We start from the raw sequence: 282,642 nt of genomic DNA, 5'->3' as shown, positions 1-282,642 counted from the left end.
TCAACCGCCCCCAGGGGCTTCCCTGTCTGCCATTCTCCCGAGGTCCCTTGGCACATGCAAGTAGCCCACCGTCCTTGCTTCCTCCCTCTTCCCTCCCTCACAGGCACACTCCGGCAGAGGGACGCACACGTACACCCACACCTGCGCCTCCCTCGCCTTTCTGCCCTGCCGAGGAGGCTGGAAATGCCTGGACGTCTGCCACGCTCACACCCTGTCTCTCCTCGCGTGCCTGTGGTTTTGCACGGACAGCCTAGCTTAGCACATCTTGCGTTGTGTTTCGCATCATGCCAGTGTGTGCCACCCTCGTGGAGACAGCGTGCGGGCCGATGGGCTGATCCTGGGCAGCACTGGCCCAGGGCCCTCCCGGGTCTCCTTCTTCCGTGTGTGGAACAAGTCCCCAGTGCAGCAGGCAATCTGTGCCTCTTTCTCCTTCGGGTCTCTGCTCTTCTCTACAGGAACTTGGCCTCCTCTCCACCCCGGGTCCAGCCATACCCTCGCCCACCATTTCCAGAGGCCGGCCCACGTCCCCATGGACTGAGGGCTCCTCAGGCAGCGGTTTCAAAGCCCCGCCCCACCTGATTTGCCCTCGCGGAATCCTCAGACCATGCACTTCCCTCTCCCTGGTCCAAGCACACACAACCACAAGTTAGAAGTGGCGAGCGTGTTTTGGATTTGGTCTAATTGCGGATTTCTCGAGCCACGGTCCGCAGGTATCACTGGCCATCTTTTCCTCATTCCCATCCCGGATACGGTCATGCGGAGAGTCGGTGACCAGCCTCCGTCAGCCTGGGGACGCCTCGTGCCTCCTCTTCTGGTCGCTCGTCACCTCCTCTCCCGTCGCCTTCATCTCTGCGTCCGCCCTGGGCCGGACACACACACACACCCCCGCATAAAGACAGGTGACACAAGCACACGCGTGTACACACACACATGCTTGGCACGTGGACACGGACGCAAACAGGGAACACAGGGGTTTCAGGAGCCGAAGACCCGTGTCCAGCAATGACGGAGATGGTGTCACTAGGCACCATGTCCTGCCCTTGGGGCTCCCTGTCCACCTCCTCCCAGAGACGTCCGGATTTTCCCTGAAGCAACTTCAAGCTCAGCAGGTGTGGTGCTGGTGAGATCAGAGTATTGGATGTGGAAATTCACACAAGATCCCAAAGTCAGCGCACAGGTGCACTGGGGCCCTGGACAGGACGCCCTTTCAATGACAGGCCATCCTAGGTTAAGGGGCGGAAGTGAAGGGCCCAGGCATTCTCAAACTCAGTGAGAGGAAGGACGTCGGGGGAATGGCAGGACCCAAGGACAGATGATTCTGACACAGGCACTTAATTCACCCTGCCTCTAGTCATATCACCTAGGACTCTCGCGCTGCCACCACAGCTGACTGGAGGGGGACTTACTGCGCTCTCGGACACACCGAGTCCCCCCCAGCCCCCAGTCTCAGCAAGTCACCTGCTACATGCTTGACTCAGGCTCTGGCTCTGCAGCCAGTTTGCATGAGCCTGAGCATCCCCACTTGCGAAAGAAAGTACTGTGTCCCAGCTACTATTCAGCTGTCCCTACGGGGCCTACCTCCAGACCCCATCACCACATGTGTTTCTGTCAGTTGTCTCTCATGGACGAACCTTCCTCCCTGAGGTAGTACTTCAGGGGATCGTCCCACACGTCTTCGCTGATGATCTGCAGGCAACACGAGCAAGGTCAGCCAGGGGCTGACCAGGCTCCCAACCCTCCCATGAGCAGCCAAGAACTCCAACATCAACCACCAACTGTGTGCAAGCCCAAAGCAACCCCACCTCAGCAATCCTGTTCGATTCTGGGCCGTTGTGGCCTGACAGCCAGTTGAGAAAGTTAAGGCTCCTGGTGTCCAGCCTGCGGCTGGGGGCTCCCCGTTCAAAGTCCCAGAACCAGTGGACTGGAGTGGATCGACGTGCCCTGTACCCTGCAGACAGACAGGGGAGACTGGGGTGGACACCGCAGGTGCATCATCCACACGCTTGCACACCCACACTCATCACCCCGGGAGCCACCTTTTACCAGTGATGTCAAGGTAATACTCCTTAATGATCACCGAGTTCAAGAAGTAGGGGTTGTCCCGAAAGGAAAAGATCAGCTTGCAGCGGGACGGTGGATGGCTCCGCACCTGCACCTGCCAAGATAGCGAGGAGGGAAAAGGTGCAAGCTTCTAGGGGCCTCAGCTTGCCTCCAAGGCAGGCATGATCAGCTTCCCCGATGCCTCTCCAAAGTCTCACAGCACAGGAACATGGCTAACACGTTCCTCCCACTCCCCGCCAGGTCCCATACCCACCCTTCCTCAGTCTCCCTCACTGACCTTCAAGTCCATCATGTAGCCGAGAAAGTCTTGATCTTGGTCGCTGATCAGGACGGAGACTTGAGGGTGGCTCATAATCTGCTTTAGGTCAAGGAGCCATTCAGGCCACATGCCGGCCAAGAAGAGCCAGGAGCATCAGCCCTAGTCTGGGGTGGAACAAGGATACTGGAACACGCATCTGCAAGGAGCTTGGCAGGCACTGCCTCTTGCCCGGCCACTGCTGATATCCTCAGGACCTGCCATACCATCAGACACGCTCATGGCTCTGGGCCCCTTGGGATGGTGTGCATCTGCATTCCCCAAGCAGGGGCTGTTTCTGACCGCTACTCTGCTCCTCCAGACCTGTGTATGCTGGGTAGCGGCATGTCACTGCTTATACGGTCAGACTTGCAGTCCTTGTGACAAACCGTGTCTGAAAGTAAAGGGCTTCTTGGGTATGTGTGTGTGTGTTTATGTGTACGTGTGTGTGTGTGTGCGTGTGCGTGTGCGTGTGCGTGTGTGCGTGTGTGTGTGAATGACTCACATGCCCCAGCAATGTGCCGGGATCACCCACATTTACACCAATAACTGTCTGCGAACGCTGCTCTTGTGTACCGTCTCTGGTCAATGTTGACTTAGAGGCCTCGGGGGCTGCGCCTCCTCAGATGCAGGCCTGAAGGAGACACTCAAAGGCATGGCTGCGACACGTCCACCTGTGGCCCTGCCCAGGCCCTACTCGGCTGTGCCTTTGGAGCCTGCCAATTGCCCAGGACCACATTTCCTTCAGTGGCCTCCGGCGCCCTTCCTGTGCCCTCGCCTCCACCCCCTCCGCCTGCTCCTGCCCCTTCTCCCCTTCCTCGTCCTCCTGAGCAGCGGACCCCAAGGAGCAGCGCAAAGGATACAGCTTTGGCCCAGAAGCCAGGGATGCCCTGGATGATGGCGCTCCTCCGAGCCAAGTGACGCTTCCTCCTCTGATGGTTCTTGCGCATGAACTGAACGTAAGCCCTGCGGTTTTGCTCACGCTCAGAGCTCAGTTCTACCTGCAGGGCGGCCAGTGCCTGCAGGGCATCCAGCTCCTGGCGCTCACAAGGGCCTCCGGGCCTTTCCTGGCCCTGCTCCTCCACCGTCTTCTCCTCTAGCTCCTGGGAGGGCCGCTGTTCCTGCTCCTCATCCGCCACAACCTCCACCTCCTCCACGATGTCTTCCGCAAGCAGCTGGAACTCCCGCCCGATCCCCGCCACGTCTCCGTCCACCAGGGCCTCGCCCTCCTCCACCGCCTCCACCCTGAAGAGGGTGGCCTCTTGGCCTGGCGTGACAACTGCTGGTGACAAGGTCCCAGCTGCGCACTGCATCACGACGGCAGGCTGCGGGGTGGGGGAGGGGGGGTGGGGGCGGGGCCCTGCCCCCTGAGTACCTGGGCTCACAGCTTGGAAGGTGCGGGGTCCCGGGACGCTCCCGCCTTCCTCTGACCGCCTCTCACGTTCCTCTTGGCCTTGGCGGTGACCCCGAGCTGGGGCAGAGGCGAAGGGACGCGACATAAGAGCACAACAAGTGGGGCGTAATGGCGGCCCAGGCTGCAGTAAACCTGTGGGACCGACTAGCTCTTTTGGGGGCAGGGAGTGAGGGGGATTGTCAGAAGGCGGGGGCTGGTGTGTGGGGGTGTTGGCGTGAGGCCGAAGAAAGGGGTGCCAGAAACGCAGGACGGGGTGAACGGGCCCTAGGAGATCCGGCGAACAGGCGGGGGCCTAGGCTGTGAGCCATGCACAGACTGCTGGCCCAAATCTAGACCAATGGCCGACAGGGTAGTGGGCGGCACTCTTATGGACACGCCCCCAGACCGGAGGGCATCTTCCGGGGTTCCTGTGCTGCTCCAGCGCCCCCACGTGGCCAGATTCTGCTCCAGGGAGGGACAGGGTTTTGCATGTGGCCGGGCTAGCCCCAGGCGCTGTCATTGACCTGGCTCTGGAAATTCCAAGCACGGGTTCCTGCTCCGCCATCCGAACCGCACACTCCTGTGTCCCCTGGGACTGGCAATAACTGAGAGCTCTCCCTGAGTATCCAAGGGATACGCAGGGGTGCCAAGGGGCTGGATACTTTTCTTCAAGGGACAGAGAGCCTGCTGCTGTCCGGATGCTAGGGGAGTAGGGAAGAACCCCACCTACAGTGCTACAGTGGATCTCCACTGTTCGGGAACACCAGCGCCTTAGTGTACAGCGCTCGCTCTGTGTCTCTGTATCTTTGCTTCTGGCATAGCACTGTGTTGGGCAATCCTTCCGCGTGTGTAGCAGGCGCTGGTGTCTGTGTGTCTCCGTCTCTCTAAGTAGTGCTGTTGCCGTCTGCAACTCTGTGGACACCAGCGCTCAGAAGAGACGCTTATCCTTGGCGTGAAGGCAAGCCCTTCTCGTCCTGAGTGAGTTTCACCGGTGGGAGTTCAGAGGGTTTTAGTCCACACGTTCGGAGAGTGCTTTCTCGACCTTGAAAGCCAACAGTGGGCGGTCACTGCTGAAGCGCAGAAGGGGACGGGCGACCCTCCCTCCCTCGCTGGGCCGACGTGAAAGCTGCACAAGCCTGAGGTGCCGTGGCCACACTGTGCGCAGAGGGAGAAACGAGGCCCGCTCTGCTGGCATGAGGGACCCCCCCTGAACCTTGTGCGAATGCCGGCCAGGGAGACGCTAAGGACAGCTCCCCGTTAAGTCCCACGACTCACCGGTGTCGGAGACATGCACGGCTGCCATCGACCCTATGGAGGCCCTTTCAAAGTGGTTCTGTTCTCCATGTGAGAACACATCCTAGCCTGCCCTGTGGCCCAAGCCTGTGGGGCCTGGAGCAGCAAGAGGATCAAGCTAAACCAGCCATCCTATAGTCCTGACACACGATATATGCGTTCTACAAAGAGCTTGGGCATGGGCAGGGCCGACCCGATTCAGTTGCATGGACCGAGATGTGGGCTCAAGAGTGTTTGTCGGGGGCTTGAACAAAGGCAGGACCCAGCCTGGGTCATGGCAGGGACTGTGCTGTGGCCTCGGGAGTGTCTGTCGGGATGAACAAGGGCAGGATCCAGCCTGGATCAGTGCAGGGACCGAGATGTGCTCCAAGGAGTGTTTATCGGCTGCTTGATCATGGGCAGGACCCAGCCTGGCTCGATGACGGGACCGAGAGGTGGTGTCAGGTGTGTTTGTCAGGGGCTTGAACAAAGGGAGGATCCAGCCTGGTTCAGTGCAGGGACCGAGGGGTGGGCTCAGGAGGATTTGTCGGGGGTTTGAACAAGCGCAGGACCCAGCCTGGTTCAATGCAGCGAGTGAGATGCGGGCACAGTGGTGTTTCCTGGGGGGTGGGGGGGGGAGGGTGGTTGAACAAGGGGAGGTCACACCTTAGTTGAGTTCAGGAGCAGGGAGCCAGCTGTGGCCTCAATACTGTTTGCTGGGGGCTTACCTCAGGCCAGGAACCAGCCTGAGAATCAGATGCAGGCCCAGAAGTGTTGGTCAGTGGCTTCAACACGTGCAGCTCCTGGCCTGGTTCACGGCAGGGACAGAGAAGCCGGCTCAGGGGTATTTGTTCAGCGGCTTGAACAAGGGCAGGACCCAGACTGGGTCGGTGCAGGGCCCGAGATGTGGGCTCAGGAGTGCTTGTCGGGGCTTGAACATGGGAAGCACCCAGCCTGCTTCAGTGCAGGGACCGGGATGTGGGCTCAGGAGAGTTTGTCGGGGCTGGAAGATGGGCAGGGCCCACCCGATTCAGTGCAGGGCCCGAGATGTGGGCTCAGGAGTATTTGTCGGGGTCGGGAACAAGGGCAGCACCCAGCCGGGATCAGTGCAGGGACCGAGATGTGGGTTCCGGAGTATCTGTCGGGGGCTTGAACAAGACAAGGAGCCAGCCAGGTTCAATGCAGCGAGTGAGATGCGGGCTCAGTAGTGTTTCCTGGGGGCTTGAACAAGGGGAGGACACACCGTAGTTCAGGGGTACAGAACAGCGTTGTGGGCTCAGGAATGTGTTCCGGGGGCTTGACTAAGGCCAGGAACAAGCCTGAGAGTCCGATGCTGGCCCAGGAGTGTCGGTCGGGGGCTTGAAGAAGTGCAGGACCTGGCCTGGTTCGGTGCAGGAACCGAGATGTGCGCTCAGGAGTATTTGTCGGGGGTTTGGGCAAGGGCAGGACCCAGGATTTGCTCGCTGTGGCCAGCTGAGTGACAGGCGCCTGTGTTCTGCCTTCTCCCATCACCTTGGACAGCTTCACAGTACCAGTCACGTTGGCCGGATCCATTGTCTGTGCCTTCCCTCAGGGAACCAGAAAACAAGGAGCGCTGGCCTCCGCTGACTTGGAGAACCGCTTTCTCCGTGTGCATCTATCTAGGTCGTTCCTTGTCAATGGCGTGGCCCTGTTGCTAGCCCACCAGCCGTCAGGGCCCACAACACTCCGAGTGAGGCCCCTGTGCTTCCCACCTGTGTAGCTTGCTGAGTGCACCTGTCTCCCTGTCTCCCTGTAGCAGGAAAAGGCCAAAGAGACGCCCGGGCCTGCAAGGGCCCCAAGAGACTGTGACAGGCCTGGGTCTGATCCAATCTTGTGAAGAAGGAGCACGTGGATACAGGCACTCTTCCGATACAAGGCACGGAACCTGAGGCCGTAAAGGTAAGGCGGCAACCCTACACGCCGTCCCTTCTCTTTAACACTACCCAGACGCACTCAGTCCCTGAACCGATGCTGCCCTGGGCACCCGGCCCTGTCTGGGCACACAGCTCATGCCTCCCTGGGCAGAAAGCAGCTTTGCTACCTCAAAGGCACCAAGAGGCCTTGTACCACCCGGGCCTCACTGCTTTGCTAAATGCCAAGACTCTCTTTCAGTTGCTCTCATTAGGCCCAGCTAGAATTCCCGACAGTCAGGCATCCCTGCTTGCCTACACAGCCCACATGCCAAGGAAGCCAGTCCCCGCTTGGGCCCGGGGACATCCAAGACGGTCACCTGGAAGGCAGGGTGCCTCTGAGTGTCATCTGGTGCAGATGCCCTACGACAGAATCAGAGATTCTGCTCCAGCGACACTGCCAGAAACCTCCGTCTGGGGCAGACGCGCCCCTTAGCACCTCTGGCACCCCCCCCACAGCCGGGGGCAAGACCCCAGAGGAAGGAAGGAATTCACGTCAGGACTTGGAGCACGACCCATGGGGTGTCTTTGGCAGGGCCGCTAATGCCTAGCCCCTGGGCCCTGAAATCCACCAGCAGGCTCTCAACCGCCCCCAGGGGCTTCCCTGTCTGCCATTCTCCCGAGGTCCCTTGGCACATGCAAGTAGCCCACCGTCCTTGCTTCCTCCCTCTTCCCTCCCTCACAGGCACACTCCGGCAGAGGGACGCACACGTACACCCACACCTGCGCCTCCCTCGCCTTTCTGCCCTGCCGAGGAGGCTGGAAATGCCTGGACGTCTGCCACGCTCACACCCTGTCTCTCCTCGCGTGCCTGTGGTTTTGCATGGACAGCCTAGCTTAGCACATCTTGCGTTGTGTTTCGCATCATGCCAGTGTGTGCCACCCTCGTGGAGACAGCGTGCGGGCCGATGGGCTGATCCTGGGCAGCACTGGCCCAGGGCCCTCCCGGGTCTCCTTCTTCCGTGTGTGGAACAAGTCCCCAGTGCAGCAGGCAATCTGTGCCTCTTTCTCCTTCGGGTCTCTGCTCTTCTCTACAGGAACTTGGCCTCCTCTCCACCCCGGGTCCAGCCATACCCTCGCCCACCATTTCCAGAGGCCGGCCCACGTCCCCATGGACTGAGGGCTCCTCAGGCAGCGGTTTCAAAGCCCCGCCCCACCTGATTTGCCCTCGCGGAATCCTCAGACCATGCACTTCCCTCTCCCTGGTCCAAGCACACACAACCACAAGTTAGAAGTGGCGAGCGTGTTTTGGATTTGGTCTAATTGCGGATTTCTCGAGCCACGGTCCGCAGGTATCACTGGCCATCTTTTCCTCATTCCCATCCCGGATACGGTCATGCGGAGAGTCGGTGACCAACCTCCGTCAGCCTGGGGACGCCTCGTGCCTCCTCTTCTGGTCGCTCGTCACCTCCTCTCCCGTCGCCTTCATCTCTGCGTCCGCCCTGGGCCGGACACACACACACACCCCCGCATAAAGACAGGTGACACAAGCACACGCGTGTACACACACACATGCTTGGCACGTGGACACGGACGCAAACAGGGAACACAGGGGTTTCAGGAGCCGAAGACCCGTGTCCAGCAATGACGGAGATGGTGTCACTAGGCACCATGTCCTGCCCTTGGGGCTCCCTGTCCACCTCCTCCCAGAGACGTCCGGATTTTCCCTGAAGCAACTTCAAGCTCAGCAGGTGTGGTGCTGGTGAGATCAGAGTATTGGATGTGGAAATTCACACAAGATCCCAAAGTCAGCGCACAGGTGCACTGGGGCCCTGGACAGGACGCCCTTTCAATGACAGGCCATCCTAGGTTAAGGGGCGGAAGTGAAGGGCCCAGGCATTCTCAAACTCAGTGAGAGGAAGGACGCCGGGGGAATGGCAGGACCCAAGGACAGATGATTCTGACACAGGCACTTAATTCACCCTGCCTCTAGTCGTATCACCTAGGACTCTCGCGCTGCCACCACAGCTGACTGGAGGGGGACTTACTGCGCTCTCGGACACACCGAGTCCCCCCCAGCCCCCAGTCTCAGCAAGTCACCTGCTACATGCTTGACTCAGGCTCTGGCTCTGCAGCCAGTTTGCATGAGCCTGAGCATCCCCACTTGCGAAAGAAAGTACTGTGTCCCAGCTACTATTCGGCTGTCCCTACGGGGCCTACCTCCAGACCCCATCACCACATGTGTTTCTGTCAGTTGTCTCTCATGGACGAACCTTCCTCCCTGAGGTAGTACTTCAGGGGATCGTCCCACACGTCTTCGCTGATGATCTGCAGGCAACACGAGCAAGGTCAGCCAGGGGCTGACCAGGCTCCCAACCCTCCCATGAGCAGCCAAGAACTCCAACATCAACCACCAACTGTGTGCAAGCCCAAAGCAACCCCACCTCAGCAATCCTGTTCGATTCTGGGCCGTTGTGGCCTGACAGCCAGTTGAGAAAGTTAAGGCTCCTGGTGTCCAGCCTGCGGCTGGGGGCTCCCCGTTCAAAGTCCCAGAACCAGTGGACTGGAGTGGATCGACGTGCCCTGTACCCTGCAGACAGACAGGGGAGACTGGGGTGGACACCGCAGGTGCATCATCCACACGCTTGCACACCCACACTCATCACCCCGGGAGCCACCTTTTACCAGTGATGTCAAGGTAATACTCCTTAATGATCACCGAGTTCAAGAAGTAGGGGTTGTCCCGAAAGGAAAAGATCAGCTTGCAGCGGGACGGCGGATGGCTCCACACCTGCACCTGCCAGGATAGCGAGGAGGGAAAAGGTGCAAGCTTCTAGGGGCCTCAGCTTGCCTCCAAGGCAGGCATGATCAGCTTCCCCGATGCCTCTCCAAAGTCTCACAGCACAGGAACATGGCTAACACGTTCCTCCCACTCCCCGCCAGGTCCCATACCCACCCTTCCTCAGTCTCCCTCACTGACCTTCAAGTCCATCATGTAGCCGAGAAAGTCTTGATCTTGGTCGCTGATCAGGACGGAGACTTGAGGGTGGCTCATAATCTGCTTTAGGTCAAGGAGCCATTCAGGCCACATGCCGGCCAAGAAGAGCCAGGAGCATCAGCCCTAGTCTGGGGTGGAACAAGGATACTGGAACACGCATCTGCAAGGAGCTTGGCGGGCACTGCCTCTTGCCCGGCCACTGCTGATATCCTCAGGACCTGCCATACCATCAGACACGCTCATGGCTCTGGGCCCCTTGGGATGGTGTGCATCTGCATTCCCCAAGCAGGGGCTGTTTCTGACCGCTACTCTGCTCCTCCAGACCTGTGTATGCTGGGTAGCGGCATGTCACTGCTTATACGGTCAGACTTGCAGTCCTTGTGACAAACCGTGTCTGAAAGTAAAGGGCTTCTTGGGTATGTGTGTGTGTGTTTATGTGTACGTGTGTGTGCGTGTGCGTGTGCGTGTGTGCGTGTGTGTGTGAATGACTCACATGCCCCAGCAATGTGCCGGGATCACCCACATTTACACCAATAACTGTCTGCGAACGCTGCTCTTGTGTACCGTCTCTGGTCAATGTTGACTTAGAGGCCTCGGGGGCTGCGCCTCCTCAGATGCAGGCCTGAAGGAGACACTCAAAGGCATGGCTGCGACACGTCCACCTGTGGCCCTGCCCAGGCCCTACTCGGCTGTGCCTTTGGAGCCTGCCAATTGCCCAGGACCACATTTCCTTCAGTGGCCTCCGGCGCCCTTCCTGTGCCCTCGCCTCCACCCCCTCCGCCTGCTCCTGCCCCTTCTCCCCTTCCTCGTCCTCCTGAGCAGCGGACCCCAAGGAGCAGCGCAAAGGATACAGCTTTGGCCCAGAAGCCAGGGATGCCCTGGATGATGGCGCTCCTCCGAGCCAAGTGACGCTTCCTCCTCTGATGGTTCTTGCGCATGAACTGAACGTAAGCCCTGCGGTTTTGCTCACGCTCAGAGCTCAGTTCTACCTGCAGGGCGGCCAGTGCCTGCAGGGCATCCAGCTCCTGGCGCTCACAAGGGCCTCCGGGCCTTTCCTGGCCCTGCTCCTCCACCGTCTTCTCCTCTAGCTCCTGTGAGGGCCGCTGTTCCTGCTCCTCATCCGCCACAACCTCCACCTCCTCCACGATGTCTTCCGCAAGCAGCTGGAACTCCCGCCCGATCCCCGCCACGTCTCCGTCCACCAGGGCCTCGCCCTCCTCCACCGCCTCCACCCTGAAGAGGGTGGCCTCTTGGCCTGGCGTGACAACTGCTGGTGACAAGGTCCCAGCTGCGCACTGCATCACGACGGCAGGCTGCGGGGTGGGGGAGGGGGGGTGGGGGCGGGGCCCTGCCCCCTGAGTACCTGGGCTCACAGCTTGGAAGGTGCGGGGTCCCGGGACGCTCCCGCCTTCCTCTGACCGCCTCTCACGTTCCTCTTGGCCTTGGCGGTGACCCCGAGCTGGGGCAGAGGCGAAGGGACGCGACATAAGAGCACAGCAAGTGGGGCGTAATGGCGGCCCAGGCTGCAGTAAACCTGTGGGACCGACTAGCTCTTTTGGGGGCGGGGAGTGAGGGGGATTGTCAGAAGGCGGGGGCTGGTGTGTGGGGGTGTTGGCGTGAGGCCGAAGAAAGGGGTGCCAGAAACGCAGGACGGGGTGAACGGGCCCTAGGAGATCCGGCGAACAGGCGGGGGCCTAGGCTGTGAGCCATGCACAGACTGCTGGCCCAAATCTAGACCAATGGCCGACAGGGTAGTGGGCGGCACTCTTATGGACACGCCCCCAGACCGGAGGGCATCTTCCGGGGTTCCTGTGCTGCTCCAGCGCCCCCACGTGGCCAGATTCTGCTCCAGGGAGGGACAGGGTTTTGCATGTGGCCGGGCTAGCCCCAGGCGCTGTCATTGACCTGGCTCTGGAAATTCCAAGCACGGGTTCCTGCTCTGCCGTCCGAACGGCACACTCCTGTGTCCCCTGGGACTGGCAATAACTGAGAGCTCTCCCTGAGTATCCAAGGGATACGCAGGGGTGCCAAGGGGCTGGATACTTTTCTTCAAGGGACAGAGAGCCTGCTGCTGTCCGGATGCTAGGGGAGTAGGGAAGAACCCCACCTACAGTGCTACAGTGGATCTCCACTATTCGGGAACACCAGCGCCTTAGTGTACAGCGCTCGCTCTGTGTCTCTGTATCTTTGCTTCTGGCATAGCACTGTGTTGGGCAGTCCTTCCGCGTGTGTAGCAGGCGCTGGTGTCTGTGTGTCTCCGTCTCTCTAAGTAGTGCTGTTGCCGTCTGCAACTCTGTGGACACCAGCGCTCAGAAGAGACGCTTATCCTTGGCGTGAAGGCAAGCCCTTCTCGTCCTGAGTGAGTTTCACCGGTGGGAGTTCAGAGGGTTTTAGTCCACACGTTCGGAGAGTGCTTTCTCGACCTTGAAAGCCAACAGTGGGCGGTCACTGCTGAAGCGCAGAAGGGGACGGGCGACCCTCCCTCCCTCGCTGGGCCGACGTGAAAGCTGCACAAGCCTGAGGTGCCGTGGCCACACTGTGCGCAGAGGGAGAAACGAGGCCCGCTCTGCTGGCATGAGGGACCCCCCCTGAACCTTGTGCGAATGCCGGCCAGGGAGACACTAAGGACAGCTCCCCGTTAAGTCCCACGACTCACCGGTGTCGGAGACATGCACGGCTGCCATCGACCCTATGGAGGCCCTTTCAAAGTGGTTCTGTTCTCCATGTGAGAACACATCCTAGCCTGCCCTGTGGCCCAAGCCTGTGGGGCCTGGAGCAGCAAGAGGATCAAGCTAAACCAGCCATCCTATAGTCCTGACACACGATATATGCGTTCTACAAAGAGCTTGGGCATGGGCAGGGCCGACCCGATTCAGTTGCATGGACCGAGATGTGGGCTCAAGAGTGTTTGTCGGGGGCTTGAACAAAGGCAGGACCCAGCCTGGGTCATGGCAGGGACTGTGCTGTGGCCTCGGGAGTGTCTGTCGGGATGAACAAGGGCAGGATCCAGCCTGGATCAGTGCAGGGACCGAGATGTGCTCCAAGGAGTGTTTATCGGCTGCTTGATCATGGGCAGGACCCAGCCTGGCTCGATGACGGGACCGAGAGGTGGTGTCAGGTGTGTTTGTCAGGGGCTTGAACAAAGGGAGGATCCAGCCTGGTTCAGTGCAGGGACCGAGGGGTGGGCTCAGGAGGATTTGTCGGGGGTTTGAACAAGCACAGGACCCAGCCTGGTTCAATGCAGCGAGTGAGATGCGGGCACAGTGGTGTTTCCTGGGGGGTGGGGGGGGGGAGGGTGGTTGAACAAGGGGAGGTCACACCTTAGTTGAGTTCAGGAGCAGGGAGCCAGCTGTGGCCTCAATACTGTTTGCTGGGGGCTTACCTCAGGCCAGGAACCAGCCTGAGAATCAGATGCAGGCCCAGAAGTGTTGGTCAGTGGCTTCAACACGTGCAGCTCCTGGCCTGGTTCACGGCAGGGACAGAGAAGCCGGCTCAGGGGTATTTGTTCAGCGGCTTGAACAAGGGCAGGACCCAGACTGGGTTGGTGCAGGGCCCGAGATGTGGGCTCAGGAGTGCTTGTCGGGGCTTGAACATGGGAAGCACCCAGCCTGCTTCAGTGCAGGGACCGGGATGTGGGCTCAGGAGAGTTTGTCGGGGCTGGAAGATGGGCAGGGCCCACCCGATTCAGTGCAGGGCCCGAGATGTGGGCTCAGGAGTATTTGTCGGGGTCGGGAACAAGGGCAGCACCCAGCCGGGATCAGTGCAGGGACCGAGATGTGGGTTCCGGAGTATCTGTCGGGGGCTTGAACAAGACAAGGAGCCAGCCAGGTTCAATGCAGCGAGTGAGATGCGGGCTCAGTAGTGTTTCCTGGGGGCTTGAACAAGGGGAGGACACACCGTGGTTCAGGGGTACAGAACAGCGTTGTGGGCTCAGGAATGTGTTCCGGGGGCTTGACTAAGGCCAGGAACAAGCCTGAGAGTCCGATGCTGGCCCAGGAGTGTCGGTCGGGGGCTTGAAGAAGTGCAGGACCTGGCCTGGTTCGGTGCAGGAACCGAGATGTGCGCTCAGGAGTATTTGTCGGGGGTTTGGGCAAGGGCAGGACCCAGGATTTGCTCGCTGTGGCCAGCTGAGTGACAGGCGCCTGTGTTCTGCCTTCTCCCATCACCTTGGACAGCTTCACAGTACCAGTCACGTTGGCCGGATCCATTGTCTGTGCCTTCCCTCAGGGAACCAGAAAACAAGGAGCGCTGGCCTCCGCTGACGTGGAGAACCGCTTTCTCCGTGTGCATCTATCTAGGTCGTTCCTTGTCAATGGCGTGGCCCTGTTGCTAGCCCACCAGCCGTCAGGGCCCACAACACTCCGAGTGAGGCCCCTGTGCTTCCCACCTGTGTAGCTTGCTGAGTGCACCTGTCTCCCTGTCTCCCTGTAGCAGGAAAAGGCCAAAGAGACGCCCGGGCCTGCAAGGGCCCCAAGAGACTGTGACAGGCCTGGGTCTGATCCAATCTTGTGAAGAAGGAGCACGTGGATACAGGCACTCTTCCGATACAAGGCACGGAACCTGAGGCCGTAAAGGTAAGGCGGCAACCCTACACGCCGTCCCTTCTCTTTAACACTACCCAGACGCACTCAGTCCCTGAACCGATGCTGCCCTGGGCACCCGGCCCTGTCTGGGCACACAGCTCATGCCTCCCTGGGCAGAAAGCAGCTTTGCTACCTCAAAGGCACCAAGAGGCCTTGTACCACCCGGGCCTCACTGCTTTGCTAAATGCCAAGACTCTCTTTCAGTTGCTCTCATTAGGCCCAGCTAGAATTCCCGACAGTCAGGCATCCCTGCTTGCCTACACAGCCCACATGCCAAGGAAGCCAGTCCCCGCTTGGGCCCGGGGACATCCAAGACGGTCACCTGGAAGGCAGGGTGCCTCTGAGTGTCATCTGGTGCAGATGCCCTACGACAGAATCAGAGATTCTGCTCCAGCGACACTGCCAGAAACCTCCGTCTGGGGCAGACGCGCCCCTTAGCACCTCTGGCACCCCCCCCCCACAGCCGGGGGCAAGACCCCAGAGGAAGGAAGGAATTCACGTCAGGACTTGGAGCACGACCCATGGGGTGTCTTTGGCAGGGCCGCTAATGCCTAGCCCCTGGGCCCTGAAATCCACCAGCAGGCTCTCAACCGCCCCCAGGGGCTTCCCTGTCTGCCATTCTCCCGAGGTCCCTTGGCACATGCAAGTAGCCCACCGTCCTTGCTTCCTCCCTCTTCCCTCCCTCACAGGCACACTCCGGCAGAGGGACGCACACGTACACCCACACCTGCGCCTCCCTCGCCTTTCTGCCCTGCCGAGGAGGCTGGAAATGCCTGGACGTCTGCCACGCTCACACCCTGTCTCTCCTCGCGTGCCTGTGGTTTTGCACGGACAGCCTAGCTTAGCACATCTTGCGTTGTGTTTCGCATCATGCCAGTGTGTGCCACCCTCGTGGAGACAGCGTGCGGGCCGATGGGCTGATCCTGGGCAGCACTGGCCCAGGGCCCTCCCGGGTCTCCTTCTTCCGTGTGTGGAACAAGTCCCCAGTGCAGCAGGCAATCTGTGCCTCTTTCTCCTTCGGGTCTCTGCTCTTCTCTACAGGAACTTGGCCTCCTCTCCACCCCGGGTCCAGCCATACCCTCGCCCACCATTTCCAGAGGCCGGCCCACGTCCCCATGGACTGAGGGCTCCTCAGGCAGCGGTTTCAAAGCCCCGCCCCACCTGATTTGCCCTCGCGGAATCCTCAGACCATGCACTTCCCTCTCCCTGGTCCAAGCACACACAACCACAAGTTAGAAGTGGCGAGCGTGTTTTGGATTTGGTCTAATTGCGGATTTCTCGAGCCACGGTCCGCAGGTATCACTGGCCATCTTTTCCTCATTCCCATCCCGGATACGGTCATGCGGAGAGTCGGTGACCAACCTCCGTCAGCCTGGGGACGCCTCGTGCCTCCTCTTCTGGTCGCTCGTCACCTCCTCTCCCGTCGCCTTCATCTCTGCGTCCGCCCTGGGCCGGACACACACACACACCCCCGCATAAAGACAGGTGACACAAGCACACGCGTGTACACACACACATGCTTGGCACGTGGACACGGACGCAAACAGGGAACACAGGGGTTTCAGGAGCCGAAGACCCGTGTCCAGCAATGACGGAGATGGTGTCACTAGGCACCATGTCCTGCCCTTGGGGCTCCCTGTCCACCTCCTCCCAGAGACGTCCGGATTTTCCCTGAAGCAACTTCAAGCTCAGCAGGTGTGGTGCTGGTGAGATCAGAGTATTGGATGTGGAAATTCACACAAGATCCCAAAGTCAGCGCACAGGTGCACTGGGGCCCTGGACAGGACGCCCTTTCAATGACAGGCCATCCTAGGTTAAGGGGCGGAAGTGAAGGGCCCAGGCATTCTCAAACTCAGTGAGAGGAAGGACGCCGGGGGAATGGCAGGACCCAAGGACAGATGATTCTGACACAGGCACTTAATTCACCCTGCCTCTAGTCGTATCACCTAGGACTCTCGCGCTGCCACCACAGCTGACTGGAGGGGGACTTACTGCGCTCTCGGACACACCGAGTCCCCCCCAGCCCCCAGTCTCAGCAAGTCACCTGCTACATGCTTGACTCAGGCTCTGGCTCTGCAGCCAGTTTGCATGAGCCTGAGCATCCCCACTTGCGAAAGAAAGTACTGTGTCCCAGCTACTATTCGGCTGTCCCTACGGGGCCTACCTCCAGACCCCATCACCACATGTGTTTCTGTCAGTTGTCTCTCATGGACGAACCTTCCTCCCTGAGGTAGTACTTCAGGGGATCGTCCCACACGTCTTCGCTGATGATCTGCAGGCAACACGAGCAAGGTCAGCCAGGGGCTGACCAGGCTCCCAACCCTCCCATGAGCAGCCAAGAACTCCAACATCAACCACCAACTGTGTGCAAGCCCAAAGCAACCCCACCTCAGCAATCCTGTTCGATTCTGGGCCGTTGTGGCCTGACAGCCAGTTGAGAAAGTTAAGGCTCCTGGTGTCCAGCCTGCGGCTGGGGGCTCCCCGTTCAAAGTCCCAGAACCAGTGGACTGGAGTGGATCGACGTGCCCTGTACCCTGCAGACAGACAGGGGAGACTGGGGTGGACACCGCAGGTGCATCATCCACACGCTTGCACACCCACACTCATCACCCCGGGAGCCACCTTTTACCAGTGATGTCAAGGTAATACTCCTTAATGATCACCGAGTTCAAGAAGTAGGGGTTGTCCCGAAAGGAAAAGATCAGCTTGCAGCGGGACGGCGGATGGCTCCGCACCTGCACCTGCCAGGATAGCGAGGAGGGAAAAGGTGCAAGCTTCTAGGGGCCTCAGCTTGCCTCCAAGGCAGGCATGATCAGCTTCCCCGATGCCTCTCCAAAGTCTCACAGCACAGGAACATGGCTAACACGTTCCTCCCACTCCCCGCCAGGTCCCATACCCACCCTTCCTCAGTCTCCCTCACTGACCTTCAAGTCCATCATGTAGCCGAGAAAGTCTTGATCTTGGTCGCTGATCAGGACGGAGACTTGAGGGTGGCTCATAATCTGCTTTAGGTCAAGGAGCCATTCAGGCCACATGCCGGCCAAGAAGAGCCAGGAGCATCAGCCCTAGTCTGGGGTGGAACAAGGATACTGGAACACGCATCTGCAAGGAGCTTGGCGGGCACTGCCTCTTGCCCGGCCACTGCTGATATCCTCAGGACCTGCCATACCATCAGACACGCTCATGGCTCTGGGCCCCTTGGGATGGTGTGCATCTGCATTCCCCAAGCAGGGGCTGTTTCTGACCGCTACTCTGCTCCTCCAGACCTGTGTATGCTGGGTAGCGGCATGTCACTGCTTATACGGTCAGACTTGCAGTCCTTGTGACAAACCGTGTCTGAAAGTAAAGGGCTTCTTGGGTATGTGTGTGTGTGTTTATGTGTACGTGTGTGTGCGTGTGCGTGTGCGTGTGTGCGTGTGTGTGTGAATGACTCACATGCCCCAGCAATGTGCCGGGATCACCCACATTTACACCAATAACTGTCTGCGAACGCTGCTCTTGTGTACCGTCTCTGGTCAATGTTGACTTAGAGGCCTCGGGGGCTGCGCCTCCTCAGATGCAGGCCTGAAGGAGACACTCAAAGGCATGGCTGCGACACGTCCACCTGTGGCCCTGCCCAGGCCCTACTCGGCTGTGCCTTTGGAGCCTGCCAATTGCCCAGGACCGCATTTCCTTCAGTGGCCTCCGGCGCCCTTCCTGTGCCCTCGCCTCCACCCCCTCCGCCTGCTCCTGCCCCTTCTCCCCTTCCTCGTCCTCCTGAGCAGCGGACCCCAAGGAGCAGCGCAAAGGATACAGCTTTGGCCCAGAAGCCAGGGATGCCCTGGATGATGGCGCTCCTCCGAGCCAAGTGACGCTTCCTCCTCTGATGGTTCTTGCGCATGAACTGAACGTAAGCCCTGCGGTTTTGCTCACGCTCAGAGCTCAGTTCTACCTGCAGGGCGGCCAGTGCCTGCAGGGCATCCAGCTCCTGGCGCTCACAAGGGCCTCCGGGCCTTTCCTGGCCCTGCTCCTCCACCGTCTTCTCCTCTAGCTCCTGGGAGGGCCGCTGTTCCTGCTCATCCGCCACAACCTCCACCTCCTCCACGATGTCTTCCGCAAGCAGCTGGAACTCCCGCCCGATCCCCGCCACGTCTCCGTCCACCAGGGCCTCGCCCTCCTCCACCGCCTCCACCCTGAAGAGGGTGGCCTCTTGGCCTGGCGTGACAACTGCTGGTGACAAGGTCCCAGCTGCGCACTGCATCACGACGGCAGGCTGCGGGGTGGGGGAGGGGGGGTGGGGGCGGGGCCCTGCCCCCTGAGTACCTGGGCTCACAGCTTGGAAGGTGCGGGGTCCCGGGACGCTCCCGCCTTCCTCTGACCGCCTCTCACGTTCCTCTTGGCCTTGGCGGTGACCCCGAGCTGGGGCAGAGGCGAAGGGACGCGACATAAGAGCACAGCAAGTGGGGCGTAATGGCGGCCCAGGCTGCAGTAAACCTGTGGGACCGACTAGCTCTTTTGGGGGCGGGGAGTGAGGGGGATTGTCAGAAGGCGGGGGCTGGTGTGTGGGGGTGTTGGCGTGAGGCCGAAGAAAGGGGTGCCAGAAACGCAGGACGGGGTGAACGGGCCCTAGGAGATCCGGCGAACAGGCGGGGGCCTAGGCTGTGAGCCATGCACAGACTGCTGGCCCAAATCTAGACCAATGGCCGACAGGGTAGTGGGCGGCACTCTTATGGACACGCCCCCAGACCGGAGGGCATCTTCCGGGGTTCCTGTGCTGCTCCAGCGCCCCCACGTGGCCAGATTCTGCTCCAGGGAGGGACAGGGTTTTGCATGTGGCCGGGCTAGCCCCAGGCGCTGTCATTGACCTGGCTCTGGAAATTCCAAGCACGGGTTCCTGCTCTGCCGTCCGAACGGCACACTCCTGTGTCCCCTGGGACTGGCAATAACTGAGAGCTCTCCCTGAGTATCCAAGGGATACGCAGGGGTGCCAAGGGGCTGGATACTTTTCTTCAAGGGACAGAGAGCCTGCTGCTGTCCGGATGCTAGGGGAGTAGGGAAGAACCCCACCTACAGTGCTACAGTGGATCTCCACTGTTCGGGAACACCAGCGCCTTAGTGTACAGCGCTCGCTCTGTGTCTCTGTATCTTTGCTTCTGGAATAGCACTGTGTTGGGCAGTCCTTCCGCGTGTGTAGCAGGCGCTGGTGTCTGTGTGTCTCCGTCTCTCTAAGTAGTGCTGTTGCCGTCTGCAACTCTGTGGACACCAGCGCTCAGAAGAGACGCTTATCCTTGGCGTGAAGGCAAGCCCTTCTCGTCCTGAGTGAGTTTCACCGGTGGGAGTTCAGAGGGTTTTAGTCCACACGTTCGGAGAGTGCTTTCTCGACCTTGAAAGCCAACAGTGGGCGGTCACTGCTGAAGCGCAGAAGGGGACGGGCGACCCTCCCTCCCTCGCTGGGCCGACGTGAAAGCTGCACAAGCCTGAGGTGCCGTGGCCACACTGTGCGCAGAGGGAGAAACGAGGCCCGCTCTGCTGGCATGAGGGACCCCCCCTGAACCTTGTGCGAATGCCGGCCAGGGAGACGCTAAGGACAGCTCCCCGTTAAGTCCCACGACTCACCGGTGTCGGAGACATGCACGGCTGCCATCGCCCCTATGGAGGCCCTTTCAAAGTGGTTCTGTTCTCCATGTGAGAACACATCCTAGCCTGCCCTGTGGCCCAAGCCTGTGGGGCCTGGAGCAGCAAGAGGATCAAGCTAAACCAGCCATCCTATTGTCCTGACACACGATATATGCGTTCTACAAAGAGCTTGGGCATGGGCAGGGCCGACCCGATTCAGTTGCATGGACCGAGATGTGGGCTCAAGAGTGTTTGTCGGGGGCTTGAACAAAGGCAGGACCCAGCCTGGGTCATGGCAGGGACTGTGCTGTGGCCTCGGGAGTGTCTGTCGGGATGAACAAGGGCAGGATCCAGCCTGGATCAGTGCAGGGACCGAGATGTGCTCCAAGGAGTGTTTATCGGCTGCTTGATCATGGGCAGGACCCAGCCTGGCTCGATGACGGGACCGAGAGGTGGTGTCAGGTGTGTTTGTCAGGGGCTTGAACAAAGGGAGGATCCAGCCTGGTTCAGTGCAGGGACCGAGGGGTGGGCTCAGGAGGATTTGTCGGGGGTTTGAACAAGCGCAGGACCCAGCCTGGTTCAATGCAGCGAGTGAGATGCGGGCACAGTGGTGTTTCCTGGGGGGTGGGGGGGGGGAGGGTGGTTGAACAAGGGGAGGTCACACCTTAGTTGAGTTCAGGAGCAGGGAGCCAGCTGTGGCCTCAATACTGTTTGCTGGGGGCTTACCTCAGGCCAGGAACCAGCCTGAGAATCAGATGCAGGCCCAGAAGTGTTGGTCAGTGGCTTCAACACGTGCAGCTCCTGGCCTGGTTCACGGCAGGGACAGAGAAGCCGGCTCAGGGGTATTTGTTCAGCGGCTTGAACAAGGGCAGGACCCAGACTGGGTCGGTGCAGGGCCCGAGATGTGGGCTCAGGAGTGCTTGTCGGGGCTTGAACATGGGAAGCACCCAGCCTGCTTCAGTGCAGGGACCGGGATGTGGGCTCAGGAGAGTTTGTCGGGGCTGGAAGATGGGCAGGGCCCACCCGATTCAGTGCAGGGCCCGAGATGTGGGCTCAGGAGTATTTGTCGGGGTCGGGAACAAGGGCAGCACCCAGCCGGGATCAGTGCAGGGACCGAGATGTGGGTTCCGGAGTATCTGTCGGGGGCTTGAACAAGACAAGGAGCCAGCCAGGTTCAATGCAGCGAGTGAGATGCGGGCTCAGTAGTGTTTCCTGGGGGCTTGAACAAGGGGAGGACACACCGTAGTTCAGGGGTACAGAACAGCGTTGTGGGCTCAGGAATGTGTTCCGGGGGCTTGACTAAGGCCAGGAACAAGCCTGAGAGTCCGATGCTGGCCCAGGAGTGTCGGTCGGGGGCTTGAAGAAGTGCAGGACCTGGCCTGGTTCGGTGCAGGAACCGAGATGTGCGCTCAGGAGTATTTGTCGGGGGTTTGGGCAAGGGCAGGACCCAGGATTTGCTCGCTGTGGCCAGCTGAGTGACAGGCGCCTGTGTTCTGCCTTCTCCCATCACCTTGGACAGCTTCACAGTACCAGTCACGTTGGCCGGATCCATTGTCTGTGCCTTCCCTCAGGGAACCAGAAAACAAGGAGCGCTGGCCTCCGCTGACTTGGAGAACCGCTTTCTCCGTGTGCATCTATCTAGGTCGTTCCTTGTCAATGGCGTGGCCCTGTTGCTAGCCCACCAGCCGTCAGGGCCCACAACACTCCGAGTGAGGCCCCTGTGCTTCCCACCTGTGTAGCTTGCTGAGTGCACCTGTCTCCCTGTCTCCCTGTAGCAGGAAAAGGCCAAAGAGACGCCCGGGCCTGCAAGGGCCCCAAGAGACTGTGACAGGCCTGGGTCTGATCCAATCTTGTGAAGAAGGAGCACGTGGATACAGGCACTCTTCCGATACAAGGCACGGAACCTGAGGCCGTAAAGGTAAGGCGGCAACCCTACACGCCGTCCCTTCTCTTTAACACTACCCAGACGCACTCAGTCCCTGAACCGATGCTGCCCTGGGCACCCGGCCCTGTCTGGGCCCACAGCTCATGCCTCCCTGGGCAGAAAGCAGCTTTGCTACCTCAAAGGCACCAAGAGGCCTTGTACCACCCGGGCCTCACTGCTTTGCTAAATGCCAAGACTCTCTTTCAGTTGCTCTCATTAGGCCCAGCTAGAATTCCCGACAGTCAGGCATCCCTGCTTGCCTACACAGCCCACATGCCAAGGAAGCCAGTCCCCGCTTGGGCCCGGGGACATCCAAGACGGTCACCTGGAAGGCAGGGTGCCTCTGAGTGTCATCTGGTGCAGATGCCCTACGACAGAATCAGAGATTCTGCTCCAGCGACACTGCCAGAAACCTCCGTCTGGGGCAGACGCGCCCCTTAGCACCTCTGGCACCCCCCCCCCACAGCCGGGGGCAAGACCCCAGAGGAAGGAAGGAATTCACGTCAGGACTTGGAGCACGACCCATGGGGTGTCTTTGGCAGGGCCGCTAATGCCTAGCCCCTGGGCCCTGAAATCCACCAGCAGGCTCTCAACCGCCCCCAGGGGCTTCCCTGTCTGCCATTCTCCCGAGGTCCCTTGGCACATGCAAGTAGCCCACCGTCCTTGCTTCCTCCCTCTTCCCTCCCTCACAGGCACACTCCGGCAGAGGGACGCACACGTACACCCACACCTGCGCCTCCCTCGCCTTTCTGCCCTGCCGAGGAGGCTGGAAATGCCTGGACGTCTGCCACGCTCACACCCTGTCTCTCCTCGCGTGCCTGTGGTTTTGCACGGACAGCCTAGCTTAGCACATCTTGCGTTGTGTTTCGCATCATGCCAGTGTGTGCCACCCTCGTGGAGACAGCGTGCGGGCCGATGGGCTGATCCTGGGCAGCACTGGCCCAGGGCCCTCCCGGGTCTCCTTCTTCCGTGTGTGGAACAAGTCCCCAGTGCAGCAGGCAATCTGTGCCTCTTTCTCCTTCGGGTCTCTGCTCTTCTCTACAGGAACTTGGCCTCCTCTCCACCCCGGGTCCAGCCATACCCTCGCCCACCATTTCCAGAGGCCGGCCCACGTCCCCATGGACTGAGGGCTCCTCAGGCAGCGGTTTCAAAGCCCCGCCCCACCTGATTTGCCCTCGCGGAATCCTCAGACCATGCACTTCCCTCTCCCTGGTCCAAGCACACACAACCACAAGTTAGAAGTGGCGAGCGTGTTTTGGATTTGGTCTAATTGCGGATTTCTCGAGCCACGGTCCGCAGGTATCACTGGCCATCTTTTCCTCATTCCCATCCCGGATACGGTCATGCGGAGAGTCGGTGACCAACCTCCGTCAGCCTGGGGACGCCTCGTGCCTCCTCTTCTGGTCGCTCGTCACCTCCTCTCCCGTCGCCTTCATCTCTGCGTCCGCCCTGGGCCGGACACACACACACACCCCCGCATAAAGACAGGTGACACAAGCACACGCGTGTACACACACACATGCTTGGCACGTGGACACGGACGCAAACAGGGAACACAGGGGTTTCAGGAGCCGAAGACCCGTGTCCAGCAATGACGGAGATGGTGTCACTAGGCACCATGTCCTGCCCTTGGGGCTCCCTGTCCACCTCCTCCCAGAGACGTCCGGATTTTCCCTGAAGCAACTTCAAGCTCAGCAGGTGTGGTGCTGGTGAGATCAGAGTATTGGATGTGGAAATTCACACAAGATCCCAAAGTCAGCGCACAGGTGCACTGGGGCCCTGGACAGGACGCCCTTTCAATGACAGGCCATCCTAGGTTAAGGGGCGGAAGTGAAGGGCCCAGGCATTCTCAAACTCAGTGAGAGGAAGGACGCCGGGGGAATGGCAGGACCCAAGGACAGATGATTCTGACACAGGCACTTAATTCACCCTGCCTCTAGTCGTATCACCTAGGACTCTCGCGCTGCCACCACAGCTGACTGGAGGGGGACTTACTGCGCTCTCGGACACACCGAGTCCCCCCCAGCCCCCAGTCTCAGCAAGTCACCTGCTACATGCTTGACTCAGGCTCTGGCTCTGCAGCCAGTTTGCATGAGCCTGAGCATCCCCACTTGCGAAAGAAAGTACTGTGTCCCAGCTACTATTCGGCTGTCCCTACGGGGCCTACCTCCAGACCCCATCACCACATGTGTTTCTGTCAGTTGTCTCTCATGGACGAACCTTCCTCCCTGAGGTAGTACTTCAGGGGATCGTCCCACACGTCTTCGCTGATGATCTGCAGGCAACACGAGCAAGGTCAGCCAGGGGCTGACCAGGCTCCCAACCCTCCCATGAGCAGCCAAGAACTCCAACATCAACCACCAACTGTGTGCAAGCCCAAAGCAACCCCACCTCAGCAATCCTGTTCAATTCTGGGCCGTTGTGGCCTGACAGCCAGTTGAGAAAGTTAAGGCTCCTGGTGTCCAGCCTGCGGCTGGGGGCTCCCCGTTCAAAGTCCCAGAACCAGTGGACTGGAGTGGATCGACGTGCCCTGTACCCTGCAGACAGACAGGGGAGACTGGGGTGGACACCGCAGGTGCATCATCCACACGCTTGCACACCCACACTCATCACCCCGGGAGCCACCTTTTACCAGTGATGTCAAGGTAATACTCCTTAATGATCACCGAGTTCAAGAAGTAGGGGTTGTCCCGAAAGGAAAAGATCAGCTTGCAGCGGGACGGCGGATGGCTCCGCACCTGCACCTGCCAGGATAGCGAGGAGGGAAAAGGTGCAAGCTTCTAGGGGCCTCAGCTTGCCTCCAAGGCAGGCATGATCAGCTTCCCCGATGCCTCTCCAAAGTCTCACAGCACAGGAACATGGCTAACACGTTCCTCCCACTCCCCGCCAGGTCCCATACCCACCCTTCCTCAGTCTCCCTCACTGACCTTCAAGTCCATCATGTAGCCGAGAAAGTCTTGATCTTGGTCGCTGATCAGGACGGAGACTTGAGGGTGGCTCATAATCTGCTTTAGGTCAAGGAGCCATTCAGGCCACATGCCGGCCAAGAAGAGCCAGGAGCATCAGCCCTAGTCTGGGGTGGAACAAGGATACTGGAACACGCATCTGCAAGGAGCTTGGCGGGCACTGCCTCTTGCCCGGCCACTGCTGATATCCTCAGGACCTGCCATACCATCAGACACGCTCATGGCTCTGGGCCCCTTGGGATGGTGTGCATCTGCATTCCCCAAGCAGGGGCTGTTTCTGACTGCTACTCTGCTCCTCCAGACCTGTGTATGCTGGGTAGCGGCATGTCACTGCTTATACGGTCAGACTTGCAGTCCTTGTGACAAACCGTGTCTGAAAGTAAAGGGCTTCTTGGGTATGTGTGTGTGTGTTTATGTGTACGTGTGTGTGTGTGTGCGTGTGCGTGTGCGTGTGCGTGTGTGCGTGTGTGTGTGAATGACTCACATGCCCCAGCAATGTGCCGGGATCACCCACATTTACACCAATAACTGTCTGCGAACGCTGCTCTTGTGTACCGTCTCTGGTCAATGTTGACTTAGAGGCCTCGGGGGCTGCGCCTCCTCAGATGCAGGCCTGAAGGAGACACTCAAAGGCATGGCTGCGACACGTCCACCTGTGGCCCTGCCCAGGCCCTACTCGGCTGTGCCTTTGGAGCCTGCCAATTGCCCAGGACCACATTTCCTTCAGTGGCCTCCGGCGCCCTTCCTGTGCCCTCGCCTCCACCCCCTCCGCCTGCTCCTGCCCCTTCTCCCCTTCCTCGTCCTCCTGAGCAGCGGACCCCAAGGAGCAGCGCAAAGGATACAGCTTTGGCCCAGAAGCCAGGGATGCCCTGGATGATGGCGCTCCTCCGAGCCAAGTGACGCTTCCTCCTCTGATGGTTCTTGCGCATGAACTGAACGTAAGCCCTGCGGTTTTGCTCACGCTCAGAGCTCAGTTCTACCTGCAGGGCGGCCAGTGCCTGCAGGGCATCCAGCTCCTGGCGCTCACAAGGGCCTCCGGGCCTTTCCTGGCCCTGCTCCTCCACCGTCTTCTCCTCTAGCTCCTGGGAGGGCCGCTGTTCCTGCTCCTCATCCGCCACAACCTCCACCTCCTCCACGATGTCTTCCGCAAGCAGCTGGAACTCCCGCCCGATCCCCGCCACGTCTCCGTCCACCAGGGCCTCGCCCTCCTCCACCGCCTCCACCCTGAAGAGGGTGGCCTCTTGGCCTGGCGTGACAACTGCTGGTGACAAGGTCCCAGCTGCGCACTGCATCACGACGGCAGGCTGCGGGGTGGGGGAGGGGGGGTGGGGGCGGGGCCCTGCCCCCTGAGTACCTGGGCTCACAGCTTGGAAGGTGCGGGGTCCCGGGACGCTCCCGCCTTCCTCTGACCGCCTCTCACGTTCCTCTTGGCCTTGGCGGTGACCCCGAGCTGGGGCAGAGGCGAAGGGACGCGACATAAGAGCACAACAAGTGGGGCGTAATGGCGGCCCAGGCTGCAGTAAACCTGTGGGACCGACTAGCTCTTTTGGGGGCAGGGAGTGAGGGGGATTGTCAGAAGGCGGGGGCTGGTGTGTGGGGGTGTTGGCGTGAGGCCGAAGAAAGGGGTGCCAGAAACGCAGGACGGGGTGAACGGGCCCTAGGAGATCCGGCGAACAGGCGGGGGCCTAGGCTGTGAGCCATGCACAGACTGCTGGCCCAAATCTAGACCAATGGCCGACAGGGTAGTGGGCGGCACTCTTATGGACACGCCCCCAGACCGGAGGGCATCTTCCGGGGTTCCTGTGCTGCTCCAGCGCCCCCACGTGGCCAGATTCTGCTCCAGGGAGGGACAGGGTTTTGCATGTGGCCGGGCTAGCCCCAGGCGCTGTCATTGACCTGGCTCTGGAAATTCCAAGCACGGGTTCCTGCTCCGCCATCCGAACCGCACACTCCTGTGTCCCCTGGGACTGGCAATAACTGAGAGCTCTCCCTGAGTATCCAAGGGATACGCAGGGGTGCCAAGGGGCTGGATACTTTTCTTCAAGGGACAGAGAGCCTGCTGCTGTCCGGATGCTAGGGGAGTAGGGAAGAACCCCACCTACAGTGCTACAGTGGATCTCCACTGTTCGGGAACACCAGCGCCTTAGTGTACAGCGCTCGCTCTGTGTCTCTGTATCTTTGCTTCTGGCATAGCACTGTGTTGGGCAATCCTTCCGCGTGTGTAGCAGGCGCTGGTGTCTGTGTGTCTCCGTCTCTCTAAGTAGTGCTGTTGCCGTCTGCAACTCTGTGGACACCAGCGCTCAGAAGAGACGCTTATCCTTGGCGTGAAGGCAAGCCCTTCTCGTCCTGAGTGAGTTTCACCGGTGGGAGTTCAGAGGGTTTTAGTCCACACGTTCGGAGAGTGCTTTCTCGACCTTGAAAGCCAACAGTGGGCGGTCACTGCTGAAGCGCAGAAGGGGACGGGCGACCCTCCCTCCCTCGCTGGGCCGACGTGAAAGCTGCACAAGCCTGAGGTGCCGTGGCCACACTGTGCGCAGAGGGAGAAACGAGGCCCGCTCTGCTGGCATGAGGGACCCCCCCTGAACCTTGTGCGAATGCCGGCCAGGGAGACGCTAAGGACAGCTCCCCGTTAAGTCCCACGACTCACCGGTGTCGGAGACATGCACGGCTGCCATCGACCCTATGGAGGCCCTTTCAAAGTGGTTCTGTTCTCCATGTGAGAACACATCCTAGCCTGCCCTGTGGCCCAAGCCTGTGGGGCCTGGAGCAGCAAGAGGATCAAGCTAAACCAGCCATCCTATAGTCCTGACACACGATATATGCGTTCTACAAAGAGCTTGGGCATGGGCAGGGCCGACCCGATTCAGTTGCATGGACCGAGATGTGGGCTCAAGAGTGTTTGTCGGGGGCTTGAACAAAGGCAGGACCCAGCCTGGGTCATGGCAGGGACTGTGCTGTGGCCTCGGGAGTGTCTGTCGGGATGAACAAGGGCAGGATCCAGCCTGGATCAGTGCAGGGACCGAGATGTGCTCCAAGGAGTGTTTATCGGCTGCTTGATCATGGGCAGGACCCAGCCTGGCTCGATGACGGGACCGAGAGGTGGTGTCAGGTGTGTTTGTCAGGGGCTTGAACAAAGGGAGGATCCAGCCTGGTTCAGTGCAGGGACCGAGGGGTGGGCTCAGGAGGATTTGTCGGGGGTTTGAACAAGCGCAGGACCCAGCCTGGTTCAATGCAGCGAGTGAGATGCGGGCACAGTGGTGTTTCCTGGGGGGTGGGGGGGGGAGGGTGGTTGAACAAGGGGAGGTCACACCTTAGTTGAGTTCAGGAGCAGGGAGCCAGCTGTGGCCTCAATACTGTTTGCTGGGGGCTTACCTCAGGCCAGGAACCAGCCTGAGAATCAGATGCAGGCCCAGAAGTGTTGGTCAGTGGCTTCAACACGTGCAGCTCCTGGCCTGGTTCACGGCAGGGACAGAGAAGCCGGCTCAGGGGTATTTGTTCAGCGGCTTGAACAAGGGCAGGACCCAGACTGGGTCGGTGCAGGGCCCGAGATGTGGGCTCAGGAGTGCTTGTCGGGGCTTGAACATGGGAAGCACCCAGCCTGCTTCAGTGCAGGGACCGGGATGTGGGCTCAGGAGAGTTTGTCGGGGCTGGAAGATGGGCAGGGCCCACCCGATTCAGTGCAGGGCCCGAGATGTGGGCTCAGGAGTATTTGTCGGGGTCGGGAACAAGGGCAGCACCCAGCCGGGATCAGTGCAGGGACCGAGATGTGGGTTCCGGAGTATCTGTCGGGGGCTTGAACAAGACAAGGAGCCAGCCAGGTTCAATGCAGCGAGTGAGATGCGGGCTCAGTAGTGTTTCCTGGGGGCTTGAACAAGGGGAGGACACACCGTAGTTCAGGGGTACAGAGCGCGTTGTGGGCTCAGGAATGTGTTCCGGGGGCTTGACTAAGGCCAGGAACAAGCCTGAGAGTCCGATGCTGGCCCAGGAGTGTCGGTCGGGGGCTTGAAGAAGTGCAGGACCTGGCCTGGTTCGGTGCAGGAACCGAGATGTGCGCTCAGGAGTATTTGTCGGGGGTTTGGGCAAGGGCAGGACCCAGGATTTGCTCGCTGTGGCCAGCTGAGTGACAGGCGCCTGTGTTCTGCCTTCTCCCATCACCTTGGACAGCTTCACAGTACCAGTCACGTTGGCCGGATCCATTGTCTGTGCCTTCCCTCAGGGAACCAGAAAACAAGGAGCGCTGGCCTCCGCTGACGTGGAGAACCGCTTTCTCCGTGTGCATCTATCTAGGTCGTTCCTTGTCAATGGCGTGGCCCTGTTGCTAGCCCACCAGCCGTCAGGGCCCACAACACTCCGAGTGAGGCCCCTGTGCTTCCCACCTGTGTAGCTTGCTGAGTGCACCTGTCTCCCTGTCTCCCTGTAGCAGGAAAAGGCCAAAGAGACGCCCGGGCCTGCAAGGGCCCCAAGAGACTGTGACAGGCCTGGGTCTGATCCAATCTTGTGAAGAAGGAGCACGTGGATACAGGCACTCTTCCGATACAAGGCACGGAACCTGAGGCCGTAAAGGTAAGGCGGCAACCCTACACGCCGTCCCTTCTCTTTAACACTACCCAGACGCACTCAGTCCCTGAACCGATGCTGCCCTGGGCACCCGGCCCTGTCTGGGCCCACAGCTCATGCCTCCCTGGGCAGAAAGCAGCTTTGCTACCTCAAAGGCACCAAGAGGCCTTGTACCACCCGGGCCTCACTGCTTTGCTAAATGCCAAGACTCTCTTTCAGTTGCTCTCATTAGGCCCAGCTAGAATTCCCGACAGTCAGGCATCCCTGCTTGCCTACACAGCCCACATGCCAAGGAAGCCAGTCCCCGCTTGGGCCCGGGGACATCCAAGACGGTCACCTGGAAGGCAGGGTGCCTCTGAGTGTCATCTGGTGCAGATGCCCTACGACAGAATCAGAGATTCTGCTCCAGCGACACTGCCAGAAACCTCCGTCTGGGGCAGACGCGCCCCTTAGCACCTCTGGCACCCCCCCCCCCACAGCCGGGGGCAAGACCCCAGAGGAAGGAAGGAATTCACGTCAGGACTTGGAGCACGACCCATGGGGTGTCTTTGGCAGGGCCGCTAATGCCTAGCCCCTGGGCCCTGAAATCCACCAGCAGGCTCTCAACCGCCCCCAGGGGCTTCCCTGTCTGCCATTCTCCCGAGGTCCCTTGGCACATGCAAGTAGCCCACCGTCCTTGCTTCCTCCCTCTTCCCTCCCTCACAGGCACACTCCGGCAGAGGGACGCACACGTACACCCACACCTGCGCCTCCCTCGCCTTTCTGCCCTGCCGAGGAGGCTGGAAATGCCTGGACGTCTGCCACGCTCACACCCTGTCTCTCCTCGCGTGCCTGTGGTTTTGCACGGACAGCCTAGCTTAGCACATCTTGCGTTGTGTTTCGCATCATGCCAGTGTGTGCCACCCTCGTGGAGACAGCGTGCGGGCCGATGGGCTGATCCTGGGCAGCACTGGCCCAGGGCCCTCCCGGGTCTCCTTCTTCCGTGTGTGGAACAAGTCCCCAGTGCAGCAGGCAATCTGTGCCTCTTTCTCCTTCGGGTCTCTGCTCTTCTCTACAGGAACTTGGCCTCCTCTCCACCCCGGGTCCAGCCATACCCTCGCCCACCATTTCCAGAGGCCGGCCCACGTCCCCATGGACTGAGGGCTCCTCAGGCAGCGGTTTCAAAGCCCCGCCCCACCTGATTTGCCCTCGCGGAATCCTCAGACCATGCACTTCCCTCTCCCTGGTCCAAGCACACACAACCACAAGTTAGAAGTGGCGAGCGTGTTTTGGATTTGGTCTAATTGCGGATTTCTCGAGCCACGGTCCGCAGGTATCACTGGCCATCTTTTCCTCATTCCCATCCCGGATACGGTCATGCGGAGAGTCGGTGACCAGCCTCCGTCAGCCTGGGGACGCCTCGTGCCTCCTCTTCTGGTCGCTCGTCACCTCCTCTCCCGTCGCCTTCATCTCTGCGTCCGCCCTGGGCCGGACACACACACACACCCCCGCATAAAGACAGGTGACACAAGCACACGCGTGTACACACACACATGCTTGGCACGTGGACACGGACGCAAACAGGGAACACAGGGGTTTCAGGAGCCGAAGACCCGTGTCCAGCAATGACGGAGATGGTGTCACTAGGCACCATGTCCTGCCCTTGGGGCTCCCTGTCCACCTCCTCCCAGAGACGTCCGGATTTTCCCTGAAGCAACTTCAAGCTCAGCAGGTGTGGTGCTGATGAGATCAGAGTATTGGATGTGGAAATTCACACAAGATCCCAAAGTCAGCGCACAGGTGCACTGGGGCCCTGGACAGGACGCCCTTTCAATGACAGGCCATCCTAGGTTAAGGGGCGGAAGTGAAGGGCCCAGGCATTCTCAAACTCAGTGAGAGGAAGGACGCCGGGGGAATGGCAGGACCGAAGGACAGATGATTCTGACACAGGCACTTAATTCACCCTGCCTCTAGTCGTATCACCTAGGACTCTCGCGCTGCCACCACAGCTGACTGGAGGGAGACTTACTGCGCTCTCGGACACACCGAGTCCCCCCCAGCCCCCAGTCTCAGCAAGTCACCTGCTACATGCTTGACTCAGGCTCTGGCTCTGCAGCCAGTTTGCATGAGCCTGAGCATCCCCACTTGCGAAAGAAAGTACTGTGTCCCAGCTACTATTCGGCTGTCCCTACGGGGCCTACCTCCAGACCCCATCACCACATGTGTTTCTGTCAGTTGTCTCTCATGGACGAACCTTCCTCCCTGAGGTAGTACTTCAGGGGATCGTCCCACACGTCTTCGCTGATGATCTGCAGGCAACACGAGCAAGGTCAGCCAGGGGCTGACCAGGCTCCCAACCCTCCCATGAGCAGCCAAGAACTCCAACATCAACCACCAACTGTGTGCAAGCCCAAAGCAACCCCACCTCAGCAATCCTGTTCGATTCTGGGCCGTTGTGGCCTGACAGCCAGTTGAGAAAGTTAAGGCTCCTGGTGTCCAGCCTGCGGCTGGGGGCTCCCCGTTCAAAGTCCCAGAACCAGTGGACTGGAGTGGATCGACGTGCCCTGTACCCTGCAGACAGACAGGGGAGACTGGGGTGGACACCGCAGGTGCATCATCCACACGCTTGCACACCCACACTCATCACCCCGGGAGCCACCTTTTACCAGTGATGTCAAGGTAATACTCCTTAATGATCACCGAGTTCAAGAAGTAGGGGTTGTCCCGAAAGGAAAAGATCAGCTTGCAGCGGGACGGCGGATGGCTCCGCACCTGCACCTGCCAGGATAGCGAGGAGGGAAAAGGTGCAAGCTTCTAGGGGCCTCAGCTTGCCTCCAAGGCAGGCATGATCAGCTTCCCCGATGCCTCTCCAAAGTCTCACAGCACAGGAACATGGCTAACACGTTCCTCCCACTCCCCGCCAGGTCCCATACCCACCCTTCCTCAGTCTCCCTCACTGACCTTCAAGTCCATCATGTAGCCGAGAAAGTCTTGATCTTGGTCGCTGATCAGGACGGAGACTTGAGGGTGGCTCATAATCTGCTTTAGGTCAAGGAGCCATTCAGGCCACATGCCGGCCAAGAAGAGCCAGGAGCATCAGCCCTAGTCTGGGGTGGAACAAGGATACTGGAACACGCATCTGCAAGGAGCTTGGCGGGCACTGCCTCTTGCCCGGCCACTGCTGATATCCTCAGGACCTGCCATACCATCAGACACGCTCATGGCTCTGGGCCCCTTGGGATGGTGTGCATCTGCATTCCCCAAGCAGGGGCTGTTTCTGACCGCTACTCTGCTCCTCCAGACCTGTGTATGCTGGGTAGCGGCATGTCACTGCTTATACGGTCAGACTTGCAGTCCTTGTGACAAACCGTGTCTGAAAGTAAAGGGCTTCTTGGGTATGTGTGTGTGTGTTTATGTGTACGTGTGTGTGTGTGTGCGTGTGCGTGTGCGTGTGCGTGTGTGCGTGTGTGTGTGAATGACTCACATGCCCCAGCAATGTGCCGGGATCACCCACATTTACACCAATAACTGTCTGCGAACGCTGCTCTTGTGTACCGTCTCTGGTCAATGTTGACTTAGAGGCCTCGGGGGCTGCGCCTCCTCAGATGCAGGCCTGAAGGAGACACTCAAAGGCATGGCTGCGACACGTCCACCTGTGGCCCTGCCCAGGCCCTACTCGGCTGTGCCTTTGGAGCCTGCCAATTGCCCAGGACCACATTTCCTTCAGTGGCCTCCGGCGCCCTTCCTGTGCCCTCGCCTCCACCCCCTCCGCCTGCTCCTGCCCCTTCTCCCCTTCCTCGTCCTCCTGAGCAGCGGACCCCAAGGAGCAGCGCAAAGGATACAGCTTTGGCCCAGAAGCCAGGGATGCCCTGGATGATGGCGCTCCTCCGAGCCAAGTGACGCTTCCTCCTCTGATGGTTCTTGCGCATGAACTGAACGTAAGCCCTGCGGTTTTGCTCACGCTCAGAGCTCAGTTCTACCTGCAGGGCGGCCAGTGCCTGCAGGGCATCCAGCTCCTGGCGCTCACAAGGGCCTCCGGGCCTTTCCTGGCCCTGCTCCTCCACCGTCTTCTCCTCTAGCTCCTGGGAGGGCCGCTGTTCCTGCTCCTCATCCGCCACAACCTCCACCTCCTCCACGATGTCTTCCGCAAGCAGCTGGAACTCCCGCCCGATCCCCGCCACGTCTCCGTCCACCAGGGCCTCGCCCTCCTCCACCGCCTCCACCCTGAAGAGGGTGGCCTCTTGGCCTGGCGTGACAACTGCTGGTGACAAGGTCCCAGCTGCGCACTGCATCACGACGGCAGGCTGCGGGGTGGGGGAGGGGGGGTGGGGGCGGGGCCCTGCCCCCTGAGTACCTGGGCTCACAGCTTGGAAGGTGCGGGGTCCCGGGACGCTCCCGCCTTCCTCTGACCGCCTCTCACGTTCCTCTTGGCCTTGGCGGTGACCCCGAGCTGGGGCAGAGGCGAAGGGACGCGACATAAGAGCACAGCAAGTGGGGCGTAATGGCGGCCCAGGCTGCAGTAAACCTGTGGGACCGACTAGCTCTTTTGGGGGCGGGGAGTGAGGGGGATTGTCAGAAGGCGGGGGCTGGTGTGTGGGGGTGTTGGCGTGAGGCCGAAGAAAGGGGTGCCAGAAACGCAGGACGGGGTGAACGGGCCCTAGGAGATCCGGCGAACAGGCGGGGGCCTAGGCTGTGAGCCATGCACAGACTGCTGGCCCAAATCTAGACCAATGGCCGACAGGGTAGTGGGCGGCACTCTTATGGACACGCCCCCAGACCGGAGGGCATCTTCCGGGGTTCCTGTGCTGCTCCAGCGCCCCCACGTGGCCAGATTCTGCTCCAGGGAGGGACAGGGTTTTGCATGTGGCCGGGCTAGCCCCAGGCGCTGTCATTGACCTGGCTCTGGAAATTCCAAGCACGGGTTCCTGCTCCGCCATCCGAACCGCACACTCCTGTGTCCCCTGGGACTGGCAATAACTGAGAGCTCTCCCTGAGTATCCAAGGGATACGCAGGGGTGCCAAGGGGCTGGATACTTTTCTTCAAGGGACAGAGAGCCTGCTGCTGTCCGGATGCTAGGGGAGTAGGGAAGAACCCCACCTACAGTGCTACAGTGGATCTCCACTGTTCGGGAACACCAGCGCCTTAGTGTACAGCGCTCGCTCTGTGTCTCTGTATCTTTGCTTCTGGCATAGCACTGTGTTGGGCAGTCCTTCCGCGTGTGTAGCAGGCGCTGGTGTCTGTGTGTCTCCGTCTCTCTAAGTAGTGCTGTTGCCGTCTGCAACTCTGTGGACACCAGCGCTCAGAAGAGACGCTTATCCTTGGCGTGAAGGCAAGCCCTTCTCGTCCTGAGTGAGTTTCACCGGTGGGAGTTCAGAGGGTTTTAGTCCACACGTTCGGAGAGTGCTTTCTCGACCTTGAAAGCCAACAGTGGGCGGTCACTGCTGAAGCGCAGAAGGGGACGGGCGACCCTCCCTCCCTCGCTGGGCCGACGTGAAAGCTGCACAAGCCTGAGGTGCCGTGGCCACACTGTGCGCAGAGGGAGAAACGAGGCCCGCTCTGCTGGCATGAGGGACCCCCCCTGAACCTTGTGCGAATGCCGGCCAGGGAGACGCTAAGGACAGCTCCCCGTTAAGTCCCACGACTCACCGGTGTCGGAGACATGCACGGCTGCCATCGACCCTATGGAGGCCCTTTCAAAGTGGTTCTGTTCTCCATGTGAGAACACATCCTAGCCTGCCCTGTGGCCCAAGCCTGTGGGGCCTGGAGCAGCAAGAGGATCAAGCTAAACCAGCCATCCTATAGTCCTGACACACGATATATGCGTTCTACAAAGAGCTTGGGCATGGGCAGGGCCGACCCGATTCAGTTGCATGGACCGAGATGTGGGCTCAAGAGTGTTTGTCGGGGGCTTGAACAAAGGCAGGACCCAGCCTGGGTCATGGCAGGGACTGTGCTGTGGCCTCGGGAGTGTCTGTCGGGATGAACAAGGGCAGGATCCAGCCTGGATCAGTGCAGGGACCGAGATGTGCTCCAAGGAGTGTTTATCGGCTGCTTGATCATGGGCAGGACCCAGCCTGGCTCGATGACGGGACCGAGAGGTGGTGTCAGGTGTGTTTGTCAGGGGCTTGAACAAAGGGAGGATCCAGCCTGGTTCAGTGCAGGGACCGAGGGGTGGGCTCAGGAGGATTTGTCGGGGGTTTGAACAAGCGCAGGACCCAGCCTGGTTCAATGCAGCGAGTGAGATGCGGGCACAGTGGTGTTTCCTGGGGGGTGGGGGGGGGGAGGGTGGTTGAACAAGGGGAGGTCACACCTTAGTTGAGTTCAGGAGCAGGGAGCCAGCTGTGGCCTCAATACTGTTTGCTGGGGGCTTACCTCAGGCCAGGAACCAGCCTGAGAATCAGATGCAGGCCCAGAAGTGTTGGTCAGTGGCTTCAACACGTGCAGCTCCTGGCCTGGTTCACGGCAGGGACAGAGAAGCCGGCTCAGGGGTATTTGTTCAGCGGCTTGAACAAGGGCAGGACCCAGACTGGGTCGGTGCAGGGCCCGAGATGTGGGCTCAGGAGTGCTTGTCGGGGCTTGAACATGGGAAGCACCCAGCCTGCTTCAGTGCAGGGACCGGGATGTGGGCTCAGGAGAGTTTGTCGGGGCTGGAAGATGGGCAGGGCCCACCCGATTCAGTGCAGGGCCCGAGATGTGGGCTCAGGAGTATTTGTCGGGGTCGGGAACAAGGGCAGCACCCAGCCGGGATCAGTGCAGGGACCGAGATGTGGGTTCCGGAGTATCTGTCGGGGGCTTGAACAAGACAAGGAGCCAGCCAGGTTCAATGCAGCGAGTGAGATGCGGGCTCAGTAGTGTTTCCTGGGGGCTTGAACAAGGGGAGGACACACCGTAGTTCAGGGGTACAGAGCGCGTTGTGGGCTCAGGAATGTGTTCCGGGGGCTTGACTAAGGCCAGGAACAAGCCTGAGAGTCCGATGCTGGCCCAGGAGTGTCGGTCGGGGGCTTGAAGAAGTGCAGGACCTGGCCTGGTTCGGTGCAGGAACCGAGATGTGCGCTCAGGAGTATTTGTCGGGGGTTTGGGCAAGGGCAGGACCCAGGATTTGCTCGCTGTGGCCAGCTGAGTGACAGGCGCCTGTGTTCTGCCTTCTCCCATCACCTTGGACAGCTTCACAGTACCAGTCACGTTGGCCGGATCCATTGTCTGTGCCTTCCCTCAGGGAACCAGAAAACAAGGAGCGCTGGCCTCCGCTGACGTGGAGAACCGCTTTCTCCGTGTGCATCTATCTAGGTCGTTCCTTGTCAATGGCGTGGCCCTGTTGCTAGCCCACCAGCCGTCAGGGCCCACAACACTCCGAGTGAGGCCCCTGTGCTTCCCACCTGTGTAGCTTGCTGAGTGCACCTGTCTCCCTGTCTCCCTGTAGCAGGAAAAGGCCAAAGAGACGCCCGGGCCTGCAAGGGCCCCAAGAGACTGTGACAGGCCTGGGTCTGATCCAATCTTGTGAAGAAGGAGCACGTGGATACAGGCACTCTTCCGATACAAGGCACGGAACCTGAGGCCGTAAAGGTAAGGCGGCAACCCTACACGCCGTCCCTTCTCTTTAACACTACCCAGACGCACTCAGTCCCTGAACCGATGCTGCCCTGGGCACCCGGCCCTGTCTGGGCCCACAGCTCATGCCTCCCTGGGCAGAAAGCAGCTTTGCTACCTCAAAGGCACCAAGAGGCCTTGTACCACCCGGGCCTCACTGCTTTGCTAAATGCCAAGACTCTCTTTCAGTTGCTCTCATTAGGCCCAGCTAGAATTCCCGACAGTCAGGCATCCCTGCTTGCCTACACAGCCCACATGCCAAGGAAGCCAGTCCCCGCTTGGGCCCGGGGACATCCAAGACGGTCACCTGGAAGGCAGGGTGCCTCTGAGTGTCATCTGGTGCAGATGCCCTACGACAGAATCAGAGATTCTGCTCCAGCGACACTGCCAGAAACCTCCGTCTGGGGCAGACGCGCCCCTTAGCACCTCTGGCACCCCCCCCCCCCCACAGCCGGGGGCAAGACCCCAGAGGAAGGAAGGAATTCACGTCAGGACTTGGAGCACGACCCATGGGGTGTCTTTGGCAGGGCCGCTAATGCCTAGCCCCTGGGCCCTGAAATCCACCAGCAGGCTCTCAACCGCCCCCAGGGGCTTCCCTGTCTGCCATTCTCCCGAGGTCCCTTGGCACATGCAAGTAGCCCACCGTCCTTGCTTCCTCCCTCTTCCCTCCCTCACAGGCACACTCCGGCAGAGGGACGCACACGTACACCCACACCTGCGCCTCCCTCGCCTTTCTGCCCTGCCGAGGAGGCTGGAAATGCCTGGACGTCTGCCACGCTCACACCCTGTCTCTCCTCGCGTGCCTGTGGTTTTGCACGGACAGCCTAGCTTAGCACATCTTGCGTTGTGTTTCGCATCATGCCAGTGTGTGCCACCCTCGTGGAGACAGCGTGCGGGCCGATGGGCTGATCCTGGGCAGCACTGGCCCAGGGCCCTCCCGGGTCTCCTTCTTCCGTGTGTGGAACAAGTCCCCAGTGCAGCAGGCAATCTGTGCCTCTTTCTCCTTCGGGTCTCTGCTCTTCTCTACAGGAACTTGGCCTCCTCTCCACCCCGGGTCCAGCCATACCCTCGCCCACCATTTCCAGAGGCCGGCCCACGTCCCCATGGACTGAGGGCTCCTCAGGCAGCGGTTTCAAAGCCCCGCCCCACCTGATTTGCCCTCGCGGAATCCTCAGACCATGCACTTCCCTCTCCCTGGTCCAAGCACACACAACCACAAGTTAGAAGTGGCGAGCGTGTTTTGGATTTGGTCTAATTGCGGATTTCTCGAGCCACGGTCCGCAGGTATCACTGGCCATCTTTTCCTCATTCCCATCCCGGATACGGTCATGCGGAGAGTCGGTGACCAGCCTCCGTCAGCCTGGGGACGCCTCGTGCCTCCTCTTCTGGTCGCTCGTCACCTCCTCTCCCGTCGCCTTCATCTCTGCGTCCGCCCTGGGCCGGACACACACACACACCCCCGCATAAAGACAGGTGACACAAGCACACGCGTGTACACACACACATGCTTGGCACGTGGACACGGACGCAAACAGGGAACACAGGGGTTTCAGGAGCCGAAGACCCGTGTCCAGCAATGACGGAGATGGTGTCACTAGGCACCATGTCCTGCCCTTGGGGCTCCCTGTCCACCTCCTCCCAGAGACGTCCGGATTTTCCCTGAAGCAACTTCAAGCTCAGCAGGTGTGGTGCTGGTGAGATCAGAGTATTGGATGTGGAAATTCACACAAGATCCCAAAGTCAGCGCACAGGTGCACTGGGGCCCTGGACAGGACGCCCTTTCAATGACAGGCCATCCTAGGTTAAGGGGCGGAAGTGAAGGGCCCAGGCATTCTCAAACTCAGTGAGAGGAAGGACGTCGGGGGAATGGCAGGACCCAAGGACAGATGATTCTGACACAGGCACTTAATTCACCCTGCCTCTAGTCGTATCACCTAGGACTCTCGCGCTGCCACCACAGCTGACTGGAGGGGGACTTACTGCGCTCTCGGACACACCGAGTCCCCCCCAGCCCCCAGTCTCAGCAAGTCACCTGCTACATGCTTGACTCAGGCTCTGGCTCTGCAGCCAGTTTGCATGAGCCTGAGCATCCCCACTTGCGAAAGAAAGTACTGTGTCCCAGCTACTATTCGGCTGTCCCTACGGGGCCTACCTCCAGACCCCATCACCACATGTGTTTCTGTCAGTTGTCTCTCATGGACGAACCTTCCTCCCTGAGGTAGTACTTCAGGGGATCGTCCCACACGTCTTCGCTGATGATCTGCAGGCAACACGAGCAAGGTCAGCCAGGGGCTGACCAGGCTCCCAACCCTCCCATGAGCAGCCAAGAACTCCAACATCAACCACCAACTGTGTGCAAGCCCAAAGCAACCCCACCTCAGCAATCCTGTTCGATTCTGGGCCGTTGTGGCCTGACAGCCAGTTGAGAAAGTTAAGGCTCCTGGTGTCCAGCCTGCGGCTGGGGGCTCCCCGTTCAAAGTCCCAGAACCAGTGGACTGGAGTGGATCGACGTGCCCTGTACCCTGCAGACAGACAGGGGAGACTGGGGTGGACACCGCAGGTGCATCATCCACACGCTTGCACACCCACACTCATCACCCCGGGAGCCACCTTTTACTAGTGATGTCAAGGTAATACTCCTTAATGATCACCGAGTTCAAGAAGTAGGGGTTGTCCCGAAAGGAAAAGATCAGCTTGCAGCGGGACGGCGGATGGCTCCGCACCTGCACCTGCCAAGATAGCGAGGAGGGAAAAGGTGCAAGCTTCTAGGGGCCTCAGCTTGCCTCCAAGGCAGGCATGATCAGCTTCCCCGATGCCTCTCCAAAGTCTCACAGCACAGGAACATGGCTAACACGTTCCTCCCACTCCCCGCCAGGTCCCATACCCACCCTTCCTCAGTCTCCCTCACTGACCTTCAAGTCCATCATGTAGCCGAGAAAGTCTTGATCTTGGTCGCTGATCAGGACGGAGACTTGAGGGTGGCTCATAATCTGCTTTAGGTCAAGGAGCCATTCAGGCCACATGCCGGCCAAGAAGAGCCAGGAGCATCAGCCCTAGTCTGGGGTGGAACAAGGATACTGGAACACGCATCTGCAAGGAGCTTGGCAGGCACTGCCTCTTGCCCGGCCACTGCTGATATCCTCAGGACCTGCCATACCATCAGACACGCTCATGGCTCTGGGCCCCTTGGGATGGTGTGCATCTGCATTCCCCAAGCAGGGGCTGTTTCTGACCGCTACTCTGCTCCTCCAGACCTGTGTATGCTGGGTAGCGGCATGTCACTGCTTATACGGTCAGACTTGCAGTCCTTGTGACAAACCGTGTCTGAAAGTAAAGGGCTTCTTGGGTATGTGTGTGTGTGTTTATGTGTACGTGTGTGTGTGTGTGTGTGTGCGTGTGCGTGTGCGTGTGCGTGTGTGCGTGTGTGTGTGAATGACTCACATGCCCCAGCAATGTGCCGGGATCACCCACATTTACACCAATAACTGTCTGCGAACGCTGCTCTTGTGTACCGTCTCTGGTCAATGTTGACTTAGAGGCCTCGGGGGCTGCGCCTCCTCAGATGCAGGCCTGAAGGAGACACTCAAAGGCATGGCTGCGACACGTCCACCTGTGGCCCTGCCCAGGCCCTACTCGGCTGTGCCTTTGGAGCCTGCCAATTGCCCAGGACCACATTTCCTTCAGTGGCCTCCGGCGCCCTTCCTGTGCCCTCGCCTCCACCCCCTCCGCCTGCTCCTGCCCCTTCTCCCCTTCCTCGTCCTCCTGAGCAGCGGACCCCAAGGAGCAGCGCAAAGGATACAGCTTTGGCCCAGAAGCCAGGGATGCCCTGGATGATGGCGCTCCTCCGAGCCAAGTGACGCTTCCTCCTCTGATGGTTCTTGCGCATGAACTGAACGTAAGCCCTGCGGTTTTGCTCACGCTCAGAGCTCAGTTCTACCTGCAGGGCGGCCAGTGCCTGCAGGGCATCCAGCTCCTGGCGCTCACAAGGGCCTCCGGGCCTTTCCTGGCCCTGCTCCTCCACCGTCTTCTCCTCTAGCTCCTGGGAGGGCCGCTGTTCCTGCTCCTCATCCGCCACAACCTCCACCTCCTCCACGATGTCTTCCGCAAGCAGCTGGAACTCCCGCCCGATCCCCGCCACGTCTCCGTCCACCAGGGCCTCGCCCTCCTCCACCGCCTCCACCCTGAAGAGGGTGGCCTCTTGGCCTGGCGTGACAACTGCTGGTGACAAGGTCCCAGCTGCGCACTGCATCACGACGGCAGGCTGCGGGGTGGGGGAGGGGGGGTGGGGGCGGGGCCCTGCCCCCTGAGTACCTGGGCTCACAGCTTGGAAGGTGCGGGGTCCCGGGACGCTCCCGCCTTCCTCTGACCGCCTCTCACGTTCCTCTTGGCCTTGGCGGTGACCCCGAGCTGGGGCAGAGGCGAAGGGACGCGACATAAGAGCACAACAAGTGGGGCGTAATGGCGGCCCAGGCTGCAGTAAACCTGTGGGACCGACTAGCTCTTTTGGGGGCAGGGAGTGAGGGGGATTGTCAGAAGGCGGGGGCTGGTGTGTGGGGGTGTTGGCGTGAGGCCGAAGAAAGGGGTGCCAGAAACGCAGGACGGGGTGAACGGGCCCTAGGAGATCCGGCGAACAGGCGGGGGCCTAGGCTGTGAGCCATGCACAGACTGCTGGCCCAAATCTAGACCAATGGCCGACAGGGTAGTGGGCGGCACTCTTATGGACACGCCCCCAGACCGGAGGGCATCTTCCGGGGTTCCTGTGCTGCTCCAGCGCCCCCACGTGGCCAGATTCTGCTCCAGGGAGGGACAGGGTTTTGCATGTGGCCGGGCTAGCCCCAGGCGCTGTCATTGACCTGGCTCTGGAAATTCCAAGCACAGGTTCCTGCTCCGCCATCCGAACCGCACACTCCTGTGTCCCCTGGGACTGGCAATAACTGAGAGCTCTCCCTGAGTATCCAAGGGATACGCAGGGGTGCCAAGGGGCTGGATACTTTTCTTCAAGGGACAGAGAGCCTGCTGCTGTCCGGATGCTAGGGGAGTAGGGAAGAACCCCACCTACAGTGCTACAGTGGATCTCCACTGTTCGGGAACACCAGCGCCTTAGTGTACAGCGCTCACTCTGTGTCTCTGTATCTTTGCTTCTGGCATAGCACTGTGTTGGGCAATCCTTCCGCGTGTGTAGCAGGCGCTGGTGTCTGTGTGTCTCCGTCTCTCTAAGTAGTGCTGTTGCCGTCTGCAACTCTGTGGACACCAGCGCTCAGAAGAGACGCTTATCCTTGGCGTGAAGGCAAGCCCTTCTCGTCCTGAGTGAGTTTCACCGGTGGGAGTTCAGAGGGTTTTAGTCCACACGTTCGGAGAGTGCTTTCTCGACCTTGAAAGCCAACAGTGGGCGGTCACTGCTGAAGCGCAGAAGGGGACGGGCGACCCTCCCTCCCTCGCTGGGCCGACGTGAAAGCTGCACAAGCCTGAGGTGCCGTGGCCACACTGTGCGCAGAGGGAGAAACGAGGCCCGCTCTGCTGGCATGAGGGACCCCCCCTGAACCTTGTGCGAATGCCGGCCAGGGAGACGCTAAGGACAGCTCCCCGTTAAGTCCCACGACTCACCGGTGTCGGAGACATGCACGGCTGCCATCGACCCTATGGAGGCCCTTTCAAAGTGGTTCTGTTCTCCATGTGAGAACACATCCTAGCCTGCCCTGTGGCCCAAGCCTGTGGGGCCTGGAGCAGCAAGAGGATCAAGCTAAACCAGCCATCCTATAGTCCTGACACACGATATATGCGTTCTACAAAGAGCTTGGGCATGGGCAGGGCCGACCCGATTCAGTTGCATGGACCGAGATGTGGGCTCAAGAGTGTTTGTCGGGGGCTTGAACAAAGGCAGGACCCAGCCTGGGTCATGGCAGGGACTGTGCTGTGGCCTCGGGAGTGTCTGTCGGGATGAACAAGGGCAGGATCCAGCCTGGATCAGTGCAGGGACCGAGATGTGCTCCAAGGAGTGTTTATCGGCTGCTTGATCATGGGCAGGACCCAGCCTGGCTCGATGACGGGACCGAGAGGTGGTGTCAGGTGTGTTTGTCAGGGGCTTGAACAAAGGGAGGATCCAGCCTGGTTCAGTGCAGGGACCGAGGGGTGGGCTCAGGAGGATTTGTCGGGGGTTTGAACAAGCGCAGGACCCAGCCTGGTTCAATGCAGCGAGTGAGATGCGGGCACAGTGGTGTTTCCTGGGGGGTGGGGGGGGGGAGGGTGGTTGAACAAGGGGAGGTCACACCTTAGTTGAGTTCAGGAGCAGGGAGCCAGCTGTGGCCTCAATACTGTTTGCTGGGGGCTTACCTCAGGCCAGGAACCAGCCTGAGAATCAGATGCAGGCCCAGAAGTGTTGGTCAGTGGCTTCAACACGTGCAGCTCCTGGCCTGGTTCACGGCAGGGACAGAGAAGCCGGCTCAGGGGTATTTGTTCAGCGGCTTGAACAAGGGCAGGACCCAGACTGGGTCGGTGCAGGGCCCGAGATGTGGGCTCAGGAGTGCTTGTCGGGGCTTGAACATGGGAAGCACCCAGCCTGCTTCAGTGCAGGGACCGGGATGTGGGCTCAGGAGAGTTTGTCGGGGCTGGAAGATGGGCAGGGCCCACCCGATTCAGTGCAGGGCCCGAGATGTGGGCTCAGGAGTATTTGTCGGGGTCGGGAACAAGGGCAGCACCCAGCCGGGATCAGTGCAGGGACCGAGATGTGGGTTCCGGAGTATCTGTCGGGGGCTTGAACAAGACAAGGAGCCAGCCAGGTTCAATGCAGCGAGTGAGATGCGGGCTCAGTAGTGTTTCCTGGGGGCTTGAACAAGGGGAGGACACACCGTAGTTCAGGGGTACAGAGCGCGTTGTGGGCTCAGGAATGTGTTCCGGGGGCTTGACTAAGGCCAGGAACAAGCCTGAGAGTCCGATGCTGGCCCAGGAGTGTCGGTCGGGGGCTTGAAGAAGTGCAGGACCTGGCCTGGTTCGGTGCAGGAACCGAGATGTGCGCTCAGGAGTATTTGTCGGGGGTTTGGGCAAGGGCAGGACCCAGGATTTGCTCGCTGTGGCCAGCTGAGTGACAGGCGCCTGTGTTCTGCCTTCTCCCATCACCTTGGACAGCTTCACAGTACCAGTCACGTTGGCCGGATCCATTGTCTGTGCCTTCCCTCAGGGAACCAGAAAACAAGGAGCGCTGGCCTCCGCTGACGTGGAGAACCGCTTTCTCCGTGTGCATCTATCTAGGTCGTTCCTTGTCAATGGCGTGGCCCTGTTGCTAGCCCACCAGCCGTCAGGGCCCACAACACTCCGAGTGAGGCCCCTGTGCTTCCCACCTGTGTAGCTTGCTGAGTGCACCTGTCTCCCTGTCTCCCTGTAGCAGGAAAAGGCCAAAGAGACGCCCGGGCCTGCAAGGGCCCCAAGAGACTGTGACAGGCCTGGGTCTGATCCAATCTTGTGAAGAAGGAGCACGTGGATACAGGCACTCTTCCGATACAAGGCACGGAACCTGAGGCCGTAAAGGTAAGGCGGCAACCCTACACGCCGTCCCTTCTCTTTAACACTACCCAGACGCACTCAGTCCCTGAACCGATGCTGCCCTGGGCACCCGGCCCTGTCTGGGCCCACAGCTCATGCCTCCCTGGGCAGAAAGCAGCTTTGCTACCTCAAAGGCACCAAGAGGCCTTGTACCACCCGGGCCTCACTGCTTTGCTAAATGCCAAGACTCTCTTTCAGTTGCTCTCATTAGGCCCAGCTAGAATTCCCGACAGTCAGGCATCCCTGCTTGCCTACACAGCCCACATGCCAAGGAAGCCAGTCCCCGCTTGGGCCCGGGGACATCCAAGACGGTCACCTGGAAGGCAGGGTGCCTCTGAGTGTCATCTGGTGCAGATGCCCTACGACAGAATCAGAGATTCTGCTCCAGCGACACTGCCAGAAACCTCCGTCTGGGGCAGACGCGCCCCTTAGCACCTCTGGCACCCCCCCCCCCACAGCCGGGGGCAAGACCCCAGAGGAAGGAAGGAATTCACGTCAGGACTTGGAGCACGACCCATGGGGTGTCTTTGGCAGGGCCGCTAATGCCTAGCCCCTGGGCCCTGAAATCCACCAGCAGGCTCTCAACCGCCCCCAGGGGCTTCCCTGTCTGCCATTCTCCCGAGGTCCCTTGGCACATGCAAGTAGCCCACCGTCCTTGCTTCCTCCCTCTTCCCTCCCTCACAGGCACACTCCGGCAGAGGGACGCACACGTACACCCACACCTGCGCCTCCCTCGCCTTTCTGCCCTGCCGAGGAGGCTGGAAATGCCTGGACGTCTGCCACGCTCACACCCTGTCTCTCCTCGCGTGCCTGTGGTTTTGCACGGACAGCCTAGCTTAGCACATCTTGCGTTGTGTTTCGCATCATGCCAGTGTGTGCCACCCTCGTGGAGACAGCGTGCGGGCCGATGGGCTGATCCTGGGCAGCACTGGCCCAGGGCCCTCCCGGGTCTCCTTCTTCCGTGTGTGGAACAAGTCCCCAGTGCAGCAGGCAATCTGTGCCTCTTTCTCCTTCGGGTCTCTGCTCTTCTCTACAGGAACTTGGCCTCCTCTCCACCCCGGGTCCAGCCATACCCTCGCCCACCATTTCCAGAGGCCGGCCCACGTCCCCATGGACTGAGGGCTCCTCAGGCAGCGGTTTCAAAGCCCCGCCCCACCTGATTTGCCCTCGCGGAATCCTCAGACCATGCACTTCCCTCTCCCTGGTCCAAGCACACACAACCACAAGTTAGAAGTGGCGAGCGTGTTTTGGATTTGGTCTAATTGCGGATTTCTCGAGCCACGGTCCGCAGGTATCACTGGCCATCTTTTCCTCATTCCCATCCCGGATACGGTCATGCGGAGAGTCGGTGACCAACCTCCGTCAGCCTGGGGACGCCTCGTGCCTCCTCTTCTGGTCGCTCGTCACCTCCTCTCCCGTCGCCTTCATCTCTGCGTCCGCCCTGGGCCGGACACACACACACACCCCCGCATAAAGACAGGTGACACAAGCACACGCGTGTACACACACACATGCTTGGCACGTGGACACGGACGCAAACAGGGAACACAGGGGTTTCAGGAGCCGAAGACCCGTGTCCAGCAATGACGGAGATGGTGTCACTAGGCACCATGTCCTGCCCTTGGGGCTCCCTGTCCACCTCCTCCCAGAGACGTCCGGATTTTCCCTGAAGCAACTTCAAGCTCAGCAGGTGTGGTGCTGGTGAGATCAGAGTATTGGATGTGGAAATTCACACAAGATCCCAAAGTCAGCGCACAGGTGCACTGGGGCCCTGGACAGGACGCCCTTTCAATGACAGGCCATCCTAGGTTAAGGGGCGGAAGTGAAGGGCCCAGGCATTCTCAAACTCAGTGAGAGGAAGGACGCCGGGGGAATGGCAGGACCCAAGGACAGATGATTCTGACACAGGCACTTAATTCACCCTGCCTCTAGTCGTATCACCTAGGACTCTCGCGCTGCCACCACAGCTGACTGGAGGGGGACTTACTGCGCTCTCGGACACACCGAGTCCCCCCCAGCCCCCAGTCTCAGCAAGTCACCTGCTACATGCTTGACTCAGGCTCTGGCTCTGCAGCCAGTTTGCATGAGCCTGAGCATCCCCACTTGCGAAAGAAAGTACTGTGTCCCAGCTACTATTCGGCTGTCCCTACGGGGCCTACCTCCAGACCCCATCACCACATGTGTTTCTGTCAGTTGTCTCTCATGGACGAACCTTCCTCCCTGAGGTAGTACTTCAGGGGATCGTCCCACACGTCTTCGCTGATGATCTGCAGGCAACACGAGCAAGGTCAGCCAGGGGCTGACCAGGCTCCCAACCCTCCCATGAGCAGCCAAGAACTCCAACATCAACCACCAACTGTGTGCAAGCCCAAAGCAACCCCACCTCAGCAATCCTGTTCGATTCTGGGCCGTTGTGGCCTGACAGCCAGTTGAGAAAGTTAAGGCTCCTGGTGTCCAGCCTGCGGCTGGGGGCTCCCCGTTCAAAGTCCCAGAACCAGTGGACTGGAGTGGATCGACGTGCCCTGTACCCTGCAGACAGACAGGGGAGACTGGGGTGGACACCGCAGGTGCATCATCCACACGCTTGCACACCCACACTCATCACCCCGGGAGCCACCTTTTACCAGTGATGTCAAGGTAATACTCCTTAATGATCACCGAGTTCAAGAAGTAGGGGTTGTCCCGAAAGGAAAAGATCAGCTTGCAGCGGGACGGCGGATGGCTCCGCACCTGCACCTGCCAGGATAGCGAGGAGGGAAAAGGTGCAAGCTTCTAGGGGCCTCAGCTTGCCTCCAAGGCAGGCATGATCAGCTTCCCCGATGCCTCTCCAAAGTCTCACAGCACAGGAACATGGCTAACACGTTCCTCCCACTCCCCGCCAGGTCCCATACCCACCCTTCCTCAGTCTCCCTCACTGACCTTCAAGTCCATCATGTAGCCGAGAAAGTCTTGATCTTGGTCGCTGATCAGGACGGAGACTTGAGGGTGGCTCATAATCTGCTTTAGGTCAAGGAGCCATTCAGGCCACATGCCGGCCAAGAAGAGCCAGGAGCATCAGCCCTAGTCTGGGGTGGAACAAGGATACTGGAACACGCATCTGCAAGGAGCTTGGCGGGCACTGCCTCTTGCCCGGCCACTGCTGATATCCTCAGGACCTGCCATACCATCAGACACGCTCATGGCTCTGGGCCCCTTGGGATGGTGTGCATCTGCATTCCCCAAGCAGGGGCTGTTTCTGACCGCTACTCTGCTCCTCCAGACCTGTGTATGCTGGGTAGCGGCATGTCACTGCTTATACGGTCAGACTTGCAGTCCTTGTGACAAACCGTGTCTGAAAGTAAAGGGCTTCTTGGGTATGTGTGTGTGTGTTTATGTGTACGTGTGTGTGTGTGTGTGTGTGCGTGTGCGTGTGCGTGTGCGTGTGTGCGTGTGTGTGTGAATGACTCACATGCCCCAGCAATGTGCCGGGATCACCCACATTTACACCAATAACTGTCTGCGAACGCTGCTCTTGTGTACCGTCTCTGGTCAATGTTGACTTAGAGGCCTCGGGGGCTGCGCCTCCTCAGATGCAGGCCTGAAGGAGACACTCAAAGGCATGGCTGCGACACGTCCACCTGTGGCCCTGCCCAGGCCCTACTCGGCTGTGCCTTTGGAGCCTGCCAATTGCCCAGGACCACATTTCCTTCAGTGGCCTCCGGCGCCCTTCCTGTGCCCTCGCCTCCACCCCCTCCGCCTGCTCCTGCCCCTTCTCCCCTTCCTCGTCCTCCTGAGCAGCGGACCCCAAGGAGCAGCGCAAAGGATACAGCTTTGGCCCAGAAGCCAGGGATGCCCTGGATGATGGCGCTCCTCCGAGCCAAGTGACGCTTCCTCCTCTGATGGTTCTTGCGCATGAACTGAACGTAAGCCCTGCGGTTTTGCTCACGCTCAGAGCTCAGTTCTACCTGCAGGGCGGCCAGTGCCTGCAGGGCATCCAGCTCCTGGCGCTCACAAGGGCCTCCGGGCCTTTCCTGGCCCTGCTCCTCCACCGTCTTCTCCTCTAGCTCCTGGGAGGGCCGCTGTTCCTGCTCCTCATCCGCCACAACCTCCACCTCCTCCACGATGTCTTCCGCAAGCAGCTGGAACTCCCGCCCGATCCCCGCCACGTCTCCGTCCACCAGGGCCTCGCCCTCCTCCACCGCCTCCACCCTGAAGAGGGTGGCCTCTTGGCCTGGCGTGACAACTGCTGGTGACAAGGTCCCAGCTGCGCACTGCATCACGACGGCAGGCTGCGGGGTGGGGGAGGGGGGGTGGGGGCGGGGCCCTGCCCCCTGAGTACCTGGGCTCACAGCTTGGAAGGTGCGGGGTCCCGGGACGCTCCCGCCTTCCTCTGACCGCCTCTCACGTTCCTCTTGGCCTTGGCGGTGACCCCGAGCTGGGGCAGAGGCGAAGGGACGCGACATAAGAGCACAACAAGTGGGGCGTAATGGCGGCCCAGGCTGCAGTAAACCTGTGGGACCGACTAGCTCTTTTGGGGGCAGGGAGTGAGGGGGATTGTCAGAAGGCGGGGGCTGGTGTGTGGGGGTGTTGGCGTGAGGCCGAAGAAAGGGGTGCCAGAAACGCAGGACGGGGTGAACGGGCCCTAGGAGATCCGGCGAACAGGCGGGGGCCTAGGCTGTGAGCCATGCACAGACTGCTGGCCCAAATCTAGACCAATGGCCGACAGGGTAGTGGGCGGCACTCTTATGGACACGCCCCCAGACCGGAGGGCATCTTCCGGGGTTCCTGTGCTGCTCCAGCGCCCCCACGTGGCCAGATTCTGCTCCAGGGAGGGACAGGGTTTTGCATGTGGCCGGGCTAGCCCCAGGCGCTGTCATTGACCTGGCTCTGGAAATTCCAAGCACGGGTTCCTGCTCCGCCATCCGAACCGCACACTCCTGTGTCCCCTGGGACTGGCAATAACTGAGAGCTCTCCCTGAGTATCCAAGGGATACGCAGGGGTGCCAAGGGGCTGGATACTTTTCTTCAAGGGACAGAGAGCCTGCTGCTGTCCGGATGCTAGGGGAGTAGGGAAGAACCCCACCTACAGTGCTACAGTGGATCTCCACTGTTCGGGAACACCAGCGCCTTAGTGTACAGCGCTCGCTCTGTGTCTCTGTATCTTTGCTTCTGGCATAGCACTGTGTTGGGCAATCCTTCCGCGTGTGTAGCAGGCGCTGGTGTCTGTGTGTCTCCGTCTCTCTAAGTAGTGCTGTTGCCGTCTGCAACTCTGTGGACACCAGCGCTCAGAAGAGACGCTTATCCTTGGCGTGAAGGCAAGCCCTTCTCGTCCTGAGTGAGTTTCACCGGTGGGAGTTCAGAGGGTTTTAGTCCACACGTTCGGAGAGTGCTTTCTCGACCTTGAAAGCCAACAGTGGGCGGTCACTGCTGAAGCGCAGAAGGGGACGGGCGACCCTCCCTCCCTCGCTGGGCCGACGTGAAAGCTGCACAAGCCTGAGGTGCCGTGGCCACACTGTGCGCAGAGGGAGAAACGAGGCCCGCTCTGCTGGCATGAGGGACCCCCCCTGAACCTTGTGCGAATGCCGGCCAGGGAGACGCTAAGGACAGCTCCCCGTTAAGTCCCACGACTCACCGGTGTCGGAGACATGCACGGCTGCCATCGACCCTATGGAGGCCCTTTCAAAGTGGTTCTGTTCTCCATGTGAGAACACATCCTAGCCTGCCCTGTGGCCCAAGCCTGTGGGGCCTGGAGCAGCAAGAGGATCAAGCTAAACCAGCCATCCTATAGTCCTGACACACGATATATGCGTTCTACAAAGAGCTTGGGCATGGGCAGGGCCGACCCGATTCAGTTGCATGGACCGAGATGTGGGCTCAAGAGTGTTTGTCGGGGGCTTGAACAAAGGCAGGACCCAGCCTGGGTCATGGCAGGGACTGTGCTGTGGCCTCGGGAGTGTCTGTCGGGATGAACAAGGGCAGGATCCAGCCTGGATCAGTGCAGGGACCGAGATGTGCTCCAAGGAGTGTTTATCGGCTGCTTGATCATGGACAGGACCCAGCCTGGCTCGATGACGGGACCGAGAGGTGGTGTCAGGTGTGTTTGTCAGGGGCTTGAACAAAGGGAGGATCCAGCCTGGTTCAGTGCAGGGACCGAGGGGTGGGCTCAGGAGGATTTGTCGGGGGTTTGAACAAGCGCAGGACCCAGCCTGGTTCAATGCAGCGAGTGAGATGCGGGCACAGTGGTGTTTCCTGGGGGGTGGGGGGGGGGAGGGTGGTTGAACAAGGGGAGGTCACACCTTAGTTGAGTTCAGGAGCAGGGAGCCAGCTGTGGCCTCAATACTGTTTGCTGGGGGCTTACCTCAGGCCAGGAACCAGCCTGAGAATCAGATGCAGGCCCAGAAGTGTTGGTCAGTGGCTTCAACACGTGCAGCTCCTGGCCTGGTTCACGGCAGGGACAGAGAAGCCGGCTCAGGGGTATTTGTTCAGCGGCTTGAACAAGGGCAGGACCCAGACTGGGTCGGTGCAGGGCCCGAGATGTGGGCTCAGGAGTGCTTGTCGGGGCTTGAACATGGGAAGCACCCAGCCTGCTTCAGTGCAGGGACCGGGATGTGGGCTCAGGAGAGTTTGTCGGGGCTGGAAGATGGGCAGGGCCCACCCGATTCAGTGCAGGGCCCGAGATGTGGGCTCAGGAGTATTTGTCGGGGTCGGGAACAAGGGCAGCACCCAGCCGGGATCAGTGCAGGGACCGAGATGTGGGTTCCGGAGTATCTGTCGGGGGCTTGAACAAGACAAGGAGCCAGCCAGGTTCAATGCAGCGAGTGAGATGCGGGCTCAGTAGTGTTTCCTGGGGGCTTGAACAAGGGGAGGACACACCGTAGTTCAGGGGTACAGAGCGCGTTGTGGGCTCAGGAATGTGTTCCGGGGGCTTGACTAAGGCCAGGAACAAGCCTGAGAGTCCGATGCTGGCCCAGGAGTGTCGGTCGGGGGCTTGAAGAAGTGCAGGACCTGGCCTGGTTCGGTGCAGGAACCGAGATGTGCGCTCAGGAGTATTTGTCGGGGGTTTGGGCAAGGGCAGGACCCAGGATTTGCTCGCTGTGGCCAGCTGAGTGACAGGCGCCTGTGTTCTGCCTTCTCCCATCACCTTGGACAGCTTCACAGTACCAGTCACGTTGGCCGGATCCATTGTCTGTGCCTTCCCTCAGGGAACCAGAAAACAAGGAGCGCTGGCCTCCGCTGACGTGGAGAACCGCTTTCTCCGTGTGCATCTATCTAGGTCGTTCCTTGTCAATGGCGTGGCCCTGTTGCTAGCCCACCAGCCGTCAGGGCCCACAACACTCCGAGTGAGGCCCCTGTGCTTCCCACCTGTGTAGCTTGCTGAGTGCACCTGTCTCCCTGTCTCCCTGTAGCAGGAAAAGGCCAAAGAGACGCCCGGGCCTGCAAGGGCCCCAAGAGACTGTGACAGGCCTGGGTCTGATCCAATCTTGTGAAGAAGGAGCACGTGGATACAGGCACTCTTCCGATACAAGGCACGGAACCTGAGGCCGTAAAGGTAAGGCGGCAACCCTACACGCCGTCCCTTCTCTTTAACACTACCCAGATGCACTCAGTCCCTGAACCGATGCTGCCCTGGGCACCCGGCCCTGTCTGGGCCCACAGCTCATGCCTCCCTGGGCAGAAAGCAGCTTTGCTACCTCAAAGGCACCAAGAGGCCTTGTACCACCCGGGCCTCACTGCTTTGCTAAATGCCAAGACTCTCTTTCAGTTGCTCTCATTAGGCCCAGCTAGAATTCCCGACAGTCAGGCATCCCTGCTTGCCTACACAGCCCACATGCCAAGGAAGCCAGTCCCCGCTTGGGCCCGGGGACATCCAAGACGGTCACCTGGAAGGCAGGGTGCCTCTGAGTGTCATCTGGTGCAGATGCCCTACGACAGAATCAGAGATTCTGCTCCAGCGACACTGCCAGAAACCTCCGTCTGGGGCAGACGCGCCCCTTAGCACCTCTGGCACCCCCCCCCCCCCACAGCCGGGGGCAAGACCCCAGAGGAAGGAAGGAATTCACGTCAGGACTTGGAGCACGACCCATGGGGTGTCTTTGGCAGGGCCGCTAATGCCTAGCCCCTGGGCCCTGAAATCCACCAGCAGGCTCTCAACCGCCCCCAGGGGCTTCCCTGTCTGCCATTCTCCCGAGGTCCCTTGGCACATGCAAGTAGCCCACCGTCCTTGCTTCCTCCCTCTTCCCTCCCTCACAGGCACACTCCGGCAGAGGGACGCACACGTACACCCACACCTGCGCCTCCCTCGCCTTTCTGCCCTGCCGAGGAGGCTGGAAATGCCTGGACGTCTGCCACGCTCACACCCTGTCTCTCCTCGCGTGCCTGTGGTTTTGCACGGACAGCCTAGCTTAGCACATCTTGCGTTGTGTTTCGCATCATGCCAGTGTGTGCCACCCTCGTGGAGACAGCGTGCGGGCCGATGGGCTGATCCTGGGCAGCACTGGCCCAGGGCCCTCCCGGGTCTCCTTCTTCCGTGTGTGGAACAAGTCCCCAGTGCAGCAGGCAATCTGTGCCTCTTTCTCCTTCGGGTCTCTGCTCTTCTCTACAGGAACTTGGCCTCCTCTCCACCCCGGGTCCAGCCATACCCTCGCCCACCATTTCCAGAGGCCGGCCCACGTCCCCATGGACTGAGGGCTCCTCAGGCAGCGGTTTCAAAGCCCCGCCCCACCTGATTTGCCCTCGCGGAATCCTCAGACCATGCACTTCCCTCTCCCTGGTCCAAGCACACACAACCACAAGTTAGAAGTGGCGAGCGTGTTTTGGATTTGGTCTAATTGCGGATTTCTCGAGCCACGGTCCGCAGGTATCACTGGCCATCTTTTCCTCATTCCCATCCCGGATACGGTCATGCGGAGAGTCGGTGACCAACCTCCGTCAGCCTGGGGACGCCTCGTGCCTCCTCTTCTGGTCGCTCGTCACCTCCTCTCCCGTCGCCTTCATCTCTGCGTCCGCCCTGGGCCGGACACACACACACACCCCCGCATAAAGACAGGTGACACAAGCACACGCGTGTACACACACACATGCTTGGCACGTGGACACGGACGCAAACAGGGAACACAGGGGTTTCAGGAGCCGAAGACCCGTGTCCAGCAATGACGGAGATGGTGTCACTAGGCACCATGTCCTGCCCTTGGGGCTCCCTGTCCACCTCCTCCCAGAGACGTCCGGATTTTCCCTGAAGCAACTTCAAGCTCAGCAGGTGTGGTGCTGGTGAGATCAGAGTATTGGATGTGGAAATTCACACAAGATCCCAAAGTCAGCGCACAGGTGCACTGGGGCCCTGGACAGGACGCCCTTTCAATGACAGGCCATCCTAGGTTAAGGGGCGGAAGTGAAGGGCCCAGGCATTCTCAAACTCAGTGAGAGGAAGGACGCCGGGGGAATGGCAGGACCCAAGGACAGATGATTCTGACACAGGCACTTAATTCACCCTGCCTCTAGTCGTATCACCTAGGACTCTCGCGCTGCCACCACAGCTGACTGGAGGGGGACTTACTGCGCTCTCGGACACACCGAGTCCCCCCCAGCCCCCAGTCTCAGCAAGTCACCTGCTACATGCTTGACTCAGGCTCTGGCTCTGCAGCCAGTTTGCATGAGCCTGAGCATCCCCACTTGCGAAAGAAAGTACTGTGTCCCAGCTACTATTCGGCTGTCCCTACGGGGCCTACCTCCAGACCCCATCACCACATGTGTTTCTGTCAGTTGTCTCTCATGGACGAACCTTCCTCCCTGAGGTAGTACTTCAGGGGATCGTCCCACACGTCTTCGCTGATGATCTGCAGGCAACACGAGCAAGGTCAGCCAGGGGCTGACCAGGCTCCCAACCCTCCCATGAGCAGCCAAGAACTCCAACATCAACCACCAACTGTGTGCAAGCCCAAAGCAACCCCACCTCAGCAATCCTGTTCGATTCTGGGCCGTTGTGGCCTGACAGCCAGTTGAGAAAGTTAAGGCTCCTGGTGTCCAGCCTGCGGCTGGGGGCTCCCCGTTCAAAGTCCCAGAACCAGTGGACTGGAGTGGATCGACGTGCCCTGTACCCTGCAGACAGACAGGGGAGACTGGGGTGGACACCGCAGGTGCATCATCCACACGCTTGCACACCCACACTCATCACCCCGGGAGCCACCTTTTACCAGTGATGTCAAGGTAATACTCCTTAATGATCACCGAGTTCAAGAAGTAGGGGTTGTCCCGAAAGGAAAAGATCAGCTTGCAGCGGGACGGCGGATGGCTCCGCACCTGCACCTGCCAGGATAGCGAGGAGGGAAAAGGTGCAAGCTTCTAGGGGCCTCAGCTTGCCTCCAAGGCAGGCATGATCAGCTTCCCCGATGCCTCTCCAAAGTCTCACAGCACAGGAACATGGCTAACACGTTCCTCCCACTCCCCGCCAGGTCCCATACCCACCCTTCCTCAGTCTCCCTCACTGACCTTCAAGTCCATCATGTAGCCGAGAAAGTCTTGATCTTGGTCGCTGATCAGGACGGAGACTTGAGGGTGGCTCATAATCTGCTTTAGGTCAAGGAGCCATTCAGGCCACATGCCGGCCAAGAAGAGCCAGGAGCATCAGCCCTAGTCTGGGGTGGAACAAGGATACTGGAACACGCATCTGCAAGGAGCTTGGCGGGCACTGCCTCTTGCCCGGCCACTGCTGATATCCTCAGGACCTGCCATACCATCAGACACGCTCATGGCTCTGGGCCCCTTGGGATGGTGTGCATCTGCATTCCCCAAGCAGGGGCTGTTTCTGACCGCTACTCTGCTCCTCCAGACCTGTGTATGCTGGGTAGCGGCATGTCACTGCTTATACGGTCAGACTTGCAGTCCTTGTGACAAACCGTGTCTGAAAGTAAAGGGCTTCTTGGGTATGTGTGTGTGTGTTTATGTGTACGTGTGTGTGTGTGTGCGTGTGCGTGTGCGTGTGCGTGTGTGCGTGTGTGTGTGAATGACTCACATGCCCCAGCAATGTGCCGGGATCACCCACATTTACACCAATAACTGTCTGCGAACGCTGCTCTTGTGTACCGTCTCTGGTCAATGTTGACTTAGAGGCCTCGGGGGCTGCGCCTCCTCAGATGCAGGCCTGAAGGAGACACTCAAAGGCATGGCTGCGACACGTCCACCTGTGGCCCTGCCCAGGCCCTACTCGGCTGTGCCTTTGGAGCCTGCCAATTGCCCAGGACCACATTTCCTTCAGTGGCCTCCGGCGCCCTTCCTGTGCCCTCGCCTCCACCCCCTCCGCCTGCTCCTGCCCCTTCTCCCCTTCCTCGTCCTCCTGAGCAGCGGACCCCAAGGAGCAGCGCAAAGGATACAGCTTTGGCCCAGAAGCCAGGGATGCCCTGGATGATGGCGCTCCTCCGAGCCAAGTGACGCTTCCTCCTCTGATGGTTCTTGCGCATGAACTGAACGTAAGCCCTGCGGTTTTGCTCACGCTCAGAGCTCAGTTCTACCTGCAGGGCGGCCAGTGCCTGCAGGGCATCCAGCTCCTGGCGCTCACAAGGGCCTCCGGGCCTTTCCTGGCCCTGCTCCTCCACCGTCTTCTCCTCTAGCTCCTGGGAGGGCCGCTGTTCCTGCTCCTCATCCGCCACAACCTCCACCTCCTCCACGATGTCTTCCGCAAGCAGCTGGAACTCCCGCCCGATCCCCGCCACGTCTCCGTCCACCAGGGCCTCGCCCTCCTCCACCGCCTCCACCCTGAAGAGGGTGGCCTCTTGGCCTGGCGTGACAACTGCTGGTGACAAGGTCCCAGCTGCGCACTGCATCACGACGGCAGGCTGCGGGGTGGGGGAGGGGGGGTGGGGGCGGGGCCCTGCCCCCTGAGTACCTGGGCTCACAGCTTGGAAGGTGCGGGGTCCCGGGACGCTCCCGCCTTCCTCTGACCGCCTCTCACGTTCCTCTTGGCCTTGGCGGTGACCCCGAGCTGGGGCAGAGGCGAAGGGACGCGACATAAGAGCACAACAAGTGGGGCGTAATGGCGGCCCAGGCTGCAGTAAACCTGTGGGACCGACTAGCTCTTTTGGGGGCGGGGAGTGAGGGGGATTGTCAGAAGGCGGGGGCTGGTGTGTGGGGGTGTTGGCGTGAGGCCGAAGAAAGGGGTGCCAGAAACGCAGGACGGGGTGAACGGGCCCTAGGAGATCCGGCGAACAGGCGGGGGCCTAGGCTGTGAGCCATGCACAGACTGCTGGCCCAAATCTAGACCAATGGCCGACAGGGTAGTGGGCGGCACTCTTATGGACACGCCCCCAGACCGGAGGGCATCTTCCGGGGTTCCTGTGCTGCTCCAGCGCCCCCACGTGGCCAGATTCTGCTCCAGGGAGGGACAGGGTTTTGCATGTGGCCGGGCTAGCCCCAGGCGCTGTCATTGACCTGGCTCTGGAAATTCCAAGCACGGGTTCCTGCTCCGCCATCCGAACCGCACACTCCTGTGTCCCCTGGGACTGGCAATAACTGAGAGCTCTCCCTGAGTATCCAAGGGATACGCAGGGGTGCCAAGGGGCTGGATACTTTTCTTCAAGGGACAGAGAGCCTGCTGCTGTCCGGATGCTAGGGGAGTAGGGAAGAACCCCACCTACAGTGCTACAGTGGATCTCCACTGTTCGGGAACACCAGCGCCTTAGTGTACAGCGCTCGCTCTGTGTCTCTGTATCTTTGCTTCTGGCATAGCACTGTGTTGGGCAATCCTTCCGCGTGTGTAGCAGGCGCTGGTGTCTGTGTGTCTCCGTCTCTCTAAGTAGTGCTGTTGCCGTCTGCAACTCTGTGGACACCAGCGCTCAGAAGAGACGCTTATCCTTGGCGTGAAGGCAAGCCCTTCTCGTCCTGAGTGAGTTTCACCGGTGGGAGTTCAGAGGGTTTTAGTCCACACGTTCGGAGAGTGCTTTCTCGACCTTGAAAGCCAACAGTGGGCGGTCACTGCTGAAGCGCAGAAGGGGACGGGCGACCCTCCCTCCCTCGCTGGGCCGACGTGAAAGCTGCACAAGCCTGAGGTGCCGTGGCCACACTGTGCGCAGAGGGAGAAACGAGGCCCGCTCTGCTGGCATGAGGGACCCCCCCTGAACCTTGTGCGAATGCCGGCCAGGGAGACGCTAAGGACAGCTCCCCGTTAAGTCCCACGACTCACCGGTGTCGGAGACATGCACGGCTGCCATCGACCCTATGGAGGCCCTTTCAAAGTGGTTCTGTTCTCCATGTGAGAACACATCCTAGCCTGCCCTGTGGCCCAAGCCTGTGGGGCCTGGAGCAGCAAGAGGATCAAGCTAAACCAGCCATCCTATAGTCCTGACACACGATATATGCGTTCTACAAAGAGCTTGGGCATGGGCAGGGCCGACCCGATTCAGTTGCATGGACCGAGATGTGGGCTCAAGAGTGTTTGTCGGGGGCTTGAACAAAGGCAGGACCCAGCCTGGGTCATGGCAGGGACTGTGCTGTGGCCTCGGGAGTGTCTGTCGGGATGAACAAGGGCAGGATCCAGCCTGGATCAGTGCAGGGACCGAGATGTGCTCCAAGGAGTGTTTATCGGCTGCTTGATCATGGGCAGGACCCAGCCTGGCTCGATGACGGGACCGAGAGGTGGTGTCAGGTGTGTTTGTCAGGGGCTTGAACAAAGGGAGGATCCAGCCTGGTTCAGTGCAGGGACCGAGGGGTGGGCTCAGGAGGATTTGTCGGGGGTTTGAACAAGCGCAGGACCCAGCCTGGTTCAATGCAGCGAGTGAGATGCGGGCACAGTGGTGTTTCCTGGGGGGTGGGGGGGGGGAGGGTGGTTGAACAAGGGGAGGTCACACCTTAGTTGAGTTCAGGAGCAGGGAGCCAGCTGTGGCCTCAATACTGTTTGCTGGGGGCTTACCTCAGGCCAGGAACCAGCCTGAGAATCAGATGCAGGCCCAGAAGTGTTGGTCAGTGGCTTCAACACGTGCAGCTCCTGGCCTGGTTCACGGCAGGGACAGAGAAGCCGGCTCAGGGGTATTTGTTCAGCGGCTTGAACAAGGGCAGGACCCAGACTGGGTCGGTGCAGGGCCCGAGATGTGGGCTCAGGAGTGCTTGTCGGGGCTTGAACATGGGAAGCACCCAGCCTGCTTCAGTGCAGGGACCGGGATGTGGGCTCAGGAGAGTTTGTCGGGGCTGGAAGATGGGCAGGGCCCACCCGATTCAGTGCAGGGCCCGAGATGTGGGCTCAGGAGTATTTGTCGGGGTCGGGAACAAGGGCAGCACCCAGCCGGGATCAGTGCAGGGACCGAGATGTGGGTTCCGGAGTATCTGTCGGGGGCTTGAACAAGACAAGGAGCCAGCCAGGTTCAATACAGCGAGTGAGATGCGGGCTCAGTAGTGTTTCCTGGGGGCTTGAACAAGGGGAGGACACACCGTAGTTCAGGGGTACAGAGCGCGTTGTGGGCTCAGGAATGTGTTCCGGGGGCTTGACTAAGGCCAGGAACAAGCCTGAGAGTCCGATGCTGGCCCAGGAGTGTCGGTCGGGGGCTTGAAGAAGTGCAGGACCTGGCCTGGTTCGGTGCAGGAACCGAGATGTGCGCTCAGGAGTATTTGTCGGGGGTTTGGGCAAGGGCAGGACCCAGGATTTGCTCGCTGTGGCCAGCTGAGTGACAGGCGCCTGTGTTCTGCCTTCTCCCATCACCTTGGACAGCTTCACAGTACCAGTCACGTTGGCCGGATCCATTGTCTGTGCCTTCCCTCAGGGAACCAGAAAACAAGGAGCGCTGGCCTCCGCTGACGTGGAGAACCGCTTTCTCCGTGTGCATCTATCTAGGTCGTTCCTTGTCAATGGCGTGGCCCTGTTGCTAGCCCACCAGCCGTCAGGGCCCACAACACTCCGAGTGAGGCCCCTGTGCTTCCCACCTGTGTAGCTTGCTGAGTGCACCTGTCTCCCTGTCTCCCTGTAGCAGGAAAAGGCCAAAGAGACGCCCGGGCCTGCAAGGGCCCCAAGAGACTGTGACAGGCCTGGGTCTGATCCAATCTTGTGAAGAAGGAGCACGTGGATACAGGCACTCTTCCGATACAAGGCACGGAACCTGAGGCCGTAAAGGTAAGGCGGCAACCCTACACGCCGTCCCTTCTCTTTAACACTACCCAGACGCACTCAGTCCCTGAACCGATGCTGCCCTGGGCACCCGGCCCTGTCTGGGCCCACAGCTCATGCCTCCCTGGGCAGAAAGCAGCTTTGCTACCTCAAAGGCACCAAGAGGCCTTGTACCACCCGGGCCTCACTGCTTTGCTAAATGCCAAGACTCTCTTTCAGTTGCTCTCATTAGGCCCAGCTAGAATTCCCGACAGTCAGGCATCCCTGCTTGCCTACACAGCCCACATGCCAAGGAAGCCAGTCCCCGCTTGGGCCCGGGGACATCCAAGACGGTCACCTGGAAGGCAGGGTGCCTCTGAGTGTCATCTGGTGCAGATGCCCTACGACAGAATCAGAGATTCTGCTCCAGCGACACTGCCAGAAACCTCCGTCTGGGGCAGACGCGCCCCTTAGCACCTCTGGCACCCCCCCCCCCACAGCCGGGGGCAAGACCCCAGAGGAAGGAAGGAATTCACGTCAGGACTTGGAGCACGACCCATGGGGTGTCTTTGGCAGGGCCGCTAATGCCTAGCCCCTGGGCCCTGAAATCCACCAGCAGGCTCTCAACCGCCCCCAGGGGCTTCCCTGTCTGCCATTCTCCCGAGGTCCCTTGGCACATGCAAGTAGCCCACCGTCCTTGCTTCCTCCCTCTTCCCTCCCTCACAGGCACACTCCGGCAGAGGGACGCACACGTACACCCACACCTGCGCCTCCCTCGCCTTTCTGCCCTGCCGAGGAGGCTGGAAATGCCTGGACGTCTGCCACGCTCACACCCTGTCTCTCCTCGCGTGCCTGTGGTTTTGCACGGACAGCCTAGCTTAGCACATCTTGCATTGTGTTTCGCATCATGCCAGTGTGTGCCACCCTCGTGGAGACAGCGTGCGGGCCGATGGGCTGATCCTGGGCAGCACTGGCCCAGGGCCCTCCCGGGTCTCCTTCTTCCGTGTGTGGAACAAGTCCCCAGTGCAGCAGGCAATCTGTGCCTCTTTCTCCTTCGGGTCTCTGCTCTTCTCTACAGGAACTTGGCCTCCTCTCCACCCCGGGTCCAGCCATACCCTCGCCCACCATTTCCAGAGGCCGGCCCACGTCCCCATGGACTGAGGGCTCCTCAGGCAGCGGTTTCAAAGCCCCGCCCCACCTGATTTGCCCTCGCGGAATCCTCAGACCATGCACTTCCCTCTCCCTGGTCCAAGCACACACAACCACAAGTTAGAAGTGGCGAGCGTGTTTTGGATTTGGTCTAATTGCGGATTTCTCGAGCCACGGTCCGCAGGTATCACTGGCCATCTTTTCCTCATTCCCATCCCGGATACGGTCATGCGGAGAGTCGGTGACCAACCTCCGTCAGCCTGGGGACGCCTCGTGCCTCCTCTTCTGGTCGCTCGTCACCTCCTCTCCCGTCGCCTTCATCTCTGCGTCCGCCCTGGGCCGGACACACACACACACCCCCGCATAAAGACAGGTGACACAAGCACACGCGTGTACACACACACATGCTTGGCACGTGGACACGGACGCAAACAGGGAACACAGGGGTTTCAGGAGCCGAAGACCCGTGTCCAGCAATGACGGAGATGGTGTCACTAGGCACCATGTCCTGCCCTTGGGGCTCCCTGTCCACCTCCTCCCAGAGACGTCCGGATTTTCCCTGAAGCAACTTCAAGCTCAGCAGGTGTGGTGCTGGTGAGATCAGAGTATTGGATGTGGAAATTCACACAAGATCCCAAAGTCAGCGCACAGGTGCACTGGGGCCCTGGACAGGACGCCCTTTCAATGACAGGCCATCCTAGGTTAAGGGGCGGAAGTGAAGGGCCCAGGCATTCTCAAACTCAGTGAGAGGAAGGACGCCGGGGGAATGGCAGGACCCAAGGACAGATGATTCTGACACAGGCACTTAATTCACCCTGCCTCTAGTCGTATCACCTAGGACTCTCGCGCTGCCACCACAGCTGACTGGAGGGGGACTTACTGCGCTCTCGGACACACCGAGTCCCCCCCAGCCCCCAGTCTCAGCAAGTCACCTGCTACATGCTTGACTCAGGCTCTGGCTCTGCAGCCAGTTTGCATGAGCCTGAGCATCCCCACTTGCGAAAGAAAGTACTGTGTCCCAGCTACTATTCAGCTGTCCCTACGGGGCCTACCTCCAGACCCCATCACCACATGTGTTTCTGTCAGTTGTCTCTCATGGACGAACCTTCCTCCCTGAGGTAGTACTTCAGGGGATCGTCCCACACGTCTTCGCTGATGATCTGCAGGCAACACGAGCAAGGTCAGCCAGAGGCTGACCAGGCTCCCAACCCTCCCATGAGCAGCCAAGAACTCCAACATCAACCACCAACTGTGTGCAAGCCCAAAGCAACCCCACCTCAGCAATCCTGTTCGATTCTGGGCCGTTGTGGCCTGACAGCCAGTTGAGAAAGTTAAGGCTCCTGGTGTCCAGCCTGCGGCTGGGGGCTCCCCGTTCAAAGTCCCAGAACCAGTGGACTGGAGTGGATCGACGTGCCCTGTACCCTGCAGACAGACAGGGGAGACTGGGGTGGACACCGCAGGTGCATCATCCACACGCTTGCACACCCACACTCATCACCCCGGGAGCCACCTTTTACCAGTGATGTCAAGGTAATACTCCTTAATGATCACCGAGTTCAAGAAGTAGGGGTTGTCCCGAAAGGAAAAGATCAGCTTGCAGCGGGACGGCGGATGGCTCCGCACCTGCACCTGCCAGGATAGCGAGGAGGGAAAAGGTGCAAGCTTCTAGGGGCCTCAGCTTGCCTCCAAGGCAGGCATGATCAGCTTCCCCGATGCCTCTCCAAAGTCTCACAGCACAGGAACATGGCTAACACGTTCCTCCCACTCCCCGCCAGGTCCCATACCCACCCTTCCTCAGTCTCCCTCACTGACCTTCAAGTCCATCATGTAGCCGAGAAAGTCTTGATCTTGGTCGCTGATCAGGACGGAGACTTGAGGGTGGCTCATAATCTGCTTTAGGTCAAGGAGCCATTCAGGCCACATGCCGGCCAAGAAGAGCCAGGAGCATCAGCCCTAGTCTGGGGTGGAACAAGGATACTGGAACACGCATCTGCAAGGAGCTTGGCGGGCACTGCCTCTTGCCCGGCCACTGCTGATATCCTCAGGACCTGCCATACCATCAGACACGCTCATGGCTCTGGGCCCCTTGGGATGGTGTGCATCTGCATTCCCCAAGCAGGGGCTGTTTCTGACCGCTACTCTGCTCCTCCAGACCTGTGTATGCTGGGTAGCGGCATGTCACTGCTTATACGGTCAGACTTGCAGTCCTTGTGACAAACCGTGTCTGAAAGTAAAGGGCTTCTTGGGTATGTGTGTGTGTGTTTATGTGTACGTGTGTGTGTGTGTGCGTGTGCGTGTGCGTGTGCGTGTGCGTGTGTGCGTGTGTGTGTGAATGACTCACATGCCCCAGCAATGTGCCGGGATCACCCACATTTACACCAATAACTGTCTGCGAACGCTGCTCTTGTGTACCGTCTCTGGTCAATGTTGACTTAGAGGCCTCGGGGGCTGCGCCTCCTCAGATGCAGGCCTGAAGGAGACACTCAAAGGCATGGCTGCGACACGTCCACCTGTGGCCCTGCCCAGGCCCTACTCGGCTGTGCCTTTGGAGCCTGCCAATTGCCCAGGACCACATTTCCTTCAGTGGCCTCCGGCGCCCTTCCTGTGCCCTCGCCTCCACCCCCTCCGCCTGCTCCTGCCCCTTCTCCCCTTCCTCGTCCTCCTGAGCAGCGGACCCCAAGGAGCAGCGCAAAGGATACAGCTTTGGCCCAGAAGCCAGGGATGCCCTGGATGATGGCGCTCCTCCGAGCCAAGTGACGCTTCCTCCTCTGATGGTTCTTGCGCATGAACTGAACGTAAGCCCTGCGGTTTTGCTCACGCTCAGAGCTCAGTTCTACCTGCAGGGCGGCCAGTGCCTGCAGGGCATCCAGCTCCTGGCGCTCACAAGGGCCTCCGGGCCTTTCCTGGCCCTGCTCCTCCACCGTCTTCTCCTCTAGCTCCTGGGAGGGCCGCTGTTCCTGCTCCTCATCCGCCACAACCTCCACCTCCTCCACGATGTCTTCCGCAAGCAGCTGGAACTCCCGCCCGATCCCCGCCACGTCTCCGTCCACCAGGGCCTCGCCCTCCTCCACCGCCTCCACCCTGAAGAGGGTGGCCTCTTGGCCTGGCGTGACAACTGCTGGTGACAAGGTCCCAGCTGCGCACTGCATCACGACGGCAGGCTGCGGGGTGGGGGAGGGGGGGTGGGGGCGGGGCCCTGCCCCCTGAGTACCTGGGCTCACAGCTTGGAAGGTGCGGGGTCCCGGGACGCTCCCGCCTTCCTCTGACCGCCTCTCACGTTCCTCTTGGCCTTGGCGGTGACCCCGAGCTGGGGCAGAGGCGAAGGGACGCGACATAAGAGCACAACAAGTGGGGCGTAATGGCGGCCCAGGCTGCAGTAAACCTGTGGGACCGACTAGCTCTTTTGGGGGCAGGGAGTGAGGGGGATTGTCAGAAGGCGGGGGCTGGTGTGTGGGGGTGTTGGCGTGAGGCCGAAGAAAGGGGTGCCAGAAACGCAGGACGGGGTGAACGGGCCCTAGGAGATCCGGCGAACAGGCGGGGGCCTAGGCTGTGAGCCATGCACAGACTGCTGGCCCAAATCTAGACCAATGGCCGACAGGGTAGTGGGCGGCACTCTTATGGACACGCCCCCAGACCGGAGGGCATCTTCCGGGGTTCCTGTGCTGCTCCAGCGCCCCCACGTGGCCAGATTCTGCTCCAGGGAGGGACAGGGTTTTGCATGTGGCCGGGCTAGCCCCAGGCGCTGTCATTGACCTGGCTCTGGAAATTCCAAGCACGGGTTCCTGCTCCGCCATCCGAACCGCACACTCCTGTGTCCCCTGGGACTGGCAATAACTGAGAGCTCTCCCTGAGTATCCAAGGGATACGCAGGGGTGCCAAGGGGCTGGATACTTTTCTTCAAGGGACAGAGAGCCTGCTGCTGTCCGGATGCTAGGGGAGTAGGGAAGAACCCCACCTACAGTGCTACAGTGGATCTCCACTGTTCGGGAACACCAGCGCCTTAGTGTACAGCGCTCGCTCTGTGTCTCTGTATCTTTGCTTCTGGCATAGCACTGTGTTGGGCAATCCTTCCGCGTGTGTAGCAGGCGCTGGTGTCTGTGTGTCTCCGTCTCTCTAAGTAGTGCTGTTGCCGTCTGCAACTCTGTGGACACCAGCGCTCAGAAGAGACGCTTATCCTTGGCGTGAAGGCAAGCCCTTCTCGTCCTGAGTGAGTTTCACCGGTGGGAGTTCAGAGGGTTTTAGTCCACACGTTCGGAGAGTGCTTTCTCGACCTTGAAAGCCAACAGTGGGCGGTCACTGCTGAAGCGCAGAAGGGGACGGGCGACCCTCCCTCCCTCGCTGGGCCGACGTGAAAGCTGCACAAGCCTGAGGTGCCGTGGCCACACTGTGCGCAGAGGGAGAAACGAGGCCCGCTCTGCTGGCATGAGGGACCCCCCCTGAACCTTGTGCGAATGCCGGCCAGGGAGACGCTAAGGACAGCTCCCCGTTAAGTCCCACGACTCACCGGTGTCGGAGACATGCACGGCTGCCATCGACCCTATGGAGGCCCTTTCAAAGTGGTTCTGTTCTCCATGTGAGAACACATCCTAGCCTGCCCTGTGGCCCAAGCCTGTGGGGCCTGGAGCAGCAAGAGGATCAAGCTAAACCAGCCATCCTATAGTCCTGACACACGATATATGCGTTCTACAAAGAGCTTGGGCATGGGCAGGGCCGACCCGATTCAGTTGCATGGACCGAGATGTGGGCTCAAGAGTGTTTGTCGGGGGCTTGAACAAAGGCAGGACCCAGCCTGGGTCATGGCAGGGACTGTGCTGTGGCCTCGGGAGTGTCTGTCGGGATGAACAAGGGCAGGATCCAGCCTGGATCAGTGCAGGGACCGAGATGTGCTCCAAGGAGTGTTTATCGGCTGCTTGATCATGGGCAGGACCCAGCCTGGCTCGATGACGGGACCGAGAGGTGGTGTCAGGTGTGTTTGTCAGGGGCTTGAACAAAGGGAGGATCCAGCCTGGTTCAGTGCAGGGACCGAGGGGTGGGCTCAGGAGGATTTGTCGGGGGTTTGAACAAGCGCAGGACCCAGCCTGGTTCAATGCAGCGAGTGAGATGCGGGCACAGTGGTGTTTCCTGGGGGGTGGGGGGGGGGAGGGTGGTTGAACAAGGGGAGGTCACACCTTAGTTGAGTTCAGGAGCAGGGAGCCAGCTGTGGCCTCAATACTGTTTGCTGGGGGCTTACCTCAGGCCAGGAACCAGCCTGAGAATCAGATGCAGGCCCAGAAGTGTTGGTCAGTGGCTTCAACACGTGCAGCTCCTGGCCTGGTTCACGGCAGGGACAGAGAAGCCGGCTCAGGGGTATTTGTTCAGCGGCTTGAACAAGGGCAGGACCCAGACTGGGTCGGTGCAGGGCCCGAGATGTGGGCTCAGGAGTGCTTGTCGGGGCTTGAACATGGGAAGCACCCAGCCTGCTTCAGTGCAGGGACCGGGATGTGGGCTCAGGAGAGTTTGTCGGGGCTGGAAGATGGGCAGGGCCCACCCGATTCAGTGCAGGGCCCGAGATGTGGGCTCAGGAGTATTTGTCGGGGTCGGGAACAAGGGCAGCACCCAGCCGGGATCAGTGCAGGGACCGAGATGTGGGTTCCGGAGTATCTGTCGGGGGCTTGAACAAGACAAGGAGCCAGCCAGGTTCAATGCAGCGAGTGAGATGCGGGCTCAGTAGTGTTTCCTGGGGGCTTGAACAAGGGGAGGACACACCGTAGTTCAGGGGTACAGAGCGCGTTGTGGGCTCAGGAATGTGTTCCGGGGGCTTGACTAAGGCCAGGAACAAGCCTGAGAGTCCGATGCTGGCCCAGGAGTGTCGGTCGGGGGCTTGAAGAAGTGCAGGACCTGGCCTGGTTCGGTGCAGGAACCGAGATGTGCGCTCAGGAGTATTTGTCGGGGGTTTGGGCAAGGGCAGGACCCAGGATTTGCTCGCTGTGGCCAGCTGAGTGACAGGCGCCTGTGTTCTGCCTTCTCCCATCACCTTGGACAGCTTCACAGTACCAGTCACGTTGGCCGGATCCATTGTCTGTGCCTTCCCTCAGGGAACCAGAAAACAAGGAGCGCTGGCCTCCGCTGACGTGGAGAACCGCTTTCTCCGTGTGCATCTATCTAGGTCGTTCCTTGTCAATGGCGTGGCCCTGTTGCTAGCCCACCAGCCGTCAGGGCCCACAACACTCCGAGTGAGGCCCCTGTGCTTCCCACCTGTGTAGCTTGCTGAGTGCACCTGTCTCCCTGTCTCCCTGTAGCAGGAAAAGGCCAAAGAGACGCCCGGGCCTGCAAGGGCCCCAAGAGACTGTGACAGGCCTGGGTCTGATCCAATCTTGTGAAGAAGGAGCACGTGGATACAGGCACTCTTCCGATACAAGGCACGGAACCTGAGGCCGTAAAGGTAAGGCGGCAACCCTACACGCCGTCCCTTCTCTTTAACACTACCCAGACGCACTCAGTCCCTGAACCGATGCTGCCCTGGGCACCCGGCCCTGTCTGGGCCCACAGCTCATGCCTCCCTGGGCAGAAAGCAGCTTTGCTACCTCAAAGGCACCAAGAGGCCTTGTACCACCCGGGCCTCACTGCTTTGCTAAATGCCAAGACTCTCTTTCAGTTGCTCTCATTAGGCCCAGCTAGAATTCCCGACAGTCAGGCATCCCTGCTTGCCTACACAGCCCACATGCCAAGGAAGCCAGTCCCCGCTTGGGCCCGGGGACATCCAAGACGGTCACCTGGAAGGCAGGGTGCCTCTGAGTGTCATCTGGTGCAGATGCCCTACGACAGAATCAGAGATTCTGCTCCAGCGACACTGCCAGAAACCTCCGTCTGGGGCAGACGCGCCCCTTAGCACCTCTGGCACCCCCCCCCCCACAGCCGGGGGCAAGACCCCAGAGGAAGGAAGGAATTCACGTCAGGACTTGGAGCACGACCCATGGGGTGTCTTTGGCAGGGCCGCTAATGCCTAGCCCCTGGGCCCTGAAATCCACCAGCAGGCTCTCAACCGCCCCCAGGGGCTTCCCTGTCTGCCATTCTCCCGAGGTCCCTTGGCACATGCAAGTAGCCCACCGTCCTTGCTTCCTCCCTCTTCCCTCCCTCACAGGCACACTCCGGCAGAGGGACGCACACGTACACCCACACCTGCGCCTCCCTCGCCTTTCTGCCCTGCCGAGGAGGCTGGAAATGCCTGGACGTCTGCCACGCTCACACCCTGTCTCTCCTCGCGTGCCTGTGGTTTTGCACGGACAGCCTAGCTTAGCACATCTTGCGTTGTGTTTCGCATCATGCCAGTGTGTGCCACCCTCGTGGAGACAGCGTGCGGGCCGATGGGCTGATCCTGGGCAGCACTGGCCCAGGGCCCTCCCGGGTCTCCTTCTTCCGTGTGTGGAACAAGTCCCCAGTGCAGCAGGCAATCTGTGCCTCTTTCTCCTTCGGGTCTCTGCTCTTCTCTACAGGAACTTGGCCTCCTCTCCACCCCGGGTCCAGCCATACCCTCGCCCACCATTTCCAGAGGCCGGCCCACGTCCCCATGGACTGAGGGCTCCTCAGGCAGCGGTTTCAAAGCCCCGCCCCACCTGATTTGCCCTCGCGGAATCCTCAGACCATGCACTTCCCTCTCCCTGGTCCAAGCACACACAACCACAAGTTAGAAGTGGCGAGCGTGTTTTGGATTTGGTCTAATTGCGGATTTCTCGAGCCACGGTCCGCAGGTATCACTGGCCATCTTTTCCTCATTCCCATCCCGGATACGGTCATGCGGAGAGTCGGTGACCAGCCTCCGTCAGCCTGGGGACGCCTCGTGCCTCCTCTTCTGGTCGCTCGTCACCTCCTCTCCCGTCGCCTTCATCTCTGCGTCCGCCCTGGGCCGGACACACACACACACCCCCGCATAAAGACAGGTGACACAAGCACACGCGTGTACACACACACATGCTTGGCACGTGGACACGGACGCAAACAGGGAACACAGGGGTTTCAGGAGCCGAAGACCCGTGTCCAGCAATGACGGAGATGGTGTCACTAGGCACCATGTCCTGCCCTTGGGGCTCCCTGTCCACCTCCTCCCAGAGACGTCCGGATTTTCCCTGAAGCAACTTCAAGCTCAGCAGGTGTGGTGCTGGTGAGATCAGAGTATTGGATGTGGAAATTCACACAAGATCCCAAAGTCAGCGCACAGGTGCACTGGGGCCCTGGACAGGACGCCCTTTCAATGACAGGCCATCCTAGGTTAAGGGGCGGAAGTGAAGGGCCCAGGCATTCTCAAACTCAGTGAGAGGAAGGACGCCGGGGGAATGGCAGGACCCAAGGACAGATGATTCTGACACAGGCACTTAATTCACCCTGCCTCTAGTCGTATCACCTAGGACTCTCGCGCTGCCACCACAGCTGACTGGAGGGGGACTTACTGCGCTCTCGGACACACCGAGTCCCCCCCAGCCCCCAGTCTCAGCAAGTCACCTGCTACATGCTTGACTCAGGCTCTGGCTCTGCAGCCAGTTTGCATGAGCCTGAGCATCCCCACTTGCGAAAGAAAGTACTGTGTCCCAGCTACTATTCGGCTGTCCCTACGGGGCCTACCTCCAGACCCCATCACCACATGTGTTTCTGTCAGTTGTCTCTCATGGACGAACCTTCCTCCCTGAGGTAGTACTTCAGGGGATCGTCCCACACGTCTTCGCTGATGATCTGCAGGCAACACGAGCAAGGTCAGCCAGGGGCTGACCAGGCTCCCAACCCTCCCATGAGCAGCCAAGAACTCCAACATCAACCACCAACTGTGTGCAAGCCCAAAGCAACCCCACCTCAGCAATCCTGTTCGATTCTGGGCCGTTGTGGCCTGACAGCCAGTTGAGAAAGTTAAGGCTCCTGGTGTCCAGCCTGCGGCTGGGGGCTCCCCGTTCAAAGTCCCAGAACCAGTGGACTGGAGTGGATCGACGTGCCCTGTACCCTGCAGACAGACAGGGGAGACTGGGGTGGACACCGCAGGTGCATCATCCACACGCTTGCACACCCACACTCATCACCCCGGGAGCCACCTTTTACCAGTGATGTCAAGGTAATACTCCTTAATGATCACCGAGTTCAAGAAGTAGGGGTTGTCCCGAAAGGAAAAGATCAGCTTGCAGCGGGACGGCGGATGGCTCCGCACCTGCACCTGCCAGGATAGCGAGGAGGGAAAAGGTGCAAGCTTCTAGGGGCCTCAGCTTGCCTCCAAGGCAGGCATGATCAGCTTCCCCGATGCCTCTCCAAAGTCTCACAGCACAGGAACATGGCTAACACGTTCCTCCCACTCCCCGCCAGGTCCCATACCCACCCTTCCTCAGTCTCCCTCACTGACCTTCAAGTCCATCATGTAGCCGAGAAAGTCTTGATCTTGGTCGCTGATCAGGACGGAGACTTGAGGGTGGCTCATAATCTGCTTTAGGTCAAGGAGCCATTCAGGCCACATGCCGGCCAAGAAGAGCCAGGAGCATCAGCCCTAGTCTGGGGTGGAACAAGGATACTGGAACACGCATCTGCAAGGAGCTTGGCGGGCACTGCCTCTTGCCCGGCCACTGCTGATATCCTCAGGACCTGCCATACCATCAGACACGCTCATGGCTCTGGGCCCCTTGGGATGGTGTGCATCTGCATTCCCCAAGCAGGGGCTGTTTCTGACTGCTACTCTGCTCCTCCAGACCTGTGTATGCTGGGTAGCGGCATGTCACTGCTTATACGGTCAGACTTGCAGTCCTTGTGACAAACCGTGTCTGAAAGTAAAGGGCTTCTTGGGTATGTGTGTGTGTGTTTATGTGTACGTGTGTGTGTGTGTGCGTGTGCGTGTGCGTGTGCGTGTGCGTGTGTGCGTGTGTGTGTGAATGACTCACATGCCCCAGCAATGTGCCGGGATCACCCACATTTACACCAATAACTGTCTGCGAACGCTGCTCTTGTGTACCGTCTCTGGTCAATGTTGACTTAGAGGCCTCGGGGGCTGCGCCTCCTCAGATGCAGGCCTGAAGGAGACACTCAAAGGCATGGCTGCGACACGTCCACCTGTGGCCCTGCCCAGGCCCTACTCGGCTGTGCCTTTGGAGCCTGCCAATTGCCCAGGACCACATTTCCTTCAGTGGCCTCTGGCGCCCTTCCTGTGCCCTCGCCTCCACCCCCTCCGCCTGCTCCTGCCCCTTCTCCCCTTCCTCGTCCTCCTGAGCAGCGGACCCCAAGGAGCAGCGCAAAGGATACAGCTTTGGCCCAGAAGCCAGGGATGCCCTGGATGATGGCGCTCCTCCGAGCCAAGTGACGCTTCCTCCTCTGATGGTTCTTGCGCATGAACTGAACGTAAGCCCTGCGGTTTTGCTCACGCTCAGAGCTCAGTTCTACCTGCAGGGCGGCCAGTGCCTGCAGGGCATCCAGCTCCTGGCGCTCACAAGGGCCTCCGGGCCTTTCCTGGCCCTGCTCCTCCACCGTCTTCTCCTCTAGCTCCTGGGAGGGCCGCTGTTCCTGCTCCTCATCCGCCACAACCTCCACCTCCTCCACGATGTCTTCCGCAAGCAGCTGGAACTCCCGCCCGATCCCCGCCACGTCTCCGTCCACCAGGGCCTCGCCCTCCTCCACCGCCTCCACCCTGAAGAGGGTGGCCTCTTGGCCTGGCGTGACAACTGCTGGTGACAAGGTCCCAGCTGCGCACTGCATCACGACGGCAGGCTGCGGGGTGGGGGAGGGGGGGTGGGGGCGGGGCCCTGCCCCCTGAGTACCTGGGCTCACAGCTTGGAAGGTGCGGGGTCCCGGGACGCTCCCGCCTTCCTCTGACCGCCTCTCACGTTCCTCTTGGCCTTGGCGGTGACCCCGAGCTGGGGCAGAGGCGAAGGGACGCGACATAAGAGCACAGCAAGTGGGGCGTAATGGCGGCCCAGGCTGCAGTAAACCTGTGGGACCGACTAGCTCTTTTGGGGGCGGGGAGTGAGGGGGATTGTCAGAAGGCGGGGGCTGGTGTGTGGGGGTGTTGGCGTGAGGCCGAAGAAAGGGGTGCCAGAAACGCAGGACGGGGTGAACGGGCCCTAGGAGATCCGGCGAACAGGCGGGGGCCTAGGCTGTGAGCCATGCACAGACTGCTGGCCCAAATCTAGACCAATGGCCGACAGGGTAGTGGGCGGCACTCTTATGGACACGCCCCCAGACCGGAGGGCATCTTCCGGGGTTCCTGTGCTGCTCCAGCGCCCCCACGTGGCCAGATTCTGCTCCAGGGAGGGACAGGGTTTTGCATGTGGCCGGGCTAGCCCCAGGCGCTGTCATTGACCTGGCTCTGGAAATTCCAAGCACGGGTTCCTGCTCCGCCATCCGAACCGCACACTCCTGTGTCCCCTGGGACTGGCAATAACTGAGAGCTCTCCCTGAGTATCCAAGGGATACGCAGGGGTGCCAAGGGGCTGGATACTTTTCTTCAAGGGACAGAGAGCCTGCTGCTGTCCGGATGCTAGGGGAGTAGGGAAGAACCCCACCTACAGTGCTACAGTGGATCTCCACTGTTCGGGAACACCAGCGCCTTAGTGTACAGCGCTCGCTCTGTGTCTCTGTATCTTTGCTTCTGGCATAGCACTGTGTTGGGCAATCCTTCCGCGTGTGTAGCAGGCGCTGGTGTCTGTGTGTCTCCGTCTCTCTAAGTAGTGCTGTTGCCGTCTGCAACTCTGTGGACACCAGCGCTCAGAAGAGACGCTTATCCTTGGCGTGAAGGCAAGCCCTTCTCGTCCTGAGTGAGTTTCACCGGTGGGAGTTCAGAGGGTTTTAGTCCACACGTTCGGAGAGTGCTTTCTCGACCCTGAAAGCCAACAGTGGGCGGTCACTGCTGAAGCGCAGAAGGGGACGGGCGACCCTCCCTCCCTCGCTGGGCCGACGTGAAAGCTGCACAAGCCTGAGGTGCCGTGGCCACACTGTGCGCAGAGGGAGAAACGAGGCCCGCTCTGCTGGCATGAGGGACCCCCCCTGAACCTTGTGCGAATGCCGGCCAGGGAGACGCTAAGGACAGCTCCCCGTTAAGTCCCACGACTCACCGGTGTCGGAGACATGCACGGCTGCCATCGACCCTATGGAGGCCCTTTCAAAGTGGTTCTGTTCTCCATGTGAGAACACATCCTAGCCTGCCCTGTGGCCCAAGCCTGTGGGGCCTGGAGCAGCAAGAGGATCAAGCTAAACCAGCCATCCTATAGTCCTGACACACGATATATGCGTTCTACAAAGAGCTTGGGCATGGGCAGGGCCGACCCGATTCAGTTGCATGGACCGAGATGTGGGCTCAAGAGTGTTTGTCGGGGGCTTGAACAAAGGCAGGACCCAGCCTGGGTCATGGCAGGGACTGTGCTGTGGCCTCGGGAGTGTCTGTCGGGATGAACAAGGGCAGGATCCAGCCTGGATCAGTGCAGGGACCGAGATGTGCTCCAAGGAGTGTTTATCGGCTGCTTGATCATGGGCAGGACCCAGCCTGGCTCGATGACGGGACCGAGAGGTGGTGTCAGGTGTGTTTGTCAGGGGCTTGAACAAAGGGAGGATCCAGCCTGGTTCAGTGCAGGGACCGAGGGGTGGGCTCAGGAGGATTTGTCGGGGGTTTGAACAAGCGCAGGACCCAGCCTGGTTCAATGCAGCGAGTGAGATGCGGGCACAGTGGTGTTTCCTGGGGGGTGGGGGGGGGGGAGGGTGGTTGAACAAGGGGAGGTCACACCTTAGTTGAGTTCAGGAGCAGGGAGCCAGCTGTGGCCTCAATACTGTTTGCTGGGGGCTTACCTCAGGCCAGGAACCAGCCTGAGAATCAGATGCAGGCCCAGAAGTGTTGGTCAGTGGCTTCAACACGTGCAGCTCCTGGCCTGGTTCACGGCAGGGACAGAGAAGCCGGCTCAGGGGTATTTGTTCAGCGGCTTGAACAAGGGCAGGACCCAGACTGGGTCGGTGCAGGGCCCGAGATGTGGGCTCAGGAGTGCTTGTCGGGGCTTGAACATGGGAAGCACCCAGCCTGCTTCAGTGCAGGGACCGGGATGTGGGCTCAGGAGAGTTTGTCGGGGCTGGAAGATGGGCAGGGCCCACCCGATTCAGTGCAGGGCCCGAGATGTGGGCTCAGGAGTATTTGTCGGGGTCGGGAACAAGGGCAGCACCCAGCCGGGATCAGTGCAGGGACCGAGATGTGGGTTCCGGAGTATCTGTCGGGGGCTTGAACAAGACAAGGAGCCAGCCAGGTTCAATGCAGCGAGTGAGATGCGGGCTCAGTAGTGTTTCCTGGGGGCTTGAACAAGGGGAGGACACACCGTAGTTCAGGGGTACAGAGCGCGTTGTGGGCTCAGGAATGTGTTCCGGGGGCTTGACTAAGGCCAGGAACAAGCCTGAGAGTCCGATGCTGGCCCAGGAGTGTCGGTCGGGGGCTTGAAGAAGTGCAGGACCTGGCCTGGTTCGGTGCAGGAACCGAGATGTGCGCTCAGGAGTATTTGTCGGGGGTTTGGGCAAGGGCAGGACCCAGGATTTGCTCGCTGTGGCCAGCTGAGTGACAGGCGCCTGTGTTCTGCCTTCTCCCATCACCTTGGACAGCTTCACAGTACCAGTCACGTTGGCCGGATCCATTGTCTGTGCCTTCCCTCAGGGAACCAGAAAACAAGGAGCGCTGGCCTCCGCTGACGTGGAGAACCGCTTTCTCCGTGTGCATCTATCTAGGTCGTTCCTTGTCAATGGCGTGGCCCTGTTGCTAGCCCACCAGCCGTCAGGGCCCACAACACTCCGAGTGAGGCCCCTGTGCTTCCCACCTGTGTAGCTTGCTGAGTGCACCTGTCTCCCTGTCTCCCTGTAGCAGGAAAAGGCCAAAGAGACGCCCGGGCCTGCAAGGGCCCCAAGAGACTGTGACAGGCCTGGGTCTGATCCAATCTTGTGAAGAAGGAGCACGTGGATACAGGCACTCTTCCGATACAAGGCACGGAACCTGAGGCCGTAAAGGTAAGGCGGCAACCCTACACGCCGTCCCGTCTCTTTAACACTACCCAGACGCACTCAGTCCCTGAACCGATGCTGCCCTGGGCACCCGGCCCTGTCTGGGCCCACAGCTCATGCCTCCCTGGGCAGAAAGCAGCTTTGCTACCTCAAAGGCACCAAGAGGCCTTGTACCACCCGGGCCTCACTGCTTTGCTAAATGCCAAGACTCTCTTTCAGTTGCTCTCATTAGGCCCAGCTAGAATTCCCGACAGTCAGGCATCCCTGCTTGCCTACACAGCCCACATGCCAAGGAAGCCAGTCCCCGCTTGGGCCCGGGGACATCCAAGACGGTCACCTGGAAGGCAGGGTGCCTCTGAGTGTCATCTGGTGCAGATGCCCTACGACAGAATCAGAGATTCTGCTCCAGCGACACTGCCAGAAACCTCCGTCTGGGGCAGACGCGCCCCTTAGCACCTCTGGCACCCCCCCCCCCACAGCCGGGAGCAAGACCCCAGAGGAAGGAAGGAATTCACGTCAGGACTTGGAGCACGACCCATGGGGTGTCTTTGGCAGGGCCGCTAATGCCTAGCCCCTGGGCCCTGAAATCCACCAGCAGGCTCTCAACCGCCCCCAGGGGCTTCCCTGTCTGCCATTCTCCCGAGGTCCCTTGGCACATGCAAGTAGCCCACCGTCCTTGCTTCCTCCCTCTTCCCTCCCTCACAGGCACACTCCGGCAGAGGGACGCACACGTACACCCACACCTGCGCCTCCCTCGCCTTTCTGCCCTGCCGAGGAGGCTGGAAATGCCTGGACGTCTGCCACGCTCACACCCTGTCTCTCCTCGCGTGCCTGTGGTTTTGCACGGACAGCCTAGCTTAGCACATCTTGCGTTGTGTTTCGCATCATGCCAGTGTGTGCCACCCTCGTGGAGACAGCGTGCGGGCCGATGGGCTGATCCTGGGCAGCACTGGCCCAGGGCCCTCCCGGGTCTCCTTCTTCCGTGTGTGGAACAAGTCCCCAGTGCAGCAGGCAATCTGTGCCTCTTTCTCCTTCGGGTCTCTGCTCTTCTCTACAGGAACTTGGCCTCCTCTCCACCCCGGGTCCAGCCATACCCTCGCCCACCATTTCCAGAGGCCGGCCCACGTCCCCATGGACTGAGGGCTCCTCAGGCAGCGGTTTCAAAGCCCCGCCCCACCTGATTTGCCCTCGCGGAATCCTCAGACCATGCACTTCCCTCTCCCTGGTCCAAGCACACACAACCACAAGTTAGAAGTGGCGAGCGTGTTTTGGATTTGGTCTAATTGCGGATTTCTCGAGCCACGGTCCGCAGGTATCACTGGCCATCTTTTCCTCATTCCCATCCCGGATACGGTCATGCGGAGAGTCGGTGACCAGCCTCCGTCAGCCTGGGGACGCCTCGTGCCTCCTCTTCTGGTCGCTCGTCACCTCCTCTCCCGTCGCCTTCATCTCTGCGTCCGCCCTGGGCCGGACACACACACACACCCCCGCATAAAGACAGGTGACACAAGCACACGCGTGTACACACACACATGCTTGGCACGTGGACACGGACGCAAACAGGGAACACAGGGGTTTCAGGAGCCGAAGACCCGTGTCCAGCAATGACGGAGATGGTGTCACTAGGCACCATGTCCTGCCCTTGGGGCTCCCTGTCCACCTCCTCCCAGAGACGTCCGGATTTTCCCTGAAGCAACTTCAAGCTCAGCAGGTGTGGTGCTGGTGAGATCAGAGTATTGGATGTGGAAATTCACACAAGATCCCAAAGTCAGCGCACAGGTGCACTGGGGCCCTGGACAGGACGCCCTTTCAATGACAGGCCATCCTAGGTTAAGGGGCGGAAGTGAAGGGCCCAGGCATTCTCAAACTCAGTGAGAGGAAGGACGCCGGGGGAATGGCAGGACCCAAGGACAGATGATTCTGACACAGGCACTTAATTCACCCTGCCTCTAGTCGTATCACCTAGGACTCTCGCGCTGCCACCACAGCTGACTGGAGGGGGACTTACTGCGCTCTCGGACACACCGAGTCCCCCCCAGCCCCCAGTCTCAGCAAGTCACCTGCTACATGCTTGACTCAGGCTCTGGCTCTGCAGCCAGTTTGCATGAGCCTGAGCATCCCCACTTGCGAAAGAAAGTACTGTGTCCCAGCTACTATTCGGCTGTCCCTACGGGGCCTACCTCCAGACCCCATCACCACATGTGTTTCTGTCAGTTGTCTCTCATGGACGAACCTTCCTCCCTGAGGTAGTACTTCAGGGGATCGTCCCACACGTCTTCGCTGATGATCTGCAGGCAACACGAGCAAGGTCAGCCAGGGGCTGACCAGGCTCCCAACCCTCCCATGAGCAGCCAAGAACTCCAACATCAACCACCAACTGTGTGCAAGCCCAAAGCAACCCCACCTCAGCAATCCTGTTCGATTCTGGGCCGTTGTGGCCTGACAGCCAGTTGAGAAAGTTAAGGCTCCTGGTGTCCAGCCTGCGGCTGGGGGCTCCCCGTTCAAAGTCCCAGAACCAGTGGACTGGAGTGGATCGACGTGCCCTGTACCCTGCAGACAGACAGGGGAGACTGGGGTGGACACCGCAGGTGCATCATCCACACGCTTGCACACCCACACTCATCACCCCGGGAGCCACCTTTTACCAGTGATGTCAAGGTAATACTCCTTAATGATCACCGAGTTCAAGAAGTAGGGGTTGTCCCGAAAGGAAAAGATCAGCTTGCAGCGGGACGGCGGATGGCTCCGCACCTGCACCTGCCAGGATAGCGAGGAGGGAAAAGGTGCAAGCTTCTAGGGGCCTCAGCTTGCCTCCAAGGCAGGCATGATCAGCTTCCCCGATGCCTCTCCAAAGTCTCACAGCACAGGAACATGGCTAACACGTTCCTCCCACTCCCCGCCAGGTCCCATACCCACCCTTCCTCAGTCTCCCTCACTGACCTTCAAGTCCATCATGTAGCCGAGAAAGTCTTGATCTTGGTCGCTGATCAGGACGGAGACTTGAGGGTGGCTCATAATCTGCTTTAGGTCAAGGAGCCATTCAGGCCACATGCCGGCCAAGAAGAGCCAGGAGCATCAGCCCTAGTCTGGGGTGGAACAAGGATACTGGAACACGCATCTGCAAGGAGCTTGGCGGGCACTGCCTCTTGCCCGGCCACTGCTGATATCCTCAGGACCTGCCATACCATCAGACACGCTCATGGCTCTGGGCCCCTTGGGATGGTGTGCATCTGCATTCCCCAAGCAGGGGCTGTTTCTGACCGCTACTCTGCTCCTCCAGACCTGTGTATGCTGGGTAGCGGCATGTCACTGCTTATACGGTCAGACTTGCAGTCCTTGTGACAAACCGTGTCTGAAAGTAAAGGGCTTCTTGGGTATGTGTGTGTGTGTTTATGTGTACGTGTGTGTGTGTGTGCGTGTGCGTGTGCGTGTGCGTGTGCGTGTGTGCGTGTGTGTGTGAATGACTCACATGCCCCAGCAATGTGCCGGGATCACCCACATTTACACCAATAACTGTCTGCGAACGCTGCTCTTGTGTACCGTCTCTGGTCAATGTTGACTTAGAGGCCTCGGGGGCTGCGCCTCCTCAGATGCAGGCCTGAAGGAGACACTCAAAGGCATGGCTGCGACACGTCCACCTGTGGCCCTGCCCAGGCCCTACTCGGCTGTGCCTTTGGAGCCTGCCAATTGCCCAGGACCACATTTCCTTCAGTGGCCTCCGGCGCCCTTCCTGTGCCCTCGCCTCCACCCCCTCCGCCTGCTCCTGCCCCTTCTCCCCTTCCTCGTCCTCCTGAGCAGCGGACCCCAAGGAGCAGCGCAAAGGATACAGCTTTGGCCCAGAAGCCAGGGATGCCCTGGATGATGGCGCTCCTCCGAGCCAAGTGACGCTTCCTCCTCTGATGGTTCTTGCGCATGAACTGAACGTAAGCCCTGCGGTTTTGCTCACGCTCAGAGCTCAGTTCTACCTGCAGGGCGGCCAGTGCCTGCAGGGCATCCAGCTCCTGGCGCTCACAAGGGCCTCCGGGCCTTTCCTGGCCCTGCTCCTCCACCGTCTTCTCCTCTAGCTCCTGGGAGGGCCGCTGTTCCTGCTCCTCATCCGCCACAACCTCCACCTCCTCCACGATGTCTTCCGCAAGCAGCTGGAACTCCCGCCCGATCCCCGCCACGTCTCCGTCCACCAGGGCCTCGCCCTCCTCCACCGCCTCCACCCTGAAGAGGGTGGCCTCTTGGCCTGGCATGACAACTGCTGGTGACAAGGTCCCAGCTGCGCACTGCATCACGACGGCAGGCTGCGGGGTGGGGGAGGGGGGGTGGGGGCGGGGCCCTGCCCCCTGAGTACCTGGGCTCACAGCTTGGAAGGTGCGGGGTCCCGGGACGCTCCCGCCTTCCTCTGACCGCCTCTCACGTTCCTCTTGGCCTTGGCGGTGACCCCGAGCTGGGGCAGAGGCGAAGGGACGCGACATAAGAGCACAGCAAGTGGGGCGTAATGGCGGCCCAGGCTGCAGTAAACCTGTGGGACCGACTAGCTCTTTTGGGGGCGGGGAGTGAGGGGGATTGTCAGAAGGCGGGGGCTGGTGTGTGGGGGTGTTGGCGTGAGGCCGAAGAAAGGGGTGCCAGAAACGCAGGACGGGGTGAACGGGCCCTAGGAGATCCGGCGAACAGGCGGGGGCCTAGGCTGTGAGCCATGCACAGACTGCTGGCCCAAATCTAGACCAATGGCCGACAGGGTAGTGGGCGGCACTCTTATGGACACGCCCCCAGACCGGAGGGCATCTTCCGGGGTTCCTGTGCTGCTCCAGCGCCCCCACGTGGCCAGATTCTGCTCCAGGGAGGGACAGGGTTTTGCATGTGGCCGGGCTAGCCCCAGGCGCTGTCATTGACCTGGCTCTGGAAATTCCAAGCACGGGTTCCTGCTCCGCCATCCGAACCGCACACTCCTGTGTCCCCTGGGACTGGCAATAACTGAGAGCTCTCCCTGAGTATCCAAGGGATACGCAGGGGTGCCAAGGGGCTGGATACTTTTCTTCAAGGGACAGAGAGCCTGCTGCTGTCCGGATGCTAGGGGAGTAGGGAAGAACCCCACCTACAGTGCTACAGTGGATCTCCACTGTTCGGGAACACCAGCGCCTTAGTGTACAGCGCTCGCTCTGTGTCTCTGTATCTTTGCTTCTGGCATAGCACTGTGTTGGGCAATCCTTCCGCGTGTGTAGCAGGCGCTGGTGTCTGTGTGTCTCCGTCTCTCTAAGTAGTGCTGTTGCCGTCTGCAACTCTGTGGACACCAGCGCTCAGAAGAGACGCTTATCCTTGGCGTGAAGGCAAGCCCTTCTCGTCCTGAGTGAGTTTCACCGGTGGGAGTTCAGAGGGTTTTAGTCCACACGTTCGGAGAGTGCTTTCTCGACCTTGAAAGCCAACAGTGGGCGGTCACTGCTGAAGCGCAGAAGGGGACGGGCGACCCTCCCTCCCTCGCTGGGCCGACGTGAAAGCTGCACAAGCCTGAGGTGCCGTGGCCACACTGTGCGCAGAGGGAGAAACGAGGCCCGCTCTGCTGGCATGAGGGACCCCCCCTGAACCTTGTGCGAATGCCGGCCAGGGAGACGCTAAGGACAGCTCCCCGTTAAGTCCCACGACTCACCGGTGTCGGAGACATGCACGGCTGCCATCGACCCTATGGAGGCCCTTTCAAAGTGGTTCTGTTCTCCATGTGAGAACACATCCTAGCCTGCCCTGTGGCCCAAGCCTGTGGGGCCTGGAGCAGCAAGAGGATCAAGCTAAACCAGCCATCCTATAGTCCTGACACACGATATATGCGTTCTACAAAGAGCTTGGGCATGGGCAGGGCCGACCCGATTCAGTTGCATGGACCGAGATGTGGGCTCAAGAGTGTTTGTCGGGGGCTTGAACAAAGGCAGGACCCAGCCTGGGTCATGGCAGGGACTGTGCTGTGGCCTCGGGAGTGTCTGTCGGGATGAACAAGGGCAGGATCCAGCCTGGATCAGTGCAGGGACCGAGATGTGCTCCAAGGAGTGTTTATCGGCTGCTTGATCATGGGCAGGACCCAGCCTGGCTCGATGACGGGACCGAGAGGTGGTGTCAGGTGTGTTTGTCAGGGGCTTGAACAAAGGGAGGATCCAGCCTGGTTCAGTGCAGGGACCGAGGGGTGGGCTCAGGAGGATTTGTCGGGGGTTTGAACAAGCGCAGGACCCAGCCTGGTTCAATGCAGCGAGTGAGATGCGGGCACAGTGGTGTTTCCTGGGGGGTGGGGGGGGGGAGGGTGGTTGAACAAGGGGAGGTCACACCTTAGTTGAGTTCAGGAGCAGGGAGCCAGCTGTGGCCTCAATACTGTTTGCTGGGGGCTTACCTCAGGCCAGGAACCAGCCTGAGAATCAGATGCAGGCCCAGAAGTGTTGGTCAGTGGCTTCAACACGTGCAGCTCCTGGCCTGGTTCACGGCAGGGACAGAGAAGCCGGCTCAGGGGTATTTGTTCAGCGGCTTGAACAAGGGCAGGACCCAGACTGGGTCGGTGCAGGGCCCGAGATGTGGGCTCAGGAGTGCTTGTCGGGGCTTGAACATGGGAAGCACCCAGCCTGCTTCAGTGCAGGGACCGGGATGTGGGCTCAGGAGAGTTTGTCGGGGCTGGAAGATGGGCAGGGCCCACCCGATTCAGTGCAGGGCCCGAGATGTGGGCTCAGGAGTATTTGTCGGGGTCGGGAACAAGGGCAGCACCCAGCCGGGATCAGTGCAGGGACCGAGATGTGGGTTCCGGAGTATCTGTCGGGGGCTTGAACAAGACAAGGAGCCAGCCAGGTTCAATGCAGCGAGTGAGATGCGGGCTCAGTAGTGTTTCCTGGGGGCTTGAACAAGGGGAGGACACACCGTAGTTCAGGGGTACAGAGCGCGTTGTGGGCTCAGGAATGTGTTCCGGGGGCTTGACTAAGGCCAGGAACAAGCCTGAGAGTCCGATGCTGGCCCAGGAGTGTCGGTCGGGGGCTTGAAGAAGTGCAGGACCTGGCCTGGTTCGGTGCAGGAACCGAGATGTGCGCTCAGGAGTATTTGTCGGGGGTTTGGGCAAGGGCAGGACCCAGGATTTGCTCGCTGTGGCCAGCTGAGTGACAGGCGCCTGTGTTCTGCCTTCTCCCATCACCTTGGACAGCTTCACAGTACCAGTCACGTTGGCCGGATCCATTGTCTGTGCCTTCCCTCAGGGAACCAGAAAACAAGGAGCGCTGGCCTCCGCTGACGTGGAGAACCGCTTTCTCCGTGTGCATCTATCTAGGTCGTTCCTTGTCAATGGCGTGGCCCTGTTGCTAGCCCACCAGCCGTCAGGGCCCACAACACTCCGAGTGAGGCCCCTGTGCTTCCCACCTGTGTAGCTTGCTGAGTGCACCTGTCTCCCTGTCTCCCTGTAGCAGGAAAAGGCCAAAGAGACGCCCGGGCCTGCAAGGGCCCCAAGAGACTGTGACAGGCCTGGGTCTGATCCAATCTTGTGAAGAAGGAGCACGTGGATACAGGCACTCTTCCGATACAAGGCACGGAACCTGAGGCCGTAAAGGTAAGGCGGCAACCCTACACGCCGTCCCTTCTCTTTAACACTACCCAGACGCACTCAGTCCCTGAACCGATGCTGCCCTGGGCACCCGGCCCTGTCTGGGCCCACAGCTCATGCCTCCCTGGGCAGAAAGCAGCTTTGCTACCTCAAAGGCACCAAGAGGCCTTGTACCACCCGGGCCTCACTGCTTTGCTAAATGCCAAGACTCTCTTTCAGTTGCTCTCATTAGGCCCAGCTAGAATTCCCGACAGTCAGGCATCCCTGCTTGCCTACACAGCCCACATGCCAAGGAAGCCAGTCCCCGCTTGGGCCCGGGGACATCCAAGACGGTCACCTGGAAGGCAGGGTGCCTCTGAGTGTCATCTGGTGCAGATGCCCTACGACAGAATCAGAGATTCTGCTCCAGCGACACTGCCAGAAACCTCCGTCTGGGGCAGACGCGCCCCTTAGCACCTCTGGCACCCCCCCCCCCACAGCCGGGGGCAAGACCCCAGAGAAAGGAAGGAATTCACGTCAGGACTTGGAGCACGACCCATGGGGTGTCTTTGGCAGGGCCGCTAATGCCTAGCCCCTGGGCCCTGAAATCCACCAGCAGGCTCTCAACCGCCCCCAGGGGCTTCCCTGTCTGCCATTCTCCCGAGGTCCCTTGGCACATGCAAGTAGCCCACCGTCCTTGCTTCCTCCCTCTTCCCTCCCTCACAGGCACACTCCGGCAGAGGGACGCACACGTACACCCACACCTGCGCCTCCCTCGCCTTTCTGCCCTGCCGAGGAGGCTGGAAATGCCTGGACGTCTGCCACGCTCACACCCTGTCTCTCCTCGCGTGCCTGTGGTTTTGCACGGACAGCCTAGCTTAGCACATCTTGCGTTGTGTTTCGCATCATGCCAGTGTGTGCCACCCTCGTGGAGACAGCGTGCGGGCCGATGGGCTGATCCTGGGCAGCACTGGCCCAGGGCCCTCCCGGGTCTCCTTCTTCCGTGTGTGGAACAAGTCCCCAGTGCAGCAGGCAATCTGTGCCTCTTTCTCCTTCGGGTCTCTGCTCTTCTCTACAGGAACTTGGCCTCCTCTCCACCCCGGGTCCAGCCATACCCTCGCCCACCATTTCCAGAGGCCGGCCCACGTCCCCATGGACTGAGGGCTCCTCAGGCAGCGGTTTCAAAGCCCCGCCCCACCTGATTTGCCCTCGCGGAATCCTCAGACCATGCACTTCCCTCTCCCTGGTCCAAGCACACACAACCACAAGTTAGAAGTGGCGAGCGTGTTTTGGATTTGGTCTAATTGCGGATTTCTCGAGCCACGGTCCGCAGGTATCACTGGCCATCTTTTCCTCATTCCCATCCCGGATACGGTCATGCGGAGAGTCGGTGACCAGCCTCCGTCAGCCTGGGGACGCCTCGTGCCTCCTCTTCTGGTCGCTCGTCACCTCCTCTCCCGTCGCCTTCATCTCTGCGTCCGCCCTGGGCCGGACACACACACACACCCCCGCATAAAGACAGGTGACACAAGCACACGCGTGTACACACACACATGCTTGGCACGTGGACACGGACGCAAACAGGGAACACAGGGGTTTCAGGAGCCGAAGACCCGTGTCCAGCAATGACGGAGATGGTGTCACTAGGCACCATGTCCTGCCCTTGGGGCTCCCTGTCCACCTCCTCCCAGAGACGTCCGGATTTTCCCTGAAGCAACTTCAAGCTCAGCAGGTGTGGTGCTGGTGAGATCAGAGTATTGGATGTGGAAATTCACACAAGATCCCAAAGTCAGCGCACAGGTGCACTGGGGCCCTGGACAGGACGCCCTTTCAATGACAGGCCATCCTAGGTTAAGGGGCGGAAGTGAAGGGCCCAGGCATTCTCAAACTCAGTGAGAGGAAGGACGCCGGGGGAATGGCAGGACCCAAGGACAGATGATTCTGACACAGGCACTTAATTCACCCTGCCTCTAGTCGTATCACCTAGGACTCTCGCGCTGCCACCACAGCTGACTGGAGGGGGACTTACTGCGCTCTCGGACACACCGAGTCCCCCCCAGCCCCCAGTCTCAGCAAGTCACCTGCTACATGCTTGACTCAGGCTCTGGCTCTGCAGCCAGTTTGCATGAGCCTGAGCATCCCCACTTGCGAAAGAAAGTACTGTGTCCCAGCTACTATTCGGCTGTCCCTACGGGGCCTACCTCCAGACCCCATCACCACATGTGTTTCTGTCAGTTGTCTCTCATGGACGAACCTTCCTCCCTGAGGTAGTACTTCAGGGGATCGTCCCACACGTCTTCGCTGATGATCTGCAGGCAACACGAGCAAGGTCAGCCAGGGGCTGACCAGGCTCCCAACCCTCCCATGAGCAGCCAAGAACTCCAACATCAACCACCAACTGTGTGCAAGCCCAAAGCAACCCCACCTCAGCAATCCTGTTCGATTCTGGGCCGTTGTGGCCTGACAGCCAGTTGAGAAAGTTAAGGCTCCTGGTGTCCAGCCTGCGGCTGGGGGCTCCCCGTTCAAAGTCCCAGAACCAGTGGACTGGAGTGGATCGACGTGCCCTGTACCCTGCAGACAGACAGGGGAGACTGGGGTGGACACCGCAGGTGCATCATCCACACGCTTGCACACCCACACTCATCACCCCGGGAGCCACCTTTTACCAGTGATGTCAAGGTAATACTCCTTAATGATCACCGAGTTCAAGAAGTAGGGGTTGTCCCGAAAGGAAAAGATCAGCTTGCAGCGGGACGGCGGATGGCTCCGCACCTGCACCTGCCAGGATAGCGAGGAGGGAAAAGGTGCAAGCTTCTAGGGGCCTCAGCTTGCCTCCAAGGCAGGCATGATCAGCTTCCCCGATGCCTCTCCAAAGTCTCACAGCACAGGAACATGGCTAACACGTTCCTCCCACTCCCCGCCAGGTCCCATACCCACCCTTCCTCAGTCTCCCTCACTGACCTTCAAGTCCATCATGTAGCCGAGAAAGTCTTGATCTTGGTCGCTGATCAGGACGGAGACTTGAGGGTGGCTCATAATCTGCTTTAGGTCAAGGAGCCATTCAGGCCACATGCCGGCCAAGAAGAGCCAGGAGCATCAGCCCTAGTCTGGGGTGGAACAAGGATACTGGAACACGCATCTGCAAGGAGCTTGGCGGGCACTGCCTCTTGCCCGGCCACTGCTGATATCCTCAGGACCTGCCATACCATCAGACACGCTCATGGCTCTGGGCCCCTTGGGATGGTGTGCATCTGCATTCCCCAAGCAGGGGCTGTTTCTGACCGCTACTCTGCTCCTCCAGACCTGTGTATGCTGGGTAGCGGCATGTCACTGCTTATACGGTCAGACTTGCAGTCCTTGTGACAAACCGTGTCTGAAAGTAAAGGGCTTCTTGGGTATGTGTGTGTGTGTTTATGTGTACGTGTGTGTGTGTGTGCGTGTGCGTGTGCGTGTGCGTGTGCGTGTGTGCGTGTGTGTGTGAATGACTCACATGCCCCAGCAATGTGCCGGGATCACCCACATTTACACCAATAACTGTCTGCGAACGCTGCTCTTGTGTACCGTCTCTGGTCAATGTTGACTTAGAGGCCTCGGGGGCTGCGCCTCCTCAGATGCAGGCCTGAAGGAGACACTCAAAGGCATGGCTGCGACACGTCCACCTGTGGCCCTGCCCAGGCCCTACTCGGCTGTGCCTTTGGAGCCTGCCAATTGCCCAGGACCACATTTCCTTCAGTGGCCTCCGGCGCCCTTCCTGTGCCCTCGCCTCCACCCCCTCCGCCTGCTCCTGCCCCTTCTCCCCTTCCTCGTCCTCCTGAGCAGCGGACCCCAAGGAGCAGCGCAAAGGATACAGCTTTGGCCCAGAAGCCAGGGATGCCCTGGATGATGGCGCTCCTCCGAGCCAAGTGACGCTTCCTCCTCTGATGGTTCTTGCGCATGAACTGAACGTAAGCCCTGCGGTTTTGCTCACGCTCAGAGCTCAGTTCTACCTGCAGGGCGGCCAGTGCCTGCAGGGCATCCAGCTCCTGGCGCTCACAAGGGCCTCCGGGCCTTTCCTGGCCCTGCTCCTCCACCGTCTTCTCCTCTAGCTCCTGGGAGGGCCGCTGTTCCTGCTCCTCATCCGCCACAACCTCCACCTCCTCCACGATGTCTTCCGCAAGCAGCTGGAACTCCCGCCCGATCCCCGCCACGTCTCCGTCCACCAGGGCCTCGCCCTCCTCCACCGCCTCCACCCTGAAGAGGGTGGCCTCTTGGCCTGGCGTGACAACTGCTGGTGACAAGGTCCCAGCTGCGCACTGCATCACGACGGCAGGCTGCGGGGTGGGGGAGGGGGGGTGGGGGCGGGGCCCTGCCCCCTGAGTACCTGGGCTCACAGCTTGGAAGGTGCGGGGTCCCGGGACGCTCCCGCCTTCCTCTGACCGCCTCTCACGTTCCTCTTGGCCTTGGCGGTGACCCCGAGCTGGGGCAGAGGCGAAGGGACGCGACATAAGAGCACAGCAAGTGGGGCGTAATGGCGGCCCAGGCTGCAGTAAACCTGTGGGACCGACTAGCTCTTTTGGGGGCAGGGAGTGAGGGGGATTGTCAGAAGGCGGGGGCTGGTGTGTGGGGGTGTTGGCGTGAGGCCGAAGAAAGGGGTGCCAGAAACGCAGGACGGGGTGAACGGGCCCTAGGAGATCCGGCGAACAGGCGGGGGCCTAGGCTGTGAGCCATGCACAGACTGCTGGCCCAAATCTAGACCAATGGCCGACAGGGTAGTGGGCGGCACTCTTATGGACACGCCCCCAGACCGGAGGGCATCTTCCGGGGTTCCTGTGCTGCTCCAGCGCCCCCACGTGGCCAGATTCTGCTCCAGGGAGGGACAGGGTTTTGCATGTGGCCGGGCTAGCCCCAGGCGCTGTCATTGACCTGGCTCTGGAAATTCCAAGCACGGGTTCCTGCTCCGCCATCCGAACCGCACACTCCTGTGTCCCCTGGGACTGGCAATAACTGAGAGCTCTCCCTGAGTATCCAAGGGATACGCAGGGGTGCCAAGGGGCTGGATACTTTTCTTCAAGGGACAGAGAGCCTGCTGCTGTCCGGATGCTAGGGGAGTAGGGAAGAACCCCACCTACAGTGCTACAGTGGATCTCCACTGTTCGGGAACACCAGCGCCTTAGTGTACAGCGCTCACTCTGTGTCTCTGTATCTTTGCTTCTGGCATAGCACTGTGTTGGGCAATCCTTCCGCGTGTGTAGCAGGCGCTGGTGTCTGTGTGTCTCCGTCTCTCTAAGTAGTGCTGTTGCCGTCTGCAACTCTGTGGACACCAGCGCTCAGAAGAGACGCTTATCCTTGGCGTGAAGGCAAGCCCTTCTCGTCCTGAGTGAGTTTCACCGGTGGGAGTTCAGAGGGTTTTAGTCCACACGTTCGGAGAGTGCTTTCTCGACCTTGAAAGCCAACAGTGGGCGGTCACTGCTGAAGCGCAGAAGGGGACGGGCGACCCTCCCTCCCTCGCTGGGCCGACGTGAAAGCTGCACAAGCCTGAGGTGCCGTGGCCACACTGTGCGCAGAGGGAGAAACGAGGCCCGCTCTGCTGGCATGAGGGACCCCCCCTGAACCTTGTGCGAATGCCGGCCAGGGAGACGCTAAGGACAGCTCCCCGTTAAGTCCCACGACTCACCGGTGTCGGAGACATGCACGGCTGCCATCGACCCTATGGAGGCCCTTTCAAAGTGGTTCTGTTCTCCATGTGAGAACACATCCTAGCCTGCCCTGTGGCCCAAGCCTGTGGGGCCTGGAGCAGCAAGAGGATCAAGCTAAACCAGCCATCCTATAGTCCTGACACACGATATATGCGTTCTACAAAGAGCTTGGGCATGGGCAGGGCCGACCCGATTCAGTTGCATGGACCGAGATGTGGGCTCAAGAGTGTTTGTCGGGGGCTTGAACAAAGGCAGGACCCAGCCTGGGTCATGGCAGGGACTGTGCTGTGGCCTCGGGAGTGTCTGTCGGGATGAACAAGGGCAGGATCCAGCCTGGATCAGTGCAGGGACCGAGATGTGCTCCAAGGAGTGTTTATCGGCTGCTTGATCATGGGCAGGACCCAGCCTGGCTCGATGACGGGACCGAGAGGTGGTGTCAGGTGTGTTTGTCAGGGGCTTGAACAAAGGGAGGATCCAGCCTGGTTCAGTGCAGGGACCGAGGGGTGGGCTCAGGAGGATTTGTCGGGGGTTTGAACAAGCGCAGGACCCAGCCTGGTTCAATGCAGCGAGTGAGATGCGGGCACAGTGGTGTTTCCTGGGGGGTGGGGGGGGGGAGGGTGGTTGAACAAGGGGAGGTCACACCTTAGTTGAGTTCAGGAGCAGGGAGCCAGCTGTGGCCTCAATACTGTTTGCTGGGGGCTTACCTCAGGCCAGGAACCAGCCTGAGAATCAGATGCAGGCCCAGAAGTGTTGGTCAGTGGCTTCAACACGTGCAGCTCCTGGCCTGGTTCACAGCAGGGACAGAGAAGCCGGCTCAGGGGTATTTGTTCAGCGGCTTGAACAAGGGCAGGACCCAGACTGGGTCGGTGCAGGGCCCGAGATGTGGGCTCAGGAGTGCTTGTCGGGGCTTGAACATGGGAAGCACCCAGCCTGCTTCAGTGCAGGGACCGGGATGTGGGCTCAGGAGAGTTTGTCGGGGCTGGAAGATGGGCAGGGCCCACCCGATTCAGTGCAGGGCCCGAGATGTGGGCTCAGGAGTATTTGTCGGGGTCGGGAACAAGGGCAGCACCCAGCCGGGATCAGTGCAGGGACCGAGATGTGGGTTCCGGAGTATCTGTCGGGGGCTTGAACAAGACAAGGAGCCAGCCAGGTTCAATGCAGCGAGTGAGATGCGGGCTCAGTAGTGTTTCCTGGGGGCTTGAACAAGGGGAGGACACACCGTAGTTCAGGGGTACAGAGCGCGTTGTGGGCTCAGGAATGTGTTCCGGGGGCTTGACTAAGGCCAGGAACAAGCCTGAGAGTCCGATGCTGGCCCAGGAGTGTCGGTCGGGGGCTTGAAGAAGTGCAGGACCTGGCCTGGTTCGGTGCAGGAACCGAGATGTGCGCTCAGGAGTATTTGTCGGGGGTTTGGGCAAGGGCAGGACCCAGGATTTGCTCGCTGTGGCCAGCTGAGTGACAGGCGCCTGTGTTCTGCCTTCTCCCATCACCTTGGACAGCTTCACAGTACCAGTCACGTTGGCCGGATCCATTGTCTGTGCCTTCCCTCAGGGAACCAGAAAACAAGGAGCGCTGGCCTCCGCTGACGTGGAGAACCGCTTTCTCCGTGTGCATCTATCTAGGTCGTTCCTTGTCAATGGCGTGGCCCTGTTGCTAGCCCACCAGCCGTCAGGGCCCACAACACTCCGAGTGAGGCCCCTGTGCTTCCCACCTGTGTAGCTTGCTGAGTGCACCTGTCTCCCTGTCTCCCTGTAGCAGGAAAAGGCCAAAGAGACGCCCGGGCCTGCAAGGGCCCCAAGAGACTGTGACAGGCCTGGGTCTGATCCAATCTTGTGAAGAAGGAGCACGTGGATACAGGCACTCTTCCGATACAAGGCACGGAACCTGAGGCCGTAAAGGTAAGGCGGCAACCCTACACGCCGTCCCTTCTCTTTAACACTACCCAGACGCACTCAGTCCCTGAACCGATGCTGCCCTGGGCACCCGGCCCTGTCTGGGCCCACAGCTCATGCCTCCCTGGGCAGAAAGCAGCTTTGCTACCTCAAAGGCACCAAGAGGCCTTGTACCACCCGGGCCTCACTGCTTTGCTAAATGCCAAGACTCTCTTTCAGTTGCTCTCATTAGGCCCAGCTAGAATTCCCGACAGTCAGGCATCCCTGCTTGCCTACACAGCCCACATGCCAAGGAAGCCAGTCCCCGCTTGGGCCCGGGGACATCCAAGACGGTCACCTGGAAGGCAGGGTGCCTCTGAGTGTCATCTGGTGCAGATGCCCTACGACAGAATCAGAGATTCTGCTCCAGCGACACTGCCAGAAACCTCCGTCTGGGGCAGACGCGCCCCTTAGCACCTCTGGCACCCCCCCCCCCCCACAGCCGGGGGCAAGACCCCAGAGGAAGGAAGGAATTCACGTCAGGACTTGGAGCACGACCCATGGGGTGTCTTTGGCAGGGCCGCTAATGCCTAGCCCCTGGGCCCTGAAATCCACCAGCAGGCTCTCAACCGCCCCCAGGGGCTTCCCTGTCTGCCATTCTCCCGAGGTCCCTTGGCACATGCAAGTAGCCCACCGTCCTTGCTTCCTCCCTCTTCCCTCCCTCACAGGCACACTCCGGCAGAGGGACGCACACGTACACCCACACCTGCGCCTCCCTCGCCTTTCTGCCCTGCCGAGGAGGCTGGAAATGCCTGGACGTCTGCCACGCTCACACCCTGTCTCTCCTCGCGTGCCTGTGGTTTTGCACGGACAGCCTAGCTTAGCACATCTTGCGTTGTGTTTCGCATCATGCCAGTGTGTGCCACCCTCGTGGAGACAGCGTGCGGGCCGATGGGCTGATCCTGGGCAGCACTGGCCCAGGGCCCTCCCGGGTCTCCTTCTTCCGTGTGTGGAACAAGTCCCCAGTGCAGCAGGCAATCTGTGCCTCTTTCTCCTTCGGGTCTCTGCTCTTCTCTACAGGAACTTGGCCTCCTCTCCACCCCGGGTCCAGCCATACCCTCGCCCACCATTTCCAGAGGCCGGCCCACGTCCCCATGGACTGAGGGCTCCTCAGGCAGCGGTTTCAAAGCCCCGCCCCACCTGATTTGCCCTCGCGGAATCCTCAGACCATGCACTTCCCTCTCCCTGGTCCAAGCACACACAACCACAAGTTAGAAGTGGCGAGCGTGTTTTGGATTTGGTCTAATTGCGGATTTCTCGAGCCACGGTCCGCAGGTATCACTGGCCATCTTTTCCTCATTCCCATCCCGGATACGGTCATGCGGAGAGTCGGTGACCAGCCTCCGTCAGCCTGGGGACGCCTCGTGCCTCCTCTTCTGGTCGCTCGTCACCTCCTCTCCCGTCGCCTTCATCTCTGCGTCCGCCCTGGGCCGGACACACACACACACCCCCGCATAAAGACAGGTGACACAAGCACACGCGTGTACACACACACATGCTTGGCACGTGGACACGGACGCAAACAGGGAACACAGGGGTTTCAGGAGCCGAAGACCCGTGTCCAGCAATGACGGAGATGGTGTCACTAGGCACCATGTCCTGCCCTTGGGGCTCCCTGTCCACCTCCTCCCAGAGACGTCCGGATTTTCCCTGAAGCAACTTCAAGCTCAGCAGGTGTGGTGCTGGTGAGATCAGAGTATTGGATGTGGAAATTCACACAAGATCCCAAAGTCAGCGCACAGGTGCACTGGGGCCCTGGACAGGACGCCCTTTCAATGACAGGCCATCCTAGGTTAAGGGGCGGAAGTGAAGGGCCCAGGCATTCTCAAACTCAGTGAGAGGAAGGACGCCGGGGGAATGGCAGGACCCAAGGACAGATGATTCTGACACAGGCACTTAATTCACCCTGCCTCTAGTCGTATCACCTAGGACTCTCGCGCTGCCACCACAGCTGACTGGAGGGGGACTTACTGCGCTCTCGGACACACCGAGTCCCCCCCAGCCCCCAGTCTCAGCAAGTCACCTGCTACATGCTTGACTCAGGCTCTGGCTCTGCAGCCAGTTTGCATGAGCCTGAGCATCCCCACTTGCGAAAGAAAGTACTGTGTCCCAGCTACTATTCGGCTGTCCCTACGGGGCCTACCTCCAGACCCCATCACCACATGTGTTTCTGTCAGTTGTCTCTCATGGACGAACCTTCCTCCCTGAGGTAGTACTTCAGGGGATCGTCCCACACGTCTTCGCTGATGATCTGCAGGCAACACGAGCAAGGTCAGCCAGGGGCTGACCAGGCTCCCAACCCTCCCATGAGCAGCCAAGAACTCCAACATCAACCACCAACTGTGTGCAAGCCCAAAGCAACCCCACCTCAGCAATCCTGTTCGATTCTGGGCCGTTGTGGCCTGACAGCCAGTTGAGAAAGTTAAGGCTCCTGGTGTCCAGCCTGCGGCTGGGGGCTCCCCGTTCAAAGTCCCAGAACCAGTGGACTGGAGTGGATCGACGTGCCCTGTACCCTGCAGACAGACAGGGGAGACTGGGGTGGACACCGCAGGTGCATCATCCACACGCTTGCACACCCACACTCATCACCCCGGGAGCCACCTTTTACCAGTGATGTCAAGGTAATACTCCTTAATGATCACCGAGTTCAAGAAGTAGGGGTTGTCCCGAAAGGAAAAGATCAGCTTGCAGCGGGACGGCGGATGGCTCCGCACCTGCACCTGCCAGGATAGCGAGGAGGGAAAAGGTGCAAGCTTCTAGGGGCCTCAGCTTGCCTCCAAGGCAGGCATGATCAGCTTCCCCGATGCCTCTCCAAAGTCTCACAGCACAGGAACATGGCTAACACGTTCCTCCCACTCCCCGCCAGGTCCCATACCCACCCTTCCTCAGTCTCCCTCACTGACCTTCAAGTCCATCATGTAGCCGAGAAAGTCTTGATCTTGGTCGCTGATCAGGACGGAGACTTGAGGGTGGCTCATAATCTGCTTTAGGTCAAGGAGCCATTCAGGCCACATGCCGGCCAAGAAGAGCCAGGAGCATCAGCCCTAGTCTGGGGTGGAACAAGGATACTGGAACACGCATCTGCAAGGAGCTTGGCGGGCACTGCCTCTTGCCCGGCCACTGCTGATATCCTCAGGACCTGCCATACCATCAGACACGCTCATGGCTCTGGGCCCCTTGGGATGGTGTGCATCTGCATTCCCCAAGCAGGGGCTGTTTCTGACCGCTACTCTGCTCCTCCAGACCTGTGTATGCTGGGTAGCGGCATGTCACTGCTTATACGGTCAGACTTGCAGTCCTTGTGACAAACCGTGTCTGAAAGTAAAGGGCTTCTTGGGTATGTGTGTGTGTGTTTATGTGTACGTGTGTGTGTGTGTGCGTGTGCGTGTGCGTGTGCGTGTGTGCGTGTGTGTGTGAATGACTCACATGCCCCAGCAATGTGCCGGGATCACCCACATTTACACCAATAACTGTCTGCGAACGCTGCTCTTGTGTACCGTCTCTGGTCAATGTTGACTTAGAGGCCTCGGGGGCTGCGCCTCCTCAGATGCAGGCCTGAAGGAGACACTCAAAGGCATGGCTGCGACACGTCCACCTGTGGCCCTGCCCAGGCCCTACTCGGCTGTGCCTTTGGAGCCTGCCAATTGCCCAGGACCACATTTCCTTCAGTGGCCTCCGGCGCCCTTCCTGTGCCCTCGCCTCCACCCCCTCCGCCTGCTCCTGCCCCTTCTCCCCTTCCTCGTCCTCCTGAGCAGCGGACCCCAAGGAGCAGCGCAAAGGATACAGCTTTGGCCCAGAAGCCAGGGATGCCCTGGATGATGGCGCTCCTCCGAGCCAAGTGACGCTTCCTCCTCTGATGGTTCTTGCGCATGAACTGAACGTAAGCCCTGCGGTTTTGCTCACGCTCAGAGCTCAGTTCTACCTGCAGGGCGGCCAGTGCCTGCAGGGCATCCAGCTCCTGGCGCTCACAAGGGCCTCCGGGCCTTTCCTGGCCCTGCTCCTCCACCGTCTTCTCCTCTAGCTCCTGGGAGGGCCGCTGTTCCTGCTCCTCATCCGCCACAACCTCCACCTCCTCCACGATGTCTTCCGCAAGCAGCTGGAACTCCCGCCCGATCCCCGCCACGTCTCCGTCCACCAGGGCCTCGCCCTCCTCCACCGCCTCCACCCTGAAGAGGGTGGCCTCTTGGCCTGGCGTGACAACTGCTGGTGACAAGGTCCCAGCTGCGCACTGCATCACGACGGCAGGCTGCGGGGTGGGGGAGGGGGGGTGGGGGCGGGGCCCTGCCCCCTGAGTACCTGGGCTCACAGCTTGGAAGGTGCGGGGTCCCGGGACGCTCCCGCCTTCCTCTGACCGCCTCTCACGTTCCTCTTGGCCTTGGCGGTGACCCCGAGCTGGGGCAGAGGCGAAGGGACGCGACATAAGAGCACAGCAAGTGGGGCGTAATGGCGGCCCAGGCTGCAGTAAACCTGTGGGACCGACTAGCTCTTTTGGGGGCAGGGAGTGAGGGGGATTGTCAGAAGGCGGGGGCTGGTGTGTGGGGGTGTTGGCGTGAGGCCGAAGAAAGGGGTGCCAGAAACGCAGGACGGGGTGAACGGGCCCTAGGAGATCCGGCGAACAGGCGGGGGCCTAGGCTGTGAGCCATGCACAGACTGCTGGCCCAAATCTAGACCAATGGCCAACAGGGTAGTGGGCGGCACTCTTATGGACACGCCCCCAGACCGGAGGGCATCTTCCGGGGTTCCTGTGCTGCTCCAGCGCCCCCACGTGGCCAGATTCTGCTCCAGGGAGGGACAGGGTTTTGCATGTGGCCGGGCTAGCCCCAGGCGCTGTCATTGACCTGGCTCTGGAAATTCCAAGCACGGGTTCCTGCTCCGCCATCCGAACCGCACACTCCTGTGTCCCCTGGGACTGGCAATAACTGAGAGCTCTCCCTGAGTATCCAAGGGATACGCAGGGGTGCCAAGGGGCTGGATACTTTTCTTCAAGGGACAGAGAGCCTGCTGCTGTCCGGATGCTAGGGGAGTAGGGAAGAACCCCACCTACAGTGCTACAGTGGATCTCCACTGTTCGGGAACACCAGCGCCTTAGTGTACAGCGCTCACTCTGTGTCTCTGTATCTTTGCTTCTGGCATAGCACTGTGTTGGGCAATCCTTCCGCGTGTGTAGCAGGCGCTGGTGTCTGTGTGTCTCCGTCTCTCTAAGTAGTGCTGTTGCCGTCTGCAACTCTGTGGACACCAGCGCTCAGAAGAGACGCTTATCCTTGGCGTGAAGGCAAGCCCTTCTCGTCCTGAGTGAGTTTCACCGGTGGGAGTTCAGAGGGTTTTAGTCCACACGTTCGGAGAGTGCTTTCTCGACCTTGAAAGCCAACAGTGGGCGGTCACTGCTGAAGCGCAGAAGGGGACGGGCGACCCTCCCTCCCTCGCTGGGCCGACGTGAAAGCTGCACAAGCCTGAGGTGCCGTGGCCACACTGTGCGCAGAGGGAGAAACGAGGCCCGCTCTGCTGGCATGAGGGACCCCCCCTGAACCTTGTGCGAATGCCGGCCAGGGAGACGCTAAGGACAGCTCCCCGTTAAGTCCCACGACTCACCGGTGTCGGAGACATGCACGGCTGCCATCGACCCTATGGAGGCCCTTTCAAAGTGGTTCTGTTCTCCATGTGAGAACACATCCTAGCCTGCCCTGTGGCCCAAGCCTGTGGGGCCTGGAGCAGCAAGAGGATCAAGCTAAACCAGCCATCCTATAGTCCTGACACACGATATATGCGTTCTACAAAGAGCTTGGGCATGGGCAGGGCCGACCCGATTCAGTTGCATGGACCGAGATGTGGGCTCAAGAGTGTTTGTCGGGGGCTTGAACAAAGGCAGGACCCAGCCTGGGTCATGGCAGGGACTGTGCTGTGGCCTCGGGAGTGTCTGTCGGGATGAACAAGGGCAGGATCCAGCCTGGATCAGTGCAGGGACCGAGATGTGCTCCAAGGAGTGTTTATCGGCTGCTTGATCATGGGCAGGACCCAGCCTGGCTCGATGACGGGACCGAGAGGTGGTGTCAGGTGTGTTTGTCAGGGGCTTGAACAAAGGGAGGATCCAGCCTGGTTCAGTGCAGGGACCGAGGGGTGGGCTCAGGAGGATTTGTCGGGGGTTTGAACAAGCGCAGGACCCAGCCTGGTTCAATGCAGCGAGTGAGATGCGGGCACAGTGGTGTTTCCTGGGGGGTGGGGGGGGGGAGGGTGGTTGAACAAGGGGAGGTCACACCTTAGTTGAGTTCAGGAGCAGGGAGCCAGCTGTGGCCTCAATACTGTTTGCTGGGGGCTTACCTCAGGCCAGGAACCAGCCTGAGAATCAGATGCAGGCCCAGAAGTGTTGGTCAGTGGCTTCAACACGTGCAGCTCCTGGCCTGGTTCACAGCAGGGACAGAGAAGCCGGCTCAGGGGTATTTGTTCAGCGGCTTGAACAAGGGCAGGACCCAGACTGGGTCGGTGCAGGGCCCGAGATGTGGGCTCAGGAGTGCTTGTCGGGGCTTGAACATGGGAAGCACCCAGCCTGCTTCAGTGCAGGGACCGGGATGTGGGCTCAGGAGAGTTTGTCGGGGCTGGAAGATGGGCAGGGCCCACCCGATTCAGTGCAGGGCCCGAGATGTGGGCTCAGGAGTATTTGTCGGGGTCGGGAACAAGGGCAGCACCCAGCCGGGATCAGTGCAGGGACCGAGATGTGGGTTCCGGAGTATCTGTCGGGGGCTTGAACAAGACAAGGAGCCAGCCAGGTTCAATGCAGCGAGTGAGATGCGGGCTCAGTAGTGTTTCCTGGGGGCTTGAACAAGGGGAGGACACACCGTAGTTCAGGGGTACAGAGCGCGTTGTGGGCTCAGGAATGTGTTCCGGGGGCTTGACTAAGGCCAGGAACAAGCCTGAGAGTCCGATGCTGGCCCAGGAGTGTCGGTCGGGGGCTTGAAGAAGTGCAGGACCTGGCCTGGTTCGGTGCAGGAACCGAGATGTGCGCTCAGGAGTATTTGTCGGGGGTTTGGGCAAGGGCAGGACCCAGGATTTGCTCGCTGTGGCCAGCTGAGTGACAGGCGCCTGTGTTCTGCCTTCTCCCATCACCTTGGACAGCTTCACAGTACCAGTCACGTTGGCCGGATCCATTGTCTGTGCCTTCCCTCAGGGAACCAGAAAACAAGGAGCGCTGGCCTCCGCTGACGTGGAGAACCGCTTTCTCCGTGTGCATCTATCTAGGTCGTTCCTTGTCAATGGCGTGGCCCTGTTGCTAGCCCACCAGCCGTCAGGGCCCACAACACTCCGAGTGAGGCCCCTGTGCTTCCCACCTGTGTAGCTTGCTGAGTGCACCTGTCTCCCTGTCTCCCTGTAGCAGGAAAAGGCCAAAGAGACGCCCGGGCCTGCAAGGGCCCCAAGAGACTGTGACAGGCCTGGGTCTGATCCAATCTTGTGAAGAAGGAGCACGTGGATACAGGCACTCTTCCGATACAAGGCACGGAACCTGAGGCCGTAAAGGTAAGGCGGCAACCCTACACGCCGTCCCTTCTCTTTAACACTACCCAGATGCACTCAGTCCCTGAACCGATGCTGCCCTGGGCACCCGGCCCTGTCTGGGCCCACAGCTCATGCCTCCCTGGGCAGAAAGCAGCTTTGCTACCTCAAAGGCACCAAGAGGCCTTGTACCACCCGGGCCTCACTGCTTTGCTAAATGCCAAGACTCTCTTTCAGTTGCTCTCATTAGGCCCAGCTAGAATTCCCGACAGTCAGGCATCCCTGCTTGCCTACACAGCCCACATGCCAAGGAAGCCAGTCCCCGCTTGGGCCCGGGGACATCCAAGACGGTCACCTGGAAGGCAGGGTGCCTCTGAGTGTCATCTGGTGCAGATGCCCTACGACAGAATCAGAGATTCTGCTCCAGCGACACTGCCAGAAACCTCCGTCTGGGGCAGACGCGCCCCTTAGCACCTCTGGCACCCCCCCCCCCCACAGCCGGGGGCAAGACCCCAGAGGAAGGAAGGAATTCACGTCAGGACTTGGAGCACGACCCATGGGGTGTCTTTGGCAGGGCCGCTAATGCCTAGCCCCTGGGCCCTGAAATCCACCAGCAGGCTCTCAACCGCCCCCAGGGGCTTCCCTGTCTGCCATTCTCCCGAGGTCCCTTGGCACATGCAAGTAGCCCACCGTCCTTGCTTCCTCCCTCTTCCCTCCCTCACAGGCACACTCCGGCAGAGGGACGCACACGTACACCCACACCTGCGCCTCCCTCGCCTTTCTGCCCTGCCGAGGAGGCTGGAAATGCCTGGACGTCTGCCACGCTCACACCCTGTCTCTCCTCGCGTGCCTGTGGTTTTGCACGGACAGCCTAGCTTAGCACATCTTGCGTTGTGTTTCGCATCATGCCAGTGTGTGCCACCCTCGTGGAGACAGCGTGCGGGCCGATGGGCTGATCCTGGGCAGCACTGGCCCAGGGCCCTCCCGGGTCTCCTTCTTCCGTGTGTGGAACAAGTCCCCAGTGCAGCAGGCAATCTGTGCCTCTTTCTCCTTCGGGTCTCTGCTCTTCTCTACAGGAACTTGGCCTCCTCTCCACCCCGGGTCCAGCCATACCCTCGCCCACCATTTCCAGAGGCCGGCCCACGTCCCCATGGACTGAGGGCTCCTCAGGCAGCGGTTTCAAAGCCCCGCCCCACCTGATTTGCCCTCGCGGAATCCTCAGACCATGCACTTCCCTCTCCCTGGTCCAAGCACACACAACCACAAGTTAGAAGTGGCGAGCGTGTTTTGGATTTGGTCTAATTGCGGATTTCTCGAGCCACGGTCCGCAGGTATCACTGGCCATCTTTTCCTCATTCCCATCCCGGATACGGTCATGCGGAGAGTCGGTGACCAGCCTCCGTCAGCCTGGGGACGCCTCGTGCCTCCTCTTCTGGTCGCTCGTCACCTCCTCTCCCGTCGCCTTCATCTCTGCGTCCGCCCTGGGCCGGACACACACACACACCCCCGCATAAAGACAGGTGACACAAGCACACGCGTGTACACACACACATGCTTGGCACGTGGACACGGACGCAAACAGGGAACACAGGGGTTTCAGGAGCCGAAGACCCGTGTCCAGCAATGACGGAGATGGTGTCACTAGGCACCATGTCCTGCCCTTGGGGCTCCCTGTCCACCTCCTCCCAGAGACGTCCGGATTTTCCCTGAAGCAACTTCAAGCTCAGCAGGTGTGGTGCTGGTGAGATCAGAGTATTGGATGTGGAAATTCACACAAGATCCCAAAGTCAGCGCACAGGTGCACTGGGGCCCTGGACAGGACGCCCTTTCAATGACAGGCCATCCTAGGTTAAGGGGCGGAAGTGAAGGGCCCAGGCATTCTCAAACTCAGTGAGAGGAAGGACGCCGGGGGAATGGCAGGACCCAAGGACAGATGATTCTGACACAGGCACTTAATTCACCCTGCCTCTAGTCGTATCACCTAGGACTCTCGCGCTGCCACCACAGCTGACTGGAGGGGGACTTACTGCGCTCTCGGACACACCGAGTCCCCCCCAGCCCCCAGTCTCAGCAAGTCACCTGCTACATGCTTGACTCAGGCTCTGGCTCTGCAGCCAGTTTGCATGAGCCTGAGCATCCCCACTTGCGAAAGAAAGTACTGTGTCCCAGCTACTATTCGGCTGTCCCTACGGGGCCTACCTCCAGACCCCATCACCACATGTGTTTCTGTCAGTTGTCTCTCATGGACGAACCTTCCTCCCTGAGGTAGTACTTCAGGGGATCGTCCCACACGTCTTCGCTGATGATCTGCAGGCAACACGAGCAAGGTCAGCCAGGGGCTGACCAGGCTCCCAACCCTCCCATGAGCAGCCAAGAACTCCAACATCAACCACCAACTGTGTGCAAGCCCAAAGCAACCCCACCTCAGCAATCCTGTTCGATTCTGGGCCGTTGTGGCCTGACAGCCAGTTGAGAAAGTTAAGGCTCCTGGTGTCCAGCCTGCGGCTGGGGGCTCCCCGTTCAAAGTCCCAGAACCAGTGGACTGGAGTGGATCGACGTGCCCTGTACCCTGCAGACAGACAGGGGAGACTGGGGTGGACACCGCAGGTGCATCATCCACACGCTTGCACACCCACACTCATCACCCCGGGAGCCACCTTTTACCAGTGATGTCAAGGTAATACTCCTTAATGATCACCGAGTTCAAGAAGTAGGGGTTGTCCCGAAAGGAAAAGATCAGCTTGCAGCGGGACGGCGGATGGCTCCGCACCTGCACCTGCCAGGATAGCGAGGAGGGAAAAGGTGCAAGCTTCTAGGGGCCTCAGCTTGCCTCCAAGGCAGGCATGATCAGCTTCCCCGATGCCTCTCCAAAGTCTCACAGCACAGGAACATGGCTAACACGTTCCTCCCACTCCCCGCCAGGTCCCATACCCACCCTTCCTCAGTCTCCCTCACTGACCTTCAAGTCCATCATGTAGCCGAGAAAGTCTTGATCTTGGTCGCTGATCAGGACGGAGACTTGAGGGTGGCTCATAATCTGCTTTAGGTCAAGGAGCCATTCAGGCCACATGCCGGCCAAGAAGAGCCAGGAGCATCAGCCCTAGTCTGGGGTGGAACAAGGATACTGGAACACGCATCTGCAAGGAGCTTGGCGGGCACTGCCTCTTGCCCGGCCACTGCTGATATCCTCAGGACCTGCCATACCATCAGACACGCTCATGGCTCTGGGCCCCTTGGGATGGTGTGCATCTGCATTCCCCATGCAGGGGCTGTTTCTGACCGCTACTCTGCTCCTCCAGACCTGTGTATGCTGGGTAGCGGCATGTCACTGCTTATACGGTCAGACTTGCAGTCCTTGTGACAAACCGTGTCTGAAAGTAAAGGGCTTCTTGGGTATGTGTGTGTGTGTTTATGTGTACGTGTGTGTGTGTGTGTGTGTGCGTGTGCGTGTGCGTGTGCGTGTGTGCGTGTGTGTGTGAATGACTCACATGCCCCAGCAATGTGCCGGGATCACCCACATTTACACCAATAACTGTCTGCGAACGCTGCTCTTGTGTACCGTCTCTGGTCAATGTTGACTTAGAGGCCTCGGGGGCTGCGCCTCCTCAGATGCAGGCCTGAAGGAGACACTCAAAGGCATGGCTGCGACACGTCCACCTGTGGCCCTGCCCAGGCCCTACTCGGCTGTGCCTTTGGAGCCTGCCAATTGCCCAGGACCACATTTCCTTCAGTGGCCTCCGGCGCCCTTCCTGTGCCCTCGCCTCCACCCCCTCCGCCTGCTCCTGCCCCTTCTCCCCTTCCTCGTCCTCCTGAGCAGCGGACCCCAAGGAGCAGCGCAAAGGATACAGCTTTGGCCCAGAAGCCAGGGATGCCCTGGATGATGGCGCTCCTCCGAGCCAAGTGACGCTTCCTCCTCTGATGGTTCTTGCGCATGAACTGAACGTAAGCCCTGCGGTTTTGCTCACGCTCAGAGCTCAGTTCTACCTGCAGGGCGGCCAGTGCCTGCAGGGCATCCAGCTCCTGGCGCTCACAAGGGCCTCCGGGCCTTTCCTGGCCCTGCTCCTCCACCGTCTTCTCCTCTAGCTCCTGGGAGGGCCGCTGTTCCTGCTCCTCATCCGCCACAACCTCCACCTCCTCCACGATGTCTTCCGCAAGCAGCTGGAACTCCCGCCCGATCCCCGCCACGTCTCCGTCCACCAGGGCCTCGCCCTCCTCCACCGCCTCCACCCTGAAGAGGGTGGCCTCTTGGCCTGGCGTGACAACTGCTGGTGACAAGGTCCCAGCTGCGCACTGCATCACGACGGCAGGCTGCGGGGTGGGGGAGGGGGGGTGGGGGCGGGGCCCTGCCCCCTGAGTACCTGGGCTCACAGCTTGGAAGGTGCGGGGTCCCGGGACGCTCCCGCCTTCCTCTGACCGCCTCTCACGTTCCTCTTGGCCTTGGCGGTGACCCCGAGCTGGGGCAGAGGCGAAGGGACGCGACATAAGAGCACAACAAGTGGGGCGTAATGGCGGCCCAGGCTGCAGTAAACCTGTGGGACCGACTAGCTCTTTTGGGGGCAGGGAGTGAGGGGGATTGTCAGAAGGCGGGGGCTGGTGTGTGGGGGTGTTGGCGTGAGGCCGAAGAAAGGGGTGCCAGAAACGCAGGACGGGGTGAACGGGCCCTAGGAGATCCGGCGAACAGGCGGGGGCCTAGGCTGTGAGCCATGCACAGACTGCTGGCCCAAATCTAGACCAATGGCCGACAGGGTAGTGGGCGGCACTCTTATGGACACGCCCCCAGACCGGAGGGCATCTTCCGGGGTTCCTGTGCTGCTCCAGCGCCCCCACGTGGCCAGATTCTGCTCCAGGGAGGGACAGGGTTTTGCATGTGGCCGGGCTAGCCCCAGGCGCTGTCATTGACCTGGCTCTGGAAATTCCAAGCACGGGTTCCTGCTCCGCCATCCGAACCGCACACTCCTGTGTCCCCTGGGACTGGCAATAACTGAGAGCTCTCCCTGAGTATCCAAGGGATACGCAGGGGTGCCAAGGGGCTGGATACTTTTCTTCAAGGGACAGAGAGCCTGCTGCTGTCCGGATGCTAGGGGAGTAGGGAAGAACCCCACCTACAGTGCTACAGTGGATCTCCACTGTTCGGGAACACCAGCGCCTTAGTGTACAGCGCTCGCTCTGTGTCTCTGTATCTTTGCTTCTGGCATAGCACTGTGTTGGGCAATCCTTCCGCGTGTGTAGCAGGCGCTGGTGTCTGTGTGTCTCCGTCTCTCTAAGTAGTGCTGTTGCCGTCTGCAACTCTGTGGACACCAGCGCTCAGAAGAGACGCTTATCCTTGGCGTGAAGGCAAGCCCTTCTCGTCCTGAGTGAGTTTCACCGGTGGGAGTTCAGAGGGTTTTAGTCCACACGTTCGGAGAGTGCTTTCTCGACCTTGAAAGCCAACAGTGGGCGGTCACTGCTGAAGCGCAGAAGGGGACGGGCGACCCTCCCTCCCTCGCTGGGCCGACGTGAAAGCTGCACAAGCCTGAGGTGCCGTGGCCACACTGTGCGCAGAGGGAGAAACGAGGCCCGCTCTGCTGGCATGAGGGACCCCCCCTGAACCTTGTGCGAATGCCGGCCAGGGAGACGCTAAGGACAGCTCCCCGTTAAGTCCCACGACTCACCGGTGTCGGAGACATGCACGGCTGCCATCGACCCTATGGAGGCCCTTTCAAAGTGGTTCTGTTCTCCATGTGAGAACACATCCTAGCCTGCCCTGTGGCCCAAGCCTGTGGGGCCTGGAGCAGCAAGAGGATCAAGCTAAACCAGCCATCCTATAGTCCTGACACACGATATATGCGTTCTACAAAGAGCTTGGGCATGGGCAGGGCCGACCCGATTCAGTTGCATGGACCGAGATGTGGGCTCAAGAGTGTTTGTCGGGGGCTTGAACAAAGGCAGGACCCAGCCTGGGTCATGGCAGGGACTGTGCTGTGGCCTCGGGAGTGTCTGTCGGGATGAACAAGGGCAGGATCCAGCCTGGATTAGTGCAGGGACCGAGATGTGCTCCAAGGAGTGTTTATCGGCTGCTTGATCATGGGCAGGACCCAGCCTGGCTCGATGACGGGACCGAGAGGTGGTGTCAGGTGTGTTTGTCAGGGGCTTGAACAAAGGGAGGATCCAGCCTGGTTCAGTGCAGGGACCGAGGGGTGGGCTCAGGAGGATTTGTCGGGGGTTTGAACAAGCGCAGGACCCAGCCTGGTTCAATGCAGCGAGTGAGATGCGGGCACAGTGGTGTTTCCTGGGGGGTGGGGGGGGGGAGGGTGGTTGAACAAGGGGAGGTCACACCTTAGTTGAGTTCAGGAGCAGGGAGCCAGCTGTGGCCTCAATACTGTTTGCTGGGGGCTTACCTCAGGCCAGGAACCAGCCTGAGAATCAGATGCAGGCCCAGAAGTGTTGGTCAGTGGCTTCAACACGTGCAGCTCCTGGCCTGGTTCACAGCAGGGACAGAGAAGCCGGCTCAGGGGTATTTGTTCAGCGGCTTGAACAAGGGCAGGACCCAGACTGGGTCGGTGCAGGGCCCGAGATGTGGGCTCAGGAGTGCTTGTCGGGGCTTGAACATGGGAAGCACCCAGCCTGCTTCAGTGCAGGGACCGGGATGTGGGCTCAGGAGAGTTTGTCGGGGCTGGAAGATGGGCAGGGCCCACCCGATTCAGTGCAGGGCCCGAGATGTGGGCTCAGGAGTATTTGTCGGGGTCGGGAACAAGGGCAGCACCCAGCCGGGATCAGTGCAGGGACCGAGATGTGGGTTCCGGAGTATCTGTCGGGGGCTTGAACAAGACAAGGAGCCAGCCAGGTTCAATGCAGCGAGTGAGATGCGGGCTCAGTAGTGTTTCCTGGGGGCTTGAACAAGGGGAGGACACACCGTAGTTCAGGGGTACAGAGCGCGTTGTGGGCTCAGGAATGTGTTCCGGGGGCTTGACTAAGGCCAGGAACAAGCCTGAGAGTCCGATGCTGGCCCAGGAGTGTCGGTCGGGGGCTTGAAGAAGTGCAGGACCTGGCCTGGTTCGGTGCAGGAACCGAGATGTGCGCTCAGGAGTATTTGTCGGGGGTTTGGGCAAGGGCAGGACCCAGGATTTGCTCGCTGTGGCCAGCTGAGTGACAGGCGCCTGTGTTCTGCCTTCTCCCATCACCTTGGACAGCTTCACAGTACCAGTCACGTTGGCCGGATCCATTGTCTGTGCCTTCCCTCAGGGAACCAGAAAACAAGGAGCGCTGGCCTCCGCTGACGTGGAGAACCGCTTTCTCCGTGTGCATCTATCTAGGTCGTTCCTTGTCAATGGCGTGGCCCTGTTGCTAGCCCACCAGCCGTCAGGGCCCACAACACTCCGAGTGAGGCCCCTGTGCTTCCCACCTGTGTAGCTTGCTGAGTGCACCTGTCTCCCTGTCTCCCTGTAGCAGGAAAAGGCCAAAGAGACGCCCGGGCCTGCAAGGGCCCCAAGAGACTGTGACAGGCCTGGGTCTGATCCAATCTTGTGAAGAAGGAGCACGTGGATACAGGCACTCTTCCGATACAAGGCACGGAACCTGAGGCCGTAAAGGTAAGGCGGCAACCCTACACGCCGTCCCTTCTCTTTAACACTACCCAGACGCACTCAGTCCCTGAACCGATGCTGCCCTGGGCACCCGGCCCTGTCTGGGCCCACAGCTCATGCCTCCCTGGGCAGAAAGCAGCTTTGCTACCTCAAAGGCACCAAGAGGCCTTGTACCACCCGGGCCTCACTGCTTTGCTAAATGCCAAGACTCTCTTTCAGTTGCTCTCATTAGGCCCAGCTAGAATTCCCGACAGTCAGGCATCCCTGCTTGCCTACACAGCCCACATGCCAAGGAAGCCAGTCCCCGCTTGGGCCCGGGGACATCCAAGACGGTCACCTGGAAGGCAGGGTGCCTCTGAGTGTCATCTGGTGCAGATGCCCTACGACAGAATCAGAGATTCTGCTCCAGCGACACTGCCAGAAACCTCCGTCTGGGGCAGACGCGCCCCTTAGCACCTCTGGCACCCCCCCCCCCCCCACAGCCGGGGGCAAGACCCCAGAGGAAGGAAGGAATTCACGTCAGGACTTGGAGCACGACCCATGGGGTGTCTTTGGCAGGGCCGCTAATGCCTAGCCCCTGGGCCCTGAAATCCACCAGCAGGCTCTCAACCGCCCCCAGGGGCTTCCCTGTCTGCCATTCTCCCGAGGTCCCTTGGCACATGCAAGTAGCCCACCGTCCTTGCTTCCTCCCTCTTCCCTCCCTCACAGGCACACTCCGGCAGAGGGACGCACACGTACACCCACACCTGCGCCTCCCTCGCCTTTCTGCCCTGCCGAGGAGGCTGGAAATGCCTGGACGTCTGCCACGCTCACACCCTGTCTCTCCTCGCGTGCCTGTGGTTTTGCACGGACAGCCTAGCTTAGCACATCTTGCGTTGTGTTTCGCATCATGCCAGTGTGTGCCACCCTCGTGGAGACAGCGTGCGGGCCGATGGGCTGATCCTGGGCAGCACTGGCCCAGGGCCCTCCCGGGTCTCCTTCTTCCGTGTGTGGAACAAGTCCCCAGTGCAGCAGGCAATCTGTGCCTCTTTCTCCTTCGGGTCTCTGCTCTTCTCTACAGGAACTTGGCCTCCTCTCCACCCCGGGTCCAGCCATACCCTCGCCCACCATTTCCAGAGGCCGGCCCACGTCCCCATGGACTGAGGGCTCCTCAGGCAGCGGTTTCAAAGCCCCGCCCCACCTGATTTGCCCTCGCGGAATCCTCAGACCATGCACTTCCCTCTCCCTGGTCCAAGCACACACAACCACAAGTTAGAAGTGGCGAGCGTGTTTTGGATTTGGTCTAATTGCGGATTTCTCGAGCCACGGTCCGCAGGTATCACTGGCCATCTTTTCCTCATTCCCATCCCGGATACGGTCATGCGGAGAGTCGGTGACCAGCCTCCGTCAGCCTGGGGACGCCTCGTGCCTCCTCTTCTGGTCGCTCGTCACCTCCTCTCCCGTCGCCTTCATCTCTGCGTCCGCCCTGGGCCGGACACACACACACACCCCCGCATAAAGACAGGTGACACAAGCACACGCGTGTACACACACACATGCTTGGCACGTGGACACGGACGCAAACAGGGAACACAGGGGTTTCAGGAGCCGAAGACCCGTGTCCAGCAATGACGGAGATGGTGTCACTAGGCACCATGTCCTGCCCTTGGGGCTCCCTGTCCACCTCCTCCCAGAGACGTCCGGATTTTCCCTGAAGCAACTTCAAGCTCAGCAGGTGTGGTGCTGGTGAGATCAGAGTATTGGATGTGGAAATTCACACAAGATCCCAAAGTCAGCGCACAGGTGCACTGGGGCCCTGGACAGGACGCCCTTTCAATGACAGGCCATCCTAGGTTAAGGGGCGGAAGTGAAGGGCCCAGGCATTCTCAAACTCAGTGAGAGGAAGGACGCCGGGGGAATGGCAGGACCCAAGGACAGATGATTCTGACACAGGCACTTAATTCACCCTGCCTCTAGTCGTATCACCTAGGACTCTCGCGCTGCCACCACAGCTGACTGGAGGGGGACTTACTGCGCTCTCGGACACACCGAGTCCCCCCCAGCCCCCAGTCTCAGCAAGTCACCTGCTACATGCTTGACTCAGGCTCTGGCTCTGCAGCCAGTTTGCATGAGCCTGAGCATCCCCACTTGCGAAAGAAAGTACTGTGTCCCAGCTACTATTCGGCTGTCCCTACGGGGCCTACCTCCAGACCCCATCACCACATGTGTTTCTGTCAGTTGTCTCTCATGGACGAACCTTCCTCCCTGAGGTAGTACTTCAGGGGATCGTCCCACACGTCTTCGCTGATGATCTGCAGGCAACACGAGCAAGGTCAGCCAGGGGCTGACCAGGCTCCCAACCCTCCCATGAGCAGCCAAGAACTCCAACATCAACCACCAACTGTGTGCAAGCCCAAAGCAACCCCACCTCAGCAATCCTGTTCGATTCTGGGCCGTTGTGGCCTGACAGCCAGTTGAGAAAGTTAAGGCTCCTGGTGTCCAGCCTGCGGCTGGGGGCTCCCCGTTCAAAGTCCCAGAACCAGTGGACTGGAGTGGATCGACGTGCCCTGTACCCTGCAGACAGACAGGGGAGACTGGGGTGGACACCGCAGGTGCATCATCCACACGCTTGCACACCCACACTCATCACCCCGGGAGCCACCTTTTACCAGTGATGTCAAGGTAATACTCCTTAATGATCACCGAGTTCAAGAAGTAGGGGTTGTCCCGAAAGGAAAAGATCAGCTTGCAGCGGGACGGCGGATGGCTCCGCACCTGCACCTGCCAGGATAGCGAGGAGGGAAAAGGTGCAAGCTTCTAGGGGCCTCAGCTTGCCTCCAAGGCAGGCATGATCAGCTTCCCCGATGCCTCTCCAAAGTCTCACAGCACAGGAACATGGCTAACACGTTCCTCCCACTCCCCGCCAGGTCCCATACCCACCCTTCCTCAGTCTCCCTCACTGACCTTCAAGTCCATCATGTAGCCGAGAAAGTCTTGATCTTGGTCGCTGATCAGGACGGAGACTTGAGGGTGGCTCATAATCTGCTTTAGGTCAAGGAGCCATTCAGGCCACATGCCGGCCAAGAAGAGCCAGGAGCATCAGCCCTAGTCTGGGGTGGAACAAGGATACTGGAACACGCATCTGCAAGGAGCTTGGCGGGCACTGCCTCTTGCCCGGCCACTGCTGATATCCTCAGGACCTGCCATACCATCAGACACGCTCATGGCTCTGGGCCCCTTGGGATGGTGTGCATCTGCATTCCCCAAGCAGGGGCTGTTTCTGACCGCTACTCTGCTCCTCCAGACCTGTGTATGCTGGGTAGCGGCATGTCACTGCTTATACGGTCAGACTTGCAGTCCTTGTGACAAACCGTGTCTGAAAGTAAAGGGCTTCTTGGGTATGTGTGTGTGTGTTTATGTGTACGTGTGTGTGCGTGTGCGTGTGCGTGTGCGTGTGCGTGTGTGCGTGTGTGTGTGAATGACTCACATGCCCCAGCAATGTGCCGGGATCACCCACATTTACACCAATAACTGTCTGCGAACGCTGCTCTTGTGTACCGTCTCTGGTCAATGTTGACTTAGAGGCCTCGGGGGCTGCGCCTCCTCAGATGCAGGCCTGAAGGAGACACTCAAAGGCATGGCTGCGACACGTCCACCTGTGGCCCTGCCCAGGCCCTACTCGGCTGTGCCTTTGGAGCCTGCCAATTGCCCAGGACCACATTTCCTTCAGTGGCCTCCGGCGCCCTTCCTGTGCCCTCGCCTCCACCCCCTCCGCCTGCTCCTGCCCCTTCTCCCCTTCCTCGTCCTCCTGAGCAGCGGACCCCAAGGAGCAGCGCAAAGGATACAGCTTTGGCCCAGAAGCCAGGGATGCCCTGGATGATGGCGCTCCTCCGAGCCAAGTGACGCTTCCTCCTCTGATGGTTCTTGCGCATGAACTGAACGTAAGCCCTGCGGTTTTGCTCACGCTCAGAGCTCAGTTCTACCTGCAGGGCGGCCAGTGCCTGCAGGGCATCCAGCTCCTGGCGCTCACAAGGGCCTCCGGGCCTTTCCTGGCCCTGCTCCTCCACCGTCTTCTCCTCTAGCTCCTGGGAGGGCCGCTGTTCCTGCTCCTCATCCGCCACAACCTCCACCTCCTCCACGATGTCTTCCGCAAGCAGCTGGAACTCCCGCCCGATCCCCGCCACGTCTCCGTCCACCAGGGCCTCGCCCTCCTCCACCGCCTCCACCCTGAAGAGGGTGGCCTCTTGGCCTGGCGTGACAACTGCTGGTGACAAGGTCCCAGCTGCGCACTGCATCACGACGGCAGGCTGCGGGGTGGGGGAGGGGGGGTGGGGGCGGGGCCCTGCCCCCTGAGTACCTGGGCTCACAGCTTGGAAGGTGCGGGGTCCCGGGACGCTCCCGCCTTCCTCTGACCGCCTCTCACGTTCCTCTTGGCCTTGGCGGTGACCCCGAGCTGGGGCAGAGGCGAAGGGACGCGACATAAGAGCACAACAAGTGGGGCGTAATGGCGGCCCAGGCTGCAGTAAACCTGTGGGACCGACTAGCTCTTTTGGGGGCGGGGAGTGAGGGGGATTGTCAGAAGGCGGGGGCTGGTGTGTGGGGGTGTTGGCGTGAGGCCGAAGAAAGGGGTGCCAGAAACGCAGGACGGGGTGAACGGGCCCTAGGAGATCCGGCGAACAGGCGGGGGCCTAGGCTGTGAGCCATGCACAGACTGCTGGCCCAAATCTAGACCAATGGCCGACAGGGTAGTGGGCGGCACTCTTATGGACACGCCCCCAGACCGGAGGGCATCTTCCGGGGTTCCTGTGCTGCTCCAGCGCCCCCACGTGGCCAGATTCTGCTCCAGGGAGGGACAGGGTTTTGCATGTGGCCGGGCTAGCCCCAGGCGCTGTCATTGACCTGGCTCTGGAAATTCCAAGCACGGGTTCCTGCTCCGCCATCCGAACCGCACACTCCTGTGTCCCCTGGGACTGGCAATAACTGAGAGCTCTCCCTGAGTATCCAAGGGATACGCAGGGGTGCCAAGGGGCTGGATACTTTTCTTCAAGGGACAGAGAGCCTGCTGCTGTCCGGATGCTAGGGGAGTAGGGAAGAACCCCACCTACAGTGCTACAGTGGATCTCCACTGTTCGGGAACACCAGCGCCTTAGTGTACAGCGCTCACTCTGTGTCTCTGTATCTTTGCTTCTGGCATAGCACTGTGTTGGGCAATCCTTCCGCGTGTGTAGCAGGCGCTGGTGTCTGTGTGTCTCCGTCTCTCTAAGTAGTGCTGTTGCCGTCTGCAACTCTGTGGACACCAGCGCTCAGAAGAGACGCTTATCCTTGGCGTGAAGGCAAGCCCTTCTCGTCCTGAGTGAGTTTCACCGGTGGGAGTTCAGAGGGTTTTAGTCCACACGTTCGGAGAGTGCTTTCTCGACCTTGAAAGCCAACAGTGGGCGGTCACTGCTGAAGCGCAGAAGGGGACGGGCGACCCTCCCTCCCTCGCTGGGCCGACGTGAAAGCTGCACAAGCCTGAGGTGCCGTGGCCACACTGTGCGCAGAGGGAGAAACGAGGCCCGCTCTGCTGGCATGAGGGACCCCCCCTGAACCTTGTGCGAATGCCGGCCAGGGAGACGCTAAGGACAGCTCCCCGTTAAGTCCCACGACTCACCGGTGTCGGAGACATGCACGGCTGCCATCGACCCTATGGAGGCCCTTTCAAAGTGGTTCTGTTCTCCATGTGAGAACACATCCTAGCCTGCCCTGTGGCCCAAGCCTGTGGGGCCTGGAGCAGCAAGAGGATCAAGCTAAACCAGCCATCCTATAGTCCTGACACACGATATACGCGTTCTACAAAGAGCTTGGGCATGGGCAGGGCCGACCCGATTCAGTTGCATGGACCGAGATGTGGGCTCAAGAGTGTTTGTCGGGGGCTTGAACAAAGGCAGGACCCAGCCTGGGTCATGGCAGGGACTGTGCTGTGGCCTCGGGAGTGTCTGTCGGGATGAACAAGGGCAGGATCCAGCCTGGATCAGTGCAGGGACCGAGATGTGCTCCAAGGAGTGTTTATCGGCTGCTTGATCATGGGCAGGACCCAGCCTGGCTCGATGACGGGACCGAGAGGTGGTGTCAGGTGTGTTTGTCAGGGGCTTGAACAAAGGGAGGATCCAGCCTGGTTCAGTGCAGGGACCGAGGGGTGGGCTCAGGAGGATTTGTCGGGGGTTTGAACAAGCGCAGGACCCAGCCTGGTTCAATGCAGCGAGTGAGATGCGGGCACAGTGGTGTTTCCTGGGGGGTGGGGGGGGGGGAGGGTGGTTGAACAAGGGGAGGTCACACCTTAGTTGAGTTCAGGAGCAGGGAGCCAGCTGTGGCCTCAATACTGTTTGCTGGGGGCTTACCTCAGGCCAGGAACCAGCCTGAGAATCAGATGCAGGCCCAGAAGTGTTGGTCAGTGGCTTCAACACGTGCAGCTCCTGGCCTGGTTCACGGCAGGGACAGAGAAGCCGGCTCAGGGGTATTTGTTCAGCGGCTTGAACAAGGGCAGGACCCAGACTGGGTCGGTGCAGGGCCCGAGATGTGGGCTCAGGAGTGCTTGTCGGGGCTTGAACATGGGAAGCACCCAGCCTGCTTCAGTGCAGGGACCGGGATGTGGGCTCAGGAGAGTTTGTCGGGGCTGGAAGATGGGCAGGGCCCACCCGATTCAGTGCAGGGCCCGAGATGTGGGCTCAGGAGTATTTGTCGGGGTCGGGAACAAGGGCAGCACCCAGCCGGGATCAGTGCAGGGACCGAGATGTGGGTTCCGGAGTATCTGTCGGGGGCTTGAACAAGACAAGGAGCCAGCCAGGTTCAATGCAGCGAGTGAGATGCGGGCTCAGTAGTGTTTCCTGGGGGCTTGAACAAGGGGAGGACACACCGTAGTTCAGGGGTACAGAGCGCGTTGTGGGCTCAGGAATGTGTTCCGGGGGCTTGACTAAGGCCAGGAACAAGCCTGAGAGTCCGATGCTGGCCCAGGAGTGTCGGTCGGGGGCTTGAAGAAGTGCAGGACCTGGCCTGGTTCGGTGCAGGAACCGAGATGTGCGCTCAGGAGTATTTGTCGGGGGTTTGGGCAAGGGCAGGACCCAGGATTTGCTCGCTGTGGCCAGCTGAGTGACAGGCGCCTGTGTTCTGCCTTCTCCCATCACCTTGGACAGCTTCACAGTACCAGTCACGTTGGCCGGATCCATTGTCTGTGCCTTCCCTCAGGGAACCAGAAAACAAGGAGCGCTGGCCTCCGCTGACGTGGAGAACCGCTTTCTCCGTGTGCATCTATCTAGGTCGTTCCTTGTCAATGGCGTGGCCCTGTTGCTAGCCCACCAGCCGTCAGGGCCCACAACACTCCGAGTGAGGCCCCTGTGCTTCCCACCTGTGTAGCTTGCTGAGTGCACCTGTCTCCCTGTCTCCCTGTAGCAGGAAAAGGCCAAAGAGACGCCCGGGCCTGCAAGGGCCCCAAGAGACTGTGACAGGCCTGGGTCTGATCCAATCTTGTGAAGAAGGAGCACGTGGATACAGGCACTCTTCCGATACAAGGCACGGAACCTGAGGCCGTAAAGGTAAGGCGGCAACCCTACACGCCGTCCCTTCTCTTTAACACTACCCAGACGCACTCAGTCCCTGAACCGATGCTGCCCTGGGCACCCGGCCCTGTCTGGGCCCACAGCTCATGCCTCCCTGGGCAGAAAGCAGCTTTGCTACCTCAAAGGCACCAAGAGGCCTTGTACCACCCGGGCCTCACTGCTTTGCTAAATGCCAAGACTCTCTTTCAGTTGCTCTCATTAGGCCCAGCTAGAATTCCCGACAGTCAGGCATCCCTGCTTGCCTACACAGCCCACATGCCAAGGAAGCCAGTCCCCGCTTGGGCCCGGGGACATCCAAGACGGTCACCTGGAAGGCAGGGTGCCTCTGAGTGTCATCTGGTGCAGATGCCCTACGACAGAATCAGAGATTCTGCTCCAGCGACACTGCCAGAAACCTCCGTCTGGGGCAGACGCGCCCCTTAGCACCTCTGGCACCCCCCCCCCCCACAGCCGGGGGCAAGACCCCAGAGGAAGGAAGGAATTCACGTCAGGACTTGGAGCACGACCCATGGGGTGTCTTTGGCAGGGCCGCTAATGCCTAGCCCCTGGGCCCTGAAATCCACCAGCAGGCTCTCAACCGCCCCCAGGGGCTTCCCTGTCTGCCATTCTCCCGAGGTCCCTTGGCACATGCAAGTAGCCCACCGTCCTTGCTTCCTCCCTCTTCCCTCCCTCACAGGCACACTCCGGCAGAGGGACGCACACGTACACCCACACCTGCGCCTCCCTCGCCTTTCTGCCCTGCCGAGGAGGCTGGAAATGCCTGGACGTCTGCCACGCTCACACCCTGTCTCTCCTCGCGTGCCTGTGGTTTTGCACGGACAGCCTAGCTTAGCACATCTTGCGTTGTGTTTCGCATCATGCCAGTGTGTGCCACCCTCGTGGAGACAGCGTGCGGGCCGATGGGCTGATCCTGGGCAGCACTGGCCCAGGGCCCTCCCGGGTCTCCTTCTTCCGTGTGTGGAACAAGTCCCCAGTGCAGCAGGCAATCTGTGCCTCTTTCTCCTTCGGGTCTCTGCTCTTCTCTACAGGAACTTGGCCTCCTCTCCACCCCGGGTCCAGCCATACCCTCGCCCACCATTTCCAGAGGCCGGCCCACGTCCCCATGGACTGAGGGCTCCTCAGGCAGCGGTTTCAAAGCCCCGCCCCACCTGATTTGCCCTCGCGGAATCCTCAGACCATGCACTTCCCTCTCCCTGGTCCAAGCACACACAACCACAAGTTAGAAGTGGCGAGCGTGTTTTGGATTTGGTCTAATTGCGGATTTCTCGAGCCACGGTCTGCAGGTATCACTGGCCATCTTTTCCTCATTCCCATCCCGGATACGGTCATGCGGAGAGTCGGTGACCAGCCTCCGTCAGCCTGGGGACGCCTCGTGCCTCCTCTTCTGGTCGCTCGTCACCTCCTCTCCCGTCGCCTTCATCTCTGCGTCCGCCCTGGGCCGGACACACACACACACCCCCGCATAAAGACAGGTGACACAAGCACACGCGTGTACACACACACATGCTTGGCACGTGGACACGGACGCAAACAGGGAACACAGGGGTTTCAGGAGCCGAAGACCCGTGTCCAGCAATGACGGAGATGGTGTCACTAGGCACCATGTCCTGCCCTTGGGGCTCCCTGTCCACCTCCTCCCAGAGACGTCCGGATTTTCCCTGAAGCAACTTCAAGCTCAGCAGGTGTGGTGCTGGTGAGATCAGAGTATTGGATGTGGAAATTCACACAAGATCCCAAAGTCAGCGCACAGGTGCACTGGGGCCCTGGACAGGACGCCCTTTCAATGACAGGCCATCCTAGGTTAAGGGGCGGAAGTGAAGGGCCCAGGCATTCTCAAACTCAGTGAGAGGAAGGACGCCGGGGGAATGGCAGGACCCAAGGACAGATGATTCTGACACAGGCACTTAATTCACCCTGCCTCTAGTCGTATCACCTAGGACTCTCGCGCTGCCACCACAGCTGACTGGAGGGGGACTTACTGCGCTCTCGGACACACCGAGTCCCCCCCAGCCCCCAGTCTCAGCAAGTCACCTGCTACATGCTTGACTCAGGCTCTGGCTCTGCAGCCAGTTTGCATGAGCCTGAGCATCCCCACTTGCGAAAGAAAGTACTGTGTCCCAGCTACTATTCGGCTGTCCCTACGGGGCCTACCTCCAGACCCCATCACCACATGTGTTTCTGTCAGTTGTCTCTCATGGACGAACCTTCCTCCCTGAGGTAGTACTTCAGGGGATCGTCCCACACGTCTTCGCTGATGATCTGCAGGCAACACGAGCAAGGTCAGCCAGGGGCTGACCAGGCTCCCAACCCTCCCATGAGCAGCCAAGAACTCCAACATCAACCACCAACTGTGTGCAAGCCCAAAGCAACCCCACCTCAGCAATCCTGTTCGATTCTGGGCCGTTGTGGCCTGACAGCCAGTTGAGAAAGTTAAGGCTCCTGGTGTCCAGCCTGCGGCTGGGGGCTCCCCGTTCAAAGTCCCAGAACCAGTGGACTGGAGTGGATCGACGTGCCCTGTACCCTGCAGACAGACAGGGGAGACTGGGGTGGACACCGCAGGTGCATCATCCACACGCTTGCACACCCACACTCATCACCCCGGGAGCCACCTTTTACCAGTGATGTCAAGGTAATACTCCTTAATGATCACCGAGTTCAAGAAGTAGGGGTTGTCCCGAAAGGAAAAGATCAGCTTGCAGCGGGACGGCGGATGGCTCCGCACCTGCACCTGCCAGGATAGCGAGGAGGGAAAAGGTGCAAGCTTCTAGGGGCCTCAGCTTGCCTCCAAGGCAGGCATGATCAGCTTCCCCGATGCCTCTCCAAAGTCTCACAGCACAGGAACATGGCTAACACGTTCCTCCCACTCCCCGCCAGGTCCCATACCCACCCTTCCTCAGTCTCCCTCACTGACCTTCAAGTCCATCATGTAGCCGAGAAAGTCTTGATCTTGGTCGCTGATCAGGACGGAGACTTGAGGGTGGCTCATAATCTGCTTTAGGTCAAGGAGCCATTCAGGCCACATGCCGGCCAAGAAGAGCCAGGAGCATCAGCCCTAGTCTGGGGTGGAACAAGGATACTGGAACACGCATCTGCAAGGAGCTTGGCGGGCACTGCCTCTTGCCCGGCCACTGCTGATATCCTCAGGACCTGCCATACCATCAGACACGCTCATGGCTCTGGGCCCCTTGGGATGGTGTGCATCTGCATTCCCCAAGCAGGGGCTGTTTCTGACCGCTACTCTGCTCCTCCAGACCTGTGTATGCTGGGTAGCGGCATGTCACTGCTTATACGGTCAGACTTGCAGTCCTTGTGACAAACCGTGTCTGAAAGTAAAGGGCTTCTTGGGTATGTGTGTGTGTGTTTATGTGTACGTGTGTGTGCGTGTGCGTGTGCGTGTGCGTGTGCGTGTGTGCGTGTGTGTGTGAATGACTCACATGCCCCAGCAATGTGCCGGGATCACCCACATTTACACCAATAACTGTCTGCGAACGCTGCTCTTGTGTACCGTCTCTGGTCAATGTTGACTTAGAGGCCTCGGGGGCTGCGCCTCCTCAGATGCAGGCCTGAAGGAGACACTCAAAGGCATGGCTGCGACACGTCCACCTGTGGCCCTGCCCAGGCCCTACTCGGCTGTGCCTTTGGAGCCTGCCAATTGCCCAGGACCACATTTCCTTCAGTGGCCTCCGGCGCCCTTCCTGTGCCCTCGCCTCCACCCCCTCCGCCTGCTCCTGCCCCTTCTCCCCTTCCTCGTCCTCCTGAGCAGCGGACCCCAAGGAGCAGCGCAAAGGATACAGCTTTGGCCCAGAAGCCAGGGATGCCCTGGATGATGGCGCTCCTCCGAGCCAAGTGACGCTTCCTCCTCTGATGGTTCTTGCGCATGAACTGAACGTAAGCCCTGCGGTTTTGCTCACGCTCAGAGCTCAGTTCTACCTGCAGGGCGGCCAGTGCCTGCAGGGCATCCAGCTCCTGGCGCTCACAAGGGCCTCCGGGCCTTTCCTGGCCCTGCTCCTCCACCGTCTTCTCCTCTAGCTCCTGGGAGGGCCGCTGTTCCTGCTCCTCATCCGCCACAACCTCCACCTCCTCCACGATGTCTTCCGCAAGCAGCTGGAACTCCCGCCCGATCCCCGCCACGTCTCCGTCCACCAGGGCCTCGCCCTCCTCCACCGCCTCCACCCTGAAGAGGGTGGCCTCTTGGCCTGGCGTGACAACTGCTGGTGACAAGGTCCCAGCTGCGCACTGCATCACGACGGCAGGCTGCGGGGTGGGGGAGGGGGGGTGGGGGCGGGGCCCTGCCCCCTGAGTACCTGGGCTCACAGCTTGGAAGGTGCGGGGTCCCGGGACGCTCCCGCCTTCCTCTGACCGCCTCTCACGTTCCTCTTGGCCTTGGCGGTGACCCCGAGCTGGGGCAGAGGCGAAGGGACGCGACATAAGAGCACAACAAGTGGGGCGTAATGGCGGCCCAGGCTGCAGTAAACCTGTGGGACCGACTAGCTCTTTTGGGGGCGGGGAGTGAGGGGGATTGTCAGAAGGCGGGGGCTGGTGTGTGGGGGTGTTGGCGTGAGGCCGAAGAAAGGGGTGCCAGAAACGCAGGACGGGGTGAACGGGCCCTAGGAGATCCGGCGAACAGGCGGGGGCCTAGGCTGTGAGCCATGCACAGACTGCTGGCCCAAATCTAGACCAATGGCCGACAGGGTAGTGGGCGGCACTCTTATGGACACGCCCCCAGACCGGAGGGCATCTTCCGGGGTTCCTGTGCTGCTCCAGCGCCCCCACGTGGCCAGATTCTGCTCCAGGGAGGGACAGGGTTTTGCATGTGGCCGGGCTAGCCCCAGGCGCTGTCATTGACCTGGCTCTGGAAATTCCAAGCACGGGTTCCTGCTCCGCCATCCGAACCGCACACTCCTGTGTCCCCTGGGACTGGCAATAACTGAGAGCTCTCCCTGAGTATCCAAGGGATACGCAGGGGTGCCAAGGGGCTGGATACTTTTCTTCAAGGGACAGAGAGCCTGCTGCTGTCCGGATGCTAGGGGAGTAGGGAAGAACCCCACCTACAGTGCTACAGTGGATCTCCACTGTTCGGGAACACCAGCGCCTTAGTGTACAGCGCTCACTCTGTGTCTCTGTATCTTTGCTTCTGGCATAGCACTGTGTTGGGCAATCCTTCCGCGTGTGTAGCAGGCGCTGGTGTCTGTGTGTCTCCGTCTCTCTAAGTAGTGCTGTTGCCGTCTGCAACTCTGTGGACACCAGCGCTCAGAAGAGACGCTTATCCTTGGCGTGAAGGCAAGCCCTTCTCGTCCTGAGTGAGTTTCACCGGTGGGAGTTCAGAGGGTTTTAGTCCACACGTTCGGAGAGTGCTTTCTCGACCTTGAAAGCCAACAGTGGGCGGTCACTGCTGAAGCGCAGAAGGGGACGGGCGACCCTCCCTCCCTCGCTGGGCCGACGTGAAAGCTGCACAAGCCTGAGGTGCCGTGGCCACACTGTGCGCAGAGGGAGAAACGAGGCCCGCTCTGCTGGCATGAGGGACCCCCCCTGAACCTTGTGCGAATGCCGGCCAGGGAGACGCTAAGGACAGCTCCCCGTTAAGTCCCACGACTCACCGGTGTCGGAGACATGCACGGCTGCCATCGACCCTATGGAGGCCCTTTCAAAGTGGTTCTGTTCTCCATGTGAGAACACATCCTAGCCTGCCCTGTGGCCCAAGCCTGTGGGGCCTGGAGCAGCAAGAGGATCAAGCTAAACCAGCCATCCTATAGTCCTGACACACGATATATGCGTTCTACAAAGAGCTTGGGCATGGGCAGGGCCGACCCGATTCAGTTGCATGGACCGAGATGTGGGCTCAAGAGTGTTTGTCGGGGGCTTGAACAAAGGCAGGACCCAGCCTGGGTCATGGCAGGGACTGTGCTGTGGCCTCGGGAGTGTCTGTCGGGATGAACAAGGGCAGGATCCAGCCTGGATCAGTGCAGGGACCGAGATGTGCTCCAAGGAGTGTTTATCGGCTGCTTGATCATGGGCAGGACCCAGCCTGGCTCGATGACGGGACCGAGAGGTGGTGTCAGGTGTGTTTGTCAGGGGCTTGAACAAAGGGAGGATCCAGCCTGGTTCAGTGCAGGGACCGAGGGGTGGGCTCAGGAGGATTTGTCGGGGGTTTGAACAAGCGCAGGACCCAGCCTGGTTCAATGCAGCGAGTGAGATGCGGGCACAGTGGTGTTTCCTGGGGGGTGGGGGGGGGAGGGTGGTTGAACAAGGGGAGGTCACACCTTAGTTGAGTTCAGGAGCAGGGAGCCAGCTGTGGCCTCAATACTGTTTGCTGGGGGCTTACCTCAGGCCAGGAACCAGCCTGAGAATCAGATGCAGGCCCAGAAGTGTTGGTCAGTGGCTTCAACACGTGCAGCTCCTGGCCTGGTTCACGGCAGGGACAGAGAAGCCGGCTCAGGGGTATTTGTTCAGCGGCTTGAACAAGGGCAGGACCCAGACTGGGTCGGTGCAGGGCCCGAGATGTGGGCTCAGGAGTGCTTGTCGGGGCTTGAACATGGGAAGCACCCAGCCTGCTTCAGTGCAGGGACCGGGATGTGGGCTCAGGAGAGTTTGTCGGGGCTGGAAGATGGGCAGGGCCCACCCGATTCAGTGCAGGGCCCGAGATGTGGGCTCAGGAGTATTTGTCGGGGTCGGGAACAAGGGCAGCACCCAGCCGGGATCAGTGCAGGGACCGAGATGTGGGTTCCGGAGTATCTGTCGGGGGCTTGAACAAGACAAGGAGCCAGCCAGGTTCAATGCAGCGAGTGAGATGCGGGCTCAGTAGTGTTTCCTGGGGGCTTGAACAAGGGGAGGACACACCGTAGTTCAGGGGTACAGAGCGCGTTGTGGGCTCAGGAATGTGTTCCGGGGGCTTGACTAAGGCCAGGAACAAGCCTGAGAGTCCGATGCTGGCCCAGGAGTGTCGGTCGGGGGCTTGAAGAAGTGCAGGACCTGGCCTGGTTCGGTGCAGGAACCGAGATGTGCGCTCAGGAGTATTTGTCGGGGGTTTGGGCAAGGGCAGGACCCAGGATTTGCTCGCTGTGGCCAGCTGAGTGACAGGCGCCTGTGTTCTGCCTTCTCCCATCACCTTGGACAGCTTCACAGTACCAGTCACGTTGGCCGGATCCATTGTCTGTGCCTTCCCTCAGGGAACCAGAAAACAAGGAGCGCTGGCCTCCGCTGACGTGGAGAACCGCTTTCTCCGTGTGCATCTATCTAGGTCGTTCCTTGTCAATGGCGTGGCCCTGTTGCTAGCCCACCAGCCGTCAGGGCCCACAACACTCCGAGTGAGGCCCCTGTGCTTCCCACCTGTGTAGCTTGCTGAGTGCACCTGTCTCCCTGTCTCCCTGTAGCAGGAAAAGGCCAAAGAGACGCCCGGGCCTGCAAGGGCCCCAAGAGACTGTGACAGGCCTGGGTCTGATCCAATCTTGTGAAGAAGGAGCACGTGGATACAGGCACTCTTCCGATACAAGGCACGGAACCTGAGGCCGTAAAGGTAAGGCGGCAACCCTACACGCCGTCCCTTCTCTTTAACACTACCCAGACGCACTCAGTCCCTGAACCGATGCTGCCCTGGGCACCCGGCCCTGTCTGGGCCCACAGCTCATGCCTCCCTGGGCAGAAAGCAGCTTTGCTACCTCAAAGGCACCAAGAGGCCTTGTACCACCCGGGCCTCACTGCTTTGCTAAATGCCAAGACTCTCTTTCAGTTGCTCTCATTAGGCCCAGCTAGAATTCCCGACAGTCAGGCATCCCTGCTTGCCTACACAGCCCACATGCCAAGGAAGCCAGTCCCCGCTTGGGCCCGGGGACATCCAAGACGGTCACCTGGAAGGCAGGGTGCCTCTGAGTGTCATCTGGTGCAGATGCCCTACGACAGAATCAGAGATTCTGCTCCAGCGACACTGCCAGAAACCTCCGTCTGGGGCAGACGCGCCCCTTAGCACCTCTGGCACCCCCCCCCCCCCCACAGCCGGGGGCAAGACCCCAGAGGAAGGAAGGAATTCACGTCAGGACTTGGAGCACGACCCATGGGGTGTCTTTGGCAGGGCCGCTAATGCCTAGCCCCTGGGCCCTGAAATCCACCAGCAGGCTCTCAACCGCCCCCAGGGGCTTCCCTGTCTGCCATTCTCCCGAGGTCCCTTGGCACATGCAAGTAGCCCACCGTCCTTGCTTCCTCCCTCTTCCCTCCCTCACAGGCACACTCCGGCAGAGGGACGCACACGTACACCCACACCTGCGCCTCCCTCGCCTTTCTGCCCTGCCGAGGAGGCTGGAAATGCCTGGACGTCTGCCACGCTCACACCCTGTCTCTCCTCGCGTGCCTGTGGTTTTGCACGGACAGCCTAGCTTAGCACATCTTGCGTTGTGTTTCGCATCATGCCAGTGTGTGCCACCCTCGTGGAGACAGCGTGCGGGCCGATGGGCTGATCCTGGGCAGCACTGGCCCAGGGCCCTCCCGGGTCTCCTTCTTCCGTGTGTGGAACAAGTCCCCAGTGCAGCAGGCAATCTGTGCCTCTTTCTCCTTCGGGTCTCTGCTCTTCTCTACAGGAACTTGGCCTCCTCTCCACCCCGGGTCCAGCCATACCCTCGCCCACCATTTCCAGAGGCCGGCCCACGTCCCCATGGACTGAGGGCTCCTCAGGCAGCGGTTTCAAAGCCCCGCCCCACCTGATTTGCCCTCGCGGAATCCTCAGACCATGCACTTCCCTCTCCCTGGTCCAAGCACACACAACCACAAGTTAGAAGTGGCGAGCGTGTTTTGGATTTGGTCTAATTGCGGATTTCTCGAGCCACGGTCCGCAGGTATCACTGGCCATCTTTTCCTCATTCCCATCCCGGATACGGTCATGCGGAGAGTCGGTGACCAGCCTCCGTCAGCCTGGGGACGCCTCGTGCCTCCTCTTCTGGTCGCTCGTCACCTCCTCTCCCGTCGCCTTCATCTCTGCGTCCGCCCTGGGCCGGACACACACACACACCCCCGCATAAAGACAGGTGACACAAGCACACGCGTGTACACACACACATGCTTGGCACGTGGACACGGACGCAAACAGGGAACACAGGGGTTTCAGGAGCCGAAGACCCGTGTCCAGCAATGACGGAGATGGTGTCACTAGGCACCATGTCCTGCCCTTGGGGCTCCCTGTCCACCTCCTCCCAGAGACGTCCGGATTTTCCCTGAAGCAACTTCAAGCTCAGCAGGTGTGGTGCTGGTGAGATCAGAGTATTGGATGTGGAAATTCACACAAGATCCCAAAGTCAGCGCACAGGTGCACTGGGGCCCTGGACAGGACGCCCTTTCAATGACAGGCCATCCTAGGTTAAGGGGCGGAAGTGAAGGGCCCAGGCATTCTCAAACTCAGTGAGAGGAAGGACGCCGGGGGAATGGCAGGACCCAAGGACAGATGATTCTGACACAGGCACTTAATTCACCCTGCCTCTAGTCGTATCACCTAGGACTCTCGCGCTGCCACCACAGCTGACTGGAGGGGGACTTACTGCGCTCTCGGACACACCGAGTCCCCCCCAGCCCCCAGTCTCAGCAAGTCACCTGCTACATGCTTGACTCAGGCTCTGGCTCTGCAGCCAGTTTGCATGAGCCTGAGCATCCCCACTTGCGAAAGAAAGTACTGTGTCCCAGCTACTATTCGGCTGTCCCTACGGGGCCTACCTCCAGACCCCATCACCACATGTGTTTCTGTCAGTTGTCTCTCATGGACGAACCTTCCTCCCTGAGGTAGTACTTCAGGGGATCGTCCCACACGTCTTCGCTGATGATCTGCAGGCAACACGAGCAAGGTCAGCCAGGGGCTGACCAGGCTCCCAACCCTCCCATGAGCAGCCAAGAACTCCAACATCAACCACCAACTGTGTGCAAGCCCAAAGCAACCCCACCTCAGCAATCCTGTTCGATTCTGGGCCGTTGTGGCCTGACAGCCAGTTGAGAAAGTTAAGGCTCCTGGTGTCCAGCCTGCGGCTGGGGGCTCCCCGTTCAAAGTCCCAGAACCAGTGGACTGGAGTGGATCGACGTGCCCTGTACCCTGCAGACAGACAGGGGAGACTGGGGTGGACACCGCAGGTGCATCATCCACACGCTTGCACACCCACACTCATCACCCCGGGAGCCACCTTTTACCAGTGATGTCAAGGTAATACTCCTTAATGATCACCGAGTTCAAGAAGTAGGGGTTGTCCCGAAAGGAAAAGATCAGCTTGCAGCGGGACGGCGGATGGCTCCGCACCTGCACCTGCCAGGATAGCGAGGAGGGAAAAGGTGCAAGCTTCTAGGGGCCTCAGCTTGCCTCCAAGGCAGGCATGATCAGCTTCCCCGATGCCTCTCCAAAGTCTCACAGCACAGGAACATGGCTAACACGTTCCTCCCACTCCCCGCCAGGTCCCATACCCACCCTTCCTCAGTCTCCCTCACTGACCTTCAAGTCCATCATGTAGCCGAGAAAGTCTTGATCTTGGTCGCTGATCAGGACGGAGACTTGAGGGTGGCTCATAATCTGCTTTAGGTCAAGGAGCCATTCAGGCCACATGCCGGCCAAGAAGAGCCAGGAGCATCAGCCCTAGTCTGGGGTGGAACAAGGATACTGGAACACGCATCTGCAAGGAGCTTGGCGGGCACTGCCTCTTGCCCGGCCACTGCTGATATCCTCAGGACCTGCCATACCATCAGACACGCTCATGGCTCTGGGCCCCTTGGGATGGTGTGCATCTGCATTCCCCAAGCAGGGGCTGTTTCTGACCGCTACTCTGCTCCTCCAGACCTGTGTATGCTGGGTAGCGGCATGTCACTGCTTATACGGTCAGACTTGCAGTCCTTGTGACAAACCGTGTCTGAAAGTAAAGGGCTTCTTGGGTATGTGTGTGTGTGTTTATGTGTACGTGTGTGTGTGTGTGCGTGTGCGTGTGCGTGTGCGTGTGTGCGTGTGTGTGTGAATGACTCACATGCCCCAGCAATGTGCCGGGATCACCCACATTTACACCAATAACTGTCTGCGAACGCTGCTCTTGTGTACCGTCTCTGGTCAATGTTGACTTAGAGGCCTCGGGGGCTGCGCCTCCTCAGATGCAGGCCTGAAGGAGACACTCAAAGGCATGGCTGCGACACGTCCACCTGTGGCCCTGCCCAGGCCCTACTCGGCTGTGCCTTTGGAGCCTGCCAATTGCCCAGGACCACATTTCCTTCAGTGGCCTCCGGCGCCCTTCCTGTGCCCTCGCCTCCACCCCCTCCGCCTGCTCCTGCCCCTTCTCCCCTTCCTCGTCCTCCTGAGCAGCGGACCCCAAGGAGCAGCGCAAAGGATACAGCTTTGGCCCAGAAGCCAGGGATGCCCTGGATGATGGCGCTCCTCCGAGCCAAGTGACGCTTCCTCCTCTGATGGTTCTTGCGCATGAACTGAACGTAAGCCCTGCGGTTTTGCTCACGCTCAGAGCTCAGTTCTACCTGCAGGGCGGCCAGTGCCTGCAGGGCATCCAGCTCCTGGCGCTCACAAGGGCCTCCGGGCCTTTCCTGGCCCTGCTCCTCCACCGTCTTCTCCTCTAGCTCCTGGGAGGGCCGCTGTTCCTGCTCCTCATCCGCCACAACCTCCACCTCCTCCACGATGTCTTCCGCAAGCAGCTGGAACTCCCGCCCGATCCCCGCCACGTCTCCGTCCACCAGGGCCTCGCCCTCCTCCACCGCCTCCACCCTGAAGAGGGTGGCCTCTTGGCCTGGCGTGACAACTGCTGGTGACAAGGTCCCAGCTGCGCACTGCATCACGACGGCAGGCTGCGGGGTGGGGGAGGGGGGGTGGGGGCGGGGCCCTGCCCCCTGAGTACCTGGGCTCACAGCTTGGAAGGTGCGGGGTCCCGGGACGCTCCCGCCTTCCTCTGACCGCCTCTCACGTTCCTCTTGGCCTTGGCGGTGACCCCGAGCTGGGGCAGAGGCGAAGGGACGCGACATAAGAGCACAACAAGTGGGGCGTAATGGCGGCCCAGGCTGCAGTAAACCTGTGGGACCGACTAGCTCTTTTGGGGGCAGGGAGTGAGGGGGATTGTCAGAAGGCGGGGGCTGGTGTGTGGGGGTGTTGGCGTGAGGCCGAAGAAAGGGGTGCCAGAAACGCAGGACGGGGTGAACGGGCCCTAGGAGATCCGGCGAACAGGCGGGGGCCTAAGCTGTGAGCCATGCACAGACTGCTGGCCCAAATCTAGACCAATGGCCGACAGGGTAGTGGGCGGCACTCTTATGGACACGCCCCCAGACCGGAGGGCATCTTCCGGGGTTCCTGTGCTGCTCCAGCGCCCCCACGTGGCCAGATTCTGCTCCAGGGAGGGACAGGGTTTTGCATGTGGCCGGGCTAGCCCCAGGCGCTGTCATTGACCTGGCTCTGGAAATTCCAAGCACGGGTTCCTGCTCCGCCATCCGAACCGCACACTCCTGTGTCCCCTGGGACTGGCAATAACTGAGAGCTCTCCCTGAGTATCCAAGGGATACGCAGGGGTGCCAAGGGGCTGGATACTTTTCTTCAAGGGACAGAGAGCCTGCTGCTGTCCGGATGCTAGGGGAGTAGGGAAGAACCCCACCTACAGTGCTACAGTGGATCTCCACTGTTCGGGAACACCAGCGCCTTAGTGTACAGCGCTCGCTCTGTGTCTCTGTATCTTTGCTTCTGGCATAGCACTGTGTTGGGCAATCCTTCCGCGTGTGTAGCAGGCGCTGGTGTCTGTGTGTCTCCGTCTCTCTAAGTAGTGCTGTTGCCGTCTGCAACTCTGTGGACACCAGCGCTCAGAAGAGACGCTTATCCTTGGCGTGAAGGCAAGCCCTTCTCGTCCTGAGTGAGTTTCACCGGTGGGAGTTCAGAGGGTTTTAGTCCACACGTTCGGAGAGTGCTTTCTCGACCTTGAAAGCCAACAGTGGGCGGTCACTGCTGAAGCGCAGAAGGGGACGGGCGACCCTCCCTCCCTCGCTGGGCCGACGTGAAAGCTGCACAAGCCTGAGGTGCCGTGGCCACACTGTGCGCAGAGGGAGAAACGAGGCCCGCTCTGCTGGCATGAGGGACCCCCCCTGAACCTTGTGCGAATGCCGGCCAGGGAGACGCTAAGGACAGCTCCCCGTTAAGTCCCACGACTCACCGGTGTCGGAGACATGCACGGCTGCCATCGACCCTATGGAGGCCCTTTCAAAGTGGTTCTGTTCTCCATGTGAGAACACATCCTAGCCTGCCCTGTGGCCCAAGCCTGTGGGGCCTGGAGCAGCAAGAGGATCAAGCTAAACCAGCCATCCTATAGTCCTGACACACGATATATGCGTTCTACAAAGAGCTTGGGCATGGGCAGGGCCGACCCGATTCAGTTGCATGGACCGAGATGTGGGCTCAAGAGTGTTTGTCGGGGGCTTGAACAAAGGCAGGACCCAGCCTGGGTCATGGCAGGGACTGTGCTGTGGCCTCGGGAGTGTCTGTCGGGATGAACAAGGGCAGGATCCAGCCTGGATCAGTGCAGGGACCGAGATGTGCTCCAAGGAGTGTTTATCGGCTGCTTGATCATGGGCAGGACCCAGCCTGGCTCGATGACGGGACCGAGAGGTGGTGTCAGGTGTGTTTGTCAGGGGCTTGAACAAAGGGAGGATCCAGCCTGGTTCAGTGCAGGGACCGAGGGGTGGGCTCAGGAGGATTTGTCGGGGGTTTGAACAAGCACAGGACCCAGCCTGGTTCAATGCAGCGAGTGAGATGCGGGCACAGTGGTGTTTCCTGGGGGGTGGGGGGGGGAGGGTGGTTGAACAAGGGGAGGTCACACCTTAGTTGAGTTCAGGAGCAGGGAGCCAGCTGTGGCCTCAATACTGTTTGCTGGGGGCTTACCTCAGGCCAGGAACCAGCCTGAGAATCAGATGCAGGCCCAGAAGTGTTGGTCAGTGGCTTCAACACGTGCAGCTCCTGGCCTGGTTCACGGCAGGGACAGAGAAGCCGGCTCAGGGGTATTTGTTCAGCGGCTTGAACAAGGGCAGGACCCAGACTGGGTCGGTGCAGGGCCCGAGATGTGGGCTCAGGAGTGCTTGTCGGGGCTTGAACATGGGAAGCACCCAGCCTGCTTCAGTGCAGGGACCGGGATGTGGGCTCAGGAGAGTTTGTCGGGGCTGGAAGATGGGCAGGGCCCACCCGATTCAGTGCAGGGCCCGAGATGTGGGCTCAGGAGTATTTGTCGGGGTCGGGAACAAGGGCAGCACCCAGCCGGGATCAGTGCAGGGACCGAGATGTGGGTTCCGGAGTATCTGTCGGGGGCTTGAACAAGACAAGGAGCCAGCCAGGTTCAATGCAGCGAGTGAGATGCGGGCTCAGTAGTGTTTCCTGGGGGCTTGAACAAGGGGAGGACACACCGTAGTTCAGGGGTACAGAGCGCGTTGTGGGCTCAGGAATGTGTTCCGGGGGCTTGACTAAGGCCAGGAACAAGCCTGAGAGTCCGATGCTGGCCCAGGAGTGTCGGTCGGGGGCTTGAAGAAGTGCAGGACCTGGCCTGGTTCGGTGCAGGAACCGAGATGTGCGCTCAGGAGTATTTGTCGGGGGTTTGGGCAAGGGCAGGACCCAGGATTTGCTCGCTGTGGCCAGCTGAGTGACAGGCGCCTGTGTTCTGCCTTCTCCCATCACCTTGGACAGCTTCACAGTACCAGTCACGTTGGCCGGATCCATTGTCTGTGCCTTCCCTCAGGGAACCAGAAAACAAGGAGCGCTGGCCTCCGCTGACGTGGAGAACCGCTTTCTCCGTGTGCATCTATCTAGGTCGTTCCTTGTCAATGGCGTGGCCCTGTTGCTAGCCCACCAGCCGTCAGGGCCCACAACACTCCGAGTGAGGCCCCTGTGCTTCCCACCTGTGTAGCTTGCTGAGTGCACCTGTCTCCCTGTCTCCCTGTAGCAGGAAAAGGCCAAAGAGATGCCCGGGCCTGCAAGGGCCCCAAGAGACTGTGACAGGCCTGGGTCTGATCCAATCTTGTGAAGAAGGAGCACGTGGATACAGGCACTCTTCCGATACAAGGCACGGAACCTGAGGCCGTAAAGGTAAGGCGGCAACCCTACACGCCGTCCCTTCTCTTTAACACTACCCAGACGCACTCAGTCCCTGAACCGATGCTGCCCTGGGCACCCGGCCCTGTCTGGGCCCACAGCTCATGCCTCCCTGGGCAGAAAGCAGCTTTGCTACCTCAAAGGCACCAAGAGGCCTTGTACCACCCGGGCCTCACTGCTTTGCTAAATGCCAAGACTCTCTTTCAGTTGCTCTCATTAGGCCCAGCTAGAATTCCCGACAGTCAGGCATCCCTGCTTGCCTACACAGCCCACATGCCAAGGAAGCCAGTCCCCGCTTGGGCCCGGGGACATCCAAGACGGTCACCTGGAAGGCAGAGTGCCTCTGAGTGTCATCTGGTGCAGATGCCCTACGACAGAATCAGAGATTCTGCTCCAGCGACACTGCCAGAAACCTCCGTCTGGGGCAGACGCGCCCCTTAGCACCTCTGGCACCCCCCCCCCCCACAGCCGGGGGCAAGACCCCAGAGGAAGGAAGGAATTCACGTCAGGACTTGGAGCACGACCCATGGGGTGTCTTTGGCAGGGCCGCTAATGCCTAGCCCCTGGGCCCTGAAATCCACCAGCAGGCTCTCAACCGCCCCCAGGGGCTTCCCTGTCTGCCATTCTCCCGAGGTCCCTTGGCACATGCAAGTAGCCCACCGTCCTTGCTTCCTCCCTCTTCCCTCCCTCACAGGCACACTCCGGCAGAGGGACGCACACGTACACCCACACCTGCGCCTCCCTCGCCTTTCTGCCCTGCCGAGGAGGCTGGAAATGCCTGGACGTCTGCCACGCTCACACCCTGTCTCTCCTCGCGTGCCTGTGGTTTTGCACGGACAGCCTAGCTTAGCACATCTTGCGTTGTGTTTCGCATCATGCCAGTGTGTGCCACCCTCGTGGAGACAGCGTGCGGGCCGATGGGCTGATCCTGGGCAGCACTGGCCCAGGGCCCTCCCGGGTCTCCTTCTTCCGTGTGTGGAACAAGTCCCCAGTGCAGCAGGCAATCTGTGCCTCTTTCTCCTTCGGGTCTCTGCTCTTCTCTACAGGAACTTGGCCTCCTCTCCACCCCGGGTCCAGCCATACCCTCGCCCACCATTTCCAGAGGCCGGCCCACGTCCCCATGGACTGAGGGCTCCTCAGGCAGCGGTTTCAAAGCCCCGCCCCACCTGATTTGCCCTCGCGGAATCCTCAGACCATGCACTTCCCTCTCCCTGGTCCAAGCACACACAACCACAAGTTAGAAGTGGCGAGCGTGTTTTGGATTTGGTCTAATTGCGGATTTCTCGAGCCACGGTCCGCAGGTATCACTGGCCATCTTTTCCTCATTCCCATCCCGGATACGGTCATGCGGAGAGTCGGTGACCAGCCTCCGTCAGCCTGGGGACGCCTCGTGCCTCCTCTTCTGGTCGCTCGTCACCTCCTCTCCCGTCGCCTTCATCTCTGCGTCCGCCCTGGGCCGGACACACACACACACACCCGCATAAAGACAGGTGACACAAGCACACGCGTGTACACACACACATGCTTGGCACGTGGACACGGACGCAAACAGGGAACACAGGGGTTTCAGGAGCCGAAGACCCGTGTCCAGCAATGACGGAGATGGTGTCACTAGGCACCATGTCCTGCCCTTGGGGCTCCCTGTCCACCTCCTCCCAGAGACGTCCGGATTTTCCCTGAAGCAACTTCAAGCTCAGCAGGTGTGGTGCTGGTGAGATCAGAGTATTGGATGTGGAAATTCACACAAGATCCCAAAGTCAGCGCACAGGTGCACTGGGGCCCTGGACAGGACGCCCTTTCAATGACAGGCCATCCTAGGTTAAGGGGCGGAAGTGAAGGGCCCAGGCATTCTCAAACTCAGTGAGAGGAAGGACGCCGGGGGAATGGCAGGACCCAAGGACAGATGATTCTGACACAGGCACTTAATTCACCCTGCCTCTAGTCGTATCACCTAGGACTCTCGCGCTGCCACCACAGCTGACTGGAGGGGGACTTACTGCGCTCTCGGACACACCGAGTCCCCCCCAGCCCCCAGTCTCAGCAAGTCACCTGCTACATGCTTGACTCAGGCTCTGGCTCTGCAGCCAGTTTGCATGAGCCTGAGCATCCCCACTTGCGAAAGAAAGTACTGTGTCCCAGCTACTATTCGGCTGTCCCTACGGGGCCTACCTCCAGACCCCATCACCACATGTGTTTCTGTCAGTTGTCTCTCATGGACGAACCTTCCTCCCTGAGGTAGTACTTCAGGGGATCGTCCCACACGTCTTCGCTGATGATCTGCAGGCAACACGAGCAAGGTCAGCCAGGGGCTGACCAGGCTCCCAACCCTCCCATGAGCAGCCAAGAACTCCAACATCAACCACCAACTGTGTGCAAGCCCAAAGCAACCCCACCTCAGCAATCCTGTTCGATTCTGGGCCGTTGTGGCCTGACAGCCAGTTGAGAAAGTTAAGGCTCCTGGTGTCCAGCCTGCGGCTGGGGGCTCCCCGTTCAAAGTCCCAGAACCAGTGGACTGGAGTGGATCGACGTGCCCTGTACCCTGCAGACAGACAGGGGAGACTGGGGTGGACACCGCAGGTGCATCATCCACACGCTTGCACACCCACACTCATCACCCCGGGAGCCACCTTTTACCAGTGATGTCAAGGTAATACTCCTTAATGATCACCGAGTTCAAGAAGTAGGGGTTGTCCCGAAAGGAAAAGATCAGCTTGCAGCGGGACGGCGGATGGCTCCGCACCTGCACCTGCCAGGATAGCGAGGAGGGAAAAGGTGCAAGCTTCTAGGGGCCTCAGCTTGCCTCCAAGGCAGGCATGATCAGCTTCCCCGATGCCTCTCCAAAGTCTCACAGCACAGGAACATGGCTAACACGTTCCTCCCACTCCCCGCCAGGTCCCATACCCACCCTTCCTCAGTCTCCCTCACTGACCTTCAAGTCCATCATGTAGCCGAGAAAGTCTTGATCTTGGTCGCTGATCAGGACGGAGACTTGAGGGTGGCTCATAATCTGCTTTAGGTCAAGGAGCCATTCAGGCCACATGCCGGCCAAGAAGAGCCAGGAGCATCAGCCCTAGTCTGGGGTGGAACAAGGATACTGGAACACGCATCTGCAAGGAGCTTGGCGGGCACTGCCTCTTGCCCGGCCACTGCTGATATCCTCAGGACCTGCCATACCATCAGACACGCTCATGGCTCTGGGCCCCTTGGGATGGTGTGCATCTGCATTCCCCAAGCAGGGGCTGTTTCTGACCGCTACTCTGCTCCTCCAGACCTGTGTATGCTGGGTAGCGGCATGTCACTGCTTATACGGTCAGACTTGCAGTCCTTGTGACAAACCGTGTCTGAAAGTAAAGGGCTTCTTGGGTATGTGTGTGTGTGTTTATGTGTACGTGTGTGTGTGTGTGCGTGTGCGTGTGCGTGTGCGTGTGTGCGTGTGTGTGTGAATGACTCACATGCCCCAGCAATGTGCCGGGATCACCCACATTTACACCAATAACTGTCTGCGAACGCTGCTCTTGTGTACCGTCTCTGGTCAATGTTGACTTAGAGGCCTCGGGGGCTGCGCCTCCTCAGATGCAGGCCTGAAGGAGACACTCAAAGGCATGGCTGCGACACGTCCACCTGTGGCCCTGCCCAGGCCCTACTCGGCTGTGCCTTTGGAGCCTGCCAATTGCCCAGGACCACATTTCCTTCAGTGGCCTCCGGCGCCCTTCCTGTGCCCTCGCCTCCACCCCCTCCGCCTGCTCCTGCCCCTTCTCCCCTTCCTCGTCCTCCTGAGCAGCGGACCCCAAGGAGCAGCGCAAAGGATACAGCTTTGGCCCAGAAGCCAGGGATGCCCTGGATGATGGCGCTCCTCCGAGCCAAGTGACGCTTCCTCCTCTGATGGTTCTTGCGCATGAACTGAACGTAAGCCCTGCGGTTTTGCTCACGCTCAGAGCTCAGTTCTACCTGCAGGGCGGCCAGTGCCTGCAGGGCATCCAGCTCCTGGCGCTCACAAGGGCCTCCGGGCCTTTCCTGGCCCTGCTCCTCCACCGTCTTCTCCTCTAGCTCCTGGGAGGGCCGCTGTTCCTGCTCCTCATCCGCCACAACCTCCACCTCCTCCACGATGTCTTCCGCAAGCAGCTGGAACTCCCGCCCGATCCCCGCCACGTCTCCGTCCACCAGGGCCTCGCCCTCCTCCACCGCCTCCACCCTGAAGAGGGTGGCCTCTTGGCCTGGCGTGACAACTGCTGGTGACAAGGTCCCAGCTGCGCACTGCATCACGACGGCAGGCTGCGGGGTGGGGGAGGGGGGGTGGGGGCGGGGCCCTGCCCCCTGAGTACCTGGGCTCACAGCTTGGAAGGTGCGGGGTCCCGGGACGCTCCCGCCTTCCTCTGACCGCCTCTCACGTTCCTCTTGGCCTTGGCGGTGACCCCGAGCTGGGGCAGAGGCGAAGGGACGCGACATAAGAGCACAGCAAGTGGGGCGTAATGGCGGCCCAGGCTGCAGTAAACCTGTGGGACCGACTAGCTCTTTTGGGGGCAGGGAGTGAGGGGGATTGTCAGAAGGCGGGGGCTGGTGTGTGGGGGTGTTGGCGTGAGGCCGAAGAAAGGGGTGCCAGAAACGCAGGACGGGGTGAACGGGCCCTAGGAGATCCGGCGAACAGGCGGGGGCCTAAGCTGTGAGCCATGCACAGACTGCTGGCCCAAATCTAGACCAATGGCCGACAGGGTAGTGGGCGGCACTCTTATGGACACGCCCCCAGACCGGAGGGCATCTTCCGGGGTTCCTGTGCTGCTCCAGCGCCCCCACGTGGCCAGATTCTGCTCCAGGGAGGGACAGGGTTTTGCATGTGGCCGGGCTAGCCCCAGGCGCTGTCATTGACCTGGCTCTGGAAATTCCAAGCACGGGTTCCTGCTCCGCCATCCGAACCGCACACTCCTGTGTCCCCTGGGACTGGCAATAACTGAGAGCTCTCCCTGAGTATCCAAGGGATACGCAGGGGTGCCAAGGGGCTGGATACTTTTCTTCAAGGGACAGAGAGCCTGCTGCTGTCCGGATGCTAGGGGAGTAGGGAAGAACCCCACCTACAGTGCTACAGTGGATCTCCACTGTTCGGGAACACCAGCGCCTTAGTGTACAGCGCTCGCTCTGTGTCTCTGTATCTTTGCTTCTGGCATAGCACTGTGTTGGGCAATCCTTCCGCGTGTGTAGCAGGCGCTGGTGTCTGTGTGTCTCCGTCTCTCTAAGTAGTGCTGTTGCCGTCTGCAACTCTGTGGACACCAGCGCTCAGAAGAGACGCTTATCCTTGGCGTGAAGGCAAGCCCTTCTCGTCCTGAGTGAGTTTCACCGGTGGGAGTTCAGAGGGTTTTAGTCCACACGTTCGGAGAGTGCTTTCTCGACCCTGAAAGCCAACAGTGGGCGGTCACTGCTGAAGCGCAGAAGGGGACGGGCGACCCTCCCTCCCTCGCTGGGCCGACGTGAAAGCTGCACAAGCCTGAGGTGCCGTGGCCACACTGTGCGCAGAGGGAGAAACGAGGCCCGCTCTGCTGGCATGAGGGACCCCCCCTGAACCTTGTGCGAATGCCGGCCAGGGAGACGCTAAGGACAGCTCCCCGTTAAGTCCCACGACTCACCGGTGTCGGAGACATGCACGGCTGCCATCGACCCTATGGAGGCCCTTTCAAAGTGGTTCTGTTCTCCATGTGAGAACACATCCTAGCCTGCCCTGTGGCCCAAGCCTGTGGGGCCTGGAGCAGCAAGAGGATCAAGCTAAACCAGCCATCCTATAGTCCTGACACACGATATATGCGTTCTACAAAGAGCTTGGGCATGGGCAGGGCCGACCCGATTCAGTTGCATGGACCGAGATGTGGGCTCAAGAGTGTTTGTCGGGGGCTTGAACAAAGGCAGGACCCAGCCTGGGTCATGGCAGGGACTGTGCTGTGGCCTCGGGAGTGTCTGTCGGGATGAACAAGGGCAGGATCCAGCCTGGATCAGTGCAGGGACCGAGATGTGCTCCAAGGAGTGTTTATCGGCTGCTTGATCATGGGCAGGACCCAGCCTGGCTCGATGACGGGACCGAGAGGTGGTGTCAGGTGTGTTTGTCAGGGGCTTGAACAAAGGGAGGATCCAGCCTGGTTCAGTGCAGGGACCGAGGGGTGGGCTCAGGAGGATTTGTCGGGGGTTTGAACAAGCGCAGGACCCAGCCTGGTTCAATGCAGCGAGTGAGATGCGGGCACAGTGGTGTTTCCTGGGGGGTGGGGGGGGGAGGGTGGTTGAACAAGGGGAGGTCACACCTTAGTTGAGTTCAGGAGCAGGGAGCCAGCTGTGGCCTCAATACTGTTTGCTGGGGGCTTACCTCAGGCCAGGAACCAGCCTGAGAATCAGATGCAGGCCCAGAAGTGTTGGTCAGTGGCTTCAACACGTGCAGCTCCTGGCCTGGTTCACGGCAGGGACAGAGAAGCCGGCTCAGGGGTATTTGTTCAGTGGCTTGAACAAGGGCAGGACCCAGACTGGGTCGGTGCAGGGCCCGAGATGTGGGCTCAGGAGTGCTTGTCGGGGCTTGAACATGGGAAGCACCCAGCCTGCTTCAGTGCAGGGACCGGGATGTGGGCTCAGGAGAGTTTGTCGGGGCTGGAAGATGGGCAGGGCCCACCCGATTCAGTGCAGGGCCCGAGATGTGGGCTCAGGAGTATTTGTCGGGGTCGGGAACAAGGGCAGCACCCAGCCGGGATCAGTGCAGGGACCGAGATGTGGGTTCCGGAGTATCTGTCGGGGGCTTGAACAAGACAAGGAGCCAGCCAGGTTCAATGCAGCGAGTGAGATGCGGGCTCAGTAGTGTTTCCTGGGGGCTTGAACAAGGGGAGGACACACCGTAGTTCAGGGGTACAGAGCGCGTTGTGGGCTCAGGAATGTGTTCCGGGGGCTTGACTAAGGCCAGGAACAAGCCTGAGAGTCCGATGCTGGCCCAGGAGTGTCGGTCGGGGGCTTGAAGAAGTGCAGGACCTGGCCTGGTTCGGTGCAGGAACCGAGATGTGCGCTCAGGAGTATTTGTCGGGGGTTTGGGCAAGGGCAGGACCCAGGATTTGCTCGCTGTGGCCAGCTGAGTGACAGGCGCCTGTGTTCTGCCTTCTCCCATCACCTTGGACAGCTTCACAGTACCAGTCACGTTGGCCGGATCCATTGTCTGTGCCTTCCCTCAGGGAACCAGAAAACAAGGAGCGCTGGCCTCCGCTGACGTGGAGAACCGCTTTCTCCGTGTGCATCTATCTAGGTCGTTCCTTGTCAATGGCGTGGCCCTGTTGCTAGCCCACCAGCCGTCAGGGCCCACAACACTCCGAGTGAGGCCCCTGTGCTTCCCACCTGTGTAGCTTGCTGAGTGCACCTGTCTCCCTGTCTCCCTGTAGCAGGAAAAGGCCAAAGAGACGCCCGGGCCTGCAAGGGCCCCAAGAGACTGTGACAGGCCTGGGTCTGATCCAATCTTGTGAAGAAGGAGCACGTGGATACAGGCACTCTTCCGATACAAGGCACGGAACCTGAGGCCGTAAAGGTAAGGCGGCAACCCTACACGCCGTCCCTTCTCTTTAACACTACCCAGACGCACTCAGTCCCTGAACCGATGCTGCCCTGGGCACCCGGCCCTGTCTGGGCCCACAGCTCATGCCTCCCTGGGCAGAAAGCAGCTTTGCTACCTCAAAGGCACCAAGAGGCCTTGTACCACCCGGGCCTCACTGCTTTGCTAAATGCCAAGACTCTCTTTCAGTTGCTCTCATTAGGCCCAGCTAGAATTCCCGACAGTCAGGCATCCCTGCTTGCCTACACAGCCCACATGCCAAGGAAGCCAGTCCCCGCTTGGGCCCGGGGACATCCAAGACGGTCACCTGGAAGGCAGGGTGCCTCTGAGTGTCATCTGGTGCAGATGCCCTACGACAGAATCAGAGATTCTGCTCCAGCGACACTGCCAGAAACCTCCGTCTGGGGCAGACGCGCCCCTTAGCACCTCTGGCACCCCCCCCCCCCCACAGCCGGGGGCAAGACCCCAGAGGAAGGAAGGAATTCACGTCAGGACTTGGAGCACGACCCATGGGGTGTCTTTGGCAGGGCCGCTAATGCCTAGCCTCTGGGCCCTGAAATCCACCAGCAGGCTCTCAACCGCCCCCAGGGGCTTCCCTGTCTGCCATTCTCCCGAGGTCCCTTGGCACATGCAAGTAGCCCACCGTCCTTGCTTCCTCCCTCTTCCCTCCCTCACAGGCACACTCCGGCAGAGGGACGCACACGTACACCCACACCTGCGCCTCCCTCGCCTTTCTGCCCTGCCGAGGAGGCTGGAAATGCCTGGACGTCTGCCACGCTCACACCCTGTCTCTCCTCGCGTGCCTGTGGTTTTGCACGGACAGCCTAGCTTAGCACATCTTGCGTTGTGTTTCGCATCATGCCAGTGTGTGCCACCCTCGTGGAGACAGCGTGCGGGCCGATGGGCTGATCCTGGGCAGCACTGGCCCAGGGCCCTCCCGGGTCTCCTTCTTCCGTGTGTGGAACAAGTCCCCAGTGCAGCAGGCAATCTGTGCCTCTTTCTCCTTCGGGTCTCTGCTCTTCTCTACAGGAACTTGGCCTCCTCTCCACCCCGGGTCCAGCCATACCCTCGCCCACCATTTCCAGAGGCCGGCCCACGTCCCCATGGACTGAGGGCTCCTCAGGCAGCGGTTTCAAAGCCCCGCCCCACCTGATTTGCCCTCGCGGAATCCTCAGACCATGCACTTCCCTCTCCCTGGTCCAAGCACACACAACCACAAGTTAGAAGTGGCGAGCGTGTTTTGGATTTGGTCTAATTGCGGATTTCTCGAGCCACGGTCCGCAGGTATCACTGGCCATCTTTTCCTCATTCCCATCCCGGATACGGTCATGCGGAGAGTCGGTGACCAGCCTCCGTCAGCCTGGGGACGCCTCGTGCCTCCTCTTCTGGTCGCTCGTCACCTCCTCTCCCGTCGCCTTCATCTCTGCGTCCGCCCTGGGCCGGACACACACACACACCCCCGCATAAAGACAGGTGACACAAGCACACGCGTGTACACACACACATGCTTGGCACGTGGACACGGACGCAAACAGGGAACACAGGGGTTTCAGGAGCCGAAGACCCGTGTCCAGCAATGACGGAGATGGTGTCACTAGGCACCATGTCCTGCCCTTGGGGCTCCCTGTCCACCTCCTCCCAGAGACGTCCGGATTTTCCCTGAAGCAACTTCAAGCTCAGCAGGTGTGGTGCTGGTGAGATCAGAGTATTGGATGTGGAAATTCACACAAGATCCCAAAGTCAGCGCACAGGTGCACTGGGGCCCTGGACAGGACGCCCTTTCAATGACAGGCCATCCTAGGTTAAGGGGCGGAAGTGAAGGGCCCAGGCATTCTCAAACTCAGTGAGAGGAAGGACGCCGGGGGAATGGCAGGACCCAAGGACAGATGATTCTGACACAGGCACTTAATTCACCCTGCCTCTAGTCGTATCACCTAGGACTCTCGCGCTGCCACCACAGCTGACTGGAGGGGGACTTACTGCGCTCTCGGACACACCGAGTCCCCCCCAGCCCCCAGTCTCAGCAAGTCACCTGCTACATGCTTGACTCAGGCTCTGGCTCTGCAGCCAGTTTGCATGAGCCTGAGCATCCCCACTTGCGAAAGAAAGTACTGTGTCCCAGCTACTATTCGGCTGTCCCTACGGGGCCTACCTCCAGACCCCATCACCACATGTGTTTCTGTCAGTTGTCTCTCATGGACGAACCTTCCTCCCTGAGGTAGTACTTCAGGGGATCGTCCCACACGTCTTCGCTGATGATCTGCAGGCAACACGAGCAAGGTCAGCCAGGGGCTGACCAGGCTCCCAACCCTCCCATGAGCAGCCAAGAACTCCAACATCAACCACCAACTGTGTGCAAGCCCAAAGCAACCCCACCTCAGCAATCCTGTTCGATTCTGGGCCGTTGTGGCCTGACAGCCAGTTGAGAAAGTTAAGGCTCCTGGTGTCCAGCCTGCGGCTGGGGGCTCCCCGTTCAAAGTCCCAGAACCAGTGGACTGGAGTGGATCGACGTGCCCTGTACCCTGCAGACAGACAGGGGAGACTGGGGTGGACACCGCAGGTGCATCATCCACACGCTTGCACACCCACACTCATCACCCCGGGAGCCACCTTTTACCAGTGATGTCAAGGTAATACTCCTTAATGATCACCGAGTTCAAGAAGTAGGGGTTGTCCCGAAAGGAAAAGATCAGCTTGCAGCGGGACGGCGGATGGCTCCGCACCTGCACCTGCCAGGATAGCGAGGAGGGAAAAGGTGCAAGCTTCTAGGGGCCTCAGCTTGCCTCCAAGGCAGGCATGATCAGCTTCCCCGATGCCTCTCCAAAGTCTCACAGCACAGGAACATGGCTAACACGTTCCTCCCACTCCCCGCCAGGTCCCATACCCACCCTTCCTCAGTCTCCCTCACTGACCTTCAAGTCCATCATGTAGCCGAGAAAGTCTTGATCTTGGTCGCTGATCAGGACGGAGACTTGAGGGTGGCTCATAATCTGCTTTAGGTCAAGGAGCCATTCAGGCCACATGCCGGCCAAGAAGAGCCAGGAGCATCAGCCCTAGTCTGGGGTGGAACAAGGATACTGGAACACGCATCTGCAAGGAGCTTGGCGGGCACTGCCTCTTGCCCGGCCACTGCTGATATCCTCAGGACCTGCCATACCATCAGACACGCTCATGGCTCTGGGCCCCTTGGGATGGTGTGCATCTGCATTCCCCAAGCAGGGGCTGTTTCTGACCGCTACTCTGCTCCTCCAGACCTGTGTATGCTGGGTAGCGGCATGTCACTGCTTATACGGTCAGACTTGCAGTCCTTGTGACAAACCGTGTCTGAAAGTAAAGGGCTTCTTGGGTATGTGTGTGTGTGTTTATGTGTACGTGTGTGTGCGTGTGCGTGTGCGTGTGCGTGTGCGTGTGTGCGTGTGTGTGTGAATGACTCACATGCCCCAGCAATGTGCCGGGATCACCCACATTTACACCAATAACTGTCTGCGAACGCTGCTCTTGTGTACCGTCTCTGGTCAATGTTGACTTAGAGGCCTCGGGGGCTGCGCCTCCTCAGATGCAGGCCTGAAGGAGACACTCAAAGGCATGGCTGCGACACGTCCACCTGTGGCCCTGCCCAGGCCCTACTCGGCTGTGCCTTTGGAGCCTGCCAATTGCCCAGGACCACATTTCCTTCAGTGGCCTCCGGCGCCCTTCCTGTGCCCTCGCCTCCACCCCCTCCGCCTGCTCCTGCCCCTTCTCCCCTTCCTCGTCCTCCTGAGCAGCGGACCCCAAGGAGCAGCGCAAAGGATACAGCTTTGGCCCAGAAGCCAGGGATGCCCTGGATGATGGCGCTCCTCCGAGCCAAGTGACGCTTCCTCCTCTGATGGTTCTTGCGCATGAACTGAACGTAAGCCCTGCGGTTTTGCTCACGCTCAGAGCTCAGTTCTACCTGCAGGGCGGCCAGTGCCTGCAGGGCATCCAGCTCCTGGCGCTCACAAGGGCCTCCGGGCCTTTCCTGGCCCTGCTCCTCCACCGTCTTCTCCTCTAGCTCCTGGGAGGGCCGCTGTTCCTGCTCCTCATCCGCCACAACCTCCACCTCCTCCACGATGTCTTCCGCAAGCAGCTGGAACTCCCGCCCGATCCCCGCCACGTCTCCGTCCACCAGGGCCTCGCCCTCCTCCACCGCCTCCACCCTGAAGAGGGTGGCCTCTTGGCCTGGCGTGACAACTGCTGGTGACAAGGTCCCAGCTGCGCACTGCATCACGACGGCAGGCTGCGGGGTGGGGGAGGGGGGGTGGGGGCGGGGCCCTGCCCCCTGAGTACCTGGGCTCACAGCTTGGAAGGTGCGGGGTCCCGGGACGCTCCCGCCTTCCTCTGACCGCCTCTCACGTTCCTCTTGGCCTTGGCGGTGACCCCGAGCTGGGGCAGAGGCGAAGGGACGCGACATAAGAGCACAACAAGTGGGGCGTAATGGCGGCCCAGGCTGCAGTAAACCTGTGGGACCGACTAGCTCTTTTGGGGGCGGGGAGTGAGGGGGATTGTCAGAAGGCGGGGGCTGGTGTGTGGGGGTGTTGGCGTGAGGCCGAAGAAAGGGGTGCCAGAAACGCAGGACGGGGTGAACGGGCCCTAGGAGATCCGGCGAACAGGCGGGGGCCTAGGCTGTGAGCCATGCACAGACTGCTGGCCCAAATCTAGACCAATGGCCGACAGGGTAGTGGGCGGCACTCTTATGGACACGCCCCCAGACCGGAGGGCATCTTCCGGGGTTCCTGTGCTGCTCCAGCGCCCCCACGTGGCCAGATTCTGCTCCAGGGAGGGACAGGGTTTTGCATGTGGCCGGGCTAGCCCCAGGCACTGTCATTGACCTGGCTCTGGAAATTCCAAGCACGGGTTCCTGCTCCGCCATCCGAACCGCACACTCCTGTGTCCCCTGGGACTGGCAATAACTGAGAGCTCTCCCTGAGTATCCAAGGGATACGCAGGGGTGCCAAGGGGCTGGATACTTTTCTTCAAGGGACAGAGAGCCTGCTGCTGTCCGGATGCTAGGGGAGTAGGGAAGAACCCCACCTACAGTGCTACAGTGGATCTCCACTGTTCGGGAACACCAGCGCCTTAGTGTACAGCGCTCACTCTGTGTCTCTGTATCTTTGCTTCTGGCATAGCACTGTGTTGGGCAATCCTTCCGCGTGTGTAGCAGGCGCTGGTGTCTGTGTGTCTCCGTCTCTCTAAGTAGTGCTGTTGCCGTCTGCAACTCTGTGGACACCAGCGCTCAGAAGAGACGCTTATCCTTGGCGTGAAGGCAAGCCCTTCTCGTCCTGAGTGAGTTTCACCGGTGGGAGTTCAGAGGGTTTTAGTCCACACGTTCGGAGAGTGCTTTCTCGACCTTGAAAGCCAACAGTGGGCGGTCACTGCTGAAGCGCAGAAGGGGACGGGCGACCCTCCCTCCCTCGCTGGGCCGACGTGAAAGCTGCACAAGCCTGAGGTGCCGTGGCCACACTGTGCGCAGAGGGAGAAACGAGGCCCGCTCTGCTGGCATGAGGGACCCCCCCTGAACCTTGTGCGAATGCCGGCCAGGGAGACGCTAAGGACAGCTCCCCGTTAAGTCCCACGACTCACCGGTGTCGGAGACATGCACGGCTGCCATCGACCCTATGGAGGCCCTTTCAAAGTGGTTCTGTTCTCCATGTGAGAACACATCCTAGCCTGCCCTGTGGCCCAAGCCTGTGGGGCCTGGAGCAGCAAGAGGATCAAGCTAAACCAGCCATCCTATAGTCCTGACACACGATATATGCGTTCTACAAAGAGCTTGGGCATGGGCAGGGCCGACCCGATTCAGTTGCATGGACCGAGATGTGGGCTCAAGAGTGTTTGTCGGGGGCTTGAACAAAGGCAGGACCCAGCCTGGGTCATGGCAGGGACTGTGCTGTGGCCTCGGGAGTGTCTGTCGGGATGAACAAGGGCAGGATCCAGCCTGGATCAGTGCAGGGACCGAGATGTGCTCCAAGGAGTGTTTATCGGCTGCTTGATCATGGGCAGGACCCAGCCTGGCTCGATGACGGGACCGAGAGGTGGTGTCAGGTGTGTTTGTCAGGGGCTTGAACAAAGGGAGGATCCAGCCTGGTTCAGTGCAGGGACCGAGGGGTGGGCTCAGGAGGATTTGTCGGGGGTTTGAACAAGCGCAGGACCCAGCCTGGTTCAATGCAGCGAGTGAGATGCGGGCACAGTGGTGTTTCCTGGGGGGTGGGGGGGGGAGGGTGGTTGAACAAGGGGAGGTCACACCTTAGTTGAGTTCAGGAGCAGGGAGCCAGCTGTGGCCTCAATACTGTTTGCTGGGGGCTTACCTCAGGCCAGGAACCAGCCTGAGAATCAGATGCAGGCCCAGAAGTGTTGGTCAGTGGCTTCAACACGTGCAGCTCCTGGCCTGGTTCACGGCAGGGACAGAGAAGCCGGCTCAGGGGTATTTGTTCAGCGGCTTGAACAAGGGCAGGACCCAGACTGGGTCGGTGCAGGGCCCGAGATGTGGGCTCAGGAGTGCTTGTCGGGGCTTGAACATGGGAAGCACCCAGCCTGCTTCAGTGCAGGGACCGGGATGTGGGCTCAGGAGAGTTTGTCGGGGCTGGAAGATGGGCAGGGCCCACCCGATTCAGTGCAGGGCCCGAGATGTGGGCTCAGGAGTATTTGTCGGGGTCGGGAACAAGGGCAGCACCCAGCCGGGATCAGTGCAGGGACCGAGATGTGGGTTCCGGAGTATCTGTCGGGGGCTTGAACAAGACAAGGAGCCAGCCAGGTTCAATGCAGCGAGTGAGATGCGGGCTCAGTAGTGTTTCCTGGGGGCTTGAACAAGGGGAGGACACACCGTAGTTCAGGGGTACAGAGCGCGTTGTGGGCTCAGGAATGTGTTCCGGGGGCTTGACTAAGGCCAGGAACAAGCCTGAGAGTCCGATGCTGGCCCAGGAGTGTCGGTCGGGGGCTTGAAGAAGTGCAGGACCTGGCCTGGTTCGGTGCAGGAACCGAGATGTGCGCTCAGGAGTATTTGTCGGGGGTTTGGGCAAGGGCAGGACCCAGGATTTGCTCGCTGTGGCCAGCTGAGTGACAGGCGCCTGTGTTCTGCCTTCTCCCATCACCTTGGACAGCTTCACAGTACCAGTCACGTTGGCCGGATCCATTGTCTGTGCCTTCCCTCAGGGAACCAGAAAACAAGGAGCGCTGGCCTCCGCTGACGTGGAGAACCGCTTTCTCCGTGTGCATCTATCTAGGTCGTTCCTTGTCAATGGCGTGGCCCTGTTGCTAGCCCACCAGCCGTCAGGGCCCACAACACTCCGAGTGAGGCCCCTGTGCTTCCCACCTGTGTAGCTTGCTGAGTGCACCTGTCTCCCTGTCTCCCTGTAGCAGGAAAAGGCCAAAGAGACGCCCGGGCCTGCAAGGGCCCCAAGAGACTGTGACAGGCCTGGGTCTGATCCAATCTTGTGAAGAAGGAGCACGTGGATACAGGCACTCTTCCGATACAAGGCACGGAACCTGAGGCCGTAAAGGTAAGGCGGCAACCCTACACGCCGTCCCTTCTCTTTAACACTACCCAGACGCACTCAGTCCCTGAACCGATGCTGCCCTGGGCACCCGGCCCTGTCTGGGCCCACAGCTCATGCCTCCCTGGGCAGAAAGCAGCTTTGCTACCTCAAAGGCACCAAGAGGCCTTGTACCACCCGGGCCTCACTGCTTTGCTAAATGCCAAGACTCTCTTTCAGTTGCTCTCATTAGGCCCAGCTAGAATTCCCGACAGTCAGGCATCCCTGCTTGCCTACACAGCCCACATGCCAAGGAAGCCAGTCCCCGCTTGGGCCCGGGGACATCCAAGACGGTCACCTGGAAGGCAGGGTGCCTCTGAGTGTCATCTGGTGCAGATGCCCTACGACAGAATCAGAGATTCTGCTCCAGCGACACTGCCAGAAACCTCCGTCTGGGGCAGACGCGCCCCTTAGCACCTCTGGCACCCCCCCCCCCCACAGCCGGGGGCAAGACCCCAGAGGAAGGAAGGAATTCACGTCAGGACTTGGAGCACGACCCATGGGGTGTCTTTGGCAGGGCCGCTAATGCCTAGCCCCTGGGCCCTGAAATCCACCAGCAGGCTCTCAACCGCCCCCAGGGGCTTCCCTGTCTGCCATTCTCCCGAGGTCCCTTGGCACATGCAAGTAGCCCACCGTCCTTGCTTCCTCCCTCTTCCCTCCCTCACAGGCACACTCCGGCAGAGGGACGCACACGTACACCCACACCTGCGCCTCCCTCGCCTTTCTGCCCTGCCGAGGAGGCTGGAAATGCCTGGACGTCTGCCACGCTCACACCCTGTCTCTCCTCGCGTGCCTGTGGTTTTGCACGGACAGCCTAGCTTAGCACATCTTGCGTTGTGTTTCGCATCATGCCAGTGTGTGCCACCCTCGTGGAGACAGCGTGCGGGCCGATGGGCTGATCCTGGGCAGCACTGGCCCAGGGCCCTCCCGGGTCTCCTTCTTCCGTGTGTGGAACAAGTCCCCAGTGCAGCAGGCAATCTGTGCCTCTTTCTCCTTCGGGTCTCTGCTCTTCTCTACAGGAACTTGGCCTCCTCTCCACCCCGGGTCCAGCCATACCCTCGCCCACCATTTCCAGAGGCCGGCCCACGTCCCCATGGACTGAGGGCTCCTCAGGCAGCGGTTTCAAAGCCCCGCCCCACCTGATTTGCCCTCGCGGAATCCTCAGACCATGCACTTCCCTCTCCCTGGTCCAAGCACACACAACCACAAGTTAGAAGTGGCGAGCGTGTTTTGGATTTGGTCTAATTGCGGATTTCTCGAGCCACGGTCCGCAGGTATCACTGGCCATCTTTTCCTCATTCCCATCCCGGATACGGTCATGCGGAGAGTCGGTGACCAGCCTCCGTCAGCCTGGGGACGCCTCGTGCCTCCTCTTCTGGTCGCTCGTCACCTCCTCTCCCGTCGCCTTCATCTCTGCGTCCGCCCTGGGCCGGACACACACACACACCCCCGCATAAAGACAGGTGACACAAGCACACGCGTGTACACACACACATGCTTGGCACGTGGACACGGACGCAAACAGGGAACACAGGGGTTTCAGGAGCCGAAGACCCGTGTCCAGCAATGACGGAGATGGTGTCACTAGGCACCATGTCCTGCCCTTGGGGCTCCCTGTCCACCTCCTCCCAGAGACGTCCGGATTTTCCCTGAAGCAACTTCAAGCTCAGCAGGTGTGGTGCTGGTGAGATCAGAGTATTGGATGTGGAAATTCACACAAGATCCCAAAGTCAGCGCACAGGTGCACTGGGGCCCTGGACAGGACGCCCTTTCAATGACAGGCCATCCTAGGTTAAGGGGCGGAAGTGAAGGGCCCAGGCATTCTCAAACTCAGTGAGAGGAAGGACGCCGGGGGAATGGCAGGACCCAAGGACAGATGATTCTGACACAGGCACTTAATTCACCCTGCCTCTAGTCGTATCACCTAGGACTCTCGCGCTGCCACCACAGCTGACTGGAGGGGGACTTACTGCGCTCTCGGACACACCGAGTCCCCCCCAGCCCCCAGTCTCAGCAAGTCACCTGCTACATGCTTGACTCAGGCTCTGGCTCTGCAGCCAGTTTGCATGAGCCTGAGCATCCCCACTTGCGAAAGAAAGTACTGTGTCCCAGCTACTATTCGGCTGTCCCTACGGGGCCTACCTCCAGACCCCATCACCACATGTGTTTCTGTCAGTTGTCTCTCATGGACGAACCTTCCTCCCTGAGGTAGTACTTCAGGGGATCGTCCCACACGTCTTCGCTGATGATCTGCAGGCAACACGAGCAAGGTCAGCCAGGGGCTGACCAGGCTCCCAACCCTCCCATGAGCAGCCAAGAACTCCAACATCAACCACCAACTGTGTGCAAGCCCAAAGCAACCCCACCTCAGCAATCCTGTTCGATTCTGGGCCGTTGTGGCCTGACAGCCAGTTGAGAAAGTTAAGGCTCCTGGTGTCCAGCCTGCGGCTGGGGGCTCCCCGTTCAAAGTCCCAGAACCAGTGGACTGGAGTGGATCGACGTGCCCTGTACCCTGCAGACAGACAGGGGAGACTGGGGTGGACACCGCAGGTGCATCATCCACACGCTTGCACACCCACACTCATCACCCCGGGAGCCACCTTTTACCAGTGATGTCAAGGTAATACTCCTTAATGATCACCGAGTTCAAGAAGTAGGGGTTGTCCCGAAAGGAAAAGATCAGCTTGCAGCGGGACGGCGGATGGCTCCGCACCTGCACCTGCCAGGATAGCGAGGAGGGAAAAGGTGCAAGCTTCTAGGGGCCTCAGCTTGCCTCCAAGGCAGGCATGATCAGCTTCCCCGATGCCTCTCCAAAGTCTCACAGCACAGGAACATGGCTAACACGTTCCTCCCACTCCCCGCCAGGTCCCATACCCACCCTTCCTCAGTCTCCCTCACTGACCTTCAAGTCCATCATGTAGCCGAGAAAGTCTTGATCTTGGTCGCTGATCAGGACGGAGACTTGAGGGTGGCTCATAATCTGCTTTAGGTCAAGGAGCCATTCAGGCCACATGCCGGCCAAGAAGAGCCAGGAGCATCAGCCCTAGTCTGGGGTGGAACAAGGATACTGGAACACGCATCTGCAAGGAGCTTGGCGGGCACTGCCTCTTGCCCGGCCACTGCTGATATCCTCAGGACCTGCCATACCATCAGACACGCTCATGGCTCTGGGCCCCTTGGGATGGTGTGCATCTGCATTCCCCAAGCAGGGGCTGTTTCTGACCGCTACTCTGCTCCTCCAGACCTGTGTATGCTGGGTAGCGGCATGTCACTGCTTATACGGTCAGACTTGCAGTCCTTGTGACAAACCGTGTCTGAAAGTAAAGGGCTTCTTGGGTATGTGTGTGTGTGTTTATGTGTACGTGTGTGTGCGTGTGCGTGTGCGTGTGCGTGTGCGTGTGTGCGTGTGTGTGTGAATGACTCACATGCCCCAGCAATGTGCCGGGATCACCCACATTTACACCAATAACTGTCTGCGAACGCTGCTCTTGTGTACCGTCTCTGGTCAATGTTGACTTAGAGGCCTCGGGGGCTGCGCCTCCTCAGATGCAGGCCTGAAGGAGACACTCAAAGGCATGGCTGCGACACGTCCACCTGTGGCCCTGCCCAGGCCCTACTCGGCTGTGCCTTTGGAGCCTGCCAATTGCCCAGGACCACATTTCCTTCAGTGGCCTCCGGCGCCCTTCCTGTGCCCTCGCCTCCACCCCCTCCGCCTGCTCCTGCCCCTTCTCCCCTTCCTCGTCCTCCTGAGCAGCGGACCCCAAGGAGCAGCGCAAAGGATACAGCTTTGGCCCAGAAGCCAGGGATGCCCTGGATGATGGCGCTCCTCCGAGCCAAGTGACGCTTCCTCCTCTGATGGTTCTTGCGCATGAACTGAACGTAAGCCCTGCGGTTTTGCTCACGCTCAGAGCTCAGTTCTACCTGCAGGGCGGCCAGTGCCTGCAGGGCATCCAGCTCCTGGCGCTCACAAGGGCCTCCGGGCCTTTCCTGGCCCTGCTCCTCCACCGTCTTCTCCTCTAGCTCCTGGGAGGGCCGCTGTTCCTGCTCCTCATCCGCCACAACCTCCACCTCCTCCACGATGTCTTCCGCAAGCAGCTGGAACTCCCGCCCGATCCCCGCCACGTCTCCGTCCACCAGGGCCTCGCCCTCCTCCACCGCCTCCACCCTGAAGAGGGTGGCCTCTTGGCCTGGCGTGACAACTGCTGGTGACAAGGTCCCAGCTGCGCACTGCATCACGACGGCAGGCTGCGGGGTGGGGGAGGGGGGGTGGGGGCGGGGCCCTGCCCCCTGAGTACCTGGGCTCACAGCTTGGAAGGTGCGGGGTCCCGGGACGCTCCCGCCTTCCTCTGACCGCCTCTCACGTTCCTCTTGGCCTTGGCGGTGACCCCGAGCTGGGGCAGAGGCGAAGGGACGCGACATAAGAGCACAACAAGTGGGGCGTAATGGCGGCCCAGGCTGCAGTAAACCTGTGGGACCGACTAGCTCTTTTGGGGGCGGGGAGTGAGGGGGATTGTCAGAAGGCGGGGGCTGGTGTGTGGGGGTGTTGGCGTGAGGCCGAAGAAAGGGGTGCCAGAAACGCAGGACGGGGTGAACGGGCCCTAGGAGATCCGGCGAACAGGCGGGGGCCTAGGCTGTGAGCCATGCACAGACTGCTGGCCCAAATCTAGACCAATGGCCGACAGGGTAGTGGGCGGCACTCTTATGGACACGCCCCCAGACCGGAGGGCATCTTCCGGGGTTCCTGTGCTGCTCCAGCGCCCCCACGTGGCCAGATTCTGCTCCAGGGAGGGACAGGGTTTTGCATGTGGCCGGGCTAGCCCCAGGCACTGTCATTGACCTGGCTCTGGAAATTCCAAGCACGGGTTCCTGCTCCGCCATCCGAACCGCACACTCCTGTGTCCCCTGGGACTGGCAATAACTGAGAGCTCTCCCTGAGTATCCAAGGGATACGCAGGGGTGCCAAAGGGCTGGATACTTTTCTTCAAGGGACAGAGAGCCTGCTGCTGTCCGGATGCTAGGGGAGTAGGGAAGAACCCCACCTACAGTGCTACAGTGGATCTCCACTGTTCGGGAACACCAGCGCCTTAGTGTACAGCGCTCACTCTGTGTCTCTGTATCTTTGCTTCTGGCATAGCACTGTGTTGGGCAATCCTTCCGCGTGTGTAGCAGGCGCTGGTGTCTGTGTGTCTCCGTCTCTCTAAGTAGTGCTGTTGCCGTCTGCAACTCTGTGGACACCAGCGCTCAGAAGAGACGCTTATCCTTGGCGTGAAGGCAAGCCCTTCTCGTCCTGAGTGAGTTTCACCGGTGGGAGTTCAGAGGGTTTTAGTCCACACGTTCGGAGAGTGCTTTCTCGACCTTGAAAGCCAACAGTGGGCGGTCACTGCTGAAGCGCAGAAGGGGACGGGCGACCCTCCCTCCCTCGCTGGGCCGACGTGAAAGCTGCACAAGCCTGAGGTGCCGTGGCCACACTGTGCGCAGAGGGAGAAACGAGGCCCGCTCTGCTGGCATGAGGGACCCCCCCTGAACCTTGTGCGAATGCCGGCCAGGGAGACGCTAAGGACAGCTCCCCGTTAAGTCCCACGACTCACCGGTGTCGGAGACATGCACGGCTGCCATCGACCCTATGGAGGCCCTTTCAAAGTGGTTCTGTTCTCCATGTGAGAACACATCCTAGCCTGCCCTGTGGCCCAAGCCTGTGGGGCCTGGAGCAGCAAGAGGATCAAGCTAAACCAGCCATCCTATAGTCCTGACACACGATATATGCGTTCTACAAAGAGCTTGGGCATGGGCAGGGCCGACCCGATTCAGTTGCATGGACCGAGATGTGGGCTCAAGAGTGTTTGTCGGGGGCTTGAACAAAGGCAGGACCCAGCCTGGGTCATGGCAGGGACTGTGCTGTGGCCTCGGGAGTGTCTGTCGGGATGAACAAGGGCAGGATCCAGCCTGGATCAGTGCAGGGACCGAGATGTGCTCCAAGGAGTGTTTATCGGCTGCTTGATCATGGGCAGGACCCAGCCTGGCTCGATGACGGGACCGAGAGGTGGTGTCAGGTGTGTTTGTCAGGGGCTTGAACAAAGGGAGGATCCAGCCTGGTTCAGTGCAGGGACCGAGGGGTGGGCTCAGGAGGATTTGTCGGGGGTTTGAACAAGCGCAGGACCCAGCCTGGTTCAATGCAGCGAGTGAGATGCGGGCACAGTGGTGTTTCCTGGGGGGTGGGGGGGGGAGGGTGGTTGAACAAGGGGAGGTCACACCTTAGTTGAGTTCAGGAGCAGGGAGCCAGCTGTGGCCTCAATACTGTTTGCTGGGGGCTTACCTCAGGCCAGGAACCAGCCTGAGAATCAGATGCAGGCCCAGAAGTGTTGGTCAGTGGCTTCAACACGTGCAGCTCCTGGCCTGGTTCACGGCAGGGACAGAGAAGCCGGCTCAGGGGTATTTGTTCAGCGGCTTGAACAAGGGCAGGACCCAGACTGGGTCGGTGCAGGGCCCGAGATGTGGGCTCAGGAGTGCTTGTCGGGGCTTGAACATGGGAAGCACCCAGCCTGCTTCAGTGCAGGGACCGGGATGTGGGCTCAGGAGAGTTTGTCGGGGCTGGAAGATGGGCAGGGCCCACCCGATTCAGTGCAGGGCCCGAGATGTGGGCTCAGGAGTATTTGTCGGGGTCGGGAACAAGGGCAGCACCCAGCCGGGATCAGTGCAGGGACCGAGATGTGGGTTCCGGAGTATCTGTCGGGGGCTTGAACAAGACAAGGAGCCAGCCAGGTTCAATGCAGCGAGTGAGATGCGGGCTCAGTAGTGTTTCCTGGGGGCTTGAACAAGGGGAGGACACACCGTAGTTCAGGGGTACAGAGCGCGTTGTGGGCTCAGGAATGTGTTCCGGGGGCTTGACTAAGGCCAGGAACAAGCCTGAGAGTCCGATGCTGGCCCAGGAGTGTCGGTCGGGGGCTTGAAGAAGTGCAGGACCTGGCCTGGTTCGGTGCAGGAACCGAGATGTGCGCTCAGGAGTATTTGTCGGGGGTTTGGGCAAGGGCAGGACCCAGGATTTGCTCGCTGTGGCCAGCTGAGTGACAGGCGCCTGTGTTCTGCCTTCTCCCATCACCTTGGACAGCTTCACAGTACCAGTCACGTTGGCCGGATCCATTGTCTGTGCCTTCCCTCAGGGAACCAGAAAACAAGGAGCGCTGGCCTCCGCTGACGTGGAGAACCGCTTTCTCCGTGTGCATCTATCTAGGTCGTTCCTTGTCAATGGCGTGGCCCTGTTGCTAGCCCACCAGCCGTCAGGGCCCACAACACTCCGAGTGAGGCCCCTGTGCTTCCCACCTGTGTAGCTTGCTGAGTGCACCTGTCTCCCTGTCTCCCTGTAGCAGGAAAAGGCCAAAGAGACGCCCGGGCCTGCAAGGGCCCCAAGAGACTGTGACAGGCCTGGGTCTGATCCAATCTTGTGAAGAAGGAGCACGTGGATACAGGCACTCTTCCGATACAAGGCACGGAACCTGAGGCCGTAAAGGTAAGGCGGCAACCCTACACGCCGTCCCTTCTCTTTAACACTACCCAGACGCACTCAGTCCCTGAACCGATGCTGCCCTGGGCACCCGGCCCTGTCTGGGCCCACAGCTCATGCCTCCCTGGGCAGAAAGCAGCTTTGCTACCTCAAAGGCACCAAGAGGCCTTGTACCACCCGGGCCTCACTGCTTTGCTAAATGCCAAGACTCTCTTTCAGTTGCTCTCATTAGGCCCAGCTAGAATTCCCGACAGTCAGGCATCCCTGCTTGCCTACACAGCCCACATGCCAAGGAAGCCAGTCCCCGCTTGGGCCCGGGGACATCCAAGACGGTCACCTGGAAGGCAGGGTGCCTCTGAGTGTCATCTGGTGCAGATGCCCTACGACAGAATCAGAGATTCTGCTCCAGCGACACTGCCAGAAACCTCCGTCTGGGGCAGACGCGCCCCTTAGCACCTCTGGCACCACCCCCCCCCCACAGCCGGGGGCAAGACCCCAGAGGAAGGAAGGAATTCACGTCAGGACTTGGAGCACGACCCATGGGGTGTCTTTGGCAGGGCCGCTAATGCCTAGCCCCTGGGCCCTGAAATCCACCAGCAGGCTCTCAACCGCCCCCAGGGGCTTCCCTGTCTGCCATTCTCCCGAGGTCCCTTGGCACATGCAAGTAGCCCACCGTCCTTGCTTCCTCCCTCTTCCCTCCCTCACAGGCACACTCCGGCAGAGGGACGCACACGTACACCCACACCTGCGCCTCCCTCGCCTTTCTGCCCTGCCGAGGAGGCTGGAAATGCCTGGACGTCTGCCACGCTCACACCCTGTCTCTCCTCGCGTGCCTGTGGTTTTGCACGGACAGCCTAGCTTAGCACATCTTGCGTTGTGTTTCGCATCATGCCAGTGTGTGCCACCCTCGTGGAGACAGCGTGCGGGCCGATGGGCTGATCCTGGGCAGCACTGGCCCAGGGCCCTCCCGGGTCTCCTTCTTCCGTGTGTGGAACAAGTCCCCAGTGCAGCAGGCAATCTGTGCCTCTTTCTCCTTCGGGTCTCTGCTCTTCTCTACAGGAACTTGGCCTCCTCTCCACCCCGGGTCCAGCCATACCCTCGCCCACCATTTCCAGAGGCCGGCCCACGTCCCCATGGACTGAGGGCTCCTCAGGCAGCGGTTTCAAAGCCCCGCCCCACCTGATTTGCCCTCGCGGAATCCTCAGACCATGCACTTCCCTCTCCCTGGTCCAAGCACACACAACCACAAGTTAGAAGTGGCGAGCGTGTTTTGGATTTGGTCTAATTGCGGATTTCTCGAGCCACGGTCTGCAGGTATCACTGGCCATCTTTTCCTCATTCCCATCCCGGATACGGTCATGCGGAGAGTCGGTGACCAGCCTCCGTCAGCCTGGGGACGCCTCGTGCCTCCTCTTCTGGTCGCTCGTCACCTCCTCTCCCGTCGCCTTCATCTCTGCGTCCGCCCTGGGCCGGACACACACACACACCCCCGCATAAAGACAGGTGACACAAGCACACGCGTGTACACACACACATGCTTGGCACGTGGACACGGACGCAAACAGGGAACACAGGGGTTTCAGGAGCCGAAGACCCGTGTCCAGCAATGACGGAGATGGTGTCACTAGGCACCATGTCCTGCCCTTGGGGCTCCCTGTCCACCTCCTCCCAGAGACGTCCGGATTTTCCCTGAAGCAACTTCAAGCTCAGCAGGTGTGGTGCTGGTGAGATCAGAGTATTGGATGTGGAAATTCACACAAGATCCCAAAGTCAGCGCACAGGTGCACTGGGGCCCTGGACAGGACGCCCTTTCAATGACAGGCCATCCTAGGTTAAGGGGCGGAAGTGAAGGGCCCAGGCATTCTCAAACTCAGTGAGAGGAAGGACGCCGGGGGAATGGCAGGACCCAAGGACAGATGATTCTGACACAGGCACTTAATTCACCCTGCCTCTAGTCGTATCACCTAGGACTCTCGCGCTGCCACCACAGCTGACTGGAGGGGGACTTACTGCGCTCTCGGACACACCGAGTCCCCCCCAGCCCCCAGTCTCAGCAAGTCACCTGCTACATGCTTGACTCAGGCTCTGGCTCTGCAGCCAGTTTGCATGAGCCTGAGCATCCCCACTTGCGAAAGAAAGTACTGTGTCCCAGCTACTATTCGGCTGTCCCTACGGGGCCTACCTCCAGACCCCATCACCACATGTGTTTCTGTCAGTTGTCTCTCATGGACGAACCTTCCTCCCTGAGGTAGTACTTCAGGGGATCGTCCCACACGTCTTCGCTGATGATCTGCAGGCAACACGAGCAAGGTCAGCCAGGGGCTGACCAGGCTCCCAACCCTCCCATGAGCAGCCAAGAACTCCAACATCAACCACCAACTGTGTGCAAGCCCAAAGCAACCCCACCTCAGCAATCCTGTTCGATTCTGGGCCGTTGTGGCCTGACAGCCAGTTGAGAAAGTTAAGGCTCCTGGTGTCCAGCCTGCGGCTGGGGGCTCCCCGTTCAAAGTCCCAGAACCAGTGGACTGGAGTGGATCGACGTGCCCTGTACCCTGCAGACAGACAGGGGAGACTGGGGTGGACACCGCAGGTGCATCATCCACACGCTTGCACACCCACACTCATCACCCCGGGAGCCACCTTTTACCAGTGATGTCAAGGTAATACTCCTTAATGATCACCGAGTTCAAGAAGTAGGGGTTGTCCCGAAAGGAAAAGATCAGCTTGCAGCGGGACGGCGGATGGCTCCGCACCTGCACCTGCCAGGATAGCGAGGAGGGAAAAGGTGCAAGCTTCTAGGGGCCTCAGCTTGCCTCCAAGGCAGGCATGATCAGCTTCCCCGATGCCTCTCCAAAGTCTCACAGCACAGGAACATGGCTAACACGTTCCTCCCACTCCCCGCCAGGTCCCATACCCACCCTTCCTCAGTCTCCCTCACTGACCTTCAAGTCCATCATGTAGCCGAGAAAGTCTTGATCTTGGTCGCTGATCAGGACGGAGACTTGAGGGTGGCTCATAATCTGCTTTAGGTCAAGGAGCCATTCAGGCCACATGCCGGCCAAGAAGAGCCAGGAGCATCAGCCCTAGTCTGGGGTGGAACAAGGATACTGGAACACGCATCTGCAAGGAGCTTGGCGGGCACTGCCTCTTGCCCGGCCACTGCTGATATCCTCAGGACCTGCCATACCATCAGACACGCTCATGGCTCTGGGCCCCTTGGGATGGTGTGCATCTGCATTCCCCAAGCAGGGGCTGTTTCTGACCGCTACTCTGCTCCTCCAGACCTGTGTATGCTGGGTAGCGGCATGTCACTGCTTATACGGTCAGACTTGCAGTCCTTGTGACAAACCGTGTCTGAAAGTAAAGGGCTTCTTGGGTATGTGTGTGTGTGTTTATGTGTACGTGTGTGTGCGTGTGCGTGTGCGTGTGCGTGTGCGTGTGTGCGTGTGTGTGTGAATGACTCACATGCCCCAGCAATGTGCCGGGATCACCCACATTTACACCAATAACTGTCTGCGAACGCTGCTCTTGTGTACCGTCTCTGGTCAATGTTGACTTAGAGGCCTCGGGGGCTGCGCCTCCTCAGATGCAGGCCTGAAGGAGACACTCAAAGGCATGGCTGCGACACGTCCACCTGTGGCCCTGCCCAGGCCCTACTCGGCTGTGCCTTTGGAGCCTGCCAATTGCCCAGGACCACATTTCCTTCAGTGGCCTCCGGCGCCCTTCCTGTGCCCTCGCCTCCACCCCCTCCGCCTGCTCCTGCCCCTTCTCCCCTTCCTCGTCCTCCTGAGCAGCGGACCCCAAGGAGCAGCGCAAAGGATACAGCTTTGGCCCAGAAGCCAGGGATGCCCTGGATGATGGCGCTCCTCCGAGCCAAGTGACGCTTCCTCCTCTGATGGTTCTTGCGCATGAACTGAACGTAAGCCCTGCGGTTTTGCTCACGCTCAGAGCTCAGTTCTACCTGCAGGGCGGCCAGTGCCTGCAGGGCATCCAGCTCCTGGCGCTCACAAGGGCCTCCGGGCCTTTCCTGGCCCTGCTCCTCCACCGTCTTCTCCTCTAGCTCCTGGGAGGGCCGCTGTTCCTGCTCCTCATCCGCCACAACCTCCACCTCCTCCACGATGTCTTCCGCAAGCAGCTGGAACTCCCGCCCGATCCCCGCCACGTCTCCGTCCACCAGGGCCTCGCCCTCCTCCACCGCCTCCACCCTGAAGAGGGTGGCCTCTTGGCCTGGCGTGACAACTGCTGGTGACAAGGTCCCAGCTGCGCACTGCATCACGACGGCAGGCTGCGGGGTGGGGGAGGGGGGGTGGGGGCGGGGCCCTGCCCCCTGAGTACCTGGGCTCACAGCTTGGAAGGTGCGGGGTCCCGGGACGCTCCCGCCTTCCTCTGACCGCCTCTCACGTTCCTCTTGGCCTTGGCGGTGACCCCGAGCTGGGGCAGAGGCGAAGGGACGCGACATAAGAGCACAACAAGTGGGGCGTAATGGCGGCCCAGGCTGCAGTAAACCTGTGGGACCGACTAGCTCTTTTGGGGGCGGGGAGTGAGGGGGATTGTCAGAAGGCGGGGGCTGGTGTGTGGGGGTGTTGGCGTGAGGCCGAAGAAAGGGGTGCCAGAAACGCAGGACGGGGTGAACGGGCCCTAGGAGATCCGGCGAACAGGCGGGGGCCTAGGCTGTGAGCCATGCACAGACTGCTGGCCCAAATCTAGACCAATGGCCGACAGGGTAGTGGGCGGCACTCTTATGGACACGCCCCCAGACCGGAGGGCATCTTCCGGGGTTCCTGTGCTGCTCCAGCGCCCCCACGTGGCCAGATTCTGCTCCAGGGAGGGACAGGGTTTTGCATGTGGCCGGGCTAGCCCCAGGCGCTGTCATTGACCTGGCTCTGGAAATTCCAAGCACGGGTTCCTGCTCCGCCATCCGAACCGCACACTCCTGTGTCCCCTGGGACTGGCAATAACTGAGAGCTCTCCCTGAGTATCCAAGGGATACGCAGGGGTGCCAAGGGGCTGGATACTTTTCTTCAAGGGACAGAGAGCCTGCTGCTGTCCGGATGCTAGGGGAGTAGGGAAGAACCCCACCTACAGTGCTACAGTGGATCTCCACTGTTCGGGAACACCAGCGCCTTAGTGTACAGCGCTCACTCTGTGTCTCTGTATCTTTGCTTCTGGCATAGCACTGTGTTGGGCAATCCTTCCGCGTGTGTAGCAGGCGCTGGTGTCTGTGTGTCTCCGTCTCTCTAAGTAGTGCTGTTGCCGTCTGCAACTCTGTGGACACCAGCGCTCAGAAGAGACGCTTATCCTTGGCGTGAAGGCAAGCCCTTCTCGTCCTGAGTGAGTTTCACCGGTGGGAGTTCAGAGGGTTTTAGTCCACACGTTCGGAGAGTGCTTTCTCGACCTTGAAAGCCAACAGTGGGCGGTCACTGCTGAAGCGCAGAAGGGGACGGGCGACCCTCCCTCCCTCGCTGGGCCGACGTGAAAGCTGCACAAGCCTGAGGTGCCGTGGCCACACTGTGCGCAGAGGGAGAAACGAGGCCCGCTCTGCTGGCATGAGGGACCCCCCCTGAACCTTGTGCGAATGCCGGCCAGGGAGACGCTAAGGACAGCTCCCCGTTAAGTCCCACGACTCACCGGTGTCGGAGACATGCACGGCTGCCATCGACCCTATGGAGGCCCTTTCAAAGTGGTTCTGTTCTCCATGTGAGAACACATCCTAGCCTGCCCTGTGGCCCAAGCCTGTGGGGCCTGGAGCAGCAAGAGGATCAAGCTAAACCAGCCATCCTATAGTCCTGACACACGATATATGCGTTCTACAAAGAGCTTGGGCATGGGCAGGGCCGACCCGATTCAGTTGCATGGACCGAGATGTGGGCTCAAGAGTGTTTGTCGGGGGCTTGAACAAAGGCAGGACCCAGCCTGGGTCATGGCAGGGACTGTGCTGTGGCCTCGGGAGTGTCTGTCGGGATGAACAAGGGCAGGATCCAGCCTGGATCAGTGCAGGGACCGAGATGTGCTCCAAGGAGTGTTTATCGGCTGCTTGATCATGGGCAGGACCCAGCCTGGCTCGATGACGGGACCGAGAGGTGGTGTCAGGTGTGTTTGTCAGGGGCTTGAACAAAGGGAGGATCCAGCCTGGTTCAGTGCAGGGACCGAGGGGTGGGCTCAGGAGGATTTGTCGGGGGTTTGAACAAGCGCAGGACCCAGCCTGGTTCAATGCAGCGAGTGAGATGCGGGCACAGTGGTGTTTCCTGGGGGGTGGGGGGGGGGAGGGTGGTTGAACAAGGGGAGGTCACACCTTAGTTGAGTTCAGGAGCAGGGAGCCAGCTGTGGCCTCAATACTGTTTGCTGGGGGCTTACCTCAGGCCAGGAACCAGCCTGAGAATCAGATGCAGGCCCAGAAGTGTTGGTCAGTGGCTTCAACACGTGCAGCTCCTGGCCTGGTTCACGGCAGGGACAGAGAAGCCGGCTCAGGGGTATTTGTTCAGCGGCTTGAACAAGGGCAGGACCCAGACTGGGTCGGTGCAGGGCCCGAGATGTGGGCTCAGGAGTGCTTGTCGGGGCTTGAACATGGGAAGCACCCAGCCTGCTTCAGTGCAGGGACCGGGATGTGGGCTCAGGAGAGTTTGTCGGGGCTGGAAGATGGGCAGGGCCCACCCGATTCAGTGCAGGGCCCGAGATGTGGGCTCAGGAGTATTTGTCGGGGTCGGGAACAAGGGCAGCACCCAGCCGGGATCAGTGCAGGGACCGAGATATGGGTTCCGGAGTATCTGTCGGGGGCTTGAACAAGACAAGGAGCCAGCCAGGTTCAATGCAGCGAGTGAGATGCGGGCTCAGTAGTGTTTCCTGGGGGCTTGAACAAGGGGAGGACACACCGTAGTTCAGGGGTACAGAGCGCGTTGTGGGCTCAGGAATGTGTTCCGGGGGCTTGACTAAGGCCAGGAACAAGCCTGAGAGTCCGATGCTGGCCCAGGAGTGTCGGTCGGGGGCTTGAAGAAGTGCAGGACCTGGCCTGGTTCGGTGCAGGAACCGAGATGTGCGCTCAGGAGTATTTGTCGGGGGTTTGGGCAAGGGCAGGACCCAGGATTTGCTCGCTGTGGCCAGCTGAGTGACAGGCGCCTGTGTTCTGCCTTCTCCCATCACCTTGGACAGCTTCACAGTACCAGTCACGTTGGCCGGATCCATTGTCTGTGCCTTCCCTCAGGGAACCAGAAAACAAGGAGCGCTGGCCTCCGCTGACGTGGAGAACCGCTTTCTCCGTGTGCATCTATCTAGGTCGTTCCTTGTCAATGGCGTGGCCCTGTTGCTAGCCCACCAGCCGTCAGGGCCCACAACACTCCGAGTGAGGCCCCTGTGCTTCCCACCTGTGTAGCTTGCTGAGTGCACCTGTCTCCCTGTCTCCCTGTAGCAGGAAAAGGCCAAAGAGACGCCCGGGCCTGCAAGGGCCCCAAGAGACTGTGACAGGCCTGGGTCTGATCCAATCTTGTGAAGAAGGAGCACGTGGATACAGGCACTCTTCCGATACAAGGCACGGAACCTGAGGCCGTAAAGGTAAGGCGGCAACCCTACACGCCGTCCCTTCTCTTTAACACTACCCAGACGCACTCAGTCCCTGAACCGATGCTGCCCTGGGCACCCGGCCCTGTCTGGGCCCACAGCTCATGCCTCCCTGGGCAGAAAGCAGCTTTGCTACCTCAAAGGCACCAAGAGGCCTTGTACCACCCGGGCCTCACTGCTTTGCTAAATGCCAAGACTCTCTTTCAGTTGCTCTCATTAGGCCCAGCTAGAATTCCCGACAGTCAGGCATCCCTGCTTGCCTACACAGCCCACATGCCAAGGAAGCCAGTCCCCGCTTGGGCCCGGGGACATCCAAGACGGTCACCTGGAAGGCAGGGTGCCTCTGAGTGTCATCTGGTGCAGATGCCCTACGACAGAATCAGAGATTCTGCTCCAGCGACACTGCCAGAAACCTCCGTCTGGGGCAGACGCGCCCCTTAGCACCTCTGGCACCCCCCCCCCCCCACAGCCGGGGGCAAGACCCCAGAGGAAGGAAGGAATTCACGTCAGGACTTGGAGCACGACCCATGGGGTGTCTTTGGCAGGGCCGCTAATGCCTAGCCCCTGGGCCCTGAAATCCACCAGCAGGCTCTCAACCGCCCCCAGGGGCTTCCCTGTCTGCCATTCTCCCGAGGTCCCTTGGCACATGCAAGTAGCCCACCGTCCTTGCTTCCTCCCTCTTCCCTCCCTCACAGGCACACTCCGGCAGAGGGACGCACACGTACACCCACACCTGCGCCTCCCTCGCCTTTCTGCCCTGCCGAGGAGGCTGGAAATGCCTGGACGTCTGCCACGCTCACACCCTGTCTCTCCTCGCGTGCCTGTGGTTTTGCACGGACAGCCTAGCTTAGCACATCTTGCGTTGTGTTTCGCATCATGCCAGTGTGTGCCACCCTCGTGGAGACAGCGTGCGGGCCGATGGGCTGATCCTGGGCAGCACTGGCCCAGGGCCCTCCCGGGTCTCCTTCTTCCGTGTGTGGAACAAGTCCCCAGTGCAGCAGGCAATCTGTGCCTCTTTCTCCTTCGGGTCTCTGCTCTTCTCTACAGGAACTTGGCCTCCTCTCCACCCCGGGTCCAGCCATACCCTCGCCCACCATTTCCAGAGGCCGGCCCACGTCCCCATGGACTGAGGGCTCCTCAGGCAGCGGTTTCCAAGCCCCGCCCCACCTGATTTGCCCTCGCGGAATCCTCAGACCATGCACTTCCCTCTCCCTGGTCCAAGCACACACAACCACAAGTTAGAAGTGGCGAGCGTGTTTTGGATTTGGTCTAATTGCGGATTTCTCGAGCCACGGTCTGCAGGTATCACTGGCCATCTTTTCCTCATTCCCATCCCGGATACGGTCATGCGGAGAGTCGGTGACCAGCCTCCGTCAGCCTGGGGACGCCTCGTGCCTCCTCTTCTGGTCGCTCGTCACCTCCTCTCCCGTCGCCTTCATCTCTGCGTCCGCCCTGGGCCGGACACACACACACACCCCCGCATAAAGACAGGTGACACAAGCACACGCGTGTACACACACACATGCTTGGCACGTGGACACGGACGCAAACAGGGAACACAGGGGTTTCAGGAGCCGAAGACCCGTGTCCAGCAATGACGGAGATGGTGTCACTAGGCACCATGTCCTGCCCTTGGGGCTCCCTGTCCACCTCCTCCCAGAGACGTCCGGATTTTCCCTGAAGCAACTTCAAGCTCAGCAGGTGTGGTGCTGGTGAGATCAGAGTATTGGATGTGGAAATTCACACAAGATCCCAAAGTCAGCGCACAGGTGCACTGGGGCCCTGGACAGGACGCCCTTTCAATGACAGGCCATCCTAGGTTAAGGGGCGGAAGTGAAGGGCCCAGGCATTCTCAAACTCAGTGAGAGGAAGGACGCCGGGGGAATGGCAGGACCCAAGGACAGATGATTCTGACACAGGCACTTAATTCACCCTGCCTCTAGTCGTATCACCTAGGACTCTCGCGCTGCCACCACAGCTGACTGGAGGGGGACTTACTGCGCTCTCGGACACACCGAGTCCCCCCCAGCCCCCAGTCTCAGCAAGTCACCTGCTACATGCTTGACTCAGGCTCTGGCTCTGCAGCCAGTTTGCATGAGCCTGAGCATCCCCACTTGCGAAAGAAAGTACTGTGTCCCAGCTACTATTCGGCTGTCCCTATGGGGCCTACCTCCAGACCCCATCACCACATGTGTTTCTGTCAGTTGTCTCTCATGGACGAACCTTCCTCCCTGAGGTAGTACTTCAGGGGATCGTCCCACACGTCTTCGCTGATGATCTGCAGGCAACACGAGCAAGGTCAGCCAGGGGCTGACCAGGCTCCCAACCCTCCCATGAGCAGCCAAGAACTCCAACATCAACCACCAACTGTGTGCAAGCCCAAAGCAACCCCACCTCAGCAATCCTGTTCGATTCTGGGCCGTTGTGGCCTGACAGCCAGTTGAGAAAGTTAAGGCTCCTGGTGTCCAGCCTGCGGCTGGGGGCTCCCCGTTCAAAGTCCCAGAACCAGTGGACTGGAGTGGATCGACGTGCCCTGTACCCTGCAGACAGACAGGGGAGACTGGGGTGGACACCGCAGGTGCATCATCCACACGCTTGCACACCCACACTCATCACCCCGGGAGCCACCTTTTACCAGTGATGTCAAGGTAATACTCCTTAATGATCACCGAGTTCAAGAAGTAGGGGTTGTCCCGAAAGGAAAAGATCAGCTTGCAGCGGGACGGCGGATGGCTCCGCACCTGCACCTGCCAGGATAGCGAGGAGGGAAAAGGTGCAAGCTTCTAGGGGCCTCAGCTTGCCTCCAAGGCAGGCATGATCAGCTTCCCCGATGCCTCTCCAAAGTCTCACAGCACAGGAACATGGCTAACACGTTCCTCCCACTCCCCGCCAGGTCCCATACCCACCCTTCCTCAGTCTCCCTCACTGACCTTCAAGTCCATCATGTAGCCGAGAAAGTCTTGATCTTGGTCGCTGATCAGGACGGAGACTTGAGGGTGGCTCATAATCTGCTTTAGGTCAAGGAGCCATTCAGGCCACATGCCGGCCAAGAAGAGCCAGGAGCATCAGCCCTAGTCTGGGGTGGAACAAGGATACTGGAACACGCATCTGCAAGGAGCTTGGCGGGCACTGCCTCTTGCCCGGCCACTGCTGATATCCTCAGGACCTGCCATACCATCAGACACGCTCATGGCTCTGGGCCCCTTGGGATGGTGTGCATCTGCATTCCCCAAGCAGGGGCTGTTTCTGACCGCTACTCTGCTCCTCCAGACCTGTGTATGCTGGGTAGCGGCATGTCACTGCTTATACGGTCAGACTTGCAGTCCTTGTGACAAACCGTGTCTGAAAGTAAAGGGCTTCTTGGGTATGTGTGTGTGTGTTTATGTGTACGTGTGTGTGCGTGTGCGTGTGCGTGTGCGTGTGCGTGTGTGCGTGTGTGTGTGAATGACTCACATGCCCCAGCAATGTGCCGGGATCACCCACATTTACACCAATAACTGTCTGCGAACGCTGCTCTTGTGTACCGTCTCTGGTCAATGTTGACTTAGAGGCCTCGGGGGCTGCGCCTCCTCAGATGCAGGCCTGAAGGAGACACTCAAAGGCATGGCTGCGACACGTCCACCTGTGGCCCTGCCCAGGCCCTACTCGGCTGTGCCTTTGGAGCCTGCCAATTGCCCAGGACCACATTTCCTTCAGTGGCCTCCGGCGCCCTTCCTGTGCCCTCGCCTCCACCCCCTCCGCCTGCTCCTGCCCCTTCTCCCCTTCCTCGTCCTCCTGAGCAGCGGACCCCAAGGAGCAGCGCAAAGGATACAGCTTTGGCCCAGAAGCCAGGGATGCCCTGGATGATGGCGCTCCTCCGAGCCAAGTGACGCTTCCTCCTCTGATGGTTCTTGCGCATGAACTGAACGTAAGCCCTGCGGTTTTGCTCACGCTCAGAGCTCAGTTCTACCTGCAGGGCGGCCAGTGCCTGCAGGGCATCCAGCTCCTGGCGCTCACAAGGGCCTCCGGGCCTTTCCTGGCCCTGCTCCTCCACCGTCTTCTCCTCTAGCTCCTGGGAGGGCCGCTGTTCCTGCTCCTCATCCGCCACAACCTCCACCTCCTCCACGATGTCTTCCGCAAGCAGCTGGAACTCCCGCCCGATCCCCGCCACGTCTCCGTCCACCAGGGCCTCGCCCTCCTCCACCGCCTCCACCCTGAAGAGGGTGGCCTCTTGGCCTGGCGTGACAACTGCTGGTGACAAGGTCCCAGCTGCGCACTGCATCACGACGGCAGGCTGCGGGGTGGGGGAGGGGGGGTGGGGGCGGGGCCCTGCCCCCTGAGTACCTGGGCTCACAGCTTGGAAGGTGCGGGGTCCCGGGACGCTCCCGCCTTCCTCTGACCGCCTCTCACGTTCCTCTTGGCCTTGGCGGTGACCCCGAGCTGGGGCAGAGGCGAAGGGACGCGACATAAGAGCACAACAAGTGGGGCGTAATGGCGGCCCAGGCTGCAGTAAACCTGTGGGACCGACTAGCTCTTTTGGGGGCGGGGAGTGAGGGGGATTGTCAGAAGGCGGGGGCTGGTGTGTGGGGGTGTTGGCGTGAGGCCGAAGAAAGGGGTGCCAGAAACGCAGGACGGGGTGAACGGGCCCTAGGAGATCCGGCGAACAGGCGGGGGCCTAGGCTGTGAGCCATGCACAGACTGCTGGCCCAAATCTAGACCAATGGCCGACAGGGTAGTGGGCGGCACTCTTATGGACACGCCCCCAGACCGGAGGGCATCTTCCGGGGTTCCTGTGCTGCTCCAGCGCCCCCACGTGGCCAGATTCTGCTCCAGGGAGGGACAGGGTTTTGCATGTGGCCGGGCTAGCCCCAGGCGCTGTCATTGACCTGGCTCTGGAAATTCCAAGCACGGGTTCCTGCTCCGCCATCCGAACCGCACACTCCTGTGTCCCCTGGGACTGGCAATAACTGAGAGCTCTCCCTGAGTATCCAAGGGATACGCAGGGGTGCCAAGGGGCTGGATACTTTTCTTCAAGGGACAGAGAGCCTGCTGCTGTCCGGATGCTAGGGGAGTAGGGAAGAACCCCACCTACAGTGCTACAGTGGATCTCCACTGTTCGGGAACACCAGCGCCTTAGTGTACAGCGCTCACTCTGTGTCTCTGTATCTTTGCTTCTGGCATAGCACTGTGTTGGGCAATCCTTCCGCGTGTGTAGCAGGCGCTGGTGTCTGTGTGTCTCCGTCTCTCTAAGTAGTGCTGTTGCCGTCTGCAACTCTGTGGACACCAGCGCTCAGAAGAGACGCTTATCCTTGGCGTGAAGGCAAGCCCTTCTCGTCCTGAGTGAGTTTCACCGGTGGGAGTTCAGAGGGTTTTAGTCCACACGTTCGGAGAGTGCTTTCTCGACCTTGAAAGCCAACAGTGGGCGGTCACTGCTGAAGCGCAGAAGGGGACGGGCGACCCTCCCTCCCTCGCTGGGCCGACGTGAAAGCTGCACAAGCCTGAGGTGCCGTGGCCACACTGTGCGCAGAGGGAGAAACGAGGCCCGCTCTGCTGGCATGAGGGACCCCCCCTGAACCTTGTGCGAATGCCGGCCAGGGAGACGCTAAGGACAGCTCCCCGTTAAGTCCCACGACTCACCGGTGTCGGAGACATGCACGGCTGCCATCGACCCTATGGAGGCCCTTTCAAAGTGGTTCTGTTCTCCATGTGAGAACACATCCTAGCCTGCCCTGTGGCCCAAGCCTGTGGGGCCTGGAGCAGCAAGAGGATCAAGCTAAACCAGCCATCCTATAGTCCTGACACACGATATATGCGTTCTACAAAGAGCTTGGGCATGGGCAGGGCCGACCCGATTCAGTTGCATGGACCGAGATGTGGGCTCAAGAGTGTTTGTCGGGGGCTTGAACAAAGGCAGGACCCAGCCTGGGTCATGGCAGGGACTGTGCTGTGGCCTCGGGAGTGTCTGTCGGGATGAACAAGGGCAGGATCCAGCCTGGATCAGTGCAGGGACCGAGATGTGCTCCAAGGAGTGTTTATCGGCTGCTTGATCATGGGCAGGACCCAGCCTGGCTCGATGACGGGACCGAGAGGTGGTGTCAGGTGTGTTTGTCAGGGGCTTGAACAAAGGGAGGATCCAGCCTGGTTCAGTGCAGGGACCGAGGGGTGGGCTCAGGAGGATTTGTCGGGGGTTTGAACAAGCGCAGGACCCAGCCTGGTTCAATGCAGCGAGTGAGATGCGGGCACAGTGGTGTTTCCTGGGGGGTGGGGGGGGGGAGGGTGGTTGAACAAGGGGAGGTCACACCTTAGTTGAGTTCAGGAGCAGGGAGCCAGCTGTGGCCTCAATACTGTTTGCTGGGGGCATACCTCAGGCCAGGAACCAGCCTGAGAATCAGATGCAGGCCCAGAAGTGTTGGTCAGTGGCTTCAACACGTGCAGCTCCTGGCCTGGTTCACGGCAGGGACAGAGAAGCCGGCTCAGGGGTATTTGTTCAGCGGCTTGAACAAGGGCAGGACCCAGACTGGGTCGGTGCAGGGCCCGAGATGTGGGCTCAGGAGTGCTTGTCGGGGCTTGAACATGGGAAGCACCCAGCCTGCTTCAGTGCAGGGACCGGGATGTGGGCTCAGGAGAGTTTGTCGGGGCTGGAAGATGGGCAGGGCCCACCCGATTCAGTGCAGGGCCCGAGATGTGGGCTCAGGAGTATTTGTCGGGGTCGGGAACAAGGGCAGCACCCAGCCGGGATCAGTGCAGGGACCGAGATGTGGGTTCCGGAGTATCTGTCGGGGGCTTGAACAAGACAAGGAGCCAGCCAGGTTCAATGCAGCGAGTGAGATGCGGGCTCAGTAGTGTTTCCTGGGGGCTTGAACAAGGGGAGGACACACCGTAGTTCAGGGGTACAGAGCGCGTTGTGGGCTCAGGAATGTGTTCCGGGGGCTTGACTAAGGCCAGGAACAAGCCTGAGAGTCCGATGCTGGCCCAGGAGTGTCGGTCGGGGGCTTGAAGAAGTGCAGGACCTGGCCTGGTTCGGTGCAGGAACCGAGATGTGCGCTCAGGAGTATTTGTCGGGGGTTTGGGCAAGGGCAGGACCCAGGATTTGCTCGCTGTGGCCAGCTGAGTGACAGGCGCCTGTGTTCTGCCTTCTCCCATCACCTTGGACAGCTTCACAGTACCAGTCACGTTGGCCGGATCCATTGTCTGTGCCTTCCCTCAGGGAACCAGAAAACAAGGAGCGCTGGCCTCCGCTGACGTGGAGAACCGCTTTCTCCGTGTGCATCTATCTAGGTCGTTCCTTGTCAATGGCGTGGCCCTGTTGCTAGCCCACCAGCCGTCAGGGCCCACAACACTCCGAGTGAGGCCCCTGTGCTTCCCACCTGTGTAGCTTGCTGAGTGCACCTGTCTCCCTGTCTCCCTGTAGCAGGAAAAGGCCAAAGAGACGCCCGGGCCTGCAAGGGCCCCAAGAGACTGTGACAGGCCTGGGTCTGATCCAATCTTGTGAAGAAGGAGCACGTGGATACAGGCACTCTTCCGATACAAGGCACGGAACCTGAGGCCGTAAAGGTAAGGCGGCAACCCTACACGCCGTCCCTTCTCTTTAACACTACCCAGACGCACTCAGTCCCTGAACCGATGCTGCCCTGGGCACCCGGCCCTGTCTGGGCCCACAGCTCATGCCTCCCTGGGCAGAAAGCAGCTTTGCTACCTCAAAGGCACCAAGAGGCCTTGTACCACCCGGGCCTCACTGCTTTGCTAAATGCCAAGACTCTCTTTCAGTTGCTCTCATTAGGCCCAGCTAGAATTCCCGACAGTCAGGCATCCCTGCTTGCCTACACAGCCCACATGCCAAGGAAGCCAGTCCCCGCTTGGGCCCGGGGACATCCAAGACGGTCACCTGGAAGGCAGGGTGCCTCTGAGTGTCATCTGGTGCAGATGCCCTACGACAGAATCAGAGATTCTGCTCCAGCGACACTGCCAGAAACCTCCGTCTGGGGCAGACGCGCCCCTTAGCACCTCTGGCACCCCCCCCCCCCCACAGCCGGGGGCAAGACCCCAGAGGAAGGAAGGAATTCACGTCAGGACTTGGAGCACGACCCATGGGGTGTCTTTGGCAGGGCCGCTAATGCCTAGCCCCTGGGCCCTGAAATCCACCAGCAGGCTCTCAACCGCCCCCAGGGGCTTCCCTGTCTGCCATTCTCCCGAGGTCCCTTGGCACATGCAAGTAGCCCACCGTCCTTGCTTCCTCCCTCTTCCCTCCCTCACAGGCACACTCCGGCAGAGGGACGCACACGTACACCCACACCTGCGCCTCCCTCGCCTTTCTGCCCTGCCGAGGAGGCTGGAAATGCCTGGACGTCTGCCACGCTCACACCCTGTCTCTCCTCGCGTGCCTGTGGTTTTGCACGGACAGCCTAGCTTAGCACATCTTGCGTTGTGTTTCGCATCATGCCAGTGTGTGCCACCCTCGTGGAGACAGCGTGCGGGCCGATGGGCTGATCCTGGGCAGCACTGGCCCAGGGCCCTCCCGGGTCTCCTTCTTCCGTGTGTGGAACAAGTCCCCAGTGCAGCAGGCAATCTGTGCCTCTTTCTCCTTCGGGTCTCTGCTCTTCTCTACAGGAACTTGGCCTCCTCTCCACCCCGGGTCCAGCCATACCCTCGCCCACCATTTCCAGAGGCCGGCCCACGTCCCCATGGACTGAGGGCTCCTCAGGCAGCGGTTTCAAAGCCCCGCCCCACCTGATTTGCCCTCGCGGAATCCTCAGACCATGCACTTCCCTCTCCCTGGTCCAAGCACACACAACCACAAGTTAGAAGTGGCGAGCGTGTTTTGGATTTGGTCTAATTGCGGATTTCTCGAGCCACGGTCCGCAGGTATCACTGGCCATCTTTTCCTCATTCCCATCCCGGATACGGTCATGCGGAGAGTCGGTGACCAACCTCCGTCAGCCTGGGGACGCCTCGTGCCTCCTCTTCTGGTCGCTCGTCACCTCCTCTCCCGTCGCCTTCATCTCTGCGTCCGCCCTGGGCCGGACACACACACACACCCCCGCATAAAGACAGGTGACACAAGCACACGCGTGTACACACACACATGCTTGGCACGTGGACACGGACGCAAACAGGGAACACAGGGGTTTCAGGAGCCGAAGACCCGTGTCCAGCAATGACGGAGATGGTGTCACTAGGCACCATGTCCTGCCCTTGGGGCTCCCTGTCCACCTCCTCCCAGAGACGTCCGGATTTTCCCTGAAGCAACTTCAAGCTCAGCAGGTGTGGTGCTGGTGAGATCAGAGTATTGGATGTGGAAATTCACACAAGATCCCAAAGTCAGCGCACAGGTGCACTGGGGCCCTGGACAGGACGCCCTTTCAATGACAGGCCATCCTAGGTTAAGGGGCGGAAGTGAAGGGCCCAGGCATTCTCAAACTCAGTGAGAGGAAGGACGCCGGGGGAATGGCAGGACCCAAGGACAGATGATTCTGACACAGGCACTTAATTCACCCTGCCTCTAGTCGTATCACCTAGGACTCTCGCGCTGCCACCACAGCTGACTGGAGGGGGACTTACTGCGCTCTCGGACACACCGAGTCCCCCCCAGCCCCCAGTCTCAGCAAGTCACCTGCTACATGCTTGACTCAGGCTCTGGCTCTGCAGCCAGTTTGCATGAGCCTGAGCATCCCCACTTGCGAAAGAAAGTACTGTGTCCCAGCTACTATTCGGCTGTCCCTACGGGGCCTACCTCCAGACCCCATCACCACATGTGTTTCTGTCAGTTGTCTCTCATGGACGAACCTTCCTCCCTGAGGTAGTACTTCAGGGGATCGTCCCACACGTCTTCGCTGATGATCTGCAGGCAACACGAGCAAGGTCAGCCAGGGGCTGACCAGGCTCCCAACCCTCCCATGAGCAGCCAAGAACTCCAACATCAACCACCAACTGTGTGCAAGCCCAAAGCAACCCCACCTCAGCAATCCTGTTCGATTCTGGGCCGTTGTGGCCTGACAGCCAGTTGAGAAAGTTAAGGCTCCTGGTGTCCAGCCTGCGGCTGGGGGCTCCCCGTTCAAAGTCCCAGAACCAGTGGACTGGAGTGGATCGACGTGCCCTGTACCCTGCAGACAGACAGGGGAGACTGGGGTGGACACCGCAGGTGCATCATCCACACGCTTGCACACCCACACTCATCACCCCGGGAGCCACCTTTTACCAGTGATGTCAAGGTAATACTCCTTAATGATCACCGAGTTCAAGAAGTAGGGGTTGTCCCGAAAGGAAAAGATCAGCTTGCAGCGGGACGGCGGATGGCTCCGCACCTGCACCTGCCAGGATAGCGAGGAGGGAAAAGGTGCAAGCTTCTAGGGGCCTCAGCTTGCCTCCAAGGCAGGCATGATCAGCTTCCCCGATGCCTCTCCAAAGTCTCACAGCACAGGAACATGGCTAACACGTTCCTCCCACTCCCCGCCAGGTCCCATACCCACCCTTCCTCAGTCTCCCTCACTGACCTTCAAGTCCATCATGTAGCCGAGAAAGTCTTGATCTTGGTCGCTGATCAGGACGGAGACTTGAGGGTGGCTCATAATCTGCTTTAGGTCAAGGAGCCATTCAGGCCACATGCCGGCCAAGAAGAGCCAGGAGCATCAGCCCTAGTCTGGGGTGGAACAAGGATACTGGAACACGCATCTGCAAGGAGCTTGGCGGGCACTGCCTCTTGCCCGGCCACTGCTGATATCCTCAGGACCTGCCATACCATCAGACACGCTCATGGCTCTGGGCCCCTTGGGATGGTGTGCATCTGCATTCCCCAAGCAGGGGCTGTTTCTGACCGCTACTCTGCTCCTCCAGACCTGTGTATGCTGGGTAGTGGCATGTCACTGCTTATACGGTCAGACTTGCAGTCCTTGTGACAAACCGTGTCTGAAAGTAAAGGGCTTCTTGGGTATGTGTGTGTGTGTTTATGTGTACGTGTGTGTGTGTGTGCGTGTGCGTGTGCGTGTGCGTGTGTGCGTGTGTGTGTGAATGACTCACATGCCCCAGCAATGTGCCGGGATCACCCACATTTACACCAATAACTGTCTGCGAACGCTGCTCTTGTGTACCGTCTCTGGTCAATGTTGACTTAGAGGCCTCGGGGGCTGCGCCTCCTCAGATGCAGGCCTGAAGGAGACACTCAAAGGCATGGCTGCGACACGTCCACCTGTGGCCCTGCCCAGGCCCTACTCGGCTGTGCCTTTGGAGCCTGCCAATTGCCCAGGACCACATTTCCTTCAGTGGCCTCCGGCGCCCTTCCTGTGCCCTCGCCTCCACCCCCTCCGCCTGCTCCTGCCCCTTCTCCCCTTCCTCGTCCTCCTGAGCAGCGGACCCCAAGGAGCAGCGCAAAGGATACAGCTTTGGCCCAGAAGCCAGGGATGCCCTGGATGATGGCGCTCCTCCGAGCCAAGTGACGCTTCCTCCTCTGATGGTTCTTGCGCATGAACTGAACGTAAGCCCTGCGGTTTTGCTCACGCTCAGAGCTCAGTTCTACCTGCAGGGCGGCCAGTGCCTGCAGGGCATCCAGCTCCTGGCGCTCACAAGGGCCTCCGGGCCTTTCCTGGCCCTGCTCCTCCACCGTCTTCTCCTCTAGCTCCTGGGAGGGCCGCTGTTCCTGCTCCTCATCCGCCACAACCTCCACCTCCTCCACGATGTCTTCCGCAAGCAGCTGGAACTCCCGCCCGATCCCCGCCACGTCTCCGTCCACCAGGGCCTCGCCCTCCTCCACCGCCTCCACCCTGAAGAGGGTGGCCTCTTGGCCTGGCGTGACAACTGCTGGTGACAAGGTCCCAGCTGCGCACTGCATCACGACGGCAGGCTGCGGGGTGGGGGAGGGGGGGTGGGGGCGGGGCCCTGCCCCCTGAGTACCTGGGCTCACAGCTTGGAAGGTGCGGGGTCCCGGGACGCTCCCGCCTTCCTCTGACCGCCTCTCACGTTCCTCTTGGCCTTGGCGGTGACCCCGAGCTGGGGCAGAGGCGAAGGGACGCGACATAAGAGCACAGCAAGTGGGGCGTAATGGCGGCCCAGGCTGCAGTAAACCTGTGGGACCGACTAGCTCTTTTGGGGGCAGGGAGTGAGGGGGATTGTCAGAAGGCGGGGGCTGGTGTGTGGGGGTGTTGGCGTGAGGCCGAAGAAAGGGGTGCCAGAAACGCAGGACGGGGTGAACGGGCCCTAGGAGATCCGGCGAACAGGCGGGGGCCTAAGCTGTGAGCCATGCACAGACTGCTGGCCCAAATCTAGACCAATGGCCGACAGGGTAGTGGGCGGCACTCTTATGGACACGCCCCCAGACCGGAGGGCATCTTCCGGGGTTCCTGTGCTGCTCCAGCGCCCCCACGTGGCCAGATTCTGCTCCAGGGAGGGACAGGGTTTTGCATGTGGCCGGGCTAGCCCCAGGCGCTGTCATTGACCTGGCTCTGGAAATTCCAAGCACGGGTTCCTGCTCCGCCATCCGAACCGCACACTCCTGTGTCCCCTGGGACTGGCAATAACTGAGAGCTCTCCCTGAGTATCCAAGGGATACGCAGGGGTGCCAAGGGGCTGGATACTTTTCTTCAAGGGACAGAGAGCCTGCTGCTGTCCGGATGCTAGGGGAGTAGGGAAGAACCCCACCTACAGTGCTACAGTGGATCTCCACTGTTCGGGAACACCAGCGCCTTAGTGTACAGCGCTCGCTCTGTGTCTCTGTATCTTTGCTTCTGGCATAGCACTGTGTTGGGCAATCCTTCCGCGTGTGTAGCAGGCGCTGGTGTCTGTGTGTCTCCGTCTCTCTAAGTAGTGCTGTTGCCGTCTGCAACTCTGTGGACACCAGCGCTCAGAAGAGACGCTTATCCTTGGCGTGAAGGCAAGCCCTTCTCGTCCTGAGTGAGTTTCACCGGTGGGAGTTCAGAGGGTTTTAGTCCACACGTTCGGAGAGTGCTTTCTCGACCTTGAAAGCCAACAGTGGGCGGTCACTGCTGAAGCGCAGAAGGGGACGGGCGACCCTCCCTCCCTCGCTGGGCCGACGTGAAAGCTGCACAAGCCTGAGGTGCCGTGGCCACACTGTGCGCAGAGGGAGAAACGAGGCCCGCTCTGCTGGCATGAGGGACCCCCCCTGAACCTTGTGCGAATGCCGGCCAGGGAGACGCTAAGGACAGCTCCCCGTTAAGTCCCACGACTCACCGGTGTCGGAGACATGCACGGCTGCCATCGACCCTATGGAGGCCCTTTCAAAGTGGTTCTGTTCTCCATGTGAGAACACATCCTAGCCTGCCCTGTGGCCCAAGCCTGTGGGGCCTGGAGCAGCAAGAGGATCAAGCTAAACCAGCCATCCTATAGTCCTGACACACGATATATGCGTTCTACAAAGAGCTTGGGCATGGGCAGGGCCGACCCGATTCAGTTGCATGGACCGAGATGTGGGCTCAAGAGTGTTTGTCGGGGGCTTGAACAAAGGCAGGACCCAGCCTGGGTCATGGCAGGGACTGTGCTGTGGCCTCGGGAGTGTCTGTCGGGATGAACAAGGGCAGGATCCAGCCTGGATCAGTGCAGGGACCGAGATGTGCTCCAAGGAGTGTTTATCGGCTGCTTGATCATGGGCAGGACCCAGCCTGGCTCGATGACGGGACCGAGAGGTGGTGTCAGGTGTGTTTGTCAGGGGCTTGAACAAAGGGAGGATCCAGCCTGGTTCAGTGCAGGGACCGAGGGGTGGGCTCAGGAGGATTTGTCGGGGGTTTGAACAAGCGCAGGACCCAGCCTGGTTCAATGCAGCGAGTGAGATGCGGGCACAGTGGTGTTTCCTGGGGGGTGGGGGGGGGGAGGGTGGTTGAACAAGGGGAGGTCACACCTTAGTTGAGTTCAGGAGCAGGGAGCCAGCTGTGGCCTCAATACTGTTTGCTGGGGGCTTACCTCAGGCCAGGAACCAGCCTGAGAATCAGATGCAGGCCCAGAAGTGTTGGTCAGTGGCTTCAACACGTGCAGCTCCTGGCCTGGTTCACGGCAGGGACAGAGAAGCCGGCTCAGGGGTATTTGTTCAGCGGCTTGAACAAGGGCAGGACCCAGACTGGGTCGGTGCAGGGCCCGAGATGTGGGCTCAGGAGTGCTTGTCGGGGCTTGAACATGGGAAGCACCCAGCCTGCTTCAGTGCAGGGACCGGGATGTGGGCTCAGGAGAGTTTGTCGGGGCTGGAAGATGGGCAGGGCCCACCCGATTCAGTGCAGGGCCCGAGATGTGGGCTCAGGAGTATTTGTCGGGGTCGGGAACAAGGGCAGCACCCAGCCGGGATCAGTGCAGGGACCGAGATGTGGGTTCCGGAGTATCTGTCGGGGGCTTGAACAAGACAAGGAGCCAGCCAGGTTCAATGCAGCGAGTGAGATGCGGGCTCAGTAGTGTTTCCTGGGGGCTTGAACAAGGGGAGGACACACCGTAGTTCAGGGGTACAGAGCGCGTTGTGGGCTCAGGAATGTGTTCCGGGGGCTTGACTAAGGCCAGGAACAAGCCTGAGAGTCCGATGCTGGCCCAGGAGTGTCGGTCGGGGGCTTGAAGAAGTGCAGGACCTGGCCTGGTTCGGTGCAGGAACCGAGATGTGCGCTCAGGAGTATTTGTCGGGGGTTTGGGCAAGGGCAGGACCCAGGATTTGCTCGCTGTGGCCAGCTGAGTGACAGGCGCCTGTGTTCTGCCTTCTCCCATCACCTTGGACAGCTTCACAGTACCAGTCACGTTGGCCGGATCCATTGTCTGTGCCTTCCCTCAGGGAACCAGAAAACAAGGAGCGCTGGCCTCCGCTGACGTGGAGAACCGCTTTCTCCGTGTGCATCTATCTAGGTCGTTCCTTGTCAATGGCGTGGCCCTGTTGCTAGCCCACCAGCCGTCAGGGCCCACAACACTCCGAGTGAGGCCCCTGTGCTTCCCACCTGTGTAGCTTGCTGAGTGCACCTGTCTCCCTGTCTCCCTGTAGCAGGAAAAGGCCAAAGAGATGCCCGGGCCTGCAAGGGCCCCAAGAGACTGTGACAGGCCTGGGTCTGATCCAATCTTGTGAAGAAGGAGCACGTGGATACAGGCACTCTTCCGATACAAGGCACGGAACCTGAGGCCGTAAAGGTAAGGCGGCAACCCTACACGCCGTCCCTTCTCTTTAACACTACCCAGACGCACTCAGTCCCTGAACCGATGCTGCCCTGGGCACCCGGCCCTGTCTGGGCCCACAGCTCATGCCTCCCTGGGCAGAAAGCAGCTTTGCTACCTCAAAGGCACCAAGAGGCCTTGTACCACCCGGGCCTCACTGCTTTGCTAAATGCCAAGACTCTCTTTCAGTTGCTCTCATTAGGCCCAGCTAGAATTCCCGACAGTCAGGCATCCCTGCTTGCCTACACAGCCCACATGCCAAGGAAGCCAGTCCCCGCTTGGGCCCGGGGACATCCAAGACGGTCACCTGGAAGGCAGGGTGCCTCTGAGTGTCATCTGGTGCAGATGCCCTACGACAGAATCAGAGATTCTGCTCCAGCGACACTGCCAGAAACCTCCGTCTGGGGCAGACGCGCCCCTTAGCACCTCTGGCACCCCCCCCCCCACAGCCGGGGGCAAGACCCCAGAGGAAGGAAGGAATTCACGTCAGGACTTGGAGCACGACCCATGGGGTGTCTTTGGCAGGGCCGCTAATGCCTAGCCCCTGGGCCCTGAAATCCACCAGCAGGCTCTCAACCGCCCCCAGGGGCTTCCCTGTCTGCCATTCTCCCGAGGTCCCTTGGCACATGCAAGTAGCCCACCGTCCTTGCTTCCTCCCTCTTCCCTCCCTCACAGGCACACTCCGGCAGAGGGACGCACACGTACACCCACACCTGCGCCTCCCTCGCCTTTCTGCCCTGCCGAGGAGGCTGGAAATGCCTGGACGTCTGCCACGCTCACACCCTGTCTCTCCTCGCGTGCCTGTGGTTTTGCACGGACAGCCTAGCTTAGCACATCTTGCGTTGTGTTTCGCATCATGCCAGTGTGTGCCACCCTCGTGGAGACAGCGTGCGGGCCGATGGGCTGATCCTGGGCAGCACTGGCCCAGGGCCCTCCCGGGTCTCCTTCTTCCGTGTGTGGAACAAGTCCCCAGTGCAGCAGGCAATCTGTGCCTCTTTCTCCTTCGGGTCTCTGCTCTTCTCTACAGGAACTTGGCCTCCTCTCCACCCCGGGTCCAGCCATACCCTCGCCCACCATTTCCAGAGGCCGGCCCACGTCCCCATGGACTGAGGGCTCCTCAGGCAGCGGTTTCAAAGCCCCGCCCCACCTGATTTGCCCTCGCGGAATCCTCAGACCATGCACTTCCCTCTCCCTGGTCCAAGCACACACAACCACAAGTTAGAAGTGGCGAGCGTGTTTTGGATTTGGTCTAATTGCGGATTTCTCGAGCCACGGTCCGCAGGTATCACTGGCCATCTTTTCCTCATTCCCATCCCGGATACGGTCATGCGGAGAGTCGGTGACCAGCCTCCGTCAGCCTGGGGACGCCTCGTGCCTCCTCTTCTGGTCGCTCGTCACCTCCTCTCCCGTCGCCTTCATCTCTGCGTCCGCCCTGGGCCGGACACACACACACACCCCCGCATAAAGACAGGTGACACAAGCACACGCGTGTACACACACACATGCTTGGCACGTGGACACGGACGCAAACAGGGAACACAGGGGTTTCAGGAGCCGAAGACCCGTGTCCAGCAATGACGGAGATGGTGTCACTAGGCACCATGTCCTGCCCTTGGGGCTCCCTGTCCACCTCCTCCCAGAGACGTCCGGATTTTCCCTGAAGCAACTTCAAGCTCAGCAGGTGTGGTGCTGGTGAGATCAGAGTATTGGATGTGGAAATTCACACAAGATCCCAAAGTCAGCGCACAGGTGCACTGGGGCCCTGGACAGGACGCCCTTTCAATGACAGGCCATCCTAGGTTAAGGGGCGGAAGTGAAGGGCCCAGGCATTCTCAAACTCAGTGAGAGGAAGGACGCCGGGGGAATGGCAGGACCCAAGGACAGATGATTCTGACACAGGCACTTAATTCACCCTGCCTCTAGTCGTATCACCTAGGACTCTCGCGCTGCCACCACAGCTGACTGGAGGGGGACTTACTGCGCTCTCGGACACACCGAGTCCCCCCCAGCCCCCAGTCTCAGCAAGTCACCTGCTACATGCTTGACTCAGGCTCTGGCTCTGCAGCCAGTTTGCATGAGCCTGAGCATCCCCACTTGCGAAAGAAAGTACTGTGTCCCAGCTACTATTCGGCTGTCCCTACGGGGCCTACCTCCAGACCCCATCACCACATGTGTTTCTGTCAGTTGTCTCTCATGGACGAACCTTCCTCCCTGAGGTAGTACTTCAGGGGATCGTCCCACACGTCTTCGCTGATGATCTGCAGGCAACACGAGCAAGGTCAGCCAGGGGCTGACCAGGCTCCCAACCCTCCCATGAGCAGCCAAGAACTCCAACATCAACCACCAACTGTGTGCAAGCCCAAAGCAACCCCACCTCAGCAATCCTGTTCGATTCTGGGCCGTTGTGGCCTGACAGCCAGTTGAGAAAGTTAAGGCTCCTGGTGTCCAGCCTGCGGCTGGGGGCTCCCCGTTCAAAGTCCCAGAACCAGTGGACTGGAGTGGATCGACGTGCCCTGTACCCTGCAGACAGACAGGGGAGACTGGGGTGGACACCGCAGGTGCATCATCCACACGCTTGCACACCCACACTCATCACCCCGGGAGCCACCTTTTACCAGTGATGTCAAGGTAATACTCCTTAATGATCACCGAGTTCAAGAAGTAGGGGTTGTCCCGAAAGGAAAAGATCAGCTTGCAGCGGGACGGCGGATGGCTCCGCACCTGCACCTGCCAGGATAGCGAGGAGGGAAAAGGTGCAAGCTTCTAGGGGCCTCAGCTTGCCTCCAAGGCAGGCATGATCAGCTTCCCCGATGCCTCTCCAAAGTCTCACAGCACAGGAACATGGCTAACACGTTCCTCCCACTCCCCGCCAGGTCCCATACCCACCCTTCCTCAGTCTCCCTCACTGACCTTCAAGTCCATCATGTAGCCGAGAAAGTCTTGATCTTGGTCGCTGATCAGGACGGAGACTTGAGGGTGGCTCATAATCTGCTTTAGGTCAAGGAGCCATTCAGGCCACATGCCGGCCAAGAAGAGCCAGGAGCATCAGCCCTAGTCTGGGGTGGAACAAGGATACTGGAACACGCATCTGCAAGGAGCTTGGCGGGCACTGCCTCTTGCCCGGCCACTGCTGATATCCTCAGGACCTGCCATACCATCAGACACGCTCATGGCTCTGGGCCCCTTGGGATGGTGTGCATCTGCATTCCCCAAGCAGGGGCTGTTTCTGACCGCTACTCTGCTCCTCCAGACCTGTGTATGCTGGGTAGCGGCATGTCACTGCTTATACGGTCAGACTTGCAGTCCTTGTGACAAACCGTGTCTGAAAGTAAAGGGCTTCTTGGGTATGTGTGTGTGTGTTTATGTGTACGTGTGTGTGTGTGTGCGTGTGCGTGTGCGTGTGCGTGTGTGCGTGTGTGTGTGAATGACTCACATGCCCCAGCAATGTGCCGGGATCACCCACATTTACACCAATAACTGTCTGCGAACGCTGCTCTTGTGTACCGTCTCTGGTCAATGTTGACTTAGAGGCCTCGGGGGCTGCGCCTCCTCAGATGCAGGCCTGAAGGAGACACTCAAAGGCATGGCTGCGACACGTCCACCTGTGGCCCTGCCCAGGCCCTACTCGGCTGTGCCTTTGGAGCCTGCCAATTGCCCAGGACCACATTTCCTTCAGTGGCCTCCGGCGCCCTTCCTGTGCCCTCGCCTCCACCCCCTCCGCCTGCTCCTGCCCCTTCTCCCCTTCCTCGTCCTCCTGAGCAGCGGACCCCAAGGAGCAGCGCAAAGGATACAGCTTTGGCCCAGAAGCCAGGGATGCCCTGGATGATGGCGCTCCTCCGAGCCAAGTGACGCTTCCTCCTCTGATGGTTCTTGCGCATGAACTGAACGTAAGCCCTGCGGTTTTGCTCACGCTCAGAGCTCAGTTCTACCTGCAGGGCGGCCAGTGCCTGCAGGGCATCCAGCTCCTGGCGCTCACAAGGGCCTCCGGGCCTTTCCTGGCCCTGCTCCTCCACCGTCTTCTCCTCTAGCTCCTGGGAGGGCCGCTGTTCCTGCTCCTCATCCGCCACAACCTCCACCTCCTCCACGATGTCTTCCGCAAGCAGCTGGAACTCCCGCCCGATCCCCGCCACGTCTCCGTCCACCAGGGCCTCGCCCTCCTCCACCGCCTCCACCCTGAAGAGGGTGGCCTCTTGGCCTGGCGTGACAACTGCTGGTGACAAGGTCCCAGCTGCGCACTGCATCACGACGGCAGGCTGCGGGGTGGGGGAGGGGGGGTGGGGGCGGGGCCCTGCCCCCTGAGTACCTGGGCTCACAGCTTGGAAGGTGCGGGGTCCCGGGACGCTCCCGCCTTCCTCTGACCGCCTCTCACGTTCCTCTTGGCCTTGGCGGTGACCCCGAGCTGGGGCAGAGGCGAAGGGACGCGACATAAGAGCACAGCAAGTGGGGCGTAATGGCGGCCCAGGCTGCAGTAAACCTGTGGGACCGACTAGCTCTTTTGGGGGCGGGGAGTGAGGGGGATTGTCAGAAGGCGGGGGCTGGTGTGTGGGGGTGTTGGCGTGAGGCCGAAGAAAGGGGTGCCAGAAACGCAGGACGGGGTGAACGGGCCCTAGGAGATCCGGCGAACAGGCGGGGGCCTAGGCTGTGAGCCATGCACAGACTGCTGGCCCAAATCTAGACCAATGGCCGACAGGGTAGTGGGCGGCACTCTTATGGACACGCCCCCAGACCGGAGGGCATCTTCCGGGGTTCCTGTGCTGCTCCAGCGCCCCCACGTGGCCAGATTCTGCTCCAGGGAGGGACAGGGTTTTGCATGTGGCCGGGCTAGCCCCAGGCGCTGTCATTGACCTGGCTCTGGAAATTCCAAGCACGGGTTCCTGCTCCGCCATCCGAACCGCACACTCCTGTGTCCCCTGGGACTGGCAATAACTGAGAGCTCTCCCTGAGTATCCAAGGGATACGCAGGGGTGCCAAGGGGCTGGATACTTTTCTTCAAGGGACAGAGAGCCTGCTGCTGTCCGGATGCTAGGGGAGTAGGGAAGAACCCCACCTACAGTGCTACAGTGGATCTCCACTGTTCGGGAACACCAGCGCCTTAGTGTACAGCGCTCGCTCTGTGTCTCTGTATCTTTGCTTCTGGCATAGCACTGTGTTGGGCAATCCTTCCGCGTGTGTAGCAGGCGCTGGTGTCTGTGTGTCTCCGTCTCTCTAAGTAGTGCTGTTGCCGTCTGCAACTCTGTGGACACCAGCGCTCAGAAGAGACGCTTATCCTTGGCGTGAAGGCAAGCCCTTCTCGTCCTGAGTGAGTTTCACCGGTGGGAGTTCAGAGGGTTTTAGTCCACACGTTCGGAGAGTGCTTTCTCGACCTTGAAAGCCAACAGTGGGCGGTCACTGCTGAAGCACAGAAGGGGACGGGCGACCCTCCCTCCCTCGCTGGGCCGACGTGAAAGCTGCACAAGCCTGAGGTGCCGTGGCCACACTGTGCGCAGAGGGAGAAACGAGGCCCGCTCTGCTGGCATGAGGGACCCCCCCTGAACCTTGTGCGAATGCCGGCCAGGGAGACGCTAAGGACAGCTCCCCGTTAAGTCCCACGACTCACCGGTGTCGGAGACATGCACGGCTGCCATCGACCCTATGGAGGCCCTTTCAAAGTGGTTCTGTTCTCCATGTGAGAACACATCCTAGCCTGCCCTGTGGCCCAAGCCTGTGGGGCCTGGAGCAGCAAGAGGATCAAGCTAAACCAGCCATCCTATAGTCCTGACACACGATATATGCGTTCTACAAAGAGCTTGGGCATGGGCAGGGCCGACCCGATTCAGTTGCATGGACCGAGATGTGGGCTCAAGAGTGTTTGTCGGGGGCTTGAACAAAGGCAGGACCCAGCCTGGGTCATGGCAGGGACTGTGCTGTGGCCTCGGGAGTGTCTGTCGGGATGAACAAGGGCAGGATCCAGCCTGGATCAGTGCAGGGACCGAGATGTGCTCCAAGGAGTGTTTATCGGCTGCTTGATCATGGGCAGGACCCAGCCTGGCTCGATGACGGGACCGAGAGGTGGTGTCAGGTGTGTTTGTCAGGGGCTTGAACAAAGGGAGGATCCAGCCTGGTTCAGTGCAGGGACCGAGGGGTGGGCTCAGGAGGATTTGTCGGGGGTTTGAACAAGCGCAGGACCCAGCCTGGTTCAATGCAGCGAGTGAGATGCGGGCACAGTGGTGTTTCCTGGGGGGTGGGGGGGGGAGGGTGGTTGAACAAGGGGAGGTCACACCTTAGTTGAGTTCAGGAGCAGGGAGCCAGCTGTGGCCTCAATACTGTTTGCTGGGGGCTTACCTCAGGCCAGGAACCAGCCTGAGAATCAGATGCAGGCCCAGAAGTGTTGGTCAGTGGCTTCAACACGTGCAGCTCCTGGCCTGGTTCACGGCAGGGACAGAGAAGCCGGCTCAGGGGTATTTGTTCAGCGGCTTGAACAAGGGCAGGACCCAGACTGGGTCGGTGCAGGGCCCGAGATGTGGGCTCAGGAGTGCTTGTCGGGGCTTGAACATGGGAAGCACCCAGCCTGCTTCAGTGCAGGGACCGGGATGTGGGCTCAGGAGAGTTTGTCGGGGCTGGAAGATGGGCAGGGCCCACCCGATTCAGTGCAGGGCCCGAGATGTGGGCTCAGGAGTATTTGTCGGGGTCGGGAACAAGGGCAGCACCCAGCCGGGATCAGTGCAGGGACCGAGATGTGGGTTCCGGAGTATCTGTCGGGGGCTTGAACAAGACAAGGAGCCAGCCAGGTTCAATGCAGCGAGTGAGATGCGGGCTCAGTAGTGTTTCCTGGGGGCTTGAACAAGGGGAGGACACACCGTAGTTCAGGGGTACAGAGCGCGTTGTGGGCTCAGGAATGTGTTCCGGGGGCTTGACTAAGGCCAGGAACAAGCCTGAGAGTCCGATGCTGGCCCAGGAGTGTCGGTCGGGGGCTTGAAGAAGTGCAGGACCTGGCCTGGTTCGGTGCAGGAACCGAGATGTGCGCTCAGGAGTATTTGTCGGGGGTTTGGGCAAGGGCAGGACCCAGGATTTGCTCGCTGTGGCCAGCTGAGTGACAGGCGCCTGTGTTCTGCCTTCTCCCATCACCTTGGACAGCTTCACAGTACCAGTCACGTTGGCCGGATCCATTGTCTGTGCCTTCCCTCAGGGAACCAGAAAACAAGGAGCGCTGGCCTCCGCTGACGTGGAGAACCGCTTTCTCCGTGTGCATCTATCTAGGTCGTTCCTTGTCAATGGCGTGGCCCTGTTGCTAGCCCACCAGCCGTCAGGGCCCACAACACTCCGAGTGAGGCCCCTGTGCTTCCCACCTGTGTAGCTTGCTGAGTGCACCTGTCTCCCTGTCTCCCTGTAGCAGGAAAAGGCCAAAGAGACGCCCGGGCCTGCAAGGGCCCCAAGAGACTGTGACAGGCCTGGGTCTGATCCAATCTTGTGAAGAAGGAGCACGTGGATACAGGCACTCTTCCGATACAAGGCACGGAACCTGAGGCCGTAAAGGTAAGGCGGCAACCCTACACGCCGTCCCTTCTCTTTAACACTACCCAGACGCACTCAGTCCCTGAACCGATGCTGCCCTGGGCACCCGGCCCTGTCTGGGCCCTCAGCTCATGCCTCCCTGGGCAGAAAGCAGCTTTGCTACCTCAAAGGCACCAAGAGGCCTTGTACCACCCGGGCCTCACTGCTTTGCTAAATGCCAAGACTCTCTTTCAGTTGCTCTCATTAGGCCCAGCTAGAATTCCCGACAGTCAGGCATCCCTGCTTGCCTACACAGCCCACATGCCAAGGAAGCCAGTCCCCGCTTGGGCCCGGGGACATCCAAGACGGTCACCTGGAAGGCAGGGTGCCTCTGAGTGTCATCTGGTGCAGATGCCCTACGACAGAATCAGAGATTCTGCTCCAGCGACACTGCCAGAAACCTCCGTCTGGGGCAGACGCGCCCCTTAGCACCTCTGGCACCCCCCCCCCCCACAGCCGGGGGCAAGACCCCAGAGGAAGGAAGGAATTCACGTCAGGACTTGGAGCACGACCCATGGGGTGTCTTTGGCAGGGCCGCTAATGCCTAGCCCCTGGGCCCTGAAATCCACCAGCAGGCTCTCAACCGCCCCCAGGGGCTTCCCTGTCTGCCATTCTCCCGAGGTCCCTTGGCACATGCAAGTAGCCCACCGTCCTTGCTTCCTCCCTCTTCCCTCCCTCACAGGCACACTCCGGCAGAGGGACGCACACGTACACCCACACCTGCGCCTCCCTCGCCTTTCTGCCCTGCCGAGGAGGCTGGAAATGCCTGGACGTCTGCCACGCTCACACCCTGTCTCTCCTCGCGTGCCTGTGGTTTTGCACGGACAGCCTAGCTTAGCACATCTTGCGTTGTGTTTCGCATCATGCCAGTGTGTGCCACCCTCGTGGAGACAGCGTGCGGGCCGATGGGCTGATCCTGGGCAGCACTGGCCCAGGGCCCTCCCGGGTCTCCTTCTTCCGTGTGTGGAACAAGTCCCCAGTGCAGCAGGCAATCTGTGCCTCTTTCTCCTTCGGGTCTCTGCTCTTCTCTACAGGAACTTGGCCTCCTCTCCACCCCGGGTCCAGCCATACCCTCGCCCACCATTTCCAGAGGCCGGCCCACGTCCCCATGGACTGAGGGCTCCTCAGGCAGCGGTTTCAAAGCCCCGCCCCACCTGATTTGCCCTCGCGGAATCCTCAGACCATGCACTTCCCTCTCCCTGGTCCAAGCACACACAACCACAAGTTAGAAGTGGCGAGCGTGTTTTGGATTTGGTCTAATTGCGGATTTCTCGAGCCACGGTCCGCAGGTATCACTGGCCATCTTTTCCTCATTCCCATCCCGGATACGGTCATGCGGAGAGTCGGTGACCAGCCTCCGTCAGCCTGGGGACGCCTCGTGCCTCCTCTTCTGGTCGCTCGTCACCTCCTCTCCCGTCGCCTTCATCTCTGCGTCCGCCCTGGGCCGGACACACACACACACCCCCGCATAAAGACAGGTGACACAAGCACACGCGTGTACACACACACATGCTTGGCACGTGGACACGGACGCAAACAGGGAACACAGGGGTTTCAGGAGCCGAAGACCCGTGTCCAGCAATGACGGAGATGGTGTCACTAGGCACCATGTCCTGCCCTTGGGGCTCCCTGTCCACCTCCTCCCAGAGACGTCCGGATTTTCCCTGAAGCAACTTCAAGCTCAGCAGGTGTGGTGCTGGTGAGATCAGAGTATTGGATGTGGAAATTCACACAAGATCCCAAAGTCAGCGCACAGGTGCACTGGGGCCCTGGACAGGACGCCCTTTCAATGACAGGCCATCCTAGGTTAAGGGGCGGAAGTGAAGGGCCCAGGCATTCTCAAACTCAGTGAGAGGAAGGACGCCGGGGGAATGGCAGGACCCAAGGACAGATGATTCTGACACAGGCACTTAATTCACCCTGCCTCTAGTCGTATCACCTAGGACTCTCGCGCTGCCACCACAGCTGACTGGAGGGGGACTTACTGCGCTCTCGGACACACCGAGTCCCCCCCAGCCCCCAGTCTCAGCAAGTCACCTGCTACATGCTTGACTCAGGCTCTGGCTCTGCAGCCAGTTTGCATGAGCCTGAGCATCCCCACTTGCGAAAGAAAGTACTGTGTCCCAGCTACTATTCGGCTGTCCCTACGGGGCCTACCTCCAGACCCCATCACCACATGTGTTTCTGTCAGTTGTCTCTCATGGACGAACCTTCCTCCCTGAGGTAGTACTTCAGGGGATCGTCCCACACGTCTTCGCTGATGATCTGCAGGCAACACGAGCAAGGTCAGCCAGGGGCTGACCAGGCTCCCAACCCTCCCATGAGCAGCCAAGAACTCCAACATCAACCACCAACTGTGTGCAAGCCCAAAGCAACCCCACCTCAGCAATCCTGTTCGATTCTGGGCCGTTGTGGCCTGACAGCCAGTTGAGAAAGTTAAGGCTCCTGGTGTCCAGCCTGCGGCTGGGGGCTCCCCGTTCAAAGTCCCAGAACCAGTGGACTGGAGTGGATCGACGTGCCCTGTACCCTGCAGACAGACAGGGGAGACTGGGGTGGACACCGCAGGTGCATCATCCACACGCTTGCACACCCACACTCATCACCCCGGGAGCCACCTTTTACCAGTGATGTCAAGGTAATACTCCTTAATGATCACCGAGTTCAAGAAGTAGGGGTTGTCCCGAAAGGAAAAGATCAGCTTGCAGCGGGACGGCAGATGGCTCCGCACCTGCACCTGCCAGGATAGCGAGGAGGGAAAAGGTGCAAGCTTCTAGGGGCCTCAGCTTGCCTCCAAGGCAGGCATGATCAGCTTCCCCGATGCCTCTCCAAAGTCTCACAGCACAGGAACATGGCTAACACGTTCCTCCCACTCCCCGCCAGGTCCCATACCCACCCTTCCTCAGTCTCCCTCACTGACCTTCAAGTCCATCATGTAGCCGAGAAAGTCTTGATCTTGGTCGCTGATCAGGACGGAGACTTGAGGGTGGCTCATAATCTGCTTTAGGTCAAGGAGCCATTCAGGCCACATGCCGGCCAAGAAGAGCCAGGAGCATCAGCCCTAGTCTGGGGTGGAACAAGGATACTGGAACACGCATCTGCAAGGAGCTTGGCGGGCACTGCCTCTTGCCCGGCCACTGCTGATATCCTCAGGACCTGCCATACCATCAGACACGCTCATGGCTCTGGGCCCCTTGGGATGGTGTGCATCTGCATTCCCCAAGCAGGGGCTGTTTCTGACCGCTACTCTGCTCCTCCAGACCTGTGTATGCTGGGTAGCGGCATGTCACTGCTTATACGGTCAGACTTGCAGTCCTTGTGACAAACCGTGTCTGAAAGTAAAGGGCTTCTTGGGTATGTGTGTGTGTGTTTATGTGTACGTGTGTGTGTGTGTGCGTGTGCGTGTGCGTGTGCGTGTGTGCGTGTGTGTGTGAATGACTCACATGCCCCAGCAATGTGCCGGGATCACCCACATTTACACCAATAACTGTCTGCGAACGCTGCTCTTGTGTACCGTCTCTGGTCAATGTTGACTTAGAGGCCTCGGGGGCTGCGCCTCCTCAGATGCAGGCCTGAAGGAGACACTCAAAGGCATGGCTGCGACACGTCCACCTGTGGCCCTGCCCAGGCCCTACTCGGCTGTGCCTTTGGAGCCTGCCAATTGCCCAGGACCACATTTCCTTCAGTGGCCTCCGGCGCCCTTCCTGTGCCCTCGCCTCCACCCCCTCCGCCTGCTCCTGCCCCTTCTCCCCTTCCTCGTCCTCCTGAGCAGCGGACCCCAAGGAGCAGCGCAAAGGATACAGCTTTGGCCCAGAAGCCAGGGATGCCCTGGATGATGGCGCTCCTCCGAGCCAAGTGACGCTTCCTCCTCTGATGGTTCTTGCGCATGAACTGAACGTAAGCCCTGCGGTTTTGCTCACGCTCAGAGCTCAGTTCTACCTGCAGGGCGGCCAGTGCCTGCAGGGCATCCAGCTCCTGGCGCTCACAAGGGCCTCCGGGCCTTTCCTGGCCCTGCTCCTCCACCGTCTTCTCCTCTAGCTCCTGGGAGGGCCGCTGTTCCTGCTCCTCATCCGCCACAACCTCCACCTCCTCCACGATGTCTTCCGCAAGCAGCTGGAACTCCCGCCCGATCCCCGCCACGTCTCCGTCCACCAGGGCCTCGCCCTCCTCCACCGCCTCCACCCTGAAGAGGGTGGCCTCTTGGCCTGGCGTGACAACTGCTGGTGACAAGGTCCCAGCTGCGCACTGCATCACGACGGCAGGCTGCGGGGTGGGGGAGGGGGGGTGGGGGCGGGGCCCTGCCCCCTGAGTACCTGGGCTCACAGCTTGGAAGGTGCGGGGTCCCGGGACGCTCCCGCCTTCCTCTGACCGCCTCTCACGTTCCTCTTGGCCTTGGCGGTGACCCCGAGCTGGGGCAGAGGCGAAGGGACGCGACATAAGAGCACAGCAAGTGGGGCGTAATGGCGGCCCAGGCTGCAGTAAACCTGTGGGACCGACTAGCTCTTTTGGGGGCGGGGAGTGAGGGGGATTGTCAGAAGGCGGGGGCTGGTGTGTGGGGGTGTTGGCGTGAGGCCGAAGAAAGGGGTGCCAGAAACGCAGGACGGGGTGAACGGGCCCTAGGAGATCCGGCGAACAGGCGGGGGCCTAGGCTGTGAGCCATGCACAGACTGCTGGCCCAAATCTAGACCAATGGCCGACAGGGTAGTGGGCGGCACTCTTATGGACACGCCCCCAGACCGGAGGGCATCTTCCGGGGTTCCTGTGCTGCTCCAGCGCCCCCACGTGGCCAGATTCTGCTCCAGGGAGGGACAGGGTTTTGCATGTGGCCGGGCTAGCCCCAGGCGCTGTCATTGACCTGGCTCTGGAAATTCCAAGCACGGGTTCCTGCTCCGCCATCCGAACCGCACACTCCTGTGTCCCCTGGGACTGGCAATAACTGAGAGCTCTCCCTGAGTATCCAAGGGATACGCAGGGGTGCCAAGGGGCTGGATACTTTTCTTCAAGGGACAGAGAGCCTGCTGCTGTCCGGATGCTAGGGGAGTAGGGAAGAACCCCACCTACAGTGCTACAGTGGATCTCCACTGTTCGGGAACACCAGCGCCTTAGTGTACAGCGCTCGCTCTGTGTCTCTGTATCTTTGCTTCTGGCATAGCACTGTGTTGGGCAATCCTTCCGCGTGTGTAGCAGGCGCTGGTGTCTGTGTGTCTCCGTCTCTCTAAGTAGTGCTGTTGCCGTCTGCAACTCTGTGGACACCAGCGCTCAGAAGAGACGCTTATCCTTGGCGTGAAGGCAAGCCCTTCTCGTCCTGAGTGAGTTTCACCGGTGGGAGTTCAGAGGGTTTTAGTCCACACGTTCGGAGAGTGCTTTCTCGACCTTGAAAGCCAACAGTGGGCGGTCACTGCTGAAGCACAGAAGGGGACGGGCGACCCTCCCTCCCTCGCTGGGCCGACGTGAAAGCTGCACAAGCCTGAGGTGCCGTGGCCACACTGTGCGCAGAGGGAGAAACGAGGCCCGCTCTGCTGGCATGAGGGACCCCCCCTGAACCTTGTGCGAATGCCGGCCAGGGAGACGCTAAGGACAGCTCCCCGTTAAGTCCCACGACTCACCGGTGTCGGAGACATGCACGGCTGCCATCGACCCTATGGAGGCCCTTTCAAAGTGGTTCTGTTCTCCATGTGAGAACACATCCTAGCCTGCCCTGTGGCCCAAGCCTGTGGGGCCTGGAGCAGCAAGAGGATCAAGCTAAACCAGCCATCCTATAGTCCTGACACACGATATATGCGTTCTACAAAGAGCTTGGGCATGGGCAGGGCCGACCCGATTCAGTTGCATGGACCGAGATGTGGGCTCAAGAGTGTTTGTCGGGGGCTTGAACAAAGGCAGGACCCAGCCTGGGTCATGGCAGGGACTGTGCTGTGGCCTCGGGAGTGTCTGTCGGGATGAACAAGGGCAGGATCCAGCCTGGATCAGTGCAGGGACCGAGATGTGCTCCAAGGAGTGTTTATCGGCTGCTTGATCATGGGCAGGACCCAGCCTGGCTCGATGACGGGACCGAGAGGTGGTGTCAGGTGTGTTTGTCAGGGGCTTGAACAAAGGGAGGATCCAGCCTGGTTCAGTGCAGGGACCGAGGGGTGGGCTCAGGAGGATTTGTCGGGGGTTTGAACAAGCGCAGGACCCAGCCTGGTTCAATGCAGCGAGTGAGATGCGGGCACAGTGGTGTTTCCTGGGGGGTGGGGGGGGGGGGAGGGTGGTTGAACAAGGGGAGGTCACACCTTAGTTGAGTTCAGGAGCAGGGAGCCAGCTGTGGCCTCAATACTGTTTGCTGGGGGCTTACCTCAGGCCAGGAACCAGCCTGAGAATCAGATGCAGGCCCAGAAGTGTTGGTCAGTGGCTTCAACACGTGCAGCTCCTGGCCTGGTTCACGGCAGGGACAGAGAAGCCGGCTCAGGGGTATTTGTTCAGCGGCTTGAACAAGGGCAGGACCCAGACTGGGTCGGTGCAGGGCCCGAGATGTGGGCTCAGGAGTGCTTGTCGGGGCTTGAACATGGGAAGCACCCAGCCTGCTTCAGTGCAGGGACCGGGATGTGGGCTCAGGAGAGTTTGTCGGGGCTGGAAGATGGGCAGGGCCCACCCGATTCAGTGCAGGGCCCGAGATGTGGGCTCAGGAGTATTTGTCGGGGTCGGGAACAAGGGCAGCACCCAGCCGGGATCAGTGCAGGGACCGAGATGTGGGTTCCGGAGTATCTGTCGGGGGCTTGAACAAGACAAGGAGCCAGCCAGGTTCAATGCAGCGAGTGAGATGCGGGCTCAGTAGTGTTTCCTGGGGGCTTGAACAAGGGGAGGACACACCGTAGTTCAGGGGTACAGAGCGCGTTGTGGGCTCAGGAATGTGTTCCGGGGGCTTGACTAAGGCCAGGAACAAGCCTGAGAGTCCGATGCTGGCCCAGGAGTGTCGGTCGGGGGCTTGAAGAAGTGCAGGACCTGGCCTGGTTCGGTGCAGGAACCGAGATGTGCGCTCAGGAGTATTTGTCGGGGGTTTGGGCAAGGGCAGGACCCAGGATTTGCTCGCTGTGGCCAGCTGAGTGACAGGCGCCTGTGTTCTGCCTTCTCCCATCACCTTGGACAGCTTCACAGTACCAGTCACGTTGGCCGGATCCATTGTCTGTGCCTTCCCTCAGGGAACCAGAAAACAAGGAGCGCTGGCCTCCGCTGACGTGGAGAACCGCTTTCTCCGTGTGCATCTATCTAGGTCGTTCCTTGTCAATGGCGTGGCCCTGTTGCTAGCCCACCAGCCGTCAGGGCCCACAACACTCCGAGTGAGGCCCCTGTGCTTCCCACCTGTGTAGCTTGCTGAGTGCACCTGTCTCCCTGTCTCCCTGTAGCAGGAAAAGGCCAAAGAGACGCCCGGGCCTGCAAGGGCCCCAAGAGACTGTGACAGGCCTGGGTCTGATCCAATCTTGTGAAGAAGGAGCACGTGGATACAGGCACTCTTCCGATACAAGGCACGGAACCTGAGGCCGTAAAGGTAAGGCGGCAACCCTACACGCCGTCCCTTCTCTTTAACACTACCCAGACGCACTCAGTCCCTGAACCGATGCTGCCCTGGGCACCCGGCCCTGTCTGGGCCCACAGCTCATGCCTCCCTGGGCAGAAAGCAGCTTTGCTACCTCAAAGGCACCAAGAGGCCTTGTACCACCCGGGCCTCACTGCTTTGCTAAATGCCAAGACTCTCTTTCAGTTGCTCTCATTAGGCCCAGCTAGAATTCCCGACAGTCAGGCATCCCTGCTTGCCTACACAGCCCACATGCCAAGGAAGCCAGTCCCCGCTTGGGCCCGGGGACATCCAAGACGGTCACCTGGAAGGCAGGGTGCCTCTGAGTGTCATCTGGTGCAGATGCCCTACGACAGAATCAGAGATTCTGCTCCAGCGACACTGCCAGAAACCTCCGTCTGGGGCAGACGCGCCCCTTAGCACCTCTGGCACCCCCCCCCCCCACAGCCGGGGGCAAGACCCCAGAGGAAGGAAGGAATTCACGTCAGGACTTGGAGCACGACCCATGGGGTGTCTTTGGCAGGGCCGCTAATGCCTAGCCCCTGGGCCCTGAAATCCACCAGCAGGCTCTCAACCGCCCCCAGGGGCTTCCCTGTCTGCCATTCTCCCGAGGTCCCTTGGCACATGCAAGTAGCCCACCGTCCTTGCTTCCTCCCTCTTCCCTCCCTCACAGGCACACTCCGGCAGAGGGACGCACACGTACACCCACACCTGCGCCTCCCTCGCCTTTCTGCCCTGCCGAGGAGGCTGGAAATGCCTGGACGTCTGCCACGCTCACACCCTGTCTCTCCTCGCGTGCCTGTGGTTTTGCACGGACAGCCTAGCTTAGCACATCTTGCGTTGTGTTTCGCATCATGCCAGTGTGTGCCACCCTCGTGGAGACAGCGTGCGGGCCGATGGGCTGATCCTGGGCAGCACTGGCCCAGGGCCCTCCCGGGTCTCCTTCTTCCGTGTGTGGAACAAGTCCCCAGTGCAGCAGGCAATCTGTGCCTCTTTCTCCTTCGGGTCTCTGCTCTTCTCTACAGGAACTTGGCCTCCTCTCCACCCCGGGTCCAGCCATACCCTCGCCCACCATTTCCAGAGGCCGGCCCACGTCCCCATGGACTGAGGGCTCCTCAGGCAGCGGTTTCAAAGCCCCGCCCCACCTGATTTGCCCTCGCGGAATCCTCAGACCATGCACTTCCCTCTCCCTGGTCCAAGCACACACAACCACAAGTTAGAAGTGGCGAGCGTGTTTTGGATTTGGTCTAATTGCGGATTTCTCGAGCCACGGTCCGCAGGTATCACTGGCCATCTTTTCCTCATTCCCATCCCGGATACGGTCATGCGGAGAGTCGGTGACCAGCCTCCGTCAGCCTGGGGACGCCTCGTGCCTCCTCTTCTGGTCGCTCGTCACCTCCTCTCCCGTCGCCTTCATCTCTGCGTCCGCCCTGGGCCGGACACACACACACACCCCCGCATAAAGACAGGTGACACAAGCACACGCGTGTACACACACACATGCTTGGCACGTGGACACGGACGCAAACAGGGAACACAGGGGTTTCAGGAGCCGAAGACCCGTGTCCAGCAATGACGGAGATGGTGTCACTAGGCACCATGTCCTGCCCTTGGGGCTCCCTGTCCACCTCCTCCCAGAGACGTCCGGATTTTCCCTGAAGCAACTTCAAGCTCAGCAGGTGTGGTGCTGGTGAGATCAGAGTATTGGATGTGGAAATTCACACAAGATCCCAAAGTCAGCGCACAGGTGCACTGGGGCCCTGGACAGGACGCCCTTTCAATGACAGGCCATCCTAGGTTAAGGGGCGGAAGTGAAGGGCCCAGGCATTCTCAAACTCAGTGAGAGGAAGGACGCCGGGGGAATGGCAGGACCCAAGGACAGATGATTCTGACACAGGCACTTAATTCACCCTGCCTCTAGTCGTATCACCTAGGACTCTCGCGCTGCCACCACAGCTGACTGGAGGGGGACTTACTGCGCTCTCGGACACACCGAGTCCCCCCCAGCCCCCAGTCTCAGCAAGTCACCTGCTACATGCTTGACTCAGGCTCTGGCTCTGCAGCCAGTTTGCATGAGCCTGAGCATCCCCACTTGCGAAAGAAAGTACTGTGTCCCAGCTACTATTCGGCTGTCCCTACGGGGCCTACCTCCAGACCCCATCACCACATGTGTTTCTGTCAGTTGTCTCTCATGGACGAACCTTCCTCCCTGAGGTAGTACTTCAGGGGATCGTCCCACACGTCTTCGCTGATGATCTGCAGGCAACACGAGCAAGGTCAGCCAGGGGCTGACCAGGCTCCCAACCCTCCCATGAGCAGCCAAGAACTCCAACATCAACCACCAACTGTGTGCAAGCCCAAAGCAACCCCACCTCAGCAATCCTGTTCGATTCTGGGCCGTTGTGGCCTGACAGCCAGTTGAGAAAGTTAAGGCTCCTGGTGTCCAGCCTGCGGCTGGGGGCTCCCCGTTCAAAGTCCCAGAACCAGTGGACTGGAGTGGATCGACGTGCCCTGTACCCTGCAGACAGACAGGGGAGACTGGGGTGGACACCGCAGGTGCATCATCCACACGCTTGCACACCCACACTCATCACCCCGGGAGCCACCTTTTACCAGTGATGTCAAGGTAATACTCCTTAATGATCACCGAGTTCAAGAAGTAGGGGTTGTCCCGAAAGGAAAAGATCAGCTTGCAGCGGGACGGCGGATGGCTCCGCACCTGCACCTGCCAGGATAGCGAGGAGGGAAAAGGTGCAAGCTTCTAGGGGCCTCAGCTTGCCTCCAAGGCAGGCATGATCAGCTTCCCCGATGCCTCTCCAAAGTCTCACAGCACAGGAACATGGCTAACACGTTCCTCCCACTCCCCGCCAGGTCCCATACCCACCCTTCCTCAGTCTCCCTCACTGACCTTCAAGTCCATCATGTAGCCGAGAAAGTCTTGATCTTGGTCGCTGATCAGGACGGAGACTTGAGGGTGGCTCATAATCTGCTTTAGGTCAAGGAGCCATTCAGGCCACATGCCGGCCAAGAAGAGCCAGGAGCATCAGCCCTAGTCTGGGGTGGAACAAGGATACTGGAACACGCATCTGCAAGGAGCTTGGCGGGCACTGCCTCTTGCCCGGCCACTGCTGATATCCTCAGGACCTGCCATACCATCAGACACGCTCATGGCTCTGGGCCCCTTGGGATGGTGTGCATCTGCATTCCCCAAGCAGGGGCTGTTTCTGACCGCTACTCTGCTCCTCCAGACCTGTGTATGCTGGGTAGCGGCATGTCACTGCTTATACGGTCAGACTTGCAGTCCTTGTGACAAACCGTGTCTGAAAGTAAAGGGCTTCTTGGGTATGTGTGTGTGTGTTTATGTGTACGTGTGTGTGTGTGTGCGTGTGCGTGTGCGTGTGCGTGTGTGCGTGTGTGTGTGAATGACTCACATGCCCCAGCAATGTGCCGGGATCACCCACATTTACACCAATAACTGTCTGCGAACGCTGCTCTTGTGTACCGTCTCTGGTCAATGTTGACTTAGAGGCCTCGGGGGCTGCGCCTCCTCAGATGCAGGCCTGAAGGAGACACTCAAAGGCATGGCTGCGACACGTCCACCTGTGGCCCTGCCCAGGCCCTACTCGGCTGTGCCTTTGGAGCCTGCCAATTGCCCAGGACCACATTTCCTTCAGTGGCCTCCGGCGCCCTTCCTGTGCCCTCGCCTCCACCCCCTCCGCCTGCTCCTGCCCCTTCTCCCCTTCCTCGTCCTCCTGAGCAGCGGACCCCAAGGAGCAGCGCAAAGGATACAGCTTTGGCCCAGAAGCCAGGGATGCCCTGGATGATGGCGCTCCTCCGAGCCAAGTGACGCTTCCTCCTCTGATGGTTCTTGCGCATGAACTGAACGTAAGCCCTGCGGTTTTGCTCACGCTCAGAGCTCAGTTCTACCTGCAGGGCGGCCAGTGCCTGCAGGGCATCCAGCTCCTGGCGCTCACAAGGGCCTCCGGGCCTTTCCTGGCCCTGCTCCTCCACCGTCTTCTCCTCTAGCTCCTGGGAGGGCCGCTGTTCCTGCTCCTCATCCGCCACAACCTCCACCTCCTCCACGATGTCTTCCGCAAGCAGCTGGAACTCCCGCCCGATCCCCGCCACGTCTCCGTCCACCAGGGCCTCGCCCTCCTCCACCGCCTCCACCCTGAAGAGGGTGGCCTCTTGGCCTGGCGTGACAACTGCTGGTGACAAGGTCCCAGCTGCGCACTGCATCACGACGGCAGGCTGCGGGGTGGGGGAGGGGGGGTGGGGGCGGGGCCCTGCCCCCTGAGTACCTGGGCTCACAGCTTGGAAGGTGCGGGGTCCCGGGACGCTCCCGCCTTCCTCTGACCGCCTCTCACGTTCCTCTTGGCCTTGGCGGTGACCCCGAGCTGGGGCAGAGGCGAAGGGACGCGACATAAGAGCACAGCAAGTGGGGCGTAATGGCGGCCCAGGCTGCAGTAAACCTGTGGGACCGACTAGCTCTTTTGGGGGCGGGGAGTGAGGGGGATTGTCAGAAGGCGGGGGCTGGTGTGTGGGGGTGTTGGCGTGAGGCCGAAGAAAGGGGTGCCAGAAACGCAGGACGGGGTGAACGGGCCCTAGGAGATCCGGCGAACAGGCGGGGGCCTAGGCTGTGAGCCATGCACAGACTGCTGGCCCAAATCTAGACCAATGGCCGACAGGGTAGTGGGCGGCACTCTTATGGACACGCCCCCAGACCGGAGGGCATCTTCCGGGGTTCCTGTGCTGCTCCAGCGCCCCCACGTGGCCAGATTCTGCTCCAGGGAGGGACAGGGTTTTGCATGTGGCCGGGCTAGCCCCAGGCGCTGTCATTGACCTGGCTCTGGAAATTCCAAGCACGGGTTCCTGCTCCGCCATCCGAACCGCACACTCCTGTGTCCCCTGGGACTGGCAATAACTGAGAGCTCTCCCTGAGTATCCAAGGGATACGCAGGGGTGCCAAGGGGCTGGATACTTTTCTTCAAGGGACAGAGAGCCTGCTGCTGTCCGGATGCTAGGGGAGTAGGGAAGAACCCCACCTACAGTGCTACAGTGGATCTCCACTGTTCGGGAACACCAGCGCCTTAGTGTACAGCGCTCGCTCTGTGTCTCTGTATCTTTGCTTCTGGCATAGCACTGTGTTGGGCAATCCTTCCGCGTGTGTAGCAGGCGCTGGTGTCTGTGTGTCTCCGTCTCTCTAAGTAGTGCTGTTGCCGTCTGCAACTCTGTGGACACCAGCGCTCAGAAGAGACGCTTATCCTTGGCGTGAAGGCAAGCCCTTCTCGTCCTGAGTGAGTTTCACCGGTGGGAGTTCAGAGGGTTTTAGTCCACACGTTCGGAGAGTGCTTTCTCGACCTTGAAAGCCAACAGTGGGCGGTCACTGCTGAAGCACAGAAGGGGACGGGCGACCCTCCCTCCCTCGCTGGGCCGACGTGAAAGCTGCACAAGCCTGAGGTGCCGTGGCCACACTGTGCGCAGAGGGAGAAACGAGGCCCGCTCTGCTGGCATGAGGGACCCCCCCTGAACCTTGTGCGAATGCCGGCCAGGGAGACGCTAAGGACAGCTCCCCGTTAAGTCCCACGACTCACCGGTGTCGGAGACATGCACGGCTGCCATCGACCCTATGGAGGCCCTTTCAAAGTGGTTCTGTTCTCCATGTGAGAACACATCCTAGCCTGCCCTGTGGCCCAAGCCTGTGGGGCCTGGAGCAGCAAGAGGATCAAGCTAAACCAGCCATCCTATAGTCCTGACACACGATATATGCGTTCTACAAAGAGCTTGGGCATGGGCAGGGCCGACCCGATTCAGTTGCATGGACCGAGATGTGGGCTCAAGAGTGTTTGTCGGGGGCTTGAACAAAGGCAGGACCCAGCCTGGGTCATGGCAGGGACTGTGCTGTGGCCTCGGGAGTGTCTGTCGGGATGAACAAGGGCAGGATCCAGCCTGGATCAGTGCAGGGACCGAGATGTGCTCCAAGGAGTGTTTATCGGCTGCTTGATCATGGGCAGGACCCAGCCTGGCTCGATGACGGGACCGAGAGGTGGTGTCAGGTGTGTTTGTCAGGGGCTTGAACAAAGGGAGGATCCAGCCTGGTTCAGTGCAGGGACCGAGGGGTGGGCTCAGGAGGATTTGTCGGGGGTTTGAACAAGCGCAGGACCCAGCCTGGTTCAATGCAGCGAGTGAGATGCGGGCACAGTGGTGTTTCCTGGGGGGTGGGGGGGGGGGAGGGTGGTTGAACAAGGGGAGGTCACACCTTAGTTGAGTTCAGGAGCAGGGAGCCAGCTGTGGCCTCAATACTGTTTGCTGGGGGCTTACCTCAGGCCAGGAACCAGCCTGAGAATCAGATGCAGGCCCAGAAGTGTTGGTCAGTGGCTTCAACACGTGCAGCTCCTGGCCTGGTTCACGGCAGGGACAGAGAAGCCGGCTCAGGGGTATTTGTTCAGCGGCTTGAACAAGGGCAGGACCCAGACTGGGTCGGTGCAGGGCCCGAGATGTGGGCTCAGGAGTGCTTGTCGGGGCTTGAACATGGGAAGCACCCAGCCTGCTTCAGTGCAGGGACCGGGATGTGGGCTCAGGAGAGTTTGTCGGGGCTGGAAGATGGGCAGGGCCCACCCGATTCAGTGCAGGGCCCGAGATGTGGGCTCAGGAGTATTTGTCGGGGTCGGGAACAAGGGCAGCACCCAGCCGGGATCAGTGCAGGGACCGAGATGTGGGTTCCGGAGTATCTGTCGGGGGCTTGAACAAGACAAGGAGCCAGCCAGGTTCAATGCAGCGAGTGAGATGCGGGCTCAGTAGTGTTTCCTGGGGGCTTGAACAAGGGGAGGACACACCGTAGTTCAGGGGTACAGAGCGCGTTGTGGGCTCAGGAATGTGTTCCGGGGGCTTGACTAAGGCCAGGAACAAGCCTGAGAGTCCGATGCTGGCCCAGGAGTGTCGGTCGGGGGCTTGAAGAAGTGCAGGACCTGGCCTGGTTCGGTGCAGGAACCGAGATGTGCGCTCAGGAGTATTTGTCGGGGGTTTGGGCAAGGGCAGGACCCAGGATTTGCTCGCTGTGGCCAGCTGAGTGACAGGCGCCTGTGTTCTGCCTTCTCCCATCACCTTGGACAGCTTCACAGTACCAGTCACGTTGGCCGGATCCATTGTCTGTGCCTTCCCTCAGGGAACCAGAAAACAAGGAGCGCTGGCCTCCGCTGACGTGGAGAACCGCTTTCTCCGTGTGCATCTATCTAGGTCGTTCCTTGTCAATGGCGTGGCCCTGTTGCTAGCCCACCAGCCGTCAGGGCCCACAACACTCCGAGTGAGGCCCCTGTGCTTCCCACCTGTGTAGCTTGCTGAGTGCACCTGTCTCCCTGTCTCCCTGTAGCAGGAAAAGGCCAAAGAGACGCCCGGGCCTGCAAGGGCCCCAAGAGACTGTGACAGGCCTGGGTCTGATCCAATCTTGTGAAGAAGGAGCACGTGGATACAGGCACTCTTCCGATACAAGGCACGGAACCTGAGGCCGTAAAGGTAAGGCGGCAACCCTACACGCCGTCCCTTCTCTTTAACACTACCCAGACGCACTCAGTCCCTGAACCGATGCTGCCCTGGGCACCCGGCCCTGTCTGGGCCCACAGCTCATGCCTCCCTGGGCAGAAAGCAGCTTTGCTACCTCAAAGGCACCAAGAGGCCTTGTACCACCCGGGCCTCACTGCTTTGCTAAATGCCAAGACTCTCTTTCAGTTGCTCTCATTAGGCCCAGCTAGAATTCCCGACAGTCAGGCATCCCTGCTTGCCTACACAGCCCACATGCCAAGGAAGCCAGTCCCCGCTTGGGCCCGGGGACATCCAAGACGGTCACCTGGAAGGCAGGGTGCCTCTGAGTGTCATCTGGTGCAGATGCCCTACGACAGAATCAGAGATTCTGCTCCAGCGACACTGCCAGAAACCTCCGTCTGGGGCAGACGCGCCCCTTAGCACCTCTGGCACCCCCCCCCCCCCCACAGCCGGGGGCAAGACCCCAGAGGAAGGAAGGAATTCACGTCAGGACTTGGAGCACGACCCATGGGGTGTCTTTGGCAGGGCCGCTAATGCCTAGCCCCTGGGCCCTGAAATCCACCAGCAGGCTCTCAACCGCCCCCAGGGGCTTCCCTGTCTGCCATTCTCCCGAGGTCCCTTGGCACATGCAAGTAGCCCACCGTCCTTGCTTCCTCCCTCTTCCCTCCCTCACAGGCACACTCCGGCAGAGGGACGCACACGTACACCCACACCTGCGCCTCCCTCGCCTTTCTGCCCTGCCGAGGAGGCTGGAAATGCCTGGACGTCTGCCACGCTCACACCCTGTCTCTCCTCGCGTGCCTGTGGTTTTGCACGGACAGCCTAGCTTAGCACATCTTGCGTTGTGTTTCGCATCATGCCAGTGTGTGCCACCCTCGTGGAGACAGCGTGCGGGCCGATGGGCTGATCCTGGGCAGCACTGGCCCAGGGCCCTCCCGGGTCTCCTTCTTCCGTGTGTGGAACAAGTCCCCAGTGCAGCAGGCAATCTGTGCCTCTTTCTCCTTCGGGTCTCTGCTCTTCTCTACAGGAACTTGGCCTCCTCTCCACCCCGGGTCCAGCCATACCCTCGCCCACCATTTCCAGAGGCCGGCCCACGTCCCCATGGACTGAGGGCTCCTCAGGCAGCGGTTTCAAAGCCCCGCCCCACCTGATTTGCCCTCGCGGAATCCTCAGACCATGCACTTCCCTCTCCCTGGTCCAAGCACACACAACCACAAGTTAGAAGTGGCGAGCGTGTTTTGGATTTGGTCTAATTGCGGATTTCTCGAGCCACGGTCCGCAGGTATCACTGGCCATCTTTTCCTCATTCCCATCCCGGATACGGTCATGCGGAGAGTCGGTGACCAGCCTCCGTCAGCCTGGGGACGCCTCGTGCCTCCTCTTCTGGTCGCTCGTCACCTCCTCTCCCGTCGCCTTCATCTCTGCGTCCGCCCTGGGCCGGACACACACACACACCCCCGCATAAAGACAGGTGACACAAGCACACGCGTGTACACACACACATGCTTGGCACGTGGACACGGACGCAAACAGGGAACACAGGGGTTTCAGGAGCCGAAGACCCGTGTCCAGCAATGACGGAGATGGTGTCACTAGGCACCATGTCCTGCCCTTGGGGCTCCCTGTCCACCTCCTCCCAGAGACGTCCGGATTTTCCCTGAAGCAACTTCAAGCTCAGCAGGTGTGGTGCTGGTGAGATCAGAGTATTGGATGTGGAAATTCACACAAGATCCCAAAGTCAGCGCACAGGTGCACTGGGGCCCTGGACAGGACGCCCTTTCAATGACAGGCCATCCTAGGTTAAGGGGCGGAAGTGAAGGGCCCAGGCATTCTCAAACTCAGTGAGAGGAAGGACGCCGGGGGAATGGCAGGACCCAAGGACAGATGATTCTGACACAGGCACTTAATTCACCCTGCCTCTAGTCGTATCACCTAGGACTCTCGCGCTGCCACCACAGCTGACTGGAGGGGGACTTACTGCGCTCTCGGACACACCGAGTCCCCCCCAGCCCCCAGTCTCAGCAAGTCACCTGCTACATGCTTGACTCAGGCTCTGGCTCTGCAGCCAGTTTGCATGAGCCTGAGCATCCCCACTTGCGAAAGAAAGTACTGTGTCCCAGCTACTATTCGGCTGTCCCTACGGGGCCTACCTCCAGACCCCATCACCACATGTGTTTCTGTCAGTTGTCTCTCATGGACGAACCTTCCTCCCTGAGGTAGTACTTCAGGGGATCGTCCCACACGTCTTCGCTGATGATCTGCAGGCAACACGAGCAAGGTCAGCCAGGGGCTGACCAGGCTCCCAACCCTCCCATGAGCAGCCAAGAACTCCAACATCAACCACCAACTGTGTGCAAGCCCAAAGCAACCCCACCTCAGCAATCCTGTTCGATTCTGGGCCGTTGTGGCCTGACAGCCAGTTGAGAAAGTTAAGGCTCCTGGTGTCCAGCCTGCGGCTGGGGGCTCCCCGTTCAAAGTCCCAGAACCAGTGGACTGGAGTGGATCGACGTGCCCTGTACCCTGCAGACAGACAGGGGAGACTGGGGTGGACACCGCAGGTGCATCATCCACACGCTTGCACACCCACACTCATCACCCCGGGAGCCACCTTTTACCAGTGATGTCAAGGTAATACTCCTTAATGATCACCGAGTTCAAGAAGTAGGGGTTGTCCCGAAAGGAAAAGATCAGCTTGCAGCGGGACGGCGGATGGCTCCGCACCTGCACCTGCCAGGATAGCGAGGAGGGAAAAGGTGCAAGCTTCTAGGGGCCTCAGCTTGCCTCCAAGGCAGGCATGATCAGCTTCCCCGATGCCTCTCCAAAGTCTCACAGCACAGGAACATGGCTAACACGTTCCTCCCACTCCCCGCCAGGTCCCATACCCACCCTTCCTCAGTCTCCCTCACTGACCTTCAAGTCCATCATGTAGCCGAGAAAGTCTTGATCTTGGTCGCTGATCAGGACGGAGACTTGAGGGTGGCTCATAATCTGCTTTAGGTCAAGGAGCCATTCAGGCCACATGCCGGCCAAGAAGAGCCAGGAGCATCAGCCCTAGTCTGGGGTGGAACAAGGATACTGGAACACGCATCTGCAAGGAGCTTGGCGGGCACTGCCTCTTGCCCGGCCACTGCTGATATCCTCAGGACCTGCCATACCATCAGACACGCTCATGGCTCTGGGCCCCTTGGGATGGTGTGCATCTGCATTCCCCAAGCAGGGGCTGTTTCTGACCGCTACTCTGCTCCTCCAGACCTGTGTATGCTGGGTAGCGGCATGTCACTGCTTATACGGTCAGACTTGCAGTCCTTGTGACAAACCGTGTCTGAAAGTAAAGGGCTTCTTGGGTATGTGTGTGTGTGTTTATGTGTACGTGTGTGTGTGTGTGCGTGTGCGTGTGCGTGTGCGTGTGTGCGTGTGTGTGTGAATGACTCACATGCCCCAGCAATGTGCCGGGATCACCCACATTTACACCAATAACTGTCTGCGAACGCTGCTCTTGTGTACCGTCTCTGGTCAATGTTGACTTAGAGGCCTCGGGGGCTGCGCCTCCTCAGATGCAGGCCTGAAGGAGACACTCAAAGGCATGGCTGCGACACGTCCACCTGTGGCCCTGCCCAGGCCCTACTCGGCTGTGCCTTTGGAGCCTGCCAATTGCCCAGGACCACATTTCCTTCAGTGGCCTCCGGCGCCCTTCCTGTGCCCTCGCCTCCACCCCCTCCGCCTGCTCCTGCCCCTTCTCCCCTTCCTCGTCCTCCTGAGCAGCGGACCCCAAGGAGCAGCGCAAAGGATACAGCTTTGGCCCAGAAGCCAGGGATGCCCTGGATGATGGCGCTCCTCCGAGCCAAGTGACGCTTCCTCCTCTGATGGTTCTTGCGCATGAACTGAACGTAAGCCCTGCGGTTTTGCTCACGCTCAGAGCTCAGTTCTACCTGCAGGGCGGCCAGTGCCTGCAGGGCATCCAGCTCCTGGCGCTCACAAGGGCCTCCGGGCCTTTCCTGGCCCTGCTCCTCCACCGTCTTCTCCTCTAGCTCCTGGGAGGGCCGCTGTTCCTGCTCCTCATCCGCCACAACCTCCACCTCCTCCACGATGTCTTCCGCAAGCAGCTGGAACTCCCGCCCGATCCCCGCCACGTCTCCGTCCACCAGGGCCTCGCCCTCCTCCACCGCCTCCACCCTGAAGAGGGTGGCCTCTTGGCCTGGCGTGACAACTGCTGGTGACAAGGTCCCAGCTGCGCACTGCATCACGACGGCAGGCTGCGGGGTGGGGGAGGGGGGGTGGGGGCGGGGCCCTGCCCCCTGAGTACCTGGGCTCACAGCTTGGAAGGTGCGGGGTCCCGGGACGCTCCCGCCTTCCTCTGACCGCCTCTCACGTTCCTCTTGGCCTTGGCGGTGACCCCGAGCTGGGGCAGAGGCGAAGGGACGCGACATAAGAGCACAGCAAGTGGGGCGTAATGGCGGCCCAGGCTGCAGTAAACCTGTGGGACCGACTAGCTCTTTTGGGGGCGGGGAGTGAGGGGGATTGTCAGAAGGCGGGGGCTGGTGTGTGGGGGTGTTGGCGTGAGGCCGAAGAAAGGGGTGCCAGAAACGCAGGACGGGGTGAACGGGCCCTAGGAGATCCGGCGAACAGGCGGGGGCCTAGGCTGTGAGCCATGCACAGACTGCTGGCCCAAATCTAGACCAATGGCCGACAGGGTAGTGGGCGGCACTCTTATGGACACGCCCCCAGACCGGAGGGCATCTTCCGGGGTTCCTGTGCTGCTCCAGCGCCCCCACGTGGCCAGATTCTGCTCCAGGGAGGGACAGGGTTTTGCATGTGGCCGGGCTAGCCCCAGGCGCTGTCATTGACCTGGCTCTGGAAATTCCAAGCACGGGTTCCTGCTCCGCCATCCGAACCGCACACTCCTGTGTCCCCTGGGACTGGCAATAACTGAGAGCTCTCCCTGAGTATCCAAGGGATACGCAGGGGTGCCAAGGGGCTGGATACTTTTCTTCAAGGGACAGAGAGCCTGCTGCTGTCCGGATGCTAGGGGAGTAGGGAAGAACCCCACCTACAGTGCTACAGTGGATCTCCACTGTTCGGGAACACCAGCGCCTTAGTGTACAGCGCTCGCTCTGTGTCTCTGTATCTTTGCTTCTGGCATAGCACTGTGTTGGGCAATCCTTCCGCGTGTGTAGCAGGCGCTGGTGTCTGTGTGTCTCCGTCTCTCTAAGTAGTGCTGTTGCCGTCTGCAACTCTGTGGACACCAGCGCTCAGAAGAGACGCTTATCCTTGGCGTGAAGGCAAGCCCTTCTCGTCCTGAGTGAGTTTCACCGGTGGGAGTTCAGAGGGTTTTAGTCCACACGTTCGGAGAGTGCTTTCTCGACCTTGAAAGCCAACAGTGGGCGGTCACTGCTGAAGCGCAGAAGGGGACGGGCGACCCTCCCTCCCTCGCTGGGCCGACGTGAAAGCTGCACAAGCCTGAGGTGCCGTGGCCACACTGTGCGCAGAGGGAGAAACGAGGCCCGCTCTGCTGGCATGAGGGACCCCCCCTGAACCTTGTGCGAATGCCGGCCAGGGAGACGCTAAGGACAGCTCCCCGTTAAGTCCCACGACTCACCGGTGTCGGAGACATGCACGGCTGCCATCGACCCTATGGAGGCCCTTTCAAAGTGGTTCTGTTCTCCATGTGAGAACACATCCTAGCCTGCCCTGTGGCCCAAGCCTGTGGGGCCTGGAGCAGCAAGAGGATCAAGCTAAACCAGCCATCCTATAGTCCTGACACACGATATATGCGTTCTACAAAGAGCTTGGGCATGGGCAGGGCCGACCCGATTCAGTTGCATGGACCGAGATGTGGGCTCAAGAGTGTTTGTCGGGGGCTTGAACAAAGGCAGGACCCAGCCTGGGTCATGGCAGGGACTGTGCTGTGGCCTCGGGAGTGTCTGTCGGGATGAACAAGGGCAGGATCCAGCCTGGATCAGTGCAGGGACCGAGATGTGCTCCAAGGAGTGTTTATCGGCTGCTTGATCATGGGCAGGACCCAGCCTGGCTCGATGACGGGACCGAGAGGTGGTGTCAGGTGTGTTTGTCAGGGGCTTGAACAAAGGGAGGATCCAGCCTGGTTCAGTGCAGGGACCGAGGGGTGGGCTCAGGAGGATTTGTCGGGGGTTTGAACAAGCGCAGGACCCAGCCTGGTTCAATGCAGCGAGTGAGATGCGGGCACAGTGGTGTTTCCTGGGGGGTGGGGGGGGGGGGAGGGTGGTTGAACAAGGGGAGGTCACACCTTAGTTGAGTTCAGGAGCAGGGAGCCAGCTGTGGCCTCAATACTGTTTGCTGGGGGCTTACCTCAGGCCAGGAACCAGCCTGAGAATCAGATGCAGGCCCAGAAGTGTTGGTCAGTGGCTTCAACACGTGCAGCTCCTGGCCTGGTTCACGGCAGGGACAGAGAAGCCGGCTCAGGGGTATTTGTTCAGCGGCTTGAACAAGGGCAGGACCCAGACTGGGTCGGTGCAGGGCCCGAGATGTGGGCTCAGGAGTGCTTGTCGGGGCTTGAACATGGGAAGCACCCAGCCTGCTTCAGTGCAGGGACCGGGATGTGGGCTCAGGAGAGTTTGTCGGGGCTGGAAGATGGGCAGGGCCCACCCGATTCAGTGCAGGGCCCGAGATGTGGGCTCAGGAGTATTTGTCGGGGTCGGGAACAAGGGCAGCACCCAGCCGGGATCAGTGCAGGGACCGAGATGTGGGTTCCGGAGTATCTGTCGGGGGCTTGAACAAGACAAGGAGCCAGCCAGGTTCAATGCAGCGAGTGAGATGCGGGCTCAGTAGTGTTTCCTGGGGGCTTGAACAAGGGGAGGACACACCGTAGTTCAGGGGTACAGAGCGCGTTGTGGGCTCAGGAATGTGTTCCGGGGGCTTGACTAAGGCCAGGAACAAGCCTGAGAGTCCGATGCTGGCCCAGGAGTGTCGGTCGGGGGCTTGAAGAAGTGCAGGACCTGGCCTGGTTCGGTGCAGGAACCGAGATGTGCGCTCAGGAGTATTTGTCGGGGGTTTGGGCAAGGGCAGGACCCAGGATTTGCTCGCTGTGGCCAGCTGAGTGACAGGCGCCTGTGTTCTGCCTTCTCCCATCACCTTGGACAGCTTCACAGTACCAGTCACGTTGGCCGGATCCATTGTCTGTGCCTTCCCTCAGGGAACCAGAAAACAAGGAGCGCTGGCCTCCGCTGACGTGGAGAACCGCTTTCTCCGTGTGCATCTATCTAGGTCGTTCCTTGTCAATGGCGTGGCCCTGTTGCTAGCCCACCAGCCGTCAGGGCCCACAACACTCCGAGTGAGGCCCCTGTGCTTCCCACCTGTGTAGCTTGCTGAGTGCACCTGTCTCCCTGTCTCCCTGTAGCAGGAAAAGGCCAAAGAGACGCCCGGGCCTGCAAGGGCCCCAAGAGACTGTGACAGGCCTGGGTCTGATCCAATCTTGTGAAGAAGGAGCACGTGGATACAGGCACTCTTCCGATACAAGGCACGGAACCTGAGGCCGTAAAGGTAAGGCGGCAACCCTACACGCCGTCCCTTCTCTTTAACACTACCCAGACGCACTCAGTCCCTGAACCGATGCTGCCCTGGGCACCCGGCCCTGTCTGGGCCCACAGCTCATGCCTCCCTGGGCAGAAAGCAGCTTTGCTACCTCAAAGGCACCAAGAGGCCTTGTACCACCCGGGCCTCACTGCTTTGCTAAATGCCAAGACTCTCTTTCAGTTGCTCTCATTAGGCCCAGCTAGAATTCCCGACAGTCAGGCATCCCTGCTTGCCTACACAGCCCACATGCCAAGGAAGCCAGTCCCCGCTTGGGCCCGGGGACATCCAAGACGGTCACCTGGAAGGCAGGGTGCCTCTGAGTGTCATCTGGTGCAGATGCCCTACGACAGAATCAGAGATTCTGCTCCAGCGACACTGCCAGAAACCTCCGTCTGGGGCAGACGCGCCCCTTAGCACCTCTGGCACCCCCCCCCCCCACAGCCGGGGGCAAGACCCCAGAGGAAGGAAGGAATTCACGTCAGGACTTGGAGCACGACCCATGGGGTGTCTTTGGCAGGGCCGCTAATGCCTAGCCCCTGGGCCCTGAAATCCACCAGCAGGCTCTCAACCGCCCCCAGGGGCTTCCCTGTCTGCCATTCTCCCGAGGTCCCTTGGCACATGCAAGTAGCCCACCGTCCTTGCTTCCTCCCTCTTCCCTCCCTCACAGGCACACTCCGGCAGAGGGACGCACACGTACACCCACACCTGCGCCTCCCTCGCCTTTCTGCCCTGCCGAGGAGGCTGGAAATGCCTGGACGTCTGCCACGCTCACACCCTGTCTCTCCTCGCGTGCCTGTGGTTTTGCACGGACAGCCTAGCTTAGCACATCTTGCGTTGTGTTTCGCATCATGCCAGTGTGTGCCACCCTCGTGGAGACAGCGTGCGGGCCGATGGGCTGATCCTGGGCAGCACTGGCCCAGGGCCCTCCCGGGTCTCCTTCTTCCGTGTGTGGAACAAGTCCCCAGTGCAGCAGGCAATCTGTGCCTCTTTCTCCTTCGGGTCTCTGCTCTTCTCTACAGGAACTTGGCCTCCTCTCCACCCCGGGTCCAGCCATACCCTCGCCCACCATTTCCAGAGGCCGGCCCACGTCCCCATGGACTGAGGGCTCCTCAGGCAGCGGTTTCAAAGCCCCGCCCCACCTGATTTGCCCTCGCGGAATCCTCAGACCATGCACTTCCCTCTCCCTGGTCCAAGCACACACAACCACAAGTTAGAAGTGGCGAGCGTGTTTTGGATTTGGTCTAATTGCGGATTTCTCGAGCCACGGTCCGCAGGTATCACTGGCCATCTTTTCCTCATTCCCATCCCGGATACGGTCATGCGGAGAGTCGGTGACCAGCCTCCGTCAGCCTGGGGACGCCTCGTGCCTCCTCTTCTGGTCGCTCGTCACCTCCTCTCCCGTCGCCTTCATCTCTGCGTCCGCCCTGGGCCGGACACACACACACACCCCCGCATAAAGACAGGTGACACAAGCACACGCGTGTACACACACACATGCTTGGCACGTGGACACGGACGCAAACAGGGAACACAGGGGTTTCAGGAGCCGAAGACCCGTGTCCAGCAATGACGGAGATGGTGTCACTAGGCACCATGTCCTGCCCTTGGGGCTCCCTGTCCACCTCCTCCCAGAGACGTCCGGATTTTCCCTGAAGCAACTTCAAGCTCAGCAGGTGTGGTGCTGGTGAGATCAGAGTATTGGATGTGGAAATTCACACAAGATCCCAAAGTCAGCGCACAGGTGCACTGGGGCCCTGGACAGGACGCCCTTTCAATGACAGGCCATCCTAGGTTAAGGGGCGGAAGTGAAGGGCCCAGGCATTCTCAAACTCAGTGAGAGGAAGGACGCCGGGGGAATGGCAGGACCCAAGGACAGATGATTCTGACACAGGCACTTAATTCACCCTGCCTCTAGTCGTATCACCTAGGACTCTCGCGCTGCCACCACAGCTGACTGGAGGGGGACTTACTGCGCTCTCGGACACACCGAGTCCCCCCCAGCCCCCAGTCTCAGCAAGTCACCTGCTACATGCTTGACTCAGGCTCTGGCTCTGCAGCCAGTTTGCATGAGCCTGAGCATCCCCACTTGCGAAAGAAAGTACTGTGTCCCAGCTACTATTCGGCTGTCCCTACGGGGCCTACCTCCAGACCCCATCACCACATGTGTTTCTGTCAGTTGTCTCTCATGGACGAACCTTCCTCCCTGAGGTAGTACTTCAGGGGATCGTCCCACACGTCTTCGCTGATGATCTGCAGGCAACACGAGCAAGGTCAGCCAGGGGCTGACCAGGCTCCCAACCCTCCCATGAGCAGCCAAGAACTCCAACATCAACCACCAACTGTGTGCAAGCCCAAAGCAACCCCACCTCAGCAATCCTGTTCGATTCTGGGCCGTTGTGGCCTGACAGCCAGTTGAGAAAGTTAAGGCTCCTGGTGTCCAGCCTGCGGCTGGGGGCTCCCCGTTCAAAGTCCCAGAACCAGTGGACTGGAGTGGATCGACGTGCCCTGTACCCTGCAGACAGACAGGGGAGACTGGGGTGGACACCGCAGGTGCATCATCCACACGCTTGCACACCCACACTCATCACCCCGGGAGCCACCTTTTACCAGTGATGTCAAGGTAATACTCCTTAATGATCACCGAGTTCAAGAAGTAGGGGTTGTCCCGAAAGGAAAAGATCAGCTTGCAGCGGGACGGCGGATGGCTCCGCACCTGCACCTGCCAGGATAGCGAGGAGGGAAAAGGTGCAAGCTTCTAGGGGCCTCAGCTTGCCTCCAAGGCAGGCATGATCAGCTTCCCCGATGCCTCTCCAAAGTCTCACAGCACAGGAACATGGCTAACACGTTCCTCCCACTCCCCGCCAGGTCCCATACCCACCCTTCCTCAGTCTCCCTCACTGACCTTCAAGTCCATCATGTAGCCGAGAAAGTCTTGATCTTGGTCGCTGATCAGGACGGAGACTTGAGGGTGGCTCATAATCTGCTTTAGGTCAAGGAGCCATTCAGGCCACATGCCGGCCAAGAAGAGCCAGGAGCATCAGCCCTAGTCTGGGGTGGAACAAGGATACTGGAACACGCATCTGCAAGGAGCTTGGCGGGCACTGCCTCTTGCCCGGCCACTGCTGATATCCTCAGGACCTGCCATACCATCAGACACGCTCATGGCTCTGGGCCCCTTGGGATGGTGTGCATCTGCATTCCCCAAGCAGGGGCTGTTTCTGACCGCTACTCTGCTCCTCCAGACCTGTGTATGCTGGGTAGCGGCATGTCACTGCTTATACGGTCAGACTTGCAGTCCTTGTGACAAACCGTGTCTGAAAGTAAAGGGCTTCTTGGGTATGTGTGTGTGTGTTTATGTGTACGTGTGTGTGCGTGTGCGTGTGCGTGTGCGTGTGCGTGTGTGCGTGTGTGTGTGAATGACTCACATGCCCCAGCAATGTGCCGGGATCACCCACATTTACACCAATAACTGTCTGCGAACGCTGCTCTTGTGTACCGTCTCTGGTCAATGTTGACTTAGAGGCCTCGGGGGCTGCGCCTCCTCAGATGCAGGCCTGAAGGAGACACTCAAAGGCATGGCTGCGACACGTCCACCTGTGGCCCTGCCCAGGCCCTACTCGGCTGTGCCTTTGGAGCCTGCCAATTGCCCAGGACCACATTTCCTTCAGTGGCCTCCGGCGCCCTTCCTGTGCCCTCGCCTCCACCCCCTCCGCCTGCTCCTGCCCCTTCTCCCCTTCCTCGTCCTCCTGAGCAGCGGACCCCAAGGAGCAGCGCAAAGGATACAGCTTTGGCCCAGAAGCCAGGGATGCCCTGGATGATGGCGCTCCTCCGAGCCAAGTGACGCTTCCTCCTCTGATGGTTCTTGCGCATGAACTGAACGTAAGCCCTGCGGTTTTGCTCACGCTCAGAGCTCAGTTCTACCTGCAGGGCGGCCAGTGCCTGCAGGGCATCCAGCTCCTGGCGCTCACAAGGGCCTCCGGGCCTTTCCTGGCCCTGCTCCTCCACCGTCTTCTCCTCTAGCTCCTGGGAGGGCCGCTGTTCCTGCTCCTCATCCGCCACAACCTCCACCTCCTCCACGATGTCTTCCGCAAGCAGCTGGAACTCCCGCCCGATCCCCGCCACGTCTCCGTCCACCAGGGCCTCGCCCTCCTCCACCGCCTCCACCCTGAAGAGGGTGGTCTCTTGGCCTGGCGTGACAACTGCTGGTGACAAGGTCCCAGCTGCGCACTGCATCACGACGGCAGGCTGCGGGGTGGGGGAGGGGGGGTGGGGGCGGGGCCCTGCCCCCTGAGTACCTGGGCTCACAGCTTGGAAGGTGCGGGGTCCCGGGACGCTCCCGCCTTCCTCTGACCGCCTCTCACGTTCCTCTTGGCCTTGGCGGTGACCCCGAGCTGGGGCAGAGGCGAAGGGACGCGACATAAGAGCACAGCAAGTGGGGCGTAATGGCGGCCCAGGCTGCAGTAAACCTGTGGGACCGACTAGCTCTTTTGGGGGCGGGGAGTGAGGGGGATTGTCAGAAGGCGGGGGCTGGTGTGTGGGGGTGTTGGCGTGAGGCCGAAGAAAGGGGTGCCAGAAACGCAGGACGGGGTGAACGGGCCCTAGGAGATCCGGCGAACAGGCGGGGGCCTAGGCTGTGAGCCATGCACAGACTGCTGGCCCAAATCTAGACCAATGGCCGACAGGGTAGTGGGCGGCACTCTTATGGACACGCCCCCAGACCGGAGGGCATCTTCCGGGGTTCCTGTGCTGCTCCAGCGCCCCCACGTGGCCAGATTCTGCTCCAGGGAGGGACAGGGTTTTGCATGTGGCCGGGCTAGCCCCAGGCGCTGTCATTGACCTGGCTCTGGAAATTCCAAGCACGGGTTCCTGCTCCGCCATCCGAACCGCACACTCCTGTGTCCCCTGGGACTGGCAATAACTGAGAGCTCTCCCTGAGTATCCAAGGGATACGCAGGGGTGCCAAGGGGCTGGATACTTTTCTTCAAGGGACAGAGAGCCTGCTGCTGTCCGGATGCTAGGGGAGTAGGGAAGAACCCCACCTACAGTGCTACAGTGGATCTCCACTGTTCGGGAACACCAGCGCCTTAGTGTACAGCGCTCGCTCTGTGTCTCTGTATCTTTGCTTCTGGCATAGCACTGTGTTGGGCAATCCTTCCGCGTGTGTAGCAGGCGCTGGTGTCTGTGTGTCTCCGTCTCTCTAAGTAGTGCTGTTGCCGTCTGCAACTCTGTGGACACCAGCGCTCAGAAGAGACGCTTATCCTTGGCGTGAAGGCAAGCCCTTCTCGTCCTGAGTGAGTTTCACCGGTGGGAGTTCAGAGGGTTTTAGTCCACACGTTCGGAGAGTGCTTTCTCGACCTTGAAAGCCAACAGTGGGCGGTCACTGCTGAAGCGCAGAAGGGGACGGGCGACCCTCCCTCCCTCGCTGGGCCGACGTGAAAGCTGCACAAGCCTGAGGTGCCGTGGCCACACTGTGCGCAGAGGGAGAAACGAGGCCCGCTCTGCTGGCATGAGGGACCCCCCCTGAACCTTGTGCGAATGCCGGCCAGGGAGACGCTAAGGACAGCTCCCCGTTAAGTCCCACGACTCACCGGTGTCGGAGACATGCACGGCTGCCATCGACCCTATGGAGGCCCTTTCAAAGTGGTTCTGTTCTCCATGTGAGAACACATCCTAGCCTGCCCTGTGGCCCAAGCCTGTGGGGCCTGGAGCAGCAAGAGGATCAAGCTAAACCAGCCATCCTATAGTCCTGACACACGATATATGCGTTCTACAAAGAGCTTGGGCATGGGCAGGGCCGACCCGATTCAGTTGCATGGACCGAGATGTGGGCTCAAGAGTGTTTGTCGGGGGCTTGAACAAAGGCAGGACCCAGCCTGGGTCATGGCAGGGACTGTGCTGTGGCCTCGGGAGTGTCTGTCGGGATGAACAAGGGCAGGATCCAGCCTGGATCAGTGCAGGGACCGAGATGTGCTCCAAGGAGTGTTTATCGGCTGCTTGATCATGGGCAGGACCCAGCCTGGCTCGATGACGGGACCGAGAGGTGGTGTCAGGTGTGTTTGTCAGGGGCTTGAACAAAGGGAGGATCCAGCCTGGTTCAGTGCAGGGACCGAGGGGTGGGCTCAGGAGGATTTGTCGGGGGTTTGAACAAGCGCAGGACCCAGCCTGGTTCAATGCAGCGAGTGAGATGCGGGCACAGTGGTGTTTCCTGGGGGGTGGGGGGGGGAGGGTGGTTGAACAAGGGGAGGTCACACCTTAGTTGAGTTCAGGAGCAGGGAGCCAGCTGTGGCCTCAATACTGTTTGCTGGGGGCTTACCTCAGGCCAGGAACCAGCCTGAGAATCAGATGCAGGCCCAGAAGTGTTGGTCAGTGGCTTCAACACGTGCAGCTCCTGGCCTGGTTCACGGCAGGGACAGAGAAGCCGGCTCAGGGGTATTTGTTCAGCGGCTTGAACAAGGGCAGGACCCAGACTGGGTCGGTGCAGGGCCCGAGATGTGGGCTCAGGAGTGCTTGTCGGGGCTTGAACATGGGAAGCACCCAGCCTGCTTCAGTGCAGGGACCGGGATGTGGGCTCAGGAGAGTTTGTCGGGGCTGGAAGATGGGCAGGGCCCACCCGATTCAGTGCAGGGCCCGAGATGTGGGCTCAGGAGTATTTGTCGGGGTCGGGAACAAGGGCAGCACCCAGCCGGGATCAGTGCAGGGACCGAGATGTGGGTTCCGGAGTATCTGTCGGGGGCTTGAACAAGACAAGGAGCCAGCCAGGTTCAATGCAGCGAGTGAGATGCGGGCTCAGTAGTGTTTCCTGGGGGCTTGAACAAGGGGAGGACACACCGTAGTTCAGGGGTACAGAGCGCGTTGTGGGCTCAGGAATGTGTTCCGGGGGCTTGACTAAGGCCAGGAACAAGCCTGAGAGTCCGATGCTGGCCCAGGAGTGTCGGTCGGGGGCTTGAAGAAGTGCAGGACCTGGCCTGGTTCGGTGCAGGAACCGAGATGTGCGCTCAGGAGTATTTGTCGGGGGTTTGGGCAAGGGCAGGACCCAGGATTTGCTCGCTGTGGCCAGCTGAGTGACAGGCGCCTGTGTTCTGCCTTCTCCCATCACCTTGGACAGCTTCACAGTACCAGTCACGTTGGCCGGATCCATTGTCTGTGCCTTCCCTCAGGGAACCAGAAAACAAGGAGCGCTGGCCTCCGCTGACGTGGAGAACCGCTTTCTCCGTGTGCATCTATCTAGGTCGTTCCTTGTCAATGGCGTGGCCCTGTTGCTAGCCCACCAGCCGTCAGGGCCCACAACACTCCGAGTGAGGCCCCTGTGCTTCCCACCTGTGTAGCTTGCTGAGTGCACCTGTCTCCCTGTCTCCCTGTAGCAGGAAAAGGCCAAAGAGACGCCCGGGCCTGCAAGGGCCCCAAGAGACTGTGACAGGCCTGGGTCTGATCCAATCTTGTGAAGAAGGAGCACGTGGATACAGGCACTCTTCCGATACAAGGCACGGAACCTGAGGCCGTAAAGGTAAGGCGGCAACCCTACACGCCGTCCCTTCTCTTTAACACTACCCAGACGCACTCAGTCCCTGAACCGATGCTGCCCTGGGCACCCGGCCCTGTCTGGGCACACAGCTCATGCCTCCCTGGGCAGAAAGCAGCTTTGCTACCTCAAAGGCACCAAGAGGCCTTGTACCACCCGGGCCTCACTGCTTTGCTAAATGCCAAGACTCTCTTTCAGTTGCTCTCATTAGGCCCAGCTAGAATTCCCGACAGTCAGGCATCCCTGCTTGCCTACACAGCCCACATGCCAAGGAAGCCAGTCCCCGCTTGGGCCCGGGGACATCCAAGACGGTCACCTGGAAGGCAGGGTGCCTCTGAGTGTCATCTGGTGCAGATGCCCTACGACAGAATCAGAGATTCTGCTCCAGCGACACTGCCAGAAACCTCCGTCTGGGGCAGACGCGCCCCTTAGCACCTCTGGCACCCCCCCCCCCACAGCCGGGGGCAAGACCCCAGAGGAAGGAAGGAATTCACGTCAGGACTTGGAGCACGACCCATGGGGTGTCTTTGGCAGGGCCGCTAATGCCTAGCCCCTGGGCCCTGAAATCCACCAGCAGGCTCTCAACCGCCCCCAGGGGCTTCCCTGTCTGCCATTCTCCCGAGGTCCCTTGGCACATGCAAGTAGCCCACCGTCCTTGCTTCCTCCCTCTTCCCTCCCTCACAGGCACACTCCGGCAGAGGGACGCACACGTACACCCACACCTGCGCCTCCCTCGCCTTTCTGCCCTGCCGAGGAGGCTGGAAATGCCTGGACGTCTGCCACGCTCACACCCTGTCTCTCCTCGCGTGCCTGTGGTTTTGCACGGACAGCCTAGCTTAGCACATCTTGCGTTGTGTTTCGCATCATGCCAGTGTGTGCCACCCTCGTGGAGACAGCGTGCGGGCCGATGGGCTGATCCTGGGCAGCACTGGCCCAGGGCCCTCCCGGGTCTCCTTCTTCCGTGTGTGGAACAAGTCCCCAGTGCAGCAGGCAATCTGTGCCTCTTTCTCCTTCGGGTCTCTGCTCTTCTCTACAGGAACTTGGCCTCCTCTCCACCCCGGGTCCAGCCATACCCTCGCCCACCATTTCCAGAGGCCGGCCCACGTCCCCATGGACTGAGGGCTCCTCAGGCAGCGGTTTCAAAGCCCCGCCCCACCTGATTTGCCCTCGCGGAATCCTCAGACCATGCACTTCCCTCTCCCTGGTCCAAGCACACACAACCACAAGTTAGAAGTGGCGAGCGTGTTTTGGATTTGGTCTAATTGCGGATTTCTCGAGCCACGGTCCGCAGGTATCACTGGCCATCTTTTCCTCATTCCCATCCCGGATACGGTCATGCGGAGAGTCGGTGACCAGCCTCCGTCAGCCTGGGGACGCCTCGTGCCTCCTCTTCTGGTCGCTCGTCACCTCCTCTCCCGTCGCCTTCATCTCTGCGTCCGCCCTGGGCCGGACACACACACACACACCCGCATAAAGACAGGTGACACAAGCACACGCGTGTACACACACACATGCTTGGCACGTGGACACGGACGCAAACAGGGAACACAGGGGTTTCAGGAGCCGAAGACCCGTGTCCAGCAATGACGGAGATGGTGTCACTAGGCACCATGTCCTGCCCTTGGGGCTCCCTGTCCACCTCCTCCCAGAGACGTCCGGATTTTCCCTGAAGCAACTTCAAGCTCAGCAGGTGTGGTGCTGGTGAGATCAGAGTATTGGATGTGGAAATTCACACAAGATCCCAAAGTCAGCGCACAGGTGCACTGGGGCCCTGGACAGGACGCCCTTTCAATGACAGGCCATCCTAGGTTAAGGGGCGGAAGTGAAGGGCCCAGGCATTCTCAAACTCAGTGAGAGGAAGGACGCCGGGGGAATGGCAGGACCCAAGGACAGATGATTCTGACACAGGCACTTAATTCACCCTGCCTCTAGTCGTATCACCTAGGACTCTCGCGCTGCCACCACAGCTGACTGGAGGGGGACTTACTGCGCTCTCGGACACACCGAGTCCCCCCCCCCAGCCCCCAGTCTCAGCAAGTCACCTGCTACATGCTTGACTCAGGCTCTGGCTCTGCAGCCAGTTTGCATGAGCCTGAGCATCCCCACTTGCGAAAGAAAGTACTGTGTCCCAGCTACTATTCGGCTGTCCCTACGGGGCCTACCTCCAGACCCCATCACCACATGTGTTTCTGTCAGTTGTCTCTCATGGACGAACCTTCCTCCCTGAGGTAGTACTTCAGGGGATCGTCCCACACGTCTTCGCTGATGATCTGCAGGCAACACGAGCAAGGTCAGCCAGGGGCTGACCAGGCTCCCAACCCTCCCATGAGCAGCCAAGAACTCCAACATCAACCACCAACTGTGTGCAAGCCCAAAGCAACCCCACCTCAGCAATCCTGTTCGATTCTGGGCCGTTGTGGCCTGACAGCCAGTTGAGAAAGTTAAGGCTCCTGGTGTCCAGCCTGCGGCTGGGGGCTCCCCGTTCAAAGTCCCAGAACCAGTGGACTGGAGTGGATCGACGTGCCCTGTACCCTGCAGACAGACAGGGGAGACTGGGGTGGACACCGCAGGTGCATCATCCACACGCTTGCACACCCACACTCATCACCCCGGGAGCCACCTTTTACCAGTGATGTCAAGGTAATACTCCTTAATGATCACCGAGTTCAAGAAGTAGGGGTTGTCCCGAAAGGAAAAGATCAGCTTGCAGCGGGACGGCGGATGGCTCCGCACCTGCACCTGCCAGGATAGCGAGGAGGGAAAAGGTGCAAGCTTCTAGGGGCCTCAGCTTGCCTCCAAGGCAGGCATGATCAGCTTCCCCGATGCCTCTCCAAAGTCTCACAGCACAGGAACATGGCTAACACGTTCCTCCCACTCCCCGCCAGGTCCCATACCCACCCTTCCTCAGTCTCCCTCACTGACCTTCAAGTCCATCATGTAGCCGAGAAAGTCTTGATCTTGGTCGCTGATCAGGACGGAGACTTGAGGGTGGCTCATAATCTGCTTTAGGTCAAGGAGCCATTCAGGCCACATGCCGGCCAAGAAGAGCCAGGAGCATCAGCCCTAGTCTGGGGTGGAACAAGGATACTGGAACACGCATCTGCAAGGAGCTTGGCGGGCACTGCCTCTTGCCCGGCCACTGCTGATATCCTCAGGACCTGCCATACCATCAGACACGCTCATGGCTCTGGGCCCCTTGGGATGGTGTGCATCTGCATTCCCCAAGCAGGGGCTGTTTCTGACCGCTACTCTGCTCCTCCAGACCTGTGTATGCTGGGTAGCGGCATGTCACTGCTTATACGGTCAGACTTGCAGTCCTTGTGACAAACCGTGTCTGAAAGTAAAGGGCTTCTTGGGTATGTGTGTGTGTGTTTATGTGTACGTGTGTGTGCGTGTGCGTGTGCGTGTGCGTGTGCGTGTGTGCGTGTGTGTGTGAATGACTCACATGCCCCAGCAATGTGCCGGGATCACCCACATTTACACCAATAACTGTCTGCGAACGCTGCTCTTGTGTACCGTCTCTGGTCAATGTTGACTTAGAGGCCTCGGGGGCTGCGCCTCCTCAGATGCAGGCCTGAAGGAGACACTCAAAGGCATGGCTGCGACACGTCCACCTGTGGCCCTGCCCAGGCCCTACTCGGCTGTGCCTTTGGAGCCTGCCAATTGCCCAGGACCACATTTCCTTCAGTGGCCTCCGGCGCCCTTCCTGTGCCCTCGCCTCCACCCCCTCCGCCTGCTCCTGCCCCTTCTCCCCTTCCTCGTCCTCCTGAGCAGCGGACCCCAAGGAGCAGCGCAAAGGATACAGCTTTGGCCCAGAAGCCAGGGATGCCCTGGATGATGGCGCTCCTCCGAGCCAAGTGACGCTTCCTCCTCTGATGGTTCTTGCGCATGAACTGAACGTAAGCCCTGCGGTTTTGCTCACGCTCAGAGCTCAGTTCTACCTGCAGGGCGGCCAGTGCCTGCAGGGCATCCAGCTCCTGGCGCTCACAAGGGCCTCCGGGCCTTTCCTGGCCCTGCTCCTCCACCGTCTTCTCCTCTAGCTCCTGGGAGGGCCGCTGTTCCTGCTCCTCATCCGCCACAACCTCCACCTCCTCCACGATGTCTTCCGCAAGCAGCTGGAACTCCCGCCCGATCCCCGCCACGTCTCCGTCCACCAGGGCCTCGCCCTCCTCCACCGCCTCCACCCTGAAGAGGGTGGCCTCTTGGCCTGGCGTGACAACTGCTGGTGACAAGGTCCCAGCTGCGCACTGCATCACGACGGCAGGCTGCGGGGTGGGGGAGGGGGGGTGGGGGCGGGGCCCTGCCCCCTGAGTACCTGGGCTCACAGCTTGGAAGGTGCGGGGTCCCGGGACGCTCCCGCCTTCCTCTGACCGCCTCTCACGTTCCTCTTGGCCTTGGCGGTGACCCCGAGCTGGGGCAGAGGCGAAGGGACGCGACATAAGAGCACAGCAAGTGGGGCGTAATGGCGGCCCAGGCTGCAGTAAACCTGTGGGACCGACTAGCTCTTTTGGGGGCGGGGAGTGAGGGGGATTGTCAGAAGGCGGGGGCTGGTGTGTGGGGGTGTTGGCGTGAGGCCGAAGAAAGGGGTGCCAGAAACGCAGGACGGGGTGAACGGGCCCTAGGAGATCCGGCGAACAGGCGGGGGCCTAGGCTGTGAGCCATGCACAGACTGCTGGCCCAAATCTAGACCAATGGCCGACAGGGTAGTGGGCGGCACTCTTATGGACACGCCCCCAGACCGGAGGGCATCTTCCGGGGTTCCTGTGCTGCTCCAGCGCCCCCACGTGGCCAGATTCTGCTCCAGGGAGGGACAGGGTTTTGCATGTGGCCGGGCTAGCCCCAGGCGCTGTCATTGACCTGGCTCTGGAAATTCCAAGCACGGGTTCCTGCTCCGCCATCCGAACCGCACACTCCTGTGTCCCCTGGGACTGGCAATAACTGAGAGCTCTCCCTGAGTATCCAAGGGATACGCAGGGGTGCCAAGGGGCTGGATACTTTTCTTCAAGGGACAGAGAGCCTGCTGCTGTCCGGATGCTAGGGGAGTAGGGAAGAACCCCACCTACAGTGCTACAGTGGATCTCCACTGTTCGGGAACACCAGCGCCTTAGTGTACAGCGCTCGCTCTGTGTCTCTGTATCTTTGCTTCTGGCATAGCACTGTGTTGGGCAATCCTTCCGCGTGTGTAGCAGGCGCTGGTGTCTGTGTGTCTCCGTCTCTCTAAGTAGTGCTGTTGCCGTCTGCAACTCTGTGGACACCAGCGCTCAGAAGAGACGCTTATCCTTGGCGTGAAGGCAAGCCCTTCTCGTCCTGAGTGAGTTTCACCGGTGGGAGTTCAGAGGGTTTTAGTCCACACGTTCGGAGAGTGCTTTCTCGACCTTGAAAGCCAACAGTGGGCGGTCACTGCTGAAGCGCAGAAGGGGACGGGCGACCCTCCCTCCCTCGCTGGGCCGACGTGAAAGCTGCACAAGCCTGAGGTGCCGTGGCCACACTGTGCGCAGAGGGAGAAACGAGGCCCGCTCTGCTGGCATGAGGGACCCCCCCTGAACCTTGTGCGAATGCCGGCCAGGGAGACGCTAAGGACAGCTCCCCGTTAAGTCCCACGACTCACCGGTGTCGGAGACATGCACGGCTGCCATCGACCCTATGGAGGCCCTTTCAAAGTGGTTCTGTTCTCCATGTGAGAACACATCCTAGCCTGCCCTGTGGCCCAAGCCTGTGGGGCCTGGAGCAGCAAGAGGATCAAGCTAAACCAGCCATCCTATAGTCCTGACACACGATATATGCGTTCTACAAAGAGCTTGGGCATGGGCAGGGCCGACCCGATTCAGTTGCATGGACCGAGATGTGGGCTCAAGAGTGTTTGTCGGGGGCTTGAACAAAGGCAGGACCCAGCCTGGGTCATGGCAGGGACTGTGCTGTGGCCTCGGGAGTGTCTGTCGGGATGAACAAGGGCAGGATCCAGCCTGGATCAGTGCAGGGACCGAGATGTGCTCCAAGGAGTGTTTATCGGCTGCTTGATCATGGGCAGGACCCAGCCTGGCTCGATGACGGGACCGAGAGGTGGTGTCAGGTGTGTTTGTCAGGGGCTTGAACAAAGGGAGGATCCAGCCTGGTTCAGTGCAGGGACCGAGGGGTGGGCTCAGGAGGATTTGTCGGGGGTTTGAACAAGCGCAGGACCCAGCCTGGTTCAATGCAGCGAGTGAGATGCGGGCACAGTGGTGTTTCCTGGGGGGTGGGGGGGGGGGGAGGGTGGTTGAACAAGGGGAGGTCACACCTTAGTTGAGTTCAGGAGCAGGGAGCCAGCTGTGGCCTCAATACTGTTTGCTGGGGGCTTACCTCAGGCCAGGAACCAGCCTGAGAATCAGATGCAGGCCCAGAAGTGTTGGTCAGTGGCTTCAACACGTGCAGCTCCTGGCCTGGTTCACGGCAGGGACAGAGAAGCCGGCTCAGGGGTATTTGTTCAGCGGCTTGAACAAGGGCAGGACCCAGACTGGGTCGGTGCAGGGCCCGAGATGTGGGCTCAGGAGTGCTTGTCGGGGCTTGAACATGGGAAGCACCCAGCCTGCTTCAGTGCAGGGACCGGGATGTGGGCTCAGGAGAGTTTGTCGGGGCTGGAAGATGGGCAGGGCCCACCCGATTCAGTGCAGGGCCCGAGATGTGGGCTCAGGAGTATTTGTCGGGGTCGGGAACAAGGGCAGCACCCAGCCGGGATCAGTGCAGGGACCGAGATGTGGGTTCCGGAGTATCTGTCGGGGGCTTGAACAAGACAAGGAGCCAGCCAGGTTCAATGCAGCGAGTGAGATGCGGGCTCAGTAGTGTTTCCTGGGGGCTTGAACAAGGGGAGGACACACCGTAGTTCAGGGGTACAGAGCGCGTTGTGGGCTCAGGAATGTGTTCCGGGGGCTTGACTAAGGCCAGGAACAAGCCTGAGAGTCCGATGCTGGCCCAGGAGTGTCGGTCGGGGGCTTGAAGAAGTGCAGGACCTGGCCTGGTTCGGTGCAGGAACCGAGATGTGCGCTCAGGAGTATTTGTCGGGGGTTTGGGCAAGGGCAGGACCCAGGATTTGCTCGCTGTGGCCAGCTGAGTGACAGGCGCCTGTGTTCTGCCTTCTCCCATCACCTTGGACAGCTTCACAGTACCAGTCACGTTGGCCGGATCCATTGTCTGTGCCTTCCCTCAGGGAACCAGAAAACAAGGAGCGCTGGCCTCCGCTGACGTGGAGAACCGCTTTCTCCGTGTGCATCTATCTAGGTCGTTCCTTGTCAATGGCGTGGCCCTGTTGCTAGCCCACCAGCCGTCAGGGCCCACAACACTCCGAGTGAGGCCCCTGTGCTTCCCACCTGTGTAGCTTGCTGAGTGCACCTGTCTCCCTGTCTCCCTGTAGCAGGAAAAGGCCAAAGAGACGCCCGGGCCTGCAAGGGCCCCAAGAGACTGTGACAGGCCTGGGTCTGATCCAATCTTGTGAAGAAGGAGCACGTGGATACAGGCACTCTTCCGATACAAGGCACGGAACCTGAGGCCGTAAAGGTAAGGCGGCAACCCTACACGCCGTCCCTTCTCTTTAACACTACCCAGACGCACTCAGTCCCTGAACCGATGCTGCCCTGGGCACCCGGCCCTGTCTGGGCCCACAGCTCATGCCTCCCTGGGCAGAAAGCAGCTTTGCTACCTCAAAGGCACCAAGAGGCCTTGTACCACCCGGGCCTCACTGCTTTGCTAAATGCCAAGACTCTCTTTCAGTTGCTCTCATTAGGCCCAGCTAGAATTCCCGACAGTCAGGCATCCCTGCTTGCCTACACAGCCCACATGCCAAGGAAGCCAGTCCCCGCTTGGGCCCGGGGACATCCAAGACGGTCACCTGGAAGGCAGGGTGCCTCTGAGTGTCATCTGGTGCAGATGCCCTACGACAGAATCAGAGATTCTGCTCCAGCGACACTGCCAGAAACCTCCGTCTGGGGCAGACGCGCCCCTTAGCACCTCTGGCACCCCCCCCCCCACAGCCGGGGGCAAGACCCCAGAGGAAGGAAGGAATTCACGTCAGGACTTGGAGCACGACCCATGGGGTGTCTTTGGCAGGGCCGCTAATGCCTAGCCCCTGGGCCCTGAAATCCACCAGCAGGCTCTCAACCGCCCCCAGGGGCTTCCCTGTCTGCCATTCTCCCGAGGTCCCTTGGCACATGCAAGTAGCCCACCGTCCTTGCTTCCTCCCTCTTCCCTCCCTCACAGGCACACTCCGGCAGAGGGACGCACACGTACACCCACACCTGCGCCTCCCTCGCCTTTCTGCCCTGCCGAGGAGGCTGGAAATGCCTGGACGTCTGCCACGCTCACACCCTGTCTCTCCTCGCGTGCCTGTGGTTTTGCACGGACAGCCTAGCTTAGCACATCTTGCGTTGTGTTTCGCATCATGCCAGTGTGTGCCACCCTCGTGGAGACAGCGTGCGGGCCGATGGGCTGATCCTGGGCAGCACTGGCCCAGGGCCCTCCCGGGTCTCCTTCTTCCGTGTGTGGAACAAGTCCCCAGTGCAGCAGGCAATCTGTGCCTCTTTCTCCTTCGGGTCTCTGCTCTTCTCTACAGGAACTTGGCCTCCTCTCCACCCCGGGTCCAGCCATACCCTCGCCCACCATTTCCAGAGGCCGGCCCACGTCCCCATGGACTGAGGGCTCCTCAGGCAGCGGTTTCAAAGCCCCGCCCCACCTGATTTGCCCTCGCGGAATCCTCAGACCATGCACTTCCCTCTCCCTGGTCCAAGCACACACAACCACAAGTTAGAAGTGGCGAGCGTGTTTTGGATTTGGTCTAATTGCGGATTTCTCGAGCCACGGTCCGCAGGTATCACTGGCCATCTTTTCCTCATTCCCATCCCGGATACGGTCATGCGGAGAGTCGGTGACCAGCCTCCGTCAGCCTGGGGACGCCTCGTGCCTCCTCTTCTGGTCGCTCGTCACCTCCTCTCCCGTCGCCTTCATCTCTGCGTCCGCCCTGGGCCGGACACACACACACACCCCCGCATAAAGACAGGTGACACAAGCACACGCGTGTACACACACACATGCTTGGCACGTGGACACGGACGCAAACAGGGAACACAGGGGTTTCAGGAGCCGAAGACCCGTGTCCAGCAATGACGGAGATGGTGTCACTAGGCACCATGTCCTGCCCTTGGGGCTCCCTGTCCACCTCCTCCCAGAGACGTCCGGATTTTCCCTGAAGCAACTTCAAGCTCAGCAGGTGTGGTGCTGGTGAGATCAGAGTATTGGATGTGGAAATTCACACAAGATCCCAAAGTCAGCGCACAGGTGCACTGGGGCCCTGGACAGGACGCCCTTTCAATGACAGGCCATCCTAGGTTAAGGGGCGGAAGTGAAGGGCCCAGGCATTCTCAAACTCAGTGAGAGGAAGGACGCCGGGGGAATGGCAGGACCCAAGGACAGATGATTCTGACACAGGCACTTAATTCACCCTGCCTCTAGTCGTATCACCTAGGACTCTCGCGCTGCCACCACAGCTGACTGGAGGGGGACTTACTGCGCTCTCGGACACACCGAGTCCCCCCCAGCCCCCAGTCTCAGCAAGTCACCTGCTACATGCTTGACTCAGGCTCTGGCTCTGCAGCCAGTTTGCATGAGCCTGAGCATCCCCACTTGCGAAAGAAAGTACTGTGTCCCAGCTACTATTCGGCTGTCCCTACGGGGCCTACCTCCAGACCCCATCACCACATGTGTTTCTGTCAGTTGTCTCTCATGGACGAACCTTCCTCCCTGAGGTAGTACTTCAGGGGATCGTCCCACACGTCTTCGCTGATGATCTGCAGGCAACACGAGCAAGGTCAGCCAGGGGCTGACCAGGCTCCCAACCCTCCCATGAGCAGCCAAGAACTCCAACATCAACCACCAACTGTGTGCAAGCCCAAAGCAACCCCACCTCAGCAATCCTGTTCGATTCTGGGCCGTTGTGGCCTGACAGCCAGTTGAGAAAGTTAAGGCTCCTGGTGTCCAGCCTGCGGCTGGGGGCTCCCCGTTCAAAGTCCCAGAACCAGTGGACTGGAGTGGATCGACGTGCCCTGTACCCTGCAGACAGACAGGGGAGACTGGGGTGGACACCGCAGGTGCATCATCCACACGCTTGCACACCCACACTCATCACCCCGGGAGCCACCTTTTACCAGTGATGTCAAGGTAATACTCCTTAATGATCACCGAGTTCAAGAAGTAGGGGTTGTCCCGAAAGGAAAAGATCAGCTTGCAGCGGGACGGCGGATGGCTCCGCACCTGCACCTGCCAGGATAGCGAGGAGGGAAAAGGTGCAAGCTTCTAGGGGCCTCAGCTTGCCTCCAAGGCAGGCATGATCAGCTTCCCCGATGCCTCTCCAAAGTCTCACAGCACAGGAACATGGCTAACACGTTCCTCCCACTCCCCGCCAGGTCCCATACCCACCCTTCCTCAGTCTCCCTCACTGACCTTCAAGTCCATCATGTAGCCGAGAAAGTCTTGATCTTGGTCGCTGATCAGGACGGAGACTTGAGGGTGGCTCATAATCTGCTTTAGGTCAAGGAGCCATTCAGGCCACATGCCGGCCAAGAAGAGCCAGGAGCATCAGCCCTAGTCTGGGGTGGAACAAGGATACTGGAACACGCATCTGCAAGGAGCTTGGCGGGCACTGCCTCTTGCCCGGCCACTGCTGATATCCTCAGGACCTGCCATACCATCAGACACGCTCATGGCTCTGGGCCCCTTGGGATGGTGTGCATCTGCATTCCCCAAGCAGGGGCTGTTTCTGACCGCTACTCTGCTCCTCCAGACCTGTGTATGCTGGGTAGCGGCATGTCACTGCTTATACGGTCAGACTTGCAGTCCTTGTGACAAACCGTGTCTGAAAGTAAAGGGCTTCTTGGGTATGTGTGTGTGTGTTTATGTGTACGTGTGTGTGCGTGTGCGTGTGCGTGTGCGTGTGCGTGTGTGCGTGTGTGTGTGAATGACTCACATGCCCCAGCAATGTGCCGGGATCACCCACATTTACACCAATAACTGTCTGCGAACGCTGCTCTTGTGTACCGTCTCTGGTCAATGTTGACTTAGAGGCCTCGGGGGCTGCGCCTCCTCAGATGCAGGCCTGAAGGAGACACTCAAAGGCATGGCTGCGACACGTCCACCTGTGGCCCTGCCCAGGCCCTACTCGGCTGTGCCTTTGGAGCCTGCCAATTGCCCAGGACCACATTTCCTTCAGTGGCCTCCGGCGCCCTTCCTGTGCCCTCGCCTCCACCCCCTCCGCCTGCTCCTGCCCCTTCTCCCCTTCCTCGTCCTCCTGAGCAGCGGACCCCAAGGAGCAGCGCAAAGGATACAGCTTTGGCCCAGAAGCCAGGGATGCCCTGGATGATGGCGCTCCTCCGAGCCAAGTGACGCTTCCTCCTCTGATGGTTCTTGCGCATGAACTGAACGTAAGCCCTGCGGTTTTGCTCACGCTCAGAGCTCAGTTCTACCTGCAGGGCGGCCAGTGCCTGCAGGGCATCCAGCTCCTGGCGCTCACAAGGGCCTCCGGGCCTTTCCTGGCCCTGCTCCTCCACCGTCTTCTCCTCTAGCTCCTGGGAGGGCCGCTGTTCCTGCTCCTCATCCGCCACAACCTCCACCTCCTCCACGATGTCTTCCGCAAGCAGCTGGAACTCCCGCCCGATCCCCGCCACGTCTCCGTCCACCAGGGCCTCGCCCTCCTCCACCGCCTCCACCCTGAAGAGGGTGGCCTCTTGGCCTGGCGTGACAACTGCTGGTGACAAGGTCCCAGCTGCGCACTGCATCACGACGGCAGGCTGCGGGGTGGGGGAGGGGGGGTGGGGGCGGGGCCCTGCCCCCTGAGTACCTGGGCTCACAGCTTGGAAGGTGCGGGGTCCCGGGACGCTCCCGCCTTCCTCTGACCGCCTCTCACGTTCCTCTTGGCCTTGGCGGTGACCCCGAGCTGGGGCAGAGGCGAAGGGACGCGACATAAGAGCACAGCAAGTGGGGCGTAATGGCGGCCCAGGCTGCAGTAAACCTGTGGGACCGACTAGCTCTTTTGGGGGCGGGGAGTGAGGGGGATTGTCAGAAGGCGGGGGCTGGTGTGTGGGGGTGTTGGCGTGAGGCCGAAGAAAGGGGTGCCAGAAACGCAGGACGGGGTGAACGGGCCCTAGGAGATCCGGCGAACAGGCGGGGGCCTAGGCTGTGAGCCATGCACAGACTGCTGGCCCAAATCTAGACCAATGGCCGACAGGGTAGTGGGCGGCACTCTTATGGACACGCCCCCAGACCGGAGGGCATCTTCCGGGGTTCCTGTGCTGCTCCAGCGCCCCCACGTGGCCAGATTCTGCTCCAGGGAGGGACAGGGTTTTGCATGTGGCCGGGCTAGCCCCAGGCGCTGTCATTGACCTGGCTCTGGAAATTCCAAGCACGGGTTCCTGCTCCGCCATCCGAACCGCACACTCCTGTGTCCCCTGGGACTGGCAATAACTGAGAGCTCTCCCTGAGTATCCAAGGGATACGCAGGGGTGCCAAGGGGCTGGATACTTTTCTTCAAGGGACAGAGAGCCTGCTGCTGTCCGGATGCTAGGGGAGTAGGGAAGAACCCCACCTACAGTGCTACAGTGGATCTCCACTGTTCGGGAACACCAGCGCCTTAGTGTACAGCGCTCGCTCTGTGTCTCTGTATCTTTGCTTCTGGCATAGCACTGTGTTGGGCAATCCTTCCGCGTGTGTAGCAGGCGCTGGTGTCTGTGTGTCTCCGTCTCTCTAAGTAGTGCTGTTGCCGTCTGCAACTCTGTGGACACCAGCGCTCAGAAGAGACGCTTATCCTTGGCGTGAAGGCAAGCCCTTCTCGTCCTGAGTGAGTTTCACCGGTGGGAGTTCAGAGGGTTTTAGTCCACACGTTCGGAGAGTGCTTTCTCGACCTTGAAAGCCAACAGTGGGCGGTCACTGCTGAAGCGCAGAAGGGGACGGGCGACCCTCCCTCCCTCGCTGGGCCGACGTGAAAGCTGCACAAGCCTGAGGTGCCGTGGCCACACTGTGCGCAGAGGGAGAAACGAGGCCCGCTCTGCTGGCATGAGGGACCCCCCCTGAACCTTGTGCGAATGCCGGCCAGGGAGACGCTAAGGACAGCTCCCCGTTAAGTCCCACGACTCACCGGTGTCGGAGACATGCACGGCTGCCATCGACCCTATGGAGGCCCTTTCAAAGTGGTTCTGTTCTCCATGTGAGAACACATCCTAGCCTGCCCTGTGGCCCAAGCCTGTGGGGCCTGGAGCAGCAAGAGGATCAAGCTAAACCAGCCATCCTATAGTCCTGACACACGATATATGCGTTCTACAAAGAGCTTGGGCATGGGCAGGGCCGACCCGATTCAGTTGCATGGACCGAGATGTGGGCTCAAGAGTGTTTGTCGGGGGCTTGAACAAAGGCAGGACCCAGCCTGGGTCATGGCAGGGACTGTGCTGTGGCCTCGGGAGTGTCTGTCGGGATGAACAAGGGCAGGATCCAGCCTGGATCAGTGCAGGGACCGAGATGTGCTCCAAGGAGTGTTTATCGGCTGCTTGATCATGGGCAGGACCCAGCCTGGCTCGATGACGGGACCGAGAGGTGGTGTCAGGTGTGTTTGTCAGGGGCTTGAACAAAGGGAGGATCCAGCCTGGTTCAGTGCAGGGACCGAGGGGTGGGCTCAGGAGGATTTGTCGGGGGTTTGAACAAGCGCAGGACCCAGCCTGGTTCAATGCAGCGAGTGAGATGCGGGCACAGTGGTGTTTCCTGGGGGGTGGGGGGGGGGGGAGGGTGGTTGAACAAGGGGAGGTCACACCTTAGTTGAGTTCAGGAGCAGGGAGCCAGCTGTGGCCTCAATACTGTTTGCTGGGGGCTTACCTCAGGCCAGGAACCAGCCTGAGAATCAGATGCAGGCCCAGAAGTGTTGGTCAGTGGCTTCAACACGTGCAGCTCCTGGCCTGGTTCACGGCAGGGACAGAGAAGCCGGCTCAGGGGTATTTGTTCAGCGGCTTGAACAAGGGCAGGACCCAGACTGGGTCGGTGCAGGGCCCGAGATGTGGGCTCAGGAGTGCTTGTCGGGGCTTGAACATGGGAAGCACCCAGCCTGCTTCAGTGCAGGGACCGGGATGTGGGCTCAGGAGAGTTTGTCGGGGCTGGAAGATGGGCAGGGCCCACCCGATTCAGTGCAGGGCCCGAGATGTGGGCTCAGGAGTATTTGTCGGGGTCGGGAACAAGGGCAGCACCCAGCCGGGATCAGTGCAGGGACCGAGATGTGGGTTCCGGAGTATCTGTCGGGGGCTTGAACAAGACAAGGAGCCAGCCAGGTTCAATGCAGCGAGTGAGATGCGGGCTCAGTAGTGTTTCCTGGGGGCTTGAACAAGGGGAGGACACACCGTAGTTCAGGGGTACAGAGCGCGTTGTGGGCTCAGGAATGTGTTCCGGGGGCTTGACTAAGGCCAGGAACAAGCCTGAGAGTCCGATGCTGGCCCAGGAGTGTCGGTCGGGGGCTTGAAGAAGTGCAGGACCTGGCCTGGTTCGGTGCAGGAACCGAGATGTGCGCTCAGGAGTATTTGTCGGGGGTTTGGGCAAGGGCAGGACCCAGGATTTGCTCGCTGTGGCCAGCTGAGTGACAGGCGCCTGTGTTCTGCCTTCTCCCATCACCTTGGACAGCTTCACAGTACCAGTCACGTTGGCCGGATCCATTGTCTGTGCCTTCCCTCAGGGAACCAGAAAACAAGGAGCGCTGGCCTCCGCTGACGTGGAGAACCGCTTTCTCCGTGTGCATCTATCTAGGTCGTTCCTTGTCAATGGCGTGGCCCTGTTGCTAGCCCACCAGCCGTCAGGGCCCACAACACTCCGAGTGAGGCCCCTGTGCTTCCCACCTGTGTAGCTTGCTGAGTGCACCTGTCTCCCTGTCTCCCTGTAGCAGGAAAAGGCCAAAGAGACGCCCGGGCCTGCAAGGGCCCCAAGAGACTGTGACAGGCCTGGGTCTGATCCAATCTTGTGAAGAAGGAGCACGTGGATACAGGCACTCTTCCGATACAAGGCACGGAACCTGAGGCCGTAAAGGTAAGGCGGCAACCCTACACGCCGTCCCTTCTCTTTAACACTACCCAGACGCACTCAGTCCCTGAACCGATGCTGCCCTGGGCACCCGGCCCTGTCTGGGCCCACAGCTCATGCCTCCCTGGGCAGAAAGCAGCTTTGCTACCTCAAAGGCACCAAGAGGCCTTGTACCACCCGGGCCTCACTGCTTTGCTAAATGCCAAGACTCTCTTTCAGTTGCTCTCATTAGGCCCAGCTAGAATTCCCGACAGTCAGGCATCCCTGCTTGCCTACACAGCCCACATGCCAAGGAAGCCAGTCCCCGCTTGGGCCCGGGGACATCCAAGACGGTCACCTGGAAGGCAGGGTGCCTCTGAGTGTCATCTGGTGCAGATGCCCTACGACAGAATCAGAGATTCTGCTCCAGCGACACTGCCAGAAACCTCCGTCTGGGGCAGACGCGCCCCTTAGCACCTCTGGCACCCCCCCCCCCACAGCCGGGGGCAAGACCCCAGAGGAAGGAAGGAATTCACGTCAGGACTTGGAGCACGACCCATGGGGTGTCTTTGGCAGGGCCGCTAATGCCTAGCCCCTGGGCCCTGAAATCCACCAGCAGGCTCTCAACCGCCCCCAGGGGCTTCCCTGTCTGCCATTCTCCCGAGGTCCCTTGGCACATGCAAGTAGCCCACCGTCCTTGCTTCCTCCCTCTTCCCTCCCTCACAGGCACACTCCGGCAGAGGGACGCACACGTACACCCACACCTGCGCCTCCCTCGCCTTTCTGCCCTGCCGAGGAGGCTGGAAATGCCTGGACGTCTGCCACGCTCACACCCTGTCTCTCCTCGCGTGCCTGTGGTTTTGCACGGACAGCCTAGCTTAGCACATCTTGCGTTGTGTTTCGCATCATGCCAGTGTGTGCCACCCTCGTGGAGACAGCGTGCGGGCCGATGGGCTGATCCTGGGCAGCACTGGCCCAGGGCCCTCCCGGGTCTCCTTCTTCCGTGTGTGGAACAAGTCCCCAGTGCAGCAGGCAATCTGTGCCTCTTTCTCCTTCGGGTCTCTGCTCTTCTCTACAGGAACTTGGCCTCCTCTCCACCCCGGGTCCAGCCATACCCTCGCCCACCATTTCCAGAGGCCGGCCCACGTCCCCATGGACTGAGGGCTCCTCAGGCAGCGGTTTCAAAGCCCCGCCCCACCTGATTTGCCCTCGCGGAATCCTCAGACCATGCACTTCCCTCTCCCTGGTCCAAGCACACACAACCACAAGTTAGAAGTGGCGAGCGTGTTTTGGATTTGGTCTAATTGCGGATTTCTCGAGCCACGGTCCGCAGGTATCACTGGCCATCTTTTCCTCATTCCCATCCCGGATACGGTCATGCGGAGAGTCGGTGACCAGCCTCCGTCAGCCTGGGGACGCCTCGTGCCTCCTCTTCTGGTCGCTCGTCACCTCCTCTCCCGTCGCCTTCATCTCTGCGTCCGCCCTGGGCCGGACACACACACACACCCCCGCATAAAGACAGGTGACACAAGCACACGCGTGTACACACACACATGCTTGGCACGTGGACACGGACGCAAACAGGGAACACAGGGGTTTCAGGAGCCGAAGACCCGTGTCCAGCAATGACGGAGATGGTGTCACTAGGCACCATGTCCTGCCCTTGGGGCTCCCTGTCCACCTCCTCCCAGAGACGTCCGGATTTTCCCTGAAGCAACTTCAAGCTCAGCAGGTGTGGTGCTGGTGAGATCAGAGTATTGGATGTGGAAATTCACACAAGATCCCAAAGTCAGCGCACAGGTGCACTGGGGCCCTGGACAGGACGCCCTTTCAATGACAGGCCATCCTAGGTTAAGGGGCGGAAGTGAAGGGCCCAGGCATTCTCAAACTCAGTGAGAGGAAGGACGCCGGGGGAATGGCAGGACCCAAGGACAGATGATTCTGACACAGGCACTTAATTCACCCTGCCTCTAGTCGTATCACCTAGGACTCTCGCGCTGCCACCACAGCTGACTGGAGGGGGACTTACTGCGCTCTCGGACACACCGAGTCCCCCCCAGCCCCCAGTCTCAGCAAGTCACCTGCTACATGCTTGACTCAGGCTCTGGCTCTGCAGCCAGTTTGCATGAGCCTGAGCATCCCCACTTGCGAAAGAAAGTACTGTGTCCCAGCTACTATTCGGCTGTCCCTACGGGGCCTACCTCCAGACCCCATCACCACATGTGTTTCTGTCAGTTGTCTCTCATGGACGAACCTTCCTCCCTGAGGTAGTACTTCAGGGGATCGTCCCACACGTCTTCGCTGATGATCTGCAGGCAACACGAGCAAGGTCAGCCAGGGGCTGACCAGGCTCCCAACCCTCCCATGAGCAGCCAAGAACTCCAACATCAACCACCAACTGTGTGCAAGCCCAAAGCAACCCCACCTCAGCAATCCTGTTCGATTCTGGGCCGTTGTGGCCTGACAGCCAGTTGAGAAAGTTAAGGCTCCTGGTGTCCAGCCTGCGGCTGGGGGCTCCCCGTTCAAAGTCCCAGAACCAGTGGACTGGAGTGGATCGACGTGCCCTGTACCCTGCAGACAGACAGGGGAGACTGGGGTGGACACCGCAGGTGCATCATCCACACGCTTGCACACCCACACTCATCACCCCGGGAGCCACCTTTTACCAGTGATGTCAAGGTAATACTCCTTAATGATCACCGAGTTCAAGAAGTAGGGGTTGTCCCGAAAGGAAAAGATCAGCTTGCAGCGGGACGGCGGATGGCTCCGCACCTGCACCTGCCAGGATAGCGAGGAGGGAAAAGGTGCAAGCTTCTAGGGGCCTCAGCTTGCCTCCAAGGCAGGCATGATCAGCTTCCCCGATGCCTCTCCAAAGTCTCACAGCACAGGAACATGGCTAACACGTTCCTCCCACTCCCCGCCAGGTCCCATACCCACCCTTCCTCAGTCTCCCTCACTGACCTTCAAGTCCATCATGTAGCCGAGAAAGTCTTGATCTTGGTCGCTGATCAGGACGGAGACTTGAGGGTGGCTCATAATCTGCTTTAGGTCAAGGAGCCATTCAGGCCACATGCCGGCCAAGAAGAGCCAGGAGCATCAGCCCTAGTCTGGGGTGGAACAAGGATACTGGAACACGCATCTGCAAGGAGCTTGGCGGGCACTGCCTCTTGCCCGGCCACTGCTGATATCCTCAGGACCTGCCATACCATCAGACACGCTCATGGCTCTGGGCCCCTTGGGATGGTGTGCATCTGCATTCCCCAAGCAGGGGCTGTTTCTGACCGCTACTCTGCTCCTCCAGACCTGTGTATGCTGGGTAGCGGCATGTCACTGCTTATACGGTCAGACTTGCAGTCCTTGTGACAAACCGTGTCTGAAAGTAAAGGGCTTCTTGGGTATGTGTGTGTGTGTTTATGTGTACGTGTGTGTGTGTGTGCGTGTGCGTGTGCGTGTGCGTGTGCGTGTGTGCGTGTGTGTGTGAATGACTCACATGCCCCAGCAATGTGCCGGGATCACCCACATTTACACCAATAACTGTCTGCGAACGCTGCTCTTGTGTACCGTCTCTGGTCAATGTTGACTTAGAGGCCTCGGGGGCTGCGCCTCCTCAGATGCAGGCCTGAAGGAGACACTCAAAGGCATGGCTGCGACACGTCCACCTGTGGCCCTGCCCAGGCCCTACTCGGCTGTGCCTTTGGAGCCTGCCAATTGCCCAGGACCACATTTCCTTCAGTGGCCTCCGGCGCCCTTCCTGTGCCCTCGCCTCCACCCCCTCCGCCTGCTCCTGCCCCTTCTCCCCTTCCTCGTCCTCCTGAGCAGCGGACCCCAAGGAGCAGCGCAAAGGATACAGCTTTGGCCCAGAAGCCAGGGATGCCCTGGATGATGGCGCTCCTCCGAGCCAAGTGACGCTTCCTCCTCTGATGGTTCTTGCGCATGAACTGAACGTAAGCCCTGCGGTTTTGCTCACGCTCAGAGCTCAGTTCTACCTGCAGGGCGGCCAGTGCCTGCAGGGCATCCAGCTCCTGGCGCTCACAAGGGCCTCCGGGCCTTTCCTGGCCCTGCTCCTCCACCGTCTTCTCCTCTAGCTCCTGGGAGGGCCGCTGTTCCTGCTCCTCATCCGCCACAACCTCCACCTCCTCCACGATGTCTTCCGCAAGCAGCTGGAACTCCCGCCCGATCCCCGCCACGTCTCCGTCCACCAGGGCCTCGCCCTCCTCCACCGCCTCCACCCTGAAGAGGGTGGCCTCTTGGCCTGGCGTGACAACTGCTGGTGACAAGGTCCCAGCTGCGCACTGCATCACGACGGCAGGCTGCGGGGTGGGGGAGGGGGGGTGGGGGCGGGGCCCTGCCCCCTGAGTACCTGGGCTCACAGCTTGGAAGGTGCGGGGTCCCGGGACGCTCCCGCCTTCCTCTGACCGCCTCTCACGTTCCTCTTGGCCTTGGCGGTGACCCCGAGCTGGGGCAGAGGCGAAGGGACGCGACATAAGAGCACAACAAGTGGGGCGTAATGGCGGCCCAGGCTGCAGTAAACCTGTGGGACCGACTAGCTCTTTTGGGGGCGGGGAGTGAGGGGGATTGTCAGAAGGCGGGGGCTGGTGTGTGGGGGTGTTGGCGTGAGGCCGAAGAAAGGGGTGCCAGAAACGCAGGACGGGGTGAACGGGCCCTAGGAGATCCGGCGAACAGGCGGGGGCCTAGGCTGTGAGCCATGCACAGACTGCTGGCCCAAATCTAGACCAATGGCCGACAGGGTAGTGGGCGGCACTCTTATGGACACGCCCCCAGGCCGGAGGGCATCTTCCGGGGTTCCTGTGCTGCTCCAGCGCCCCCACGTGGCCAGATTCTGCTCCAGGGAGGGACAGGGTTTTGCATGTGGCCGGGCTAGCCCCAGGCGCTGTCATTGACCTGGCTCTGGAAATTCCAAGCACGGGTTCCTGCTCCGCCATCCGAACCGCACACTCCTGTGTCCCCTGGGACTGGCAATAACTGAGAGCTCTCCCTGAGTATCCAAGGGATACGCAGGGGTGCCAAGGGGCTGGATACTTTTCTTCAAGGGACAGAGAGCCTGCTGCTGTCCGGATGCTAGGGGAGTAGGGAAGAACCCCACCTACAGTGCTACAGTGGATCTCCACTGTTCGGGAACACCAGCGCCTTAGTGTACAGCGCTCGCTCTGTGTCTCTGTATCTTTGCTTCTGGCATAGCACTGTGTTGGGCAATCCTTCCGCGTGTGTAGCAGGCGCTGGTGTCTGTGTGTCTCCGTCTCTCTAAGTAGTGCTGTTGCCGTCTGCAACTCTGTGGACACCAGCGCTCAGAAGAGACGCTTATCCTTGGCGTGAAGGCAAGCCCTTCTCGTCCTGAGTGAGTTTCACCGGTGGGAGTTCAGAGGGTTTTAGTCCACACGTTCGGAGAGTGCTTTCTCGACCTTGAAAGCCAACAGTGGGCGGTCACTGCTGAAGCGCAGAAGGGGACGGGCGACCCTCCCTCCCTCGCTGGGCCGACGTGAAAGCTGCACAAGCCTGAGGTGCCGTGGCCACACTGTGCGCAGAGGGAGAAACGAGGCCCGCTCTGCTGGCATGAGGGACCCCCCCTGAACCTTGTGCGAATGCCGGCCAGGGAGACGCTAAGGACAGCTCCCCGTTAAGTCCCACGACTCACCGGTGTCGGAGACATGCACGGCTGCCATCGACCCTATGGAGGCCCTTTCAAAGTGGTTCTGTTCTCCATGTGAGAACACATCCTAGCCTGCCCTGTGGCCCAAGCCTGTGGGGCCTGGAGCAGCAAGAGGATCAAGCTAAACCAGCCATCCTATAGTCCTGACACACGATATATGCGTTCTACAAAGAGCTTGGGCATGGGCAGGGCCGACCCGATTCAGTTGCATGGACCGAGATGTGGGCTCAAGAGTGTTTGTCGGGGGCTTGAACAAAGGCAGGACCCAGCCTGGGTCATGGCAGGGACTGTGCTGTGGCCTCGGGAGTGTCTGTCGGGATGAACAAGGGCAGGATCCAGCCTGGATCAGTGCAGGGACCGAGATGTGCTCCAAGGAGTGTTTATCGGCTGCTTGATCATGGGCAGGACCCAGCCTGGCTCGATGACGGGACCGAGAGGTGGTGTCAGGTGTGTTTGTCAGGGGCTTGAACAAAGGGAGGATCCAGCCTGGTTCAGTGCAGGGACCGAGGGGTGGGCTCAGGAGGATTTGTCGGGGGTTTGAACAAGCGCAGGACCCAGCCTGGTTCAATGCAGCGAGTGAGATGCGGGCACAGTGGTGTTTCCTGGGGGGTGGGGGGGGGAGGGTGGTTGAACAAGGGGAGGTCACACCTTAGTTGAGTTCAGGAGCAGGGAGCCAGCTGTGGCCTCAATACTGTTTGCTGGGGGCTTACCTCAGGCCAGGAACCAGCCTGAGAATCAGATGCAGGCCCAGAAGTGTTGGTCAGTGGCTTCAACACGTGCAGCTCCTGGCCTGGTTCACGGCAGGGACAGAGAAGCCGGCTCAGGGGTATTTGTTCAGCGGCTTGAACAAGGGCAGGACCCAGACTGGGTCGGTGCAGGGCCCGAGATGTGGGCTCAGGAGTGCTTGTCGGGGCTTGAACATGGGAAGCACCCAGCCTGCTTCAGTGCAGGGACCGGGATGTGGGCTCAGGAGAGTTTGTCGGGGCTGGAAGATGGGCAGGGCCCACCCGATTCAGTGCAGGGCCCGAGATGTGGGCTCAGGAGTATTTGTCGGGGTCGGGAACAAGGGCAGCACCCAGCCGGGATCAGTGCAGGGACCGAGATGTGGGTTCCGGAGTATCTGTCGGGGGCTTGAACAAGACAAGGAGCCAGCCAGGTTCAATGCAGCGAGTGAGATGCGGGCTCAGTAGTGTTTCCTGGGGGCTTGAACAAGGGGAGGACACACCGTAGTTCAGGGGTACAGAGCGCGTTGTGGGCTCAGGAATGTGTTCCGGGGGCTTGACTAAGGCCAGGAACAAGCCTGAGAGTCCGATGCTGGCCCAGGAGTGTCGGTCGGGGGCTTGAAGAAGTGCAGGACCTGGCCTGGTTCGGTGCAGGAACCGAGATGTGCGCTCAGGAGTATTTGTCGGGGGTTTGGGCAAGGGCAGGACCCAGGATTTGCTCGCTGTGGCCAGCTGAGTGACAGGCGCCTGTGTTCTGCCTTCTCCCATCACCTTGGACAGCTTCACAGTACCAGTCACGTTGGCCGGATCCATTGTCTGTGCCTTCCCTCAGGGAACCAGAAAACAAGGAGCGCTGGCCTCCGCTGACGTGGAGAACCGCTTTCTCCGTGTGCATCTATCTAGGTCGTTCCTTGTCAATGGCGTGGCCCTGTTGCTAGCCCACCAGCCGTCAGGGCCCACAACACTCCGAGTGAGGCCCCTGTGCTTCCCACCTGTGTAGCTTGCTGAGTGCACCTGTCTCCCTGTCTCCCTGTAGCAGGAAAAGGCCAAAGAGACGCCCGGGCCTGCAAGGGCCCCAAGAGACTGTGACAGGCCTGGGTCTGATCCAATCTTGTGAAGAAGGAGCACGTGGATACAGGCACTCTTCCGATACAAGGCACGGAACCTGAGGCCGTAAAGGTAAGGCGGCAACCCTACACGCTGTCCCTTCTCTTTAACACTACCCAGACGCACTCAGTCCCTGAACCGATGCTGCCCTGGGCACCCGGCCCTGTCTGGGCACACAGCTCATGCCTCCCTGGGCAGAAAGCAGCTTTGCTACCTCAAAGGCACCAAGAGGCCTTGTACCACCCGGGCCTCACTGCTTTGCTAAATGCCAAGACTCTCTTTCAGTTGCTCTCATTAGGCCCAGCTAGAATTCCCGACAGTCAGGCATCCCTGCTTGCCTACACAGCCCACATGCCAAGGAAGCCAGTCCCCGCTTGGGCCCGGGGACATCCAAGACGGTCACCTGGAAGGCAGGGTGCCTCTGAGTGTCATCTGGTGCAGATGCCCTACGACAGAATCAGAGATTCTGCTCCAGCGACACTGCCAGAAACCTCCGTCTGGGGCAGACGCGCCCCTTAGCACCTCTGGCACCCCCCCCCCCACAGCCGGGGGCAAGACCCCAGAGGAAGGAAGGAATTCACGTCAGGACTTGGAGCACGACCCATGGGGTGTCTTTGGCAGGGCCGCTAATGCCTAGCCCCTGGGCCCTGAAATCCACCAGCAGGCTCTCAACCGCCCCCAGGGGCTTCCCTGTCTGCCATTCTCCCGAGGTCCCTTGGCACATGCAAGTAGCCCACCGTCCTTGCTTCCTCCCTCTTCCCTCCCTCACAGGCACACTCCGGCAGAGGGACGCACACGTACACCCACACCTGCGCCTCCCTCGCCTTTCTGCCCTGCCGAGGAGGCTGGAAATGCCTGGACGTCTGCCACGCTCACACCCTGTCTCTCCTCGCGTGCCTGTGGTTTTGCACGGACAGCCTAGCTTAGCACATCTTGCGTTGTGTTTCGCATCATGCCAGTGTGTGCCACCCTCGTGGAGACAGCGTGCGGGCCGATGGGCTGATCCTGGGCAGCACTGGCCCAGGGCCCTCCCGGGTCTCCTTCTTCCGTGTGTGGAACAAGTCCCCAGTGCAGCAGGCAATCTGTGCCTCTTTCTCCTTCGGGTCTCTGCTCTTCTCTACAGGAACTTGGCCTCCTCTCCACCCCGGGTCCAGCCATACCCTCGCCCACCATTTCCAGAGGCCGGCCCACGTCCCCATGGACTGAGGGCTCCTCAGGCAGCGGTTTCAAAGCCCCGCCCCACCTGATTTGCCCTCGCGGAATCCTCAGACCATGCACTTCCCTCTCCCTGGTCCAAGCACACACAACCACAAGTTAGAAGTGGCGAGCGTGTTTTGGATTTGGTCTAATTGCGGATTTCTCGAGCCACGGTCCGCAGGTATCACTGGCCATCTTTTCCTCATTCCCATCCCGGATACGGTCATGCGGAGAGTCGGTGACCAGCCTCCGTCAGCCTGGGGACGCCTCGTGCCTCCTCTTCTGGTCGCTCGTCACCTCCTCTCCCGTCGCCTTCATCTCTGCGTCCGCCCTGGGCCGGACACACACACACACACCCGCATAAAGACAGGTGACACAAGCACACGCGTGTACACACACACATGCTTGGCACGTGGACACGGACGCAAACAGGGAACACAGGGGTTTCAGGAGCCGAAGACCCGTGTCCAGCAATGACGGAGATGGTGTCACTAGGCACCATGTCCTGCCCTTGGGGCTCCCTGTCCACCTCCTCCCAGAGACGTCCGGATTTTCCCTGAAGCAACTTCAAGCTCAGCAGGTGTGGTGCTGGTGAGATCAGAGTATTGGATGTGGAAATTCACACAAGATCCCAAAGTCAGCGCACAGGTGCACTGGGGCCCTGGACAGGACGCCCTTTCAATGACAGGCCATCCTAGGTTAAGGGGCGGAAGTGAAGGGCCCAGGCATTCTCAAACTCAGTGAGAGGAAGGACGCCGGGGGAATGGCAGGACCCAAGGACAGATGATTCTGACACAGGCACTTAATTCACCCTGCCTCTAGTCGTATCACCTAGGACTCTCGCGCTGCCACCACAGCTGACTGGAGGGGGACTTACTGCGCTCTCGGACACACCGAGTCCCCCCCAGCCCCCAGTCTCAGCAAGTCACCTGCTACATGCTTGACTCAGGCTCTGGCTCTGCAGCCAGTTTGCATGAGCCTGAGCATCCCCACTTGCGAAAGAAAGTACTGTGTCCCAGCTACTATTCGGCTGTCCCTACGGGGCCTACCTCCAGACCCCATCACCACATGTGTTTCTGTCAGTTGTCTCTCATGGACGAACCTTCCTCCCTGAGGTAGTACTTCAGGGGATCGTCCCACACGTCTTCGCTGATGATCTGCAGGCAACACGAGCAAGGTCAGCCAGGGGCTGACCAGGCTCCCAACCCTCCCATGAGCAGCCAAGAACTCCAACATCAACCACCAACTGTGTGCAAGCCCAAAGCAACCCCACCTCAGCAATCCTGTTCGATTCTGGGCCGTTGTGGCCTGACAGCCAGTTGAGAAAGTTAAGGCTCCTGGTGTCCAGCCTGCGGCTGGGGGCTCCCCGTTCAAAGTCCCAGAACCAGTGGACTGGAGTGGATCGACGTGCCCTGTACCCTGCAGACAGACAGGGGAGACTGGGGTGGACACCGCAGGTGCATCATCCACACGCTTGCACACCCACACTCATCACCCCGGGAGCCACCTTTTACCAGTGATGTCAAGGTAATACTCCTTAATGATCACCGAGTTCAAGAAGTAGGGGTTGTCCCGAAAGGAAAAGATCAGCTTGCAGCGGGACGGCGGATGGCTCCGCACCTGCACCTGCCAGGATAGCGAGGAGGGAAAAGGTGCAAGCTTCTAGGGGCCTCAGCTTGCCTCCAAGGCAGGCATGATCAGCTTCCCCGATGCCTCTCCAAAGTCTCACAGCACAGGAACATGGCTAACACGTTCCTCCCACTCCCCGCCAGGTCCCATACCCACCCTTCCTCAGTCTCCCTCACTGACCTTCAAGTCCATCATGTAGCCGAGAAAGTCTTGATCTTGGTCGCTGATCAGGACGGAGACTTGAGGGTGGCTCATAATCTGCTTTAGGTCAAGGAGCCATTCAGGCCACATGCCGGCCAAGAAGAGCCAGGAGCATCAGCCCTAGTCTGGGGTGGAACAAGGATACTGGAACACGCATCTGCAAGGAGCTTGGCGGGCACTGCCTCTTGCCCGGCCACTGCTGATATCCTCAGGACCTGCCATACCATCAGACACGCTCATGGCTCTGGGCCCCTTGGGATGGTGTGCATCTGCATTCCCCAAGCAGGGGCTGTTTCTGACCGCTACTCTGCTCCTCCAGACCTGTGTATGCTGGGTAGCGGCATGTCACTGCTTATACGGTCAGACTTGCAGTCCTTGTGACAAACCGTGTCTGAAAGTAAAGGGCTTCTTGGGTATGTGTGTGTGTTTATGTGTACGTGTGTGTGTGTGTGCGTGTGCGTGTGCGTGTGCGTGTGTGCGTGTGTGTGTGAATGACTCACATGCCCCAGCAATGTGCCGGGATCACCCACATTTACACCAATAACTGTCTGCGAACGCTGCTCTTGTGTACCGTCTCTGGTCAATGTTGACTTAGAGGCCTCGGGGGCTGCGCCTCCTCAGATGCAGGCCTGAAGGAGACACTCAAAGGCATGGCTGCGACACGTCCACCTGTGGCCCTGCCCAGGCCCTACTCGGCTGTGCCTTTGGAGCCTGCCAATTGCCCAGGACCACATTTCCTTCAGTGGCCTCCGGCGCCCTTCCTGTGCCCTCGCCTCCACCCCCTCCGCCTGCTCCTGCCCCTTCTCCCCTTCCTCGTCCTCCTGAGCAGCGGACCCCAAGGAGCAGCGCAAAGGATACAGCTTTGGCCCAGAAGCCAGGGATGCCCTGGATGATGGCGCTCCTCCGAGCCAAGTGACGCTTCCTCCTCTGATGGTTCTTGCGCATGAACTGAACGTAAGCCCTGCGGTTTTGCTCACGCTCAGAGCTCAGTTCTACCTGCAGGGCGGCCAGTGCCTGCAGGGCATCCAGCTCCTGGCGCTCACAAGGGCCTCCGGGCCTTTCCTGGCCCTGCTCCTCCACCGTCTTCTCCTCTAGCTCCTGGGAGGGCCGCTGTTCCTGCTCCTCATCCGCCACAACCTCCACCTCCTCCACGATGTCTTCCGCAAGCAGCTGGAACTCCCGCCCGATCCCCGCCACGTCTCCGTCCACCAGGGCCTCGCCCTCCTCCACCGCCTCCACCCTGAAGAGGGTGGCCTCTTGGCCTGGCGTGACAACTGCTGGTGACAAGGTCCCAGCTGCGCACTGCATCACGACGGCAGGCTGCGGGGTGGGGGAGGGGGGGTGGGGGCGGGGCCCTGCCCCCTGAGTACCTGGGCTCACAGCTTGGAAGGTGCGGGGTCCCGGGACGCTCCCGCCTTCCTCTGACCGCCTCTCACGTTCCTCTTGGCCTTGGCGGTGACCCCGAGCTGGGGCAGAGGCGAAGGGACGCGACATAAGAGCACAGCAAGTGGGGCGTAATGGCGGCCCAGGCTGCAGTAAACCTGTGGGACCGACTAGCTCTTTTGGGGGCGGGGAGTGAGGGGGATTGTCAGAAGGCGGGGGCTGGTGTGTGGGGGTGTTGGCGTGAGGCCGAAGAAAGGGGTGCCAGAAACGCAGGACGGGGTGAACGGGCCCTAGGAGATCCGGCGAACAGGCGGAGGCCTAGGCTGTGAGCCATGCACAGACTGCTGGCCCAAATCTAGACCAATGGCCGACAGGGTAGTGGGCGGCACTCTTATGGACACGCCCCCAGACCGGAGGGCATCTTCCGGGGTTCCTGTGCTGCTCCAGCGCCCCCACGTGGCCAGATTCTGCTCCAGGGAGGGACAGGGTTTTGCATGTGGCCGGGCTAGCCCCAGGCGCTGTCATTGACCTGGCTCTGGAAATTCCAAGCACGGGTTCCTGCTCCGCCATCCGAACCGCACACTCCTGTGTCCCCTGGGACTGGCAATAACTGAGAGCTCTCCCTGAGTATCCAAGGGATACGCAGGGGTGCCAAGGGGCTGGATACTTTTCTTCAAGGGACAGAGAGCCTGCTGCTGTCCGGATGCTAGGGGAGTAGGGAAGAACCCCACCTACAGTGCTACAGTGGATCTCCACTGTTCGGGAACACCAGCGCCTTAGTGTACAGCGCTCGCTCTGTGTCTCTGTATCTTTGCTTCTGGCATAGCACTGTGTTGGGCAATCCTTCCGCGTGTGTAGCAGGCGCTGGTGTCTGTGTGTCTCCGTCTCTCTAAGTAGTGCTGTTGCCGTCTGCAACTCTGTGGACACCAGCGCTCAGAAGAGACGCTTATCCTTGGCGTGAAGGCAAGCCCTTCTCGTCCTGAGTGAGTTTCACCGGTGGGAGTTCAGAGGGTTTTAGTCCACACGTTCGGAGAGTGCTTTCTCGACCTTGAAAGCCAACAGTGGGCGGTCACTGCTGAAGCACAGAAGGGGACGGGCGACCCTCCCTCCCTCGCTGGGCCGACGTGAAAGCTGCACAAGCCTGAGGTGCCGTGGCCACACTGTGCGCAGAGGGAGAAACGAGGCCCGCTCTGCTGGCATGAGGGACCCCCCCTGAACCTTGTGCGAATGCCGGCCAGGGAGACGCTAAGGACAGCTCCCCGTTAAGTCCCACGACTCACCGGTGTCGGAGACATGCACGGCTGCCATCGACCCTATGGAGGCCCTTTCAAAGTGGTTCTGTTCTCCATGTGAGAACACATCCTAGCCTGCCCTGTGGCCCAAGCCTGTGGGGCCTGGAGCAGCAAGAGGATCAAGCTAAACCAGCCATCCTATAGTCCTGACACACGATATATGCGTTCTACAAAGAGCTTGGGCATGGGCAGGGCCGACCCGATTCAGTTGCATGGACCGAGATGTGGGCTCAAGAGTGTTTGTCGGGGGCTTGAACAAAGGCAGGACCCAGCCTGGGTCATGGCAGGGACTGTGCTGTGGCCTCGGGAGTGTCTGTCGGGATGAACAAGGGCAGGATCCAGCCTGGATCAGTGCAGGGACCGAGATGTGCTCCAAGGAGTGTTTATCGGCTGCTTGATCATGGGCAGGACCCAGCCTGGCTCGATGACGGGACCGAGAGGTGGTGTCAGGTGTGTTTGTCAGGGGCTTGAACAAAGGGAGGATCCAGCCTGGTTCAGTGCAGGGACCGAGGGGTGGGCTCAGGAGGATTTGTCGGGGGTTTGAACAAGCGCAGGACCCAGCCTGGTTCAATGCAGCGAGTGAGATGCGGGCACAGTGGTGTTTCCTGGGGGGTGGGGGGGGGAGGGTGGTTGAACAAGGGGAGGTCACACCTTAGTTGAGTTCAGGAGCAGGGAGCCAGCTGTGGCCTCAATACTGTTTGCTGGGGGCTTACCTCAGGCCAGGAACCAGCCTGAGAATCAGATGCAGGCCCAGAAGTGTTGGTCAGTGGCTTCAACACGTGCAGCTCCTGGCCTGGTTCACGGCAGGGACAGAGAAGCCGGCTCAGGGGTATTTGTTCAGCGGCTTGAACAAGGGCAGGACCCAGACTGGGTCGGTGCAGGGCCCGAGATGTGGGCTCAGGAGTGCTTGTCGGGGCTTGAACATGGGAAGCACCCAGCCTGCTTCAGTGCAGGGACCGGGATGTGGGCTCAGGAGAGTTTGTCGGGGCTGGAAGATGGGCAGGGCCCACCCGATTCAGTGCAGGGCCCGAGATGTGGGCTCAGGAGTATTTGTCGGGGTCGGGAACAAGGGCAGCACCCAGCCGGGATCAGTGCAGGGACCGAGATGTGGGTTCCGGAGTATCTGTCGGGGGCTTGAACAAGACAAGGAGCCAGCCAGGTTCAATGCAGCGAGTGAGATGCGGGCTCAGTAGTGTTTCCTGGGGGCTTGAACAAGGGGAGGACACACCGTAGTTCAGGGGTACAGAGCGCGTTGTGGGCTCAGGAATGTGTTCCGGGGGCTTGACTAAGGCCAGGAACAAGCCTGAGAGTCCGATGCTGGCCCAGGAGTGTCGGTCGGGGGCTTGAAGAAGTGCAGGACCTGGCCTGGTTCGGTGCAGGAACCGAGATGTGCGCTCAGGAGTATTTGTCGGGGGTTTGGGCAAGGGCAGGACCCAGGATTTGCTCGCTGTGGCCAGCTGAGTGACAGGCGCCTGTGTTCTGCCTTCTCCCATCACCTTGGACAGCTTCACAGTACCAGTCACGTTGGCCGGATCCATTGTCTGTGCCTTCCCTCAGGGAACCAGAAAACAAGGAGCGCTGGCCTCCGCTGACGTGGAGAACCGCTTTCTCCGTGTGCATCTATCTAGGTCGTTCCTTGTCAATGGCGTGGCCCTGTTGCTAGCCCACCAGCCGTCAGGGCCCACAACACTCCGAGTGAGGCCCCTGTGCTTCCCACCTGTGTAGCTTGCTGAGTGCACCTGTCTCCCTGTCTCCCTGTAGCAGGAAAAGGCCAAAGAGACGCCCGGGCCTGCAAGGGCCCCAAGAGACTGTGACAGGCCTGGGTCTGATCCAATCTTGTGAAGAAGGAGCACGTGGATACAGGCACTCTTCCGATACAAGGCACGGAACCTGAGGCCGTAAAGGTAAGGCGGCAACCCTACACGCCGTCCCTTCTCTTTAACACTACCCAGACGCACTCAGTCCCTGAACCGATGCTGCCCTGGGCACCCGGCCCTGTCTGGGCACACAGCTCATGCCTCCCTGGGCAGAAAGCAGCTTTGCTACCTCAAAGGCACCAAGAGGCCTTGTACCACCCGGGCCTCACTGCTTTGCTAAATGCCAAGACTCTCTTTCAGTTGCTCTCATTAGGCCCAGCTAGAATTCCCGACAGTCAGGCATCCCTGCTTGCCTACACAGCCCACATGCCAAGGAAGCCAGTCCCCGCTTGGGCCCGGGGACATCCAAGACGGTCACCTGGAAGGCAGGGTGCCTCTGAGTGTCATCTGGTGCAGATGCCCTACGACAGAATCAGAGATTCTGCTCCAGCGACACTGCCAGAAACCTCCGTCTGGGGCAGACGCGCCCCTTAGCACCTCTGGCACCCCCCCCCCCACAGCCGGGGGCAAGACCCCAGAGGAAGGAAGGAATTCACGTCAGGACTTGGAGCACGACCCATGGGGTGTCTTTGGCAGGGCCGCTAATGCCTAGCCCCTGGGCCCTGAAATCCACCAGCAGGCTCTCAACCGCCCCCAGGGGCTTCCCTGTCTGCCATTCTCCCGAGGTCCCTTGGCACATGCAAGTAGCCCACCGTCCTTGCTTCCTCCCTCTTCCCTCCCTCACAGGCACACTCCGGCAGAGGGACGCACACGTACACCCACACCTGCGCCTCCCTCGCCTTTCTGCCCTGCCGAGGAGGCTGGAAATGCCTGGACGTCTGCCACGCTCACACCCTGTCTCTCCTCGCGTGCCTGTGGTTTTGCACGGACAGCCTAGCTTAGCACATCTTGCGTTGTGTTTCGCATCATGCCAGTGTGTGCCACCCTCGTGGAGACAGCGTGCGGGCCGATGGGCTGATCCTGGGCAGCACTGGCCCAGGGCCCTCCCGGGTCTCCTTCTTCCGTGTGTGGAACAAGTCCCCAGTGCAGCAGGCAATCTGTGCCTCTTTCTCCTTCGGGTCTCTGCTCTTCTCTACAGGAACTTGGCCTCCTCTCCACCCCGGGTCCAGCCATACCCTCGCCCACCATTTCCAGAGGCCGGCCCACGTCCCCATGGACTGAGGGCTCCTCAGGCAGCGGTTTCAAAGCCCCGCCCCACCTGATTTGCCCTCGCGGAATCCTCAGACCATGCACTTCCCTCTCCCTGGTCCAAGCACACACAACCACAAGTTAGAAGTGGCGAGCGTGTTTTGGATTTGGTCTAATTGCGGATTTCTCGAGCCACGGTCCGCAGGTATCACTGGCCATCTTTTCCTCATTCCCATCCCGGATACGGTCATGCGGAGAGTCGGTGACCAGCCTCCGTCAGCCTGGGGACGCCTCGTGCCTCCTCTTCTGGTCGCTCGTCACCTCCTCTCCCGTCGCCTTCATCTCTGCGTCCGCCCTGGGCCGGACACACACACACACACCCGCATAAAGACAGGTGACACAAGCACACGCGTGTACACACACACATGCTTGGCACGTGGACACGGACGCAAACAGGGAACACAGGGGTTTCAGGAGCCGAAGACCCGTGTCCAGCAATGACGGAGATGGTGTCACTAGGCACCATGTCCTGCCCTTGGGGCTCCCTGTCCACCTCCTCCCAGAGACGTCCGGATTTTCCCTGAAGCAACTTCAAGCTCAGCAGGTGTGGTGCTGGTGAGATCAGAGTATTGGATGTGGAAATTCACACAAGATCCCAAAGTCAGCGCACAGGTGCACTGGGGCCCTGGACAGGACGCCCTTTCAATGACAGGCCATCCTAGGTTAAGGGGCGGAAGTGAAGGGCCCAGGCATTCTCAAACTCAGTGAGAGGAAGGACGCCGGGGGAATGGCAGGACCCAAGGACAGATGATTCTGACACAGGCACTTAATTCACCCTGCCTCTAGTCGTATCACCTAGGACTCTCGCGCTGCCACCACAGCTGACTGGAGGGGGACTTACTGCGCTCTCGGACACACCGAGTCCCCCCCAGCCCCCAGTCTCAGCAAGTCACCTGCTACATGCTTGACTCAGGCTCTGGCTCTGCAGCCAGTTTGCATGAGCCTGAGCATCCCCACTTGCGAAAGAAAGTACTGTGTCCCAGCTACTATTCGGCTGTCCCTACGGGGCCTACCTCCAGACCCCATCACCACATGTGTTTCTGTCAGTTGTCTCTCATGGACGAACCTTCCTCCCTGAGGTAGTACTTCAGGGGATCGTCCCACACGTCTTCGCTGATGATCTGCAGGCAACACGAGCAAGGTCAGCCAGGGGCTGACCAGGCTCCCAACCCTCCCATGAGCAGCCAAGAACTCCAACATCAACCACCAACTGTGTGCAAGCCCAAAGCAACCCCACCTCAGCAATCCTGTTCGATTCTGGGCCGTTGTGGCCTGACAGCCAGTTGAGAAAGTTAAGGCTCCTGGTGTCCAGCCTGCGGCTGGGGGCTCCCCGTTCAAAGTCCCAGAACCAGTGGACTGGAGTGGATCGACGTGCCCTGTACCCTGCAGACAGACAGGGGAGACTGGGGTGGACACCGCAGGTGCATCATCCACACGCTTGCACACCCACACTCATCACCCCGGGAGCCACCTTTTACCAGTGATGTCAAGGTAATACTCCTTAATGATCACCGAGTTCAAGAAGTAGGGGTTGTCCCGAAAGGAAAAGATCAGCTTGCAGCGGGACGGCGGATGGCTCCGCACCTGCACCTGCCAGGATAGCGAGGAGGGAAAAGGTGCAAGCTTCTAGGGGCCTCAGCTTGCCTCCAAGGCAGGCATGATCAGCTTCCCCGATGCCTCTCCAAAGTCTCACAGCACAGGAACATGGCTAACACGTTCCTCCCACTCCCCGCCAGGTCCCATACCCACCCTTCCTCAGTCTCCCTCACTGACCTTCAAGTCCATCATGTAGCCGAGAAAGTCTTGATCTTGGTCGCTGATCAGGACGGAGACTTGAGGGTGGCTCATAATCTGCTTTAGGTCAAGGAGCCATTCAGGCCACATGCCGGCCAAGAAGAGCCAGGAGCATCAGCCCTAGTCTGGGGTGGAACAAGGATACTGGAACACGCATCTGCAAGGAGCTTGGCGGGCACTGCCTCTTGCCCGGCCACTGCTGATATCCTCAGGACCTGCCATACCATCAGACACGCTCATGGCTCTGGGCCCCTTGGGATGGTGTGCATCTGCATTCCCCAAGCAGGGGCTGTTTCTGACCGCTACTCTGCTCCTCCAGACCTGTGTATGCTGGGTAGCGGCATGTCACTGCTTATACGGTCAGACTTGCAGTCCTTGTGACAAACCGTGTCTGAAAGTAAAGGGCTTCTTGGGTATGTGTGTGTGTTTATGTGTACGTGTGTGTGTGTGTGCGTGTGCGTGTGCGTGTGCGTGTGTGCGTGTGTGTGTGAATGACTCACATGCCCCAGCAATGTGCCGGGATCACCCACATTTACACCAATAACTGTCTGCGAACGCTGCTCTTGTGTACCGTCTCTGGTCAATGTTGACTTAGAGGCCTCGGGGGCTGCGCCTCCTCAGATGCAGGCCTGAAGGAGACACTCAAAGGCATGGCTGCGACACGTCCACCTGTGGCCCTGCCCAGGCCCTACTCGGCTGTGCCTTTGGAGCCTGCCAATTGCCCAGGACCACATTTCCTTCAGTGGCCTCCGGCGCCCTTCCTGTGCCCTCGCCTCCACCCCCTCCGCCTGCTCCTGCCCCTTCTCCCCTTCCTCGTCCTCCTGAGCAGCGGACCCCAAGGAGCAGCGCAAAGGATACAGCTTTGGCCCAGAAGCCAGGGATGCCCTGGATGATGGCGCTCCTCCGAGCCAAGTGACGCTTCCTCCTCTGATGGTTCTTGCGCATGAACTGAACGTAAGCCCTGCGGTTTTGCTCACGCTCAGAGCTCAGTTCTACCTGCAGGGCGGCCAGTGCCTGCAGGGCATCCAGCTCCTGGCGCTCACAAGGGCCTCCGGGCCTTTCCTGGCCCTGCTCCTCCACCGTCTTCTCCTCTAGCTCCTGGGAGGGCCGCTGTTCCTGCTCCTCATCCGCCACAACCTCCACCTCCTCCACGATGTCTTCCGCAAGCAGCTGGAACTCCCGCCCGATCCCCGCCACGTCTCCGTCCACCAGGGCCTCGCCCTCCTCCACCGCCTCCACCCTGAAGAGGGTGGCCTCTTGGCCTGGCGTGACAACTGCTGGTGACAAGGTCCCAGCTGCGCACTGCATCACGACGGCAGGCTGCGGGGTGGGGGAGGGGGGGTGGGGGCGGGGCCCTGCCCCCTGAGTACCTGGGCTCACAGCTTGGAAGGTGCGGGGTCCCGGGACGCTCCCGCCTTCCTCTGACCGCCTCTCACGTTCCTCTTGGCCTTGGCGGTGACCCCGAGCTGGGGCAGAGGCGAAGGGACGCGACATAAGAGCACAGCAAGTGGGGCGTAATGGCGGCCCAGGCTGCAGTAAACCTGTGGGACCGACTAGCTCTTTTGGGGGCGGGGAGTGAGGGGGATTGTCAGAAGGCGGGGGCTGGTGTGTGGGGGTGTTGGCGTGAGGCCGAAGAAAGGGGTGCCAGAAACGCAGGACGGGGTGAACGGGCCCTAGGAGATCCGGCGAACAGGCGGAGGCCTAGGCTGTGAGCCATGCACAGACTGCTGGCCCAAATCTAGACCAATGGCCGACAGGGTAGTGGGCGGCACTCTTATGGACACGCCCCCAGACCGGAGGGCATCTTCCGGGGTTCCTGTGCTGCTCCAGCGCCCCCACGTGGCCAGATTCTGCTCCAGGGAGGGACAGGGTTTTGCATGTGGCCGGGCTAGCCCCAGGCGCTGTCATTGACCTGGCTCTGGAAATTCCAAGCACGGGTTCCTGCTCCGCCATCCGAACCGCACACTCCTGTGTCCCCTGGGACTGGCAATAACTGAGAGCTCTCCCTGAGTATCCAAGGGATACGCAGGGGTGCCAAGGGGCTGGATACTTTTCTTCAAGGGACAGAGAGCCTGCTGCTGTCCGGATGCTAGGGGAGTAGGGAAGAACCCCACCTACAGTGCTACAGTGGATCTCCACTGTTCGGGAACACCAGCGCCTTAGTGTACAGCGCTCGCTCTGTGTCTCTGTATCTTTGCTTCTGGCATAGCACTGTGTTGGGCAATCCTTCCGCGTGTGTAGCAGGCGCTGGTGTCTGTGTGTCTCCGTCTCTCTAAGTAGTGCTGTTGCCGTCTGCAACTCTGTGGACACCAGCGCTCAGAAGAGACGCTTATCCTTGGCGTGAAGGCAAGCCCTTCTCGTCCTGAGTGAGTTTCACCGGTGGGAGTTCAGAGGGTTTTAGTCCACACGTTCGGAGAGTGCTTTCTCGACCTTGAAAGCCAACAGTGGGCGGTCACTGCTGAAGCACAGAAGGGGACGGGCGACCCTCCCTCCCTCGCTGGGCCGACGTGAAAGCTGCACAAGCCTGAGGTGCCGTGGCCACACTGTGCGCAGAGGGAGAAACGAGGCCCGCTCTGCTGGCATGAGGGACCCCCCCTGAACCTTGTGCGAATGCCGGCCAGGGAGACGCTAAGGACAGCTCCCCGTTAAGTCCCACGACTCACCGGTGTCGGAGACATGCACGGCTGCCATCGACCCTATGGAGGCCCTTTCAAAGTGGTTCTGTTCTCCATGTGAGAACACATCCTAGCCTGCCCTGTGGCCCAAGCCTGTGGGGCCTGGAGCAGCAAGAGGATCAAGCTAAACCAGCCATCCTATAGTCCTGACACACGATATATGCGTTCTACAAAGAGCTTGGGCATGGGCAGGGCCGACCCGATTCAGTTGCATGGACCGAGATGTGGGCTCAAGAGTGTTTGTCGGGGGCTTGAACAAAGGCAGGACCCAGCCTGGGTCATGGCAGGGACTGTGCTGTGGCCTCGGGAGTGTCTGTCGGGATGAACAAGGGCAGGATCCAGCCTGGATCAGTGCAGGGACCGAGATGTGCTCCAAGGAGTGTTTATCGGCTGCTTGATCATGGGCAGGACCCAGCCTGGCTCGATGACGGGACCGAGAGGTGGTGTCAGGTGTGTTTGTCAGGGGCTTGAACAAAGGGAGGATCCAGCCTGGTTCAGTGCAGGGACCGAGGGGTGGGCTCAGGAGGATTTGTCGGGGGTTTGAACAAGCGCAGGACCCAGCCTGGTTCAATGCAGCGAGTGAGATGCGGGCACAGTGGTGTTTCCTGGGGGGTGGGGGGGGGAGGGTGGTTGAACAAGGGGAGGTCACACCTTAGTTGAGTTCAGGAGCAGGGAGCCAGCTGTGGCCTCAATACTGTTTGCTGGGGGCTTACCTCAGGCCAGGAACCAGCCTGAGAATCAGATGCAGGCCCAGAAGTGTTGGTCAGTGGCTTCAACACGTGCAGCTCCTGGCCTGGTTCACGGCAGGGACAGAGAAGCCGGCTCAGGGGTATTTGTTCAGCGGCTTGAACAAGGGCAGGACCCAGACTGGGTCGGTGCAGGGCCCGAGATGTGGGCTCAGGAGTGCTTGTCGGGGCTTGAACATGGGAAGCACCCAGCCTGCTTCAGTGCAGGGACCGGGATGTGGGCTCAGGAGAGTTTGTCGGGGCTGGAAGATGGGCAGGGCCCACCCGATTCAGTGCAGGGCCCGAGATGTGGGCTCAGGAGTATTTGTCGGGGTCGGGAACAAGGGCAGCACCCAGCCGGGATCAGTGCAGGGACCGAGATGTGGGTTCCGGAGTATCTGTCGGGGGCTTGAACAAGACAAGGAGCCAGCCAGGTTCAATGCAGCGAGTGAGATGCGGGCTCAGTAGTGTTTCCTGGGGGCTTGAACAAGGGGAGGACACACCGTAGTTCAGGGGTACAGAGCGCGTTGTGGGCTCAGGAATGTGTTCCGGGGGCTTGACTAAGGCCAGGAACAAGCCTGAGAGTCCGATGCTGGCCCAGGAGTGTCGGTCGGGGGCTTGAAGAAGTGCAGGACCTGGCCTGGTTCGGTGCAGGAACCGAGATGTGCGCTCAGGAGTATTTGTCGGGGGTTTGGGCAAGGGCAGGACCCAGGATTTGCTCGCTGTGGCCAGCTGAGTGACAGGCGCCTGTGTTCTGCCTTCTCCCATCACCTTGGACAGCTTCACAGTACCAGTCACGTTGGCCGGATCCATTGTCTGTGCCTTCCCTCAGGGAACCAGAAAACAAGGAGCGCTGGCCTCCGCTGACGTGGAGAACCGCTTTCTCCGTGTGCATCTATCTAGGTCGTTCCTTGTCAATGGCGTGGCCCTGTTGCTAGCCCACCAGCCGTCAGGGCCCACAACACTCCGAGTGAGGCCCCTGTGCTTCCCACCTGTGTAGCTTGCTGAGTGCACCTGTCTCCCTGTCTCCCTGTAGCAGGAAAAGGCCAAAGAGACGCCCGGGCCTGCAAGGGCCCCAAGAGACTGTGACAGGCCTGGGTCTGATCCAATCTTGTGAAGAAGGAGCACGTGGATACAGGCACTCTTCCGATACAAGGCACGGAACCTGAGGCCGTAAAGGTAAGGCGGCAACCCTACACGCCGTCCCTTCTCTTTAACACTACCCAGACGCACTCAGTCCCTGAACCGATGCTGCCCTGGGCACCCGGCCCTGTCTGGGCACACAGCTCATGCCTCCCTGGGCAGAAAGCAGCTTTGCTACCTCAAAGGCACCAAGAGGCCTTGTACCACCCGGGCCTCACTGCTTTGCTAAATGCCAAGACTCTCTTTCAGTTGCTCTCATTAGGCCCAGCTAGAATTCCCGACAGTCAGGCATCCCTGCTTGCCTACACAGCCCACATGCCAAGGAAGCCAGTCCCCGCTTGGGCCCGGGGACATCCAAGACGGTCACCTGGAAGGCAGGGTGCCTCTGAGTGTCATCTGGTGCAGATGCCCTACGACAGAATCAGAGATTCTGCTCCAGCGACACTGCCAGAAACCTCCGTCTGGGGCAGACGCGCCCCTTAGCACCTCTGGCACCCCCCCCCCCACAGCCGGGGGCAAGACCCCAGAGGAAGGAAGGAATTCACGTCAGGACTTGGAGCACGACCCATGGGGTGTCTTTGGCAGGGCCGCTAATGCCTAGCCCCTGGGCCCTGAAATCCACCAGCAGGCTCTCAACCGCCCCCAGGGGCTTCCCTGTCTGCCATTCTCCCGAGGTCCCTTGGCACATGCAAGTAGCCCACCGTCCTTGCTTCCTCCCTCTTCCCTCCCTCACAGGCACACTCCGGCAGAGGGACGCACACGTACACCCACACCTGCGCCTCCCTCGCCTTTCTGCCCTGCCGAGGAGGCTGGAAATGCCTGGACGTCTGCCACGCTCACACCCTGTCTCTCCTCGCGTGCCTGTGGTTTTGCACGGACAGCCTAGCTTAGCACATCTTGCGTTGTGTTTCGCATCATGCCAGTGTGTGCCACCCTCGTGGAGACAGCGTGCGGGCCGATGGGCTGATCCTGGGCAGCACTGGCCCAGGGCCCTCCCGGGTCTCCTTCTTCCGTGTGTGGAACAAGTCCCCAGTGCAGCAGGCAATCTGTGCCTCTTTCTCCTTCGGGTCTCTGCTCTTCTCTACAGGAACTTGGCCTCCTCTCCACCCCGGGTCCAGCCATACCCTCGCCCACCATTTCCAGAGGCCGGCCCACGTCCCCATGGACTGAGGGCTCCTCAGGCAGCGGTTTCAAAGCCCCGCCCCACCTGATTTGCCCTCGCGGAATCCTCAGACCATGCACTTCCCTCTCCCTGGTCCAAGCACACACAACCACAAGTTAGAAGTGGCGAGCGTGTTTTGGATTTGGTCTAATTGCGGATTTCTCGAGCCACGGTCCGCAGGTATCACTGGCCATCTTTTCCTCATTCCCATCCCGGATACGGTCATGCGGAGAGTCGGTGACCAGCCTCCGTCAGCCTGGGGACGCCTCGTGCCTCCTCTTCTGGTCGCTCGTCACCTCCTCTCCCGTCGCCTTCATCTCTGCGTCCGCCCTGGGCCGGACACACACACACACACCCGCATAAAGACAGGTGACACAAGCACACGCGTGTACACACACACATGCTTGGCACGTGGACACGGACGCAAACAGGGAACACAGGGGTTTCAGGAGCCGAAGACCCGTGTCCAGCAATGACGGAGATGGTGTCACTAGGCACCATGTCCTGCCCTTGGGGCTCCCTGTCCACCTCCTCCCAGAGACGTCCGGATTTTCCCTGAAGCAACTTCAAGCTCAGCAGGTGTGGTGCTGGTGAGATCAGAGTATTGGATGTGGAAATTCACACAAGATCCCAAAGTCAGCGCACAGGTGCACTGGGGCCCTGGACAGGACGCCCTTTCAATGACAGGCCATCCTAGGTTAAGGGGCGGAAGTGAAGGGCCCAGGCATTCTCAAACTCAGTGAGAGGAAGGACGCCGGGGGAATGGCAGGACCCAAGGACAGATGATTCTGACACAGGCACTTAATTCACCCTGCCTCTAGTCGTATCACCTAGGACTCTCGCGCTGCCACCACAGCTGACTGGAGGGGGACTTACTGCGCTCTCGGACACACCGAGTCCCCCCCAGCCCCCAGTCTCAGCAAGTCACCTGCTACATGCTTGACTCAGGCTCTGGCTCTGCAGCCAGTTTGCATGAGCCTGAGCATCCCCACTTGCGAAAGAAAGTACTGTGTCCCAGCTACTATTCGGCTGTCCCTACGGGGCCTACCTCCAGACCCCATCACCACATGTGTTTCTGTCAGTTGTCTCTCATGGACGAACCTTCCTCCCTGAGGTAGTACTTCAGGGGATCGTCCCACACGTCTTCGCTGATGATCTGCAGGCAACACGAGCAAGGTCAGCCAGGGGCTGACCAGGCTCCCAACCCTCCCATGAGCAGCCAAGAACTCCAACATCAACCACCAACTGTGTGCAAGCCCAAAGCAACCCCACCTCAGCAATCCTGTTCGATTCTGGGCCGTTGTGGCCTGACAGCCAGTTGAGAAAGTTAAGGCTCCTGGTGTCCAGCCTGCGGCTGGGGGCTCCCCGTTCAAAGTCCCAGAACCAGTGGACTGGAGTGGATCGACGTGCCCTGTACCCTGCAGACAGACAGGGGAGACTGGGGTGGACACCGCAGGTGCATCATCCACACGCTTGCACACCCACACTCATCACCCCGGGAGCCACCTTTTACCAGTGATGTCAAGGTAATACTCCTTAATGATCACCGAGTTCAAGAAGTAGGGGTTGTCCCGAAAGGAAAAGATCAGCTTGCAGCGGGACGGCGGATGGCTCCGCACCTGCACCTGCCAGGATAGCGAGGAGGGAAAAGGTGCAAGCTTCTAGGGGCCTCAGCTTGCCTCCAAGGCAGGCATGATCAGCTTCCCCGATGCCTCTCCAAAGTCTCACAGCACAGGAACATGGCTAACACGTTCCTCCCACTCCCCGCCAGGTCCCATACCCACCCTTCCTCAGTCTCCCTCACTGACCTTCAAGTCCATCATGTAGCCGAGAAAGTCTTGATCTTGGTCGCTGATCAGGACGGAGACTTGAGGGTGGCTCATAATCTGCTTTAGGTCAAGGAGCCATTCAGGCCACATGCCGGCCAAGAAGAGCCAGGAGCATCAGCCCTAGTCTGGGGTGGAACAAGGATACTGGAACACGCATCTGCAAGGAGCTTGGCGGGCACTGCCTCTTGCCCGGCCACTGCTGATATCCTCAGGACCTGCCATACCATCAGACACGCTCATGGCTCTGGGCCCCTTGGGATGGTGTGCATCTGCATTCCCCAAGCAGGGGCTGTTTCTGACCGCTACTCTGCTCCTCCAGACCTGTGTATGCTGGGTAGCGGCATGTCACTGCTTATACGGTCAGGCTTGCAGTCCTTGTGACAAACCGTGTCTGAAAGTAAAGGGCTTCTTGGGTATGTGTGTGTGTTTATGTGTACGTGTGTGTGTGTGTGCGTGTGCGTGTGCGTGTGCGTGTGCGTGTGTGCGTGTGTGTGTGAATGACTCACATGCCCCAGCAATGTGCCGGGATCACCCACATTTACACCAATAACTGTCTGCGAACGCTGCTCTTGTGTACCGTCTCTGGTCAATGTTGACTTAGAGGCCTCGGGGGCTGCGCCTCCTCAGATGCAGGCCTGAAGGAGACACTCAAAGGCATGGCTGCGACACGTCCACCTGTGGCCCTGCCCAGGCCCTACTCGGCTGTGCCTTTGGAGCCTGCCAATTGCCCAGGACCGCATTTCCTTCAGTGGCCTCCGGCGCCCTTCCTGTGCCCTCGCCTCCACCCCCTCCGCCTGCTCCTGCCCCTTCTCCCCTTCCTCGTCCTCCTGAGCAGCGGACCCCAAGGAGCAGCGCAAAGGATACAGCTTTGGCCCAGAAGCCAGGGATGCCCTGGATGATGGCGCTCCTCCGAGCCAAGTGACGCTTCCTCCTCTGATGGTTCTTGCGCATGAACTGAACGTAAGCCCTGCGGTTTTGCTCACGCTCAGAGCTCAGTTCTACCTGCAGGGCGGCCAGTGCCTGCAGGGCATCCAGCTCCTGGCGCTCACAAGGGCCTCCGGGCCTTTCCTGGCCCTGCTCCTCCACCGTCTTCTCCTCTAGCTCCTGGGAGGGCCGCTGTTCCTGCTCCTCATCCGCCACAACCTCCACCTCCTCCACGATGTCTTCCGCAAGCAGCTGGAACTCCCGCCCGATCCCCGCCACGTCTCCGTCCACCAGGGCCTCGCCCTCCTCCACCGCCTCCACCCTGAAGAGGGTGGCCTCTTGGCCTGGCGTGACAACTGCTGGTGACAAGGTCCCAGCTGCGCACTGCATCACGACGGCAGGCTGCGGGGTGGGGGAGGGGGGGTGGGGGCGGGGCCCTGCCCCCTGAGTACCTGGGCTCACAGCTTGGAAGGTGCGGGGTCCCGGGACGCTCCCGCCTTCCTCTGACCGCCTCTCACGTTCCTCTTGGCCTTGGCGGTGACCCCGAGCTGGGGCAGAGGCGAAGGGACGCGACATAAGAGCACAGCAAGTGGGGCGTAATGGCGGCCCAGGCTGCAGTAAACCTGTGGGACCGACTAGCTCTTTTGGGGGCGGGGAGTGAGGGGGATTGTCAGAAGGCGGGGGCTGGTGTGTGGGGGTGTTGGCGTGAGGCCGAAGAAAGGGGTGCCAGAAACGCAGGACGGGGTGAACGGGCCCTAGGAGATCCGGCGAACAGGCGGAGGCCTAGGCTGTGAGCCATGCACAGACTGCTGGCCCAAATCTAGACCAATGGCCGACAGGGTAGTGGGCGGCACTCTTATGGACACGCCCCCAGACCGGAGGGCATCTTCCGGGGTTCCTGTGCTGCTCCAGCGCCCCCACGTGGCCAGATTCTGCTCCAGGGAGGGACAGGGTTTTGCATGTGGCCGGGCTAGCCCCAGGCGCTGTCATTGACCTGGCTCTGGAAATTCCAAGCACGGGTTCCTGCTCCGCCATCCGAACCGCACACTCCTGTGTCCCCTGGGACTGGCAATAACTGAGAGCTCTCCCTGAGTATCCAAGGGATACGCAGGGGTGCCAAGGGGCTGGATACTTTTCTTCAAGGGACAGAGAGCCTGCTGCTGTCCGGATGCTAGGGGAGTAGGGAAGAACCCCACCTACAGTGCTACAGTGGATCTCCACTGTTCGGGAACACCAGCGCCTTAGTGTACAGCGCTCGCTCTGTGTCTCTGTATCTTTGCTTCTGGCATAGCACTGTGTTGGGCAATCCTTCCGCGTGTGTAGCAGGCGCTGGTGTCTGTGTGTCTCCGTCTCTCTAAGTAGTGCTGTTGCCGTCTGCAACTCTGTGGACACCAGCGCTCAGAAGAGACGCTTATCCTTGGCGTGAAGGCAAGCCCTTCTCGTCCTGAGTGAGTTTCACCGGTGGGAGTTCAGAGGGTTTTAGTCCACACGTTCGGAGAGTGCTTTCTCGACCTTGAAAGCCAACAGTGGGCGGTCACTGCTGAAGCACAGAAGGGGACGGGCGACCCTCCCTCCCTCGCTGGGCCGACGTGAAAGCTGCACAAGCCTGAGGTGCCGTGGCCACACTGTGCGCAGAGGGAGAAACGAGGCCCGCTCTGCTGGCATGAGGGACCCCCCCTGAACCTTGTGCGAATGCCGGCCAGGGAGACGCTAAGGACAGCTCCCCGTTAAGTCCCACGACTCACCGGTGTCGGAGACATGCACGGCTGCCATCGACCCTATGGAGGCCCTTTCAAAGTGGTTCTGTTCTCCATGTGAGAACACATCCTAGCCTGCCCTGTGGCCCAAGCCTGTGGGGCCTGGAGCAGCAAGAGGATCAAGCTAAACCAGCCATCCTATAGTCCTGACACACGATATATGCGTTCTACAAAGAGCTTGGGCATGGGCAGGGCCGACCCGATTCAGTTGCATGGACCGAGATGTGGGCTCAAGAGTGTTTGTCGGGGGCTTGAACAAAGGCAGGACCCAGCCTGGGTCATGGCAGGGACTGTGCTGTGGCCTCGGGAGTGTCTGTCGGGATGAACAAGGGCAGGATCCAGCCTGGATCAGTGCAGGGACCGAGATGTGCTCCAAGGAGTGTTTATCGGCTGCTTGATCATGGGCAGGACCCAGCCTGGCTCGATGACGGGACCGAGAGGTGGTGTCAGGTGTGTTTGTCAGGGGCTTGAACAAAGGGAGGATCCAGCCTGGTTCAGTGCAGGGACCGAGGGGTGGGCTCAGGAGGATTTGTCGGGGGTTTGAACAAGCGCAGGACCCAGCCTGGTTCAATGCAGCGAGTGAGATGCGGGCACAGTGGTGTTTCCTGGGGGGTGGGGGGGGGAGGGTGGTTGAACAAGGGGAGGTCACACCTTAGTTGAGTTCAGGAGCAGGGAGCCAGCTGTGGCCTCAATACTGTTTGCTGGGGGCTTACCTCAGGCCAGGAACCAGCCTGAGAATCAGATGCAGGCCCAGAAGTGTTGGTCAGTGGCTTCAACACGTGCAGCTCCTGGCCTGGTTCACGGCAGGGACAGAGAAGCTGGCTCAGGGGTATTTGTTCAGCGGCTTGAACAAGGGCAGGACCCAGACTGGGTCGGTGCAGGGCCCGAGATGTGGGCTCAGGAGTGCTTGTCGGGGCTTGAACATGGGAAGCACCCAGCCTGCTTCAGTGCAGGGACCGGGATGTGGGCTCAGGAGAGTTTGTCGGGGCTGGAAGATGGGCAGGGCCCACCCGATTCAGTGCAGGGCCCGAGATGTGGGCTCAGGAGTATTTGTCGGGGTCGGGAACAAGGGCAGCACCCAGCCGGGATCAGTGCAGGGACCGAGATGTGGGTTCCGGAGTATCTGTCGGGGGCTTGAACAAGACAAGGAGCCAGCCAGGTTCAATGCAGCGAGTGAGATGCGGGCTCAGTAGTGTTTCCTGGGGGCTTGAACAAGGGGAGGACACACCGTAGTTCAGGGGTACAGAGCGCGTTGTGGGCTCAGGAATGTGTTCCGGGGGCTTGACTAAGGCCAGGAACAAGCCTGAGAGTCCGATGCTGGCCCAGGAGTGTCGGTCGGGGGCTTGAAGAAGTGCAGGACCTGGCCTGGTTCGGTGCAGGAACCGAGATGTGCGCTCAGGAGTATTTGTCGGGGGTTTGGGCAAGGGCAGGACCCAGGATTTGCTCGCTGTGGCCAGCTGAGTGACAGGCGCCTGTGTTCTGCCTTCTCCCATCACCTTGGACAGCTTCACAGTACCAGTCACGTTGGCCGGATCCATTGTCTGTGCCTTCCCTCAGGGAACCAGAAAACAAGGAGCGCTGGCCTCCGCTGACGTGGAGAACCGCTTTCTCCGTGTGCATCTATCTAGGTCGTTCCTTGTCAATGGCGTGGCCCTGTTGCTAGCCCACCAGCCGTCAGGGCCCACAACACTCCGAGTGAGGCCCCTGTGCTTCCCACCTGTGTAGCTTGCTGAGTGCACCTGTCTCCCTGTCTCCCTGTAGCAGGAAAAGGCCAAAGAGACGCCCGGGCCTGCAAGGGCCCCAAGAGACTGTGACAGGCCTGGGTCTGATCCAATCTTGTGAAGAAGGAGCACGTGGATACAGGCACTCTTCCGATACAAGGCACGGAACCTGAGGCCGTAAAGGTAAGGCGGCAACCCTACACGCCGTCCCTTCTCTTTAACACTACCCAGACGCACTCAGTCCCTGAACCGATGCTGCCCTGGGCACCCGGCCCTGTCTGGGCACACAGCTCATGCCTCCCTGGGCAGAAAGCAGCTTTGCTACCTCAAAGGCACCAAGAGGCCTTGTACCACCCGGGCCTCACTGCTTTGCTAAATGCCAAGACTCTCTTTCAGTTGCTCTCATTAGGCCCAGCTAGAATTCCCGACAGTCAGGCATCCCTGCTTGCCTACACAGCCCACATGCCAAGGAAGCCAGTCCCCGCTTGGGCCCGGGGACATCCAAGACGGTCACCTGGAAGGCAGGGTGCCTCTGAGTGTCATCTGGTGCAGATGCCCTACGACAGAATCAGAGATTCTGCTCCAGCGACACTGCCAGAAACCTCCGTCTGGGGCAGACGCGCCCCTTAGCACCTCTGGCACCCCCCCCCCCCACAGCCGGGGGCAAGACCCCAGAGGAAGGAAGGAATTCACGTCAGGACTTGGAGCACGACCCATGGGGTGTCTTTGGCAGGGCCGCTAATGCCTAGCCCCTGGGCCCTGAAATCCACCAGCAGGCTCTCAACCGCCCCCAGGGGCTTCCCTGTCTGCCATTCTCCCGAGGTCCCTTGGCACATGCAAGTAGCCCACCGTCCTTGCTTCCTCCCTCTTCCCTCCCTCACAGGCACACTCCGGCAGAGGGACGCACACGTACACCCACACCTGCGCCTCCCTCGCCTTTCTGCCCTGCCGAGGAGGCTGGAAATGCCTGGACGTCTGCCACGCTCACACCCTGTCTCTCCTCGCGTGCCTGTGGTTTTGCATGGACAGCCTAGCTTAGCACATCTTGCGTTGTGTTTCGCATCATGCCAGTGTGTGCCACCCTCGTGGAGACAGCGTGCGGGCCGATGGGCTGATCCTGGGCAGCACTGGCCCAGGGCCCTCCCGGGTCTCCTTCTTCCGTGTGTGGAACAAGTCCCCAGTGCAGCAGGCAATCTGTGCCTCTTTCTCCTTCGGGTCTCTGCTCTTCTCTACAGGAACTTGGCCTCCTCTCCACCCCGGGTCCAGCCATACCCTCGCCCACCATTTCCAGAGGCCGGCCCACGTCCCCATGGACTGAGGGCTCCTCAGGCAGCGGTTTCAAAGCCCCGCCCCACCTGATTTGCCCTCGCGGAATCCTCAGACCATGCACTTCCCTCTCCCTGGTCCAAGCACACACAACCACAAGTTAGAAGTGGCGAGCGTGTTTTGGATTTGGTCTAATTGCGGATTTCTCGAGCCACGGTCCGCAGGTATCACTGGCCATCTTTTCCTCATTCCCATCCCGGATACGGTCATGCGGAGAGTCGGTGACCAGCCTCCGTCAGCCTGGGGACGCCTCGTGCCTCCTCTTCTGGTCGCTCGTCACCTCCTCTCCCGTCGCCTTCATCTCTGCGTCCGCCCTGGGCCGGACACACACACACACCCCCGCATAAAGACAGGTGACACAAGCACACGCGTGTACACACACACATGCTTGGCACGTGGACACGGACGCAAACAGGGAACACAGGGGTTTCAGGAGCCGAAGACCCGTGTCCAGCAATGACGGAGATGGTGTCACTAGGCACCATGTCCTGCCCTTGGGGCTCCCTGTCCACCTCCTCCCAGAGACGTCCGGATTTTCCCTGAAGCAACTTCAAGCTCAGCAGGTGTGGTGCTGGTGAGATCAGAGTATTGGATGTGGAAATTCACACAAGATCCCAAAGTCAGCGCACAGGTGCACTGGGGCCCTGGACAGGACGCCCTTTCAATGACAGGCCATCCTAGGTTAAGGGGCGGAAGTGAAGGGCCCAGGCATTCTCAAACTCAGTGAGAGGAAGGACGCCGGGGGAATGGCAGGACCCAAGGACAGATGATTCTGACACAGGCACTTAATTCACCCTGCCTCTAGTCGTATCACCTAGGACTCTCGCGCTGCCACCACAGCTGACTGGAGGGGGACTTACTGCGCTCTCGGACACACCGAGTCCCCCCCCCAGCCCCCAGTCTCAGCAAGTCACCTGCTACATGCTTGACTCAGGCTCTGGCTCTGCAGCCAGTTTGCATGAGCCTGAGCATCCCCACTTGCGAAAGAAAGTACTGTGTCCCAGCTACTATTCGGCTGTCCCTACGGGGCCTACCTCCAGACCCCATCACCACATGTGTTTCTGTCAGTTGTCTCTCATGGACGAACCTTCCTCCCTGAGGTAGTACTTCAGGGGATCGTCCCACACGTCTTCGCTGATGATCTGCAGGCAACACGAGCAAGGTCAGCCAGGGGCTGACCAGGCTCCCAACCCTCCCATGAGCAGCCAAGAACTCCAACATCAACCACCAACTGTGTGCAAGCCCAAAGCAACCCCACCTCAGCAATCCTGTTCGATTCTGGGCCGTTGTGGCCTGACAGCCAGTTGAGAAAGTTAAGGCTCCTGGTGTCCAGCCTGCGGCTGGGGGCTCCCCGTTCAAAGTCCCAGAACCAGTGGACTGGAGTGGATCGACGTGCCCTGTACCCTGCAGACAGACAGGGGAGACTGGGGTGGACACCGCAGGTGCATCATCCACACGCTTGCACACCCACACTCATCACCCCGGGAGCCACCTTTTACCAGTGATGTCAAGGTAATACTCCTTAATGATCACCGAGTTCAAGAAGTAGGGGTTGTCCCGAAAGGAAAAGATCAGCTTGCAGCGGGACGGCGGATGGCTCCGCACCTGCACCTGCCAGGATAGCGAGGAGGGAAAAGGTGCAAGCTTCTAGGGGCCTCAGCTTGCCTCCAAGGCAGGCATGATCAGCTTCCCCGATGCCTCTCCAAAGTCTCACAGCACAGGAACATGGCTAACACGTTCCTCCCACTCCCCGCCAGGTCCCATACCCACCCTTCCTCAGTCTCCCTCACTGACCTTCAAGTCCATCATGTAGCCGAGAAAGTCTTGATCTTGGTCGCTGATCAGGACGGAGACTTGAGGGTGGCTCATAATCTGCTTTAGGTCAAGGAGCCATTCAGGCCACATGCCGGCCAAGAAGAGCCAGGAGCATCAGCCCTAGTCTGGGGTGGAACAAGGATACTGGAACACGCATCTGCAAGGAGCTTGGCGGGCACTGCCTCTTGCCCGGCCACTGCTGATATCCTCAGGACCTGCCATACCATCAGACACGCTCATGGCTCTGGGCCCCTTGGGATGGTGTGCATCTGCATTCCCCAAGCAGGGGCTGTTTCTGACTGCTACTCTGCTCCTCCAGACCTGTGTATGCTGGGTAGCGGCATGTCACTGCTTATACGGTCAGACTTGCAGTCCTTGTGACAAACCGTGTCTGAAAGTAAAGGGCTTCTTGGGTATGTGTGTGTGTGTTTATGTGTACGTGTGTGTGTGTGTGCGTGTGCGTGTGCGTGTGCGTGTGTGCGTGTGTGTGTGAATGACTCACATGCCCCAGCAATGTGCCGGGATCACCCACATTTACACCAATAACTGTCTGCGAACGCTGCTCTTGTGTACCGTCTCTGGTCAATGTTGACTTAGAGGCCTCGGGGGCTGCGCCTCCTCAGATGCAGGCCTGAAGGAGACACTCAAAGGCATGGCTGCGACACGTCCACCTGTGGCCCTGCCCAGGCCCTACTCGGCTGTGCCTTTGGAGCCTGCCAATTGCCCAGGACCACATTTCCTTCAGTGGCCTCCGGCGCCCTTCCTGTGCCCTCGCCTCCACCCCCTCCGCCTGCTCCTGCCGCTTCTCCCCTTCCTCGTCCTCCTGAGCAGCGGACCCCAAGGAGCAGCGCAAAGGATACAGCTTTGGCCCAGAAGCCAGGGATGCCCTGGATGATGGCGCTCCTCCGAGCCAAGTGACGCTTCCTCCTCTGATGGTTCTTGCGCATGAACTGAACGTAAGCCCTGCGGTTTTGCTCACGCTCAGAGCTCAGTTCTACCTGCAGGGCGGCCAGTGCCTGCAGGGCATCCAGCTCCTGGCGCTCACAAGGGCCTCCGGGCCTTTCCTGGCCCTGCTCCTCCACCGTCTTCTCCTCTAGCTCCTGGGAGGGCCGCTGTTCCTGCTCCTCATCCGCCACAACCTCCACCTCCTCCACGATGTCTTCCGCAAGCAGCTGGAACTCCCGCCCGATCCCCGCCACGTCTCCGTCCACCAGGGCCTCGCCCTCCTCCACCGCCTCCACCCTGAAGAGGGTGGCCTCTTGGCCTGGCGTGACAACTGCTGGTGACAAGGTCCCAGCTGCGCACTGCATCACGACGGCAGGCTGCGGGGTGGGGGAGGGGGGGTGGGGGCGGGGCCCTGCCCCCTGAGTACCTGGGCTCACAGCTTGGAAGGTGCGGGGTCCCGGGACGCTCCCGCCTTCCTCTGACCGCCTCTCACGTTCCTCTTGGCCTTGGCGGTGACCCCGAGCTGGGGCAGAGGCGAAGGGACGCGACATAAGAGCACAGCAAGTGGGGCGTAATGGCGGCCCAGGCTGCAGTAAACCTGTGGGACCGACTAGCTCTTTTGGGGGCGGGGAGTGAGGGGGATTGTCAGAAGGCGGGGGCTGGTGTGTGGGGGTGTTGGCGTGAGGCCGAAGAAAGGGGTGCCAGAAACGCAGGACGGGGTGAACGGGCCCTAGGAGATCCGGCGAACAGGCGGGGGCCTAGGCTGTGAGCCATGCACAGACTGCTGGCCCAAATCTAGACCAATGGCCGACAGGGTAGTGGGCGGCACTCTTATGGACACGCCCCCAGACCGGAGGGCATCTTCCGGGGTTCCTGTGCTGCTCCAGCGCCCCCACGTGGCCAGATTCTGCTCCAGGGAGGGACAGGGTTTTGCATGTGGCCGGGCTAGCCCCAGGCGCTGTCATTGACCTGGCTCTGGAAATTCCAAGCACGGGTTCCTGCTCCGCCATCCGAACCGCACACTCCTGTGTCCCCTGGGACTGGCAATAACTGAGAGCTCTCCCTGAGTATCCAAGGGATACGCAGGGGTGCCAAGGGGCTGGATACTTTTCTTCAAGGGACAGAGAGCCTGCTGCTGTCCGGATGCTAGGGGAGTAGGGAAGAACCCCACCTACAGTGCTACAGTGGATCTCCACTGTTCGGGAACACCAGCGCCTTAGTGTACAGCGCTCGCTCTGTGTCTCTGTATCTTTGCTTCTGGCATAGCACTGTGTTGGGCAATCCTTCCGCGTGTGTAGCAGGCGCTGGTGTCTGTGTGTCTCCGTCTCTCTAAGTAGTGCTGTTGCCGTCTGCAACTCTGTGGACACCAGCGCTCAGAAGAGACGCTTATCCTTGGCGTGAAGGCAAGCCCTTCTCGTCCTGAGTGAGTTTCACCGGTGGGAGTTCAGAGGGTTTTAGTCCACACGTTCGGAGAGTGCTTTCTCGACCTTGAAAGCCAACAGTGGGCGGTCACTGCTGAAGCGCAGAAGGGGACGGGCGACCCTCCCTCCCTCGCTGGGCCGACGTGAAAGCTGCACAAGCCTGAGGTGCCGTGGCCACACTGTGCGCAGAGGGAGAAACGAGGCCCGCTCTGCTGGCATGAGGGACCCCCCCTGAACCTTGTGCGAATGCCGGCCAGGGAGACGCTAAGGACAGCTCCCCGTTAAGTCCCACGACTCACCGGTGTCGGAGACATGCACGGCTGCCATCGACCCTATGGAGGCCCTTTCAAAGTGGTTCTGTTCTCCATGTGAGAACACATCCTAGCCTGCCCTGTGGCCCAAGCCTGTGGGGCCTGGAGCAGCAAGAGGATCAAGCTAAACCAGCCATCCTATAGTCCTGACACACGATATATGCGTTCTACAAAGAGCTTGGGCATGGGCAGGGCCGACCCGATTCAGTTGCATGGACCGAGATGTGGGCTCAAGAGTGTTTGTCGGGGGCTTGAACAAAGGCAGGACCCAGCCTGGGTCATGGCAGGGACTGTGCTGTGGCCTCGGGAGTGTCTGTCGGGATGAACAAGGGCAGGATCCAGCCTGGATCAGTGCAGGGACCGAGATGTGCTCCAAGGAGTGTTTATCGGCTGCTTGATCATGGGCAGGACCCAGCCTGGCTCGATGACGGGACCGAGAGGTGGTGTCAGGTGTGTTTGTCAGGGGCTTGAACAAAGGGAGGATCCAGCCTGGTTCAGTGCAGGGACCGAGGGGTGGGCTCAGGAGGATTTGTCGGGGGTTTGAACAAGCGCAGGACCCAGCCTGGTTCAATGCAGCGAGTGAGATGCGGGCACAGTGGTGTTTCCTGGGGGGTGGGGGGGGGGAGGGTGGTTGAACAAGGGGAGGTCACACCTTAGTTGAGTTCAGGAGCAGGGAGCCAGCTGTGGCCTCAATACTGTTTGCTGGGGGCTTACCTCAGGCCAGGAACCAGCCTGAGAATCAGATGCAGGCCCAGAAGTGTTGGTCAGTGGCTTCAACACGTGCAGCTCCTGGCCTGGTTCACGGCAGGGACAGAGAAGCCGGCTCAGGGGTATTTGTTCAGCGGCTTGAACAAGGGCAGGACCCAGACTGGGTCGGTGCAGGGCCCGAGATGTGGGCTCAGGAGTGCTTGTCGGGGCTTGAACATGGGAAGCACCCAGCCTGCTTCAGTGCAGGGACCGGGATGTGGGCTCAGGAGAGTTTGTCGGGGCTGGAAGATGGGCAGGGCCCACCCGATTCAGTGCAGGGCCCGAGATGTGGGCTCAGGAGTATTTGTCGGGGTCGGGAACAAGGGCAGCACCCAGCCGGGATCAGTGCAGGGACCGAGATGTGGGTTCCGGAGTATCTGTCGGGGGCTTGAAAAAGACAAGGAGCCAGCCAGGTTCAATGCAGCGAGTGAGATGCGGGCTCAGTAGTGTTTCCTGGGGGCTTGAACAAGGGGAGGACACACCGTAGTTCAGGGGTACAGAGCGCGTTGTGGGCTCAGGAATGTGTTCCGGGGGCTTGACTAAGGCCAGGAACAAGCCTGAGAGTCCGATGCTGGCCCAGGAGTGTCGGTCGGGGGCTTGAAGAAGTGCAGGACCTGGCCTGGTTCGGTGCAGGAACCGAGATGTGCGCTCAGGAGTATTTGTCGGGGGTTTGGGCAAGGGCAGGACCCAGGATTTGCTCGCTGTGGCCAGCTGAGTGACAGGCGCCTGTGTTCTGCCTTCTCCCATCACCTTGGACAGCTTCACAGTACCAGTCACGTTGGCCGGATCCATTGTCTGTGCCTTCCCTCAGGGAACCAGAAAACAAGGAGCGCTGGCCTCCGCTGACGTGGAGAACCGCTTTCTCCGTGTGCATCTATCTAGGTCGTTCCTTGTCAATGGCGTGGCCCTGTTGCTAGCCCACCAGCCGTCAGGGCCCACAACACTCCGAGTGAGGCCCCTGTGCTTCCCACCTGTGTAGCTTGCTGAGTGCACCTGTCTCCCTGTCTCCCTGTAGCAGGAAAAGGCCAAAGAGACGCCCGGGCCTGCAAGGGCCCCAAGAGACTGTGACAGGCCTGGGTCTGATCCAATCTTGTGAAGAAGGAGCACGTGGATACAGGCACTCTTCCGATACAAGGCACGGAACCTGAGGCCGTAAAGGTAAGGCGGCAACCCTACACGCTGTCCCTTCTCTTTAACACTACCCAGACGCACTCAGTCCCTGAACCGATGCTGCCCTGGGCACCCGGCCCTGTCTGGGCCCACAGCTCATGCCTCCCTGGGCAGAAAGCAGCTTTGCTACCTCAAAGGCACCAAGAGGCCTTGTACCACCCGGGCCTCACTGCTTTGCTAAATGCCAAGACTCTCTTTCAGTTGCTCTCATTAGGCCCAGCTAGAATTCCCGACAGTCAGGCATCCCTGCTTGCCTACACAGCCCACATGCCAAGGAAGCCAGTCCCCGCTTGGGCCCGGGGACATCCAAGACGGTCACCTGGAAGGCAGGGTGCCTCTGAGTGTCATCTGGTGCAGATGCCCTACGACAGAATCAGAGATTCTGCTCCAGCGACACTGCCAGAAACCTCCGTCTGGGGCAGACGCGCCCCTTAGCACCTCTGGCACCCCCCCCCCCACAGCCGGGGGCAAGACCCCAGAGGAAGGAAGGAATTCACGTCAGGACTTGGAGCACGACCCATGGGGTGTCTTTGGCAGGGCCGCTAATGCCTAGCCCCTGGGCCCTGAAATCCACCAGCAGGCTCTCAACCGCCCCCAGGGGCTTCCCTGTCTGCCATTCTCCCGAGGTCCCTTGGCACATGCAAGTAGCCCACCGTCCTTGCTTCCTCCCTCTTCCCTCCCTCACAGGCACACTCCGGCAGAGGGACGCACACGTACACCCACACCTGCGCCTCCCTCGCCTTTCTGCCCTGCCGAGGAGGCTGGAAATGCCTGGACGTCTGCCACGCTCACACCCTGTCTCTCCTCGCGTGCCTGTGGTTTTGCACGGACAGCCTAGCTTAGCACATCTTGCGTTGTGTTTCGCATCATGCCAGTGTGTGCCACCCTCGTGGAGACAGCGTGCGGGCCGATGGGCTGATCCTGGGCAGCACTGGCCCAGGGCCCTCCCGGGTCTCCTTCTTCCGTGTGTGGAACAAGTCCCCAGTGCAGCAGGCAATCTGTGCCTCTTTCTCCTTCGGGTCTCTGCTCTTCTCTACAGGAACTTGGCCTCCTCTCCACCCCGGGTCCAGCCATACCCTCGCCCACCATTTCCAGAGGCCGGCCCACGTCCCCATGGACTGAGGGCTCCTCAGGCAGCGGTTTCAAAGCCCCGCCCCACCTGATTTGCCCTCGCGGAATCCTCAGACCATGCACTTCCCTCTCCCTGGTCCAAGCACACACAACCACAAGTTAGAAGTGGCGAGCGTGTTTTGGATTTGGTCTAATTGCGGATTTCTCGAGCCACGGTCCGCAGGTATCACTGGCCATCTTTTCCTCATTCCCATCCCGGATACGGTCATGCGGAGAGTCGGTGACCAACCTCCGTCAGCCTGGGGACGCCTCGTGCCTCCTCTTCTGGTCGCTCGTCACCTCCTCTCCCGTCGCCTTCATCTCTGCGTCCGCCCTGGGCCGGACACACACACACACCCCCGCATAAAGACAGGTGACACAAGCACACGCGTGTACACACACACATGCTTGGCACGTGGACACGGACGCAAACAGGGAACACAGGGGTTTCAGGAGCCGAAGACCCGTGTCCAGCAATGACGGAGATGGTGTCACTAGGCACCATGTCCTGCCCTTGGGGCTCCCTGTCCACCTCCTCCCAGAGACGTCCGGATTTTCCCTGAAGCAACTTCAAGCTCAGCAGGTGTGGTGCTGGTGAGATCAGAGTATTGGATGTGGAAATTCACACAAGATCCCAAAGTCAGCGCACAGGTGCACTGGGGCCCTGGACAGGACGCCCTTTCAATGACAGGCCATCCTAGGTTAAGGGGCGGAAGTGAAGGGCCCAGGCATTCTCAAACTCAGTGAGAGGAAGGACGCCGGGGGAATGGCAGGACCCAAGGACAGATGATTCTGACACAGGCACTTAATTCACCCTGCCTCTAGTCGTATCACCTAGGACTCTCGCGCTGCCACCACAGCTGACTGGAGGGGGACTTACTGCGCTCTCGGACACACCGAGTCCCCCCCCAGCCCCCAGTCTCAGCAAGTCACCTGCTACATGCTTGACTCAGGCTCTGGCTCTGCAGCCAGTTTGCATGAGCCTGAGCATCCCCACTTGCGAAAGAAAGTACTGTGTCCCAGCTACTATTCGGCTGTCCCTACGGGGCCTACCTCCAGACCCCATCACCACATGTGTTTCTGTCAGTTGTCTCTCATGGACGAACCTTCCTCCCTGAGGTAGTACTTCAGGGGATCGTCCCACACGTCTTCGCTGATGATCTGCAGGCAACACGAGCAAGGTCAGCCAGGGGCTGACCAGGCTCCCAACCCTCCCATGAGCAGCCAAGAACTCCAACATCAACCACCAACTGTGTGCAAGCCCAAAGCAACCCCACCTCAGCAATCCTGTTCGATTCTGGGCCGTTGTGGCCTGACAGCCAGTTGAGAAAGTTAAGGCTCCTGGTGTCCAGCCTGCGGCTGGGGGCTCCCCGTTCAAAGTCCCAGAACCAGTGGACTGGAGTGGATCGACGTGCCCTGTACCCTGCAGACAGACAGGGGAGACTGGGGTGGACACCGCAGGTGCATCATCCACACGCTTGCACACCCACACTCATCACCCCGGGAGCCACCTTTTACCAGTGATGTCAAGGTAATACTCCTTAATGATCACCGAGTTCAAGAAGTAGGGGTTGTCCCGAAAGGAAAAGATCAGCTTGCAGCGGGACGGCGGATGGCTCCGCACCTGCACCTGCCAGGATAGCGAGGAGGGAAAAGGTGCAAGCTTCTAGGGGCCTCAGCTTGCCTCCAAGGCAGGCATGATCAGCTTCCCCGATGCCTCTCCAAAGTCTCACAGCACAGGAACATGGCTAACACGTTCCTCCCACTCCCCGCCAGGTCCCATACCCACCCTTCCTCAGTCTCCCTCACTGACCTTCAAGTCCATCATGTAGCCGAGAAAGTCTTGATCTTGGTCGCTGATCAGGACGGAGACTTGAGGGTGGCTCATAATCTGCTTTAGGTCAAGGAGCCATTCAGGCCACATGCCGGCCAAGAAGAGCCAGGAGCATCAGCCCTAGTCTGGGGTGGAACAAGGATACTGGAACACGCATCTGCAAGGAGCTTGGCGGGCACTGCCTCTTGCCCGGCCACTGCTGATATCCTCAGGACCTGCCATACCATCAGACACGCTCATGGCTCTGGGCCCCTTGGGATGGTGTGCATCTGCATTCCCCAAGCAGGGGCTGTTTCTGACCGCTACTCTGCTCCTCCAGACCTGTGTATGCTGGGTAGCGGCATGTCACTGCTTATACGGTCAGACTTGCAGTCCTTGTGACAAACCGTGTCTGAAAGTAAAGGGCTTCTTGGGTATGTGTGTGTGTGTTTATGTGTACGTGTGTGTGTGTGTGCGTGTGCGTGTGCGTGTGCGTGTGTGCGTGTGTGTGTGAATGACTCACATGCCCCAGCAATGTGCCGGGATCACCCACATTTACACCAATAACTGTCTGCGAACGCTGCTCTTGTGTACCGTCTCTGGTCAATGTTGACTTAGAGGCCTCGGGGGCTGCGCCTCCTCAGATGCAGGCCTGAAGGAGACACTCAAAGGCATGGCTGCGACACGTCCACCTGTGGCCCTGCCCAGGCCCTACTCGGCTGTGCCTTTGGAGCCTGCCAATTGCCCAGGACCACATTTCCTTCAGTGGCCTCCGGCGCCCTTCCTGTGCCCTCGCCTCCACCCCCTCCGCCTGCTCCTGCCCCTTCTCCCCTTCCTCGTCCTCCTGAGCAGCGGACCCCAAGGAGCAGCGCAAAGGATACAGCTTTGGCCCAGAAGCCAGGGATGCCCTGGATGATGGCGCTCCTCCGAGCCAAGTGACGCTTCCTCCTCTGATGGTTCTTGCGCATGAACTGAACGTAAGCCCTGCGGTTTTGCTCACGCTCAGAGCTCAGTTCTACCTGCAGGGCGGCCAGTGCCTGCAGGGCATCCAGCTCCTGGCGCTCACAAGGGCCTCCGGGCCTTTCCTGGCCCTGCTCCTCCACCGTCTTCTCCTCTAGCTCCTGGGAGGGCCGCTGTTCCTGCTCCTCATCCGCCACAACCTCCACCTCCTCCACGATGTCTTCCGCAAGCAGCTGGAACTCCCGCCCGATCCCCGCCACGTCTCCGTCCACCAGGGCCTCGCCCTCCTCCACCGCCTCCACCCTGAAGAGGGTGGCCTCTTGGCCTGGCGTGACAACTGCTGGTGACAAGGTCCCAGCTGCGCACTGCATCACGACGGCAGGCTGCGGGGTGGGGGAGGGGGGGTGGGGGCGGGGCCCTGCCCCCTGAGTACCTGGGCTCACAGCTTGGAAGGTGCGGGGTCCCGGGACGCTCCCGCCTTCCTCTGACCGCCTCTCACGTTCCTCTTGGCCTTGGCGGTGACCCCGAGCTGGGGCAGAGGCGAAGGGACGCGACATAAGAGCACAACAAGTGGGGCGTAATGGCGGCCCAGGCTGCAGTAAACCTGTGGGACCGACTAGCTCTTTTGGGGGCGGGGAGTGAGGGGGATTGTCAGAAGGCGGGGGCTGGTGTGTGGGGGTGTTGGCGTGAGGCCGAAGAAAGGGGTGCCAGAAACGCAGGACGGGGTGAACGGGCCCTAGGAGATCCGGCGAACAGGCGGGGGCCTAGGCTGTGAGCCATGCACAGACTGCTGGCCCAAATCTAGACCAATGGCCGACAGGGTAGTGGGCGGCACTCTTATGGACACGCCCCCAGGCCGGAGGGCATCTTCCGGGGTTCCTGTGCTGCTCCAGCGCCCCCACGTGGCCAGATTCTGCTCCAGGGAGGGACAGGGTTTTGCATGTGGCCGGGCTAGCCCCAGGCGCTGTCATTGACCTGGCTCTGGAAATTCCAAGCACGGGTTCCTGCTCCGCCATCCGAACCGCACACTCCTGTGTCCCCTGGGACTGGCAATAACTGAGAGCTCTCCCTGAGTATCCAAGGGATACGCAGGGGTGCCAAGGGGCTGGATACTTTTCTTCAAGGGACAGAGAGCCTGCTGCTGTCCGGATGCTAGGGGAGTAGGGAAGAACCCCACCTACAGTGCTACAGTGGATCTCCACTGTTCGGGAACACCAGCGCCTTAGTGTACAGCGCTCGCTCTGTGTCTCTGTATCTTTGCTTCTGGCATAGCACTGTGTTGGGCAATCCTTCCGCGTGTGTAGCAGGCGCTGGTGTCTGTGTGTCTCCGTCTCTCTAAGTAGTGCTGTTGCCGTCTGCAACTCTGTGGACACCAGCGCTCAGAAGAGACGCTTATCCTTGGCGTGAAGGCAAGCCCTTCTCGTCCTGAGTGAGTTTCACCGGTGGGAGTTCAGAGGGTTTTAGTCCACACGTTCGGAGAGTGCTTTCTCGACCTTGAAAGCCAACAGTGGGCGGTCACTGCTGAAGCGCAGAAGGGGACGGGCGACCCTCCCTCCCTCGCTGGGCCGACGTGAAAGCTGCACAAGCCTGAGGTGCCGTGGCCACACTGTGCGCAGAGGGAGAAACGAGGCCCGCTCTGCTGGCATGAGGGACCCCCCCTGAACCTTGTGCGAATGCCGGCCAGGGAGACGCTAAGGACAGCTCCCCGTTAAGTCCCACGACTCACCGGTGTCGGAGACATGCACGGCTGCCATCGACCCTATGGAGGCCCTTTCAAAGTGGTTCTGTTCTCCATGTGAGAACACATCCTAGCCTGCCCTGTGGCCCAAGCCTGTGGGGCCTGGAGCAGCAAGAGGATCAAGCTAAACCAGCCATCCTATAGTCCTGACACACGATATATGCGTTCTACAAAGAGCTTGGGCATGGGCAGGGCCGACCCGATTCAGTTGCATGGACCGAGATGTGGGCTCAAGAGTGTTTGTCGGGGGCTTGAACAAAGGCAGGACCCAGCCTGGGTCATGGCAGGGACTGTGCTGTGGCCTCGGGAGTGTCTGTCGGGATGAACAAGGGCAGGATCCAGCCTGGATCAGTGCAGGGACCGAGATGTGCTCCAAGGAGTGTTTATCGGCTGCTTGATCATGGGCAGGACCCAGCCTGGCTCGATGACGGGACCGAGAGGTGGTGTCAGGTGTGTTTGTCAGGGGCTTGAACAAAGGGAGGATCCAGCCTGGTTCAGTGCAGGGACCGAGGGGTGGGCTCAGGAGGATTTGTCGGGGGTTTGAACAAGCACAGGACCCAGCCTGGTTCAATGCAGCGAGTGAGATGCGGGCACAGTGGTGTTTCCTGGGGGGTGGGGGGGGGAGGGTGGTTGAACAAGGGGAGGTCACACCTTAGTTGAGTTCAGGAGCAGGGAGCCAGCTGTGGCCTCAATACTGTTTGCTGGGGGCTTACCTCAGGCCAGGAACCAGCCTGAGAATCAGATGCAGGCCCAGAAGTGTTGGTCAGTGGCTTCAACACGTGCAGCTCCTGGCCTGGTTCACGGCAGGGACAGAGAAGCCGGCTCAGGGGTATTTGTTCAGCGGCTTGAACAAGGGCAGGACCCAGACTGGGTCGGTGCAGGGCCCGAGATGTGGGCTCAGGAGTGCTTGTCGGGGCTTGAACATGGGAAGCACCCAGCCTGCTTCAGTGCAGGGACCGGGGTGTGGGCTCAGGAGAGTTTGTCGGGGCTGGAAGATGGGCAGGGCCCACCCGATTCAGTGCAGGGCCCGAGATGTGGGCTCAGGAGTATTTGTCGGGGTCGGGAACAAGGGCAGCACCCAGCCGGGATCAGTGCAGGGACCGAGATGTGGGTTCCGGAGTATCTGTCGGGGGCTTGAACAAGACAAGGAGCCAGCCAGGTTCAATGCAGCGAGTGAGATGCGGGCTCAGTAGTGTTTCCTGGGGGCTTGAACAAGGGGAGGACACACCGTAGTTCAGGGGTACAGAACAGCGTTGTGGGCTCAGGAATGTGTTCCGGGGGCTTGACTAAGGCCAGGAACAAGCCTGAGAGTCCGATGCTGGCCCAGGAGTGTCGGTCGGGGGCTTGAAGAAGTGCAGGACCTGGCCTGGTTCGGTGCAGGAACCGAGATGTGCGCTCAGGAGTATTTGTCGGGGGTTTGGGCAAGGGCAGGACCCAGGATTTGCTCGCTGTGGCCAGCTGAGTGACAGGCGCCTGTGTTCTGCCTTCTCCCATCACCTTGGACAGCTTCACAGTACCAGTCACGTTGGCCGGATCCATTGTCTGTGCCTTCCCTCAGGGAACCAGAAAACAAGGAGCGCTGGCCTCCGCTGACTTGGAGAACCGCTTTCTCCGTGTGCATCTATCTAGGTCGTTCCTTGTCAATGGCGTGGCCCTGTTGCTAGCCCACCAGCCGTCAGGGCCCACAACACTCCGAGTGAGGCCCCTGTGCTTCCCACCTGTGTAGCTTGCTGAGTGCACCTGTCTCCCTGTCTCCCTGTAGCAGGAAAAGGCCAAAGAGACGCCCGGGCCTGCAAGGGCCCCAAGAGACTGTGACAGGCCTGGGTCTGATCCAATCTTGTGAAGAAGGAGCACGTGGATACAGGCACTCTTCCGATACAAGGCACGGAACCTGAGGCCGTAAAGGTAAGGCGGCAACCCTACATGCCGTCCCTTCTCTTTAACACTACCCAGACGCACTCAGTCCCTGAACCGATGCTGCCCTGGGCACCCGGCCCTGTCTGGGCCCACAGCTCATGCCTCCCTGGGCAGAAAGCAGCTTTGCTACCTCAAAGGCACCAAGAGGCCTTGTACCACCCGGGCCTCACTGCTTTGCTAAATGCCAAGACTCTCTTTCAGTTGCTTTCATTAGGCCCAGCTAGAATTCCCGACAGTCAGGCATCCCTGCTTGCCTACACAGCCCACATGCCAAGGAAGCCAGTCCCCGCTTGGGCCCGGGGACATCCAAGACGGTCACCTGGAAGGCAGGGTGCCTCTGAGTGTCATCTGGTGCAGATGCCCTACGACAGAATCAGAGATTCTGCTCCAGCGACACTGCCAGAAACCTCCGTCTGGGGCAGACGCGCCCCTTAGCACCTCTGGCACCCCCCCCACAGCCGGGGGCAAGACCCCAGAGGAAGGAAGGAATTCACGTCAGGACTTGGAGCACGACCCATGGGGTGTCTTTGGCAGGGCCGCTAATGCCTAGCCCCTGGGCCCTGAAATCCACCAGCAGGCTCTCAACCGCCCCCAGGGGCTTCCCTGTCTGCCATTCTCCCGAGGTCCCTTGGCACATGCAAGTAGCCCACCGTCCTTGCTTCCTCCCTCTTCCCTCCCTCACAGGCACACTCCGGCAGAGGGACGCACACGTACACCCACACCTGCGCCTCCCTCGCCTTTCTGCCCTGCCGAGGAGGCTGGAAATGCCTGGACGTCTGCCACGCTCACACCCTGTCTCTCCTCGCGTGCCTGTGGTTTTGCACGGACAGCCTAGCTTAGCACATCTTGCGTTGTGTTTCGCATCATGCCAGTGTGTGCCACCCTCGTGGAGACAGCGTGCGGGCCGATGGGCTGATCCTGGGCAGCACTGGCCCAGGGCCCTCCCGGGTCTCCTTCTTCCGTGTGTGGAACAAGTCCCCAGTGCAGCAGGCAATCTGTGCCTCTTTCTCCTTCGGGTCTCTGCTCTTCTCTACAGGAACTTGGCCTCCTCTCCACCCCGGGTCCAGCCATACCCTCGCCCACCATTTCCAGAGGCCGGCCCACGTCCCCATGGACTGAGGGCTCCTCAGGCAGCGGTTTCAAAGCCCCGCCCCACCTGATTTGCCCTCGCGGAATCCTCAGACCATGCACTTCCCTCTCCCTGGTCCAAGCACACACAACCACAAGTTAGAAGTGGCGAGCGTGTTTTGGATTTGGTCTAATTGCGGATTTCTCGAGCCACGGTCCGCAGGTATCACTGGCCATCTTTTCCTCATTCCCATCCCGGATACGGTCATGCGGAGAGTCGGTGACCAACCTCCGTCAGCCTGGGGACGCCTCGTGCCTCCTCTTCTGGTCGCTCGTCACCTCCTCTCCCGTCGCCTTCATCTCTGCGTCCGCCCTGGGCCGGACACACACACACACCCCCGCATAAAGACAGGTGACACAAGCACACGCGTGTACACACACACATGCTTGGCACGTGGACACGGACGCAAACAGGGAACACAGGGGTTTCAGGAGCCGAAGACCCGTGTCCAGCAATGACGGAGATGGTGTCACTAGGCACCATGTCCTGCCCTTGGGGCTCCCTGTCCACCTCCTCCCAGAGACGTCCGGATTTTCCCTGAAGCAACTTCAAGCTCAGCAGGTGTGGTGCTGGTGAGATCAGAGTATTGGATGTGGAAATTCACACAAGATCCCAAAGTCAGCGCACAGGTGCACTGGGGCCCTGGACAGGACGCCCTTTCAATGACAGGCCATCCTAGGTTAAGGGGCGGAAGTGAAGGGCCCAGGCATTCTCAAACTCAGTGAGAGGAAGGACGCCGGGGGAATGGCAGGACCCAAGGACAGATGATTCTGACACAGGCACTTAATTCACCCTGCCTCTAGTCGTATCACCTAGGACTCTCGCGCTGCCACCACAGCTGACTGGAGGGGGACTTACTGCGCTCTCGGACACACCGAGTCCCCCCCCAGCCCCCAGTCTCAGCAAGTCACCTGCTACATGCTTGACTCAGGCTCTGGCTCTGCAGCCAGTTTGCATGAGCCTGAGCATCCCCACTTGCGAAAGAAAGTACTGTGTCCCAGCTACTATTCGGCTGTCCCTACGGGGCCTACCTCCAGACCCCATCACCACATGTGTTTCTGTCAGTTGTCTCTCATGGACGAACCTTCCTCCCTGAGGTAGTACTTCAGGGGATCGTCCCACACGTCTTCGCTGATGATCTGCAGGCAACACGAGCAAGGTCAGCCAGGGGCTGACCAGGCTCCCAACCCTCCCATGAGCAGCCAAGAACTCCAACATCAACCACCAACTGTGTGCAAGCCCAAAGCAACCCCACCTCAGCAATCCTGTTCGATTCTGGGCCGTTGTGGCCTGACAGCCAGTTGAGAAAGTTAAGGCTCCTGGTGTCCAGCCTGCGGCTGGGGGCTCCCCGTTCAAAGTCCCAGAACCAGTGGACTGGAGTGGATCGACGTGCCCTGTACCCTGCAGACAGACAGGGGAGACTGGGGTGGACACCGCAGGTGCATCATCCACACGCTTGCACACCCACACTCATCACCCCGGGAGCCACCTTTTACCAGTGATGTCAAGGTAATACTCCTTAATGATCACCGAGTTCAAGAAGTAGGGGTTGTCCCGAAAGGAAAAGATCAGCTTGCAGCGGGACGGCGGATGGCTCCGCACCTGCACCTGCCAGGATAGCGAGGAGGGAAAAGGTGCAAGCTTCTAGGGGCCTCAGCTTGCCTCCAAGGCAGGCATGATCAGCTTCCCCGATGCCTCTCCAAAGTCTCACAGCACAGGAACATGGCTAACACGTTCCTCCCACTCCCCGCCAGGTCCCATACCCACCCTTCCTCAGTCTCCCTCACTGACCTTCAAGTCCATCATGTAGCCGAGAAAGTCTTGATCTTGGTCGCTGATCAGGACGGAGACTTGAGGGTGGCTCATAATCTGCTTTAGGTCAAGGAGCCATTCAGGCCACATGCCGGCCAAGAAGAGCCAGGAGCATCAGCCCTAGTCTGGGGTGGAACAAGGATACTGGAACACGCATCTGCAAGGAGCTTGGCGGGCACTGCCTCTTGCCCGGCCACTGCTGATATCCTCAGGACCTGCCATACCATCAGACACGCTCATGGCTCTGGGCCCCTTGGGATGGTGTGCATCTGCATTCCCCAAGCAGGGGCTGTTTCTGACCGCTACTCTGCTCCTCCAGACCTGTGTATGCTGGGTAGCGGCATGTCACTGCTTATACGGTCAGACTTGCAGTCCTTGTGACAAACCGTGTCTGAAAGTAAAGGGCTTCTTGGGTATGTGTGTGTGTGTTTATGTGTACGTGTGTGTGTGTGTGCGTGTGCGTGTGCGTGTGCGTGTGTGCGTGTGTGTGTGAATGACTCACATGCCCCAGCAATGTGCCGGGATCACCCACATTTACACCAATAACTGTCTGCGAACGCTGCTCTTGTGTACCGTCTCTGGTCAATGTTGACTTAGAGGCCTCGGGGGCTGCGCCTCCTCAGATGCAGGCCTGAAGGAGACACTCAAAGGCATGGCTGCGACACGTCCACCTGTGGCCCTGCCCAGGCCCTACTCGGCTGTGCCTTTGGAGCCTGCCAATTGCCCAGGACCACATTTCCTTCAGTGGCCTCCGGCGCCCTTCCTGTGCCCTCGCCTCCACCCCCTCCGCCTGCTCCTGCCCCTTCTCCCCTTCCTCGTCCTCCTGAGCAGCGGACCCCAAGGAGCAGCGCAAAGGATACAGCTTCGGCCCAGAAGCCAGGGATGCCCTGGATGATGGCGCTCCTCCGAGCCAAGTGACGCTTCCTCCTCTGATGGTTCTTGCGCATGAACTGAACGTAAGCCCTGCGGTTTTGCTCACGCTCAGAGCTCAGTTCTACCTGCAGGGCGGCCAGTGCCTGCAGGGCATCCAGCTCCTGGCGCTCACAAGGGCCTCCGGGCCTTTCCTGGCCCTGCTCCTCCACCGTCTTCTCCTCTAGCTCCTGGGAGGGCCGCTGTTCCTGCTCCTCATCCGCCACAACCTCCACCTCCTCCACGATGTCTTCCGCAAGCAGCTGGAACTCCCGCCCGATCCCCGCCACGTCTCCGTCCACCAGGGCCTCGCCCTCCTCCACCGCCTCCACCCTGAAGAGGGTGGCCTCTTGGCCTGGCGTGACAACTGCTGGTGACAAGGTCCCAGCTGCGCACTGCATCACGACGGCAGGCTGCGGGGTGGGGGAGGGGGGGTGGGGGCGGGGCCCTGCCCCCTGAGTACCTGGGCTCACAGCTTGGAAGGTGCGGGGTCCCGGGACGCTCCCGCCTTCCTCTGACCGCCTCTCACGTTCCTCTTGGCCTTGGCGGTGACCCCGAGCTGGGGCAGAGGCGAAGGGACGCGACATAAGAGCACAACAAGTGGGGCGTAATGGCGGCCCAGGCTGCAGTAAACCTGTGGGACCGACTAGCTCTTTTGGGGGCGGGGAGTGAGGGGGATTGTCAGAAGGCGGGGGCTGGTGTGTGGGGGTGTTGGCGTGAGGCCGAAGAAAGGGGTGCCAGAAACGCAGGACGGGGTGAACGGGCCCTAGGAGATCCGGCGAACAGGCGGGGGCCTAGGCTGTGAGCCATGCACAGACTGCTGGCCCAAATCTAGACCAATGGCCGACAGGGTAGTGGGCGGCACTCTTATGGACACGCCCCCAGACCGGAGGGCATCTTCCGGGGTTCCTGTGCTGCTCCAGCGCCCCCACGTGGCCAGATTCTGCTCCAGGGAGGGACAGGGTTTTGCATGTGGCCGGGCTAGCCCCAGGCGCTGTCATTGACCTGGCTCTGGAAATTCCAAGCACGGGTTCCTGCTCCGCCATCCGAACCGCACACTCCTGTGTCCCCTGGGACTGGCAATAACTGAGAGCTCTCCCTGAGTATCCAAGGGATACGCAGGGGTGCCAAGGGGCTGGATACTTTTCTTCAAGGGACAGAGAGCCTGCTGCTGTCCGGATGCTAGGGGAGTAGGGAAGAACCCCACCTACAGTGCTACAGTGGATCTCCACTGTTCGGGAACACCAGCGCCTTAGTGTACAGCGCTCGCTCTGTGTCTCTGTATCTTTGCTTCTGGCATAGCACTGTGTTGGGCAATCCTTCCGCGTGTGTAGCAGGCGCTGGTGTCTGTGTGTCTCCGTCTCTCTAAGTAGTGCTGTTGCCGTCTGCAACTCTGTGGACACCAGCGCTCAGAAGAGACGCTTATCCTTGGCGTGAAGGCAAGCCCTTCTCGTCCTGAGTGAGTTTCACCGGTGGGAGTTCAGAGGGTTTTAGTCCACACGTTCGGAGAGTGCTTTCTCGACCTTGAAAGCCAACAGTGGGCGGTCACTGCTGAAGCGCAGAAGGGGACGGGCGACCCTCCCTCCCTCGCTGGGCCGACGTGAAAGCTGCACAAGCTTGAGGTGCCGTGGCCACACTGTGCGCAGAGGGAGAAACGAGGCCCGCTCTGCTGGCATGAGGGACCCCCCCTGAACCTTGTGCGAATGCCGGCCAGGGAGACGCTAAGGACAGCTCCCCGTTAAGTCCCACGACTCACCGGTGTCGGAGACATGCACGGCTGCCATCGACCCTATGGAGGCCCTTTCAAAGTGGTTCTGTTCTCCATGTGAGAACACATCCTAGCCTGCCCTGTGGCCCAAGCCTGTGGGGCCTGGAGCAGCAAGAGGATCAAGCTAAACCAGCCATCCTATAGTCCTGACACACGATATATGCGTTCTACAAAGAGCTTGGGCATGGGCAGGGCCGACCCGATTCAGTTGCATGGACCGAGATGTGGGCTCAAGAGTGTTTGTCGGGGGCTTGAACAAAGGCAGGACCCAGCCTGGGTCATGGCAGGGACTGTGCTGTGGCCTCGGGAGTGTCTGTCGGGATGAACAAGGGCAGGATCCAGCCTGGATCAGTGCAGGGACCGAGATGTGCTCCAAGGAGTGTTTATCGGCTGCTTGATCATGGGCAGGACCCAGCCTGGCTCGATGACGGGACCGAGAGGTGGTGTCAGGTGTGTTTGTCAGGGGCTTGAACAAAGGGAGGATCCAGCCTGGTTCAGTGCAGGGACCGAGGGGTGGGCTCAGGAGGATTTGTCGGGGGTTTGAACAAGCGCAGGACCCAGCCTGGTTCAATGCAGCGAGTGAGATGCGGGCACAGTGGTGTTTCCTGGGGGGTGGGGGGGGAGGGTGGTTGAACAAGGGGAGGTCACACCTTAGTTGAGTTCAGGAGCAGGGAGCCAGCTGTGGCCTCAATACTGTTTGCTGGGGGCTTACCTCAGGCCAGGAACCAGCCTGAGAATCAGATGCAGGCCCAGAAGTGTTGGTCAGTGGCTTCAACACGTGCAGCTCCTGGCCTGGTTCACGGCAGGGACAGAGAAGCCGGCTCAGGGGTATTTGTTCAGCGGCTGAACAAGGGCAGGACCCAGACTGGGTCGGTGCAGGGCCCGAGATGTGGGCTCAGGAGTGCTTGTCGGGGCTTGAACATGGGAAGCACCCAGCCTGCTTCAGTGCAGGGACCGGGATGTGGGCTCAGGAGAGTTTGTCGGGGCTGGAAGATGGGCAGGGCCCACCCGATTCAGTGCAGGGCCCGAGATGTGGGCTCAGGAGTATTTGTCGGGGTCGGGAACAAGGGCAGCACCCAGCCGGGATCAGTGCAGGGACCGAGATGTGGGTTCCGGAGTATCTGTCGGGGGCTTGAACAAGACAAGGAGCCAGCCAGGTTCAATGCAGCGAGTGAGATGCGGGCTCAGTAGTGTTTCCTGGGGGCTTGAACAAGGGGAGGACACACCGTAGTTCAGGGGTACAGAACAGCGTTGTGGGCTCAGGAATGTGTTCCGGGGGCTTGACTAAGGCCAGGAACAAGCCTGAGAGTCCGATGCTGGCCCAGGAGTGTCGGTCGGGGGCTTGAAGAAGTGCAGGACCTGGCCTGGTTCGGTGCAGGAACCGAGATGTGCGCTCAGGAGTATTTGTCGGGGGTTTGGGCAAGGGCAGGACCCAGGATTTGCTCGCTGTGGCCAGCTGAGTGACAGGCGCCTGTGTTCTGCCTTCTCCCATCACCTTGGACAGCTTCACAGTACCAGTCACGTTGGCCGGATCCATTGTCTGTGCCTTCCCTCAGGGAACCAGAAAACAAGGAGCGCTGGCCTCCGCTGACGTGGAGAACCGCTTTCTCCGTGTGCATCTATCTAGGTCGTTCCTTGTCAATGGCGTGGCCCTGTTGCTAGCCCACCAGCCGTCAGGGCCCACAACACTCCGAGTGAGGCCCCTGTGCTTCCCACCTGTGTAGCTTGCTGAGTGCACCTGTCTCCCTGTCTCCCTGTAGCAGGAAAAGGCCAAAGAGACGCCCGGGCCTGCAAGGGCCCCAAGAGACTGTGACAGGCCTGGGTCTGATCCAATCTTGTGAAGAAGGAGCACGTGGATACAGGCACTCTTCCGATACAAGGCACGGAACCTGAGGCCGTAAAGGTAAGGCGGCAACCCTACACGCCGTCCCTTCTCTTTAACACTACCCAGACGCACTCAGTCCCTGAACTGATGCTGCCCTGGGCACCCGGCCCTGTCTGGGCACACAGCTCATGCCTCCCTGGGCAGAAAGCAGCTTTGCTACCTCAAAGGCACCAAGAGGCCTTGTACCACCCGGGCCTCACTGCTTTGCTAAATGCCAAGACTCTCTTTCAGTTGCTCTCATTAGGCCCAGCTAGAATTCCCGACAGTCAGGCATCCCTGCTTGCCTACACAGCCCACATGCCAAGGAAGCCAGTCCCCGCTTGGGCCCGGGGACATCCAAGACGGTCACCTGGAAGGCAGGGTGCCTCTGAGTGTCATCTGGTGCAGATGCCCTACGACAGAATCAGAGATTCTGCTCCAGCGACACTGCCAGAAACCTCCGTCTGGGGCAGACGCGCCCCTTAGCACCTCTGGCACCCCCCCCCCCCACAGCCGGGGGCAAGACCCCAGAGGAAGGAAGGAATTCACGTCAGGACTTGGAGCACGACCCATGGGGTGTCTTTGGCAGGGCCGCTAATGCCTAGCCCCTGGGCCCTGAAATCCACCAGCAGGCTCTCAACCGCCCCCAGGGGCTTCCCTGTCTGCCATTCTCCCGAGGTCCCTTGGCACATGCAAGTAGCCCACCGTCCTTGCTTCCTCCCTCTTCCCTCCCTCACAGGCACACTCCGGCAGAGGGACGCACACGTACACCCACACCTGCGCCTCCCTCGCCTTTCTGCCCTGCCGAGGAGGCTGGAAATGCCTGGACGTCTGCCACGCTCACACCCTGTCTCTCCTCGCGTGCCTGTGGTTTTGCATGGACAGCCTAGCTTAGCACATCTTGCGTTGTGTTTCGCATCATGCCAGTGTGTGCCACCCTCGTGGAGACAGCGTGCGGGCCGATGGGCTGATCCTGGGCAGCACTGGCCCAGGGCCCTCCCGGGTCTCCTTCTTCCGTGTGTGGAACAAGTCCCCAGTGCAGCAGGCAATCTGTGCCTCTTTCTCCTTCGGGTCTCTGCTCTTCTCTACAGGAACTTGGCCTCCTCTCCACCCCGGGTCCAGCCATACCCTCGCCCACCATTTCCAGAGGCCGGCCCACGTCCCCATGGACTGAGGGCTCCTCAGGCAGCGGTTTCAAAGCCCCGCCCCACCTGATTTGCCCTCGCGGAATCCTCAGACCATGCACTTCCCTCTCCCTGGTCCAAGCACACACAACCACAAGTTAGAAGTGGCGAGCGTGTTTTGGATTTGGTCTAATTGCGGATTTCTCGAGCCACGGTCCGCAGGTATCACTGGCCATCTTTTCCTCATTCCCATCCCGGATACGGTCATGCGGAGAGTCGGTGACCAACCTCCGTCAGCCTGGGGACGCCTCGTGCCTCCTCTTCTGGTCGCTCGTCACCTCCTCTCCCGTCGCCTTCATCTCTGCGTCCGCCCTGGGCCGGACACACACACACACCCCCGCATAAAGACAGGTGACACAAGCACACGCGTGTACACACACACATGCTTGGCACGTGGACACGGACGCAAACAGGGAACACAGGGGTTTCAGGAGCCGAAGACCCGTGTCCAGCAATGACGGAGATGGTGTCACTAGGCACCATGTCCTGCCCTTGGGGCTCCCTGTCCACCTCCTCCCAGAGACGTCCGGATTTTCCCTGAAGCAACTTCAAGCTCAGCAGGTGTGGTGCTGGTGAGATCAGAGTATTGGATGTGGAAATTCACACAAGATCCCAAAGTCAGCGCACAGGTGCACTGGGGCCCTGGACAGGACGCCCTTTCAATGACAGGCCATCCTAGGTTAAGGGGCGGAAGTGAAGGGCCCAGGCATTCTCAAACTCAGTGAGAGGAAGGACGCCGGGGGAATGGCAGGACCCAAGGACAGATGATTCTGACACAGGCACTTAATTCACCCTGCCTCTAGTCGTATCACCTAGGACTCTCGCGCTGCCACCACAGCTGACTGGAGGGGGACTTACTGCGCTCTCGGACACACCGAGTCCCCCCCCAGCCCCCAGTCTCAGCAAGTCACCTGCTACATGCTTGACTCAGGCTCTGGCTCTGCAGCCAGTTTGCATGAGCCTGAGCATCCCCACTTGCGAAAGAAAGTACTGTGTCCCAGCTACTATTCGGCTGTCCCTACGGGGCCTACCTCCAGACCCCATCACCACATGTGTTTCTGTCAGTTGTCTCTCATGGACGAACCTTCCTCCCTGAGGTAGTACTTCAGGGGATCGTCCCACACGTCTTCGCTGATGATCTGCAGGCAACACGAGCAAGGTCAGCCAGGGGCTGACCAGGCTCCCAACCCTCCCATGAGCAGCCAAGAACTCCAACATCAACCACCAACTGTGTGCAAGCCCAAAGCAACCCCACCTCAGCAATCCTGTTCGATTCTGGGCCGTTGTGGCCTGACAGCCAGTTGAGAAAGTTAAGGCTCCTGGTGTCCAGCCTGCGGCTGGGGGCTCCCCGTTCAAAGTCCCAGAACCAGTGGACTGGAGTGGATCGACGTGCCCTGTACCCTGCAGACAGACAGGGGAGACTGGGGTGGACACCGCAGGTGCATCATCCACACGCTTGCACACCCACACTCATCACCCCGGGAGCCACCTTTTACCAGTGATGTCAAGGTAATACTCCTTAATGATCACCGAGTTCAAGAAGTAGGGGTTGTCCCGAAAGGAAAAGATCAGCTTGCAGCGGGACGGCGGATGGCTCCGCACCTGCACCTGCCAGGATAGCGAGGAGGGAAAAGGTGCAAGCTTCTAGGGGCCTCAGCTTGCCTCCAAGGCAGGCATGATCAGCTTCCCCGATGCCTCTCCAAAGTCTCACAGCACAGGAACATGGCTAACACGTTCCTCCCACTCCCCGCCAGGTCCCATACCCACCCTTCCTCAGTCTCCCTCACTGACCTTCAAGTCCATCATGTAGCCGAGAAAGTCTTGATCTTGGTCGCTGATCAGGACGGAGACTTGAGGGTGGCTCATAATCTGCTTTAGGTCAAGGAGCCATTCAGGCCACATGCCGGCCAAGAAGAGCCAGGAGCATCAGCCCTAGTCTGGGGTGGAACAAGGATACTGGAACACGCATCTGCAAGGAGCTTGGCGGGCACTGCCTCTTGCCCGGCCACTGCTGATATCCTCAGGACCTGCCATACCATCAGACACGCTCATGGCTCTGGGCCCCTTGGGATGGTGTGCATCTGCATTCCCCAAGCAGGGGCTGTTTCTGACCGCTACTCTGCTCCTCCAGACCTGTGTATGCTGGGTAGCGGCATGTCACTGCTTATACGGTCAGACTTGCAGTCCTTGTGACAAACCGTGTCTGAAAGTAAAGGGCTTCTTGGGTATGTGTGTGTGTGTTTATGTGTACGTGTGTGTGTGTGTGCGTGTGCGTGTGCGTGTGCGTGTGCGTGTGTGCGTGTGTGTGTGAATGACTCACATGCCCCAGCAATGTGCCGGGATCACCCACATTTACACCAATAACTGTCTGCGAACGCTGCTCTTGTGTACCGTCTCTGGTCAATGTTGACTTAGAGGCCTCGGGGGCTGCGCCTCCTCAGATGCAGGCCTGAAGGAGACACTCAAAGGCATGGCTGCGACACGTCCACCTGTGGCCCTGCCCAGGCCCTACTCGGCTGTGCCTTTGGAGCCTGCCAATTGCCCAGGACCACATTTCCTTCAGTGGCCTCCGGCGCCCTTCCTGTGCCCTCGCCTCCACCCCCTCCGCCTGCTCCTGCCCCTTCTCCCCTTCCTCGTCCTCCTGAGCAGCGGACCCCAAGGAGCAGCGCAAAGGATACAGCTTCGGCCCAGAAGCCAGGGATGCCCTGGATGATGGCGCTCCTCCGAGCCAAGTGACGCTTCCTCCTCTGATGGTTCTTGCGCATGAACTGAACGTAAGCCCTGCGGTTTTGCTCACGCTCAGAGCTCAGTTCTACCTGCAGGGCGGCCAGTGCCTGCAGGGCATCCAGCTCCTGGCGCTCACAAGGGCCTCCGGGCCTTTCCTGGCCCTGCTCCTCCACCGTCTTCTCCTCTAGCTCCTGGGAGGGCCGCTGTTCCTGCTCCTCATCCGCCACAACCTCCACCTCCTCCACGATGTCTTCCGCAAGCAGCTGGAACTCCCGCCCGATCCCCGCCACGTCTCCGTCCACCAGGGCCTCGCCCTCCTCCACCGCCTCCACCCTGAAGAGGGTGGCCTCTTGGCCTGGCGTGACAACTGCTGGTGACAAGGTCCCAGCTGCGCACTGCATCACGACGGCAGGCTGCGGGGTGGGGGAGGGGGGGTGGGGGCGGGGC

This window comes from Bos taurus, chromosome Y, assembly GCF_002263795.3.
Source record: "Bos taurus isolate L1 Dominette 01449 registration number 42190680 breed Hereford chromosome Y, ARS-UCD2.0, whole genome shotgun sequence".
NCBI classification, from domain to species: domain Eukaryota; kingdom Metazoa; phylum Chordata; class Mammalia; order Artiodactyla; family Bovidae; genus Bos; species Bos taurus.
The sequence above is the reverse complement of the archived record's forward strand: the minus strand, read 5'-3'. Positions refer to the sequence as shown.